This window comes from Monodelphis domestica, chromosome 3, assembly GCF_027887165.1.
Source record: "Monodelphis domestica isolate mMonDom1 chromosome 3, mMonDom1.pri, whole genome shotgun sequence".
NCBI classification, from domain to species: domain Eukaryota; kingdom Metazoa; phylum Chordata; class Mammalia; order Didelphimorphia; family Didelphidae; genus Monodelphis; species Monodelphis domestica.
In genome coordinates this window covers 478,350,023-478,603,539 of record NC_077229.1, presented here as the reverse complement: position 1 = coordinate 478,603,539, position 253,517 = coordinate 478,350,023, and the positions used below count along the sequence as shown (strand labels likewise).

General features: G+C 36.4%; 1 protein-coding gene across 17 annotated transcripts; it reads right to left on the bottom strand.

Annotated features, from left to right (window-relative positions):
- Positions 1 to 38,573: 38,573 nt before the first annotated feature.
- CAST (calpastatin) lies at positions 38,574 to 199,855 on the bottom strand. Of its 17 annotated transcripts, none has more exons than XM_007487240.2 (34): positions 199,813 to 199,855; positions 181,779 to 181,897; positions 168,516 to 168,584; positions 151,261 to 151,329; positions 112,344 to 112,403; positions 106,865 to 106,936; positions 106,616 to 106,627; positions 106,153 to 106,194; positions 104,746 to 104,802; positions 104,507 to 104,623; positions 100,270 to 100,338; positions 98,013 to 98,111; positions 91,099 to 91,179; positions 90,840 to 90,878; positions 89,793 to 89,882; positions 89,421 to 89,516; positions 85,183 to 85,293; positions 79,702 to 79,803; positions 76,655 to 76,738; positions 75,579 to 75,626; positions 73,445 to 73,540; positions 72,613 to 72,699; positions 68,555 to 68,650; positions 61,478 to 61,579; positions 60,559 to 60,642; positions 58,827 to 58,874; positions 58,582 to 58,674; positions 52,244 to 52,348; positions 50,036 to 50,128; positions 48,465 to 48,500; positions 48,078 to 48,176; positions 46,000 to 46,059; positions 41,243 to 41,309; positions 38,574 to 39,879 (listed from the first exon to the last, which is right to left on the bottom strand). In XM_007487240.2, the coding sequence occupies exons 1-33, from the start codon at positions 199,838 to 199,840 to the stop codon at positions 41,259 to 41,261; spliced, it is 2,514 nt and encodes an 837-aa protein (XP_007487302.1). In that variant the 5' UTR covers positions 199,841 to 199,855; the 3' UTR covers positions 38,574 to 39,879; positions 41,243 to 41,258. The 17 variants fall into 17 exon arrangements, with proteins under 17 accessions (XP_007487302.1, XP_056680658.1, XP_007487307.1 ...); XM_056824680.1 differs by lacking the exon at positions 199,813 to 199,855 and adding an exon at positions 193,852 to 193,918; XM_007487245.2 differs by lacking the exon at positions 60,559 to 60,642.
- Between the last annotated feature and the right edge of the window lie 53,662 nt (positions 199,856 to 253,517).

Genomic DNA, 253,517 nt, shown 5'->3' with positions numbered 1-253,517 from the left:
GAGGATCTATTTTCAAATCCTGCCTAAGAAGCTTATTATATATGTGACCTAGGAGAAACACTGTCTATTTTATTTTTTCATTATTGGCATTTATTTTACAGATAATGGTTCCCTTGGACAACTCTGTGAGGATCGAATTAGATAATATATGAAAATAGTTGACAAATCTTAAAGTTGTACAAATATTATCTGCTACTATGAATAAGTCACTATGATGCCCTGCAATGCAAAAATAGAAATAGAAATATTTCAGTTCCTTGATTTCAGAGAAAAACTAAATATAGACAGTATAGAGAAAGTGAGAGTGCTAAGAGAAAACAGCATGTACATAAATAATTTTGTTGATGTATTATCAGATAAAATAGTTTTGAATAATTTTTAATTTCCTTTATCATCTCTTTACTTTTTTTTAACATTATTTTATTTGGTCATTTTCATACATTGTTCATTGGAAAAAGATCATTTTCTTTTCCTCCCCCCAACCCCCCACTCCCCTTCCCTAGCCTACATGCGATTCGTCTGGGTATCACATGTGTCCTTGCTCTGAACTCATTTCCTTGTTGTTGGTATTTGCATTAGGGCGCTTATTTAGCGTCTCTTCTCGATCATGTCCCCTCAACCTCTGTAGTCACACAGTTGCTTTTCCTCTGTGTTTTTACTCCCTCAGTTTGTCCTCTGCTTGAGGATAAGTTGTTTTTTTTCTCTCATAGATCGCTGCAGGTTGTTCAGGGACATTGTAAAGCCATTACTGGAGAAGTCCATTACATTCTCTTGTACCACAATGTGTCAGTCTCTGTGTACAATGTTCTCCTGGTTCTGCTCCTCTCACTCTGCATCACTTCCTGGAGGTTGTTCCAGTCTCCAAGGAATTCCTCCACTTTATTATTCCTTTTAGCACAATAGTATTCCATCACCAACATATACCACAATTTGTTCAGCCATTCTCCAATTGAAGGGCATCCCCTCATTTTCCAATTTTTGACCACCAATCTCTTTTTAAATCTTTTTAAAAATTTTATTTTGACAATTTGGTTCGTCTCCTTTTTAAAATCAGATTAGCTAATGATTTACTTCTTGGTGCTTAAAGTAAAGCTCCTAGTTTTATCAATGCAATATGGTATTTTTTGTTTGTTTATTTTATTCCTTCTTAAATTTTCAGAATTTCTATGTTTATGTTTGGTTGGGATGAGCATGGATCTGTTATTTATCTAATTTTTTAGTTACATGGTTATTAGTCTAATCTTGGTTGATTAGCTATTAGTTTGTTCTTTCTGTCTTTAGAACAATAAATTTTCCCATAAAGATTGCTTTGACTTGATTCCAAAAGTTTTTGGTATTTTTTCTTGCTGTTTTCTTTAGTGATGCTATTTATTTCTATAATGTGTTCTTTGACCCAGCAATTCGTTATGATTGAATTAGTTTCCACTTCAGTTTGAATGTACTCTTCAAAATGTCTTTTACTGATTATCCTACCATGTTGTGATAATTAAAAGATGTTCAGGGAGCAGCTGGGTAGTTCAGTGGATTAAGAGCCTGGCCTAGAGATGGGAGGTCCTAGGTTCAAATGTGGTCTCAGACACTTCCCAGCTTTGTGACCCTGGGTAAGTCACTTGACCCCCATTGCCTAGCCCTTACCACTCTTCTGCCTTGGAACTAATTCACAGTATTGATACCAAGATGGAAGGTAAGGGTTAAAAAAAAAAGATGTTTAATATTTCTGTTTTTCTACATTTGATGAAGTTTTTATGCTCTACCTTGCCCTGTTTTTGTAAAGGTTTCATGTAGAGCTGAGAAATATGTATTTGACAGAGTTTCTCTATCTAACTTTTAGAAAAATTAAATTGATATATTCATTTCTTTCTTGATTATCTTTTTGTTACATTTGCCTAAAACTGAAAAGGTAACATTGAGGTCCCCAATTATTATAGTTATGCTATTTTTCTATAATCCAATTAACTTTTCTTCTAAGAAATTCTAGCTTATTCCATTGGGGGTGTATTAATATGTATGTATGAATATATATGTTTGTTAAGTATTGATATTATTTTATTATCTGAGGTGCTTTTAAGGATAATATAATTTTCTTGCTTTTCTAATGTGAGGAGATATGGACTCTTCTCATAAGCCCATATAAAGGAGTAAAAAAATTGAATTAAATTTCATGTTGTCAGCTTATGTCCCATTCCCCACATCCACATCATCAGGACATGACAAGGAACACATGATAGGATAGTCCTTTAAGAGGTTAAAAGGTGAAGTTGCTTTTTCTTTGCTTGGTTAACATTCATATGAATGATTGGGGTAATGAGACATTGTAAATTTCACATTCAGATCAGTTGGCTCTCATTACTAGAGTATAACTAATAATTGGCCAATGGTGAATGAGGAGAGAGACTGCTTCAAGTTAGGAACTAGAATGAAAAGGAGCTTGCATGCTCCCATTCCTTCTGTTTGCTTGCTGACTATAACACTGACTTGTGAGTACCCATTCTAGTGAGGATAAAATAAGAGTCTTTTCCACATTAATGCTGAGTTCAAGATTCTTTTGAGTAGTCATTTCTCTCATCTAAATTTCAGCCATGTCTATTTTGACTGTTGCTTTCTATGATTAATTTATATACATATATATAAATAATATACAATTACATATTTATTATGTGTATAAAATATATAAATTAATAAAACCATTTGAACTTTGTGTCAATCATTATATTCCAGATGTGATTCTTGTAACCAACATATTGGATTCTGCCTCCCTACTCACACTCTTCTCTTTTATAGGTGAATATATCCCATTCACAGTCACTCTTATGTTTGGCAGTTGGGTTTTGCCTTCCATCACAACTTTTTAGTACTTCTTACTCCTGTCTCCTCAAAAATAAGCTCTACTGGACTTATTTAGTTCAAGACTGTTGTGAGAGTTCATCAATTTTCTGCCAGCTGCTGAAAAGAGACCTAGAAAATATAAAATTCAAACAAAGCAAGCTAGTGCATTATGTAGATGATTTACTTCTGCCATCCCCTGATGCAAAAACTTGCCTAGAAGACTCAAAGAGGCTGTTAATTGAATTGTAGAAAAGAAGACATAATGTTTCAAAAAGAAAGTTGCAATGGATTCTCCCAAAAGTCGAATACCTAGGCTTTATCCTGGAAAAGGGCAACAAGAAAATATCCAGTAAGAGAATAGCGGATATACAATTCAAAGAAACAATTTAGGGCATTCCTGGATACTAATGGGTTCTCACGTCATTATATCAGATTATTCACATATTTCCAAGTGTCTCACAGATCTGAGAAAAATGAGGTTGAGGAGCCATTGAAGCTCACAAAAGAACATCTACATGCTCTGTCCACTTTAAAACAAGCTATCCTAACAGCTCCAGCCCTTGGCATTTCAAATTATAACAAATATTTTCATCTATATGTCCATGAGGGTAAGGGTATACCTTCTGGAGTTCTGGTCCAATATCTAGGATTGAGTTTAAGACCTATTGCATATAACAGTGCAATATTGGACCTGGTAGCAAAAGGCTTGGTGCATTGTCTGTGCAGTGTTGCTGCTGCTACCTTCATGTTTAAAAAAGCTAATGAATTAGTGCTGGGATGCAAGCTCCATGTTTACTCTGCCCACCAGCTAGAAAAATTACTAAAATAACAGAGTAGGCATGCGTTTACATCTGCAAGACTATTCCAGTATGAAATCATTTTGCTGGCAAATGACAATCTGATTTTACATAGATGTGCACTGTTGAATCCAGCCACATTAATCCCTGACCTACCATTGGAAGAAAAGCCCCTATATGATTGCACACACATGAAGGACATACCAGTCAATGACCTCAGCCTTCAGATATATTCAGATGGTTGTTTGTATGTTTTCAAAGGCAAAAGAATCATGGGGGCTGCAGTTGTGACAGGGGATGGGACCCTCTGGCATGCATTGTTACCAAGTCATGTCAGTGCTCAAGTATCTCAGCTCAGAGCCCTCATAGAAGTACTGGTGCAGTCCAAAGGCAAAAACTAAAATATATATATACAGATTCAGCCTATGCCTTTGAAATTTTATTTGCCATGGGACAAACTTGAAAGAATAGATTTGTCACAACATCTGGAAAAAGGATAGCATATGAAAACCTCATAAACCAACTCTTAGTAGCAGTGAACTTGTCAAAAGAAGTGGAGATGATCCATTGCAAGGCTCACTCCCCTGCCAAGGATGAGATATCCCTAGAAAATCATGGGCAGATGTAACAGCAAGATTTGGTCCTATCTGTGTTCTGAATTTCTCTCTGGTGAATTAGCATGTTCTCAAACAAGCATACTGCCAAGGGGAGATTCAGTCATGGCGAGAACATCTAGGGGCCAGATTAGTTAAAGGAATCTAGTTAGCACAAGGAGGAAAGCCAATCTTGCCCAAAAGGCTGTACCAATATCTATACAATGTGATTCACTCCAGAGGTCATTACGGAGTGCAATCCATGCTGGATGAGGTCCGCTGGTTTTGGGAAGCTCCAGGGGTATCAAGAAATGCTATAAGAGTGTGTCAGGCATGTGACATCTGTAGAAAGTCTAACCAAGGTAATTTCAAATGCAAGGCATTGGGAGGGTGACCCCTAGCTTATACACCTTTTCAGTGTCTGCAGATTGATTTCATTAACATGCCTGGAGACTAAGGGTATAAATATGTTCTAGCCATAGTAGACAGACTCATTAGATGGACAGAAGCATATCCATCAAAGAAAAACAATACTGGCATGGTAGTGAGAACATTGCTTAAAGAAATATTCCTAGATACAGTATTTCAGAGGCCACAGACTCAGACAGCATTTTACAACAAGTATATAAGTCTCTGAGAATAAAGGGTAATTTCCATAATGCATGCAGACCAAAAAGTTCAGGACAGGAGGAAAGAATGAATAAGGAGTTAAAAACCATGATAGCTAATCTCTGTGCTCAAACTCATTTTAAATGGACAGAGGTTCTTCCACTTGCACTGTTCTAGCTGAGGATGAAACCCAGAGGAGACTTACATATTTCCCCATATGAGATATTGTATGTACAGCCAGGCTGGATAGGAAGGACCTCTAAATCATATTAAGTTTCCATGCTGGGAGGGGAATGTCAGTTACATACCTATCTGACACAGATACAGGATAGGCTAGAAGAACTGAGAAGACTAGGACTACTAGTGCAAAGGGTCCCACTAGATTTCTCACTACATAACATCAGGTCAGGGGACCAAGGGTATGTGAAAAATTTTACCAAAGATAAACCTACAGAGCCCAGGTGGAGTGGTCCATAAGATGTAGCTCTCATCTCTCCTACATGGATCAAAGTAATAGGAAAAGATTCTTGGTTTCATGCATCTCATGTTAAACATCTCTACACCTATGATAGCTTGCCAGAAGACAACTTAATTGAAGCCCAAGAATCCATGCAAACACAGATGCCCCAAGCACAGTCCTTGATAAACAAACAGAGAGCCCATGGATCCAACAAAAATGCACAGGAAGAAATAAAGATATTGAACAGAGACAGTGAAACAGAATAATCCCAACAGAGATAGTAAACATATATACAAATTTCCATCTCAAGCCTAGACTAAAATATCATTAACTTCTACAGTCAACCACATAGGAATATAATAATTGCCTTACATTCAAAAGTATTTACCAACCATTTCCTTTGTTCCAGACACTGTACTGAGCACCAAAGACAGAGAGACAAACACCAAAGAGCCCCTTCTTTCTAGGAGCTGCCATTCAACAGGGAAGACAATATCAAGGGGAGTGGTAGCCAAGGAGAGTCACTTTGATTTGCAGAAATCCTGGGATGGTGAATGAGGTCATAAGGAATTAGACTGGTACATCCTATAAGAGTTGGGAAGTGGGGAACAATCATACCTGCACAGTAGGGACTTGAAATAGTGGGGTCTGGGAAAGGTGGTCACCAATCAGGAAAGCAGGTACCCAGTGCCAAAGTGTCTCCAGAGTGGTAAGACAGTTAATAAGGAGATCCTATATTTCTACAATTTATGAGGAAAACAAATAATTATTTAACCTACTGAGCAGTATGGTATATATTTTGTCCATGAGGGAATGCTATCCTCAGGATGCTAGCATGTCAACTACAGAGCATGTTGTACAATATCTTCAAAGCTTACCAGAGGTTGCTTGCCTAGGAGAGTTTAAGTTTTGCTCCTTGACTTAAGGGGCCATACAGCTGGCCCCATTCTTCACTAAATCTAGGAGTATTACTTCAAACATATGTTTAAAAATTACTAAAAACAGGAAAACCTATCATCTCTTCCCCAAGTCCCCATTACATATTAGGGAAACTTCAGGATCTTAATTAACCAACCTTATTCCTAAGACTTATACACTTTATTTTTATTGGTTGCATTATTTATTAAAGCCCAGTGTAGCAAGCAGTACTTAAAGACAATTCTGAACAGCAAAATTATAAAGAAACCACTTTGTTCTGTCGACTTCCTTTATGGATTATTTTCACTCCTTGGAGTATTGGGGGGTGGGGAGTTCATTGAGTGAAGAAGTTGCAGGTCTGGTAATTCATTGAGATTAATTTAGCAAACACTCAGAAAAAAAAAAAAAACAAACAAACCCTGGGGACCAGTAGGGAGAAAGTAGAATTTGGAGCTTTATCTAACTGATCTCATCATGGCTGAGGCATTTCACAGTAGCTTCCAGTCCCATCCTATCTCACTCATATCCATGTTAACTTGGAAAAAACACAGAACTACTAAAGTAGTCAGCAAAAACCAAGTCTTTAATCAGGTGACAGGTCCAATAATCACTACACAGAGCCAAGTGCCGAAATACTACAGAGTTGGAATCCTGGGGCTCTGGGGACAGTATCTTTGGGAGAATGCACCTCCCAAGATCATTCTCTGAAGAATGACAGAACTTGGGGGTCTTTTATACCCTCTGGAGAACTTGGTGCAGCAAGCATGCATAGACAAGCTGCAAGGAAGCTGCAAAGAAGTATCAGGGAGTTTTGGGGGGTTTTGGAGTTTGTTTTCAATTAAGATTAGAGAAATTTAGATGAAAGGAAAGCAAAAAACACTTTGTCTGGCATCACAAAAACAAAATGATGTTCATTTCCAGAGAGTGTTGGGGAGGTCAACTACAATGAATACAAAAGAAAAATTTCAAGCCAAGAGTTAGGCTTACTAAGAGAGGACTTTAATACAATGGAAGATGCTACTAAAACAAATAAGGGTTCTCAACATTTGACTATTTCTACTAATCCCACTGGAACTGGGGTCCCCAAACACTTTAAGGTCTATAGTTCAGTCAAAAATAGGTGTGCCTGGTATTTGAGTTCTCAAAGGGCAGGGGCAAACTTAAACTTGCAGAAAACCCAGTTGATATCCAGGATATGTTAAGATTAAAATCAGTTTCTCAATTAAAAGTATTATATTTTATGTGGTTTATTAAATATTAAGAAATAAAGAAAATACAAAATAAGAAAGAAAGCACATGTCTAGGCACAGAGCCTATTCACAACCACTTACTCTACATTTTGGCTGCTAGGTAGAGAGCCGCATGTACTTAGAAGTGGAAACAGGAAGAGGGCCAAAGTAGGCGGAGAGTCAGTTTAAATACAAATTGTGTTCTCACACTCAGGTGAGGACTCAGGGTGATATTATAGGGAATTCTGGGAACTACTAGGACTTCTGTGAATTGAAGTCTGGGGTTCAAATCTCCATTTTACAGATACACTATAACTTCTTGGTTTGACCTGCAAATTCCCCAGGTCCCTACATTTCTACCAAAGTTTTTGAGGTTCTATCATATCTCCTCTTTTGCTGTACTTAATTCAGGCAGTGAGGTACATATGGGTGATAGAATGGAGAAAGGACAGTTTGTGGGTTTCCTTGAAGCTTTGAGAACACCTAATCTCAGGAAGTCTCTCTACTCACAGCCAAATCTCATTTCCCCATTCATAGTCCATCTGGAAGGAATGGAGTAGAATTGGCACTTGGTGGTATTTTTTTTCCAACAAAAGCCACAAAATAAAATTTAGAGATAAGGCCAAGCTGTGAATCTGGATGCAAAATTTGAACTATGCCCCATTTCAAATTCATGCCCAGGTAATCCTAAAAACCCATCACATAGGTCCCCTTCCTTTTGTGCATAGCTTTACCCTTTGCTAATACCACTTCTATCTTAAGTATAGCAGTGGTGAGTGAGGAGAGATAGATGGTAAGCAGGCTTGTTCAGGGCTTCCTATTTATCTTCAATCTCCCCAAATATAGACAGTGATTTTTTTCTCTAATATAAACATTCCCTCTGTTCCAGGTTGTCATGACAAAAGGATCTGTAATTCTCTAATTTTACCTCCAAGACCATGGAGTTTGGATCAACATCTGCACACCCTACACCAAGATAAACTCAGAATGGGTGAATGACTTGAACATAAAGAAGGAAACTATAAGTAAGTTAGGTGAACACAGTATCATAGTATACATGTCAGACCTTTGGGAAGGGAAAGATTTTAAAACCAAACAAGACTTAGAAAGAGTCACAAAATGTAAAATAATTAATTTTGATTACATCAAATTAAAAAGTTTTTGTACAAACAAAACCAATGCAACCAAAATTAGAAGGGAAGCAACAAATTGGGAAACAATCTTCATAACAAAAACCTCTGACAAAGGTCTAATTACTCAAGTTTGTAAAGAGCTAAATCAATTGTACAAAAAATAAAGCCATTCCCCAATTAATAAATGGGCAAGGGAAATGAATAGGCAATTTTCAGTTAAAGAAATAAAAACTATTAATAAGCACAGGAAAGTGTTCTAAATCTCTTATAATCAGAGAGATGCAAATCAAAACAACTCTGAGGTACCATCTCACACCTAGAAGATTGGCTAACATGACAGCAAAGGAAAGTAATGAATGTTGGGGGGGATATGGCAAAGTTGGGACATTAATGCATTGCTGGAAGAGTTGTGAATTGATCCGACCATTCTGGAGGGCAATTTGAAACTATGTCCAAAGGGTGCTAAAAGACTGTCTGCCCTTTGATCCAGCCATAGCACTGCTGGGTTTGTACCCCAAAGAGATAATAAGGAAAAAGACATGTACAAGAATATTTATAGCTGTGCTCTTTGTGGTGGCAAAAAATTGGAAAATGAGGGGATGCCCTTCAATTGGGGAATGGCTGAACAAATTATGGTATGTGTTGGTGATGGAATAGTATTGTGCTAAAAGGAATAATAAAGTGGAGGAATTCCATGGAGACTGGAACAACCTCCAGGAAGTGTTGCAGAGCGAAAGGAGCAGAACCAGGAAAATATTGTACACAGAGACCTAAACACTCTGGTACAATCGAACATGATGGACTTCTCCATTAGTGGCAATGCAGTGATCCTGAATAACCCAGAGGGATCTATGAGAAAAAATACTATCCGCATTCAGAAGAAAAATGGTGGGAGTAGAAACACAGAAGAAAAACAATTGTTGACTACATTGGTTGAGGGGGATATGATTGGGGATATAGACTCTAAATGAACATCCCAGTGCAAACATCAAGAATATGGAAATAGGTTTTGATCAAGGATACATGTCCCAGTGGAATTACACGTGGGCTAAGGGAAGGGTGAGGGTAGGGGAGGGAGGGATAGAATATGATTCTTGTAACCAATGAATAATGTTCTAAATTGACTAAATAAAAATGTAAAAAAATGACGCAAAAAGAACTAGGAGAACATTGTACACAGAGACTAATACACTGTGGTATAATCGAACGTAATGGACTTCTCCATTAGTGGCGGTGTAATGTCCCTGAACAACTTGCAGGGATCCAGGAGAAAAAAACACCATTCATAAGCAAAGGATAAACTATGGGAGTGGAAACACCGAGAAAAAGCAATTGCCTGAATACAGAGGTTGAGGGGACATGACAGAGGATAGACTCTAAATGAACACTCTAATGCAAATACTATCAACAAAGCAATGGGTTCAAATCAAGAAAACATCTAATGCCCAGTGGACTTACGCGTTGGCTATGGGGGGTGGGGGGGGGAGGAAAAGAAAATGATCTATGTCTTTAACGAATAATGCTTGGAAATGATCAAATAAAATATATTTTTAAAAAAATGACGCAAAAAAATCCCTCCAAATTGTTCTGGATCATTGCATTGCCACTAATGGAGAAGTCCATTACCTTCAATTCTACCACAGTGTATCAATCTCTGTGTACAATGTTCTCCTAGTTCTGCTAGCATATAAGCAATTATAGAGTTTCCAGATAAAATCAGTGTTCAGGTAAGATTGAATGAGATATATATCAGGAGGCAAGTAGAAATACTAAATATAATTTAGGCAAAGCCAAAAGACAAGCTATTGGGGAACTGAAGACCTTGATCTACCCAAAACAGGCATACCAATTTCTCTGGAGGGTCACTGCAGTCAGCATGACCTATGATTTCAGATTAAAAAACTTTCTAACCTCATAATGCTAGGTTTGAACAGCATTAATAATTAATAAAATATTTTTTCCACTCTGGTACCCTAATGAATAGAAGAGACTGATTATAAAATCACACTCAAGGACAGGAATTTCCTTATCTCTGTGGTCTGTGTGATAATGAATCTGTCCATAAAACCATCAGGGATGAATCTTTTTAAAAAATGTTTTATTTATTTATTTTTAGCAAATACTTAGATTTTTTTTTTACTTCCAAATTCTGACTCTTCCTTTTGCCCTTCCCCCAACCCACAAAGAAGGCAAGCAAAAATATGATATAAATTATGCATGTGAAGTCATGTAAAACATATTTTCATATTAGCCATATTATGGAGGGGAGGAAAAAATAAAGGGAAAAAAAACGTAGCTCAGCATTCATCAGTTCTCAGAAGGTAGATAGTATTTTTCATTGTGGGTCCTTTAGACTTGTCTTGAATCATCATAACAGTCAGATTTTTCATAGTTACAATATTGTAATTATTACAAACAAACTTTCATTGTTACAATATAGCTCTTTCTATATACAATGTTATTTTGGTCCTCACTTCATCTTGTATCAGTTTATATATGTCTTCCCAGGTTTTTCTGAAATCATCCTTTCTAATAGCACAATAGAATTCCAACACAATCATATACCAGAAGTTGTTTGGTCATTCCCTATTTGATGTCCTTCCATCAATTTCCAATTCTTTGCTATCACAAAAAGATCCTAAGTATTTTTGTACATATAGGTCATTTTCCCTTTTCTTTTATCTCTTTGAGATACAGACTTAGTAGTGATATTACTGGGTCAAAGGATATGTACTGTTTTATAGCTCTTGGGTTTAGTTCCAAATTGTTCTGCCTAATAGTTGAACCAGTTCACAACTCCACCAACAGCACATTAACAAATTTCCACATCCCTCCAGCATTTATCATTTTCCTTTTTTATGTTAGCCAATCTGATAGGAGTGTTATGTCTAAAAAGCTTAAACCTTTTCTGAGAAATGAAAAAGAAAGTGAAAGCAAAAAGTAATATAGCTTCAGTCAAATTAGCACTAACCTTCCTGGGAAAGGTAAAAATGACCCAAAATGATTTTTTTTGTTTTCTGATCTGGAAGTTATATTCTTCAGTCATCCTAAATTGAAGATGGAAAATTGCTCTTCTTAGAAGGAGTGAAATGCTTCCCTTGCAAACTAGGTCATGAGAAGTGAGTGAGGAAATATGTCAAATAGGCACCCTTTGGACAGAATTACTGTAATGCAATCATTAGCAATTGTGCAACTGGGTGTAGCAACTATCAGGCCAAATAAGATAGTTTCTACTAACTAGCTAGGTGACCTTGAGCAAACCATTTCATCTCTGAGTCTCATTTCCACCTCTGTAAGATGAAGAGGTTGAATTAGATTAGCTCTAAGGTCCCTTCCTGCCCCACTGGGCCATAATTTGAACTAAACAAAAGGAAATATCTATCCACTACTAAAAGACAACCTTGTCTGGGAATGAATAAGGTTCTTTCTTCACAAAGAGGGCAAAAATGCTCTATAATCTAGAGATGGAAGTGCAGAAAGATAAACCCTATCCAAACCACTGGGAAATTCAGGTCAATAGGAGATAAACTAATTATACTTTTTCATATAATCTGGGCTCTTAAAACACCGTATTTAGCAATCATACTGTATCACCTGTCTAAAGGCACAAAATTTTTGAATTGTTATTTTTCTCTTCTTTTCTTTGAATTGCATTATCACTGTCAGCCCCCACACAATGAATTGAAGAATGGGGGTAATTAGTCAGATAGTTCATACAGAATAGCCTATTAATGAGAAAAAATAAGACTGAATTACTGTTATTAATAGGAAGAAATTTGAATTTTTTTTTTAATTTTTTTTAAAAACCCTTACCTTCCGTCTTGGAGTCAATACTGTGTATTGGCTCCAAGGCAGAAGAGTGGTAAGGGCTAGGCAATGGGGGTCAAGTGACTTGCCCAGGGTCACACAGCTGGGAAGTGGCTGAGGCCAGATTTGAACCTAGGACCTCCCGTCTCTAGGCCTAGCTCTCAATCCACTGAGCTACCCAGCTGCCCCCAGAAATTTGAATTTTTAAGGCATTATTCCATAGGGTCTATGTTCATTTGTATATTTGCTCTAGTGTCAATGTTATTTGCTGGGAGTCAAGATTTCCATGCATTTTAAGGAATCAGAATAATTGAGCTTGATCTTTGTCCCCCAATCTCTCTCCCCCCAACATGTCACAGAAAATCATAGGAAAGGTGATTGTGTAATAAAGAAAGTCCTGGTCTTGGAGTTGTAAGGTTAAATTTAGGGTTGAGACTGAATGTAAAAATTATTGGTCACCAATCAACCTAATCAATTAACCTAATCAAGATAAGGTTAATTAAGTCTTTTAGTATAGAGAGGAGAAGAGTGGAGACCTCTCTTCTTTGAGCAGGGTTCAGGGGAGACAGCTGATGTTTAGGGTTGGCTCAGAGAGAGGAGAGGGGGTTTGAAGATTTTCCCCTTTCTGCCTTCCCTCCTTAGCTATGGTTGCTCTCCCCGATTTGCTCTTGTCCCTCTTGTCCCCCCTCCACTACTTGAGACCAAAAAGGTTCTTCCTAGGAAGATGTCTCTCCCCTTGATCTATTCACTCACACTTGATTCACAGCTTGGGGAAAAAAAAAAACTACTTTAATGTCAATTAAATCAGGGTAATACAAAGGAATAACTGGCAGGGAAAGAATGGGAAAGGAAAGTGGGAAAAAGGGGGTCCCTATCTCTATCTAAAACCCTTTTCCCTCCCTCCTTGAGTCTGGGGTGGGGAGTGGGAACTCAGGCCTTGGCAGCTTGAGCCCCCTGAGAGAAAGTCAAGTTGGCTGACCCTGATTTTGGCCAGGGATCAGACCCAGGGCAACAGAAGCTGAGGTAAAGTCTGACAGATGCAAAATGCCTTTCTCAGGTTTTTCTTCTCAGTCTCTTCAGTTGGGAAGTGTTGGGGGAAGTAATTCTAGTCACAAGCAGGAAAAAGTGAGTAACCCTCAGGAGAAAGTCTTTTTCAACCCTCTCTCTTTGGCTTTTCGAGACTGAGAGACAAACTGCTCTTCCAGCCAGAATCTTCTGCTCCTCAAGAGCAGAAGCTCTTCCTAGGGCCCCTCCCCCAGCGAGGTGATCAGATCCACACATTTCTTATGTGCCTGCCTCTGTCACAGGAAGTACTTGGTGTTACAGTCAAATTATGTTATTGTTGCTGAGTTGTTTCAGTTGTTACTGACTCTTTGTGATCCCATTTGGGGTTTTCTTGACAAAGATAGAGGAGTGGTCTTCTATTTCATTCTCCAGCTCATTTGACACATGAGGAAATTGATGTAAACAGGGTTAAGTGTCTTTTCTGAAATTACAGTCAGGAAGTGTCTGAGGCCAGAGTTGAACTCAGGACAATATCTTTCTTTCTCCAAACCCAGAGCTCTATCCAATGATCCATGGAGCCATCCAATCAGATTGTACAGAGGTTTAAAAATTTTTCGTTTAAACCTGTGGATTTCTTATACCATCATGTAAGCAATTGCCTTGAAAGCAAGAATGTGGAGATATTCTTTATTAGAAAAGGTATTGGAAAAAGTTTTGAGTCATTATTTTCCCTTCCTCTATTTGTATTGCCTTATAGCTGGGGAAAAATATTACTTGTTACTGTTACCACAATAATTATGATGCAAGATACAGAGAATATAGGTATTATTTATCTTAAAGCTTTCATTTAATTATTCATTTATTTAAAATGCAATAACTTATCCCTTAGCATTTACTATTGGGGAAAACTATTATTACTATTATGCAACTAAATATTTAAACATCTCTAATGAGACAAAAATGTATATTTTTCTACCCACATCAGGCAATGAGGTGGAACAGTATATAGAATTTTGGGTCTGTAGTCAAGAAGATCTGAGTTCAAATTTGGACTTAGACACTAGCTATATGAGTCTGGACAAGTCACTTAACCTCTGCATCACTTTCCTCAACTATAAAATAAGAATAATAGGTTGTTGTGAGGAAAAAATGAAAAATTTGTAAAGCACTTAGCATGGTCAATGGCATATAGTGGGCACTTAATAAATGCTTGTTCTCTTTCCCTTCCCACTCTGTTCACTTCCCAGGGATGCTAATGTGATTTATTAGGTTTTGTTTTAGGTTGTATTTTGCTGCTTTTAAGAAAATTGTAGATAGGTTTCTACAAATTTTGTTTGAATGAATTAAAAACATTTATTAAGTATTTATTTTGTGTAAAGCACTGTTCTCAGTGCTGAGAGTAGAAACAAAAAAAACAAGGCAGTTCTATTCTCTAGAAACTCACATTCAACACATATGGAAGGTTTGAGGTCCAAGTCAGATATAAAGGCCCAGTGGTCCTTAGGGTTGCATGGAAAGGCAAATAGTAATGTGTCTTGCTTATCAATTTCCATTGATCAAACCCTATTCATTGAACCATTTGACTGTGCTAAAGACTCTGGTGATTGAGAACTTTCTTTTCATTTTTTTCAGCAGCCGTGGTATCTGAAAAGGAAGCTAAAATAGCTTAAATAATTGCCTTAGGCTTCTATTTCATTTTGGTTAAGGAATTTTACCTCATTTTGGTAGAAGGCAAAATTTTTCCTATAATAATAAATTCCAGTCTTTTTAAAAGACTAATTTTGGCTACAAGATAGCTGTTGTTTTATTTATATAATTACAGTCATCCTTTCTTCCTACTAGATTAAAACACATTTAATGGAAACATTCAATCTTGCATGACACCATCAAGGGAAGCCTTGGTATAATCTTATGAACATATCTTTTTATGTGGGGCTTTAATGCATACATACAAAATATTCATTAATCATTTTGCTACAATTATGTAGTTGCTTTAGGGACCAAAGTTTATCTATTAATCAAGTTAAAAAGGACACTGGTACTTTTCTGGTGCCAACCAACATTGAGTAATTTCCCTGGATTTCGGTATGACTTCTTGGTATGGCTGCTACTCTTTGTTGTATCCTCAGCATCTGGCCAAGTCTCAATTCCCTGCATTTTAATTCATTGGAGAAAACTGAGGGTATATAATAAGAGAGGACAAATTTATGAACTGTAGAACCTTGCAATCATGAGTTCAACCCTTCAGGCAGTATGATGGGAAATATAGGAAACAAGAAAAGAAAGTTTGATATTTTGAGATACTCTGCTCATCAGCAAATTGCCTTCCAGGGTTCAAAGGTACTTAATGCTTTCATGAGGTATCACAAGACTAATGATTTTCAAGCAAAGTTGGCAGATGACTTTGATTGATTTTATAAGAGCATATACAGAATGATTGGTGTAACAATGGTTCAAAGTTACATGAAAAATGCTTTTTTTAAAATTCCTCTTTATATGCTGGGTAGAAAGTCTAATCTTTGATTAACAACCCACTCCTAGCCCTGAAAGCCCATAATATAATCATAAGGAGTGAAAGCAGTATGGAACTCTTCCAAAGGTTTAGCTACACTTGATAATTCCCTTATGAAGTTTGAAAGGGAGCAATTTCACTGCCTTAATAAACAAATTAGGATACATAACTAAGCTTGGGGAAACTGAAAACATTTTAAATTGGTATAGAAGAGTAAGAGAGGAGGAAATTTATATTACTCATGTCTCTTTGAAGTGAAGCTACTCTACAATTAGGAAATACCTCATCCAGGAGGGAGAAGAAACACACACACTCTAGACATAATGACTTATAAAGAGACAAAAAATTGAGTTGGAAGTATCTTTGAGGACTAGAACCTATGGCAACAAATATGGCTGCTATATAATACTTCTACAACAGAAAGAACTTCCCAGGTTCTTTAGCAGTTTGCTATGTGTATATTCTGTATGTATGCCTCCCACACATTATATTCTGTCTATACCTAGTCTTTCCATGGACACTGTGTATATTTGTGGCAGAATATGCCCAAGGTATCTTGGAAAGGGATATTGTGCAACTACTATTTTTATTATATCATTTTAATAAATGCTTTTGTTAAGAGCTAGTTATGTTTATTGGCTGACTGTTAATTGGAAGTGCACTTTTTGGGGTTCATGAACTATATAAAACTAGCTAGGAGTAGGTAACCAAAGCATGCTCACTCTAGAATATAAAGGATCCAATTCATGAGTATATATGCAAGTTGAGGGAAGACACCCAGAAGGGGTGTTATATTTTGACATTAGAATTTGCTTTGCTAACAAAATTACAAAATTCACAATTTTTAAAAATTAAAAAAGAAACAAAGCAATACCACCTACTGCTGTGTTTTTGTTTTATTCAATTCATCAAAAAACCATTTTGCAAACAACTATCACATTCAAAGCACTATTAGAGATTATAGAAGATATAGAGATCATTAAAATCTACCCATGTCGTTTTTTTTTTTAAACCCTTACCTTCTGTCTTGAAGTCAATATTGTGTATTGGTTCCAAGGCAGAAGAGTGGTAAGGGTTAAGCAATGGGGGTCAAGTGACTTGCCCAGGGTCAAATTTGAAGTTAGGACCTCCCATCTCTAGGCCTGGCTCTCAATTCACTGAGCTACCCAGCTGCCCCCCTCCCCCACCCCATGTGGTTCTTTAAAAACGCAAATTGTGGCAACAGCTAGTCCTAGTCAAATTATCCAAATAGAGAGATGGGGCCTTCCCTTTACTGTTTTTCTTCAATCCTCCTCCCCTTCTTCATTAATCCTTATTTTATATTTTCATCAAATCTCCATAGTGGACTTACTTTCTCCAAAAAGCCTCTTGCCTCTAACCTCATTTTGTGTTGCTCATTTAAAAAATTTACTTACCTTCAGTGAGCCTCAAGTCTAGTTGGGAAGAAAAGAGAAGTAGGCATGACATGACCAGATAATTATTACTAAGATTCTCATCAGTGCACGGTAGTGTGATATAGACCATAACAAACAGAACAAAATGGGGTTAGAGAGTCGTCTTCTTGGAGGAAGTATGCCCTAAATTCAAGTTTAAATAGGAAGAGGAGGTAGGTGGCTCAGTGGATTAAAAGCCAGGTCTAAAGATTGGAGGTCCTGGGTTCAAATTTGGCCTCAGACACTCCCTGACTATATGACCCTGGACTAATCACTTAATCCTGATTGCCTATCCCATAAAGCTGATAGATTCCAGAGCCAGCTCTGAAGGCAGCTGCACAAAGAACCTAAAGCTTAAAAAAGAGCTCCCTTCACTACAGTTACAGAGCACAACTTTAACAAATGTTTAAATTAAAAGTAAAGAAAAAGGACTGAAAATGAGCAAACAAAAACAACAAAAAAGAAATTCACCAAATAAAGTTATTTTGGTGACAAGGAAAAACACAACACAGACTTAAAAGAAGGCAACAAAATATTCCATAGCCTTCAAGGAAAATATGAATGACTCTCAAACACAAAAAGAATTCATGGAGGAGCTCAAAAAGGATGTTAAAAATCAAATAAGAAAGGTAGAAGAAGAAATGGGAAAAGAAATGAGGACAATACAGGAAAATCATGAAAAAAGTGTCAATGGCCTGGGAAAGGGGGAACAAAAAATTCTGAAGAAATTAACAATTTAAAAAACAGTATAAGTCAATTGGTAAAAGAGGCATGAAAATCCCATGCAAAAAAGAACTTTCTAAAAAGCAAAATTGGTGAAATTGAAAAAAGATATTTAAAAAATACACTGAAGAGAAGAACTTCTTAAAAGGCAGAACTGACTATAACCAGAAAATCAATAATTAATAGCTTAATCAATGCTTGGAATGTGATTTTTAGAATTAAAAAAATGTAACTGTGATTTATACTAAGAATTTAGTCCCAGGCAAAAATTTGTGTATTTAACTAGATTAAGAATGTAATCCCAGGATAATACTTGAGGTTTAACTTAAAGTGTATGAACTGCTAGAGTAATTTTAAGTGTGTCATATTAATCATAAGTAAATTACTATGTTAATCATAAGGGTGTCAATCCATTCAACAATGTGCTCTAGGCTATCTCAAACAGGAAGCATGGGGTCATCCAGAGGCCATGGAGGCTCAAGAAAGGATTCTTTGGAGCTCTGGAATGTTGGGGACAGACAGGAAACTATAAAAGTATATGTGTTAATCAAAATGAGGTCTCAGGTTTTGAACTGGGAAGAAATATGTAGTCCTCTGACCCTGTAATTTCTCCATCACAATAAAACAAGGGTCTCTCAGCATCTTGTTTTTACATGACTATAAGGGAAAAAATGGTACAAAAATGCACTGAGGAAAAGGACTCTTGCAAAAAAGTAGAATTGACCAAATGAAAAAGGAGGTACTAACCCTCACTCAAGAAAATTATGTTTTAAAAATTAGGATTGGGCAAATAGAATCCAATTACTCCACGAGACATCAGGCAACAATCAAACAAAGTCAGAATAATGAAAAAATAGAAGAAAATGAGAAATATCTCTTTGGAAAAGCAACTGACCTGGAAAATAAATCCAAGAGAGATAATCCAAGCTATGTGAAAGCTATGATTAAAAAATAACTTAGATATCTTCTTTCAAGAAATTATCAAAGAAAACTACCCTGATAGTCTAGAAAAAGAGAGTAAAAGAGAAATTAAAAAAAAATCACCAATCACTTACTGATAACTCGTAGGAATATTATATCCAAATTCTAGAACTCCCAGGTCAAGGAGAAAATATTGCAAGCAGCCAAACTTCATGATGCCACAGTCAGGACAACACAAGATTTAAAAGCTTCTACATAAAAGAAACAGAGGGCCTGAAATATGCTATTCCAGAGGACAAAGGAGCTAGGACTTCAACCAAGATTCACCCAGAAAAAGTGAACATAATCTTTCAATGGGAAAAATTAATATTCAATGAAATAGAGAACTCTTAAAACATTCCTGATGAACCTATCAGACCTGAATGTAAAATCTGACTCTCAAATGTAAGACTTAAGAAAAGCATAAAAAGGTAAACAGGAAAGAGAAATTTAAAAAATATTCATAAGGTTAAATTGATGGCATACCTACATGAGTAGATGATTATTATAATTTCTAAGAACTTTATCATTATTAGGGCAGTTAGAAGGAATGTACATAGACAGAGGGCAAGAGTGTAAGTTGAATATGATGGGATGATATCTAAAACACAAAATTGAATTAAGGTATTAGAAATAACAATGTTTTGGGAGGAGGGGAAAGGAAAAATAAATTGGGGTAAATTATCACTTATAAAAGAGTCACGAAAGCTTTTACAATGGAGGGGAAAATAGGTCAGGTGGGGAAAGGAGCAATATGCAGTAATAATGGTGAAAAAATTTTTTTTACAATTTTCTCTAATAAAGGCCTCATTTCTCATACAAGTCATTCCTCAATTTACAAATGTTCACAGATATGAACAGTCAGTTAGACAAAGGCATTAAAACTTTCTCTAGTAATGCAAAAAAAATGCTTGAATGAACTATTAATTAGACAAATGCAAATTTAGTAAAATTAAAACAACTCTGAGGTACCATCCCACTCCTATCAGATTATGACAGAAAAAGAAAATGACAAAACTTAGGGGGGATATGGGAAAACTAAGACATTAATGCACTGTTGGTGGAGTTGTAAATGGATTCAACCAATCAGGAGAGTAATTCAGACATAGGTTCAAAAGGTCATTAAAAAAGTACATATACTTTGACCTAGAAATACTATTACAATGTTTTTATCCCAAAGAGATAAAAATCAAAAAGGGGAAAGAAGGACCTATATGTATAAAAATATTGATAGCAGTTCTTTTTGTGGGGGGCAAAGAATTGAAAAATGAGGAATACCCATTGGGGAATGACTGACTAAATTACAACATATGATTATAATGGAATACAATTGTGCTATAAGAAATGATGAGCAGGAGAATCTCAGAAAAACATGGAAAGACTTATGAATTGAAGCAGAGTGAAATAAGCAGAACCCGGAGGAAACTGTATGCAGTGACAGGAATACTGTACAATGAACAACTGTTAATAATTTAGCTATTCTCAGCAATACAATGAGCCAAAACAAACCCAAAAGACTCATGATGAAAAAAAAATGCCATCCACTTCCAGAGAAAGAACCGACAGGATTTAAATACACACCAAAGGAAACTTCTTTTACTCTTAATTTTTTTGTTCAAATTTCCTTCCCCCCCAAAAAAAAGGATTAATATGGGAAAATGTTTTACATGGTTGCATATGTGAAATCTATAAGAGATTGCTTATCATCTCAGTAAGGAGGGTGGGGACAGAGGAAGAGAGAAAATTGGAGACTCAAAATTCTTTTTAAAATGTTGTAAACTATTTTTACATGTAATTTGGGGTAAAAAGAAAACAAAATTTAAAAAGAAAAAGAGAAATGAAAAAAAGAAGGGAGGAGAATTTAAGAAAAGTCATGGTAGGGATGAACCCACTCCCTATTTAAATAATTTTACTGGGGCTAGCTCTTGCCAAATTTGCTTTTTTGAAGAACTACAGCTATGTTTTCATTCTCTTTTTCTATCATCATCTCCAATAGTGCTTTGCATATGGTAGTTATTCTTGACAATTTTATCTTAATTTTTTTTTTTGTTTTGTCTTAAGCTGCATCCTACTGCCCTTTTGACATCCCTCTCTTTTTGGCATTGCTGTTGTAGAGAACATCAGTAACCAAAAAGAGATGAATGGGCTTTCAAAATGACTATGCTTTTATCCCACTCTCAATCATATTGCTATGTAGCAAAAATACAAACAACTGTTTTATCACTACAAAACCAAAAATAAAATATGACTATGCTTTATTATTATAGCTTTTCTCTGGAAAAGCACCATCAACAAAGATATATCAAAAGGTACAATATACAAAAGAACTCAAAGAAAAAAATATGACCATCAACAAATGACAAAACAGAATGGAATACTCACAGATGCATATCTACATTCATATGAAATATGCATGTATGTGCATGTAGTGCATGTACATATGTATTTGTAGAGAAATTTGGTATATACATATATAATAACCAAATTTGCATGCATACATATAGTCTTATATATGTATCTATATGTGATAATTCATAATTAGATAATAGTCTAATGATTAAAATGACTATATGTCCATCAGAGTGTGATAATAAAAACTAAAGGAATCTTTAATAATTTAATTTTAGGTTTTATCAAAGTGTGTAGGGGAAATATTTTAGTAGGATTTTCTCTGTGTAAGAGAGGTCACGGAACATGGAGGGAGAGAATTTGGAACTGAAAATAAAATTGAATTTTTGTTTTAAAAAAGTAGTTAACAAGCCCTCCATTACTCTCTTTTCTTCCTATGTATAGATCATGTCAAAACTATTTGAGGCTATCCCTAGAAGTGGGACAGAGAGAAAACTAGTGCATTAACCTCTACTTGGTGAAAAAAAAAATATATATGTGTGTGTGTGTGTGTGTGTGTGTACTTTGGCAAATCTGAATATGGAATCTGAGCAGTTGGCTGGTGCTTTTTTCCTTCAGATCTCAGGTAAATTCCCATCTTTTACAGGAAGTCTTTCCCTATCTCCCCCTCCATTGACCCTCCCCTCCCCCCCAAGGAACTTAATTCTGCTACCTTCAATCTGTTGATTAGTTCCAATTTGTCTTGCATATACTTTATTTGTAGTCATGTGCATATTCTCCCCCCATTAAATTATGAGAAGGAGCTATCTTTTGTCTTTCTTTGTATTCCCAGAACTTAACACAGGGTCTAACACATATATATAGACTCCTAATCAATGTTTATTGAATGAATGATTTGGTTGTATTTCTTTCCTAAGTATAGTTGGCTAAACAGCTATCCTGAGATGGGCTTTCCAGCACTGAGGCAACCTGGTGAGTGAGTTTGAGAGGTCTGGTGATCCTTGGTTCTGGCTGTCAGTAGAGAAATTTCTGTCCAACAGGAAGATGAGCCATTTCTTGCTAGAAGACATCTACCTAAAGATGGACAGCTCCACCCCTCTCTTTGTTATGGGTAAGGTCTTCAACTCTATCAGTGAGAAGAGTTCCACATCAATGGGGTTTGGGATAGGGGTTGCATTGAACAGTTGAGTACCTCTGGGGAGACTAGAAATAAACTAAACCAAACTTTCAAGGGATTTTCACTGACCTTCCCTTGGGTTGTAATTTCCTCAAAAAATGAACCCAATCTGTAAAAGAACAGTAAGGCCCCTTAGCAGAGAGGGTACAATGACCCAGTCCTTTGGACTTAGCAGTATATTTTAATTATTAGATTTGAATTCCTTAATTACATAAAGTCAGCAGATTTCTCTCCAAGCAATACTATTAAAGTCCAGCCCAATTAATAGTTCTCTCTCATATAGTAGATCTTACACTCAAAAAAAATTATTTTTTACAGATCACATGGTATTTTTTTAAAAAAACCCTTACCTTCCATCTTGGAGTCAATACTGTGTATTGGCTCCAAGGCAGAAGAGTGGGGGTCAAGTGACTTGCCCAGGGTCACACAGCTGGGAAGTGGCTGAGGCCAGATTTGAACCTAGGATCTCCTGTCTCTATGCCTGGCTCTCAATCTACTGAGACACCCAGCTGCCCCCTATCACATGGTATTAAGATAACTTACTGCCTACTAAATTTTTTGGTCCTCCATTCACTTGTGAGTCCAGTTTTGGTCACTTCTCTGTCAAGTTAGCTATGGTGTTACAACTATACTTTTGTAGTTGTTTACAATTAAAACCCCTGTAGAGAGCAGACTCACAAACTTTCCTCAAAGGTTGGATCTCAGGATAGCTCTTCAGTCACCTTTACTCAGGAAAGGAATAAAACTGAAGCAAAAGCCAACGGTTGTCCATATTCTGGTTATCCTAAAACTATTCATGTACGTTAGCTATTCTGTACTCACAATTTGCTATTTCTCCCTGGTTGGAGGGAAGGGCATTAATCCTTGTCAGTGATTAGAATCAGCCTAGGCAAAGATGAAGTAGACTAAAATCTTGAACTTTTTGTGCCCTCAGAAGTCTCTTTTTTGTTCCTTTTCATTGGCTTCATTATTGCTTCCTAGATGAACCCTGTACTCCATTATTCTCGCGCCTATTAAAATACTATCTGAGAAACTTAGTTAGCCTTACGTCACCCCTGGCTTATTATTTTAACAGGATATAAAAACTTGAGCCAAATAAATGAATAATTAATTGTGAAATATCCATATTTGGGAGAGAACTTGTGATGCGTATTATACCAGGCTCCACCAAGTTAATCAAACAGTATATTTTCAGTGGCCTACTGCATCCCCTTCAAGCTAGAAATAACATTGCAAATGTATTTAACATGTCTTTGGTTCCTCTATTATTTATTGAGAGTCATGAGGGTGCTCTTTCCACAGATGATCAGGTCTAGTCAAGGCTGATGTTGGCTCTCAATATACACTGCTTGGTTTCTTAGGTGTCAGATCTCTAGGGCCAATGTAGATGTATCTCAACATATAACAACTTGGTATATTAATTGGGCTAGCACAAATCTGTCCACCTTTATTATTTTATAATCCCTTTTGAGAACTCTTCCTCAATTTTGCTTATCTGTTGCTTTGATTTGAGAAATCAAAGCTATCAATAATCATACAAAAATGTTCTAAATCCCTCTTGATTAGAGAAATGTAAATTAAAACAACTCAGAGGTACCACCTTACACCTAGCAGATTTGCCAATATGACAGCAAAGGAAGATATTAAATGTTGGAGGGACACTAATGTTGGTGGAATTGTGAATTGATCCAACCATTCTGGAAGGCAGTTTGGAATTATGACCAAAGGGCTATAAAAGAATGCATTTACTTTGATCTAGCAATACCACTACTAGGTCTGCATCCCAAAGAGATACAAAAATATTTATAGCTATGCTTTTAAAAAAAAAAACATTATTTTATTTGGTCATTTCCAAACATTATGCATTGGAAACAAAAATCATTTTCTCCCCCCCCCCCCCAACCTCTCCTATAGCTGGCGCATGATTCCACTGGGCATCACATGTGTTCTTGACTCGAATCCATTTCTGTGTTGTTGGTATTTGCTCTAGAGTGTTCATTTAGTCACTCCTCAGTCATAACCCCTCCACCCCTGTAGTCAAGCAGTTGCTTTTCTTCGGTGTTTTTACTCTCACAGTTTATCCTCTGCTTGTGGATAGTGTTTTTTAGATCCCTGCAGATTGTTCAGGGACATTGCATTGTCCCTAATGGAGAAGTCCATTACCTTTGATTGTACCACAGTGTATCAGTCTCTGTGTATAAAGATTTCCTGGTTCTGCTCCTTTTACTCTGCAACACTTCCTGGAGGTTGTTCCAGACTCCATGGAATTCCTCCACTTTATTATTCCTTTTAGCACAATAGTATTCCATCACCAACACATACCACAATTTGTTCAGCCATTCCCCAATTGAAGGGCCTCCCCTCGTTTTCCAATTTTTGGCCACCACAAAGAGTGCAGCTATGAATATTCTTGTACAAGTCTTTTTCCTTATTATCTCTTTGGGGTACAAACCCAGCAGTGCTATAGCTGGATCAAAGGGCAGACAGTCTTTTATCACCCTTTGGGCATAGTTCCAAATTGCCCTCCTGAATGGCTAGATCAATTCACAACTCCACCAGCAAAAAATTAATGTCCCCACTTTGCCACATCCCCTCCAGCATTCATTACTTTCCATAGCTGTCATGTTAGCCAATCTGCTAGGTGTGAGGTGATAACTCAGAGTTGTTTTGATTTGCATCTCTCTGATTCTCAGAGATTTAGAGCAATTTTTCATGTGCTTATTAATAGTTTTGATTTCTTTGGCTGAAAACTGCCTATCCATGTCCCTTGCCCATTTATCAATTGGAGAATGGCTTGATTTTTTGTACAGTTGATTTAGCTCTTTATAAATTTGAGTAATTAAACCTTTGTCAGAGGTTTCTATGAAGATTTTCCCCCAATTTGTTGTTTTCCTTCTGATTTTAGTTACGTTGATTTTGTTTGTACTAAAGCTTTTTAATTTGATGTAGTCAAAATTATTTATTTTACATTTTGTGATTCTTTCTAAGTCTTGCTTGGTTTTAAAATCTTTGCCCTCCCAAAGGTCTGACATATATACTATTCTGTGTTTACCCAATTTACTTATGGTTTCCTTCTTTATGTTTAAATCATTCACCCATTTTGAATTTATCTTGGTGTAGGGTGTGAGGTGTTGATCAATTCCTAATCTCTCCCATACTGTCCTCCAATTTTCCCAGCAGTTTTTATCGAATAGTGGATTTTTGTCCCAAAAGCTGGGATCTTTGGGTTTATCATATGCTGTCTTGTTGAGGTTGCTTTCCCCCAGTCTATTCCACTGATCTTCCTTTCTGTCTCTTAGCCAGTACCAAATTGTTTTGATGACTGCTGTTTTGTAATATAGTTTAAGGTCTGGGACTGCAAGGCCCCCATCATATGTGTTTTTTTAAATTATTTCCCTGGATATCCTTGATCTTTTGTTATTCCAAATGAATTTTGTTATTTTTTTTTCTAAATCAGTAAAGAAATATTTTGGGAGTTCAATGGGTATGGCACTAAATAGATAAATAAGTTTGGGTAGGATGGTCATTTTTATTATATTGGCTCGTCCTACCCATGAGCAGTTAATGTTTTTCCAATTGTTCAAGTCTAGTTTTAGTTGTGTGGAGAGTGTTTTGTAGTTGTGTTCATATAGTTCCTGTGTTTGTCTCGGGAGGTAGATTCCTAGGTATTTTATTTTGTCTAAGGTGATTTTGAATGGGAGTTCTCTTTCTAGTTTTTGCTGCTGAACTATGTTGGAGATGTATAGAAATGCTGATGACTTATGCAGGTTTATTTTGTATCCTGCAACTTTGCTAAAGTTGTTGATTATTTCAATTAGCTTTTTGGTTGAATCTCTAGGATTCTTTAAGTAGACCATCATGTCATCTGCAAAGAGTGATAACTTGGTCTCCTCCTTGCCTATTTTGATGCCTTCAATTTCTTTTTCTTTTCTAATTGCTACTGCTAGTGTTTCTAGTACAATGTCAAATAGTAGAGGTGATAATGGGCATCCTTATTTCACTCCTGATTTTATTGGGAATGCATCTAGTTTATCCCCATTGCAGATGATATTAGCTGATGGTTTTAGATATATACTGTTAATTATTTTTAGGAATGACCCTTCTATTCCTATGCTTCCTAATGTTTTTAATAGGAATGGGTGTTGTATTTTATCAAAGGCTTTTTCTGCGTCAATTGGGATAATCATGTGATTTTTGTTGGTTTGCTTGTTGATGTGGTCAATTATGTGGATGGTTTTCCTAATATTGAACCAGCCCTGCATCCCTGGTATAAATCCTACTTGATCATGGTGGATGATCCTTCTGATCACTTGCTGGAGTCTTTTTGCTAGTATCCTATTTAAGATTTTTGCATCTATATTCATTAGGGAGATTGGTCTATAGTTTTCTTTCTCTGTTTTTGACCTGCCTGGTTTTGGAATCAGTACCATGTTTGTGTCATAAAAGGAGTTTGGTAGAACTCCCTCTTTGCTTATTATGTCAAATAGTTTGTATAGTATTGGGATTAACTGTTCTCTGAATGTTTGATAGAATTCACTGGTGAATCCATCAGGCCCTGGGGATGTTTTCTTAGGAAGTTCTTTGATGCTTGTTGGATTTCATTTTCTGATATGGGATTATTTAAGAATTCTATTTCTTCTTCTGTTAGTCTAGGCAGTTTGTATTTTTGTATATATTCATCCATATCCCCTAAATTGGTGTATTTATTGCCATATCATTGGGCAAAGTAATTTTTAATGATTGCCTTAATTTCCTCTTCATCGGAGGTGATGTCCCCCTTTTCATCTTTGATGCTGTTAATTTGCTTTTCTTCCTTCCTTTTTTTAATTAGATTGACCAGTACTTTGTCTATTTTGTTTGTTTTTTTCAAAGTACCAGCTTCTTGTCTTATTTATTAAATCAATAGTTCTATCACTTTCAATTTTATTAATTTCTCCCTTAATTTTTAGGATTTCTAGTTTGGTTTTCTGCTGGGGGTTTTTAATTTGATTGTTTTCGAGTTTTTTTATTTGCATTTCCAATTGATTGATCTCTGCTCTCCCTTGTTTGTTAATATAAGCATTCAGGGATATGAATTTACCTCTGATTACCGCTTTGGCTGCATCCCAAAAGGTTTGAAAGGATGTCTCGCCATTGTCATTTTCCTCGATGAAATTGTTAATTGTTTCTATGATTTCTTTTCTAACTAAATGATTTTGGAGTATCATATTGTTTAATTTCCAATTAGTTTTTGATTTGGTCTTCCATGTACCATTACTGAACATTATTTTTATTGTCTTGTGATCTTAAATGACTGCATTTATTATTTCTGCTTTTCTGCATTTGTGTGCCATATTTCTGTGACCTAATGTATGGTCAATCTTTGTGAATGTGCCATGTGGTGCTGAGAAGAAGGTGTATTCCTTTTTGTCCCTATTTATTTTTCTCCATATGTCTATTAATTCTAATTTTTCTAAGATTTCATTCACTTCTTTTACCTCTTTCTTATTTATTTTTTGATTTGATTTATCTAAATTTGATAATGTTGGTTCAAGTCTCCCACTAATATGGTTTTACTGTCTATTTCTTCCTTCAATTCTCCTAGTTTCTCCATTAGAAATTTGGGTGCTATATTATTTGGTGCATACATGTTGATTAGTGATATTTCCTCATTATCTAAAGTCCCTTTTAACAAAATATAATAACCTTCCCTATCCCTTTTGATCAGGCCTATTTTTGCTTTGGCTTTGTCAGATATCATGATTACCACTCCTGCCTTCTTTCTGTCAGTTGAGGCCCAGAAGGTCTTACTCCATCCTTTAATTCTGACCTTGTGGGTATCAACCCGCCTCATGTGTGTTTCTTGAAGACAAGATATGTTAGGGTTTTGGATTCTAATCCATTCTGCTATTCGTCTATGTTTTATGGGTGAGTTCATCCCATTCGTGTTCAAAGTTATGACTGTCATTTGTGGATTCCCTGGCATTATGATATCCTTCCCTAATTCTAAACTTTTCTTCCTTGGCTCTACCTTTTAGTCCAGTGATTTACTTTGAATCAGTCCCCCTTGTCCCCTCCCTTGATGTTTCCCTTTTTAGTCCCTCCCTTTTTTCCCTCCCCCTCCCTCCTCTCTTTCCCTCCCCTTTTGTTTTCCCTCACCCCCTTGCTTTTCCCTTCTCCTTACCCTTGTTGGGTAAGATAGAATTCAAGATCCCAATGGATCTGGGTATTTTTCCCTCTCAGAGTTGATTTCCCTGAGATTAATGTTAAGGAAAAATTCTCTTCCTCTCCATCTTATAGGAGTTTCCTTCCCCTCCCCTTCCCATGTGAATCTTTGTGTGAGAAAGATTATTCTATTTGGTCTTTCTTTTCCCCCTATTTATACATTACATTTTCCCCACATGTTAGTATACATAGATTGATATAAATGTAGTCCTTATAGAAGAGAGTTTGAGTAAAAGAAGAAGATAACATTTTTCTCCTTTTCCCCCTTTTCTCTTTTTCAGGTATTCCATGCTCTTTGTTTTTCGGTGTCGAACTTTCCACAGAGCTCTGGTCTTTTCTTTGCAAAAAGTTGGAAATCTTCTATTTTGTTGAATGCCCATACTTTCCCTTGGAAGTATATAGTCAGTTTTGCTGGATAGCTGATTCTTGGTTGAAGACCCAGCTCTCTTGCCTTTCTGAAGATCATGTTCCATGCCTTAAGATCATTCAGAGTAGAAATTGCAAGGTCTTGTGTGACCTTGATTGGCATTCCTTTATATCTAAATTGTCTTTTTTCTGGATTCTTGTAGGATTTTTTCCTTTGTTTGAGATCTTTGGAATTTGGCAATTACATTCCTGGGAGTTGTCTTTTGGGGGTTTAGTGTAGAGGGTGTTCTGTGAGCTCTGTCAGTGGCTGTATTGCCCCCTTGTTCTAGAATCTCTGGGCAATTTTCTTTGATTATCTCTTGTATTACGATGTCAAGTTTGCTGTTTATTTCTGGCTTTTCTGGAAGTCCAATTATTCTTAAATTATCTCTTCTCCCTCTATTTTCCAAATCTGTCACCTTGTCAGTGAGATATTTTATGTTCTCTTCTAATTTCTTGGTCTTTAGGCTTTGCTTTATTAGTTCTTGCTTTAAAGCCTGGTTTTCCTTTTCAGTTTGGTCACACAGGTTTTGTAGATGCGTGAATTTCTTTTGCATTATTTCCTACTTTTCCTCCCAGAAGGCTTCCATCTTTTTGGTCATTTCTGATTCAAATTCTTCATGGGTTTGTGGAGCGTTTCCATTTCCTTTGGAAGGTTTCAGAGTATTTGCTTGTGTTTCCTCTTCTATCTCCTCTGTGTTTTGTATTTTTGCTCCATAAAATGTGTTAAAAGCCGCCCCCTTCTTCTTGTTTTTTTTTTTGGAATTTTGGATTTTTTGTGCTTCTGTGGAGTTTGCCATCTCTATCTGAGTGGGGAGGATTAGCTTTTCTTATCTCTGTCTGGCGTTCAGAGGTTTTAGCCCTAGGAAGATTGTTCACTTCATCATAGTGAATGACTATCCTCATCACTTGCTGGAGTCTTTTTGCTAGTATCCTATTTAGGATTTTTGCATCTATATTCAATAGGGTGGTTGGTCTATAGGTTTCTTTTTCTGTTTTTGACCTGCCTGGCTTCGGAATCAGTACCATGTTTGTTTCATAAAAGGAATTTGGTAGAACTCCCTCTTTGCTTATTACTTCAAATAGTTTGTATAGTATTGGGATTAGCTGTTCTTTGAATGTTTGATAGAATTCACTTGTGAATCCATCAGGCCCTGGGGGTTTTTTCTTATGGAGTTCTTTAATGGCCTGTTGGATTTCGTTTTCTGATATGGGGTCATTTAAGAATTCTCTTTCTTCTTCTGTTAGTTTAGGTAATTTATATTTTTGTAAATATTCATCCATATCACCTAGATTGGTATATTTATTGTGGTATAATTGGGCAAAAGAGTTTTTAATGATTGCCTTAATTTCCTCTTCATTGGAGGTCAGTTCCCACATTTCATCTTTGATGCTGTTAATTTGCTTTTCTGCTTTCCTTTTTTAATTAGATTGACCAGTACTTTGTCTATTTTGTTTGTTTTTTTCAAAGTACCAGTCTTATTTATTACTTCAATAGTTCTATCAATTTCGATTTTATTAATTACTCCCTTCATTTTTAGGATCTCTAGTTTGGTTTTCTGCTGGGGGTTTTTAATTTGATTGCTTTCGAGTTTTTTCATTTGCATTTCCAATTGATTGATCACTGCTCTCCCTAGTTTGTTACTATATTCACTCAGAGATATGAATTTTCCTCTGAGTACTGCTTTGGCTGCATCCCATAAGGTATGAAAGGATGTCTCATCATTGTCATTTTCCTCGATGAAATTATTGTTTCTATGATTTGTTCTCTAACTAACTGATTTTGGAGTATCATATTATTTAATTTCCAATTAATTTTTGATTTGGCTCTCCATGTACCCTTACTGATCATTACTTTTATTGCCTTATGATCTGAATAGGCTGCATTTATTATTTCTGCTTTTCTGCATTTGTATGCCATGTTTCTGTGACCTAGTGTATGGTCAATCTTTGTGAATGTGCCATGTGGTGCTGAGAAGAAGGTGTATTCCTTTTTGTCCCTATTTATTTTTCTCCATATGTCTATTAACTCTAATTTTTCTAAGATTTCATTCACTTCTTTTACCTCTTTCTTATTTATTTTTTGATTTGATTTATCTAAATTTGATAGTGGTTGGTCAGATCTCCCACTAATATGGTTTTACTGTCTATTTCCTCCTTCATTTCTCCTAGTTTCTCCATTAGAAATTTGGGTGCTATACTATTTGGTGCATACATGTTGATTAGTGATATTTCCTCATTATCTAAAGTCCCTTTTAACAAAATATATTTACCTTCCCTATCCCTTTTAATCAGGTCTATTCTTGCTTTGGCTTTGTCAGATATCATGATTGCAACTCCTGACTTCTTTCTATCAGTTGAGGCTCAGAAGGTCTTACTCCATTGTTTAATTCTGACCTTGTGAGTGTCTACCCACCTCATGTGTGTTTCTTGAAGAGAACATATGGTAGGGTTTTGGATTCTAATCCATTCTGCTATTCGTCTATGCTTTATGGGTGAGTTCATCCCATTCGTGTTCAAAGTTATGATTGTCACTTGTGGACTCCCTGGCATTTTGATATCCTCCCCCAATTCTGACCTTTCTTCTTCAGCTATAACCTTTTAAGCCAGTAATTTACTTTAAATCAGTCCCCCTTGTCCCCTCCCTTCATATGTTTTCCTTTCTATCCCCTCTCTTTGTTCCCTTTGCCTCCCCCCTCTCCCTTACCTCCCTTTTTGTGTTCCCTCCTCCTCTACCCCCTCTTGGTTTTCCCTTCTCCCTTATCCTGTTGGATAAGGTAAAATTCAAGATCCCAATGCATCTGGATGCTCTTCCCTCTCAGAGTTGAATTCACTGAGATTAAAGTTTAAGTAAAAACTCTCTTTCTCTCCTTCTTATAGGAGAATTCTTCCCCTCCCCTTCCCATGTGTATCTTTGTGTGAGAAAGATTATTCTATTTAGTTTTTTTTCTATTTCTTGGAGTATATCTTAGTACCATCAATGATTCCCCCCTCCCTTTTTCTTTCTATCCCCCCTTACTCCATAGCATCTTGATGCCCTAATCTTTCCCTATGCGTGATTCTTCTTACTACTATAATGATGCATACAATTTTTGAGAGTTACACATTACATTTCCCCCACATATTAATATATATATATATATATATATATATATAATTTGATATAAATGTAGTCCTTATAGGAGAGAGTTTGAATAAAAGAAAAAGATAACATTTTTCTCCTTTTCCCTTTCCTTCATATTTACCTTTTCATGCTCCTCTTGGTCTTTGTGTTTGGATGTCAAACTTTCCACAGAGCTCTGGTATTTTCTTTACAAACACTTGGAAATCTTGTACTTTGTTGAATGCCCAAACTTTCCCCTGGAAGTATATAGTCAGTTTTGATGGATAGCTGATTCTTTGTTGAATACCCATCTCTCTTGCTTTTCTGTATATCATGTTCCATGCCTCACGGTCATTCAGAGTGGAAATTGCTAGGTCCTGTGTGACCCTGATTGATGTTCCTTTATATCTAAATCATCTTATTCTGGCTTCTTATAAGATTTTTTCTTTTCCTTAGAAGCTTTGGAATTTGGTAATTACATTCCTGGGAGTTATTTTTTGGGGGGATTTAGTGTAGAGGGTGTTCTGTGGACTCTTTCAATGCATATTTTGTCCCCTTGTTCTAGAATCTCTGGGCAGTTTTCTTTGATAATATCATGCATTATGATATAAAGATTACTGGCTTTTCTGGTAGACCAATGATTCTCAGATTGTCTCTCCTTCCCCTCTTTTCCAGGTCTGTCACCTTGTCAGTGAGATATTTTATGTTATCTTTTAATTCTTTAGTCTTTTGACTTTGATTTATTCTTACTCTTTTGCAAAGATCATTGCCTTCCAGTTGTCTGATTCTGACCTTTAAAGCCTGGTTTTCATTTTGAGTTTGGTCTGTCCTGCTTTTTGAGGCTTCAAGCTGTTTCTGCATTTGCATATTTTGGTCCCTCAGATTGCTGAGTTCCTTTTGCTTCATTTCCCATTTTTCCTGCCAGAAGGCTTCCATCTTTTTGATAATTTCTGATTTAAATTCTTCAAGAGTTTGTGGAGAATTTCCCATTTCCTTTGGAAGGTTTGGAGCATTTGTTTGTGTTTCTATCTCCTCTGTATTTTGTATTTTTGCTCCATAAAATGTGTCCAAAGTCACCCCCTTCTTCTTGCTTTTCTTGGTGTTTGGAGGCTTTTGCACTTTTGCACGGTTTGCCATCTCTATGGTTTTTCTACCCCTTTCCAGTCAGAAATCTGTGTGAGGAGGACTGGCTCTTAATGTATCTGTCTGATGGCCCGAGGCTTTAGCCCCAGGCAAATTGTCCATTCTCTGCAGCTGTGCTGTCTTCTCAGGGAAGCCCAGGGTGTGCCCTCCCCTGCCTGCTGGCGTTTCGGGTGTTACTGCTCTCAGTTCCCTCCAATTGCTTCTCCGCTGCCTTACTTCCATGCTCTGAGCCTGGAACAGCCCTGTCCGCAAGGTACCTCAGTGCCTTTGCTGCCCTAAGGTTCCTATCCTTTCAGAGGGCCCGGCCCTCTAAGGGGGCAGGGGTCCTGGCTTCCTTGAACTCTGGGGGCTCCTGATGGGATTAGGTTCAGCTGGGTTGTTCTGGATGTGCCCCGAGGCAAAAACCTCCAGTGAGACTCTGATGGAAGGAGCCAGCCAGGGGGCTACAGGCTCCCCCTATCTCTCTCAGGCTGCTTCCCTGTCATCTGTGTTGGATTCCCGAGACTGGCCCAGGTTGTTTTCAAGGTACACCTTTCAAAACAACACCTTTGCTGGCCCTGATGTTCCTGCTGCTGCTGCAGGCTCAGTGCTCTGGGTTGGGGGGAGAGGCGTCCTGGGACCTTCCTTCTGCCTTCCCCTTAGACGCGAGTGTTCTAGGATTCTGGCTTTTGGGGAGTGTACCTTTTGATTTGAGTCCAGAAGGAGGGTTCCCCAGTTCTTTCTTGTTGTTAAGTTTGAATTTCAGTCCCCTAGGAGCATTCAGTTTGTGACTGGTAAGGAAGGGTTTTCAGAGGTCTGAACGTTTGCTGCTTCTAAGTGGCCATCTTGACCAGAAGTCTGTAAATTTCTTAACTTTATTTTTAGTTTCTTAAAATAACATCAATCTTAGTGAACTGTGAGTTGGAGAAGAGTAGAGAACTAAAATAATCATTGAAAAATCTCTTGAAAATATAAAATCCTGGGGCATCTAGGTGGCTCAGTGGATCTCTCTCTATGCATGGAGACAAAGATCCAGGTTTCATATCTGGTCTAAGATACTTCCTAGCTGTGTGACTTCAGGCAAATTACTGAATTCCCATTGCCTAACCCTTATTTCTCTTCTGCTTTGGAAGCAATATTTAGTATCTAGTCTAAGACAGAAGGTAGGGTTTTTTATATCTTTTTTTTTAAATTTAGAGTACTTTTCCATGGTTACATGATTTATGACCTCCCCCCTCCCCCCCCTTTCCTCCCCTCTCTCAAAGCCGGGAACCACTTCCACTGGGTTATACATGTATCGTTATTCATATCTGTAGTAGAGAGATCCTTAAAATCATAACCCCAATTATATAGGTAGGGTTTTTTTTTAAAGAAAAAAAAAATAAAATCCTAAAGAGATGCTCACTGATGTATTTTTTCCATTTAAAAAAAAATGATTTAGAAAAATTTTCAAGGATTACACAAATCATGTTCTTTCCTTCCCCTCCCCCAACCCCCTTTCATATCCAATGTACTATATTAAACTGGGTATTACATGTGTCTTTGGTCAAGTTTATTGATATTTGCACTAGGATGATCATTGAGGGTTGATAACCCCAATCATATCCCCATTGACCCAATGTATTCAAGCAGTTTTTCTTCTGTGTTTCTACTCCCACAGTTCTTTGAATGTGGATAGAGTTCTTTCTCATAAGTTCATTGATGTATTATGTTGATATTGCCATCTGACTCTACCCTCTCCATCTCAAGCCCTGTAATTCCCTTCTCCCTCCCGCTGCCTCTATTAATTCATTCATCATTCAATCCAGCACAATTCTAATGTCATAATTCCTCTCCTGACTCCCTAAACCCACCCACACTGATCTCTCATTTCCCTGAGTTCTCGTATCCTGGCTTCCTCACTCAGTCACCTCATAATCAGGTCTTAAGCTTCCAAAAGCCCTTTAAGTTCCCAAAGGCAGAAATCACATTTTCTGTTTCTTCTTACCACCCCCACCCCCAGTCAAACATCATGTTCTGCTTGGACTAGCCACCCAGCAAGGGTTTGGTAAATGAAAACTTCAAAGTGTATCTTATTAATTGCCATTTCTAGGTTTGAACTTGGCTCAGCTTCTATAGCTTTCATGCTGGAACGACTGGAACGACAAATCAGTACTCTACCAGAGAGCGACTGGAGGAGGTAAGAGTTTCCTTATTAAACTTTGTGTCATGAATTCTGAGATTGGCAGATATTACAGTTGCTTTGACCTTGCCTTGCCAAAGTGAACTTAGAGGCAACCAAGCAACTTGAATGGCTCTAATCACACTCATGACTGGAGATGTGCATTCAGACATTAGAAGCTGTCTGCTTGCAGGGAACTTCCAGCAGATCTAGTCCCTTCATCTTATAGTTCAGGAAATGGAGGCTCAGAAAAAGGGAGGTTTGATCATATAATGAGATATTGGCCAAGATCTATGTTTCTTCTCTTTTAGGCCAATGCTTTTCCCACTGTGTCCTGTTATGCACCTGATTCCCTGGGGTTTTAAATTATTATTTTAATTCATAATGTTATTATGATATATATTAATTATAATAATAAACACACTAAATAATATGCATTTCTGTGCCAACTAGTCTGTGCTTGTAATGAATGAAATCTACTTGACAAAAACCCAGCTTATTTAAAATTTTTTATATTATTTTTTATTATTTTGTATTTTATCTTAAAATTCAAGTTCAAATGTTTGTAATTTCCTATGCAGACATGGATCTCATATGAAACTTTTGCTAAGTTTCTTTGCTAAGTCATAGCTTATATAATTTTTTCTTTGGTGATCAGCTGGGTCTCTCAGTAGGCTCATCTGCTAAGAAAAAAAATAGCCCTGAACTAGATGCTCTGTAAGGTTTCTTTCAGCTCTAAAAATATGAATTTAAGTTTAAATTCAAACAAAAGAAAAAAAGGAAAATGTCTCTAATTTTTCTTCAAAAGGTGAAAGAATTCTTCAGCTCTCTGAATGAAAATGGTTCCCAGCTTAGCTGTGTCCAGCAAACACTTGAGACGATTGAAGAAAACATACGCTTGGATGGATCAAAATTGTGAAAAAATCAAAGTATGGTTACAAAAAAGCCCCAGCTCATTGTAACTTTTTATGTCTTGCCGGGTTCCTGCAATCTACTGTAATCACCACATTTTGTGATGAAAGTGAACTTAAAAGAAATAAAAAGCCTTTTTTTTTTTTGCTACAAGATGGATATATTTTCTAATATTTAAAAAGATGGTTTCTTGCTCCATTATGTTCATTTTTCTACTCCCATGCCTTTTCATTTCTCTCAGCAGGGTTATTAATATAGATAGTTACAGGTGCCAAATCAGTATGTCACAAGTATGTAAAGAATGCTTCAATATTTTGCATCTGAATTCAAGACTTATTGCTACCTCCTATGCATTTGGGACAGTTTCCTCACCTATAAAATAAAGATAACAACTCATAACTACCTACCTCACAGGATTCTAAGAAAGATCTTTATAAACTTTAAATTATTAAATAAGCCTGAGTTAATATGTAAGAAGCAGGTCTATTATAATTTTTTTTTCTCTTTTAGAAAGGAAAAAATGAGATGAACACCCTGGTGACTATCTTGAAACTGGCAGGAAATAGAATAAATAAACTCCAAAATTGGAATATGATGTCTTCTGTTAAAAAAATTAGGGTTCCTATTAGGGCTTAGAACAGGGTGAACTTAGATGAGAAAAATTATACTTGATTATTTCAATATAATTGGTTTCCTCTGAATTTTCATATATACTATTTATGGATTTAAAAACATCATTTTGAAAAGAGGTCCATGACACAAAAGGGGCCAAGAACCAAAAATGTTTAACTGAGATTGAGCTCTATGTTTGGCCTATTATTGTTTGCTGATAAGGGAGAAACATGAATTGATTAATTTAGTCTGATCATGAGTGCTAAAGTAGTTATAAAATTTGAATGCCAATGACAAACAATTAAGTCAAAAAATATTAATTGTATGATCATTAGTGTTCAAATAGCAAAGTACTTCAAGATGACTAAAACTACTTCATAGGAGACTTTACATATGATTCTAAATGAGAACTGACCATCTTTATAGTTTACATGAATTAAAAAAAGATATGTAGGATTGTGTTAAACATATTAAACTGCTAAAGAGATTGGAGAAATGATATTTCATTGTATTGAGTACTTGAGACATAAAAACTTAAAACAAGGATGTTAGTAATACTTTTCTGGATAATGTTTTATAAACTTGCATTTTCTGTTATTTGAGACATACAAATTTGTGAATTAATAAATTCTATTAGAAATAAACATAACCATATGATTGGGGATGTAGACTCTAAATGAACATCCTAGTGCAAATACCAACAACACGGAAATGGGTTCCAATCAAGGACACATGTGATACCCAGTGGAATTGCACATCGGCTATGGGAGGGGTGGTGGGAGGGGAGGGAGGAAAAGAAAATGATTTTTGTATCCAATGAATAATGTTTGAAATTGACCAAATAAAAATAATGTTAAAAAAAAATAAACACAACCAAAACTGATGAAAGTGATCTTAAAGGAAAGTCGTTGCTTTAACTCCATTTGTATATTTCAATGAAAATGGTGGATTTTTAAAAGTTGGGCACTGATCTTTATGTACTCTGAAAAGTCTTGCTTAATGATGAATCATTCCCACATTAAGTTCAGTTACCTTTTTTCATAAATGAATGGCCATCTCTAGGCTTCTTTGCTCCAGTACACATAACAATAACCTCCTCTCACAATCACACTAGCACAAATCAGGGTTTGTTCAGAACCTGTCATATTAAGGTTTCCTACCAGGATGTACTCGAGTCCAGATGTGGAACATATCCCATGGGGCTGATCTCCCACCAGCAACAGGGTTTTGCTGGTTTTTGTTACCCTATCACTTCATTCCCCTCTAATTTATTTTTTGTTTATAAAAAGCTCCTTTATTTCTTCAAGGAAGTCAGTGTCACAGAAGTGTGTCTTTAAAGATGAAATTTCTAATTGTGATGTTTGGAGACAGTCTCTAAAAACATAATTTTTCAAATTTTGTCTATGTGATATGAGCCAAGTAGTTCTTCCTATCACTCAGTACCAGGTATTAAGAAATTTAAAGACCAAATGAAACAACTATTTATACTCAGCTGTATAGTGAATGCCATGCCCATAAACTCATTTCTCTTCAAAATATTTTATTAGCCATTCATATCTCCAGAACAGTGGTTCTTAGACTTCTTGCAATGGTACAATCCTAAACAAAGCTTTGGAAGAGCCCTGGTAGTAACTTCTTTTAAAATAATTTTTTAATGCTCAATATTAACAAAAGGTTCAGCAAACCAAAACCAAACCAACCCTCCACCTCAGGGTGCTTCATGGTTCCTTGGAGTCTCTTACTTAAGAAAAACTGTTCTGAAACACCAGAGCTTGATTAAAATTGTTTTAGGGAGATGAAACACCAAGTTTCTGTGTTTTTTTTTTAATCAGCAAAATTATTTTTTTCTTATTTGGCAAACTTGCTTTCCACAAAATCTGTACAGTGTAAAGACTAAGGCTTTAATATTGCTTTTAAAAACTATATTCAAGTTTTACATAAAGAACAGAGATACCTGCATTAATTTTCAATGACAAGCAGAACTGAAGATGAAAACAAAAATGAATTGTTGAAGGCACAAGTGCATTCCAAAAACTTATTTCTATTCATGCTTGGTATGAGCTGTGAGGCTATTCTTGCCACAGAGGGACAGGAACTTCCCATCTTTTGTTCTGGTAATGATTTTTCCATCCAGGCTTCAGTATATTTGATGTTGGCATGCAAGCTAAGCCTGATTCTTCTGAGAAAAGGAGAGAAGAGTCCAGGAAAAATAAGTCACATGATACACTTTGCTCATTGATCTGTAGAAAAGGTACTATCCAGGGTTTTTATTGTTCTTTTATTATCAGCAGCCGTGGTGGTCCTTATACAATATTTTATATTTGACTTGTAAATTCTTATTAGTCATTCACCCAAGGAAATGTCCGATACTTCCCAAGAGTCAAGGGGCAAAGGATAACTAGCAATCATAACATTCCAGAACACTGTAACATGTTCTAAAAATTATTGGAAACTGGAAGAAACCTCCTAAGATTGACAGGCACTGTGTGGAGAACATGTGCAAAAGGTTGCAGACTTTTTTTAGTTGCCATAAGTAACTTTTTATGAAATATATTTCTTACAAATATAAAGCATCCTTTCCCTCCCAAATGAAGAAAATTAAAAAAAAGTTTATCAATGCTTATGAAAATAATACAGGCAACAAAGACAAATCCTAGTCATTTCCTGGAAAAGAACATGAAACTAATTTTTCAGTATGCCAAAAGATTCCTCAAAAACCACTGTACAAAAGCCACCCTGAAACTGCTTTTTGCTGCTGCAAGAGCCTTTGGTTTGCTTAAAGTCACCATACACCAGTCGAATGAAGATTTTCTAGCATGTGCAGACAGCCTAAAAAAGAAAAAGTCAAAGAAAAAAATATTGAAACATTTGCTATTGAACTCCCCTCCCCTCCCAAAGGCACCATAAATGTACTATCTATCAAGCGTAATGGATTGCACTGAATAAGGAAAAACCATCAAATACAGATATTCAGATATTGGGATAGATAACGAAAGGCAAGCAATAAAAAAACAAGCCACATTTCAAAAAATCATGAAGAAACTTTAAGAATTTCAATCAAAGTAATTTGCCCCATACATAAAAATTGTATTTGATTCACAAGCTTTTCAACAGCTCTGATTACTATTACTCTTCAACTATCATCTCCTGTTACTCTTTATAGCACCACTAAATTGAGTCCACATCGCTCTCATTCCATAATCTCATTTTCCTGTAATTTATTAAATAAATAAAAAATGGGATCCAGAGAATCTAATAAATTGTAAGTTGGCTACATAATTTTCATTAGGCTCATCTTTACAGATATAGGCACATTGATGGGGGCTGTATCTGCATTTTAATGTCTAAGATGCAGATTTGTCTATCCAAGATAGTTTAGTTATCCTAAAACTTTTACAAGATCTGGGATTCCTTCATATCTTCTGATTTGAACCCAAAGGGACTGAAAACAGAGCTACCATGGGAACCCACTTTTTTATTTCTCAAATCTTAAAAAATCTAAAAGTCAAATCTTTCTGCTTCCAAAGTGCTCCATTTCCTATTAAGCCCCTATCATTACTCTGTTGTATTTTAGCTTTTTTTTTTTTTAAGTTCAGACCTGTGATCAGTCTATTCTCTCCACTGAAATAGTCTTTTAATTCACCTGTAGCTTACGGTCTTAGAGATTGGTCTGAGGAGTCAAATAATTGTTCAGAGTATTCTATCTAGTATACGTAAGGCTCTAGGCTTGAATTACCCAAGATCCTTTTAAACCTGGGACTGGTCTACTATCCACTATATTACAAGGCAATTCTGCTCAATATTCACATCTTGGGATTATTCCATCTTAAGTTGTAACATGCTTTCTTGTCACTGCTGATTGGAATAAATCTTTCATTTATTCATCAACATTTAGATTTTGAAATTTCAGACATATCAGGTTTCTATCTGCAGATGTAATAGGCTGGCATGAGATTTTAATGTGTCCTATTTATAAGACATTAAATACAGATATTTAAATATTCTTGTAACAGTATTCTCCAATTAAGAAATACTTTGTGAAGAGAGATTGATTACCAAACATCTCTTACATGCAAAGGGTAGCCACAGATGAATCAAATATGCCACATGTAGTTTTCAGGTCCAGTGAAAAAAAGTGCATTATAGTTGGTTACAACTGAATTTACCTAAAAGGAATACTCCCAAACCTTACCCATGAGCCTGAACTTTTAACTTGTCTTTTCTCCATCAGTTTTTGATCTGGAAGATTTCTCTTTAGACTGAAAGGAAAGGCAAAATGATCAATAGTAATTCTCTTTCTTATGTGTTAAAAATAATACAAGGAATCAAAGAAATGTAGAATAGGTCTTTGGGTATTTCAAAGTTGGGGGGAATGTAGCATCACACTTTTAATCATACTTTTATTATTTTGCAAAATATAATTTGAAATTGAATAAGAAAACAAATGTTTCTTCAAATAATAATAAATAAAAATACAATTCACATTTAACTATCCTCCATCTCTCTCCTCTTCTGAGATACTTCATTGGATATAAACCTAGTATAAGTACAGGCAGGTGTCCAAGTAATTTTAAAACATTTTATCACTTCTAGAATAGTTTTTTGAAGAAACCCTATGCTACTATTTCTGAATCTGAGAACTTGTATCTGATTATGCATGGTGATTTGATAAAACACATTCTGAACTAAAGAAATGTCAGAGAACTAGAATTCACCTAATCTATCTTTCTTCTTTCTTCCTTTTTTTTTAACATTATTTTATTTGGTCATTTCCAAACATTATTCATTGGAAACAAAGAATTTTCTTTTCTTCCCTCCCCTCCTCCCACCACCTCTCCCATAGCCGACTCATGATTTCACTGGGTATCACATGTGTTTTTGATTCGAACCCATTTCCATGTTGTTGGTATCTGCATTAGAGTGTTCATTTAGAATCTCTCCTCAGTCATATCCCCTCCACCCCTGCAGTCAAGCAGTTGCTTTTCATCAGTGTTTTTACTCCCACAGTTTATCCTCTGCTTGTGGATAGTGTTTTTTAGATCCCTGCAGATTGTTCAGGGACATTGCATTGACACCAATGGAGAAGTCCATTACCTTCGATTGTACCACAGTGTATATACAATGTGTACAATGTTTTCCTGGTTCTGCTCCTTTCGCTCTGCATCACTTCCTGGAGGTTGTTCCAGTCTCCATGGAATTCCTCTACTTAATTATTCCTTTTAGCACAATAGTATTCCATCACCAACATATACCACAATTTGTTCAGTCATTCCCCAAATGAAGGGCATCCTCTCATTTTCCAATTTTTGGTCACCACAAAGAGCACAGCTATGAATATTCTTGTACAAGTCTTTTTCCTTATTATCTCTTTGGGGTACAAACCCAGCAGTGCTATGTCTGGATCAAAGGGCAGGCAGTCTTTTATAGCCCTTTGGGCATAGGTCCAAATTGTCCTCCAGAATGGTTGGATCAATTCACAACTCTACCAGAAATGAATTAGTGTCCCTACTTTGCCACATCGCCTCCAGCATTCATTACTTTCCTTTGCTATCATGTTAGCCAATCTGCTAGGTGTGAGGTGATACCTCAGAGTTGCTTTGATTTGCATCTCTCTGATTATAAGAGATGTAGAACATTTTTTCATGTGCTTATTAATAGTTGTGATTTCTTTGGCTGAGAACTGCCTGTTCATGTCCCTTGCCCATTTATCAATTGGAGAATGGCTTGATTTTTTTTGTACAATTGATTTAACTCTTTGTAAATTAGAGTTTGTAGTTAGAGTAAATTAGAACCTTTGTCAGAAGTTTTTATGAAGATTGTTTCCCAGTTTGTTGCTTCCCTTCTGATTTTAGTTACATTGGTTTTGTTTGTACAAAAACTTTTAAATTTGATGTAGTCAAAATTATTTATTTTACATTTTGTGACTCTTTCTAAGTCTTGCTTGGTTTTAAAATCTTTCCCTTCCCAAAGGTCTGACATGTATACTATTCTGTGTTCACCTAATTTACTTATAGTTTCCTTCTTTATGTTCAAGTCATTCACCCATTCTGAATTTATCTTGGTGTAGGGTGTGAGGTGTTGATCCAAACCTAATCTCTCCCACACTGTCTTCCAATTTTCCCAGCAGTTTTTATCAAATAATGGATTTTTGTCCCAAAAGCTAGGGTCTTTGGGTTTGTCATAAACTGTCTTGCTGAGATCATTTACGCCAAGTCTATTCTTTCTTCTTTCTTGAATGTATTTGGAATGGGAGTTCATTATTCCTTCCATCTGTGGATAGCTCCAATTATCTTATTTTGAGCCCAGGTATTTGTCCCATACTAATTCTGTCCACTAGTCATTCTGGCCTCACAAGCAACAGAAACTAAGTCTAATTACTTTTGCTCCCAGGAGAAAGCCCTTCAGGTTATTTGAAGATGTCCACAAGAATATCATGACATACCTTGTCAAAGTTCTTATGAAATTAAAAACAAACTGTATTGGTCTCTTAATCTTTCTTTCTAGTAACCTCTGTCAAAACCAGGGCTCCAAAAAGTTATTTTCGATGATTGCATCATGAGAGTGCAACCTAAATGGGATCTTGTGGGTACTTTAATTACCATCCCGCTTGCTGTATCAGAGGATTTCTAGCTGTATAAAGTAATTTTCTGGTAGTTTGATAGGGCACAGAATAAATAAATTGATTTACTTAGTATAATCATTTTTATTATATTGGTTAATCCTTATTATGAGCACTTAATAGTTCTCCAAATTACTTAGATATCTTTATTTACATTTAGATAGTCTTTATTTGTGTGAGAGTGCTTCATAATTATGCTCATATCATTCTTGCATGTGTCTTGGCAGGCAGATGCCTAAATACTTTATATTGTCTGTAGTTATTTAAAGAGGAATTTCTTATTAAATTTAATATTAATAATATAATAATTAATAAATATTATAATATTATAAGTAATTAAAATAAAATAAATTTACTTTAAGAGGAATCACTTCCTCGGGTTTTGTTGGTAATACATAGAGATGCTGATGATTTATGTGGGTTTATTTTACATACCGCGTCTTTGCTAACGATGTTAATTGTTTTAACTAGTATTTCAGTTGACTGGGCTATCCAAAGCATACCAACATATCATCTGCAAAAAGGGATAATTTTGTTTCCTAATTGCCTATGCTTATTCCTTCAATTTCTTTTTTCTTCTTAGTGCTATGGTTACCATTTCTTGCAAAAAAAGTGAAAAAAACAGTGGTGATAATGGACATATCTTTGAACTTGAGAGAGAAACTTCTAGTTCATCCCCATCACAGATAATGCTTGATAGATAGATGTTGCTTATCATTTTAAGAGGGGCTCTATTTATTTCTATGCTTTCTAGTGTTTTTAATGGAATGGGTATTTACTTTGTCAAGAGATTTTTCTCCATCTATATAATCATATGATTTTTTTTGGTTGATTTTGTTATTGATATGGCCAGTTATGCTTATAGATTTCCTACTACTGAATCAACTCTGCAGTCCTGGTATAAATCCAGCCCGGTAAGAGTATATGGGATATTCTGCTGTAATCTCCTTGCTTATACTTAATTTAAATTTTTTGCATCAATATTCATTAGGGAAATTGGTCTATAGTGTTCTTTCTTTGTTTTTACTCTTGGTTTAGGTTTCAAAATCACATTTGTTTCAGAAGGAATTTGGTAGGACTCCTCCTTTACCTATTTTCCCAAACAGTTTACATAATATTAGAATTAATTATTCTTTAAATATTTGGTAGAGTTTTCTTGTAATCTTGTCCTGAGGTGTTTTTTCTTCTTCTGTATTTATTTCTGGCTTGTTTAATGTCTTTTTCTAAGATAGTATTTTAAAAAATATTTTGTATTCTGTTCATCTAGGAAATATTTATTCTTGTGAATATTTATCCATTTCACTTAAATTATTAGTTTCACTGGCATATGATTGGGCAAAGTAGTTCCTAATATTTTTTTTTAATTTCATCTTGATTGGTGTCCATGGTGGATTCCACATTTACCTCTTTCATTTTTGATACTGGTAATTTTGTTTTCTCTCTCTTTTCCCCTAATGGCATATTAATTAATGGTTACCTATTTGGTTTTTCATAAAATTGGCTCTGGATTTTATTTATTTCAATAGTTTTAAAAATCAGTTGAATTAATCTTACCTTTGACTTTCAGAATGCCTACTTTAGTGTTTAACTGGAGATTAACAATGTGGTTTTTTTCACCTACTTTTTTTTTTTTAGTTGCATGCTCAGTTCAATCATTAGCTCTCTAAAATCCTTTCTAACTCTATGTTTAGATGATTCCACCCTTTCAGGAATGCTCCTGCCATGCTTCTTTTGACTCACTACTCCTCCAGCTGACTTGCCACCTGGCATGGGTCCTTCCTCCCTGCTATCCAATTCTGGAACTTTTCTAAAATGAACTCTGCTGCTCTTGTCTGGCTTTCCCCCTAAGGCTCTACTCACCATCCCTGCAACTTTCTCTAAAGTACTCCTCTTATTGGTCACCATGACATTACATGTGTTATCTGCCCCTATTAGAATACAGACTTCTTGAAGACAGTGACTTGTTTTTTCTTTTGTGTTTGCATTGCTAGCACTTTGCACAACATGTGGCACATAGTAAGTATATAATACATGGTTTTTCACTCCACTCATTCATTCACATGTCCTGTGTTTCATGATTTATATTCCTTATCCTTAAACCCTAAAACAGTGAAAAAGAAATTATTTTCAAAATTTTAAGGGGGAAGGAGGGGACCAATTCCATTCTCAAGTGCCAAGTCACTTGTCTTTAGAAATTAACTTCAAAAATAAATTTCTTGACAAGAGGAAAATTGATCTAGCATTAAGAAACAGATCACTTAAGTTGCAAAAAGGATTAGCAGCTATGTCAGGGCTTAATTGCTAGACCGGTTCTTCTGCTTATTTATTACCTTTGATTTTCCACCATTCTTAGCAGGTTTAGTGCTGGAAGCTTCCTTTTCATCTTTTTTCTAGAGGAAAAAGAAACAACTATTATATAGTCATTATTATTGCCAGTCTAAGAAGTAATCACTGTTCTCAATCAAATTAATTCAGGTTCCTCTTTTCTGCATATTATCTCATTTTCATTATATATAGGGGACTAATTTAGTATGTTTAACTGAAATCTGGATTGTTCATTTTGAACACAAGAAAGAAAGGATTTTCCCACACTTTCCCTCTCTAGAAGAGCTGCCAAGTGGTAGTGCAGTAGAATAAGGAAAGTATTGGACTGATAAGGAGGAGATATTTATGTTTTAGTTAAAGCTCTTCCATGACTTTTCTTTGTATTGCCAACACTTAGTACAATACATGGAGTTCAGTAGATGGTCAATAATGTTTACTGAAGCAGAAGCAGGACACTGTACACAGTAATAGCAACACTGATGATCAACTGTGAAAGACTTAGTTTCTTTCAGCAATACCATGATCCAGAATAATTCTGAGAGACTTAGGACAAAGAATGCTATTGCTATCTAACTCCTGAGAAAGGACTCTTGGGATCACAATGCAGATCAAAACATGCAAACTTTCACTATAGTTTATTTGCATTTTTATTTTGGGGTTTTGATTTTATTATGAGTATTCTCTTACAAAAATGAACAATATGGAAATGTTTTGCTTGATAATACCTGTAGAACCCAGATTTAATTGCTTACCAGCTCCAGGAAATGGGAAGGAAGGAAGGGAGGGAGAAAATTTAGAAAACTTATGTGCAAATTTGTCATTACAGGTAATTGGCAAAAAAAATTTTTTTTATAATAAAAAAAGAAAGGAAAAATGTCTGACTAACTATTAAAGTGGCTCAATAGATAGGGTGCCGGGCATGAAGTAAAGAAGGCTTATCTTCCTGAGTTCAAATCTGAACATGAATACTTACTAGTTGGTGACCCTGGGCAAGTGGCAGCCCTATCTACCTCAGTATCCTTATCTTTAAAATAAGCTGGAGAAGGAAATGGCAAATGACTCCAGTATCTTTGTCAAGAAAACCCAAAATGGGGTCCTGAGGTCAGATGTGACTGAACAAAACAAAAATGGCTACTGACTAGCTCTCTATAGCCTCGGGTGAAACACTTTAAAAACTTCATGGATAAAAGAGATCAGAGATAGGGGTAAAGGACCTACTTGTACAAAAATATGTATAGCAGCTCTTTTTGTAGTGTCAGACAACTGCAAACTGAGGAACTATCTATCACTTGGGGAATGGTTGTGGTAGATTGGTGGTAGTGGAATAATATTGGGCCATAAGAGATGACTAGCAGAGTGAGTTCAGAAAAAACTAGAAAGACCAAATTGAAGTGAGCAGAACCAGAACAGTGTATACAGTAATGGAAATATTGGATGATGATCGATTGTGAAGGACTAAAAGAATTATCAGCAAAACAAGATTACACGATAACTGCAAGTGACTTATGAGAAAAATACTATCCCCCAGCCAAAGAAAGAACTATTAGAATCTGATTGAAGATTAAAGCTGCTATCTTTCCTTTTCCTTCCTTCACTTCCATGATTATTGTTTTCCTTATTTCCTTTTATTGCATATGTGATGTGTGTCTTCTGTCATAGAACGGGGGACATGGAAATATGTATTGCATGAAAGCACTGATACAACTTTTGGCAGACTTTACTCATTAGGGGGAAGGGCAGATGACAAGAAATTATCTGAATCACAAAATATAAGAAAAAATCTGTCAAAATGATTTCTATGCATAATTGAAAAAAATTAACTTAAGAAAAAGAATGAATCAATCAACAAAGATCCTAAGGATCTAAGCTTCCAGTGGAAAGTTATTTTCTGTTTAAGATTGAGTATACCCTAAAGCAAGTATCTTTATTCACCAAGAATGAAACATTGTTTTTCTTGGGGGAAAAAAATCCCTACAAAATTTCACAGATACCAAAGTAACCCTTAAGCTATCTATTTTTTTATTCCTCACTTTCACCACATAATCACATGGATGATTTAAAAATTGGGGGGAAAATAACTCACCTTTGCCGATTTCTTTGTACCTTCTGAAGATGGAATCTGGGAACAGTTGTCAAACCCTTCTGAGAGTTCATCAATGGGGTCTCCACTATCTTTAGAATTCTGAAATGAAAAAGGTATATCAAGTATAAATGTTCTTCTCTAACACAGCAAAGAAATAATTAAATTCCCATAGCAAATCTATTGTTATTCACCATGTTTTCTAGATGTTTTTCCTAGTGAAGATGCTGAAATAGATATTAACACATAGCTGTCTCTATTTTTTTTCTTTTCTCTTACATTTTATTTATTTGATATAAAAGTATCACAATTAGATGTAAGGCAAAGTGCACTATCCCATAATCCCAGCCAGACGAATTCAATAGAGAAACAAAGCACTGTAATTTTTACCTTGGGATCCTTGGGGGGTGGCTTTACTGGTTTACCCTTAAAAACAAGACAAATTGCTCATCAAATACATTTTCACAAATGTTCAAATTAGAAAACAGTCAATAACTGAAGTATATGAAAAAAAAGAGAAAATACTTAACAGTTGGAGAGTATAACCCCCCAAATCCTTAAGTAATAAATGTACCATGAAAACATGGATCCAGACTGAAAATAATTCATTCTTCTACTTCCTACTCTTTCTGCCATCCATGTTGAATATGAAAACATTAAGGTAATTACCAACTTAAAAAAATTATTTTTATGTTTAATTAAGGTAAATCACTGATATACCTAAAGGGAGTAAGAAAAATGTTCCTAGGATTAAAAAATGAAATTTCTTATTTTGTCTCCTTTGGCAAATCTGAATGTGAGTTTTTATAATTCCATAAATGAGCCAAATAACGAAAAAATAACAAAAATCACAACCAGAGACTTGAAAAATATGGGTTTACAAGGCCTGGGAGCCAGTGTGATAAATAATAGGTATGTTAAATACTGTATAAACAAGGCCATGGTGGCATGGCAAGTACATTGTCACTTTTTTTTTTGCCAGAATACCAGCAATGGCCGCACGGGGGCGAAAAAGAGCACATTTTCCAGCTAAAAATGTTTCCAGAGAAAGACTGAACACTTGCTTGAGTATTACAAAGCCTAACAGGATATTCTGGCTCTGACACCAGTTCTATTTGTTTCACTGGGTCTCAAATGCGTAGCATATGGGTGTCGTTTTGTATTTGCCCATCTTGGTAATCTGTCTCAAAGAGTGATTTTCTAATGAAGTCTCAAGAATAGGCCATTCAGAGGCTGGGAGGCAAGTCAGTCTGGCCCAAAGTCAGGAAAGACTAGGTCAGAAACTCTGTTGTCTTCATCTGAACCAAAAGTCTAGCATTTTTGCTTTTTCAATGAATATGCATCTAGATAGGAACTGGACAGGTCCTCTGATTTTTTAATCCTATTTTATCTTCCATTCTTTTTCTTGCAGCTTTAACTTTGGATAATGAATCAGAGTGTCTGTTCCCATATCTTCTTTTAGGTCTTTGAAATCAGAATTTCTTTCTCTCTTCATTCGTTCCCTCTCCCCACTTTTTTTGGACTAGAATTGTGACTTATTTGATTTAAGGAGTTCTTAATGAGGAAACTTCTCCTGCCAGTTCAGACCTGCAACTTTCACATAATAGTGCAATAGTCTCACCCAGTTGACAATTGAAGGGACTTACCCTTGACAGTCAATATATATCTGAGGCAAGACTTGAACCCAGACTTTTCCTGATCAAGAGGCCAGTTCCCTCCCTACTCTTCACAATATCTCCATTTTCACATTACAACTTGATTAAGTCTGACTGATAGGCTAATTAGTATGGCAGACATTTTTTTTCAAGAACAGAAACAGAAATAACACCTTAAATAGGTACATACATTTTTTAAAAGCACTTTCCACATTTCTCTTGAACTTTAGTTGAAAAATACAAAAATTATATCCTAAAGTAAAAATGTATTATCTTATATTCTGGGGGCCAAGAGGGACCACTTACATCCTTGTCATTATCAAGAAGATGCCTGTATTCAGGAGGGATGGTGTCATCTCTTTCTCCTAGCTTATCTCGATGTTCAGCTTTAGCTTTTTCCTAGAAATATTGAGCAAACAATCATAATCAATAGTTTTTTTTTTCATGGAGTACAGCCTAAGTTTCCAAGCATTTATTGCATTTTGGTAAGTTGGGGACAAGTGGTTTGTTTCTAATTCTTTTAAGCTACTAAAGACAATATATTCAATCTAACATGAAAAATGGTTATCTTTAGCTATGGATTTTCCATTTGCATTTGAAAATAATTTTAACATATATACAATATCCCCTATAACATACTCAACCAGTGATCATTCAGTCTCTGTTTTAAGACTTCCAAGAAGGGGAATGCACCACCTCTAAAGGCAAGCTATTCCATTTCTGGATACTTTTAGTTTTTTTTTATTTTTTGAGAAATTTTTATTTAATTAGTTAATTTAGAATATTTTTCCATGTTTACAAGATTCATGTTCTTTCCCTCCCCTTCTTCCAACCCCCTCCTGTAGCTCACACACAATAGTATTGGCTTTTACTGGTGTATTTTGTCTTGTATCAAGAACTATTTCCATATTGTTGATATTTGCATTAGGGTGATCATTTAGAGTCTACATCCAATCATATCCACATCAATCCTTGTGATCAGGCAGTTGCTTTTCTTCCATGCTTCTACTCTCTGGGTATTTTAAATAGTTTTTTTTGACATTAAGTCTTAATTTGCCTCTCCATTGCTTCTCTTTCTGCACTCTGGAGCCAAGGGTAATGAATCTTATCACTTCTTCCCATGGCAGCCCTCTAAATAAATGAACACAGCCATCAGCTCTCTATCCACCTTTAGAGCCATCTTTTCTTCAGGCTAACTATGTCCAACTCCTTTAAATAATTCTCCTAGCCCCTCCGTAGATTCTCTCCAGCTTATCAACTTCTTTTTTTTAGAACCTACCAGCCAGAACCAAATATATTACTTCAAATGAGGCTTGACAAGGCCAGATTCTAGGGAAATCATCACCTTGCTGTTCCTTGGACCTAAGTTCCTCTTAAGGTAGTACAAAATTGCATTAGGCTTGTTTGGCTGCCCTATCCAATTCATATAGTGTTTCCAGTCTACTGACACCCTCAGATCCTTTTCAAAACAATTTTTTTTTTCTATCCAGACCTCAGCCTTCTTATATTTGTATAGCTGATTTCTGTACTCCATTGCAAGCCTTTTCATTTATCCCTGATGAGATTCAGGGATATGTTGTAGACTGGCAATACATTTTTTGTATTGTCATTAAATGTGTTAGGAGATAATGAAATAGGCATTTAGAAAGTACCTAGTACGTGCCAGGTACTGTGCTAAACACTTTACCAATGTCATCTCATTTAATGGTAGCTGTCTTTCCCAGATTTGGGTCATCTGAAAATCTGATGTACCTACTCATCATGACCTTATGCAATTATCTAAACTATTGAGCACAGGGTCAACCAAATTCAGATCCTTGGGGCACTCCACTGGAGAGTGCCTTTCAAAGGCACCAAACAAGTTCTCTTTTGAGTTTAGTCTTAAGACTGTTCTGGATATATAAAATTTCATTATTATTTAATCTATTTCTCTCAATCCCTTTCACAAAAATAGTAAGGGACACTTTATCATAAGCCTTGCTAAAATCTAGGTAACCTATATACTCAGCATTCTCATCATGAGTGAAATAATCTTGTTAGAAAAGGTAATTTTTTTTCCCTGGTATAATCTGTTTTTGATGACGCCATGGTAACTCTCTGTAATGATCACTGCTTGTTTTTGTAGATTTTCATCATCTGTCTCTTTAATAATATGTTTGGGAATTTTGCCATGAAGTTCACCGTACTTAGTTTGCTTTAACAAAATATTTCCAGTATAATATATCTGGCACCATTGACAGACAAAATGAATAAAAACAAGTGTCAACAGAGTATTTATTTAATAATGACATATTAACATATACCCCTATAATAAGGAGACACTTTTAAGTGTTTGGAATCTGACAGCATTTGGGAATTAATAGAATTTTACTATTTTATTTCTTGTATGGAAAAAAGATCTCTAGACAAAATAAATAACTATACCTTGTACATTTCAGTAAATCTTTGTCCTTTTTTTGTAGAAAGGATAAATGTTACATCAAATTATGTGTCTTGTTATTCTTTTTTTCTTACCTTTACTTTATCCTCCATTGGTTTGTTGTCATCAGGGTCTGGTTTTCTTTCCCCAAGGGTTTTAGAGAGCTCATCAAATGCATCATCAAGCCCCTCATCTTTTTGCTAAAGAGTGAAAACAGAAATTAGAAAAAAACCCTCCATATTAACTATAAATACACTATGGACAGGTAGCCTCACCCAGAAGTGCTGAATGTTTTTCCATAAACAAGTCTATTTATCTTCAAAGTAAACAACTAAGTGGTTCTGTGGATAGAGCCCTAGACTTATTTTTCTGAGTTAAAACCCAGTTTCAGACACTTATTAGCTGTGTAACCCTGGGCAAGTCACTGAATCTCCTTTTGTCTCAGTTTCCTCTATTATAAAATGGGAATGATAACAGCACCTATGTTGTAGGGCTAAGGATCAAATGAGATATTATTTGTGAAGCACAGCACAGTGTCTGGTAACTATTATCTTCCTCCTCCCTCTTCCCTCATCCTAACCAGACACTTGGCTATGGTGGGACCCAGTAACAGAGGAGCAACAAGAGATGTAAAAACATGTGTTGCTGCTGACAATGGACAACAGTACCCCGATGGTCTCCCTTGGGGAGGTAGGCACTTTGTAGGCGCCTATCATTAATATCTTTCTTTCCAAAATGTTCCCAAATCATATTGGAAGAGTGTGACATCACAATCCATTAAATAAAGCTTATACACTTCCCAACTGTGTGACCCTGGGCAAGTCACTTCACCCCCATTGCCTAGCCCTTACCACTCTTCTGCCTTGGAACCAATACACAGTATTGATTCTAAGATAGAAGGTAAGAGTTTAAAAAAATGAAGCTTATAGGACATCCAGTTGTGAAAACTGTGCTCATTTTATTGCAGAATGTAAAAGGTGATTATAAAGATAGATATGAAACACCTTCAGTAATTTCACCTCTTCCAAAATTCAAATTGACAAACATTTATTACAAGTCTACAAGGCACTGTTCTATGTGCTAGGGAGATGGACAAAATGAACCTTTGCCACCCTCGGGGAACTGGAGATCTAATATGTAAATAGTAAATACGCGATTGTTTTCAAAGGCAGAGGGCACTAACAACTAGGGAGGAATTAGGATGGATTCTAAGTAGGAAACAGGAGGAAGCAGGGAAGCATCTAAGGGGCAGAGGATGAGAGTGAGAACACTGTAGGCATGCCATTGAGTCTGAAGATGAATGCCATTTGGTGGAATTTATTTAGCTAGGTTGGCTGAATACAGAGTGCATGGAGGGGAGTAACATTCAGTAGAGTTTAGAGAGGTAGGTGGGACCTCATGGTCTGTATCCCAAAGAGATCAACAATAGGGAAAAAAAAAAACTTTACAAAAATCTTTATAGCAGCTCTTTTTGTATTGTCAAAGCACTACAGGGAGGGATGCCTGTCTGTTGGGGAATGGCTGAACAAGTTGTGGTATATGATTTTAGTGGAATACTATTGAGCTACAAGAAATGATGAACAAGATGATCACAAAAAACTTGGAAAGACTTATATGAAGTGATGCAAATTGAAGTGAGAAGAAGCAGGAGACTGTTGTACAGAGTTAATAGCAATAAATATGATGATCGAATGTGAATAAATTCACTATTATCAATAGCAATGCAAAGATCTGAGATAACTCCAAGGGATTTATGACAAAAAAAGCTCTCCACTGCTTGGAATGGATGGAGTCTGAATGTAGATTGAAGCATGCCACTTTTTACTTTATGTTTTCCATCAGTTCTTCTCTAGTGTAAAGGCTATGTGTCTTCACTCACAATATGATGAACTTATTGTAAAATAACACATGTACAGCCTATATTACCTGCTTTCTTGGAGAAGAGGGAGGGTTGGTAGGAAGGGAGAGAATATGGATCACAAAATATCAGAAAACGATTATTGAAAGTTGTATTGACATGTAATCTAGAAAAAAATTTAAGGAAAAAAGATAGAGGTGTGGGAGCTAAATCACATAGGGCCATAAATTGCAAGCTGAGTTGTTATATTTTATCATAAAGGCAACAGGGAACCACTAATTTGGAGCAGTTGAGTGACTACATTTATATCAACAATTGAGATCAGGTTTTCTTAAATTTTGGTGGTGATATGGACCCCTCTGATTGTCAGTTTGGTGAAATTTTTGTACTCTGTTTTAGAATATTATAAATACCCAAAAATTATCTGAGAGAACTGATTATTATTTAGATAAAAATAACATTTTTCTCATTTTAATTTTTTTCCAGATTACATGCCACCACAATTTTAAATATTTGTCTTCTGCTGTTTTGCAAATCCAAGTTTTTACTTCTTTCTTCCCACTCCTCACACCTCTCTAGGTAATATAAGTTGTACATAAATGATCATATAATACATATTTCCCTCTTTGTAATGTTGTGAAACAAGACACATATTGTTTATACTAGAGAAAAATTCATGGAGTAAATAAAGTGAAGAACAGTAATGTTTCGTTCTGCATTCAGAACCTGCCTGTTTATTCTATGGGTGGGTGATATGCTTTTTCATAATGAGTCTCTTGGGTTTGTCCTGGATCCTTGAATTGCTGATAATAGTTAAGTAATTCACAGTTGATCATCATATGTCATTGCTGTTACTCTGTACAATATTCTCCTGGTTCTATTCCCTTCACTTTGTATCACTTCATATAAGTCTTTCCATTTTTTTTGTAATCATCTTATATGTCTTTTCTTATAGCACAATATTATTCCATTATATTCATATATCACAATTTGGTCAGCCATTCCCCAAATGATGGACATTCCTTCAGTTTCCAGTTCTTTGCCACCATAAAAAGGGCTACTATAAATATTTTATAACATCTTAGGCAAAAAACCTAATAGTAGTATTGCTAGGTCAAAAAGTATACATTTTATAACTTTTGACTGTAATTTCAGATAGCTCTCCAAAATGGTTGGATCAGCTCAGTTCCACCAACAACGTATTAATGTCCCCATTTTTCCATATTCCCTGAGACATCTGTCATTTTGCCCTTTAGCCTATCTGACAGGTGTGAGATGGTATCTCAGTTGTTTTGATATGCATTTTTCTAATAATGATTTAGAGCATTTTCCAGATAGTTATAAATAGCTTTGATTTCTTCACTTTAAAATTATCCAGGAGGCAGCTGGGTAGCTCAGTCAATTGAGAGCCAGGCCTAGAGATGGGAGGTCCTAGGTTCAAATCTGGCCTCAGACATTTCCCAGCTGTGTGATCCTGGACAAGTCACTTGACCCCCATTGCCTAGCCCTTACAACTCTTCTGCCTTGGAGCCAATACACAGTATTGACTCCAAGACGGAAGATAAGGGTTTAAAAAAATAAAAAATAAATAAAAACTATCTATTCATATCTTTTGACCATTTATCAATTATTAAATATTTTAGATGAGACCTCTATCTGAGAAACTGTCTATAAAATTCTCTCATCCAATTTGTTGCTTTCCTTCTAATATTGGCTATAATATTTTTATCTGTATAAAAACTTTTCAATCTAATGTATTCAAAATTCTCCATTTTAGATTTCACAGGAGTGAAACAAGGATGCCCATTATCACCAAAGATAAGAGAAGAAAGAGAAATTGAAGGAATGAGAATGAGCAATGAGTTAATAAGATTCTTTTCACAAACAATATGATGATATGTATGGAAAATCTTAGCGATTTGAATAAAATTTAATTGAAACTATCAATAATTTTAGCATGGTAGCAGGAATTAAAATAAACCCACATAAATCATCACCATTTCTATATATCATTAACAATGTTCTTCAAGAAGAGCTAGTAAGAGAATCAATTTAAATTAACATAGATAGAATTAAATGCTAGGACTATAACTTCAAAAACAAATCCAGAAATTATATGAACATAATTATGAAACACTTTTAATACAAATAATGTCAGATTTAAATACTTGGAGAAACATTGTACATGGATGGGCAGAACCAATATAATGAAAAAGGCAGTCCTATCTAAATTAATCTACTTATTCAGTACCAACCCAATTACCAAAAATTTGTTTTATTGACATAGAAAAAATAAAAATAAAATTCATTTGGAAATACAAAAGGTCAAGAATATTAAAATTTTGACCTTATTAAATCCTTTATAATTGGTCTTTTATGTTATCTTTTCATTCTTGTAAATAAAATTTTCCATTCAGTACCTTTGCTTTTTTTTTTTTTTAAACCCTTACCTTCTGTCTTGGAGCCGAGTGGTAAGGGCTAGGCAATGGGGGTCAAGTGACTTGCCCAGGGTCACACAGCTGGGAAGTGTCTGAAGCCATATTTGAACCTAGGACCTCCCATCTCTAGGCCTGGCTCTCAATCCACTGAGCTACCCAGCTGCCCCCCCCCCCTTTGCTTTTTAAAATGTGAATCCTGTGCCCTTTGTTGTCTTAATGTAGAAGCTGCTAAATCTTGTATTATCTTTATTGTATCCCTTATTGTATTGCTTCTCTTTAGTCACTTTTAGTATTTTCTCCTTAACCTGGGAGTTATAAAACTTAGCTTTAATGTTCCTATGAGTTTTCCTGTTGAGATCTTTTATAGGGGTGATCAATATCTTTTTTCAAGTTCTACTTTTTCTTCTAGTTCCAAAACTTCAGGGCAATTTTCTTTAACTATTTCTTTAAGGATCATGTTTAAATTCTTTTTTTTATCATAACTTTCAGCTAGTTCAAGGGTTCTTATATTGTTCATTCTCAGTCTGTTTTCCAGGTCAGGTGCTTTTGCAATAAGATGTTTCCTATCTTCTTCAATTGAATTTTATTATTTCTTGTTGTCTTTTTTCTTTTCTTTTTTTCATTTCTGTCCCTTTTTCTTTTTCTTTTCTTATTGTCTTAAGAAGTTATCAGCTTTCTCTTCTCTGATTCTAATATTTAATGAATTATTTTTTTCACTGAGTTTTTGAATTCGTTTTTCCTGATTGCCCTTTCTTTCATCATTTTCTATATTTTCTTGCATTGTTTTTATTTTTTCTAATTTTCCTCAATCTTTCTCATTTTTTAAACTTTTACCTTCTGTTTTAAAATTAATACCAATATTGTTTCCAAGGAAGAAGTGAAGTAAGCACTAGGCAGTTGGGGTTAAGCAGCTTGCCCAAGGTACAATAGCTAGTGTCTGAGTTCAGATCTGAACCCAGGACTTCCTGTCTCTATGCCTGGCTCTCAATCCACTGTGACATCTAGCTGCCTCTATGCTATTACTTTCAACCCTCTTACCCACTGTGGTTTCTACAAACACTATAAGCATCTTCTAACCCCTCTGTCCTGGAGCAGTCATCAGGAACTCTGTTCTCTGTTCACTTACTTGTATGTTTTCGCTTCTCTTCTCTTATAGCCACAGTCTAATATAGTATATAGTCAGCACTTGTGGTCCTCTATGTTTCTCTCAGTCAGCAGCCTACACAGTGAGCTGTTGAAGTTTATGAAGCTGAGGCTGGGATTACACAACTGCCTGCTGGCCTTGTCATCTGTTTATTTCATTGTTAGCCATCTAGAGACCTCCAAGCTTCTCACATTGTCTCATATTGAACAATTATCTCTCCCTTAACTTAGCCACTTTTGCCTTTTTAAAGTTTACTTAGAGGCTCTATTTTTTTGGTCTGCATTATATTATATATGTGTATATATATATTTAAATCTTTTTAAAAATTTAATTTAGAATATTTTCCCTTGGTTACATGATTCATGATTCCCTCCCCCCCATAGCTGACAAGCAATTCCACTGGATTGTACATGTATCATTGTTCAAAAACTATTTCCATGTTATTCATGTTTGTAATAGAGTGATCTTTTAAAGTCAAAATCCCCAATCACATCTCTATCAAACCACATGATCAAACATATGTTTTTTCTTCTGCATTTCTGTTTCCACAGTTCTTTCTCTAGATGTGAATAGCATTCTTTCTCATAAATTCCTCTGGATTGTCCTGGATTATTTCATTGTTGCCAGTAGAAAAGTCTAACACATTTGATTGTAGATGAAGTATTTTTAAACATTTGTTGGGGAATTTGGAAAGTGAGGTAATCTTCTCTATCCTACCATCTTCCCAGAATGCACATAATATTTTTAAAAACCAGGTTAAGAACTCCTGATTTAGAATAACAGATGATCACTGAGACAGGGCAAGTGTTTTATAGTACACAATTTTTAAAAAATGGAAGATTGATTTTTTCTTTTCTTAAAGGCAAATTTTTGAGTCCAAGATTATTCCCCCTGAACCAATGGTTCAAGAAGAATAGTTTAAAGGCCAAATTCAAGTTCTAAGACCTCTCTTCTAAAATAAAGGAAATTTTAAAAAGAAGTTGAAAAACTCACTTGTGCTGCAGATATCTCTGCACAGGTTACAGGTGCCTTGGAACATGAAAACCCCTCAGACAAAGCATCTAGGATATCATCATCACTCATAAGCTGCAGGAGTCAGAAAACAAAGATAGCTCATTGTGATTAGCTTCAAAAGTAGTCTAATGTTTAGATGTAATTCAAAGCACAAAATAAAAGCTGTGCCAACTCCTGTTATCACCACACATCCCATAATGACTCAGACAAATTAGTTTACTTACTGAAGTTTTTTCACTTTGTTTTTTCTCAAGAAGTTTTCCATCTTTACCCTATAGTAAGATAGGGAAGGGAGTCATTTGTGCATTTCATCATGAGATTGAAATTTCATAAACATTCCAATAATTTCAATTGATATTAGTGCTCTTTAGAAAGTCAGTCAAGCATAATTATGTGTCAGGCTCTGTGCTGATAGCTGGGATACAAAAATAGGCAAAAGACGGTCCTTATGCTCAAGGAGGTTATGGTTTAATGAGGAGACAACAAGCAAACAAATATGCTGAAATATATATATATATATATATATATATATATGATAAATAGGAAATAATTGAATGGGAGGGCAGGAGGATTAAGAAGTATTGGGAAAGGCTTATTATAAAAGAATGAATTTTAGTTTAGATTTATAGAAAGCCAGCGAAGTCATTAGAAAGAGAAGAGTAAGGAGAGAAATTCAAGTATGGGGGGAAAGTCAGAAAAGAGCTGAGAGGTGAGTGTCTTGTTGGAATATCAAGAAGGCCAGTGTCACTGGATCAAATTGTATCTGCTGAGAAATGAGTTTGAAAGGTAGAAGAGGCTAAATTATGAAGGACTTTAATGGTCAAACAGCATTTTGTATTTTGGTTTTGGAGGCAATATGGAGTAACTGGAGTTTATTGAGTTGGGGTGTGTGTGTGTGTGTGTGTGTGTGTGTGTGTGTGTGTGTGTGTGTGTGTGTGTGTGTATACACATAACTGAACCTTTAGGAAATTCATTAGAAATGGGAACCACTGGTTTTGGTTTTGGAAATAGGATCCTTTAAAAGGAAAGCAGTGATTATAGGACACCTGGAGAATAGTACAGTGGGAAAGGAGTCAGTTTACAAAAATTCTCTCTCTTTTAGTACTCTCAATTCTTAATCTCCCTTTACATTTTGCTTAAAAGGCATTGGTCCTATCTTTGGGATTCAAGTAGCTCAAAGGATGAAAGGCTCAACTGCTGAGATCATTTCCTGACTGCCTGAGCATAAAAAGGCAGAAGAAGGTTGAGCCTGTCTTTAATGCTTCACTGGAGACCTCCAGGCTTCTCAGAGTCATGAGAGTTAGGCTCAGTTGAATCAACTCAATGTCTTCAATGTGTGTCTGCAGAGACACACACATATATTCAAACATACTAATATATATATATATATATATATATATATATATACCTTGCCATATCTATTTGCCTATTTATCTTCTTGACCCCTACTAAGTACATCTTTTGTTAATTGATGAATGACCTATTGAGTGTTTGATTTTATTCCCATGTTGGAGCCTGAGCAAGGTTAGAAAAGCTAGAAAGGCTAGGCAACAGGAGTTAAGTCCCTAGGAAGGGTCTGAGGCCAGATTTAAACCAGGTCCTCCCAACTCCAAGCCTGGCTGTCCATCCACTGAGCTATGTACCTGCCTTCCACTTATAAATTGTTTTGTGTTACAATTATTTGTCTACCATAGTTATTATATCCCAATGTAATAAAATGGCCAGGTCCATGAAGGCAGAGACAAGCTATTTAATAATTGTTTGAACAAGTACAAGGCCATTTAATTTAGTAATTTTTTTTGTTTTGTTTTAGCTTTAATTTGTGACAGTGTCTTCTGCAGACTATAGATAACCTACACCAATATCTTCTTAGTCTTGGATCCATGCCTGTGTGTCTGATTGCCTTCCATATATGAATTACATATGATATAGATGTAGACTTAAAAATCCATTTACCTTTGCTGCTTTTAATCTGTATTCAGGAGGGACTGTTTCCTCTTTTTCACCTACTTTTTCTCGCTTTTCTTCTTTGGATTTCTCCTGAAGGAAAGCTTTCTGTCATTATCACTGCATATATCATTTGTGCATTTTGGGGGTATGTATGTATATTCATTTCCCATGAACTAAGTGCCTGGGATTGAGCTTGGGGAGAATACCTTCAGGTTGTCATCTATATCTGATCAGGATTATGAAATCATAGGATCATGGGATCATGGGATCACAGATTTAGCACTAGGAAAGGCCTTAGAAGCCAATGGAATTCAACCCAACTCAATTTAAAGGAGAAGAGCTGAAGATCACTGGGGTCTAATACTGGCCCAGCCTGGGATGATACAACTCTAAAGCTGAGATAGAGTTTGAACCTCAGAGCTTCTAAGTCCAGCACTCAATGCACTACACCATGTTGTGCCTTTCACAGCTATCATTTATATCCTTTGGAGATATATCCTGGGTAAGCACCAGGGTCAGAGCATTGCCACTAAGTGGCTACTAGGTCATGTCCTGAGGCAGCTACTGTTTCTTTTCTTTATAGCTCCTGTAAGAGCAAAAATATTCCAAAGGTTCCCAAGAATAATCAGGTAAGAGAATGTCATCCATTTAAAATCTGAACCTTTCATAAAATCAAAATGGTGGGCTTTTTAGAAAGGACTCCTTTCAAAGAGGGTATACAATTGGATGAGAGTGGCACGGGCTGATGTGCTGCAGTCTGCACTGTGGACAGGAGTGCTCACATGAATGACCCACTGATGTAAGTTCCAAACCAAGGATTTATCAAATAGTGCAGGTGTTTTAAATAGAAACATACTCAGGCACACTTTATAAGTGATGAAAAAAGGCACTTTTGGGTGGGGAAGGGAGAGAGATGGATCATTACCTTTATTTTATCCACTGAAGGTTTTGTTTCTTCTGGATCAATTTCCTTCTTTTCTAGACTTCCCACTAAGGCTTCCACAGCATCATCTGACACTTGTTCCTTCTGAAAAGACACAGGAAGGAACAGTGGTTTATCAGTCTTTTAAAGATGTATTTGTCCAAGAACATTCAAAAACACAAAGTTCACCTTGGACACAATTCATCATGTACTCTAGAAGTCTGAAAGAAAAAAAATCCATGTTTTAAAACCAAAGGTTGAAATCATCAGAGGCTCTGTAATATGACACCATATTCATATTTTACTAGTTGGGCAACTGATGGCATGCATTTAAAGGTATTTGGGTATTGGCAGGAAGACCAACTGAAACCAACTGAAACCAACTAGAGGAAAAGTAAATTGAAATTTGAAACCTCTGGCAGAGGAATATATTAGGAGAAAAAAAAAGGCAAAGAGAGCACAGGATTCTGATAACTCCTAAGCCTGCCCTAACAAAGACTAACTCTACAAATCATCCAAAACCTAAAAGATTATTCCCCTAAACCATCAAAATATAGATATCACCCTTATTCCAGGGAAAAAAAATCTTCATCTTTTTTTCCAAAAATGAAAAATAGCATGGTAGAGTGGATAGAGTACTGGCTTTGGAGTCAGGAGCCCCAAGACTAAACAAGTCACTTAGCTTCTCTGGGCCTCAGTTTCCTCACATGTCAATTGAGGGATCTGGACTTGATAACCTCTAGAGTCCCTTCCAAGGTTATAGCTCTGATCCCATGATCTAGCTACTATTATCAACCTCTTCATGCTCTGCTCCTCCCCAAAAGAATATATATATATATATGAGTATATATATACATATATATATATAATAATGACATGGTATATATTAAATTTTTAATGATCTCAGACACAAGAAATGACACAAACCTCTATTATCATTTGGTGGTCTGACACTGCAGTGGACATTAAGAGGTTGCCCAAATCACTGTCCCCAGTAAATAGTTTCTGATATCTCCTAGAATCATAGGAGTGTAGGCTAAGGACTGGAACCTTGGATATCATCTAGTCCAATTCTCTAGTTTTACAGATGATGATCCCAAAGCCCAGCATGTTTAATTAACTGTCTTGACTGACATCACATGAGTAGCAAGGTGTGGAGATGGTCTTGACCCTAAGTCTTCTCACTACAAATCCAACATCCTTTTGTTACGTCAGACAATATTATACATATACATGATCTATAAACTGTAAATATGAATCAATTTACACATAATTTCAATTGCTGTTTGTTTGTTTCTTTATTCATACTTTTCTCCCACCTATCCCAAAGTTCAATGGCTGAAACTTTGGTCTTGTCCACAGTGGTTCGAAAGCTACTGTCAACTAGAGACTTCCTGGTCTTTTACTAACAGGAAGCTGGAGTTTGATCCTAGAATAGGATGTTTCCTAACAGCCTAAGGATCTCCACAAGCTTGGCTAATGATAGATCTTTTTATATAATGTTTCCTATAGTCACTTTTGGGGCTAGAACTTAGGTCTTCTTACTTCTAAAATACCTTATTCTCTTTCTTATGCAAAGGAACCAGATAAAGTTTTCATAAAGTCTGATCCAAGCTGGATATTTTTTTCTTGTCTCTATTTTCCCCATTTTCTACCCTTGACTTCTAATCTTCTTCTGCCTCTAGCATCCAATACAATCAATGTAAACAACACTAGAACTGGGAATCAGAAGAATGAGGTTCAAATTTCAGCTCTGTCACTATATGACCTTGGATAAGTCACTTGAAATCTTTGTGTCTTAATTTCCTCAGCTGTAAAGTGAGAAGCCTGGACTGGATGAGATTAAGTAGTTGGGTTTTTTTCCTAGCTATTATTTACTCCCTAATTATCAATCAATTCACCATCAATCAGCATATATTTACTATGTACCAGGAGCTGGAGTTCCAAGCATAAAAAATGAAGTAAGACCCACTCACAAGAAACTTCTTCCTAGGGGGCAGCTGGGTGGCTCAGTGGATTGAGAGCTAGGCCTAGAGACAGGAGGTCCTAGGTTCAAATCTGACCTCAGACACTTTCCAGCTGTGTGACCCTGGGCAAGTCACTTAATCCCCATTGCCTAGTCCTTACCACTCTTCTGCCTTAGAGCTGGAAGGTAAGGGTTTTATTAAAAAAAAAAAAAAAAGAAACTTCTTCCTAGAACACTGTACACTGAGACTGATACACTGTGGTATAATCAAATGTAATGGACTTCTCTACTAGTAGCAATACAATGATCCAGGACAATTCTGAGGGACTTGTGAGAAAGACGCTATCCACAGTCAGAGGAAAAACTGTGGGAGTAGAAACACAGAAGAAAAACAACTTCTTGATCACATGGGTCGATGGGGATATGATTGGAGATGTAGACTCTAAATGATCACCCTGGTGCAAATATCAATAATATGGAAATAGGTCTTGATCAATGACACAAGTAAAACCGAGTGGATTTGCGTGTCAGCTATGGGAAGAGGGGGTTGGAGGAAAGGGAGGGAAAGAACATGAATCTTGGAACCATGGAAAAATATTCTAAATTGACGAATTAAATAAAATTTAAAAAAAAGAAAGAAATTTCTTCCTGGCTCCCAGGGACCCAAGTCCAAGAATTATTGACCTTTATAGCAGCATAACTAATAATAATGATAATGATATCCTTTGCAGTTACTGAATACTTTTTGGCTATCCTTACAACAATGCAGTGTTGTCAAAGGATTTGCAAAGGCTGCAGGGAATTAATGTTAGTATTAGAAGAGGTGGGGAAAAATAGAAGCCATATTTTCTGCTTGCTAAAGATTCCACCAAGCTTAAAATTTCACTATTCGCATTATCTTTCTTCTTGGCTACTGCTCAGCTAAAGAGGGAACCAGATTCCTCCATAGCCTTAGCATGAAGCAGATTCTGTTATGAACTGGAACAATGAATTTGGGAGTCAAGAGGTGAGTTTTGATGCCTTGGGGAGGGATTTATTGTCTTGCCTTCTCACCCTCCAACTGCCTAATTCCTGCTTCTCTCCCTGGCCTTGATGCACTTAGAGTGTGGGTATCCTTAGCTACTGCACTCAGAGCTATTGCTGTCATACTGGCCTGTGTCTTAAGATGCAGATTCACTGTCTCCCTGACTATGCATTATATAGAGTCTTTGGAGTCAGCTTCAGCAACATAACTTGAGTGTGGAGGAAATAAACATAATAAAGACTCTGCCAAGGGGCAGTCAATCCGTTTAAATAATATATAGGACACAGAGGGTGGAACCAAGATGGTAGAGAAAGTACACAGATCCACCTGATTTCTACCAAATTACCATCCAAAAAGCTATAATGCTTCAAAATGAATCTTGAAGCAGCATTACCCCCAAAATGTGGAGTAAAATAATTTTCCAGCCCAAAATAACTTAGAGGGTTGACACAAAAGATCTAGTACACCAAGGTGGAAGTGGGGTGCAGCATGCCAAAGCAGACCCTGATGTGACGCTTTGGGCACAGCTTCCTGAGCTCTCAGCTACAGACAGTAAATAAGGGCTGGATAACTCAGAAGGAGATCACAAGGGTCCCTTTGCTGGCTCCAGGAGCAAGACTCTTATTGCATTGCCAATTTGCAGATGCAGGTGGTACTCCTGGGGCAAGCTCTCAGGATCAGAAGGAGCATTGATACACAGAAGTGTACCGAGCAAGGAACCGTAGCCAAAGTTCCAAGAAAAGAATGCTTTTAGTTATTCAGAGACCAGAGCACAGGCCTGGACAGTATTAAATATACCTCTCCTTACATCTGAAAGTAGAACTGAAAGTAGATAGAGCCCTGGAGTCCGCTCTGAAGGCAACTGCACAAAGAACCTGAAGCTTCCAGGCAAAAGTAAGCATAAGTTTTTTTTAGTTTTTTTGTTTTTTGGGAGGGGGGTGGGTATTCAATGAAATAGGGGACTTTCAAACATTCCAAATGAAAGGGCCAGAACTGAATGAGAACTCTGACTCTCAAATAAGATTCAACAGAAGCATATAAAGGTAAACAGAAAAGGGAAATTAAACCAACGACATACCTACATGGGATAATTCTTATAATTCCTAAATCTATCATTATTAGGGCAGTGAGAAGGAGTATAAACAGACAGAGGACAAGGGTGTGGATTGAATATGATGGGGGTGATATTAAGAAATAAAATTAAGGCATGAGAAAGGGGAATACATTTGGAGGTTAGGGAAGGGAAAAATAGGATGGAGTAAATTATTGCACATAAAAGAGCTATTACAGTGGAGGGGAGGATGGGAGAGGTAGGGAGAGAAGCACGTGAACCTTACTCTGAGCAGAATTGGCTCAATGAGCGAGGAACATACACAATCAATTGGTAGAGTAATCAATATTATCCTACAGGAAAGTAGGAGTGGAAGGGGATAAGTAATTGGGGGTGGAGGCCAGAAACTAAACAGGGAGGGAAAGTATAGAAACTATAATCATAATAGTATAAAATTTTTTATAAGTCTCTCTAATAAAGACCTCAGTTCTCACATACATAGAGAAATGACTTGAATATATTTAGAATGCAAATTGAGGGAGTTGTTAACTGATTCACCTATTCTGGAGAGCAATTTGGACCTATGCTGAAAGGACTATAAAACAGTACACACCCTTTGACCCAGCAATGCCATCACTAGTTTTGTATCCCAAAAATAAAAAAACAAACAGGGAAAGGGTTTATATGTTCAAAAACACGTAAAAAAGCTCTTTTTTGTGGTGGAAAGAATATCAGTTGGGGAGTGGTTGAATAAGCAATAGTGTATGATTGTAATGAAAAGTTACTGTGCTGTATGATGAAATGATGCACAGGAGGAGCTCAGAAAAAATTGGGAAACCTTACACTAACTGAAACTGAGTGAAATAAGCAGAACTGGAAGAACACTGCACATAGTGACAGGAATACTATACAACTGTGAATAATAACTGCTGTTCTCAGCAATACAATGATCCAAAACTATCCTAAAAGGTTCATGATAAAAATATCATGTGTTTTCAGAGAAAGAACTGATGGAGTCTGAATTCAGACCTTAGCAAACTTTTTTTCACTTAAAAATTTTTTTTTGTTTGAGTTGCCTGCAAATAAAACGGATTAATATGTTCAAGTTTTACATGATTGCACATATAAAATCTATGTGAGATTGCTTACCACATCTATAGGGGGTGGTAGGGAGGGAAGGAGAGAATTCAAGACTCAATAATATATATTTTTTAATATAGGAAATGGTTGACATGTAATCAGGGGAAAATTAAATTTATATTTAAAAAATTAGTGAAAAAATAATATATAGGACATTGAAGCAACTAAGTGGCTCAGTGGATAGGGATTCAGGACTGGAGATTGGAGGTCCTGAGTTCAAATTTGATCTCAGGTACTTCTTAGATGATGGACAAATCACTTAACCCCAATTGCCTTGTTCTTCCTTCTCTTCTACCTTGGAACTGATACTTAGTATTGATTCTAAGACAGAAAGCAAGGGTTAATGAAAAAAAATAGATAAATATACACAGACACACATAGAGGATATTTATTCCATACTTAGCTGAATTAAGATGCAACTTTTTTTCAAGTGCTAACAGATGCTGGCATGACAACTAAATCAGGTTCATGATCACATGTTCACAGATTACATTTCCCAAAGATCAGACATGTATACTATTCTACGTTCACCTAGTTAACTTATGATTTCCCTCTTTCTATTTAAATCATTTACTTATTTTGAATTTATCTTGGAATAGGGTGTGAGATGTTGATCTAAACCTAATCTCTCCCATACTGTTTTCTAATTTTCCCAGCAATTTTTGTCAAAGAGTGGTTTCTTGTCCCCAAAGCTGGGATCTTTGGGTTTATTCTATCTTGCTGAGGTCATTTACTCCAAGTCTATTCCATTGATTCTCCCTTCTGTCTCTTACCCAGTACCATACTGTTTTGATGATCATGGCTTTATAGTACAGTTTAAGATCTGGGTTCAAATCTGACCTCAGACACTTCCTAGCTGTGTGCCCCTGGGCAACCCCCCCATTGCCTAGCTCTTACCACTCTTCTGCCTTAGAACCAATACACAGTATTGACTCCAAGATGGAAAGTAAGGGTTTAAAAGGGTTTAAAAAAAAAAAAAAGGAGACCTGACTTGACTTGGTCTTCACTCTTCCACTTAAGGGCTATATGACTTTAGGGAAATGATTTTCTTTGAACCTAAACTTCCTTTTCTATAAAATGAGGATTCCCATTCAATTTAATTCAGCAAACATTTATTAAGTAATTATGATGATGCAGTGGATAAAGAGCCAGCCAGTAAGGAAGACCTGAGATCAAATATAGCCTTAGATATTCAATCACTGTGTGACCCTCGACAAGTCAGTTAACCTCCTTTTGCCTCAGTTTCTTCATTTGTAAAATGGAGATAATAAAAGCACGTTCCTCCCAGGGTTGTCATGAGTATCAGATGTGGTAATAATTACAGAGCACTTGGCACAGTTCCTGCCATAGAACAAGCACTATATGTTTTATCTATCTTTATTATACTGATTGTTGTTTACACTATTGACTTTTGAAGGCTGTGGTAAGAATAAAACAAGAATGAATCTAAATGGAAAGTGCTTTGTATTTCTGACCTACCCATAAATAATAATATAGTGAAGGTGACAAAACTGTCAACATCTCTCTCCAGAGTTAAAATGCCAAACTCCCCCCATTTTCTCCTTTCCATTACCTTGGTCCTTACATCAATAGGTTAAGAAGTGATGCAGAACATATCAAAGATCCTTTTAGGGGTATTACTTGGGGTTCACTTCTCTGAACCAAAACCCTGCCTGTGTCCAAGTTTAAAATGTACATTTATAAATATGCTTCTCAGTCACTGATTAAAGGGCAACACATTTCTGATTTTCCTTTCATTGGACTCTTCCAATTAGGAATTGAAGCATTACTAGCTCACTTTTAAACCTCAGCATAAAGGAAATTTAGATTCCCTTAGTTTAGACCAGATTTCAAACAAGCAAAACAATGCAAGATTGTGAAACAGTGACAGGCACTTACCTCAATAACTTCTATATGGGAATGAGTAGTTGGCAAAGGTTCCAGTCCTGGGTGAGCAAATATTTGACCTAGAGCTTCTATACCTCTCCTGAGGGACTGAGGATAATGAGATAATGAGAATAAGAGGAAAAGAAAATATTTACAAATCAGGTAGCCTGGTAGAAAAACAATGTTCAATCAGAAGAACCTCTCTATGTTCTGCCATATGTAAGTCTTGTCACTCCTCCTAACCCTAGTTTCTTCATCTGTGTGTAAAACAAAGGGGCTAGATGAGATGATCTCTGCAGTCCTTTCCAGTTCTTAATCAACGATCCTATTTTCTGTGAATTGTCTTTAAAGAATTGTTTTGGGGATAAGAGGAATGAAGAAGGGTATTTCAACAGACACTTTGCCAAACAATGGATGGGAACAAAGCTTTGTGGACTGCCTATAATTGCTCAATACAAGTCAGTAGTATGATATATGGTAACAATTATAAACAAATCAAAAGAATGAATTGGGCTGCATTAAGTGGAATATAGTTTCAAGGAACAAGATGGAGATCATCCCTACATAATAATCTACCTTGGTGAGAGCACTGTTGGGTTCATTTTTGGGGAAGGACATTAATCAATCCAGAAGCAACTAAGATGGTGAAGGGTCTGGAGTTCATACCTTAGAAGACCGGGTTAAGGAAATTGGGGCCGGAAAAGGGACAATTTCACTGTTCCAAATGGGGTCATGAAGAGTTGCACACAATTGAAATGATGGAACAACTACAATAACTATTTTTGACTATATTAAAGCTGTCATGCTCCTAAACGAAGAACAAGAAAGCAATGGAGAGAAATTAAAAAGAGGTAACTTGAGGCTGGATGTCAAGAAAAACTCCCTGAGAATAAGAGTTGTCCCAAAATAGAATGGGGTGACTCAGGAGGACTTCTTTCTTCAAGTCTTCAAGCATAGGCAAGATAACTATTTCTGGAATAGATCAGAGTACAAAGATTCCTTCTGGAATCAGTTGGACTAAATGTAAGGTTCTTCCCTTCCAGTTCTAAAATTCTGTGATTTTGTAATGTGGAAAAACTGAAAAAGAAATTAGAGATGGTGATTTGCATTGGCTTATGATAAGAATTGATGATAATACTTTCTTTTCCTTTAGGAAGCCAGAAAACATTTTTCATTACTTATAATTTTCTATGCATTTGTTTTTTCAACCTACAAATGCCAAGTTATCATTGCTTACCACCTATCATGCCCCTCTTTACAGGAGCCAAGTACCATTTCTCTGGGCCACAGTTTTAATGTTTTCTGAAAAATCCCTCAAAACCTGTCCAAATAGCTTCTCAAGGGGCACAGAGTGATTTAGAAAGACCAACTCATTTTCTCTTGGCAGCTGGAACACTGCCTAGCAGGGGTCAGCTAGCCATCACTGACCCATTCACCATTCCAATTAAAAGACAAACTTTCTTTTTCAGGGGAAATGATGGAAACTTGTATGAGAACCCTGACAAAGGACTCCCCAGCATCATGCTGCCTGCCACCACATGTGACTAGTGTGTCATGCTCCCTAAGCACAAAGCAGGTTGTGAGAAGGAAGTCAATGTTTTTTGTTGTTGCTGTTTTTTTTTTTTAAATATTACCTTCCATCTCAGAATCAATACTGTAGATGGTCCCAAGGCAGAAGAGCAGTAAGTGCCTTGCCCAGGGTGTCACACAGCTAGAAGTATCTGAGATCATATTTGAACCCAGTAACTCCCAGCTCCAAGCCTGGCTCTCAAGCCACTGAGCTGCTCCTGTTTTTGTTTTTAAGAGAAGAAGAAGGGCTACACAGGGCTGCAATGGCCACCTGAGTCAAACTGATTTAAGATTAGAAAAAGAAGAGGGATGCTGCTTCACAGACTGCTCAACTATAATGCTCCTCCCAACTCTTACATGGGAGGATTTTCATATCTGCTGCTTCATAGCAGTGAGAATTTCCTAGGGGAAAATTTGAGCTCTCTCTCAGAACAGTGAGCAGGCAGTTATTAAATGTCTATCATGTGTCTGTTCTGGTGGGCACTGGGCAAAACTTTGAAATAGTTTCTTCCCCAAAGGAGCTTATTGGGGAGATAATATGTCCATATATAGGAATATTCAAAATATATCCAAAGTATATTTAGAGGAAAGCAATTATTAATATAATTAATATAAAATGTAGGGTTGGAAGAAATAGTTCAATGGTCTTATTTTTACCTGGAAGGTGACCAAAAAGATACAATGAGTTGCTATAAGCCCTATTTATTCATGTAAAAAGCCTACCACTGTTCATTGGATTTGGAAGAAAATTTAGAGATTATCTAAATCCAATTTAATTTTGTACACAAGAAAAGTGAGATACAGGGGAGTTAAGTTATTTTCCTTTTTGAGGATAATTTCTGTAGTACTGAAGTGGATGATTATTAATCTTTTTTATAGATTTATGAATTTATCTAGTCTATTAATTTTTATATTCTGAAATTAGATTAAGCATTTGATTTTATATTCTTCTAATTTGAGTATTCTGTGGTTTTTTAGGTAATTTTTCATCTCCTTTCAGTTCTCAGTCCTGTAAATTTCTTTATTTTTTCTTTATTGAAATTTTATCTGGTTCTCTTTTTAAAATTTGGCAATTTGATTTTCATCCCTCTTTTTAAAAACTAAATTAGGTAAAGATCTACTAATTTTATAGTGAGTAATATTTCTAAGGTTATATATAGTGTTTATTCTGTCCAGGAAAGCCTGGATTCAAACCCACATCCTTGGACTCCAGACCACAGATAGACATGGCCCTCACCAGTTTCAATCACCCAAACAAACAAGTGGGAAGAAACTATAATCTATAAAGCACTGCCCAAATTAGAGTAATTGAGGGAGGTTTGTTTAGTCATTTTCTAGTCATGTACAACTCTTCAGGACTCCATTCAGGTTTTCTTGGGAAATATACTGGCATGTTTTGCCATTTTCTTCTCCAGCTAATTTTAAAGAAGAAAAGAAAACAAATGGGGTTTACTGACTTGTCCAGGGTCATATAGTAAGTGTCTGAAACCAGTTTTGAACTCAGGATGATGTATCTTCCAGACTCTAGTCCTGGAACTTAACTGTTCTGATAGTGTAATAATTAGATAAAATCATCCTGATCTAGAGGAGTAAATCTTTTTTGATGAAACTCACCAAATAGAATTATCATAAGCTCACAGGATTTAGAGTTGGAAATAGATCTTGGAGATCATCCATTCTATCCCCTTCATTTTATAGGTAAGGAAACTGAACATCAGAGTGGTTAATTAAATTGGCCAAGATCAAAAGGATCATAAATGGCAGAACTGCCATTTGTACTCTGATTTTCTTAGCTCCAAATCAGGTGCTCTTTGTACTCTGCCATTTAGCAAGTTTGTAGGTATCTGAGATTTTCATTAACTTGTATTAAAGCAACAAGCATTTATTAAGTGCCTAATGTGTGTCAGGTAGCATGGTAGGTGCTAAGAGTGAAAAATATAATAAACAAAAATACTCTAGAGGATCTCACAGTCTAATGGAGAAGACAAAATGAAAATAACTACAAATCAACAAAATCTATTCAGGATAAGTTGGAGCTAATTGAAAAAGGAAGGCAGTAAGATAAAAGATTAGGAAAGGCTTTCAGAAAGATGGATTTTAGCTGAAAATTGAAGAAGAGGAAGAGTTAAAGATGGGGAGAATTTCAGTCTTGGGGGACATCCATAGGAAATTCCCAGAGTGGGCAGACGGATCATATTAGGAGAGGAAGAGGAAGAAGGTCAATGTCACTGGATCTTAGAGTACCATGCAAGGAGAAAGGTTATAAAAAAGGGACAGGTTATAAAAGTCTTTAAAAGAGAAATGGGATTTTATATTTCATTCAGCAATCAAAAGGATGCCAATGGAGTTGACTGAAAAGGGAGGGTGAGTGTCATCATCAGTCTCAGCATTAGAATGAGTCACAATTGTGAATACATAATGGGGAGCACAGCTCTATGGGTAAGTGAACAGATGTCCAGATTTCCTCTCAGGAAATAGGCAGTATTCCAGGGCTTACTCACTGGCTCTGGAGGGGCATTCTGCACACTACACATGGAAGTTTTTGAAACAACTTCTTTAACAGGAGCATGGGCTGGAGTCTCAGAATCCTAATGGAAGAAATAGATAGAATAAATGTGATGAAAAGATCTGATTAGCATGATTGAACATATGCACACTAAAAAATACCTGCTGCAAGCATTATAACTAGAGGAAGAAAATTAAGTGCCTGAGATTGCCCAGTAAAAAATGGGGCACATTTTAAACTTCTTCAGTTTACCATTCATAGCATACTTTTATGTATGGAACAAAAGTTTGGAAAGAATTATTTGGGCTGTAGAAATGTCACTAGTAATTAAAGGAAAAGAAGAAACAATTGCAGAAGACTGAAAAAATAAGGCAAAGGATGGAATAAGTGGGATTTTTGTCAAACATCTCAAGCTTAAATAGTCTGTGCCTCATAGTTGTTCATCCGTAGTTTTTGAAGATTATTATGGGGTGATGTCTTGGACTGTCATGTGAACTGGGTTTAAGTGAGGCAGAGTTTCACAAAGACACCAGACTCATTCTGTCTTCCAGAGTCACTAAAGTCCAGTGGCAAGAACAAAATTGGGCCACTTGGTGATGGTTTAGCCTGCCTTGGAAGGCTGCTTGACCAGGGTGTAGCTGACACATAAGCTACAGCTCCCTGGAGCCACAGGTGAGAGTTGGATGAAAGGTGGACACCAAAGGTAGATAAATAATCCTTAAAAGGGTTCAAGCAAACCCTCACACCAGAGGTGCTAATCCTTCCTGCCTGAATATTCCATACTATAGAAAGGAACACAGAACCATTTAAAACATTTTTGGACTTACTTTTGTTTTTTTAGCTGATTCCAGTTTTTTTTGTTGTGGTTCAGAACTTTCAAAATCTTTGGATAATTCATCAATAAGTTTGGATTCACTTATAGGCTGCAATGGAAGAAGAAAATTTTATAATAGAAAGTGATGTATAACTGAGTGAATATGAATATGAATGAGAAATATTTTTCTTTTTCTGAAAATGTATTATAATTTATTTGTAGTCTACCAAACTGAACCCCCCCAAATTAAGACATCAAATACCAATTCTAGAATCTGATGTTCTTAGGAAAGCTGTCCTATTACAGCTACTACATTTTATTGGAACGTCACTATGTAAGATAGATATTAAAGAATGTTAGATGTGAATACATTATTATACAAAATTCGATGATTGATTTAATCAAACAGGTAAAAAAGTATATTCTCAAATTAGCAATAATAAGTGGCTAACATATATTCCTAGGGGAAAGTACTCCAAGTCTAGTCTCCTTGTCAATTATACCTACATCTATGTGAAGATATATTTCTCCTTGCTCCTACTTTGGTACAATTCTAATTTCAAGGAAGGTTTTTTTTCCCCAATGAGGACTCCACATATTTCATCTCTTAGATAAGGACTTAACATATTTATAAATTTTGTATTATACTTTTTAGTATATGTATCATATCCTTATTCTACATTATCAGCTCCATGGGCAGAGATTGTGACTCATCTGAGCTTTAAAAAAAAATCAACTTTTTTTTAAAAGATCAATCTTTTGGATGACTTAAAGGAAAATGAGATTCATATCTGCTTAGGCTATGAGAATATAGGAAGCACCAATTCCCTTTGAAACCAGACACAGACCAGTGACAACAAAATGGAGAGGAAACCATTACAGAGAGATCTGGGCTGCTGGTCTTTCAGTGTGACTTAAAATCTCAGGTTTAAGAGTTTACAGCAGTTAGCTATCAATGCTATTGATTTTCTGCCTGGATTTTTTTCTGAGAAGAGCCATTAGTCTCAGACCATTAGCTAGCTTTTTTACTTCAAGCAAGGTCTCTTAAGTTTTCTGAATCTCTGTTTCCTTATTTGTAGAATCAAGAGATTGGGCCAGATGACTGATTAGATTTCATTCAGCTCTGAGTCTATGATCCAATGTGGTAGCATAACAGTAGCATTTAAAGAAAAAAACAATCATATCATTTGATCTGGTGATTTTGCTTCTAGGATGTTATTAAAATATTTTTAAAAGTCTATCTGTGCAAAAATATCCATAGCTAAATTTTGAGTAATTTAAAAAACAAACACGAAAACAACTTTCATGTGTGAATAATGTCTACAGAAATTGTGATAATAATTGAAGTTTGACTGTGACATCTTTCCCTCCTTCTAACCTCCAATTCAACTAATGCTAGTGACTTCTAGAAACAAATTTTGTTGTTCAGTCATTCCAGTCATGTTTAACTCGTTGTGACTCCTGAGGTTTTTTCTTGGCAGAGATACTGTAGTGATTTGCTATTTCCTTCACCAGCTATTTTTACAGATGAAGAAACTGAAGGCAAACATGGTTAAGTGAATTTTCCAAGGGTGGATTTGGACTCAGGTCTTTCTGACTCCAGGCTCTACATTACATTCTATCTGCTGTTACCACATAGCTGCCAGGCACATATGGTTAGGGCTTAATAATTGACTAATTGCATACTATGTCTATTAAATGATAAATCTGTATACTTAGAAGACAGACAGTCCTCTGAAAGTCCTATAAAGTGGGGGCAGCTAAGTGGGTCAATGGACAGAGAGCCAGACCTGGGATAGAAGGTCCTGGGTTCAAATATGGCCTTAGACACTTCCTAGCTATATGAACCTGGACAAGTCACTTAACCCCAATTGCCTGGCTCTTTCCATTCATCTGCCTTGGAAATGATACTTAAGACAGGAGGTAAGGGTTTAAAAAATTATTCTCTAAGGATAATTAAGTCACCACAGCAATGATGAGAAAACTATAGATACCCAATCTAATGCTGCCTTCACAACACCTTAATGTGATATGTGGATGTCAAACTATACAGATAGTACCTGGAGTGCCAGGAATTCTCAACTTGCAGTCAACATTTCTATTAGGAGAAAAAAAACTACCAGATTGAGAGTACTCATTTTCCTAACCTTGGATTTGTCTTCAGGCTTTGGTAATAGAGGTTTCCCATCTTTATCCTGCAAATAAAGTGGAAAATAGTTTTTGTTTTGTTTTATTATCATACTGACATTCCTTAAACATCTCATAGCTACAAGCAAGATTATAATGTGAGTGGGAGCAGGTTTTACTTTAATTACTGCAGCTAATTTGTATTCCAATTCAATGAGTGTAAAGGGAAATTATAAAAAAGAGTAAGTTTATGACACATTGCAACAAAACATAGTTTGGGTATAGGTTAGTGATATCCTAAAGATACCATCATTCTCTTTGTAGAGAATTTTCAACATTCCTTTTTAATAAAAAATTAAGCAGGGCCTCTATTTAAAAGGCCAATATGGAGGACAAGATAATATGAAGAGGAGGAAAAAATAGGTTAGTGAAGGCCTTGAATTTATGCTGCCTCTAGATCAGTTGAAGGAAATGGGGATGTTTAGCCTGGAAAAAAAAAAAAACTTGAGAAGAATGAGAAGGCATGATAGTTGTCTTCTGGCATTTGACAAACTACACCAATATTGGGAAAAGATATGTTTTCTCAGATATGAGGAAAAAAGATGGAGGCTATTCTTCAAATGTTGGTTTTGCTTATTCTCCCATAAAATGAGTGTGCCTACTTCTCCCAAAGCATGAACAAATTCTTTAGCAAGCATAAGTGTTTATTTTCCACATTATATCTATTTGTATTATTTCAAAGGGAAATGTTTGTTTCTTTATTTCAAAGGAAAGATCTTAATCAACTACATGAATTTGCTTTTCCCCAGAGGCCAAGAATAATGATTCTATCTTCTACCAGTGGGCTGTACAGTGACAAAATGAACCTGATATACCAAGGAATGAAAAGGAACAATTTGCAAATTTAGTACACTACTTAATATTCAAAATATTATCAGGCTGGCAAGACTGGTAATATATTATCATGAAGAGCATTTGCTAATACTCCCCTGAAAGCAAACATGTAAAGCATCTCTGAGGCAAGGGCAAGAAGTTCAATAGCCCATACATACGTGGGGGTATGAATCTAATTGTAGATGGTATTTCAGGATATTACCGTTGCTGGCTTTAATTGGTAGTCTGCTGGGAGTGTATCCTCATCTTCACCACATTTCTTTAGTCTTTCCTCCCTGGCTTTTGCCTAATGAAAGAGTAGAAAACAATTGTATGAGTAACAGTACTCATTTGCCTAGTTAATAAATAAAATCATAAAGAAAGTAGTCACTCAATATAGATCTGATGATTGAAGCCATATATACTCCTTGACTATTTTTGTATTAATACATAAAAGGAGAAAGATAAATTCATCAAGAAGTGGGAGACATTAAACAATCCAAAGAAGTATAGAATTTTTCAAAGATTTCCCATTTTTTGGTCTTAAAAAGAAATTAGCATTACTTTCATTATCATTAATTGTATTTTCAGAAGATTTTAAACAACTTTTGCATCTATTTTGTTCTTTTCACTAATGCAGTTCCTTATCCCGTCTCAGTCAGACTCAATAGCTGTAATTGGTCTCCCCACCTCAAGTGGCTTCTCCCATAAGCATCTTACACAACTCCCAAAATGATTTTCCCAAAGGTTATGGCTGAGCATGTCATTACTTTGCTCATTTGCATTACAATCTGATTCCAATGTACTTTCCCAGGCTTCTAATAATACTCCTCTTTCACATTCCATAATCCAATAATGCTGTTTTTCACATCAGAAATGCTACATAGAAAGAAACTGAAAAGGGGAGATCAGAGAGTAGATAGCATATGGGCATAATGAAGACTAGTGGAGGGCAGCTAATTGGGAAATAAATGTATACCTTTTAAATAGAGGATCTAGTAGGAACTCTCTACTTCCAACCCAAGAGGAAGGAAGGTCTACAGGACACAGGGTACTGATGAGGTGTGAGGGACATGGGATGGGCTTGAAAATTGTCTTAGACACCCCAAGGTAATGTAGTCCCTAAGTAGCAGAGCAAAGACCAAGCCAGGTCTTCTGACCCTAAATCAAATGTCCTTTTCACTGAACCATGTTTCCCCTTGTGGCTATTTGGTATTTATCAAATGGAACTTCTCCATATCTACAAGTATATGTTCACAACAATGACTTTGGATATCTTAGTAGAGCTGACATTCAGAAAAGGCTAATCAGGTTTCCTACATGAGGAATTATCATCCAGGTCTTCCTGCCTTAAAGTCCATTCTTTGCAAATTTGTAATCTATATAGTATGTGTATATGGATGTATGCATGTGTGATCAGGTGCTTATGTGTTATAACTCCTCCTTTAGAAAAGCTGATCAATCAAAATGTGCAAAGAGAATGGTAGAACTGGAATAGACTTTCGAGAGACAGCATTACATAGTGAAAATAGAAAATGGTCCTGATTAGGGAAATGCAAATCAAAACAACTCTGAGGTACCACCTCACACCTAGCAGACTGGCCAATATGGCAGCAAAGGAAAGTGATAAATGTTGGAGGGGATGTGGCAAAATTTGGACACTAATACACTGCTGGGGAAGTTGTGAATTGGTCCAACCATGCTGGAAGGCAACTGAACTATGCACAAAGGTCTTTAAAAGACTGTCTGCCCTTTGATCCAGTCATACCATTGCTGGGTTTGTACCCCAAAGAGATAAGGAAAAAGACTTGTACAAAAATATTTATAGCCGCACTCTTTGTGGTAGCAAAAAAAAATTGGAAAATGAGGGGGTGTCCCTCAATTGAGGAATGGCTGAATAAATTGTGGTATTTGATGGTAATGGAATACTATTGTGCTGAAAGAAATAATGAACTGGCGGAATTCCATGTGAACTGAAAAGACCTCCAGGAACTGATGCAGAGTGAAAGGAGCAGAACCAGGAGAACAATGTACACAGAGACTGATACACTGTAGTACAATCAAATGTAATGGACTTTTCTACTAGCAGCAATGCAATGATCCAGGGGAATTCTGAGGGACTTATGAGAAAGATGCTATCCACATCCAGAGAAAGAACTGTGGGAGCAGAAAAGCAGAAGAAAAACATGATCAATCATGTGGTTCAATGGGGAGATGATTAGGGTTGAAAATATGAATAACATGGAAATAGGTTTTCAACAATGATACATGTATAACGCAGTGGAATTGCTTGTTAGAGCTCCAGGAGGGAGGGAGGAAAGAAGGGGTGGGAAAAATCATGAATTGTGTAACCATGGAAAAATATTCTAAATAAATGAAGAAGGTTGAAAAAAATAGCAAATGGGAAGCAGCTAAGGGATTTGGCTTCTTGTCCTGAATCTTGAATCTTGAATCTTGAATAAGTTATTTAATCTTTATGGGTCTTGGTTTTCTCCTCTGCCAGATGAGACCTGTATTCTAATATGTCCTAAGACACTCTGAACAAGTCATTTAACCTGTCTGTCTCAGTTTCCTCATTTTAAAAAAAAAGATATTAATAGTTCTTTTTCTCCCAGGGTTATCATGAGGGACAGATGTGATAGTGATTATAAAGTGCTTACACAGTTCCTGTCATACAGTAAAAACCATATAAATGCTAGCTATCTTTAATATGATTATTATTTATATTATTTACTTTTCAAGGCTATTTTAAGAACTAAGCAAGAATAAACCTAAATGGAAAGGGATTTGAAGTTATGACCCATCCATGAATTAATAATATTGCCAAGGTGGCAAAACTGTTAACATCTCTCTCCATAGTGAAAATGCCAGACTACACCCCTACAATCTTCTCCCCTCCATCATCCTCTATTACTCCTCATATCAATAGGTTAAAAAGTGATAAATAATCAGAGTCTGCCACAAATACAAATTTCATGAAGATGAATCAAATGTGGAATAGCAAAGAAGGTAAAACACACTGAAAAAAATCCTTTGTGAAATACTGACTTGGGGTCTACTTAAAATTTTCAAGTTTAGGGTATAGATTTATAAATATCCTTCTCATTCACTTATTACATGGCAAACACATTTCTAATTTTCTTTTCATTGAACACTCACAATTGGGAAGGGTAATATTACCAGCTCACTTGTAATCCCAGCCTAAATGAAAGCAAAAACAAGACTTCAAACAAACAAAGCAATGCAAAGTTGTCAGTGACATACACATACCTCATCAACTTCTTCAGAGGGAGGTATAGTCTGCAAAGGTTCCTCTTCTGGGTGGCCAAGGGTTTCACTAAGAGAGTCTATAGGATCACTGGAAGATGGTGTCTATATTGAGAATAAGAGGAAAAGTCATTCATAGCAGTCTTTCACGTATAAGAAAGTGTTTACAAATCATTGTAGCATGATGGGGAAAAAAAAGCAGAGGAACCTCTCCAGGTTCTGCCATTATTACATCTGTGACTTCAGAAAGTCTTATCATTCCTCCTAACCTGTTTCTTCATCTGTATGTAAAGTGAGGTGGTTGGGTTGGGTGAGATGATCTCCGAGTACCTTCCCAGTTCTCAATTTATGATCTTATTTTCTGTGAAATGTCCCTTACAGTGCTGTTTTGTAGAACAGGGGGATGGTGATCATCCTAACATAGTCAACCTTGACCAGACCATTCCTAGGTTCATTTTGGGGGGCCATGGTTTAAAAAGGATTTTAATCAACCAGAGAATATCCAGAGGAAACAACTAAGATGATGAAGGGCCTACAGTTCATCCTATAGGAGATTGAGTTAAAGAAATGTGATCTGGTAAAGAGAAGACTTAGTTGCCCAAACAGGGTCATGAAGAATTGCACACAATTGAAAAGATGGAACAACAAGTACAATAGCTGTTCTCACTTATCTTGAGGGTTGTCATTTTCTTCAGGGCAGAACAAGAAAGTCATGCAGAGAAATTACACAAAGGTGACTTAAGACAGGAAGACAAGAAAAACTTCCTGAAAAAAAAAAAAGAATTGTCCCAAAGTAGAATGGGGTGACCCAGGAGGTATGGATTCCTTCTCTTTTCAAGTCTCCAAACAGAGGTAAGATAACTATTTCTGTAGTAGGAGTATAAAGATTACTTTTAGAATAAGAATTGGACTAAATGGGAAGTGAGGTCCCTCCCAACTCTAAAATTCTGTGATGCTATAATGTGTGGAAAAACATAATAGAACATTAGAGATAATGATCATCATTAGCCTGTTGTAATAGTTGATAATGATATTTCTTTTCCCTTAGGAGGGGGAAAATATTTTTACTTACTATGATAATATAGAAAATGATAATTTTCTATAACATTTTTTCAGTCTGAAAATTCCAAGTTAACCACTGTTTACTAGCTATCCTGCCCCTCTTTACAAGAGCCAAGTACCATTTCTCTGGGTCACAGTTTTAATGTCTTCTGAAAAAAATCTCTCATGTGTCCGCATAGCTTCCTGAGGTACACAGAGAGATTTAGAAAGACCAGCTCATTTTCTCTTGGCAGCCTCATCCCAACTGCTGCTGGAACTCTGCCTAGCAGTGGTGAGCTATCCATCATTGTTGACCCACTCACCTTTCAGATTAAAAAGAAAACAAACATTTTTTTCAGGGGAAATGATGGAAAGTTGTATGAGAACTCTGACAAAGTACTTCCTAGCATCTTGCCGCCTAGCATGTGACTCACATGTCATGCTCTCTAGGCAGAAAGCATGTTTTGAGAGAAGAAAGTAAAAGAGAGAAAGAAGGGCCCAGGCCACTTGAGTCAAACTGATTTAGGGTTATGCAAAGGAGAGGGATGCTGCCTCACTGACTGCTCACCTATAATGATCCTCCCAACTTTTACATGGTAGGATTTTATATCTGCTGCTTCACAGCAGAGAGGATTCTCTAGGAGAACATTTGAGCTCTCTCCCAGAAGACTTTAAATGTAACTCAATGAGCAGGCAGTTATTAAGTGTCTATTATATACCTTCTCTTGTGGGCACTGGAGATAGAAAGACAAAAGCTTAAAACAGTTTTTCCCCAAAGGAGCTTACTGCACAAAATAATGCTTACATACATAACAATATACAAACTCCAGTTATCCTTCTGCACATAGTGACCTTTGGCATCATGATTCCAATACATCATGGGTCATAATAAGAAATTAAATGGGAATTTTGGGGGGAATTTTGAAGAAACTGCCCCAAACAGGCAAAGTTCAGAAGACAACACAGAAAAAGTTTAGAAACTCAGAAATGTATAGTTAACCCAAATTTTACAATAATGTACTGTAAACATCCCAAAAAAGAAAAAGAAAAATTCAGATTTCTTCTCTGTTACAAAGAGGGGATCAAAAATTTATGTGTATTTTCCAGATCCAAGGGATGCCTTGCACCTGCAATGTGGTAGGGATAACTGTATAGACTAGGTGTAAGATGATTTGGGGGAAGGTAAATATGAATATAATTATTAGAAAATGCATTGTAAAACCCAGTGGAATTGCGCATCGGCTGTGGAAGGGGGTGGGGGGAGGGGAGTGGAGGAAAATAACATGAATTGTAACTGGGGAAAAATATTCTAAATTCACTAATTAAATAAATTTTTCAGAAAGAAAGGAAGGAAGGAAGGAAGGAAGGAAGGAAGGAAGGAAGAAATAGAAAATGCATGACAGGAAGAAATAGTTCAACAGACTTATTTTTACCTAGAAGGTGACCAAAAAGTCACAATGAACTGACATTAAGTCCTACCTAGTATGCCTCTTGGTCATGCTGTTTCTCACATTGGAAATGCAAATAAAAAGAAAAAAAGGGGGAGAGCAGAGGGTAGCTGTCATTTGGACATGATAAAAACCATTGGGATACAGCAGGATAGGAAAGGAGTGTCCATCTTCCTTAGATGGAGGATCTACCTCCAACCCAAGAGGAACAAGGGGCTCCAAGGTCAAAGGGTAATGAAATGGTGTGAGGACCCTGGGCTTCAGAGCAGTAGGCAAGTAACTTAGACTCTTACTGAATCCTCTTCTGAAAAATGAATTTAGTAATACAAGCCAGGACTTTTGTGAGAAAAGAGTTGTTAAAACCTTAAAGGGCTTCCAAAATTCAATTTTTAAAATGCTTCCTATGTATGATTTGAGGGGACATTTCTTTGCAATCTAAATTCTACTTTTTCCTCTCATGAGAACCAGTTGTAACAGTTCAGTAGAGCAAATGGAGAGGCTTTTGATTACTTTTCAATGATTCATAAAGCTTCCTGAAAAGGCATTTGGGCCATGAAGACTTCTCTGGTAAAAGTAACTTCCTGTCCCTAATTCATTCTGCTTCCTTTCTTATCCCTTAGACTTCAAGAACACTTACTTCATGTCAACCTTTTCAAACATATTTTTCTGTCTGTTGTCTCATGTCATCCACATACTCACTTGTGAAACAGACAGGAGTGGGAGTAATATTCTCATCCTTATTTTACATATTAAAATTTTGGTTAATGGTGAGACTAGAATCAAGTTTTATTTTCCAAGCCTATTCTTGTAGTCAGTCTATGTAGTAGAGTATATCTAGTGTAGTAGTAGAGTCAATCCAGTGATTGACTTTTTTCCCCCTTATAATCTATTCTTTCAAATTGCTTCTATTATTCACTTGGATTTTCTTGTTTAAGTTGTACCAGTGTTTTTATGCTATTTTCTGTTTTTCATTATCTCCCAAAGGGTCAAAGGATGTCCTTTAGAAAAAGGAACGTTAGGTTTGTTGAGTGACACTGGTACCCATGCCATTAAAAGACTGGGTAAAGATCAGACTGAAAGAGAGGAAATAATCCAGAAATAGCATTTCCTTCTCCCTACTATCTGGCTTAGTCAGGTTGACAGTACAGAAATCTTGGGATCTGGGGCCTCTGGGAAGACAATGAGATTTTTGGTGATAAGGGTCCAACATCATTTCTTTAACTACTTCTCAATATGGCACCCAGGATGACTACTGGTTTTCAGAATGCATTTTCTTTTAATTGAATTAAACTTTAGAGTAAACATTTTTTTATCCATAATAGCAAGAAGGAAACAGTATAGTGAACATAACACTATCTTGGGAATCAGATGTGGTTTCAAGTTCACACTTTGCCAAATAATTAAGCTATATGTTAAGTTACTTCAGGATAAGTTGCTTTCCAGCTTGGATCACATTTTCCCCATTTGTCAAGTAAGGAGATACACATAACTGTAAACTGTTAGAATTGGTAGGTGACCTTTCAAGATCAATTAGTCCAGTGACTTCATCCAGCAGAGGAAGAAGCTGAGAGAAGTATGGAGATAAAAAATTTATTCAAGCTCTACCATCCTGTTATGGCCAAAGCTGGGACAAGAACTCGTCTCTTACCTGCTAACCATTTCCCATTTTTACTATATAATGCTGATATATATCTATGTGGTCCATTCTGGTTCTAACATTCTTTTTAAATATTTTGGCTAGTCGAGTATTCTAAACAAGGAGTTACAGCACATGGGTACCTCAACACACACACATTATCAATTTGCAAAGAAGTACCACTTTGGAGGACTTCTGGAGTTTGAAGCAAGAAGACTTGGGTGATCTTATCTAGTTCCTAATTGTGTGACCTCAGGCTAAACACTCAACCTTTTCTGAACTTTTAGATCTACTAAGGTGTCTAAAGGTCACTGTTATGAACGTTATTATTGTACTGTAGAGACACAGAATCCCAGTGACTGAAATGCCAAATAGTTATGAGGCAACATGGTAGAGTGGAAAAGACATTGGATTAGGATCAGAAGACCTGACTTGGTCTTGGCTCTTCCACTTTGGCTACATGACTTTAGAGAAATGACCTTCTTTGAACCTAAATTTCTTTTTCTATAAAATGAGGATTCCCATTCAATTTCATTCAGCAAACATTTATTAAGTAATTATGATGACGCAGTGGATAAAGAGCCAGGCTTGGAGTAAGGAAGACCTGAGATCAAATATGGCCTTAGATATTTAATCACTGTGTGACCCTCAACAAGTCAGTTAGCCTTTTTTGCCTCAGTTTCTTCATTTGTAAAATGGAGATAATAAAAGCATGTTCCTCCCAGGGTTGTCAATGAATATCAGATGTGGCAATAATTACAGAGCACTTGGCACAGTTCCTGCCACATAGCAAGCACTATATATTTTATCTATCTTTATTATTCTGATTGTTATTTACATTATTGACTTTTGAAGGCTGTGGTAAGAATCAAACAAGAATGAAACTAAATGGAAAGTGCTTTATAGTTCTGACCCACCCATAAATAATAATATAGTGAAGGTGACAAAACTGTCAACATCTCTCTCCAAAGTTAAAATGCCAAACTCCCCCCATTTTCTCCCTTCCATTGTCTTCTATTGGTCCTTACATTAATAGGTTAAGAAGTGATGCAGAATAGTAAGGAAAACAAAACATATCAAAGATCCTTTTAGGGGTATTACTTGGGGTTCACTTCTCTGAACCAAAACCCTGCCTGTGTCCAAGTTTAAAATGTACATTTATAAATATGCTTCTCAGTCACTGATTACAGGGCAACACATTTCTGATTTTCTTTTCATTGGACTCTTCCAATTAGGAATTGAAACATTACTAGCTCACTTTTAAACCTCAGCATAAAGGAAATTTAGATTCCCTTAGTTTAGACCAGATTTCAAACAAGCAAAACAATGCAAGATTGTGAAACAGTGACAGGCACTTACCTTAATAACTTCTATATGGGAAGGAGTAGTTGGCAAAGACTCTGGTACTGGGTCAGCAAGTAGTTTACCTAGATCTTCTAAACCTCTGTTGGAGGATTGAGGATAATGATGCTACAAAGAAAACAAGAGAAAAGGTTTTCATTTGTAAGCAAATGTTTACAAATTATGGTAGCTCGGTGGAAAAAAACATTGGGCTAGTAAGCAGAGGAAACTCTCTAGGTTCATCTATTCCTTCATCTGTGACCTCAGGTAAATCTTGTTCCTTTTAGCTGCACTTTCTTCATCTGTATGTAAAGGAGGGAGCTGGGTGAGATGATGTCTTATGACCTTCCCAGTTCTCAGTCTATGAACTTATTTTTGTGAAGTGTCTGTTGCAGTACTGAAGAGGGCATTAAGAAGGGTATATTTCAATGGACACAGAACCAAACAATGGATGTGAAAAATGCTCAAAATGAGTCTGCAGTGTGATATGGCAGTAACAACAAACAAGTCAACGAAAACGATAATTTGTTATTGGGCTGTATTAAGAAGAATATAGCTTCCAGGAACAAGACAGAGATCATCTCTACATAATTCCTGGATTCATCTCTGGGGGCCACAGTTAAAGAAGGATATTAATTGAACCAGAAAATATCCAGAGGAAGCAACTAAGATGGTGAAAGATTAGAAAATGGGGCCTGAAAAAGGGAAGAATTCACTGTTCCAAATGGGGTCATGAAGAGTTGGACACAACTGAAAAGAAGGAACAACAACTACAAAAGCTATTTTTAACTCTTTTAAGGGCTGTCATGCTCCTAAAGGCAGAACAAGAAAGCAATGGAGAGAAATGATAAAAAAAAAAAGTTATTTGAGGCTGGATGCCAAGAAAAACGCCCTGAAAATAAGAGTTGTCCCAAAGTAGTATGGGGTGACTCAGGAGGACTTCTTTCAAGTCTTCAAGCAATGGCAAAATGACTATAAAGATTACTTTTGGAATAAGAGTTGGACTAAATGGGCGGCAAGGTCCCTCCTCCCTCCCAACTCTAAAAATTCTGTGATTCTGTAACATGTGGAAAAACATGAGAAGGACATTAGAGATAATGGTTTTCATTTTGATAACAATTGATAATATTCCCTGTCCCTTAGGAAGCCGGAAAACATTTTTCATTACTTATTATTTTCTATACATTTATTTTTTCAACCTACAAATGCCAAGTTATCATTGCTTACTACCTATCATGCCCCTCTTTACAGGAGCCAAGTACCATTTCTCTGGGCCACAGTTTTAATGTTTTCTGAAAAATCCATCAAAACCTGCCCAAATAGCTTCTCAAGGGGCACAGAGTGATTTAGAAAGACCAACTCATTTTCTCTTGGCAGCCTCATCCCAAGTGTGCGTTTTCATCTACGGTGTACCCTCATATGGCTTTGAAGTCCAAAGACTGAGGCGCAGTGGCAAGACGTTGATGTCATTCATCTTCAAAGGTGGTGGCAGCATGGTTAATGTGGGTTCGCCAGCTGCTTCTGACAAAGGCAGCAGGTTCTAGTTGCTTTGGTGTAATGCCAGCCCACTTCAAGTTTGACTTGAGCTGATCCTTGTATCTTTTCTTTGGTCGACCTTGTTTTCTGAGTCCAGCTGACAGTTCACCATAGAATACCTGTCTTGGTATTTGCTGTGGGTCCATGCGGATGATGTGTCCAGACCATCGTAGCTGGGTTTTGAAGACCATGACTTCAATGCTGGTGGAGTTGGCTCTGTCGAGGACTTCTTGATTGGTGATTCGGTCCTGCCATCGGATCCTCATGATTGACCGGAGGGAGCGTTGGTGGAATTGCTCCAACTGCTTCATGTGCTTCCGTTATAGTGTCCATGTCTCACAACCATACAGGAGCGAGCTGAGGACCACTGCGTTATACACTTTGAGCTTCGTTGCAGTGCTTACACTGCTGTGTTGGAGGACTTTGCAACGCAGCCGCCCGAGTGCCTGGCTGGCCTTTTGGATCCTGGCATTAATCTCGTGGTCTAGGGACCCGTCATTGGCGATAGTGCTGCCCAGGTACTTGAAAGTGTTGATGTTAGAAAGCTGCGTGCCGTCGATTGTAATGCATGGCTGGTTCGTTGGCCTCCCTGGTACAGGTTGGAACAGCACCTCTGTTTTGCTGAGGCTGATAGTCAGGCCAAACAGTTTTGTTGCGGTAGAGAACCTGTCCACAATGGTTTGAACTTTCTTTTTCAGGTAAAATGATGGAAAGTTGTATGAGAACCCTGACAAAGGACTCCCCAGCATCATGCTGCCTGCCACCACATGTGACTAGTGTGTCATGCTCCCTAAGCACAAAGCAGGTTGTGAAAGAGAAGGAAGTCAATGTTTTTTGTTGTTGCTGGGTTTTTTTTTTTTAATATTACCTTCCATCTCAGAATCAATACTGTAGATTGGTCCCAAGGCAGAAGAGCAGTAAGTGCCTTGCCCAGGGTGTCACACAGCTAGAAGTATCTGAGATCATATTTGAACCCAGTAACTCCCAGCTCCAAGCCTGGCTCTCAAGCCACTGAGCTGCTCCTGTTCTTGTTTTTTGAGAGAAGAAGAAGGGCTACACAGGGCTGCAATGGCCACCTGAGTCAAACTGATTTAGGATTAGGAAAGAAGAGGGATACTGCTTCACAGACTGCTCCCCTATAATGATCCTCCCAACTCTTACATGGGAGGATTTTCATATCTGCTGCTTCATAGCAGTGAGAATTTCCTAGGGGAAAATTTGAGCTCTCTCGGAACACCCTAAATGTGACTCAGTGAGCAGGCAGTTATTAAATGTCTATCATGTGTCTGTTCTGGTGGGCACTGGGAAAAACTTTGAAATAGTTTCTTCCCCAAAAGAGTTTATTGGGGAGATAATATGTCCATATATAGGAATATTAAAAATATATCCAAAGTATATTTTGGGGAAAGAATTATTAATATAATTCATCGAAAATGCAAGGTAGGATGAAATAGTTCAACAGTCTTATTTTTACCTGAAAGGTGATCAAAAAGACACAAGAAATTAACATAAACTGTACTTATTCATGTGCAAAGCTTATCTGTTTGCATATGATTTATATTTGGAAGAAATTTTAGAAATTATCTAAATTCAATTTCAATTTACATATAAAGGAAACTAAGCTATGGAGGATCTAAGAGACTTTTCTTTACCAATTTTTGAGAATAATTTGTATAATACTGATATTAATAATAATTTACCTATTTGATAGAATTATGAATCCATCTATACTGGGTTAATTTTCATCTTCTTAAATGGAATTATTAAATTTTTAAAATTCAAATTCTGCTAATTTGTGTACTTTAAGTTTTTCTATGTAATTCTTCATCTCTTTTCAGTTCTCAGTCCTGATAAATCTGTTTATTCTTTTTCTATTTATTACAGTTACACTGGTTCATTTTAAATTTTGATGATTTGATTTTCCTTCATCTTTTTTTAATCAGACTAGTTAATGATCTACTAATTTTGTAGTGACATTTCCCAGAATACAGAAAGAGCCATTTTATATAGGAAAGTCTAGATTTAGACCTGCATTCTATAACTCCAGACCCTGTTTCTTTTCTATTTATCATCTTGATTTTTTGATGAATCGAGACATATAAAAACCCACCAGTTTTCTTACCTTCCATCTTAGAATCAATCCTGTGTATTGGTTCTAAGGCAGAAGAGTGGTAGAAGGGTTAGGCAATGGGGTTGAGTGACTTGTCCAGGGTCACACACTGCTAGGAAGTGTTTGAGATCATATTTGAACCCAGGACTGTAGATAGGACTATAGAGCTAGGTCTGTAAGCCTGGCTTTCAATCCACTGAGCTACCCAGCTGCCCCCACTCACCAGTTCTAATCACCCAAATACACATACTGGATGAAACATGTTATAATTTATTAAAAATTGTTCATATCAGACTCATATGGGGAGGCTCATTCAGTTGTTTTTCAGTCATGTCTGACTTTTCATGATCCCATTTTGAGTTTTCTTGGCAAAGATATTAGAATAGTTTGCCATTTCCTTCTCTGGCTTATTTTACAGGTTAGGAAACAGGCAAACAGTGTTAAGTGACTTGCCTAGGGATGCATAGCTTGTAAGTAGCTGAATTCAAATTTAAACTCAGGAAAGATGCTTTCCTGACTCCAGGTCCATTACTCTATCCATGGGGCCACCTAGCTAATGATCATTTCTCAGACAAAATTGAATAGTTTCCTAAGAAAGAAATTCTCATACCATTACTTCTACTCTTCGTTTCTTCTCGTCTGGAGGAGCAGCACTTTTGACTGGTTTTGTTGATGACGCTTTTAAAACCTCTCCTCCTGAAGCTTTCTGAAAAATAAAGACCCCCAAATCTAAAATTCCACCTTAGGAACACTAAGAGCATCAATATTTTTATATAAAGATATTTTATTGTACTACTTACATTTAATAAACATTTTTCACATAAGTTTTCTGAAGTTATATGATGCAAACTGTCTTCCTCCTTCCCCTTCCCTCCCTCCTCCCAGGTCTGGCAAACAATTTGATCTGGGTTATACATATATTATCAGAACATTTTTTAAAGTCAAAAACAGTGTTTCTAGCCAAATGCCATGAAAACAATACCTCTTTATCTGTTGTCTTTCCTGTAGCTGCAGGACTACAAGTGAAGCCTGATGACAAAGAATCGATAGCTTCATCAGCTCCCATTTGCTTCTAAATGAAAAGACACTATGAATGGCATGTAGCATGGATGATGCATTCACGTTCAATGACAGTTTATTTTACACACAGCAGAAGGCTGATGTTATAATGGGTTCATGATGGAATCAATTTGATCCACTAGTGCCATATGCAATCAAACCATGACTTTCAAGCCTTTCCACAAATCCTCCATACACATGCTCCATCACTGGAATGTTGGAGCCTTCTCCTAGTTTTTCAGATATTTTGTGGATGCCATTGTACGTGAGCCAGGCTAGGCTATGCCTCTGGATGGGAGGCTCTTTAGTAGCATATATGTCTTAAGGATTACAAACTGACAATGCCTGGATCCAGAACTGAATAAGAAGAGGAGAAAATGTCAGGTCTTATTTGGAAAATGACATTGTGCTGTTAATGAACCTCAGCTGCTTGCTGTCAAAATAGCTCATCTTTTCAACCTGAATATTCTCCTGATGATCTTACAAGGTTTTCTGAATAATAAAAATGTTATGTAGCAGGATGGATAATGCAATGTCTCTGCATGAGGGGTGGTAAGCAGGTGACTGCAAATAATGGATTCAAGAAATAAGGGAGGTATTAAGAAAACCTATGATGAGCAAAGGTGATAAGTTGGTCAAAAAAGTATGTAGAACATAATTACAATCTATATTAAGAAAACATCGACTTCTCCCTTTAGATTTCTCATCTTTCTAAAACTTTTCCTACTAGATATCTGGCTCACCTCAATATGTTTTAGGCTATTTTCCTTCCCACAGGAAATTTACAGAAAATCAATGAACCATCTTCTTAGTGAATAGGAATCAAATTCCTCAAAAAATTTCCTCCCTCCCTCTCTCTCCCTCCTTTCCTCCCCTTCTCTCTCTCTCTGCCTGTCTCTGTCTCTCTCTCTCTCCCTCCATCCTTCCCTCCCCCCCATCTTAATCTTACAAGATAATCATCTAAACTTACCTCAGAATCTGGTGGACCTATTGCTGCCCCTTCATGTCTCTGAAAGAAACATTAATTTGGGGATGGTGAAAAGGCTATACCATGCTAAAATGGGATTATTACTGCTTTACAACATATAGTATTTAATGTGTTTATTTTGTTCAATGAGGATTTGTTTTACATATTTTTCACCACTAAATTATAAAATAACAACAGTTTAACAACGATGCACATTAACTCCAGGAAATATGAAATAAAATTCTATATTCATCCTACTTACATCCAGTAGGTGTCTGTATTCTGGTGGAATTGTGCTTTCTCTTTTGCCCAACTCTTCTATATAAGTGGAAGAAAATGGATCCTGAAATATTTACAAAAAATACAGATGTAATTTAATTAGTCAAAAACATTAGAGGAACCTGCTGAAACTAAATGTTACTGATGCATGAAGTTATTGGAAGATTATCCAACAATCTAGAGAGAAAACTGAGACATTAAATTATAATTACATTAATCTTGGACAAACCACAGTACACATGTAACTAGCTAAAAGTATATCAGGATCAAATGAGACAATAGTAGTAAAGCCCTTTCTTTATGGAGCCTTTGCCCTCCCCATCCTCTGGAATATTATTGAACAAGGACAGGAAATTCAGTCAGCAAACATTTATTAAGCACTTATGGGGCAATTAGGTGGCTCAGTGAATAAAGAGCCAGGCAGGGAGATGGGAGATCCTGGGTTCAGATATGACCTCAAACACTTTCTAGCTGCATGACCCTAGGCAAGTAATTTAATTCCCATTGCCTATCCTTTACCATTCTTCTGATCTGGAACTAATACCTAGAATCAATTCTAAAAAGGTAAGGTTAAAAAAAAAAGCAATTACTACATGTCAGGAACTGGACCAAGTACTGCAGTTACATTCTAATTCTTTAATAGAATGTTCAAATAGTTAGATAATTTATAATTTTTTAGTTTTAAATACAAAGACCACAAATTCTCTAATGTTGTGGTAATGGAGAATAAAAATGGTGAAATACAGGACTGTATGATTTTGGTCCCTATATCCTAGCACAGTATCTTATCTATAGAAGGTATTTAAATAAATGGTTGCTGACTTGAATTCCAAAGTCTTAGACATATACAGTCAAGTCAACAAGAATTTATTCAGCACCTCCTATGTGCCAGGCACCAGTTAATCATAGACTAATGTATTACTTTGAGAAAGTTCATATGTAATGTTACCTTCAAAATGTACTCTTACTAAAAGAAATTTCTTAACAAAATAATACATATTATAGTTTTAGATTCTTTATGATCCAGAAAAATGAGAACCCTCTTGAGATCCTGGGTACTTTAGGCTTTGGAAGATTCCCAGAATTTTCTACTAGCTATAGAAAGGTTATTGTTAAACAAAAGCCTCCTTATAAATTGATGTGTGAACATTTAGGTACCGAGTTACTCTCTTCAAGATTACAACCATCTCTTAACTGCTAAATTGAATGACTTTTCCTAGTCCACATCCTATTTAATTCATAAAATTTATTAAATTTATTGCAATTTTTATTGCAATATTTTTTATTGCAAAATTTACTGCAATTTTTAGAGATGTTCATAACTTTCTCTTTTTTTCCTTTTTCTTCCCTGGGCTTTCACAACACTACATTCTCCCAATTCTCCTTTATCTATTTTTCACTCTACACTATTATGATCTATGTCCTGACCTCTTTTTGATGGTATATATACTAGCACTCTGTTGTGGTTCCTCCTTTCAAGTAAAACTTACTTCCACACATGAAGAACAACTAATAAATACTGACAAGCACTCATGAAGAATTCATACTTTACTTCCATGCATAATGACAAATTTCAATCTTACATACATGCACATGTAAAAACCTTATATGCATGCATGTTTCTGATTGTTCCAGTGTGTTCCTGAATATTAAAGAACAGAGGACTACAATCAAGAGCGACAACAGACAAAATGTGGCATGCAGCACAGATGAATAGAGACAAGACACATAGTTTTCTACAATCAACATCAAAAAGACATGGAAGGACTTTGAAATTTTGGACTTGTGATCATGAGGTTATGTAAGGATGTGACATACATGTTAACATCACATATATACATACATATGCTACATAGAAATACAATGTAGGAAGAAATCTCATGGAATGGGTAAGTATATAACATATACATAGTTGCAAAACACAAAATTCACCCTGATAGATACATTTCTGTGGACAATTCAAACAGACAAAGAAATTTCTTATCTGTATAAGTTTGCACAGAAATCAACAACAATGTATTATATTTGTACATATGTAAATCTTTTTAGATACAACCTATGTACATATGTGAACACTAATGTACTAACAAACTAACTACATTAGAATAATTTATTAATGCTCTAATGACTAACTATAGGGATAGTTTAGAGAAATTTGTTCGAAGTCTTAGGGAAGCAGGGACAGACAAATACTTAAATATAGAAGTTAGTTTACATTATGATTTTAGGTTAACAATTGTTAGCAATAAAAATTTTACTTAGGGTATTTATAGACATTATATATATATTTAATAGGAGTTAAGACTTATATACTCAAAATACTGTTGGAATTGTTAAAAATTGTTACATAATTTGTTATTATGTTAAAAACTATATTTATGTAAAATCCTTATTACCTAAACCATTTTCCTATACCCAAACTTAGCATTGAATTAGGTACACAGAATAGCTAAGATAGATTAGGATTTGTTGTTTTGGGAAGGCAAAGGAATATTTAACATAGTATAGTGTTAAAAATTAGATAGATAGAAATATAATGAAATATATATATATATATCAATATCAGGTAACTACCATTAATATAAGATGCTGGTTGCATTTTTTCCAAAGACAAAAAGGGAGGATATTGTGGAAGTGAGAAGTTGAGAACGATTTTGTAGCAGGAGTTTGGAGCAGCTGAGAATGATGACCTGTCATTCAAACGAGAGTATTCTGATTTGGAATGTGACTGGGAGAAGCAGTTGGAGGCTTTTGAAGACAGAAGAAAGAAGGACAAAGTCCATCCATATCTTTCTCTCTCTCTCTCTCTCTCTCTCTCTCTCTCTCTCTCTCTCTCTCTCTCTCTCTCTCTCTCTCTCTCTCTCTCTCTCTCTCATAGTGACTGAACTCCAGACCTATCAGTCATTTCTCTAAATTGAAACATTCCATCATCCTCCAATCTAAGGCTCATTGTAGTATTAGGAAATGCCATACCCTCTTTCCTTTCATTTGATTCTTCCCTGTCTTCCTCAATGAACCCCTTGCTTAAGATAAAGAAGAGAAAGAGTATATATCATTTAAGACATTTAAGACAAACTCACCTTGAGTTGATTTAGAGAAACCAGAAGGAGAACCAACAAGAAGGGGAAGGGAAAAAAAGGGGAAGGGAGGAAAGAGATAACAGCCTGATCTGTTAGTTATCAATTATTAATCAAAATAGTCCCTTATTACACTATATATTTTTTTCTGTTGATATGATCAGCTTCAATGGGTTCAATTTTCCTCTTGACAAAAGACTCCCATATCTACATATTAATCCTTCATCTCTATTCCTATCATCAAGTATTTACTGGATATCATCACTATTATCATCACAATAGCTAGCATTTATAGAGTGTTTTAAGGTTGATGAGTGCTTTACACAACTTCCCATTTTATCATCATAAGAACCCTGAGAGGTACCATGATTAAAAAACTTGAGATATACAAGTTAATTTCCTTATCTGTGATCACACAGCTAGGAAGTGCCTGATGTAGGATTTTAATTCAAGACTTTCTATCTCTTAGTCCAGTGTTCTCTCCACTGAATCACCGCACACCTGGATGTCCTCAAACTCAACAAATTCAAACACAAATTTAAAAACTTATCTTTCCACTGAAACTCAAACCTTTACCTGACTTCCCTATTTCCATCAAGGTTATCACCATCCTTCTAGTTACTCAGATTCATAACCTCAGTTCCATCCTTTACTCTTCATTCTCCCTCATTTGCCAAATCTTGCCAATTTTACTTCCTCATCTCCCACCACCATCTTCTTCTTTTCATCCTCATATTTACCAGTACACCTAGCACCCCAGGGTAGGTTCTTATCACTTCTTGCCTGGCTTATTAGAATGACCTTTTAATTAGTCTTCCTCCCTTTAGTCTCTCCTTTCCAATCCATATTCCACACAAAATTCATATTCTGAAAATGTCAGTCTGAACAGGGGATTGGCTTGATCAAGAACACTAATGGTTCCCGATGTTAAAATACAAATTTGTCTTTTATTGAAAGCCCTTCATCACTGGGCTCATCACTTTCCCTGACACAAGCCTTATTTCAGAAGAACTGTCCTACTTGCTGTTGTCTAAATCTGACATTCTATCTCCCATTTCTGTCTTCGAATAAGTTGCCCACATTCCTGGAATGCTACCTCCTCCCCTCCACCTCTAGGAAGCTCTAGATTCTTTGACAAAGTCCAGCTTAGATACCATCTTCCACTGGAGGCCTTTCCTGATTCCCTCAAGCTAATAGTATTCCTCCTGCTTTCCTCTGTGCCCCTAAATTACTTTGAAATTTCCTCAGTAAGTATCTTGGATCGACTTCTCTGTGTACATGTTGTTCCTTCCCAGGAAAACATAAGCACCTTCAAGGTAGAGATTGCTTTGTTTATATCTTTCTAACCCAAGGACCTTGAATTTAGTCGGTGTTCAGTGGATGCTTGCTGACTTTAACGGAATGTAACATATTTTAGGATGTGCTTTTTATTCAATTAATGCACATAATAGTGCATAAATAAGAAACTAATAGCAATGGATTCAAGTTGCAAAAATACAAATTTAAACATGATGAAAGTAAGAACTTCCTAACAAGAAGAGTGATCTAAAAAAGGAATGGACAGCTTAAAGAAGTCAGATAACCCCTTATCAAGAATGCTGTCATTTGTTGCCTAGCTCATATTAGCTGCATGCTCACTGACTCACTGATTGACATGGTTTGGACTAGACAAACTCTGACCTTTCCAACTATGAAATTCTCTGACTCAAGATATTTATTACTATAATTATGATGAATGTGATAAGTAATATGCTAATGTGTCTATTTAGTTTTTAATGAAGTTAGTGAGTAGCATCTTTCCATTCAGACAGCCGTAGCTTTTACTTCTTCTTAATATTACAAGGCAGTTGGTACTGTGCAGGAAATGGGTTCAAATTCCACTTTTGAAATTTGCTACTCATTGTTTTTGGATGTCATTTACCTTCTCTTGACCTCAGTTTCTTGGAATGTAAAATGAGGGGGTCAGACTAGAAGATCTCTGACGTTCTTTACAGCTCTAGATGTGCAAACCTATTAGGTTCTTTTCTCCCCCAAAGGTAATTTTTCTCTAGAATTAGGTTAAGATCTTATTGGGATTTCATTTACTCAAATCACAATGACTACTAAATTCAGAATGCCTAGGTGACCATGATTCACTTCCTTAAATATCTCAGCAATCATGAAGAATGCTCAAAAATGTGTAAAAATCAAGACTATAACAATAATAAATGAAATATTTTTATGTAGTTTTTTTCAGTGAAATTTATCTCTTAATGAGTAACTTCATGGTTTGAAAGAGTTCCAGAATTCCAAACTGAAGCTCAGTTAGTCTGTTTAGATACTAGACAGACTCAAACTTCTTCATTACACTATATTTCTGTAAATGCCACTATTTTTTTCTTCCTTAGTGTGGTGAACTGATTCAATACAGTAAACATCTCCACTTGGATGGGATATGATCTTCCATGAAGGCTATTTTTAATATTAAATATAGAAATGTATGATGCTTTTATGGTCTGAATACTATACCATGCAGCAAATCAGATATAAAATCAATATATTCTTCTCCAGCTTCAAAAACATCAGTTCTTATTTAGACTTTAATGCTATTTTAGCATCATTACCATAAAGGTATCAGAGTGAACCATAAACATCTTTTCATTCTTAGGAAACAATTAGGAAAAAACAAACCAAAATCAGAGCAAGTATACTTTTAAAATAATAATTTACTTTTTAATCAACAGAACCCTAATTCATGAATTTGTTAATGGCCTCTGCTTGTTCTAGTCAGTTCAGGTAGACTTAAAATACTACCCCAAAAGATCCAAGAGAAGAAGCCCAGGGTCATGTGAAAGAATGAGATTATGGCATATGGCATAGGTTTACAAAAGACCATCACAGCCACAGGGACAGTGGTCTCTGAAGCACTGTGCGAACAGGAAAGGTCTCATAATTCTGTTTTAGTAAAGGATCACTCCAAACAGTCCCTCTGTGAATACTAAAAACAGACAATAAATATTTACTTAACAGAAATCCTTGCACATAGTAGGATCTTAACAAATGCTTCTTGAATTAAATTATACTTATTTGTGAGCATAACCCAGCCTGAAACTAGACAGTATAGTGGATAAAACCCTGAGGCTGGAGGCAAGAGTGTTCAGAACTATATAAATGTTTATTCCCTTCCCCTTCCCAGGAGTGTAGCATCAGGCTCAGCTAGGGTAATCAACAAGGATTTGTTGAGTGATTTCAGTAGTGAAAGTAGAGTATTCTCCCCCCTCCCCCCAATACTATTACTACTACTACTAATTTTTAAAACCTTTCCTTCTGTCTTAGAATCAATACTGTGTCTTGGTTCCAAGGCAGAAGATCAGTAAGGGGCTAAGTGACTTGCCCAGGGTCACAAAGCTAAGGATGTGTCTAGGGCCATATTTGAACCCAGGACCTCCCATCTTTAAGCCCTGGTTCTCAATCCACTGAGCCACCTCTCTACTCCTTCCCCTATAAGTTGTTTTGAGAAAAGTATATCTAAACCTTAGTTTACATTTATGTAATGCTTTATCATATGGACCAGTTCTATAATTTCATCAGCATAGGGAACCTGTGGTATGTCATCTCTATTTGCCACTGTGGACAAGAAACTCATTAAGTGCCCTATCCACAGTCACATTGCTAGTCTGTCCTACAGGGTATATCCTAAATCCATGTCTCTTGAACTCCTCAGCCAGTCTTCTTTTCACTATGTTGTATGTACTCTTAATTGATTGATTATATTATAATAATGGATTTGTTCTCATCTGGTGAACATTGTGATACCTTTAACAAATAACAGATACTGTACCGAAACTTGAGGTCCTGAATATTTTGGACTCTCTGGTTTATTTTCTTCAGGTCCTCCCAATGTGTCTACTAAATCATCTAAAGCATCGCTGAAGGAACTCTGAAATAGAAGAAAACAATCTAATAAATATTACTTGAGAATAGATGGATGGATGTGGATTTTGGGTCCACCACAAAGAGGAACAACTAAGCACTGAATTTTCCTTAACAATGAAACAATTCAAAATGGAATCTTACACATAAAGCCCCACTAAATCCATAAATTGTAGTGCCTAGAACTCCACACAGTACTACAGCTGAGGTCTAAGGAGGTCAACCCTCTTCCAGAAGTTATATCCTTCTTCATGAAGTTCAAGATAGCTTCAAAAAAGAGAGTACTCTGCATTTTAAAATGGCTCTGAACCCTGGGAGACTATATCTCCCAGGGCTGTCTATCCCAACCTCCACTTCCTTTGTGGGATGTCTGAGAAGATATAAAAAGAAGAGAGAAACCCGAGTTTTGGCGCCTTTTCTGCAGAAGAGCCTTTTTTGCCCCGAACCTTTTACTCCCGGGCTAGAGATCAAATTTTCTCTAGCCTTTCCCGACCTTTATTTTCTGGCAAAAAATCCTATCTAAAGATCCCTGAAGTCTGGCTTGATTTCATTTAATTCCCCAGCACAATTATAGCTAAAGAAAAGAAAAGCCTGGTTAATTTCCCTACCGGAGAAGGGGGGACCCCCAGCTGGCTACCTTCCTTTCCCTACCTTTTCCCTCCATTTCCCATCAACATAGTACCCAAAGAAAAACACACTGCAAGGTGAAGGACACATGAGGAATCATTGAAAGGATTAGGCATATTTAGGCCAGTGGAGACAAGTTTTCAAGTCGCTGAAGGGATATCAGGTGGAAGAAGGATTTGACAGTAAAAAGAGTTTAAGTTTAACATCAGGAAAAATTTCAAAACAGTGAGATCCATCCAAAAGTGGAATGAGCTACCTCAAGAGGTGATGAGTTCCCCTTTCTTGAAAGGATTCAAGCAGAGGCTGGGGAGTGACTGATTGGGTGTGTCATGGATTTTAAAGCCTTGAAGGTTCCAATGAAATCGTAAATGTGGTGATTTTGACATGCTGTTATTACTCCTACAATGACGACTGCTACTAGCTGATGCTTCTTGAGCACCGTCTGTTTGCATCGCTTTTTACATGTGTTGTCCCAACATTTTCCTTACACTGTCTCTGAGATAGGTAATATAGCTATCATCATCTCTGTTATATAGACAAGGAAGCTTGGCTCAGATAAGCTAAGTGGGATTTAATCAGGGTCATTCAGCCAGTAAATGGAGGGGTGCATTCAAATTCTCTGGACTCCAAGTCTCATTCATCTCACAATGTCCGGAGGCTTGATTCTGAGTGTGGAAAAGAAACATAAATGTAATATGTGGAAACTCTTACAAAGGCTGTCTGGGGCACAGAGAGGTTTAGTGACTTACCCAGAGTAGCAGATGGAAGTAAATCTTTAAAACTGTATGTTTTGGAGCAGGTGTTAATCTGTGTTAGTGGAGGGGATTTCCACAGAAGGACTTCTTTAGTCAAATTATTAAGCATTTATTAAGTGCCTACTATGTGCCACGCACTGTGCTAAGTGCTGGGGACACAACATAAAGCAAAAATCAAACCCTGCTTTCAAGGGGTTCACAGTCTGATGGCAAGGGAGGGGAGAGACAGCATGTTTAGCTTGTTTAGCTTTATGAAATGAAATTTTAATTTCAACTTTAAACTATTTGCATGGAATAATAATATGTATGTAGGTAGGTAGACACACACGTATACAGGCATAACTCCAATTTATTATGTACATGTATATGTATATAATTGTTAAATTAAGTATAATTGATTTATTAGACATTATATATTATATATATATATTATATTTATTGTATGTACTAAATTGGAACCATACTTACACTTAATGATCTAACAATTCTCTATACCAAAGAAACTACAGACCTAACACAAAATTGAAAAGTAACTTTGAGATATATTTAATATTAAGAGAGGACACAAATACTTTAAATTTAGTAATATGTTGGCCTGAAAGCAATAATTAACTACAAAGATTTTTCCTTTAGTAAAATTCTCAGATGCTCTTAATTACCCCAAAGAATACAGTTTTGACTAGGACATATAATACTCAATAATCACATTGGATTAAGGAAAAACAATAAAACAACATACAAATATGAATAAGTTCTTTATGTGAGAATCTACCATTGTCCTACCTCTTTAGAAGGTTTAGTGGATTCAGCTTTTACTGGGCCAGATAAAGGCTGGGATTTTTTTTCTTTGTTCTAGAAAAACAAGAAAAGTCATGGAAGCATGATACCATTAATGTTTTTTTATTTGTTCTGAAAATTTGAAAGTGAGACAGCATTATATATTTACTAAGTGGCTCACAATTCTTCTTATCAGCCAAGTATCTGTTATTAGCCTTTAAAAAATAATAATGTAAGAAATTGAGGCATAAAGAAGTTGATTTGCCCTTAAATTCTTGCATAAACCAAGATGGATAAGAATTTACACCTTTTCCTTGTCTTTGTAATTAAAGTTTAATTTTCAGTAAAAAACCCTGGTTTTCTTTAGGTTTACATCTGCTTAAATTTTGCAATTAATCCTAAGTGGGGTGCCCATCTCTTATGGACATATATGAATGTGTGGCATTTTTCTTCACCTGTATTTGGGGCCAAACTTTAAAGTGGAGAATCTTCCTGAGTCACTCTTCTCTTCTTCCTTGCAAAAATTCCACCACCGCAGGCTTCTATGTTAATTGCCTACTGGAAGCTCCAAGAAGTCCTTTCTTCAGAATTTTGGAGATGTGTCAATTATCTGCAAACTCCACAACTGCTCTGTATTGTTTTATTGCCATAAATGAAAAATCCTTATTTTTATCTCTCATTATATTAAAGGCTTAACTAGCAATGTAGTTTCACAAAGAATCTAATGAGGAAGTTGCCAAGCCATGACTAAATATAGAGTTAATCCAAGATTTGGATTTTTGTGTTTTCTTAACATTCTGTGTAGACTCCTTTAGATACTATAATTCATATAATCAAGAACCCATCTTGCACTTACCTAAGAATCCCTTTTAGAATAGTCCTAACAAATAGTTTAAGTATCTATTTGAGGATTTCTACCAAAGAGGAAGTTCCAAAAGTGGACAACTTCTAGATGGCTTTGATTGTAAGGAAATCTTTCCTTACATAAAGCAAAACAAAACAAAAATCAAAACCACAACCCGTGGCAACTTCCACTAATTATTCTTAATTCTTCCCTTTTAGGGTCAAGTACAGTAAGTTTTCCCTTTTCCAAGTGAGGACCTTACAAATATTTGAAGACAGATGTGAGCCCCTTTAAAAAAGTTCTTATTTAGGCTATCTTCAGTTGCTTCAACTTATTCTATAATATTTTCTCCAGTCTTACAATTCTGTTAATCCTCTTCTGGACATGGTCCAGCTCATCTATGTCTTTTTGAATATGTGATACCTAGAACTGATCATAAGACTCTAGATGTGGCTTGACCAGGATAGAATTGAGCAAAACATTTCCCGCCTTCATCTAGAACATTGTGTTCCTCAAAAGAGCTTAGAACAAAACTCACTTTTTGGACTGCCTTCACTGATTTATAATGAGATTTCAGTCCATTAAAACTTCATTCTTTTTCACAAAAATTGTGAAGAGAAAAGGCTACTCATTGCCTGTCCTGAATTTATAAAAGTTTTAAATGCATTTCTCAGTTTTGCTTTCCAATAAAAAAGTGCATTTAGGTACATTGCAATTAGGTAAACATTTGGCACAGAAGACAGAATGCTGAACCTAGAGGCAAGAAGGCTATGGGTTCGATCCAGCCTCAGACACATACTAAGAATGCACTGTCCTCAATTTCCTCATCCATAAAATGAGCTGGAGAAGGAACTAGAAGCCAGTCTAGGACCTTTGCCAAGCAAGCCCCAAATGGGTCACAGAGCATTAGAGACAATTAAAAAATTACTGATTAAAAAAATTTAACACTCATTTGGCTTTATGGAATGAAATTTTATTTTCAACTGAAAGTTATTTGAAAAGGATAATAATAGCAGGAGGGGGGAGGAAAAGAAAATGATCTTTGTTTCCAATGAATAATGTTTGAAAATGACCAAATGAAATAATGTTGAAATGTAAAAAAAATGAATAATAATATTTGATGAATCCCTCTAAAGTTTCATTGGAGAGATAGTTAAGAATAAAGTTCAAAAGAGGGAGATTGAGGAAAGGATCTTTATTGAACATCAACATCTGAAAAACAGATATGAGACATATAGGTTCAGAGTGACTTCTGTTAGTTGATGGCTATTTACTTCATACTCTAGTTTGCCAGACGTTGCAACTACACTCATCCTGGCAACAGAACTCACTCTAGTGATCAATCAATAGAGACTTACTAAGTGACTTAGTCTGAAGGTTGAGATAAAATCTTAAAAAAGATTAAACATCTGTGAATGATGCATTCTGAGACCAGCAGCTCTTTTGACTAAGGAGGATTTCAAAGCACACTCAACTTTGAAGTCCTTTTTTGAGCCATGAAATTTCTTAGATCAGTAGCCTGCTTTTTGCTGCCATTGTTATCCCTTCAGTTTAGGCTCCAACCAATGCTTTTTTTCTGGATTGCTATAAATGTTCTAACTCTTTTTGATGTACTTATAGCTGCCAATGTTATCATCACGCCTCTCACAAACACAAAAACTCCCAGTTTAGTGGTTTTTCAGTGGATACCAAAGAGAAATTACCTACAATGAAGGTTCTTTGCTTCCTTCCTCTAACCTATCTTTCTTGCCTATATCTCAGTATCTCTCTGCAGGAACTATATTTTAGCCAAACTAGACACTTGCTATTGCCTTATTTTGTCCTGCCTTCCTCCATTTCCACAAATTTATATATGCTGTTTTCTCTGGGCTTGGAATAATTAGAATAATTGAACCCACCATTACTTCTGTCTACTCAGTTTTCTCTTCTTCAAGCCTAATTTAGATGATACCTCCTCTACAAATGCACAAAAAAGTGGGCTTTCTTCTCAGATTTATCATAGCACTTATCTTGAAATGTCTACAAATAGTCATTGAAGGGCAGCTAGGTGGCACAGTGGATAAAGTGCTGGACTCAGATCTGGGTTAAAATCTGGTCTCAGATATTTCCTCTATCTGTGACCTTGATCAAGTCACTTTAACCCTATTTGCCTCGATTTTCTCAGCTGTAAAATGAGCTGGAAAAAGAAAATGGCCAGTCATTCCAATGCCTTTGTCAAGGAAACCTCAAATGGGGTCATGAAGAGTTAGACACAATTGAACAACAACAAAAAATTTCCATTTACATCATGTTTTAAGGTTTACAAAATGCTTTCTGACAACCTTGTTTCCCAGGGATTGTTTGTTTTAAGTTTTAACTTTACTAGAAGTGTATGCTTCTTAAAGACATTGTCCAATTTCACCTTTACATTCCTCGTGTCTGGCACAGAAGCCTGATAACAAATGCTTAATGAATGTATGTTGAATTGAACCTCACCAATAGCCCCTAACTCACAGTCACTGATATTATCAAATAGCGTTTAAAGTTTACATCTGTACATCGTGTTAGCACCAGGCATATAGGGTGCCTTCCAAACCTTGCTTTAGTTTTAAGCTACTAAAGTTAAAAACCAAACTAAGATTTTGAGGATACCCTTTATCAAGCAGATGAATAAACAAGATCCCTATTTTCCAGAAGCTCCTAATCAAAAAGTTATCTAATTGCTATTTGTAGAGTTGGGACATTTATTTTTGTTTTCATATAACCCATCAGTTCATTTTCCTATTTTCTTTATAAGAAGACTTAAGACTCAGTATGGTATATAGTAGACACAAATTTGAAGTGAAGAATTGTGTTTAGTTGTTCAGTTGTGCCCAACTCTTCATGACTCCATGGACCATACCGTCCATTGGTTTTCTTGGCAAAGATACCGGTTTGCCATTTCCTTCTCCAGTGGATTAAGGTGAACCGAGGTTAAGTGACTTGCCCAAGGTTATGTGGCTAGTAAGTGTGTGAGGCTGGATTTGGGGACCTCTGACTCCAAGCCCAGTGCTCTATCTTAAGCCACCTCGCTGCCTCAAAGTATGAGTTTATTAGATTGTTATTAGTAACTAGTTTCAGTCCTCACTTATATATTTGTCCTCTCCATCTGGCCATTTCTCAGGATTAGGAAGTTTGGAAAAAGTACCCTTTGGCCAGTTTGTTGCCTCTGAACTCTTGAGCAGGACCTCTTGGAGATCCCAAGTTCCCCAAATAACTCACCCCAGAAAAAGGCAAATCTTTGTACCAGTAGCTGTGAAGGCTCAACACATTCAACACAGCAGATAGATGGACTATAATATTCTGCTCATCATTATAGATAGAGGATTATTCTTCTCTTTCCCAGACACACTTTCGAAATTTCTTATCCAATTGTTTTACCTGGGAGCCTTCTGTGGGTTTCCCTGGTGTTGGTTGCTCAACAGGCTTGAGGGTCTCTTTTCCAGCAAGAGAATCCTTACTTTCTGTGGCCATCACCTGCTTAGCGGGACCTTTTTGCTACAAGCATAGAAATAAATGTCACTATGAGGATGATCTATTTTAAATTACAAGATTGGTGGATTTTTCCAAGTGGGAGAAAAGAGATATATGAGAACAAAATCAAATTCATGGGAACTTACCTTCTTGTCTTCTTCTGAATTTTTCCCATGAGCATCTTTCCCAGGAGGATCAGTAGCCTGCCAATTTCAAGAAGTACAGAAAACATTTAACCAAAGCCCATGGGCAATGAAACAGTGGTCTTAGGCTATTGAGGTGACCAGAGAACAGAGGGTTGGATCCAAGCTGTCAACTCCTCAATGGGAAAACATCATTTAAGGCCCCACCAGGTGGCTTTAAAAAGGAAGTTGCATGTTCTTGGGTCAATAATAATTCAAACAATATATCTATAATATAGCCAGTTTCCGGAATGCCAGAGATACAGATAAAACATTTTTTTAAAAATTCACTTCTAAACCTTCACATTAGTCAGAATGTAGATAAAACATCTAAGTGATGGCTCATTTTTTACTTGCCATTAGGATGTTCTGGAACTACAGACACATCTAGGGGTTGGGAGGGAGTTGATGACCTGATCCACTTGTAAGTTCATAGAAGAGAATTTCTGAAACTTCTGGGCACGAAGCCAGAAACTCCTTCTTTCCTTTCTAGGTCTCAAAATACATTTTGATAGATCTGACTAGGTTTCCTAATCAATAATCAGTGCTACAACAAAACTTTTATCCCTAGAGACTCTACTAACCAATCCAGATCAATTAAATTTAGGTCCTAAAATATTCTCTCCTGCTTAAAGTAACACAGGTACTTAACCCAAAGAGTCAATTCATTCTTCACTTCTGTTCCCTGATATTTGCCACTGCTTTCTTCTCCTGCCCCTTCCCATGCTCTTTATCCCTCTCACTTTTTTTCTCCTCTTAAAACTATACACCAAAAGCCTAAAAGATGGCTTTGAATAAAATAGATTGCTGTTCATATATTTAACTTTCCTCCTTGAACTATCTCATTTTCATTTTAGCAAAAGTTACACGTTAAAGGATAGGTCCGGCGCCTGTGATTCACTGGCATGCAGAAAAAGTTCTCTCCACCATTGCAGGTTGGCACATTTCTCTGAAACTGGTAATCTTTTAGCATCTTACAATTTCATAGAGTTGTCTAGATGACTGAAAGGTTAAATGATTTTATAAATGGTCACACAAAAGGTATGTTTCAGGGTCAAAACTTTAAGTGCGTCTCCACACAATTAATATTACAAAATAGTAATATAATGCTATTAATCACAGAATATTAGAATTGAAAGACTTTAGAAATCCCCTAATCCAATTTCCTTATTCTACAGAAGAGGAAAACCAGGAGTAGAGAGGTGAATTTAATTGCCCAGGAATACATGGCTAGAAGTAGCAGGGATGAGTTGAAAACCATATTCTGATGTCTGGTTCTGTTGCTTCCCACTACTGGCTGTTTTGCTGAACATGATTCTTAGTAATACCAAGAAGCATGGAACGCCCCCCAACACACACACAATCTCATACCTTGGTTGCCTGTGGTTTTTCTTCAGTTCCTGATTTTTTAGCCTAAGGTCAGAAATGAACACAAACAGTGATTTTAAAAGTTTGCAAAGACCACCATGGATTTTTTTCCCTCAGAGAATATTATTTAAAAGAGAAAGAATATGGAAATACTGCTCTCTCTCTCTCTAACTTCTAAAAATAACATTGACTGAAGTCATTAAAATTCTTTAATAAATCCTGATATTTTGCTTTTACTTTTTAAGTGATATTTTATAATCTCCTTCCCCCCCAATGAAATTTCAAGGATTCTTCTTGAGTCCTTCAAATTTCATCTGTCATATTATCATTGAGCTTATCAGTATCAAATACCTCTGGTGAGTAATAATTAAATAACCAACCATAGCTCCCAACCTCCCAGACCAAGGGTCTGCTGCCAATGTGTAGAAAAACTGGTTTCTTGATCCACAAACAACACAGTACTCACCTTGAATTTTAGCTGATGGTTTAAAATTAAGAAATCCATGATAGAAGAGAAAATAGAGAAATTAACTTTAGAGGCAGAGATGCCAAAGAGAACCTACCAGAGAAAATCAGCATGGTTTCTAGTTCTTTACTAAAAATGGTGATCTGAAAATATTAGTATGTGCAGAGCAGGTAAGGTGACCATTAGTAAAGTGTGCTTGTGGTGTCACAGACTCACAGAGACAGACAAATAAGATGAACCACATGTCACCTGGGGAGTTTTCTTTTTCTTGTTATGATAATGCAGTCCTTTGGTCTCTTTATTGATTGGAGTAGCCTGATACTACAATATATATTTATTGAGGCTTTAAAAAAATGGTTAAGTCTGATGAAACAGTCAAACACTTTAAGTATAGAAAACGGCAAAAAAAATTAACTTTTATGGTTCGGGTTAATATATAGGTTTGTATACATCTATATATGTATTTAACATATATTTATAGGTACATGTATATAAACAGACATATTCCAAAAGGAGAACTTTAATTTAAAATATTTAAAATTAATTCAATTTTGAAATTAAAAATTAATTTCACATTTTAAATTTAAAATATTTAAAGTAAATAACAGCAAAAATTTCAGAAAGACTCCTTTATGCTTTGCTAACTGCAAAATTAGCAGATTTATTTGATGGAGAAAATCTTTACTTTTGGGTAGCTACTTTTTGGACATTGTTTTCACCTATGATTACAAGAGTTACTTATATGGTCATCAACAAATCTATAGGGGCTCCCTTTAGTAGTGTTCCAAGTTTCTGTTAACCAATCTTAATGTTTTTTGTTTTTAAAGTTTTGTAAGTTCCCTCTATTAAAACATACTGCAATGCATTAAAAGTTAAAGAGTCTTAAGGAATTAAAAAGGTTTGGAGAGGTTTAGTGATTTGTCCATTTGTTGTTCAGTTAAATCTGACTCTTCATGAGTCATTTGGAGTTTTCTTGGCAAAGATACTGGAATGATTTTCCATTTACTTTTCTAGCTTATTTTACCAATTAGGAAATAGATGCAGATAGAGGTTAAATGACTTCCACTGAGTCAAACTGCTAGAATGGTTCTGAGGCAGGATTTGAACTCAGATCTTCCTGACTCCAGGCTTGCTATCTGTTTGCTACACCAACTATCTGCCATGATCATCAGCTAATAAGTGTTAGAGGCTGTTATCTTCAGGTTTTCCTAACTCTAGCCCAGTATTCTCTCTACTAAGTCAAGTTAAAAAAATTAAAAAAATTTCTAAATAAAAAACAAAACAAAACTAGGCCCAAGCAAATTCACCAATATTAATGAAGTGCCTACAGATTCAGAGTGGTGTAGCACTTCATTTTCCACCTGGCTGTCTTTCTTTGACTTCTCCATCATGGCCTCAGGAAACTTATTATTGGGAAACCTCATTAGATTGCAAGATCAAAGCAGCCTTGGTGTCACAACTTACACTGCCCTTTTCCCTCTTGTTGGAGGTAGGAACAATGAGCTCTAGAACCTTCATTTAGAGAGAGGCCCAGGTCAGTGATCTTGTAAGTTGCCCCATGGCTATACTTCTTTAACTTCTCCATTATGCCCCAGTGCCAGGCACCTTCCTCTCCTCAACTCTTCTCAGCTTCCTTTTGTGGGTTGTCTTCCCCCACTAGATTGCAAGCTCCTTGAGGGCAAGAATTGTCTTTCCCTTTGATCTGTATAGAGTGCCTGGTACATAATAGATATTTAAAGGTAATAATTTTTAATATTAATATTTAATCATAATAAATAATGATAATATTTAATAATAATAAGGTGGCAAAGTGGACAAAGTCAAGAAGTCTCATTTTCTGGAGTTCAAATCAAGCCTTGGACATTTACTAGCTGGGTGATCCAGTTCAAGTTTCTTAAATGTGTTTGCCTCAGTTTTCTCACTTATACAAGGAACTGGAGAAGGAAATGGCAAACCATTGCAGTATCTTTGCCATGAAAACCCCAAATGGAGTCATGAAGAGTCAAACATGACTGAAATCAGTCAACAACAACAACAACAACAAAATAAATGTTTAATGGCTGACTGCTAGGCACTATAAGGAGATTCAGAGTTTAGTCAAGACATGCTCTCCACCCTCATAAAACTTATGTTGTAGAAGATGAAATATTTTGGAGTTTGTAACTGCCTTTCTGTTTGATTCTACTGCTGATTATAATTATATGCTTACTGTTTTGAGAAGCCAGACGCTGAAATGTTCTACCCCAAAGCACCCCCTTTTAAGTTCTAGATATTCTATCTAGAATATTCAATATTCTAGATCTTCTATCTAGACTACAGCTCAATAGAACATTTTGTTTAACACCCAAAATATCCAGAGACTGAATCACTTGCACAATGATGGATCATACCCAAAGCCTTTGTACAAAAGGGCTGCTGCTCCGGGCAGGCAACCAAAACATTCATGTTCCAAGGCCCATTTATACTCCAACAGTATACTCTGTAATGATTCCCTTTGTTCATGCCACTGACTTTATTTTGGTTCCTGTAAATGTCATTTTGAGTGGTTTCTTGGTTTAGGAATGAAATAAACCAAGCATAACTTGGTATTTTAGTTCTTTGAGAAGTGTACATTTCCACATGTACTGAGTACCCGCCATGTGCCAATCACAGAGGGCCTCTGTATTTTTCAATGCTTGTCAAAATACTATAGTTTAGAAACTCGGCTAAAAAAAACCAGACTACTATATAGCTTGTCAAAATTGCCATAATACTATAAATAGGTATCTAATTAATAGCCAAATTTCTTTGTCTATAACAATCTGCCAACAAAAATTGACTATGCAACCAGTGCAGCCTTACATTTGTGAAATGCACAGATTAATCTGTAATCATTATCAGACATTTGTTAGCTATGCAAACTTTGGCCATTCACCTTTCTGGACCCTGGTTTCCTGCTTTTGTAAAATAAGGGAATTGGATTAGATGACCTTTAGGTGGTGCAGTAGATAGAGCACCAGGCTTGGAGTCAGGAAGATTGAGTTCAAATATAGCCTCAGATATGAGCTATGTGGCCCTGCACAAATCATTTAACCCTGTTTGCTTCAGTTGTAAAATAAGGATAATATAGAAGAAAATGGCAGATCACACAAGTACCTTTGCCAAGAAAAACCTTGTCCATGAGATCACAAAGAGTGAAACATGACTGAGAAACAACAAGATCTCTTCTAGGCAGACGTGTGGTAGAAAGTGTTTAGCCATTGGTTTTACAGGGGGAAAAAAAGCACTTTTAAATTTAATCTAATTAGTAACATTTTCTATATTACTTTTTTAAGATCAATCAACAAAACAATAAATCAAGCTTGCTGTATCTTGCTGATTTCTGAAGTATACAAATGGTCACTGAAAACTGTTAAATGGGTTTTCTGGGCTAGTATGTCTGAATTGGCTCCTGCACACCTTTGCTTCTAGGTCTAAATCTATGACAACAATAATCCTATGATAACTATTTAATATGAAAAAATTATGTTTTAAAATAACAATAATAATATGTATTTTATAATATGATTTTACATGGGCTTATTGATATCATAAAAGTGAGCCCAAATATAAAGATAGGCTCTGGCATAATTTGACTACAGAAGGGGTAGCTTTTTTTGGGAAAAAAGATAGTTTGGAGATCACATGCTTATCAGTTCTCATAAAACTGCTCTGAAAAAGCCGAGAGGAACTCAATGTACATGAAGAAGAAAATTAGTAATTAGCATTTATATAATTTGAAACCTCTAGTAATGGTGGGAAATCAATGGCATGGTGCCAATGATTAGGAATGAGTCAGCTATTAATGGCATTCTGCCACACATACTTATTTTTTCCTCTTTTCTCCTAATGTTTTTTTTTTCACTTTTCTGAAGCTCTTTTTCATCTAAAGCATGCCAATAACACCCCTAGTCTTTGCTTAGCCTGTTTGAAGGCTAATGTGACTGCTGATCCTGGTATTCGAAGTCTGGTAACAGGGGGACTTAGAGGAGGAAGGAAGAAAAATAGTAAAAGCCATATGGCCAGGGCTTAAAAGACAATATATATAGCTAAAAAGATCAGGTAACTAGCTAAAAGAAAATCAATATATTGTATAGCAAAATAGGTCTTCTGGACTCCTAATCCAATTCTCAATCATTATGCTTCTCCCTTGGTAAAGGCCTTATATTTATTGATCTATTTATATAGTTGTGGTACATTCTTCCAACAGAATTTAAATTCCTTGGAAGCAGGGACTGTTAAGATTTTGTATCTTAAGTCATCAGTTAGCATAGTAGCTTTCACACATAATAAGAACTTTGAAGGCTTTTTGAGTCAAACTAAGACCTCCAGAGTGAGAGAAAATCTACTATATAAAAATGCAACCCATTGTTCTTGTAGATAGTTCTAATTTGGGGTAAGTTCTTCCTTCCTTGAGGTCACATTTGACTCTTTGCAAGTGTCATCCATTACTCTTAGTTCATTCTGTGGATTCCAAATCTAATTCTAAAGCATCTTCCTAGCAACAACTCTTAAGAATACTAACTGTTTTCTTCTCCAGGCTAAAAAAAAAATTTAGTTCTTTCAATGAATCTGTAGCCTAAGAAATCCCAAGTTTTGATTCTTAGAATAAAAAAGTGTATATATATACATATATATGTATATATGTATGTATATATGAGACTAGGAAGAGAGGGAAAAGAAGAGGAGAGGTAGAAAAGAAAGAGAGAATACTTTTCCAGAGGAAACTTCAGCAAATAAAGAAAAGCAATTACATTTGAACTCATTTTGGATACACATAGGTAACTTTAATGGACAGAAAAAATGAACTATTTTTTAAGAAATTTCTGTATTCATGTTCCTTCCAATATATTAGCAACTCATGAGACTACTGGAGAAACCACAAAATAGACTTTCATTTGTTTATCTGAAATCCTGAAACTAACTTAAATCTAGGAGTAAGAAGAAAATTTAAAATCCAAAAAGCCATCATGACTTAAAAAACTCTTATCTCAGTAGAAATTTACAGATGTCTAGAGAATTTAGGAGCCTGCTTGGTAGATCAGTGGATAGAGTAATGGGCTTGGATTCAGGAAGACTTGAGTTCAAAACTGGTTTCAGATACTTACTCACTGTGTGATCTTGGGCAAGTCACTGAACCTTTGTTTGCCTTAATCCACTAGAGAAGAAAATGGCAAATCACTCCATTATCTTTGCTAAGATAAGACCCCATGAGCCATATGGTCCATGGGGTCATGAAGAGTTGGACAAGATTGAATGACTGAGCAACAAGAGGATCAGATAAGTGGTGTCAAACTCAAAAAGAAACAGGGGGCCACTAATCCATATCTAAGGACCTCCAGAGGCTGCATATTGACTTGGTTTTCAAATATAATGTTATCTATGGTTTACTGTATTTGGTTAAATATTTCTCAATTATATTTTAATCTGGTTTAGCCTCCATTTAGGAGTGTTGTGGAGGGTCAGTCATGTGGTGTTTGACACATTTGGATTAGGAAACCGATATTTGACTATTTGTTCTGTTATTAGGAAAAACTGAATTTCCAAAGGTACCTGTGAATCAGGAAATGGCTTCTATAACAAGTAACCTAATTTCACAAAGGAATATAAAATAATTTAAAGCAATTATTACTCCATACTTTTCCAAACACATTTGTAAGAGTTTAAGAAAAGTTAAAAAGCATATTAATTCCCCAAAGCTGTCACAAACCTTGGTTTCTGTGGGATTCATACTGAGAGTACTGACTGAAGCAGGAGAGGAAGTCGATGTCTGTTAAGAAAGGAAATAATAATATGACTGAGACATTTTTTTTTTACTTAAAACCCACATTTTCCTTTATCTCTTTAATAATCATATCCTATCTTTTCTAGTCAGTCTCATTGGATTTGGAGTATCAATGCCCATAGTAGGTCAGCAATATTAAAAAAAAAAAGTTCAAATATGTATTTCTTCCAATTACAGATAAAACCAATTTTTAACATTTGTTTTTTCAACTTGAGTTTCAAATTCTCTCCTCCCTCCCTTCTTCTCCTTCCCCTCAATGGGCAGGAAAGCATTTTGATATAGGTTATTCATGTGAGCCTTGTAGAACATGTTTCTATATTAATCACGTTGAGAAAGAAAACAGATAAAAAAACCTAAAAATCCAAGAAAAATGAAGAAAGTAAGAAAAAGTGTACTTTGATCTACATTCAACCTCCATCAGTTCTTTTTCTGGAGGTGGATAGCATTTTCATATAGCATGATTTCATAAATCAAATTCCCTAATGAATACTAATACAAAATGTTAAATAAAGTACAAGGCAAAGAGATTACAGCAATATATCACACAGATCACATATTATGACCACGTAGGATTTATACTAGGAGTTCAGGGAAGGTTCAATATTAGGAAAACAATTAGCAAAATTAATCATATCAGTAACAAAACCAACAAAAATCATATTATGATCTCAATAGATCCAGAAAAAGCTATTATCAAAATAAAATTCTCATTACTGTTAAAAAAAAACACCAGAAAGCATAAGAATGAATGTAGATTTACTTAAAATGACAGCTAGTATTTATTTAAAACTATGAGCAAGCATTATCTGTAATGGAGATAAGTTATAAGCCTTCCTAGTAAGATCAGGGGTGAAACAAGGATGCCCATTGTCATCATTATTATTCAGTGTTGTATCAGAAATACTAGTTTAAATTTTTGTTGGTTTATTGTTGCTCTTCCTAGTTTAGATAACAACATATTTGTTCTGGAAAAGGAATTTGGTAGGATTTCTTGGCCTATTTTTTCAAATAGTTGATATGGTATTGGAATTAATTGTTCTTTAAATGATAGAATTCATTTATGAATCAATCTGATTCTGGTGATTTTTTTAGAGAGTTCATTGATAGCTTGTTTAATTGCCTTTTCTAAGATAGAGTTATCTAAGTATTATATTTTCTCTTCTTTTAATATGGGTGACTTGTGGGGGCAGCTGGGTAGCTCAGTGGATTGAGAGCCAGGTCTAGAGATGGGAGGTCCTAGGTTCAAATCTGGCCTCAGACACTTCCAGTTGTGTGACCCTGGGCAAGTCACTTAACTCCCATTGCCTAGCCCTTGCCACTCTTCTGCCTTGGAACCAATACATAGTTTCCAAGACGGAAGGTAAGGGATTAAAAAAATATGGGTGACATATTTTTGTGAATATTCATCCATTTCACTTAGATTGGCATATAATTGGGCAAAATAGCTCCCAATAATTGCTTAAATTTAATTTTCTTTGGCGATGAGTCCATTCTTTCCATTTTTAATACTAGTAATTTGGTTTTCCTCTTTTTATTTAATCAAATTAACTGATGACTTATCTATTTTATTGTTTTTCCCCTTAAAACCAGTTTCTTATTTTATTTATTAGTTCAATAGTTTTCTTCCTTTCAATTTTATTCATTTCTCCTTTGATTTTCAGTATTTCTAATTTGGTGTTTAATTTGAAAACTTTAATTTGTTCTTTTTCTAATTTTTTAGTTGCATGCCTTATTCAATGATCTTCTCTTTCTTAGTTTTATTGTTGCAAACATTTAGAGATATATAAAAATTTCCCAAAGTACTGTTTTGGCTGTATCTCATAATTTTGGTATGTTGTCTCATTGCTGTCATTCTCATTGATGAAATGTTCTTTGACTCATTCTTTAGGATTATATTATTTAGTTACCAATTAATTTTTAATCTATGTTTCCGTGGTCCTTTACTGGATATTTTATTTTTAGTGCAGTTTGATCTGAAAAAAGATGCATTTGATATTTCTGCTTTTCTGCATTTGGCTGTGAGGTTTTTGCACCCTATTACATGTCCAATTTTTGTGTGGATGCCATGTACCATTAACTGAAAGGTATATTAATTTCTCTTCCCATTCATTTTTTTCCAAAGATCTATCATATCTAACTTTTCTAAAAGTCTATTCAGTTCCCTAACTTATTTTTATTCATTTTTTGGTTATGAATATCTAGTTCTAAGAGGGAAAAGATGAGGTCCCCACTAGTACTGTTTTATTGCCTATTTTATCCTATAACTCATTTGACATTTCTTAGAAAATTTGGGTGCTACACCATTTGGTGCATATATGTTTAGTATTGATATTATTCCATTGTCTATGGTACATGTGACAAAATGTGGATTCTCTGCTCAACTCTTTTAATTAGATCTATTTTTACTTTTGTGTTATAAGAGAGCATGATTGCTACCTGTGTTTTTTTACTTCATGATATACATGATAGACATGAAATATGTCGCCTGTTCCTTACCTTTATTTTGTACCTGCTTCTCAGACTCAAGTGTGTTTTTTTGTAAACAAAAATATTGTTAAGATACTGATTTTTAACCCACTCTGCTATGTCATTCAGTTTCATGGATGGGTTCATTCACATTTATAGTTAAAATTACTGTATATTTCTCTCAATTTATCCTTCTTTCTCTTATCTTTTTCATTCTGTTCCTCCTCAAAAATGTTTCTAATTCACCTTTAGATCTATCCCTCCCCTCCCCAACACATGTTTTCCTTTCCTCCTTTTCCTACTACTTTACTATATGGTAAGATAGAGTTCTATACTCAAATGAGAGTGTGTTATTCTCTATTTAAGCCAATTCTGATAAGAGTAAGGTTCAAGTGTTGCCTTCCAGCCCTCCCTCCCATTTCCCCATTACAGCATAAAAGTGCTTCTTTGCCTCTTTCATGTGACTTTATTTTACACAAATCTATCTTTCTCTTTCTACTTCTCCCAATGTATCCCTCTTTTTCACCCCTTAAATTAATTTTTTTGGATATAATTCCATCATACTCAACTCAAACTTTTGCCCTCTAAGTATATTCATTTTATCTGCCTTAATATTATAAAGTTCTTAAGAATTATATGTACCATCTTCCCATGTAGAAGAATAGCTTAACCTTTTTGAACTCTTTATGATTTTTCCTTCCTATTTCCCTTTTTATATTTCTTTTGAGTCTTAAATTTGAAAGTCAGAATTTCTATTTACCTCGTTTTTTCATCAGAAAAGTTTGAAAATTCTCTATTTCATTAAATATCTATTTTTTCTTGAAAGATTATACTCAGTTTTGCTGAGTAGGAGATTCTTGGTTGTAATCCTAACTCCTTTAGCCTCTGGAATATCATATTACAAGGCCTCTGATGAAAAAGCTTATGATAGAGTATAAAAATATTGAAAACAAGTGCAAAAGAGCAGAAATAATAAATGCAACCTTCTCAGATCACAATGCAATGAAAATAATAATTAGTAAGGGGACATAGAGAGGCAAATCAAAAATTAATTGGACATTAAACAATACGATTCTCCAAAATTGGTTAAAGAACAAATCATAGAAACAATTGATAACTTCATTGAAGAAAATTACAATGATGAGACATCCTTTCCAAATCTATGGGATGTACCCAAAGCAGTCCTCAGGAGTAAATTCATATCCTTGAGTTAATATATTAACAAATTAGAAAGGGCAGAGGTCAATGAATTGGGCATGCAAATTAAAAAACACTTAAGTGAACAAATTAAAAATCCTCAGATGAAGACTAAATTAGAGATCCTAAAAATCAAACAAGAAATTAATAAAATTGAAAATCAAAGAACCATTGATTTTAATAAATAAGACTAAAAGCTGGTACTTTGAAAAAACAAATAAAATAGACAAAGTTCTGGTCAATCTAATTAAAAAAGGAAAGGAGAAAACCAAATTGACAGTATCTAAGATAAAAAGAAAGACCTCACCTCTAATGAAAAGGAAATTAAGGCAATCATTAAAAACTATTATGCCCAACTATATGGCAACAAATGTGGCAATCTAGGTGACATGGATGAATATTTACAAAAATATAAATTGCTTAAACTAACAGAGGAAGAAGTAGATTACCTAAACAACCCTGTATCAGAAAAAGAAATTCAACAAGCCATCAAAGAATTCCCTAAGAAAAAATCCCCAGGTCCAGATGGATTCACAAATGAATTCTATCAAACATTCAAAGAACAACTAATCCCAATATTATACAAACTATTTGACAGAATAAGCAAAAAAAGGAGTTCTACCAAATTCACTTTATGACAAAAATATGGTACTGATTCCAAAGCCAGGCAGGTCAAAAATAAAGAAAACTAGATCAATCACCCTAATGAATATACATGCAAAAATCTTAAATAGGATACTAGCAAAAAGACTCCAGAAAGTCATCACGATGGTTATTCACTATGACCAGGTAGGATTCATACTAGGAATGCAAGGATGGTTCAATATTAGGAAAACCATCCACATAATTTAATTGACCATATTAAGAAGCAAACTGACAAAAATCACATGATTATCTCAATAGATGCAGAAAAAGCCTTTGATAAAATACAACACCCATTCCTATTGAAAACAGTAGGAATAGAAGGGCCTTTCCTAAAAATAATAAACAGTATATATCTATAACCATCAGCCAACATCATCTGCAATGGGGATAAACTAGAAGCCTTCCCAATAAGATAAGGAGTGAAACAAGGATGCCCATTATCACCTCTATTAATTTAACATTGCACTAGAAACACTAGTTGTAGCAATTAGAGAAGAAAAAGAAATTGAAGGTATTAAAATAGGCAATGAGGAGACCAAGCTATAACTCTTCGCAGATGATATGATGGTTTATTTAAAGAATCCTAGAGAATCAACCAAAAAGCTAGTCAAAATAATCAACAACTTTAGCAAAGTTGTAGGATACAAAATAAACCTGCATAAGTCATCAGCATTTCTATATATCTCCAATCCATTTCAGCAGCAAGAATTAGAAAGAGAAATTCAATTTAAAATCACCCTAGACAATATAAAATACTTAGGAATCTATCTGCTGAGACAAATACAGGAACTATATGAACACAAATACAAAACACTCTCCACACAATTAAAATTAGATCCAAACAATTGGAAAAACATTGATTGCTCATGGGTAGTAGGAGCTAACATAATAAAAATGACAATCCTACCCAAAATAATTTACTTATTTAGTGCCATACCTATTGAACTCCCAAAAAACTTTTTTTACTGAATTAGAAAAAACCATAGCAAAGTTCATTTGGAAGAACAAAAGATCAAGGATATCCAGGGAAATCATGAAAAAAATGCAAAGGAAGGAGGCCTTGCAGTCCCAGATCTCAAATTATACTATAAAGCAGTGATCATCAAAACAATATGGTACTGGCTAAGAGATAGAAAGGAAGATCCATGGAATAGACTTGGGGTAAGGGAACTCAACAAGACAGTCTATGATAAGCCCAAAGATCCCAGCTTTTGCGACCAAAACCCAATATTTGATAAAAAAAAAAAACTGCTGGGAAAACTGGAAGACAGTATAGGAGATATTAGATTTGGATCAACATCTCACACCCTACACCAAGATAAAGTTAGAAAGGGTGAATAACTTAAATATAAAGAAGGAAACTATAAGCAAATTAGGTGAACACAGAATAATATACATGTCAGATATTTGGGAAAGGAACGACTTTAAAACCAAGCAAGAGCTAGAAAAAATCACAAAATGTAAAATCAATAATTTTGATTATATCAAATTAAAAAGTTTTTGTACAAACAAAACCAATGCAACCAAAATTAGAAGGGAAGCAAGAAATTGGGAAATAATCTTCAGAACAACATCTTCTGACAATGGTCTAATTACTCAAATTTATAAAGAGCTAAACCAATTGTTCAAAAATCCAAGCCATTCTCTATTTCATAAATGGGCAAGGAACATGAATAGGCAATTTTCAGTTAAAGAAATCAAAACTATTAATAAGCACATGAAAAAAGTGTTCTAAATCTCTTATAATCAGAGAGATGCAAATCAAAATAACTCGGAGGTATCACCTCACACCTAGCAGATTGGCTAACATGACAGAAACAGAAAGTAATGAATGCTGGAGGGGATGTGGCAAAGTTGGAACATTAATGCATTGCTGGTGGAGTTGTGATTTGATCCAACCATTATTGAGGGCAGTTTGGAACTATGCCCAAAGGTGATAAAAGACTGTCTGCCCTTTGATCCAGCCATAGCACTGCTGGGTTTGTACCCTAAAGAGATAATAAGGAAAAAAGACATGTACAAGAATACTCATAGCTGCGCTCTTTGTGGTGGCAAAAAAAATTGGAAAATGAGGGGATGCCCTTCAATTAGGGAATGGCTGAACAAATTGTGGTATATATTGATGATGGAATACTACTGTGCTCAAAGGAATAATAAAGTGGAGGCATGCCATGGGAACTGGATCAACCTCTAGGAATTGATGCAGAGCAAAAGGAGCAGAACCAGGAGAACATTGTACACAGAGACAGACCTCTTTTCCTATTGGCCAGTTCTTTTTAAAAAGTTCTTCTCTTTAGCGGATTGTTATGCCTCTTTTACCATTTAGCTTATTTTGTCCTTCAAGATGTTATTCTTCTCTACCAAGCTGATGACACTTTTCCCCCATGATTTTCCTATAACATTTTCATTTTTTCCCTATTTTTTTCCTCTACCTCTCTTGATTTTTAAAATTCTTTTTGAGTTGTTGTAGCTGTTCTTTTTTGGGACTGAGAACAATTCACACTTTTCTTTGAGGCTTTATATGTAAATACTTTGATTTTTGTGTTCTGAGTTTGTTTTGACTGCCCTGTCACCATAGTAATTTTCTATCATTAATTTCTTTTTGTTGTTTGCTCATTTTTCTAGCCCACAGAGAGTCCAAATGGCACAGGTTGGAGATGGGGCAAGTCAAAGCTAATAATAAGATGATTATGATAGCTAACACTTATATCATGATTACTATTTTCCAGGACTGTGCTAAGTGCAGTATAATTATTATCTCATTAGATCCTCCCAATAATCTTGGGGGGTAGGTGCTATTATGACCACCATTTTACAGATGAAGAGACTGAGGCAGAGAGCAGTTAAGTGACTTGTCCAGAGTCATACATAACCATTAAATATTTGGGGTTGGATTTGAACTCAGCTCTTCCTAAGTTCAAACACAGAGTTCTCTCCCAATTAGTGCACTACCTTAGTGCAACTACCTGGTTGTTTTAAGTCAATCAGTAATGGGAGGCAGTCTGTATACTTCAAGCCTAGACAAGAAGGGGAATCTCAATTAAAAACAAAATAGACTTATAAAGCACTTTCCTTATAACCCTGATGAGGTAAGTACAAAGTACTGTCATCCCCATTTTACATATGAATAAACCAAGCCTCAAAGAAATTAAGTGACTTATTCACAGCTGTATATAGTCTTCTGACTCTCAGTTCAATGTTTCTCATTCAGGAAGCAAGAGCAGTCCTAAAGGTGACTATCAGCTTCATACATACATTTTATACTTACATGTCTACATTTGGTTTTCCCTACAGAATATAAGCTTCTTGAAGGCAGTAACTGATTTTTGCCTTTATATCCCCAATGACTAGCTCTTAATAAATCTTTGTTAATTGACTAATTATTTACATTTCTGATATTTCAGATTTCAACCATAAAAGTGAAATTTACATTCCTAAGGATTTAAAGGAACAGGCACTATAAATGTATCCACTTAAATAATGTGAAAATGCAGGCAGTCCCAGTTTCACCAATGATATTTATTCTAACATTAATAATAAAAACAAGCATCAATAATATACAAAAACTGCTGATTATCTCTACTGATTTAGGTGGCAGGCTCACTGAAATTTCTTTTCAATAACCTCATATTGCTGAAGCACTATGGAAATTGCTCTCGGATATTGGTTGTCCTCAAATTACAAGCTGCCAGGAAATGGGAGCTGTCATTGTTGGTAGAGAAGGCCTATAAGGTGTACTTTGACAGATTTTTGCATGGTCACTGACCATTTTCAAAGCTCTGTCATTGGCCAAAGTGAATTAATTCCCCACCTCAACTTCTTTTAGAGTATCATAGCTGGAGGGCTGCCTTTTACATATTGCAGCTTAAGCAGAATTATTAAACAGGCAGAGAATTTCAGAACTGAAAGGAATCTTGAAAATTATGTTCTCCATCAGTCATAATAGAGAAAAGAAAACAGAGTCCTCAATTATTAAATAACCTCTCCAAAGAGCCACAGCAAGTTTAATGGCAAAGATAATGGAACCAAAGTTCCCATCCAGGCTTCTTTCTCCTCCATGTAGGGTAGAGCTAGAGAGAGCATCAGATCTTGATGTCAGGGTTAAGGTAAGAGCCAGGCAGGCTTGGGTTCAAATTTGGCCTCAGACACTTACTAGCTATATAATCCTGAGCAAGTAACTTAATCTCTGACTCAGTTTCTTCATCTGTAAAATGCAGATATTAATAGCATCTTTTCCACCTTTCTCCTCCCAGGGTTTTGAGGGTGAGATGATATTTGTAAAAGTTCTTTGTAAACTTTAAAAGTGATTATGCTATTAGCTATGATTAGTATTTATTATTATTAATGAAGTAGAGTACTTTCTAATTCCCACAATAACTTACTTCCCTCTTTGTGTTTAGACACCTTAATTGGGTAATACAGTAAATAAATATCATAAGTACAAATGAGTACCCAAAGGTCAAAGGGAAGACATACAATAGGTAAACACTGTATATAGTTGGAAATGCTTGAACCCCTAACTACATTACTCAAAATTCCTTTCTGTATTATCTAGAATCCTTTCCCTTTTCTGCATCCTTGGGTTTACATGATTTTAAGTTTGCTGTGACTCCTCCCTCTCTTCTTCCTCGAGTTTGAGTTACGCAGGTTTTACTCTTGTTTTTTTATTTTAATAAATCTTGTAAATATATAATACTTGAGTTATTGTATATTAATTTCAAAACCCACAACTGATAACAAAATATGACAATAGTCTATAATTTATCATTTTAAAGAGGAGCCCAATAAACTAAAAAGTTAAGTAGGAAGAGTAGGAAAGGGAATATAAGCATTTTATATACCACCTATTCTGTGCCAGGCACTGTGCCAAGCATAGCTTACAAACATGATCTCCTTTACTCCTCACCACAGACTTTTGAGATAGGTGCTATTATTATGCCTATTTTACAGCTGAGGAGACAAAGGCAAATAGAGGTTAAGTGATTTGCCCAGGGTCAGACAGCCAGAAGTGTGGGAGGTCAGATTGGAAGTCAGGTTTTCCTAATTCCAGGTCCTTGGCTCTCAATCCACCAAACCACCAGAAGCCTTAACCAATGTGCATCAGAGGCAGCTCTGATCAGTCCTTTTATCTACTAACTAGACTGTGTCTCATGATGGATAAAATATTAACTAAAATAGCACAGGACAAGAGAGGAAGGGGCAGGATAGAAGAAAGAGGAAAGACTTGGATTGGGGAAGAGAATACCTACCTGAAAGGATAGTTCAAAGGTCACTTCTATTTAGGTGTCCCTTCACTTATGCCCAGCATGTTCTCCCACAGCTTTGCTCATGCTGTCTCTGATGCTTGGCATGCTTTGAAATTCTACTCATCCTTCCAATTTAAATAGGACCCCCTCTTTCAGAAAGTCTTCCTGGATTCCCTACTCCCACAAGTTAAAAATGGTTTTGCTGGTCTCATCTCACCCTTTGGTAGTTGTCCTATTTTATAGCTTCTGCCTAGAATTGCAGATTTATGAGTCACATTTCAACCTATCAGATTGCAAAGGGCTAAGCAGGCAGGGACCAGGTCTTATTTTTCTCTTGGGATCTTATTTCTCTCCCAGGATCTACTACAATGCTTTTCACACTGAAAGCACTTGATAAATGATTATTAAATCATTTGTTTAAAGCATTCAGATGAACCTTCCTAGCTTGATGTAATGATTTTTCAAAATTCAGGGTAGGTCATGCATATGCATTTTTGAGTCTATATTCTTGAATGCCTATATAGAGGCATAGGATCATAGGTCTAGAAAGCTAGAAGGATCCTCAGAGACCATCCACTCCAACCCTCACATTCTAGAGATGAGGGAGCTGAGGCTGATGAAGTTTACCTGACTTGTCCAAGTTTACACAAGTGGTATATAATCGTGGGGGCATAATTTTATTTTATTTATTTATTTTAAAACCCTTAACTCCTGTCTTAGTCACTTCTAAGACAGAAGAACAATAAGGACTAGGCAACTGGGGTTAAGTGACTTGCCCAGGAATACACAGCTAGGAAGTGTCTGAGACCATATTTGAACCCACGTCTTCCCAACTCCAAAACCTTTTATCCACTGTGTTACCTAGCTGCCCCTGGGCACATTATTTTAATCTCCCTGGACCTCAGTTTCCTAATCTGTAAAATGAGAGCATTGGACTGAATGATTTTTTAATGAACTTTCTAGCTCCAAGTTTGGGATCTGAATTGTATAATTAGAAAAATATGAACTCCATCTTCCAGAATTCTTTTCTTGTCCCAAGAATCCTTTTCCTTTTGTTCGCTTTTGCATTTTTTACATTTGTGTATAGTTTTGGTGACTCCTCCCTCTTTCTCTCCTTTCCCCCACTTGCAAGGCTAGGTGAGCTCTCTGTTTCTCTAGCCTTCTTACATCAAATTATATTTTAATAAGTTTTATGAATATAATACTTGGAGTATTGGCTATTAATTTTAAAATCTACAGAACCATCTACAACATGTACAAACAACCACAGCTCCTCCCTAATGCAGTCATTTAATCTCCTGACCTTAGAGTTGGAAGAAAGATCTTATGAAAAGGGTCAAAAAGCCTTAGCCTACCATGTTAAATACACATTTAAAATAAATCATTCTTCAGGCTTTGACACTTTCATGATTTAATTTGTGGACTTAAACTGAAGAAAGATGCTAAATTTTAATGGTTCTACAAATGGGAAATCACATTATTAGCAACACACATTTTTAGAAGTCGAATAGATTTTTTTCTTTTCTTTTTCTTTTTTAATTTTTATTTGGTCATTTCCAAACATTATTCATTGGAAACAAAGATCATTTTCTTTTCTTCCCTCCCTCCCACCCCCCTCCCATAGCCCACGCGCAATTCCACTGGGTATCACATGTGTTCTTGATTCAAACCCATTTCCATGTTGTTGGTATTTGCATTAGAGTGTTCATTTAGAGTCTCTCCTCAGTCATATCCCCTCCACCCCTGTAGTCAAGCAGTTGCTTTTCATCAGTGTTTTTATTCCCACAGTTTATCTTCTGCTTGTGGATAGTGTTTTTTAGATCCCTGCAGATTGTTCAGGATCACTGCATTGCCACTAATGGAGAAGTCCATTACCTTTGATTGTACCACAGTGTGTCAGTCTCTGTGTACAATGTTTTCAGAAGTCTAATAGATTTTAAAAATATGTTTTCCTTAAAAATCTCTGAGAAATGTAGCGCAAGTATTATTGACTACCATTTTATCAATCATAAAACTGTATCTCTAATAAGTTGTGAGTTGCTTATGGTTACAAAGGACAACTAAGTGGTAGTGGTTAGAGTGGAGGCTCAGGAAGATTCCTCTTCCTAAGTTCAGATCTGGCCTCAGACACTTATTAGATGTGCTACCTTGGACAAGTCATTTAACTCTGTTGACCTCAGTTTCTCATTTGTCAAATGACCTGGAGAAGAAAAGGGCAAATCACTTAATCTCTGCCAAGAAAATACTAAATGGATTCATAAAGAGTCAGACATCACTGAAGAATGATTCAACAACAATTATGGTTACAAAGGTAATGAATGTAGGAATTCAGTCCAATGCTTGGTCTCCTAACTCCAAATCTAATGCTCTTTAAACTAAATCAAACTATTTTTATTCAAACATGGAAAGCTCAATTTTGCTATAAAAGCAAATCTCTCTTTCCTTCACCTTCTTTTCCAGTTCCTCCTCTCTCTCCTAAACTCTCCTCTCAAGTCAGCCATCTTAATGAACTCATAAACTTGAGTCTCCCCAACTCTTCCAGCACTTTATTGGCATAATTGTAAACAATTTTCAGAGGTTAGAAACAATCAGAAGGCTCTCCTGAATAGTGTAGAATTGAGATCAAGTCCAATAATACACGAGCATGGGGCATTCTGTACTGGCTATTTATTTAGCCTAAGGTTACCCCACCTTAAGACCTATCCTAGGTCTCAGCAAAGCTTCCTCTAGGAATGTTCAACTGCATTCCTATGAAACTAACATCTCCTTAATGAAATTCTTCAGAGATCATCAGGGAATCAACAAATCTCTCTGGGCTTCTTTTCCTTTTACCTCTATAAGAAGAACAAGCTTTTCCAAATATTTCTCGATTACTCATTTAATGTCCTTCATGGTACATTAAAGTCACAGAATGTTGGATCTGGATGTGACGATTGTGATCGCATCTTCCAATCCCTTTATTTCAGAGATGAGAAAAACATTGATCCTGAAATGTTTGGTAACTTGCCCAATGGTCACTCCACTAATCAGCTGACATAGCCAGATTCAAAACCCTATTTTCCTGATTTCCAGTCTAGCTTTTCTCCCACCATGACCTATTGATTGTCTTTTAAGATTTCAGAATGAGAAAACAGTTTTTCTTCTCAGAAAAAAAGTGCAAAGACCATGGGAATAGGGTAATTTAAAAAACTTCACAATCACTATGCCCCTCCCCCAAACACTGCTGTCATTATCAGTCTGAACGATGTCAAACTTAAAGGATGACGGATGACTTACTCTGCTTTTTCTATTGATGTTAAATGTAGAAAATGCTTATTTATGAATGTTAAATGGGCTATGGATTAGAATTTCTTGCCTTGACATGATTATTCTCTTTTAAAAATTAGAAAAAAATAAATTTTACAGTCCCTCCTTACAATATATAATTTTCTTCAATTATGAATTGCCCTTAGTGTCTAGCACAGTGTTGGCACATGGCACTAGATAAATGTTTGCTGAATAAATATTAGCCAAGAAAAATCTATTTGAAATGGTCTTTAACCCTACTTGAAAATATGTATGAAATTGATTTTTATGGTGAATTAAAGTGTTCTCAGGTGGGTGGGGCAGTAGCTTTCAATACCTTCAAATAGTGGACATTTTAATATTTCTGATATTATTTATCCCCTCTATTTATAACAAATGAGGTTTCTTTGTCTCTTATAATCTCAATCTCAAAACATGAACCACAACAAAAAACCCAGATATATGGGAGAAATTCATATTTTAAAGCCTTTGTAATTTATTTTTCTTAGTATGCAGCACAGCTTTTTGACTACTTCTAATGCTACCAGTTTGGTCTGGGTCCTGGTGTCAATTCCCTACTAGATTACTCCAGCAGACTTTTAGCTGTTCTTCCTAATACATCTCTCTTTCTTCTAAAATATTTTAAACAGAGCATATATGTCAAACCTAGCTTTAATCCTGTGGTTTCTCCTTTGCCATCTTTATGTATTTTATAGAGGTGTGGAAGGTTTGAGTCCAAATTCTGCCTCGGATACTACCTAGCTGTGTGACATTGGGCAAATCACTTAACCTCTCTGGTCATCAATTTCTTCATCTGTAAAATAAGGAGGTTAGACTCCAACTCTAAATGGATAATTTCATGAAACACATGTCACCATTTTGTCTTTTAAAGAACTCCAAATCTGACCACAGCCTTACCATCCAAATATTCCCTAATGCAGATTCCTCTTCCAGTCCTTTTGTTTTTCTTATACCACTCTCAACCATCACCTGGAATACTTCCCACTTATCCTATTGCTCATTTCATCTCAATCCAATTCAAACATTTAGATACCTACCATGTGTATAATACCTGCATATATACTACTCCAACCTACACAATCTTTCTTAATGCATATCTGTACTTGCAAGAATAACATTCATCATTGCAATTAATTTTCTCTAAAATTTTTTCCCAAGTGTATTATTTTACTTTTCAACTAATTTGGTCCTGCTAAAAAGCAAACTAGAAAAAAGGGGTAAAGTAGGATTAGGGTTCAGTGCCTTACCTACAGGAACTTCACTGTATCTGGGGTAAGCGTATTGGTGCAGACAGGATTATCTGTTGACAATGTTCACTGAAGAAATGAAAACTAGACCTTTCTTCTCCCACGGCCCTAAATTTCCTGGTAAAAGTGACCTTTTTCAAAGGAGTAATTGGGGCTAGACAGAACACTGAAAAAGTTTGGGCAGAAAACAGATGAGAACAAGCAGGATTCTGGGTGACCTACAAGAGTTAGGGAAAACTAAAGTCTCTTCAAGCACCAAAACTTTTATTTATTACACTCCCAAGAAATTCATTTTTCCTCTGAGCTCTTTAAGCTTCCTTGTTTTCCTCTTCTAATTTCCCTAAGAGTTCCTTTGCCTTGTGACTCAGATAAATTGATGCTCCACCCCCTGCATTCTCAGCCTTTTTACTTCAGGACAACTCATGCTTTTTACTCCTGCCCAGCCCAGTTTCTTCCAATATCCTACCACTTCCACTATGTATTTAAAGACATAGCTCTTGCTTAGTTTATAAAGAATTTAAAAAAATTATCATGATTAAAAGTATTCCAAAGGAAGGCATACTCTTAATTTGTCTACTTTGTGAGCCTTTTTGAATGTAATTCTAAATCCAATGTGACTCCCTCATATAGAAGATTATAGATCTATATCTGGAAGGGACTTCAGGAACCAGCACCTGCATTTTAGTGGTGAGAAAATGGAAACCTGGAAAAGTTAAGTGACTTACCCCAAGGGAGTAAGCTTCTAAGAAAGATCTGAACCTGGGTCCTCTGACTCCAGAGACAGAGCTTTGGCCACACTATCTCCCTATTTTTCATGGCTTCTCTGCAGCATTTGCCAAAGATTCATCTTGGAACTCTCCCTTCCCTCAATGTCAATGGCCACATCCTTCATCATTTTCCTCTGACCATTTCTTCTCCTTCCATTCTGCTTTTCCAACTTTCTACACCATTTTCTCCCATAGAAAGCTAATCCAACTTTATGACTTTCACCTGTTTGTTTTTCACGGGACTAAAGCCTACATTATTATTTCTACCTCTGGTCTTTCACCTAAATTAATAAACTTCTATTTAAAAATTGATTCCTAGCCTATCCTTCCTAAAGTAAGCACTAGAAGTTCTTACCTGGATTATCAGGATTACCCCCTAACGATGTCCTCTACACACTCTCACGCCTGCTTTCATAAAATAATTGACAATTCATCTCACCTCACTTAATCTGAAATCCTCCATTCTGTTATTATTCAGGTGTTTTCATCACATCTGACTCTTTATGACCCCATTTGGTATTTTCTCAGCAAAGATGTTAGAGTTGTTTTTGCCATCTCATTTTTTAGCTCATTTTACAGATTAAGAGACTGAGGCTAACAGGGTTAAGTGACTTGGACAGGGACACATTGCTAAGAGTCTGAGGTGGGATTTAACTCAAGTCTTACTGACTCCAAGTCCAGGATTCTATCCATTGGGCTACCTGGATCGCTGTCTTACCCTTTAAACTAGCCAGGTGGATTTCCCCACGTCTCCTGAATATATCATTTACATTCTAACCTTTGGGTTTTTGCTTTTGTTGTTCCCTTTCATCATCTCATCTATCTAAATCCTACAAATTTCTATTTAATATACAGGTATTCCACGAGTAGGTAATTAACTGTTTCATAAACATCTGTCTTACCTTCCAAATAAAACTAAATAATCCTTAAAGGCAAAAGGGACTATGTTATTATTCTACTTCTATATATCTCATAGTGTCTAGAAATAAAAAGGATCTTTTTAAACAATGGTGAATTTGATCTTTTTCAGCCTTTTAAAATCTTTTTAATTAGTTTTATTTTTAAGAGACAGGAACATTTAAAAATCTCAGTATCCACATATTTATAAGACCAAAAGAAAAGACTAAATTAAGGCCAAGCTAAAATTTTAACCACCAAAAAAAAAAAAAACACTTGATAAAAATATTTTCTTTTGATATTCAGATCTAGGGCGAAATACTATTTTAATGTTGCTTGTTTCATGGCATGCTTCTTAAATATCCCCAAATTACTCAAAGAAAAGTCACATACAAAAATTTAAAACATGAAAGGATTATCATCACATGATTTACAAGATAAAAAAGAAAATATTGTGAATCAAAAGTAATAAGGGGAATCATGTAACCATGGAAAAATATTCTTTAAAAAAAGTAATAAGGGGCAGTTAGGGGTTTCAGTAGATAGAGAGCCAGGCCTGGAGATGGGAGATTGGGTTCAAATACAGCCTCAGATATTTCCTATCTGTATGACTCTGGGCAAGTCATTTAATTACAATTGTCTATCCCCTCACTACTCTTCTGATTTAAAACCAATACTTTGTATCCATTCAGAGACAGAAGGTAAGAAGTTTTTTTTAAGTATAATATACCATATTAGAATATAGTTTAAAGAGTAAGAGAGGAATTCGGGTAGTTAGGGGTTTCAATGGATAAGAGTACTGGATGTAGAGTCAAGAAGACTAATTCTTCTGAGTTCAAATCTGGCTTCAGACACTTACTAACTAGGCAAATCACTTACTATTTGCTGCAGTTTCCCCATCTGTAAAATGAGCTGGAGAGAGAAATGGCCAACCCCTCTGGTATCTTTGCAAGAAAATCCCATGAATCAAGTTATTTAACAGCAGCAGCAGCAGCAGCAGGAGCACCACCACCACCACTCCTTGTAGAGACCCTGCATACAGATTTAAAATGTCTTCTCCATAGAGAGGTATGGAAGGAGACATTTAGTTCAGCTCTATTTCATCAGTCTGTTATCTGTAATTTACATTCCTAGAATACTTTGAATTCTTAAGAATTATAGGTATTTCCTAACAGAAGTGTTCCACACAGTCTTGTAATAAACTTTTGTAGACAAAGGGCAAGGGAATAGAATCAGGATAAATCCTAAGAAATATTCTGACATTACAAATCATGTGGGAGCAAAACTATTTTCTCTTCAAAATGAGAGTTCAAATCCATTCCCTCCACAAACATAAATAACAGAAAATGGATCCTTTGAAGCAAAAATTACAAGGTATCCTATTGTTAGTGGAAATAAAAACAGAATACCAGATATGATATAAGAAGCTGCTTCATAGATATATTTTAAGTGTTTTTTTTTCATTTTAAACTGAAAAGGCCTATTTCATTAGTAAAAACCACATAGTTATTGACCCTCTTTTAAATTTTGATACTTCTAATGAAAAGGAACAAAAACACAGGAAGAGTCCATGGGCTAATTAAAATTTCGGAAGGGTCTAGTTTCAGGATTTATTTCTTTATTATTGACAGGTGTTATTTGACATAGAACCTTTGTGGAAATATAAGTGCAGAACCTTTTGCATAATAGAAAAATAGATTTGGAATTTGAAGACCCAGGTTTAGACTCCACGTCCACCTCAGTACACCCTCTGTGATAGCAAACAAGCTACAAAAATGTCCCTCAGTCACAGTTTCCTCAATCTGGAAAAATAAGATCAAACGAGCTGAGATGATTCTAAAATCTTTTCAGCTCTAAATTTATGATCCTAAGATTTGTTTTAAAGCAGACCCAGAAAAAAAGCAACTTCTTTATACAGGAAGGTTAAAATGAACTTTTGGGAGTGAGAAGTGGGGAAATACATTGGCATAAGGAGCTCCTGGTGTGGAAGTTTCTTCTGGCAATTCAGATAGGCTCCAGTTTGTAATCTTAAGAGACTAGCCTGGAACACCAAGAAGTTAAACAACCTGTCCCAGAGCAGGCAGCCAGTGGATCAGCTAGCATTTAATAAGCTCCTTATTGCTGGGGATCAGAGAAAGGCAAAATACAGTCCATTCCCTCAAGGAGCTCACTGAGTAATGCTGGAGACATCAGGAAGACAACCACGTACAGACTAGATAGACACAGGGTAAATTGTGGATAGTTTCAGAGGGAAGGCACTAAGATTAAGAAGATTAGGAAAGTCTGCAAGAAGTTGGGACTTTCCCTGAGACAGAAAGGAAGCCTGAAGTGGGATTTGGATATTCTTGACTCCAGCCTGTTTTCTAGCTACTGTATCCTGGTCCTTCTCAAAATGAGATTTAATTAAGTAGAAAATCCCATAAGACAAATGTAATCTGATCTGTGTGTGTGTGTGTGTGTGTGTGTGTGTGTGTGTGTGTGTGTGTGTGTGTGTGTGAAAACCTGGCATGCTCCTGTTAATTCTACTAAAAAATTAAAAAAAGAAAAAGAAAGGATAAAGAGATGGTATTGGAATGTATGAAATTGTCCACAAATGGGCTGGCCACATGGAAAGGAGCACGTTATTATACCCAAACAGCACAAGATATTTTCAAGTGTTTCTAGAAAAGTTTTTGCTTTATTTTTAAAAATTAAATTAAAACATTTGAATCCTTCCCTTTTTTCTTATAATTGATACTAAAGTATTGATTCCAAGGCAGAGGAGCAGTAAGGGTTAGGCAATTGGGTTAATGCAAGTGACTTGCCCAGGGTCACACCATTAGGGAGTATCTTAAGTCAAATTTGAACCCATAACCTCTCATCTCCAGGAGTGGCTCTCTGTCCACTCTGCTATCTTGGCTCTCTATCCATCTGGGTGCTCCTTTGCTTAAATTTTTAATGAAGCTAAAATGATCATTTAAATTTGTGTTCCTTATAAAGATGATTTCTAAAAGTTCATTATTTACAAACAATGGCTTTGATTTCTATCAGATGCACAAAAAATAGTTGTGTATTAAATTCAGATGAAATATGTTACTATTGTTGTTTAATCATTTTCAGTTGTGTCTGACTCTGAATCCCATTTTGGGGTTTTCTTGGCAAAGATCCTGGAGTGGTTTGCCATTTTCTTCTCTAACCCATTTAAAGGGGTCTAAGTGACTTGCCTCGGCTCATACAGCTAATAAAAGCTTAAGGCCAGACTGAAACTCAGGAAGATGAGTCTTTCTATCTCTAGAACTTGTGCTTCATCCCCTGTGCCACCTAGCTGTCCTTATGAAATGTACTACACAAGCATTACTTCTAACATCATAGTCTTGTAGCAAACAAATATTAATTTGGCCATTTGTAGTTATTTATGTGATTAAGTTTTCTCAAAACTGTAAAGGCACTTTACAGTTTACTTGGACATTTTTTTTTGAACACCCCCAAACCCTCTGCAAATGTGTTCTAATAGTTTTACTTTCACTCATGGTATTTCATTATTTCCAGCGCTTAACTTGGCACAAAGGAGATACTTAGTAAATACTTGGCACATAGTAGGTTCTCAAAAAGTGACAGTTGATTGATTAGAATTACATCTTCTTAGTTTTATAAAATTATTTACAGTATACCACAAGTACTTAGTGTAAGTTCAATTTAGTCTAAAATAACATGCAGTTCCCATCTTGTCTTCAGTGGCAGAAGAGGGCTTACAAAGCTTTTGCACTACAGTGGTAGACTTAGAAATAAATATTAAATCTTGCATGGTTAACTGATATAGCCAGAGCTGATCTAAATCCAAGTCAGAGAGAAGTTAAAAGGTTCTGACACACCTTGTGTGTGTTAGATTCATAAACTCTGATCCTGGATTAGACCAAGTACTGGCAGAAAGCAGGATAGCAGATCAAACAATTGAATATTTAGAGCTTTCAGGATTTAAATTTTATTGCCAGTTTTTTTTTTTCATTTCTTGGCAAAACTCTTTCATTTACTATTTCAAAGGGAAAGGGAAACAGCATCATGGTCTAGAAGTCTCATTCATGCACTGGTCCTCTTCCAGAAAGTGTAAATATCCTCTGGAATTCCTTTTCTTGCTTCATTAAATACTTTTGAATAACTGATCTCTGCCTCCCAGAACAGAACAGAACAATTAGAATGCAGAGAATGCTGAGGTGAAAATAAGGGCATCCCTTCCCTCTGGACCTTTGCCAAACATGTCAAGAGGAAAAGAGGTGTGGAGAAGAATTAGAAACTTGATCTTCTTAAGAGTCCTTGGCACTGAAAGAAAATCACAACCAAATCCAGTGAATGAGTAGAGAGAATGGGGTGGAAACAGAACACAGAGATGGAAGTCAGGAGACTTATGTAACTTTAAATATTTTTAATCCTTAATTAATTAGTTTTTATTTTTAATTAATTAAATTAATAAAAATATTTTAAATTAATTAAACTTTAATTAGAATAAACTTTATTCATCCCCTTTGGCCCTCATTCTCCTCATCTCAATCTGTAAAATGGTTGTATCTCTCAACTTGAAAATGCTCTTAAAGAATCTTCTAAAGATTATAGTTGTGCTTTATTTAGCAAAGTTGCAGGATACAAAATAAACTCGCATAAGTCATCAGCATTTCTATATATCTCTAACCCATTTCAGCAGCAAGAATTAGAAAGCGAAATACCATTCAAAATCACCCTAGACAATATAAAATACTTAGGAATCTATCTGCTGAGACAAACACAGGAACTATATGAACACAACTACAAAACACTTTCCACACAGCTAAAACTAGATCTAAACAATTGGAAAAACATTGATTGCTCATGGGTGGGACGAGCTAACATAATAAAGATTATAGTTGTGTATTCATATGCAGATATATACTGTCAGGTCTGGAACTGAGACTACCTGGGTTCAAATAATACCCTGGGAACTTCCTAGATACCTCATTAAGTACTTAATAAATATTTATTCTATCCTTCTATCCTTATTAATCTTTTCTTCACAGATAGCAATTCAACAGATATGTTCATTAATCTAGAAATTAATTAATTTATTTCTGAACTTTTTTGATAAGAGACAAAAATCTTTTTCTGAGTTAAACTATTTACTATTCCATCTAAGGGGCAAAAACCAAAACAGTCTTATCCCATTTGAAGCAACTAGATCAGAGAGTGCCCCTGTTCCCCAGTGGGTTGTAAGACATGTGGGGAAGTGGTAAATAGAAGAAACCCTACTGAAAGGAAGCTCGAAGACCAGGTCTATCTGTATCATCTCCTGTCTGGGGGGAGGGGGGTTTCCAGGATGGCCTAGCCAGGGTACCTCCAGGACACAGGACACATCCACACTATCCACTCATGATTCAGTGAACTGAGGCATACCTGGAAGGAACCCAGTCTGGGGCAGCCCACCAGGGGGCTCAAGGGCTCATGGGCTGGGGAAGCTGAGAGTCTTTTGTTGCTGTGGCATTCAGTCTCTTCACGACCCCATCTGGAGTTTTCTTGGCAAACACTGGACTGGTTTGCTATTTCCTTCTCCAGCTCATTTTACAGATGGGGAAACTGAGGCAAACAAGTGCATTGCCTGGGGTCACAAGGCTTGTAAGTGTCTGAGGCCAGGTTTGAACTCAGGAAGAAGAGACTTTTTGACTCCTGCCCTGGCACTAAAGTGACTGGGAAAATCTACTAGGGAACTGGCTAAAGAGACATGGGGCATCACAGCAGGGGTTTAGGAATAACCAAATGTCCTAGGCTAGGACTTTTCTGTTGATATTAAAGCAGTCAGTCCATAACTGGGAGGCAACCTGTGATAAAGTGGTCAGGCATACAGTGAAGTGGGAAAAAAAAAATTAAAAACCAGTCTGGGGCCAAGGCACATCTAAGAGGGCAGGGGGGGCTGTCCAAGCAGTAGGAAAGCTTGTCACCTGGGTCCTTTCAAGCCCTGGGCTAGCCATTGTCAGGTATTCTCTTTGATCAGGCATTCCCCTCTTGGGAGTGCTGCTTCACAGAGCAGGTTAAGGCAGAACGACTGGTAATTGTAGTGCTAGCCCAATTCGAAAAGCAAAATTGACCCACTGATTCTCACCTCCAGGAGTTATCACCTGAAAAGACTGGGAGAATCTGTCAACATGCTTTGCACTCCCGGAATAAGTTGGAAAGATTTCGTTTTGGAAAAGGCATTAGGGATTCAAGGGCAAATAGGCAGCAAGTAGGACAACATAAATTCAAAGTTAAATCTTCTGATTCCCAAACTGGTGTCCTTTTCACTACTCCATGCTTTGCTGTTCCCCTTAAAATGAGCATAATGGAGGAGCGCACATGTTGGAAACCATTCCATTCCTAACAAAAACTTTCAAAAGTCCAGGGAGTTATTGGCTTGTGAATCTTGATTTCTGTCTGAGAAATGTGATGAAAATAAAGACTAAGAAGAAACAGGAGGGGCAGGTAGCTAAGAGCCTCAGTGGGTAGAGAGGTCCTGGGTTCAAAAATGACCTCACTGTGTGCCCATGGGCAAACTACTTATCCCCAATTATCTAAGCCTAATTGCTCTTCTGCCTTGGAACCAATACTTAGAATTGATTCTAAGACAGAAGACAAGAATTAAAAAAAGAAGAAGAAGAAGAAGAAGAAGAGGGAATAGAAGTGAGAGAGTAGAAAGATTTCAGGATTATGGTCTTGCCAGTATGTCACTTAGCCTTTGGCCTCAGTTTCCTCATTTGTAAAATGAAGAGACTGGACTAGATTTCATAGGTCCTCCCTAACTCTATATACTGCTTACTTTTGAAAATATATTTCATATGCTTTGCATGATTGCACATGTATAACCTATATTAAATTGCTTACCATTTCAGAGAGAGGACAAGGGAGGGAAGGAGGGAATTTGGAACTCAAAATTAAAAAAAAAAGTTAAAAATTATTTTTACATGTAATTGGGAAAATATTTGTAAGAGAAAATATATTTAAATGTATTATGTGATTATCATAATTACATATTATTATATAAAATATTATAAATAAATATAAATATGTATTCCAACATTAAAATGTTTTATTTAAATATATTCAAAGATGCTTACTTATAAATGTTGTTCTGTCATTTCTATAAAAAGAATCTGTTGATTCCATATAATGCTGAATGACTTTCACTATGTAGGAAACACACAATTCTTATTCTTATTAAATAATTCCCGTAGCATTAATATACAACATTACAACCTAAAGAGCACTATTAGTTTCCGCCATTCATTTAATCTTAATTAAACCATCCTTTTCCATTTATATTTCACAGTCAACTTTATGTATACCAATCAAATTTTAAATCCCAAATCAGTTAGGTCTCCCTTACAAATTTTGGGATTTTTTCATTCTGCTGTCAAAATGAAAGTGTATGTTCAGGGATCACAGAATAAAACGATAAAGGCAAATTAAGTTCCACCAGATATATAGTACATATATGCACTTTTATGTCAGTCATTATTCATGGTCCTACCACTGGTCTCCTCAATCAACAGGTACTCAGATAATTAAGGATAAAATCCACCAAAAAGCATGAACATCTATAGTGTAACAGCTTTATGTTAAGGTCTGGGCAGGCTGAGAAGAATAAAACACAATTCCTCCCTCAAGAAGCTAATAATTTAGCAAGGGAGATAAGATATTTGCTCCAATAAATGTAGCATGATGTTGAGGAAACTAAGGGTTTATGAGTTATACAAGCAAAATGGACTATAAGAAAAAGGTATTTTGTCTCTGACTAGGTTGGGACAAAGGGAAACTTCATGGAAAAGGATGGAAAAAAGATGAAGGAAAACAATTATGAATGAGAGTCAGCATGGCATAAATACTGTCAGAAGCCACAATCTGCCTTGTTCTGCATGCTGTACTGGATCAATCCAAGGCCAAAGTTTCACATACTTTTCACCTCCAGGGCTCAGCTCAGCACCTGAATCTCAGATATCATCAAGCACTCCTCTTCGGGACCCAGCCCTCCCTCTGTTATCAAAGTCTACAATCAGAGTCCCACACACCCAATCTCCACCTCCTCTAGGATCAGCCTCTAACTGAGTTCCTCAAAGCCCTGGTCCAGGATCTAAGACTCAGATACCAGAACTACTATAGCCAGGTTTTTGTCAACAAAAAGAGCCCTTAAGGCTAAGTCTGATATCTCTTCCTTCTGGACAACTGATAAAAAACTGATGTCCCCTTTGCCATTCACAAGACCTTAGTGGTGTGGATCTGAGTAAAAGATACTATTTCACTAGCCTCTGGTGAGCAGAAATCACTCCCTTTTCAGACACCACTTTATTTTCATTCCAATCCACTGACCCCTCCACATCCCAGTCTAACTCTGCCTGCCCCCTTTTCCATGGTAATTCCTTTGAATCACTGCTCTGGGTCTATCTTTAACAAATCTCCCTTCTTTTTAGATCTGTCTCTAATGATTCTTTCATCTTTCAGCCTTCCAATGAATCTAGATCTCTAGATCTGGCTCCCTAGAGATGACTGCATTCCTGGCCATCCTTCAGTCCTGAAGGTGCTTTCTCCCAGGTCCCCTGACACACTGGTCCTGGAGAAGGAGTTAGAATTCTCCTAGTCTTCTATGAGAACTTTCAGACACTCCTTGTGTCACCATCACTAAACAGCCTATAACGATTCTGGTATCAGTTACCTACCAGACCTCATATATCACTCTTCCTCTTTTCTCAATGATATTAAAACCTGGAGTTTATTCTTCCCCTCTCAAACCTACACACAGCAAGGATGTGTCTGAGGTCACATTTGAACCCAGGTCATCCCAAATCCTAGCCACACTCTCTCCACTGTGCCACCTAGATGCCCTGGCAATAACCTTCTAATGGGTCTTCCTATATCAAGTAGGTTTTCTTCTTCTTCTGGATTTGCAGTTTTATTTATAGAAAATCAATGATTTCATGGGGGCATAAATAATTTCAATCCTTATCTCAGGGCTGGTAAGAAAAGCATTTTCCAAACCTTAAGTCACTATTTGATTAAAGATCTCAAACTGGAAAGGACCTCAGAAACCATTTACTCCAGGGGTTCTTGACCTTTTTTATGCCATAGACTCGTTTAGCAGCATTGTAAAGTTTTAGATTTCTTCTCAGAATGTTTTTAAATACACAAAATAAAAAATGTAGGTAACAAAGGAAATGAATTACATCAAAATGCAGTGATCAATTTAGAAAATGTTCTCAGGCTAAAGACTCTTGATTTTTAAGACAGCTAGGTGGCTCAAAGTGGTGACTCATTGAACTTGAAGTCATTATGGAGAGAAACAGTGCCTACTCCCATCCTATACTAGATTCCAGTTTTCTAAGGTAAACAAGAGACTTCAAGGTTCTCCATCTGGCAGAATGGGACATGCCATATCGAATTCTTATATATAAATATAAAGCACTCCATATAGCTGCTTACTTTAAATTGAATCTAAATTCTTGGGGGGAAAGATACTTGTTCAGTTTAGAGCACCAAAAACTCCCCAAAGTATTTTCTGAATTTCTCAGCCCCTGTAACAGGGCTATATGCATAAATTACAGATCAGTAAAATACTTAATTTATTTCTAAATGACAGTTCCTGACATTTTTGATAACAAATGCATCCATTAGCATTTTGAACAATAGAATGTCAGCAAATTTTTCCAAAAGAATTGCAGAAACAAATAATTTTTAAAAATCTACTGAATAATATAACAAAAGATAAAAACTATACAGTCCCCAGACTCAATAGGAAAAAATAGTGGCAACAACCTTGCAACCTAGATATACATGAATAATCACAGTAAGAAGAGTTAGTATAAATGGTTCCAAGGAATTGAGTGAAACAAGATAACAGAGTATTGCTTGATATCTAACTCAGGGACAGTATCTCCTCAGTGGGAGGGGCCAAATATGAAAAGAGTGAAAGAAATATGTTGTTTGAGATAAAGAATGTTGACCTCAAGGCCAAACATTTGCTCAGAGACCTGGGAGGTAACCTAGATTTCCCACCCTCCTTTTGTACTTTAAGAGGAAGGAGGAAAAAGTGAAGTAGAAACAATAACAGCCTTTCAGTTTGATAATGGAATTTTTGCCCAGACTGATTAACACAGCAAACTTGTCAAAACTATTGGTCAGAAGAGGATTTTCTAGTCTTATTGAAATCTGAATACTTGATCTGATTGGACGTTGATGTCGATCAATCAGCAAAGCATTTATTAAATGCCTACTATGTGCCAGGGACTGTACTAGGACTAAGGATAAAAAGTCAAAAGAGAGATAAGACAGTTTTAGAGGGAAGGTTAGAAGTGTTCTGTGGGAACACGCCTCAAAAACAGTCCATTAAAAAAAAGTGATAGACTAAGTAAAGAAATGGCATCTTAAAGAGGAAAATATAGCTAACAAACATTACTTAACCTCTCTGTGACTCAATTTCTTTATTTCTAAAATGAGGATATTGGATTCAGTGACCACTAAGGACCCTGCTTGCTCTAAATCTATGATCAGCTACCATGTAAGGGAAAAACAAAGGCAAAATTAATCAGCTCAACAGACTAGAGAGGGCAGATTGTTGAATTTCAATGTGAGAAATGGGCAAAGGCTACAGATCAAAGCTTGATTTATTGTTCTGTTAATTTTTAGACTTAAGAAAGTGATGGAGAAAATATAAATAATGTAGATTATGCTTTTGTGGAGAGCCATTTACCACTAGCCCCCTGGAGGGGGGCATCAAAAAACAAAGTTGAAAGATTAATAATAGAAGGCACAAAATAAATGCAGACTAACTCAAAGTAAAGGTAAATTATGGGATGGATCAATATATAAATTACTTTAAAAAGAAGTACTATGGGGGTGTGCATAAATTATAAAATAGAAACAAGTTTTCGAGGAGTTAAGTTTTGGCTCACTCACTTTGAAGAAATGAGTTAGTTTTTCTTTTAACCTGCTGCTAATATGAGATCCTAAAGTACCATGTACAATTTCTGGGCAACAATAACTGAAAGAATTTCATTTTTGTAATTAGCTGATACAATTATTTCCAGTTTTGAATTCAGAATCTGAACTAGGATCACAGATGTGGAGCTTAAAGAGACATTGGTTGATTAGTTATATCCTACACTTAAAAAACAAACTAACAAACAACACAACCTTATCTTCTGTCTTCAAGTCAATACTAAGTATTGGTTCCAAGGCACAAGCGCAATAATGGCTAGGCAATGGCGGTTAAATGAATTGCCCAGGGTCACATAGCTAGGAAGTGTCTGAGTCCAGATTTGAACCCAGGTCCTCCTGGCTCTAGCTGCCCCATGTCTGACACTCCCTTAACCCCATTTTGGACTTTCTTGGCAAAGATATTGGAGTTATTTGCTACTTCCTTCTCCAACTCATTTTATATATGAGGAAACCAAGGCAAACAGGGTTAAGTGACTTGCCAAGGGTCATATAACTAATCAATGTGCAAGGCTAGATTTGAGCTCAGGTCCTCTTGATTTCAGGGTCAGAATTCTATCCATTGTACCACCTACCTGCCTAGAGAGATCTTAGAGGTCATCTATTCCAACCTTATTTTACAGGTGAGGAAAATTGAATGATTTGTCCAAAGTCACACATGTAAGTAGAACAGTGATTCAAATCCAAGTTGTCTGATTTCAAATATAGTCCTTTTTAAATATTTTAGTGACTTCAAGTTCACACAGAATTTGAATACATTCTGGTTTAAAATTTATTTGAGTGATGGAGAGTGATATTTTAGGACTCAAAGTAAGGAAACCAAAGGCCAGCCAGTTTTCAACTAAAGAAGAACAATTATCCAATTAATAAATGACCCTTTGTTTTAAGTAAGAATTTTAATTTTTATTCAGTTATATGATCACCATAATATGAAAATGCTCTAGGAACCCACACAGTGTGAGGTAATAACTGAGGTAATAACATTTGCTTTCTGGAAGTCTCTTTGAGGTTTGCTACTAAGTTGTAGCTTTGAATAAATTAAAGAAGAAAGGGTGAGTGAAGGAGAAATGGGATAAGTCTTCACTTTTTCAGTCAATCAATAGGTATTTATTAAGCACCTGTTATGTGACAGGCAGTTTGTAAGCTCTGGGGATACAAAAAGAGGTAAAAGACAGTTTCTGTCCTTAAGGGCATACTTACAATCTAATGAGGGAGAAAACAAACAAAGGTGTATAAACAAGCTACATATAGGAAAAATAGGAAATAATTAACAGAAGGAAGGTACTAGAATTTAGAGGGATGGGAAATGCTTCCTATAGAAAATAGGATTTTAGTTTGGGAACAAGAAAGCCAGGAATTAGAATTTCAGTGAAAGGAGTACCATCTTCATCCATGAACAAATTAAGCATCTTCTCTTTTCCCCTCTACAAACATCTCTGCCCCATGCTAAATTTCCATCTCTGTTGATGTCACCACCATGTTCCTCATCACCCATGCTCCAAGCTTCATAGTTATCTTATACTCTTGTCTCTCTCCATTCACTAAGCAGTCAGTTATCAATTTCTGTCAAATCTAAGTCTGTCTCTTCCTTTTTTAGTTCCACCAATCCAGATTCTTGCTGCCATTTGCTTATTGTACTACTTCCTGTCTCCATTCAATTTTTTCCTTCTCCAAATTCTTCACAATGCTGCCAAAGAAAAGTTTCAAACACAGTTCTAACCATATCATTCCTCTGTGCAACAACCATTGGCAGTTGCCAATTACCTCCCAAGTAAAATACAAATTTCTTAGTGTGGGATTCAAAGTCTCCCAGAGTCTGGCTCTAACCTCCTCTTTCATCCTCATGTCACATCACTGCCATTTGTGTACTCTATGCTCCAGTCTAATTATTTCTTGATCCTTCTTCCCTTTGTGCAAGTGGAAGTGACAACCTATCTATCCAGAATGCTTATTTATCTCTGCTTATTTATTTCCTTCTCTTCTTTCAAGACTTGGACTAAGTTATATTTTTCATCTTTGTATACCCAACACTTAGTACACATGCATCTAGCAGAGATTTAATAAATGTTTCTTGAACAAATTTAAATTGAAGCACCATTTCAGAAAAGAAGGTAAAATAAATGATTCTGGATATTTCTGTTTATTATAGGAAAAGATTATGCAAAGGTGAAATTGACACTTTGGTGACATATTGGATGGAAGGACTGAGAGATACTGAGAAGGTGAGGATGGTATGCAGATTGGGAGCCTGGGAGAACAGATGGTTGGAGGTGCTCTCAACAGTAATAGGGTAAGTTGGGGAAACATGTTGAATTGAAGATATCCATGTGACATCCATTTCAAAATGTCTAACAAACAATTGAAGATGTGAGACTAGAAGTAAACAGAGAGGTTAGGACTAGAGAAGGAGATTTAAGAATCATCTGCATAGAAGATGATAATTGAATCCATGGACACTGGTGAGATCACCAAGTGAAATTGTAGAGAAAGAAGAGAAGAAGGTCCAGGAGAGAGCCCTGTGGGACATGCAGGGTTAGTAGATGTGATTTGGATAAACATTCAGCAAAGGAGCCTGAGAAGGAAGGGTCATATAGAGAGTCTCATAAACCTAGAGAGAAGAAAGTATAATGGAAAAGAAGGTAACTGTCAGTGTCAAAGATAGTCAAGAAGGGTGAGTATTTTGAAAAAGCCATTGGCTTTGGCAGTTAAGCGATCACTGATAATTGGAAAAAGCAATTTTGGTTGAATGATGAGTTTGTAAATATAACCATAGAGAGCAAAAATAGGATGACACAACTAGTATATTTATATCATATCAAGTTTAAACTATCATGCTGGATTTTTATGTTATGTGTATCTTTTATTGTACATGGGATAGCAAGGTGGTGCTGTGGATAGAGTGCTGAACATAAAATTGGAAAGACTTGAGATCAAATCAAACTTCAGACCCTTAATAGCTATGTGACCCTGGGCAAGTCACTTAACTTTTGACTCAGTTTCTTCAATTATGAGTATAATAATAGCACAACTTCCTAGGGTTGGTATGAAGATAAAATAAGACAATAATTGTGCACAGGATCTGGCACATAGTAGGTATTTAATAAATACACGTTTCCTTCCTTTTTGTACTAGGTTCCCTTAGATTAACCCGGCTATACAATATGCTTATGTTGCCTTTGAAAATTCTTTTCAATCATTATAAATGTTTCAACATACAATTGGTGAAATCAATTCAACTACAACCAAATATTTAGTTAGCATTCTGTCGATAAAAGGTTTTTTGGTAGCTCCTAGAAGGGAAGAAAAGACATATTCTCAAATAACTGAACTTATACAAAAAATTATAATACAAGATAGTATATGATAAATGTGCCATGTAAAAGGGATAAAGGGGAAGGAAAAAGCCTACCTACTTAGGGTGTAGGGAAGGAGGTATTCAGGGAAGACTTTATGGAGAGATGGTATTAGATCTAGGACTTGAAAAAAATGTAGAATTTCAAAGAAAGGAATGAAAGATTAGGAAGACTTTCTGGAACAGAGGCAGTTAAATGGCTCAGTGGAGAGAGTACTAGGCTTGGAATCAGAGAGACCAGATTTCAAATCCTGCCTCAGACTTTACTAGCTACTAAGTGACTCTGGGCAAGTCATTTAACCTCTATTTGCCTCATTTTTTCTCATTTGTAAAATGGGGATAATAATAACACCTACTTCCCAGGATTGATGTGAGAATGAAATGAGATAATATTTACAGAGTGCTTACTTCGCATAATGACATAAATGGCAGGAGTATGAGGCAATAGGAATATTAGTAATTGTTATTATTTTATTTTTTTGGTCATGAACCTCTTTGGCAATCTGATGAAGTCTTCTCAGAATCATATTTTTAAATACATAAAATAAAATTCATATAATTACAAAGTAAGCTAATGTTAATGAAAATAAAAACATAATTTTCTCCTTACCCAAGGTCATGGACTCTACTAGATCTATTTGTAGACCCTTTGGTGGTGGTGGTAGGTCATCCCAGAACTGTGCACCTTGTTTTATGAACTGCTATTCTAAATAGAAGGAACATCATGCACAAATGCCCAGATGAGCACAACAGAGCATTTGGGGAGGAGTGAGGAATGACTGGAATAGAGAGAGTACTACAGAGTATATACAACAGAGTGGCGGGAGATAAGGTCAGAGAGATAGGCTGGGTCTCTACTCTGCAGAGTTTTCTATGCCAGTCTAAGGAGTTTAGCCTTGATAGGTTACAAAGGACTTTTGAGTTGGGATAAGATATGTTTCCTTTAATTTCAGTTCTGAAACTGACCTAAGAGAGCACTCAAGATCAGACCTAATCCAAAATAAATATATTTAAAATTTTATCAATTCCTTGAAAACTGTGGTGCTCAGAAAAAATGTTTTGGATCAATCTATTACACTGTTTACATTGGAGACATGAAATATTATTTGACCCTCAATAAGAACAGGTATATAGACCTGTGAGATGCTTTGCAATTGACTTTAATATTTTTTAAGCCCTTACCTTATATCTTATAATCAATACTGTAGTATTGGTTCCAAGGCAGAAGAGTGGTAAGACGAAGCAATGTGTGTTAAATGACTTGTCAGGTAAAATTTGAATCCAGAACCTCCCATCTCTAGGCCTGGCTCTCAATCCATTGAGCAACCTACCTGCCCCCAGTGGGCTTAAACTCTGTGAATTTATTCACTGTTAACTTGAACTTGTTTTTTTCCTTTCTATTTTATTTTGTTAAATAAGGAGATGATTCAAAATTTACTACTCAGGATGAGCCTGGGAGCATGTTATAGTTTCCATGTTTCAAAATACATTCATTTTTCAAACTTCAAATATTTCAAATAATTCCTAAATAGGCATTTATTAAACTTACTACATGCCAAGAACTGGGAAGGGAGTTGGGAAAAAACATACACAGAAATGAAATATTATTAAATATTCCATGCCCTTCAGAGACATATTCTATTTGAGGACATATTTGTGTGTATGCATATTCAATTCATTCCACCGCCTTAAATAAATACATACAAATACACAGGCAATAAATTCAAGATGATTTGTGGTAGGAGGGGATCAGGAAAGGCCTCATGTAGAGAATGGAGCTTAAGCTTGCTCCTTAGATGAGACAACATTCTCTAGGAGGGAGCAGTGAAGAGGGGGAATGACATATACAAAGGCACGAAGAAAGGGAAGGGGGTGGTTTGTATAAGGAACAATAAGAAGGAAGGTTTGACTGGCCTGCAGAGAGAGTGTAGAGGTATCAGGTGTAATAAGCCTGGATAAATAGGTCACAGTCAAGTTGTAAATAGCTCTAAATATCAATGGAGTTTATTTTTTCTTTTAGAGGTAATCAGTAACCACTGGAATTTACAGAGTGGGGATGTGACATGGTAGGGAAGACCACTATGAAAGCCTTGGAGAGGAAGGATTGTTATAGGGAAAGACTCAAAACAGGGGAAACCAAGAAGGAAGTTATTTTAATAGTCCATTAAGAGATGATAAAAGCCTAAACAGGACTGGTGACTATGTGGGTGGAAATAAGTCTTTGAACAGATGCCAGAGATGGGGAGAATGTAGTAAGGACAAAATCTGGAAACTGATTGGATATGGAGGTGAGTAAAAGCAATGAGTGGAGTATGACTTAGAAACTGGGAACCTTGGATGACTGGAAACACAGCAGGGTACTAGACAGAAATAGGGGTAAGTTCAATTAAGTAACCATTCTTCTCTGAACAAGACAACTTGTAGAGGTTCTAAAGACTAATTTAAAAGACACTAACCTTTGCCACAATCAACTTTCTGGGAAACAGTGTAGCAAAATGTTTTGTATGCTAAGATTTATTAAATGGAGAAAAACTAATACAGAGTTGCTCTCATAGATCCATTGCATGTGAAACAATTTTCTGGTACACAGATGATCAATGAAATATTACAAAATAATGTTTCATTATGAACTCTCTTTCTCCCACTCCTCTAGTCCTATCTTTGCACTGCCTGATGCCCTCTTTCTATAGAAGGTTCTATCACCGTGTAGTTGCCCAGGCTTGAAGTTGTGAAATCATATAACTCTTCCTTCTCCCCCCAATCTGAACATCCATTTGAAAGCTTCCCTATACACCTTAGACTTCATGAAATTCTACCACCAAAGAAGTATAAACCAGCAATGCCATTCACCTGGTGATTAGCCTCTCTCCCAACCTAGCAAGGTTGTTTGGTTACAGACACAGGGTCCATTGCTGAGCAGTACCTGAAGTCTTTCTAGTTTGGGAGAAACTATCAGAGCTTTTGCTCTGTTCATATAACTCTTGTGAACCCAGAGTCACCTCCAGGTAATGTTGAATCATCAGGAGAACTTTAATGGAGAATTTCAAAAGTTAGACAATACACCAAGTTTTACTTATGAATTCTTGGGAATCAGGACACCATGACTGTCAGACCTTTGACACTTTATAATTCATTAGAGACATAAAGGATTAATATAGAGGATATATTATATATAGAGGACAATATAAACGGCATGACACCAAATCCAACCTTCATTTTCCCGATGAAGAAACTTCAGTTCAAGAAAAATGAAATTATTTTTGCCTAAAAGAACCCAGGCAATAGGGAAGCTAGGTGATGCAGTGGCGAGCACATTGGGTCCAGAGTCAGGATGGCCTGAGTTCAGATCTGACCTCAGAAGCTCAGCAAGTCAGTAAAACACAGTTTGCCTTAATCTACTGAAAAAGGAAAATGGTAAGAAAACCCTATGAACAGTACAGTCCACAGGTCAAAAAGAGTCAGAGATGACTGAACAAGAAATAGTTATTCTTCATCAGTGGAGTCAGTTTCTGTACTTAGAGTTCTCTACAAGATAAAATCAGAGGGAGAGCCTCCCCCAACCCTATTATCTATTTATATGATAGAAATGTGTTCTTCAACTATGAGAGAGAAATGTATGCCCATTAAATGCTACAATCTACATAACTCAATGAAGGATTTACTAAAAAGTTGGAAAGTGTTGCTAAATTTACACTGATTTCCTGTTCCTGTCTTGTCAGAGAATATCAGTCTGGTGACAAAAGAACCTAGAATTTTCTTTAGGGATGCATGATTTAGGATGAACTGAAAATAGTTTTACATCCAACATATGAGTATGCCAAATAGAACAAAAAAATACCCCCCTCCACTTACCATCATGGTCCTAGCCTTATGGCTAGAAGATTCACTATGACAAATTTAAATGCTGGGTCTCCAAGCAAAATTTTAGAAATGACCTTATTTTTGTTTGCTATAAAATAAATAGCTCTCTCTTGGCAAGAGGGACCTCACTGCAATGCAGGGGTTGAATCATCTGTATCTGAGTCTAACTAAAGCATCTATCTATTCAAATTGGAGATATTTCATAAACCTATAGTTACATATTTCTGTACTTGGTTCCATATGTATTGATAGGAAATCAGCATAAAGAGGTAGTATGTTATAAGAGAGCACTTGATTGAGCAAATGACTGGTACAACGATTATTATACTGGTACAGATTATATTAATATAATATAGATTATTAAAACAATGAAGTATTTGGGTTCCAGTCCTTGGCTAAGTCCCTTTTAACCTCTCCGGGCCTTAGTTTTCTCATCTGAAAATGAGGGAGTTGTGCTAGATGGTCTCTAAATCCTATGATCCTAAATCTCTAAATCTGGTGACTAAAGAAATAACTTGTTGGCCAGGTATTTGGTTTATAGACCTATTTTATTCCCTGAAAACCTGGGTGATGGTAGGCAAAGTCAGACTTATAGCTATAAAAAGGGGGAGTAATGCAACATTTCTGGTCTATAATTTAACTGAAAACACAGAGCCTTTAGAAGACTAGGGCTTATCAAAACCTAAGGTGGTACTCTTTATAATAGAGTATCAAGGAATATATGGGAACTGAGTACTGATGTCACAACAAAAGATTTCCTTTGAGCATACCACACCTTGTCTATGCAATACTAGGTACATCATGATTAAAGAATGTTGGAGCTCTAAAATGGCCTCAGAGTTTATTTCGTTTTACAGATAAGGAAACTGGGGCAGAAAGGTCAAACAATGGCCAAAGACGTCCAGATGATCAAAGGCAGGACACAACCTCCGTGCCTTTGAGGGCAAACCCTGCGGGCTTTCCTTTTCACCTTGCTCCCCTTAAAAATATAAAACTTTATGTTCACTTGTCCAAATTATGACAAAGGAGCGACAGCATATTTATCAACTACAAAAATAAAATTTAAGGTAAAATCCACAGAGTCGCCACCTATTTCTTTAAGAATTCTGCTTAGGTCATCCAGATGTCCTGTCGGGTAATCTCACCCTTTCGGTTCCTATCACCATCTGCATTCCCAACTGAAACTGCTTCTGCTAGCAGTACGAGCGGAAGAGGGGAAGCAAGACCCTTTTTCAACTTCGAAATCATCCAGAGAGCAAGCAACATTTTTCTTCAGCTCAATAAAAAGTCCCACCTTTCAAAGTCAGCGGCCAGGGGAAGCAGAGGCAGAGAGGAAAGAAATCTGTCAGGGCAAAATGCCTCCGTAATTTAGAGACTCCTTAGCAGAAAAAGAGGGCAATGCCAAAGCAGTACTCACTTTGCGCAGCAAGCCCGAGCCACTCGGAATTTCAGCTCCCTGGACTTCAGAGATCTTTATTCTCGGGAAACGTTGTCATTTTTTTTTTTGCTTGCTTTCAAAGGAGCCTAGCCCTGGTTTCAGTTTTGACAAAGTCACTGCCCGGCCCGTCTCCCTATGATAGGGCACAGCTGGTCCCGAGGGTACCTTACGTACGTGGGTTCCGCCCTCCTGCCCAAGTGGCCCCACCTCCTTTTCGCCGAGTCCCAGACACAAGTATCTTTCTGGGAAGAGTAGCGCATGGATAAACTTGACTGATTTGTCATAAGAGTTGCTATAAATACCTAATTACAAATATTTGTATCGTCATGCCGTGGAAACACATCACACAATGCACAGAATCTGACTACTTAGATCAAAATTAGGCCACTTCGAGATGCCCTGCGGGTTTGAGAGTGGGCCAGGGAGTGACTCTTAAAGGAGCTCAGCGCTACAATAAATAACCACAAGTGAATCCAACAAGGTCTGGAGGGCCAGACAAATCAATCTCTCAGACTGCAGGTTGTCCTCCTGTTGTTACACTTTTTTTTTTTTAATGGGGGAGGGGGGGTGGAAAGAGGGCAGAGAATTTCCTCAGACCCTATTAGGGATTACCCTACCTTTATTCCACATCTACCCTATTATCTTCTTCTGCGGCTTCTATCTATGGTATTTACAAACTCATTCATGAAGACTAATGAACAAGAGAAATTCAGGAAATCACAGAACAGAATTTAAGGGTTGGAAGGGATCGACTCATTCACAAATGGAATCCCCCTCCTTAACCTCCAGAGGAACCAACCCTTTTCTCTAGAGGATGCTCACTCTACTTTTGGACAGCTCTAATAATCAAGGGAGGCTGGGTAAAGGAGTGGATAGGGCACAGGGCTTGAATTCAGAAAGACTCATCTTCAGTTCAAATATGATCTGATACTATGTGACCCTGAGCAACCCTGTTTGCCTCAGTTTCCTCATCTATGGAATGAGCTAGAAAAGGAAATGGTAAACTACTCCACTATACTTGCCAAATAGGGTTACAAAGAGTCAGATATGACTAAACAACAATAATAACAATAATTGGGAATATTTATCTATTTTTCCTGACATCATGTCTAAAATTGCCTCTTCACAACTTCCCCCCAATGCTCCTGCTTCTGGCCTCTGGGGCCAAATAGAACAAATCTAATCCCTTGTACACAGGTCAGACAGCCAGTCAGAGAACATTGTTGTTTTTTTTTTCCCCTTCTTCAGGTAAAACACACCCACTTCTTTCAACAAATCCTCATACATCATAGACTCAAGGACCTCTACTTTCTTGGTTGTCCTTCTCTGGACATTCTTTTTTATTTTTAATTAAAAAAAACAACCCTTGCCTTTCGTCTTAGAATCAATACTTTGTATTGGTTCTAAGAAAGAAGAGTGGTAAGGGCTAGGCAATGGGGGTCAAGTGACTTGCCCAGGGTCACACAGCTGAGAAGTGTCTGAGGCCAGATTTGAACACAGGACCTCCTATCTCTGGACTTGGTTCTCAATCCACTGAACCACCCAGCTGCCCCCATGGTTGAATCTGTTTTTTAAATGGTGATAAACATGAAAAGATCATGAGAGTAAAAGCAAGTCATTTTAAAATATTTTTTTCCTACTGAAAGATTATATCAGTTTTCCCAAAGTAGGGTTAGTATTCAGTTGGTCTTATATACACTGAGAAACCTTAAAGATGAAAGAAGTATGTTTTATAATGTGATGTGACTTTCATTTATTTAACTAAATTTTTGAAAACCCTTTACCTTCTGTCTTAGAATCAATACAAGTGTCAATTCCAAGGCAGAAGAGCAGTAAGGACTAGATATTGGGAGTTAAGTGATTTATTTGCACCAGAGTCACACGGTCAGGGAATCTGAGGCCAAATTTGAACTCAGTTTCTTCTATGATATAATGAAATATATATATATTTTGTACTGACCTCTGATTTTACTGGTATAAGGAATTTACAGTGAGTAATCTCCTTCTACAACTGCAGATAGGCAACTGCACTGTAATGTATAGCCTTGAAGAACAGCCTGGAACACTAAGAGTTTAACTGACTTATCAAGTAAGAGGCATGACCTGAACTCAGGTCTCCTAGACTCCAAAGCCTTCACTGTGTCTCCCTTCTCTATTCCTTTCCACTGACCTTCCCACTTACCTGGAATGTACCCATTTTTTACCTCTGCCTTACAGAATCTATCTCTTCCTTTAACATCCATCTTGGGCATGAAACCTTTCCAAATACCCCAACTATCAATGCCTTATCTCCAAAAACTCTCTTGTATTTTACTGTTTATTCCTTCTGTTCATGCTGCATCTCTTTGTATAACTTGTCATTGTGAAGTATGGCTTGTTTCATTCTTTATACTAGTATCCCATACCCAGCAAGCACAGTGTCAGGTACAGAGAATGTGCTTAAAAATTGTTCTGACTGATCATATGACTGATATGTTAAGTTTATTCAATGAGTTTCCTGCTTTGACAATTAATACTTCAATGAAAAAAATCATGTTTCAAAAATTTTCTTATTTTGCAAATCTTCACATGGTGCCTGAATAACATTTATTTGTTGGATTCCAAGTGGCATTGGGTCCTAAAGGACTCCTATAACGTTTGGAAAAAAGGTAATTTTATATTTTCTTTCATTTTAAAACAAAAGACAAACCTCTTATATCCTTTCATACTAGAAAAGGATTCCAGCTGAACTATTCCTTTAATTTTTCTTATCCTTATTTTATGCCAACAAGGAAAAAAGGGTAGGGCTTCCAAGTCAAACCTTTATATCTGGGAATGGAAGCATGTGACTCTGCTGAAAAGGGACAAGGCAAGACCAATTTTTTTTTGAAAGAAAAACTCAAAAATTTTATTAAGAGGGGAGATGAAGGAAGGGAAACAAACATTTACTAAATGTCTGGTGTATGCCAGACATTATGCTAATAAGTGCTTTAAAAGTATTCTCTCATTAAATCCTCATAAAAACTCTGGGAAATAGTTGTTTTTATTATCCCTATTTTACTTATTATAAGGAAACTGAGGCAAACAGAAGCTAAGCAATTTGCCCAGGGTTACAGAGTTAAGTAAGTGCCTGCCATAACATTTGAACACAGGTCTTCCTGACTCCAAGCTCCATAATCTATTCATGGAACCATTTAGTTGCCTATTTAAAGCCATCTATTGGCTTCAATGTTGCAAACCACTGAATAATCTAGCCATACTAGAAGATGTAAGCAGTTTATGAGAAAATGAGCTAATAAGATATCTGTTCTGCTTGTAGGTGCAATGACCCATTGCTAACACTGCATAATAACTGAGTTCATTAAATCGACATCAAGAATGATTTTTAATTTTTTTAACCTTTTCTTTGATGACAGACATACAATATCATACTCGTGATTCTCCATGACATAATGACACACACCAGAAAAGATGGCACTTACCTTACTAGAATTCATTCCACTTGTAGATATCCTAGAGGGGTATTTGCTACTGTGACTTGCTGCTTTTTCCTTAAAACACACACACACACACACACACACACACAAAATTGTAATATTAGTGTGTGAAAATGTAGCAACAAAGAAGCCAAGACAAACTTTTCATTTCTTTTTTTTAGACAATTCTTATCTTCTGTCTTAAAAATCAATACTGTGTAAGGGCTAGGCAATAGAGGTTAAGTAACTTGCTCACAGTCACACAGCCAAACTTTTAATTCCAATGCACATTTTATTCTCAAAGAAACAAAAAGGTTGTTGTTTGTAACTAGCATACCAGATTAACAAATATTATACTTCGTCTGAAAATCAAATTTTATGCTTTGCCTGAAGGTCTTCTACATATTAGACAGGACTGGGAATAGGAACTGACCTACTAGGTTTGCAAAATCAAACTTTTCATATTTTTTAAACTTAAGTATTAAAACAGAAAACACATTAAATGAGTTTAAAATATGTCCTGCACTCTTCAGTGATCTTTTAGAGTCGCAAAAATGTACCTCAAGGCCCTCTTTACTTTTGGCCCCACTAGAGAATCACATCCTAAAAGGAAGTGTATTTTCCTTTAGTAAAAATACTATGATTAGGTGTGTTCCTGTCTAAATATGTTGTCTTCAACTAGACCGCAGATAGGACTGACAATAGACAAAAGCTATTATACGATTGTGATACTCTATGATAACACAAGATAATAAAATTACCTACCTATAAAATAAGCATGAATGAACTTGACATACCGATCTTTTATAATTATGATAATGCTTTAGGGGCCCTAACATACCATGGCTTGCTCATAAAAATATGGCTCTTGTGTATCACAGAGATGATTTAAATCTAATGCGCTTGATATAATCAACATTCATTAAATAGTTAACTAACTGATTTTGTTAAAATTTAAAAGGGCTTTTTTTTTTTAAAGGGGAATTTTCTAAAAATAAATTTGAACCAATGCCTTCTTTTTTCAAAGAATCATGGAATCTTACAAAGACCCATAGGTGTAATTCTGCCTGATAGAGGAATTTTCTCTACCACTCAGTCATGGTCAAGAGGCTCAAGCTAAGTAAAAGAAAAGGGCAGGTAGGTGGTACAGTGAATAGAACACTAGGTCTGGAATCAGGAAGACCTGAACTCACATCTGGCCTCAGACCCTAGTTGGGTGACCCTGGGCACATCACTTAATCCTGTTTGCCTCAGGTTCCTCATCTGTAAAATAGAGAAGGAAAAGGTGAACCATTCCAATATTTTTGTCCAGGAAATCTGAAATGCAGAGACAATTAAACTACAAATATAAGATGAGATCATAGATTTAGCTCTTAAAGGACTTTAAAGGTCATCTAGTCCAACTTTCATTTTAATGAAAGGTGATTTGTCCAGGACTGTAAAATTAGTAAATGGCAGAGCCAAAACTTGAATTCTGGTCCTCTGATTCCAAATCCAGCATTTTTTCTCACTATACCACCCTACATTCAGGTGGTTGTGATCAAAATTCTTTCAGGAAATTTCCCATTAAAGAATGAAGTCAAACCAAATTCGTTCTGCTGACAGAATGATCTTTAAATATGTCAGGTACTCTACCTGCCAGTGTGTTTACACTACCAGCGTATGCCACACTCCATTAGAAAGTCAGAAACACAATTTCTTTTTAGAGAGAGGCATTTCAGAACATTTCTAATTGCTAAACTTGAGCTCTTTTTTTCTCCTAATTTCTCTCTGTCAAGGACAGCATTACTCTTCTAAGCTACTCAGGTTCAAAAGTTCAGTCATCATTCCTCTCTCCATACATATATATATATATGTATATTTGTTAAGTTGCCAAGAAGACATCTTGCTTCTTTCTCTACAACATTTCCTTCTCTCCACTCCAGAAATAGTCAGAACACTTTGGTTCAAATCCTGATTCCGGTGCTTTGTGACTATGAGCTTATCACTCTGGTTTTGGGGGTCTTGGTTTCCCTATTCATGAAATGGAGTTGAAAAGGATGATTGCCAAGGTCTCTCTCAGTTCTAAATCTTTGATTCTATGATCTTTGCTGTTCCGGAAGTTTGAATATTGCCAAACCAATCATTTAAATCCTGGTAAAACAATTACAATACTACTTTAAGGTTCGCAAAGCACTTTACATATGGTAAATCGTTTGATCCTCACAACATCCCTGCGAGGTAGGTGCTATTATTATCTCCATTTTACAGATGAGAAAATTGAATCAGAGAGATTAAGTGACTTGTCCAGTGTTACAGCTATGGGAGAGTGAGGCAGAGGTCTTCCTGACACTAAGTCTTAACGTTCTATCTATTGTACCATCTAGTTGATAGGACTGTGACTTAGCAAAATCGGAAAGACTATGGTTCAAATATTACCTCTGATGCATATTGGCTGTGTGACACTGGGTGAGTCAGTTCTCAGTGCTCCCCAAACAACACTGAAACATCATACAACAGGAAAGCTATTGACCTGCATGACTAGAGGGAATTTCCTCAGTGGAAGTTCCCTATAGCAGTGAATTCACAAATCTGATAACAATAGCAACAGCAATTGTTGTTAAGTAAGCAATTATGAATGATGCAAATGGCACAGTCATTCATTTATCTATGTAATCAATACATATTTATTAAGATTACTTTGTGCAATTTACTATGGAAGATTAAGAGACTTATACAAATTACTTTAATATTCAGGTGACTCTATTCTCTTAGAGATGTGGGGACTTCTTCCCTTGGTGCAGATTGAATCCTATCCATGACATCCTATTTGCCTCTTGTCCATATCCTTCCATAAGTGAGTAATAGGGAGCCTACCCCAATGTTCTTGAGACCTTCCTTAATTCTATTGTCACAAGAATATCTATGTTGTCCAAGAGTTATCCTTTTTATCTCCCCAGGTGACCTGCTATCTTTTTGGATCATACAGGTTTACTCAGCCTATACCAACCATGGTCTCTGCAATTCCCTTTGGGTAGTCCTCAACTTCTATCTTTTATTGATTATGAAAAAATGATCTTTTGATTCAAACATAAGCTTGGGAATCAAAGTAACTTCATGATTTTTCAAAAGCAATCTAGCTACTCTCCCCATACTATTCAATTCTGAACCCAATTCTTAGGGGGGTAACTAAGGAACTCTTTGATTTACTATATTAAGGATCCTAACATGGAACCAGACAGAAACTCCTTATTGGTTCCTATAACTGATGAGTTGCAGGAAAGGTAATTGGAAACTGTCAGGAAGAGCTTTGTAGTCTCTAGGTTATATGAGGAACTCAGGGGAATCTATTCCAATCTTTCTTTAGGAATACATGAAATATTTTCTCTCCCTTAGACTTAAAGTAGGAGATGAGGGAGGATTTGACATTTTAGCTCATGGGAGTGAGAACATGGATTTGATTAGGTAAGCCTAAGTCTCCTAGTCACCTTATTCTGCTTTCTGTTTTCTTCCTTGAGAACAGGCTAGCAATGACCAATCCTAAGAAGTTAACAAGTCTCATGAGTTTGAAAACTATAGGATACCAAAGTTGGATGCCAGCTGATCAGCAGGTGGTGATTTCTGAAGCCGCTTACTTTTCAGAGGAGAAGAAAACCACTAAAACAATCACTTAGAACCTGGAAGGACTAGTGAGAGTCATGCTGGCTAGGATAAGAGGAGCTTGTGAGATGGCTGGTCCAAGGCAAATGTAAAAGTGAAATATTTGCTCTATGATCTCATCAAGTGCCTTTACCTTCCTGAGAGAATAGAATTGTGGTGTGCTATGTATGCTTTCTTTGTGTTGTAAACATGCATCTGTTGTGATTCTTTTAAATTTGATATGATTTTGGCTAAGTAGGAAATAAAGAGCTATGCTTTGCTTATATGTCTGACTGTAACTTTCCCTTCTCCCCTTCAACCAAAGGTGCTGAAAGTTTCCAACTGTGCAACAGCTGGTGCCTATCCCTGGTCCAAAAATATCCCAGAAATCTAGATTATAGATTTAGACCTAGAGGGAAAAAGTAGGTATGGGGAGGTCATCCAGTTCAAAATCCTCATTTTATAAATGAGGAAACTGAGATCTGTAGAGATGCCAAGACAAAAATTAAAACAATCTTTGCCCCTGTGGAATTTCCATTTTATTGGAGGGAAATGACATTATCTGTCCAAGATTATGCAGGCAGTAAATGCTAGAGGACTCAGGTCCTATTAATCCCAAACACCTGCTAGATACCGAAGTCTGGAAATTATAATTTCTGCTGAGCTCCATGACTCTCATAAACTCCAAAAACTTAATAATTGTTAAGAACAACCAAAAAATCAAAAGGTTATTAAATTTTTTTATTTCAAATTCTAGCCTTTAATAAGAAAAAAAATTGAAAACAGGTATTTTTGTATTTCATTCTAGGCCTACTAGTTAGCTTAATCACTTTTGGTGCTATAATTCCTAGACATAACAAAACTGCTTTTTCAATTGGTTATGAGCAGATGGTGGGGATGACATAAAGGGAGAGATATTGAAGGATAGGGTCCAAAAAGATCTCAATTCTCTAACCTCAGTCTAATAGAATAAATTTTGAAGGGGCCAGTTTTGTACAGGGAATTTCCAGTGAGGCAGATCAGCAACTACTCTGAACATTATGGTCTGAAAGAATTGTCTGAGAATATTGAAAAGGTAAGCAACCTAACCTGGGTCACACAATAATCATGTTTCAGAGATGGTGATAAAATTAGATTTAATAAATATACGTGTAAAAGTCCTCAAAAAGTCCTATTCTGATGCCTTAAGAAGGCACTGAGGTGACAACTTGCCATTCTAGATAATAAGAGCAAAAAAAATCTGATAGACTATCATTTTGAAAAAGTTTTGAGCATAATCCTACTAAATACAATATGTCAGTTTTCCTGGAATGAACTTAACTCTCTTCTATAGAGAGAAGTTTGTTTTTAGTAGTCTATGACTAAGAAATGAAATTTTTTGGCCATGTATCCCATGAAATAAAGAGAAATATAAAATGATCACATTTGTTCTTGTTCAGCCCTTTTTCAGTCATGTCCAACTCTTTGTGACCCCATTTGGGGTTTCCTTGGCAACAATACTGGAGTGGTTTGCCATTTCCTTCTCCAGCTCATTTTACAGATGAGAAAACTAAGGCCAACAGGGTTAAATAAGTTGCTCAGGGTCACACTGGTAGTAGGTATCTGAGGCTGGGTTTGAACTCAGGAAGATGGGTCTTCCCTGACTCCAGGCCTGGCATTCTACCCTCTGTTCCACCTAAATGACTTTCTCTCTTGTTTATCCACTTCTGGTCTGGAAGTGATGTTGACAGAAGTATATGGGAACCACACAGTTTTTAGATCATCTACAAACATCAAAACTTTCTTGTTGGTGCTGTAGTATGAGATATTTGTCAAATGATCATAAGCAAACATACACGCTAATAGAACTGAACTGTATTAATCTTGATATTCTTCCTTGGAATGAAATGAGAAGATTAAAGAAAATTGCAGTGAACTGGAAAGATGGAGGACAGGTCTTCAAAGCAAAGATAAAGGAGTCGGCAGATTTGATTTTATACTGCCAAAAAATTCAGACAAGAAAATAGCAGGAAAGGTTTCAGGTAGAATAAAGTATTTGAGCTTATACTTCAAGGAAGTTTGTTGTTCATTTGCTTTTCAGTCGTGTCCAACTCTTTGTGACCTCATTTGGGATTTTCCAGGCAAAGATACTGGAGTGGTTTGCCATTTCCTTCTCTGGTTCATTTTAAAGATGAGGAACCTGAGGCAAACAGGGTTAAGTGACTTGCCCAAGGTCACCCAGCTAGTAAGTATCTGAGGCTGAATTTGAACAAGATGAGTCTACCTGAATCCAGACCTGGCACTCTATCCACTGTGCCACCTAGCTGAAAGAAGCTAGATCTCCTAAAATGGCAGAATTCAGGAATGAAATGCATTAGAGGTCTGAAGGACAGCCAATGCAGAGTCATGGAGATGGAGTGTCATTTATGAGGGGTAGTCAGCAACAGTTTGGCTGAAATTGTGTGCAGGGATGTAATGTGTAATAATCCTGCAAGAATAGGGTGAGGGTAGGTTGCAAAGGGCTTTATATTGGCTCCAGGAAATAGGAAATCATTGAAGTGTATTGAATATGGGAGTAATACAGTCATATCTGTCCTTTGGGAAAAATCACTCAACAGCTATGTGGTATGGGCAAAGATGAGGCAGAGAGACCAATTGGGAGGATATTACAACAGGCAGATGAGAGGTATTAAAGGTCTGAATTAGAGTGCTGACTGGTAAGGTCAGAAAAGGTGGTTTTGAGAGACATGGAAGTAGAAGCAAAATGATCTGGCAACTAATTGACTATGAGGAGTGACTGCCAATGAGGAGTTGAGAATAACACTGAAGTTATGAATCTATGGGACCATTAGGATAGTGGAATCTGACAGAAATTGGGAAGCCTGTGAGAGAGCTGATTTTGTGGGGAAGGATAATGAGTTATTCTATAGAGTTTGAGATCCATAAGAAAAATGCAGTTAAAAATATAAGAAATATACATATAAAATTTATGCACTAACAGCTGACTCAGAAAATGAAGACATAGAGATGGACTTGGCAAGCCCTATAAATTAAATCAAGTTACTCTCTGAGACCCAGTGATCTCAACAAAAAAGGTGGATAAAGAAAGGATGGCAAAAAAATAAATATTACAGAATACACTTTTGTAAGCAGTTAAGAATTTAAGTGTATAAATATATGATAGAACATATGATACATAAAATATATAAAAATAAAATCTAACAAATGTGTGTAAGAATAATAAAAATGTAATGAAGTATATATAAGAACATTTACATAATATATTGTAATAGAAAGATAATCTAGGAGATATTTCTGGTAGTAATAAATAAGATACTCTGGCTGGAGAGATACTAGGGGAAACCTTAGGATGCCTAGTTGTAATGGAGACAGAGATACTTCTGAGAGATAGAGAGGTGCTACTAGAGGGGATACTCTGGGGTTGCCTATTGATCACTACTGATGGCTAATAGATCAAGATATTTCCTACCCTCCACCCTTCACCTCCTAGTTTTCCACCCACACCCTCCCGCCACCCTTCCCCTCCCCTGTGTTAGTCAGCCACCTTTCTATGTAACTCAAATGTGAACTGTGAGGTTTAGAGAAGATACTTTTCCCCTCTTTCTCAGGTAAGAAGGTTTATTGGGAAAAACAGGACAAGGATGAAAATTGAGGTGAGAGGGATAGGGTTATCCCTAATCTATAAGGAGGGTTAGGAGGATTTTGGGAAACGTCAGTCCTGTCACAACTGTGACACAAGTCTGTCAAGGAGATGGGAGGATAATGGTTTAATCTTCTTTCTTCTTCCTTCAAACTCAAATCTCAGAGACACAAATATCTTCTTCACCACACTAAGCCACCAACAAAAGTTAATTTCTTCTCAGCCTAGCTCCAGACCCCCCCCCCCAAGGGTCCTTCAGTCTAGGACAGAAGCTAACAGGGGCCCAGTTCTGAGCTTCTTCCCCCTTCAGCCTGGCTTGCCTCCAACTGTCCTTCCTGGGAACATTCTATCTGGAATGTTCTTTTTTGATTGACAGCTGAGGTCCTTTACTTTGCTTTGCATGCTTATCTTGTCTTGTAAATCCTCTCTTACACGATATGTAATAAAGTACAAGAATAAAACATAGGCAGATAAGAATGTGATATGTATATAAGAATATAATACATAAGAACATATATAAGAATATTATGTAATGTATAATAAAGTATATAAAAATAAATATAAGTGTATAAGACTAGAATAGAACAGAATAGATAAGAAAGTATACAGAATAAAATGTGCATAAGAATATATGTATAAAAGAATAAAATATAATAGATAATTAAGTATATAAGAATATATGTATAAGAATATAACATAAGGAAAGAATAAGAGAGAGTCTGAAGATTAAGTATTCTTCCACATATGCAATTATAAAAACTTTCTTTAAGACCAGGGACTGCTTTTTACCTTTCTTTGAATCCTCAGAGCTTAGTACAGAATTTGATACACTGCAGGTACTTAATAAACATTTATTGACTGAATGTATGAATTAGCTCTTTGTGTACGTCAGAGCTAACCCATTTGGACTAGATTTTGGACTATATTTCTAGGATTGTTAATAGAAATATAAACAGTACTAAAGAAAGCAAATCATGGGAAGAATTCTGAAAAGGCAGCAACATCTGAGGTATCATTGCAGTCTTTTCTATTCATATCAAAAGAAGCAAAGGCCAACAATAATAGACATAGAATGCTAGGGAAAATAATAAAAATGAGAAAAAAGACAGGGTGACACTCTCAGGTCACCTACTTAAAAGTTACTAATGCTGAAAAATGGGAAATGTATTGAAGAACTTTCAGAACTATCACGATGTTTTCAATCACTGTGTGCCAATTGCCACAGAAAGGAGACCAAAAAGGCCTAAGAATTGCCTTATCCAGAAAATCATCAATTTGCCAAACTGAAGTAGCACTGCATTATTGCACAGAAACATGTAATCAAGAAGAGGTAGTTTCAAGTTCTGCCTTGGATATAACTGGATGTTTGGCTCTTTGTTAGTATAGTGTTGAGCATTCCTACCTCTCACCCAGGAATCTGGGGTTCGATTGCCAGATGAGGATATATATTCTTTTCTTAGGGGCAGCTAGCTGGAGTCTGGACGATCTGAGTTCAAATATAACCTCAGACACTTAAGAGCTGGGTGACCCTGGGCAAGTCATTTAACCTCTATTTTTCTGTTTCACATCTGTAAAATGAGCACACACTAGAGGTGGAAAGGGCATACCACACTAGTATCTCTGCCAAGAACATCCTAAGGACAATAGTCCATGAAGTCATGAAGAGTTGGACAAGACTGAACAAAAAACAACAACAAAAAAACCCAAAACACTTAACCAATGAGTGCCCCAGGCATATCTCAAAACCCATTAATTGGAAAGAAATGGTTGATTTGCATCAGAACAGAAAATTACTCATAGGAAACTTCTTACCAAGAAAAAATTGCAGATTAGCTCCACAAGAATAGAAAAAAGTACTTGTAAAAGAGAAAGATATGGCAGTCAAAAGCCATATCATGAAAACTTGCTTGTGACACCTTAATATAAGATTGGCAGAGGATTATGAACTTATAAAATAATGACAGACAATGGAGGAAAAAATGGCTTAAAGAAAGCTTGGCAAGAGATCCAACTAAGAAGAGTCATCCTAAGGGCATTTAAAGATGAAAATTAATTAAGTCAAGTAGCAATTGAAAGAAGAGAAATTGCTGCAGAGACAGCAAGTATTTATTTAGTGTCTAATATGTTCTAGACACTGCAAGGTATTGGGAATACAAAGAAAAGGCAAAAACAGCTCTAGGAGCTCACAATCTAATGGGGGAAGATAACATGCATACAAACAAATACAAATAAATTTGAAATATCTCAGAGAAATGGCACCAAAATTAAAGGGGGTCTCAAAAGACTTCTTGAAGAAGATAAGATTTTAGCTGAGACTCTAAGAAAGCTAAGAGATAGAGAGCAGAAGGAGAACATTTCAGGCAGGAAGGATAGTTAGTGAAAATATTCAGATATGAGAGGAGTGTCCTGTGCAAGAAATAGCAAGGAGAACAGTGTCATTGGCTTGCAGAATATGTGGGGTTGAGTAAGAGAAGACTGGAAAGATGGAAGAGGGGTGATGAAGGAGTTCAAAAGATACCATATTTGATCTTGGAAGCAATAGGGAGTCATAAATTTTACTGAATAGGGGAATGATTGGTCAAATTAGTTAGATTGGATTGAAGGGTCAGAACTATGCTTTAGAGAAATCATTTTGATAGCTAAATGAAGGGTGGACTGGAGTTGAGTCAGACATGGGGCAAAGAGGATAACTAGAGGGCTATCTCAAGAGTCTAGGGATAAAGTGATGAAGACTATCACCAGAGGGATGGAAGTATGAGAAGAGAAGTATGCTTATTTGAGCCATACTGAAAACAATAAATAATTACATTAAAGAAAATGATAAAAATAAAACAACACACTGAACTTTATGGAAAGGAAACTGCTAAACAGTATTGAGAGGAAAATTTCTCCTGCTAAAATTTATCTTAACAAAATATAAAAATAAAGGATCAATAAATCAAATTTGTAATTAAAAACACAAGAAATAAAATGGCGTGTCAACCCTAAAACACATATAAAAGAAGCTTTAAAAGCAGAGCAGAAAGAGAAGCTTTAATGTTATTTTAGAATAAAAAAATGAAATTGATATATATAGTTTTTTGAAAAGATTAATATAATCAACAAACCATTAGTTCACCTAATCAATTAAGAAAAAGATAAAAAATAAAATTAAAATGAACAAGGTGAATTCAGAGTTAGAGAAATAAAACCTATTATCTAAAATGACCTTAGACAATTTTATGCTACCAAATTGAGAATTTCAAAGCTGATCATTATAAATATAAATATACGTGCATATAATCAACAGCTAAAAAATATAATTACCAAAACTAGAAATGGGGATCTTAAACAAGCTAGTTTAAAAAATAGACATTCAGTAAGCCATAAACAAACCACCAAACTTATACCCAACCCATACTCAACATCTCTACAACATATTTGGCTTATTTTCCATTACACCATATTTGTAATATTTGCTGAAAGTCTTCAGTGAAGGAGAATATACTACCTTTTGATGTAATCAAATCTACTATTCCAGTGCTTGAATCATTAGGAAATTTTTATTGATACTGAACCTAAAGCTTCTTCTTTACACCTGTCATTTACAACTCCTGTTTCTGCCTACAGAGATCAAACATGAGGAATCAAATCTCTCTTCCTCTTAATACTCCTTCAAATAATTGAAGATATATTGGCATGGTCCTGCTAAGTCTTTTCAGGCTAACAATCTTTAGCTTCTATAATTGATTCTCATGTGACACAATTTCAAAGTTTTTATCATCCTGCTTGCCTTTATCTGGATACTGGCTTATAAGCATCCTGTCTAAAAGGTAGTATTCACTTCCAAATGTGGTCTGTAGAAGGCAGAATACATGGTAGGATTTTCACCTTCCTAGTACTAAATGGACACTGACTTTTAATGAAGTCTTTATCTTTAGATAATTTGGCTGTTGACTAACATTGAGCTTGCAGTTTGCTGATACCCTCAGATCTCATCCAGATGAACTGCTATCTAATCCTGTCTCCCTCTTCCTTGTACTTGTGTAGTTGGCTTTTGAGCCTAAGCATAAGATTTATTATAAAAATAAAATCATATTCATTAGTATTTATATAAAATGTTAAGGCAGTGCTTTATACATGTTAACTCTCTTGAACATCATGACAATCCTGTAAGGTTGGTGTTATTATTATTTCCATTTTATAGTTAAGAAAACTATCACAGGGGGGTTAAATAACATCCATAGTATAGGGCTAGTAAATGTCTGAGGAGAGATACTAACATAGATCTCCTTATTCCAATTGTATTCAGTCATTTTTCAGTTGCGTTCAACTCATTGTGACCCCTCTTGGAGTTTTCCCGGTAAATATACTGGAGTAGTTTGCCATTTCATTTCTCAATTCATTTTACAAATGAGGAAACTGAGGCCAACAGGATTTAGTGATTTGCCCAGGGTCATACAAACATTAAATGTCTGAGACTGGGATTTGAACTCAAGAAGCTGTCTTCCTGACTTCAGCTTTGGCACTCTATCCACTATACCATCTAGTTGCCTTCAGGTAATTATGCCACCAAGAAACAGGAAGCAAGTTTGGTATGTAATATAATAAAAATCAATTTTGAAGAATCCATGACAGGTAGAGAAAGACCTAGAATGATACAGTATTTACTTTGAAATTTAATTTTTTTATTCCTAATAGTGGGCAGAATTTCATTGTGAATTCCATCTCCAATATACTGTCAATGTCCTGTTTGGTTTTTTAACACTGTGCCTTGATTGTTTAAGTTTAGTTTAGTTTAGGCTTTATGTTTAGTTTCACAAACTCCCTCATTAAAACCTATCTGTTGGGCATCATATAAAATAAGAAATCCTGCCCATCAATTGGGGAATGGCTGAACAAACTGTGGTATATGTTGGTGATGGAATACTATTGTGCTAAAAGGAATAATAAAGTGGAGGAGTTCCATGGAGACTGGAACAACCTCCAGGAAGTGATGCAGAGAAAGAGGAGCAGAACCAGGAGAACATTGTACACAGAGACAAACACACTGTGGTATAATCGAACGTAATGGACTTCTCCATTAGTGGCGGTGTAATGTCCCTGAGCAACTTGCAGGGATCCAGGAGAAAAAAACACCATTCATAAGCAAAGGATAAACTATGGGAGTGGAAACACCGAGAAAAAGCAACTGCCTGAACACAGCGGTTGAGGGGACATGGCAGAGGATAGACTCTAAATGAACACTCTAATGCAAATACTATCAACAAAGCAATGGGTTCAAATCAAGAAAACATCTAATGCCCAGTGGACTTACGCGTCGGCTATGGGGGTGGGGGGGGAGGAAAAGAAAATGATCTATGTCTTTAACGAATAATGCTTGGAAATGATCAAATAAAATATATTTTTAAAAAAAAATAAGAAATCCCATAACACCTGTATAAACTAGGCTTATTTACAGGAGAACAAGTGGTGACTATAAAATCTTTTCTGATTAGACACACTGGGAGAAGACAACAGTATTGGGAAACATAGATATATATGCCCATCGAAGCAAATAAAGCTTCTTGATTAAAAATCATCTTTAAATTCATAAGTTCCAGTTTCTTCCAAGGGAAATTATCCAATACCAATAATCCTCAAAGATCCTAAAATGAAAAATCATTATAGGGTCTTACTACTAAAAGGGAAAGACTCAAATCCTTAAGTCCCCACTAGTTATCATTGGGAAGAGAAAAGAAGAAGCAACTAAGTTACTTGAAGTTTATTTTGTACATTTTGGGAACAGAAAAAAAAGTATAAAGGGATTGAATTCTTCCAGGACTTGTACAGGAAAAGGAGAGGTACTAAACATCCTTTCTTTTGAGGCGTAATTTCCAGTCTTTCCTATTCACAGTCCTCCACAAAATTATATCCCATCATTAAATTTAAAAAATTTAGATTTGAGCATGCATGAGATCATGTACATTTATGCTATGAATTCCACCCTCCAAAGAACTTGGGAGCTATGTTTATAAAATGAGCATATTCCCACATGTGGCTAGATATCTGCCAGATTCTTTAATTAGATATAATTGTAGTTTGGAAAGGAATTTTTCAGCAAAAAATATTTAGAGATGTTGATGATATTGTTAAATGTTTTCATCTTTCTTATTTCCAAAGTCATATCATTTTTAGAATTCATTAACTAGTCTGTGCAATAACTTTGAATCCATACCTAAATGTAAGTTCTTATATAGAGAAATTCTACCCTAAGATACTGATCTATGTGCTTGTTGTTCAGGAACATTGACTCTTCATGACCTCATGGACCATAGCAATTATTGGGCTTTCTGGGCAAGAATATATATGGGAATATATATATATATAAGAATAAAATATGCCAATAATATTTTATCATTTCCTTCTTATGTCAGATAACCAGAGATTAAGTGACTTGCCCAGGGGCACACAGCTAAGAAGTATGCCATTAGGTTGGCTTTGAACTCAGCTATTCCTGACTCCAGACTCAGTGATCTTAACCACTGAGTCACAGATTCCTCTATGAACTGTTTGACCAATCTAATAGGAGACAGAGGACCAGAATTTGAAATCGGGGCTTTGTCACATTATTTTATTAGGATGGCAGTGTTGATATAATGTAAGGAATATTGACTTTCAAGTTAGGGAATATGAGTTCAAAACCTGCTACTGGTGCTCACTACTCTACAATCCTGACTTTGGGAAAATCACTTCCTTTTTCTGACTTGTCTTTAAAAGAAGGTTAGAGGGGGCAGCTGGGTGGCTCAGTGGATTGAGAGTCAGTCTTAGTGATGGGAGGTCCCTGGGTTCAAATCTGGCCTCAGATACTTCCCAGCTGTGTGACCCTGGGCAAGTCACTTGATCTCCATTGCCTAGCCCTTACTGCTCTTCTGCCTTGGAGTCAATATCATGTATTGATTCTAAGACAGAAGATAAGGGTTAAAAAAAAAAAGGTTAGACTAGACAAGTTTTAAGGTTCCTTCCAGCTCTGAAACAATGTTTTTTTATGACAATCCTTGATTCATTGTAATTATTTCCTTAGTACTGATCTTGGTGGAAGAGGGAAAACGTTCTTAGCTATATGACTTGGCTATATTGTCTTAGGACATGTTTATTTAGGGCAGGAGTGATGATAGAGAGCTAGTGGAATCCTATAACCTGAATTTAAAAACTCATAACCTCATAAAATCCTGCTCTAACTCCTCTTACCCCTTCAACTGCCATACATTTTTTAGCCAGGATAGGATAGGTGGGAGAAGCATTGTGATCTTCCTTAAGTGTAGGATGCTAGTTGACCCGATTATCTATATTCAAGAGGGCATTATGTTTGTTTATAAAAGCTGTATGTATGTTTGTACATGTGTGTTTTCAAGGCAAATTAGTTTACCTTTGAATGCAAAGGCTATTTTGGCATTTGAATGAAGCTTAAATTTTTAAAATTCACGATTCTCTCTTTTAAGAGCTATCTGAAATTAGAGGTAAGTGTGAGAAAGAGTAGGCTTTGGAAGCCTGCTTCCCAATAAGGTCAGGAAGAAAAAAAGCTTTTCCAAAGCCAAAATCAACAAAGGTGGTGGTGGTGGTGGGGGAAGGACATGTCTAGATTATATTTGTTTGTTTAGAATTATTTCATCTAATTTAGAATAGTACTCTCATTTTGTTTCATATTGTTCAGATTCTAAAAGTACTAGAAGGTTTCTGCCCAAGCTACCACGTGCAGGAAAGACTTTTAGGAAATATAGTATGAACCCCACACAAGCAAGTAGACAGGTAGATAGAATTTTGCCAGAGGTAATGAAAATCTTTGAGTCTAAAATTATATGAACTCCTCCGATCCAAACCCTAAATGCAGATCTAAGGGTACCTTCTTTAGGAAGCCTTTACTCTGCATGTAGGTTACTTTGTATATATTTATTTACATATTGTCTTCCTCCATCAGATTTTAAGTTATTTGAGGGTGGGGGCTCTTTTTAGCCTTCTTTTGTATGCACAGTACCTGGATAATAGTAGGTAAATAATAAATATTGATTGATTGATTGATGTTCTGCTCTCCAACAGGTTCCATAAATCTGGAATGCTATGTTTGGATTTGGATGTTACTAGAAGAAGAGTAATGGCAAGATTTGCATTCCTCTGGAAATTATAAAATAAGGTCATGGACTGGAGTCTTGAATTAAAAAGCACTGCTTCTTCCCATACTGGGAATTCAAGCAGTCAATTTGTGAAATGAAGCACACCCTGTTTTATATTTACACATAAAGTTTCAATTCCTCTTGGGCCTGTTAACAGTAGGGCTTCTTATCAAAGTTTTTAAAATGGTGCCAAACCTTTTACAAATACAAGTACTTCATATCAACAGAAACCTTGAGATCAAAGATTATGCTACATTTACAATAAATGTCTGTATACTCAAAAAGAACTCAAACCAAATTTGTTATAAGTTTGTGGATTTTCTTGGCAAGGATACTGGAGTGATTTGTCCTTATGTTCTCCAGCTCATTTGACAGATGAGGAAACTAAGGCCCTTACACACTTAGTGAGTGAAGCCACATTTGAACTCAGAAAGATGAATCTTCCAGACTTCAGGACCAGCATTCTATCCACTGTACACAAGTTGCCCAAGATCAATGAATCATCAACGCCAGACAGTTTTATCAGATCTGGGTCTAGTGATCATGTCATCACCTTTCAAAAGGTCATACCTATGCTTTTTGTGGACAGTTCTTTTTTAGCATATACATTTTAATCTTCTTCCATGTTCAAAAAAATAAACAAACAGCATAATTTATTATCCCAGAGAAAAAGTCAAAGCCAGAATTTTTATTTCAAGCCATGTTTTTGGTCTCAATTTCCAATGATCATATTTTATTCAGGGTCAATTTTACATATCCTTCAGGACTAGACTTTCTGACTTTTGGAACATGATAATAATAATTTATTTTTTTAATTCAATAAATATATATAAGTTGAGATTTGCGGTAAAATGAAGGCAAACTGAACTTTTTTGGGGAAGACAGCATATAGAAACATTGTAGGCCAAGAGTTCTTAGTCTGGGGTGCCTGAATAGATTTCAGGGAGTTTATAAAACTTAGAAAAAAACTTAAATTTTTATTTTCATCAACCTCTAACTAAAATTCACAATCCATTTAAATTATTTAAAGATATAATTCTGAGAAAGGATCCATGGATTTACTTGGCTTGCTTCAGGAGTCCATGATTAAAAAAAAAAAAAAAGCTTAAGAACCCGTGGTATAGACCAAGTATTGGTTCATCATTTAGGTGAATGAAGAATCTTTATGTTCAAATATATTCCATTTGGACACAAAAATTTTAAACTAAAATTATATCCTTTTTTCTGTTGTTAATTTTAATCATCAATTGACTTAAGCTAAGGCATTCTCCTCTGGGACTCTGAATGGGATTTGGAGAAAATCCAATAAGCACATTGGTTTATTTTTCCCCCCTCCCTAAGCACTTGGTTTTCCTTTAAGTATATCATCCTCATTGCAAAGTAATTCAATTTGTCCTTCACTGACAGGGATAGGGGATGGGTTCTGGGGCATGGGAGGGAGAGTGGCTCCTGGTTTTTTCATGGGTTTTTCTTAGGACTCTTTCTTTCAATTTCTTTTTTTAAATGACCATAACTTACCTACTTTATTTTACCCACTGAAAATACTCACTTTAAGCTAAGTTACCTGAAAAGAGTGTACCTGAGGGCAGCTATGTGGCTCTAGGGATGGAGAGCCATAGCTAGAGACAGGCAATCTTGGGATCACATCTGACACTTCCTTTCTGTGTGACCCTGTAAAAGACACTTAACCCCCATTGCCTCGCCCTTACCACTCTCTGCCTTGTAACCATACACAGTATTAATTCTAAGACAGGAGGTAAAGGTTTAAAAAAATAAGTATACCAGCTTTCCTGCCTCGTTTTTTTTTCATGTCTCAATACCCATCTCTCATGCGATTAAAAAGGATACACAAAACCCCATTACTTTGCACTAACCTCAGATGTTTCAGCTTTTTTCTTTTCCTCTGCCTTGGAAGGTATTCGACTGCTTTTTTCATAAACATGCTGTAAAGAGAAAAATGAAAAATTGCATTTCCTTAACTACTACGTAACTAGATAGTACTTCTTTCTCATTTACGTATAGTATGTATATCTGAAGATACTAAGACAAAACCAAAAACAATCTATTTTTTCACCCAAGAAAGTTTTATGGATGCTTAGGCACATGGATCCCTCATAGCCATCCTATATAACTAGCAGGTTATAACAACAACAACAATATGGAAAGTACAGCCATAAATTTGAGATCTAAAGATTCATGCTATAATTAATCAAATATAGATTGGACTGGATGGCCATCTTGGCATCCTGTCTCCAGTCAGGTGTGTCATGGAATTATAAAGCCTTTTAAATTGTCACTACCTGAGACATATGATGAACCCAAGAGATGGAATCTCCAAGGGCTAAATTTACCCTAAAGCTACACTGAGGTAACAATCAGTGCTGACTCAGAGGGGAGAATTTGCTGCTACCTGATTCATCATTCCCACTTCCTGTAGATTGAACACTCCTGGAGCTCTTTTATCTAAAGACTGGATCCTAGAGGGCAGGTTACACCCTAGGATGGCAAGGCTGTACTTGTTTTGTTATGCTGTTAAATTCCATTATATTAAAAGACTGAATTAGTCAAACCCATGGAGCTTTCTAAATTAGGACAATGGGAACATATGTAAGTTTTTACATAGTAAACAAATAGTTATTCAGTGCATTTGGTCATTGATAGGGATGCTCTGGTCCTAAATACTATTTTTTATAAGCTGAAACAGCAGGACATAAGTGTCATGCTCATAAAACTTATTGCATAAAGGGAAATTTTAAAGAGTTCTTGCAGAGGAAAACCACTTTTTGCCTTATGTTCATGTTTAGAATCTCCCAATTCCTGATTGGAAATAAGCATACTAGATGTGAGAAAAATCCAATTGAATTCATGCAAACATTTCTGTTAAGCATCAAGGTTAAGCATCTTTGATGTGTCAGCACTGAGTCTATAAAAATTAACAAAGAAAATTACACATTTTCCTCAAAGAGTTTTAAGTTTTCCTGACTAAGACCAAACATGGTACTGAATTCTTATTTCCTTCTATTTGAGAAAGAAACAAAGAAGCCATCATTTTATGATCTTTTATTTCTGCTAAAGCCCAATTGTTACACTTTGTCACGGTTTGGAAGAGACAAATACTATTACATTAGACTATATGCTCTGCTAAAGTCCAAGTAACCTGGAAAACCTTTGGGTCTGGATCTAGTGATGGATCTCTGCATCTGTTTTGTCTCATTAAGTTCAGATAGAGTCATTACTAGCTAGGTAAGTCTCAGGGTGGTGAAAAATTCAGCCATAATAACTCTGGAAGACCAGAAGGGTCATAATCTGTACCGGTGAAGAGAATATCCACACTGATGATTACTAAGTCTCTGAACTCTGAAGTGTCTCTCTCTACCAGTTTGGGTAAGATTTTCTCTGAAGATAATTTTACTCATGAACTGGAATAGATGGACACAGAATGGAAGAATTTTCTTTCAAATCAAGAGAAACACTACTCAAAATATGGCAGATCCCTGACTCTGCTCCAGAACACATTGTCAATGATGTTCTGTAAACAACTACTTTCATGAAAGAAAATTCTTCCCACAAAAATAGTCATGGTTAGAACCCACAGAAACTTGGCTCTGCTGCCTGAAGGCAACAAAGACTTGCTAATCAAATTAACTATTGTGCTTATTTTTGAGATATTTTAGTAACACACTAAAAATATTTGTGTAGATGAGTGTGTATGTGTGTATCTGTATCTAAGGGCAATCAATATGGGTTAATTTATAGTTTTAAAATATTGCTTTTCTAAATTAACAGGCAGAAATGGTTATAAATGGATTACTAGAATCCAAGGAATTACTTATATATAAATCAGATGGCCCTTCAACCCCTCTGCTTATGCCTTATCCCATCTTCTCCTGTCTTCTCTAGTGCTTTGTTCCTTTAATCACCCTCTCTCACTCTCCTCTCCCACCCCTTTGTCTGTCTGTCTGCCTCTCTCTTTCATTTCATCTTCTTACCCACTAACTCCTTCCTTACTACCCACACATTCCTAACTATCCCATCCCAAGATATTATCCTATGTCTTCCCTCTCTTTCACAACCAAACTTCTATTTGTTCTTTCCCTCCTTATGACTCACTCAATTCTCTACTCCTCTTACAATATAGCTCATATCTCTGTCACAACAAATTGCTCTCTCCAGATTGTGAAGAATTTATTTGCACCTAAATCCTATGGCTTTTATTCAGTTCTCATCTTTCTTGATGTCTCTAAAGCATCTGCCACCATTAATAACCCACCTCCTCCTTCTGGATTGTTTCTTCTCTCTGAATTTCCCTGCTGTGGTTCTTATCTGCCCCATCTGATTTTTGTGTCTTCATCTCCTTTGAAGGATGACTTTTAGGGCCTGTTTCCTATTTATGAGTGTGCCCCAAGGCTTTGTCTTAGATCCTCCTTAACTCCTCTCTCTCTTGTTGATATTATCAGTTCCCATGGAATCAGCTACCATCTTTGGGCAGATAGTTCTCAAATCTACATATCCAGCCCTTTACCTTCAACTGCTTGCTGTACAACTCTGCTTGGATATTTGATAGGCAGTTCAAACTCAGTATGTTCAATATAGAACTTATTCTCTTTTCAACTAATCCTATCTCTTCTCTTAACTTTCCTATTTCTATTCAGGATAGCTCAATATTCACCAAGGTTCACAAACTTGGAGTCATCCTTGACTGTACTTTGTCACTCCCCACCTTCATTCATTTCCTTTTTTGTTGATTCTATCTCCTCAATATCTTCCATGTCTTACCCCTTCTCTTTACTCACACAGCTACCCTAGGCCAGAGTTTCAACATGACCCATCTGGACTACTACAACAGTCTTTCATTTGAATGATATGCATCTAGTCTCTCTCCATTCCAGGCCTCCAGAACTGCCAAAATGATATTCCTAACACAAGTCTGACTAATCATTTACTTGCTTAAGAAGTTTCACTAGTTCCCTGTTATCTCTAAGATAAAATATAAACTTCTGTTTAGTATTTAAATCCATTTGCAACCTGATTTTCAGCTCATTGATTTAGGCTGATTATATATAAACTCCTAATACATTCTATACTCCAGCTATGTTGCTCTACATGCTGTTTCCCATACATAACATTCCATTTTCTTTCTTCCATGACTTTGCGCAGGTTGTACTCAATACCTGGAATGACTTTCTTTTCTGAAACCTTGGTTACTTTCAAGGCTTGGCTCAAGTGTCATCTCCTTCAAAAGGTACTTCCTAATTCTCCAGTTAGTCCTCCCCGCCTCTATCACTGTGCATTTATTTTGTACATATCTTACATTTATCCACACATTTCTGAATATTATTTTGTTTCCTACTCCTCTAATGTAAGCTCTTATCTCACTTCTGAATTCATCTTTCTAGAGTCCAGCACGTCATTTGGCACATGTAATCATTTAATAAGTGCTTGTTGATATACTTGGACATCTGAAGGTATTTTTTTGAGGGAACAGACTGACAGAATTAGACAAATAGAAATTAAATTAAGTTTTTTCCCCAGTGTAGACAGATTTGCAATCATGTCTACTATCCCACATTTTTCTAATTTGAAGTATTGACAGTGGCCTAGTTTAATGAATTAATAGTAATCATTAAAACCATACATTGAGTATCAATATTTTTAAATCTAGAAGTAGAGTCTCTTAATTCGTATAGTTGTAGTCTAGCCAGTGTTTCAACATAGATTCTATATGAGTCTTCCCATCTTAAAAGAATAAGGATAAATCTATTACCTATAGATTAGTTGATAATATCGACTTATCCCAACACTTTGGGGGAGAAATATCTGATGAGTATCAAAGATGGAGGCAATTCCAAATGTATACAGTACATCTTTTCATTTTTTTGTCTTAAAAACATTTTTTTTAAACCCTTACCTTCCGTCTTGGAGTCAATACTATGTATTGGTTCCAAGGCAGAAGAGTGGTAAGGGCTAGGCAATGGGAGTCAAGTGACTTGCCCAAGGTCACACAGCTGGGAAGTGTCTGAGGCCAGATTTGAACCTAGGACCTCCCGTCTCTAGGCCTAGCTCTCAATCCACTGAGCCACCCAGCTGCCCCCTTAAAAAACATTTTTAATAGGAAATTTCCTCCTAAGTTTTCCAAAGATATGTGATCCAAATTGTTTCCCTCTCTTCTTCCCTCCTCCGTCCCAGAACTGGCAAGCTATTCAGCCTGGGTAATACATTTATTATCAAATAAAATATATTTCCATATTATTCAGTTTTAAGTGAATATTCATGTAAAACCCAAACCCCATCATATACCCAAATAAACAAGGGATAAATCATGTTTTCATCTGGATTTCTACTCCATCAGTTCTTTCTCTGGAGGTAGATAGCATTCTTTTTCATAAGTCCTTCAGAATTGCAGGACATATTTTTAAAAGGGATGGGTACCAACTGCTCTTTTCATATCTATACTGCATTAAATATATATATATACATATTTATGTGTATAACAAACAAGAATATTGAAAGTTATCATAGTTCTTAGTGTAAACCTCACTCTTTAAACCTCCCTCCCTGCCAAGCTTTAAGTTTCAAGCTTCAAAGGTCCTTGCACAAAGACTAGGAATAGTATATCTTTGTCAGAAAAGAGAATCTTGAGATCTAAGAGAGAGAATTTCTTCCCTGAATAAACTCTTAGCTTTGAAAAAAAACAAAACTAAAGAGATATTTCCTAATAAAACGAAATTTAACTCATGCTAAGGAACAGGTATCCTCAGAAGGATCTTAAGAAACTTTGTCATTCTGGGGGAGATGAATGGTAGAACTGTGCTTCTATTGTTGAGGAGAATACAATAGTTAATGATTAGAGGTGACTCTGGCTCTGATTATCTTATGGTAACACACTGTTGAAATATTTAAGTATGTCTTTATATTGTTACGTTATTACTCAGTGGTGTGTCCAGTAAAATTGGTGGAATTAGGCAGTTTGAGAAATAGCTTATGGGAAAAGAAGTCTCTTCATTTAATTTCACAATTAAAATGGGAGTAGTGAGCTAACTGATTAAAGTGATTAATTCATATAAGTATGAATTTATGAGAAAATACTAAAGCACATCTATCAACTTTCTGAGAATCCAAGATCTGGTTGAGCTTGGTAATGAGTTCATTAGCAGTCTGAAGGGAGAAGGTTAGTGAAGTCACTACAGTGCATGGTACATCACATCCAATGCAAGCTACACATGTGGGTTTTGTCTCTAAATCTGCTATTCTAGAATAGCAAAAGATATGAATAACCTAACTAGCCTGATTCTGTTCTAGTTGTAGAGAGTCCAATGTACCAGAAATACCATTGAAAAATATATTTATGAAGTGCTTAGCACAGTTCATGGCACATACTCGGCACTATATACATGCTTACTTGTTTTCCTTTTCCAGAACAACTTAGCTAGATGGCACAGTGGAATAGAGTTCCAGCTCTGAAGACAGGAACACTCATCTTTCTGAGTTCAAATCTGACCTCAGACACTTACTAGCTGTGTGACTCTGGGCAAGTCATTTAACTCTGTTTACTTCTAAGTGTCCTCATCTGTAAAATGAGATGAAGAAGGAAACGGAAAATTATCCCAGTATCTTTGCCAAGAAAACGTCAAGTACAGCCAATGAAGAGTTGGATATGGCTTAAATGACCAAACAACAAAACAACTTGGTGAGAAGCGTTGTGTACTGGTTCCCCATCACTGGACCACAACTAATCTATTTTTTATAAGCAAAGCAAGAGGATGGAGTTAAGCAAAATTACTTTCTGACTTAATTTTTAGCTTTATAAAGGTAGCATTTCAATACTCCTTGTTATGCAATGAGGGAGAGATTTTGGCTCCTCAAATCATACCAGCTCTCCTGATAATCCTTTCAAAAATAGCTCACATTTATATAACACTTTGAACTTGGGAACAGCCACCCTGTAAGACGGATAGTAGAATGTGTGCTATTTCCATTCTATAAAAAAAGAAAATGAGGCTCAGAAAGGTTGTGAGCACCATGATTCAAACCTAGGTCTCCCCTGACTCCAAATCCAATGGGCTCCTTCGCAGGTTCATCTGCCATATATTGTTGTTCATTGTTTTCAGTTGTCCCATTCTTTATGACCTTACTTGGAGTTTTCTTGGCAAAGATGCTGGAATGATTTGCCATTTCCTGCTGCAGCTCATTTTACAGATGAGGAAACTGAGGCAAACAGGGCTAAGTTATTTGCCAAGGGTCACACAGCTAGTAAGTGTCTAAGGCTGGCTCAGAAAGATGAATCTTACTGATTTCAGTGCCAGAACTCTATCCATCCACACTATCTATACCACCTAACTGCCCATCATCAGTTTTGCACTATTCCTAAATGTGGGATGCCCCTGGGGCCCATCTTCTTCTCTCCTTATAATCTTTCCTGGGGATCTCATCAACTTTCAACCATTTAATTTTGTAGACAATTGTCAGATCAACATATTTGGTCCTCATCTCTCCTGAACTATATATATAGTTTAGTATCTATAACTGCTTACTGTGAATCTCCACCTAAATGTCCCAAAGCCATCTTGTCAAAACAGATTTCAATATCTTTCTCACTAAAGATACCCCTCCTCCTGATTTTCCTAATTCTGTTGAGAATACCACCATTTCCCCAGTCACCTGGGTTTCCAAAATAGGTGTCATCCTTAAGTCTTCACTCTCATTCAACTTCTGAATTAAATAATTTGTGAAGTGTTGTTGATGCCATCACCTCAACATAACCTTCATCCATCCCCTTCTCTCTTCTCATACACAACCACTTTAACTGATTCAGTCAATAGTTAGATAGCATTTATTTAAGTACCTACTATGTGCCAGAAACTGTGCTAAACCCTAGACTCAAATGATTCAGATCTTTATCTCCTATTACCCTAGATTAACTGTATAATCTTCATTGGTCTCCACACTTCCAGTTTCTTCACTCTCCAATTAATTCTCCACCCAGTTGCTGGTCTGACATTCCTAAAGTGTTGTTGGGCTGATTCACTCCTCACTGCAAGATACTCCAATGGTTTTCTTTTTCTTCCCTCTAGGTTAAAATACAAACTTTTCTCTTTGGTCTTTTCACAGTTTGGTTATAGTCTATCTTTCACAGATATTTTATGACCCACTTGTGATCCCTATATACGATATTTTACCTTCCACTTCTGTCTTTTTGACCAGCCTGTTCTCCCTGTCTGGAATACATTCTCTCCTCACCTCCCTATTCTGCATTCTCTAATTCCCTTCCAGTCTCAGCTCAAATGCTAAATCCTACAATCAGCCCTTCCCCTCCCTACCTTGTTAGTGCTTACCTCTTTCAAATCACTGTTTATTTTGCATATATCTTGCATTTATTATCTGTGAACTTGTATTCTTCTAATAGAATGTAAGCCCTTCAAGGACAAGAGCAGTGGCCCTTTTGTAGTTTTATCCCTGCTGCCCATTATAGCACTTAGAACATAGTAGACTGATAATAAGTTGTTTTTTAATTAGTTAATTCCCTATTATCTATAAACCAACATTTTGGCCTTTTGGAAAGCATACTAGACTTGAAGCCCAAAGATACTGGTTTGAGTTCTGCCTCTGTTACTTCCTTATGACCTTGCACTTTTTCTTTTTCCTTGGTAAGGGACAACACCATGAAAAAAGAGTTGGCTTCAGAGTCAAGAAGACCTGGGCCCTAGGGAAAGTCACATAGACAACTCTCTAAAGCTATAACTTTCAGAATAAATGCCAATCTACATCAGAGGAAGGAGTTTCTACACTAATTAAATTGCAGGTAATTTTAAATAACAAATTAGGTTTCTTATTTGTAAAATGAAGATGTTAATAATTGCACTAATTCCTTTACAAGGTTATTGATATATCTGTGTAAAGAACTTTGTTGTAGAAACAGTCTGGTGTAATGAGTAGATTTCTGAGTTTGATGTCAGAAACACTTGGGTTCAAATCCTGCATCTGCCACTTACCAGATGTGTCATCCCTGGCAAGTCAATTAACCTGAGTACTCTGGCCACCTATGACATCACAGATCCAACTCACATATGTATAATAAACTTTGTTATATCACAATATAGATGCAAGCTATTATTAGTCTGTCTTAGTCTTTGCTTTTTGTCTTTACCACAAAGTAGCACTTATCCTATCTTGCTATTAATTGTTTCACTTGTGTCTTGGCTCTCCACCTAGACTATAAAGTTATGATTGGGTCTATGCCTTAGGCACATATTGTTCTCCTGTGGTCTCTAGAATAGTGCTAGAGACTCAAAAATAAAGCCTTAATTCAATGAATGATTAATGTTTCCATAAACTAAACACATTTGTAAAGTAGGTTGTGTGTGGCCCTATCCTCTTAGGCCAATACATCAGGGTGAGAGTTTGAATATCTGCCCTGAGAAAATAAGACCTGATTTAACTGGGTTGGAGAATAATAGTATTGCTGAACCACCACACCGCCAAATCCCTTGAAAATCTATTATCATCTTTATTCTACTTAACAGAAACTCGATGCTCACACAATCCCAAATCACAGCACATCAGTAGAAAGGAAAGGGGTGAAATTGAGACATCCCCTATTCTCACTATGAAACAACATCCCTTCTTCCCTGATCACTTATCTGATTCATCATTTCAGGACTTTAGAGAGCAAATGTGACAGTTAACTAAAAGCTCACTCCAACAAGCCAGGTATCTTATATATTATGATTTCATATTTTATAATTATTAGTCCACGTTAAGTAGAGTGACCTTACCATTATTCCATTTTATAGATGAAAGAATCATGTGAAAGGCAATTTCACAAAGAATATTATTAGTATATCAGAGAATGCTAAACTTTAATGCCTCTCATGAGGCCGAGTCTCTAGGCATCTGGGTAAATTTTTGTACAGGTGATGGTGGAGAAACCCCAAGGAGAAAGGCTGTAAGGTCAGACATATTAAAAAAACAAAGACAAAACAGGAATCCTATGACTATGAAGAATCACTATTTCATCACAGTATACATATTTAGGTATCTCCATCTAAAAAATAGGGATAAAACACATGAACCAAATCTCATGAATAACAAGAATGTCTTAAAATGCTTGAGTGATATAAGTCAGATAGTAACTATTCAATCAATATATAGATTGATACCTCTATGTATTATCCATATGGTTCTTTGAAAAATCATAGATTTTTCTAAAATTGAGTTTTAGGCCTCACAAAGCCACTAACTTATTGTTTAACACAGGGCTATTCTACTTCTGTTGGCCTCAGTTTCCTCATCTGCAAAAGGAAAGAGGAGCATATGTGCTCACTGTTCAATTCTAATATTCCATTTTTCTAATGGTGTCTACTATGCTGTAGTATGAAACAATTTTTAGATGGAAAAGAACATCATAATGTAAGATGACCACCTACCTCTATTAAGATTATGAGATAAGCCAATCATATCCATTAGTCAAAATATGGAGTACTAAAAAAGCATATTGGATTTGTGATAAAAGGACTTGAAATTCAAGGCCCATTTCTGGCACTTAATAGTCAAATGATCTATTTAACCTCTCTGACTATAGGACTCCCCGTTTTAAAGATATTAAACTTAGGTTCACTGAACACAAAGGGAACTTCTTGCTAAAATGAAAAGGAATGCTGTTTTGGGGTTCAGTGTGATCCAGAATGGAGCTTATATCCCATTCTTTCCATTTTTTTCCTAAAAGAAAGCACCAAATAATATAGTAGAAACTATACTTACAGTTACATCCAATTTTGGTTTTAATTTCTCCTAAATCATGTGTAATCTAACAAAAGCTTAAATCAGGGTTTTTTTTGGGGGGTGGGGGGTAATTAATATAGGCAGAAGGGAAAAGCAGTGAGATTTTCTACCATTATGGAATTGGGCCTTTTTTGTGTGTGTCTCTTAGGACAGTGTTAAGCACACAGCAAATGTTTAATAAAATTCTCTTAATAATAATGGCAAAGATTCACTTTAATAGTCCTTTACTTTCTCTTAAGTATTTTGACTTACTAATTAGCTGAATGAAGCTCTAATTGTAAAAAAACAAATGTTTCCATAGAACTTCAGAAAACTTTTCCCACTCTTTCATGATCAATGCTAATGATTTAGAGCAAGCTATAAACAATGTTGATTGGATTTTTAAATTAGAATGCTCTTTGTTTCATTATTTTAATTGTTATAAAACCTTCAGGGTAAGTATCACGTTCATAAAATCCCACATTTGTGGAATTTTAATAGACTACTTTGAAAAAAAAATGCCAACATAGAGCAGGTGTAAAAGTCTCTAGTGAGGTTTGGTACAAGAATTGTCTTCCTTTGAACAAAGCTATTGAGAATCAGCAGGTAAAGGTGAAGAACTACATGGTCCTTTAAAAGGAAACTGCATATGATAATTGATGTTGAAGGATATGTGCAAAGAAATTAAATTAACAATACAATAAGGATGCAACTTCTAATCGATTTTAAAAATTCATTTGTGAACAGGGATGTCCCTATATTATTCCTTAGCAGCTAAAATGGGAAAACTGTGTTCTGATGCTTCATCCTCTTGGCATCCATCCCAATGTCTACATGCTCCATTTGTTTAGCCTAAATATCTAGAGAGCCTGTAATTTTAAATTTCTTTATCTTCAGGTTTACTGAAGCCAGACTGTGCTGCCATAGAGTGCTTGCAACACTCCTACCAGACTGGCTGTCCAGTTCCAAATGACTGTGTGCTGATAATGCTGTCACTGGAACCGAAGTATCTAATTAGGTCCATTAAACACCTTTAATTAACTTACTATAATCAATGCAACTCATGAGTTTGGAGGATGATTATAGGTATAAACTAAATTTAAACCATTCTATGCATTATCACTACAAAGTAAATGTAATTTAATGTTTGCATTCTCAATAGTTTTCCATCCCCAAATTAGAGTTTTCATAATGTATGGCTGACCTAACTTCTAATTTTGTTGATATTATAGTTAGTAGAAATTGGAGATCCAGTTTAATCTTGAGCAGTTTCACTTTATAGCTCGTACTCCCTATATACAAACACACCTTAGATATGCATTCTATGATTTTATCTTATTTATTCTGATTTGTAAAGTTGTACTACTCAAATTCTTTTCCAGAATTTTATAAAACATTTTCTCTTATGAAAGAACTCGATCTCTAACAGGTGTCAAGAGGGAAAAAAAATGAAAAGTTTGCTGTTTCCGCAGAGTACTCTAGCTACTGTAACTAATTTAAAGAGATTCTAAGTAGCATGAGTTATACAGAACAGTCCCCAAATCGAATCCAATGGTAGGTTTTGCAAAAGGACTAGTCAGAGTTCTAAACTTAACAAGGATTTTTAGGAGAAATTTAAACTAGTTTCATCATATTACTCCTGCATAATATACCTGGAAAATCAAAAAACATGGTGGAGGTGGGGGGAAGAAGCAAAGTATATTAACTCTGGCTCTGCCATAGCTATACAATGGTATACTTATGTAAAGACCATTTATTCAAACATAGCCTTAGATAAGTTTTATCCAAATTTCTACCAACTATATTTAAGAGGCTATTATACTGACAAACAAATATGGAATAGAAAGTATTCACCATGAGAAATCACAAGTCATACATATCACCAGTTTCTTGAACTGCCTATCACAAGCCAAGGTGATATAGTTCTTTTAAGACTGTCAACAAAATTTGAATCAAGCTGACCATTTTGTGCCAACACTTAAAAACTACATAACAAAGCATTAAATCACAGTTCCTGGTTCCACAACTTTGCAAGCATCAACTTGATTATTTTCTTTATTAGCTGGACAGATATTCCTGTGTATTAAAGAAATGGATAACTTTTATCTCTTCCTGCACACAAATTATTTCACATGGAAGTCATCTGGATTTACTATTTTTTTTTTTTAAGATGTAGTCCTGGATTCCTGGATGCTTCGCTTTGCTTAAATCAAAGTACACAAGAGTTTTTCGTTTTGTTTTCATTGTCATATATCTAAGATCTGGTGAATTCCCACCTTCTCGCAAACTAGGAATTTCCAGGCTTGTAAGGGGAATTCTTCCAACTCTAGCCGGGTCCATTCAAATAGTCAGGAGTGCAGGCAGCAGCAGTCACACATGCACACACAGAAATACATACATACACACATATATACACAGAGAGAGACATACAGGCATACCACAAGTGGGTGAGTCTTTTAGGAAGCTTAATCTTAAGTCTTTAGAAGCAGGCACACCCTTTCCCCACCCCTTCCTGGTCACTAAATGGACAAAGTCCTCTCTACAGGTTTGGGAGAACAAAGTAAATACACTTGTCTTTCCTGTCTCTACAAGACAAAAATCCCTTGTCATATTTACCGTCTTGTACCACCAGCTTGCAAACGCCATGATGAGCCCCAGTTAAGTCCCCTGAACCAGGTGAAGGACAGGCTAAGTGAGGAGTGGCCTGTGCGTGAAGGCGCGCCGAAATAAACTCTCCACCTGCGCCAGGTTTTAGCTGGCACCAAATTTCTGGCTGTTCCAGCAGCAGCCCAGTGGGAGGGCACAGGGCTGGGCTGGGCCCAACATGGCCCCACCCCCTTGACCTACCAAGCCCCGCCCCACCAGCCAGATTTGTCCTCACTTAAGAGAGTGGGGAGGATGTGTTGTTTTCAGGACAGCCACGCCCTAAAGCTTTGGACTTTTTAGGGGTTGACTGGAATAGAATAGGGTTGAATTGTTCCGTTACAGTATTCTTGGCACCTTAAGAGAAGTCTTTTTTCTTTTTTCTCGGGTACCCACATTACCCTTTTCTCTGCAGCTAATTATTCCATTTGCTGCTACTGCTTCCTCTGCCAGTCACCCCTACTCGCAACCCCCAGCTACCCTGCCTGGCATGCGCCACGCCCAGAGGCTCCCCGCAGTCCAGCCGAGTCCCAAGAATCTCCTTCCAACTCCAGCCACGCCCGGCCCCCATCCTCTTGCACTCCCACCCTTTGCCCAAGAGGGTGCTCTGGCCACAACCCAGTGGGACACCATCAGAGGAAGGAATCCAGAGGTTCCAGGGCTGTGGCTGTCCCCCCTCCCCACTCTCTATCACCTCGCCTACTTCTTCTGGGTGGGATGTCTAGGCAGCCACTTACCGCTTCGGCTGCGCCAGCGGCAGCAGCCCGCTTGGGACGGGGGGAGGCTGCGGGCCTCTTGCCTTTGCCGGGCTGAGACATGGTGACAGCTGTGGATCTCCAAGTGGGTGCAGCAGTGACTGGAGGGGAAGAAGAGAGGGAGAGAAAGGAGGAAAGGGGCTGTACATGCAACGGTGAAGCAGCTTTTCCGATTAAGCCCCGGAGCCAAAGCTGGGGCCTCACCCCCAAGCAAGTCCCTCCCCTTCCTGCACCCGCTTGTTTCTGCGGCTACCCCCGCCACTGTCCTTCCTGAGGGGTCCGATGCTGCTGATCTGTTCCCTTCTTCTGCCTTTATCCAACTGTTTCCCTCCCCCAAAACTCTTTCTACTTAGTGCTCTGTATACTTTTAGAGAGGAGGGGCAGGAGGGCTGGAGGCCACTTAGGGTTTCCTTCTTTAGCTTGCCAAGACCTATCTCATAACTGTGCGGAGAGCGGGACCCGGGCGTGGCCCTCCTTTTCTCACTGTCTTCTGTAGGTATCCCCCAAATTTCTATCTTTTCTAGAATTCTACTTCAGCTTGGACTTAGAGAAAGAGTTGTCATTTGGAGCATGGACAGGGTTGGGACTGAGGAATCATAAAACGGATCATAAAAGCAAATTGGACTGTGTGGATTCTTCCCTTCCCAGGGTTTGAGAGGGTTAGGGGAGTTGAAGGATCTGCAACTAAACAAAGTGAGATGATTTTTGGTGGGGTAAAGTTGGACTGATTAAGAAGAATCCTTAAACATCAGCTTCAAACCTAATGTTGGTTAGTTCTGGGTTTTTTTCTTTGTTTCTGAGGGTGTGTGTGTGTGTGTGTGTGTGTGTGTGTGTGTGTGTGTGTGTGTGTGTGTGTGTGTGTGTGTGTGTGTGTTTAATAGTTGCATAGTTATTTGGGTGGTTTTTAAACAACACTTACTTCCTTGTTTGGGGGTTGGAAGTGAAAATAACAGGAACAGCGAGAAAAGTCTCTTTTGGAGATATTACCATCCTGAGGTGGCCACTGTTTCGTGTGCCGACTTGTTAGGCAAACCTGATGATTTTTGTGACATGTTCATTTTCAGAATCAGGATCTCTCCTTTATCTTCTGCATTATAGTCTGTGGGAGGGAAGAAAGATTTCCCCCCAACTCTAACCTCCCCCCACACACCAAGGGTACATATTAGAATTACAGATCGCTTTTATGTTGAAGTTGGGATCAGATTTTCTTTCTTTTCTTTTCTTTCTTTCTTTCTTTCTTTCTTTCTTTCTTTCTTTCTTTCTTTCTTTCTTTCTTTCTTTCTTTCTTTCTTTCTTTCTTTCTTTCTTTCTTTCTTTCTTTCTTCCTTCCTTCCTTCCTTCCTTCCTTCCTTCCTTCCTTCCTTCCTTCCTTCCTTCCTTCCTTCCTTCCTTCCTTCCTTCCTTCCTTTCTTTCTTTCTTTCTTTCTTTCTTTCTTTCTTTCTTTCTTTCTTTCTTTCTTTCTTTCTTTCTTTCTTTCTTCCTTTCTTCCTTTCTTCCTTTCTTCCTTTCTTCCTTTCTTCCTTTCTTCCTTTCTTCCTTTCTTCCTTCCTTCCTTTCTTTCTTTCTTTCTTCCTTCCTTTTTTAGTTATTGGGTCCCTTATTCCACTGCACAGATTTGGATTCGTTTTTTATGTGAGAAATTAAAACAGAACATTTTGTCATAAATCATCTCACTACCTTAAAGCTGACATCCTTTAAATGCCATAGCAACAGTGCCTGCATCTCCTCTTTGAAATAGAAGAATGAAATTTCTGGGATTATGGTTGAAAAGTCAGGAGAGGGGCAGCTATGTGACTCAGTGGCCTGGGAACAGGAAGTTCTGGATTCAAATCAGATCTCAGACACTTCCTAGCTGCGTGACTCTGGACAAGTCACTTAACTCAAATTGCCTAGGCTTTGCCACTTTTTCTGCTTTGGAACCACTAGATTCTAAGACAGAAGATAGGCATTTTAAGAAAAATAAAAAGTCATGAGAAGCTGCAGAGAGAAAACTGATTTAGGAAGTCAACAGCTCACTAAGAAGATAATGCCTGAGAAGTGAGGTTTGTCAAATGGTTGGAGAGGTTTTGGAGAATTGAGATTGAGATAAGACACCAGATATGGCAATTATAAATCAATGATAACTTTGGAAAGAGCAGTTTCAATTGAATGAGGTTGGAAGCCAGATTGCAAAGGACTTAAAAGAGAGTCTGAAAGGAGGAAGTGGAGGCACCAGTTAGTTTATAGATAGTCCTTTCAAGTATCTTGGAGATGAATTTGAGAAGACATATTGGATAATAAATAGCTAGATAGGATGCTTAGATCTTGTGGAGGTTTTTTTTAAGGATAAGAGGTAGGTAGACTCATATATTCAGTTAGGGAAAAGACTGAAGATTAGAGAGAATGGAAATAATAGTGGGGGCGATTTGGTGGAGAAGTTGGGAGGGGAGTGGATTAAGGACATGTGTGGAAGGATTTGTAAATTGAAGGGGCCAGCTCTTGATCTGAAATCAGAGTGAAGAAAAAAAATTGAGGGAGATGCTTGAGTAATAAGATGAGGAAGATGGAAGAAAGAATAGTTCTCCTGAAATGATCTAAATTTGAGGTGATGTTAAAGTTTAATGGGTGACCCTTGGTCAAAAGTGGGGTTTGAGGAGGGGTTGTGATTGTAGACTTGGGGAAAGACAGGGTTTGGAACAGCAAATCAATTAGGAAGGAATTCATTTGGCATTTGGTACCGCAGGGTGGACTCCATTGAGATCAAGTAACAAATTTGGAATGGGCTCAATCAGCATGTAGAGCTCAACTCTGTTTCATGCAGAACTCTTCAATTTTTGTTTTGCTCTTGTTTAAAGAGAAATCATCCTTGGACTGTACAGGGCTAGTGTTAATATCTAATATGAGAAGCTGATAAGAGAATTACTAGTTGTGTGACCCCAACCAAGTCATTTAACCCCGTTTCCCAGTTTCCTCATCTATAAAATGAGATGGAGAAGGAAATAGCAAACCACTCCAGTGTCTTTGTCAAGAAAACTCTACAAGGGAGTCAGATGCAAATCAAAGCATATTATCTTTAACATTAGTTTATTTGTGGTTTTATTTTGGGGTTTGGGTTTTGTATGAGTATTCTCTTATAACAATGACCAATGAAGAAGTGTGTTTTGCATGATAATACATGTATAACCCACATCGAATCATTTATAATCTCCAATAAGGGAGTAGCAGAGAGGAAGACAATTTAGATCTTATAATTTTGGAAAATGTATGTTGAAAATTATTATTACATATAATTATACATATATTGCTAAATGGGAAGAAGGATTTGTTGAGGGTAGAAGACATGATTACCAGAATTTTAGAGGACATAGATTTGGAAAAGAAAACAAATACATTAGGTAATCAGAATCCCAAAAGAGCTTGATAAGAATTTGGTCAGAATTGAAGAAGATGAAATTCAATTGGTCTAAAAGGCCTGAATTCAACTTCAGAATTTCAAGATATAGACATAGTTGGTCTGAAAAAGATGAGGAAAACTTTGGTGAATTACAAAACCCCGAGGTCCCTTCCAATTCTGAACTTCTGTAATTTTGTGAGATTGGGTTTCAAAAAATCGAGTACAGAAGCAAATCAGTTTATCCTATGGTTCCCAGCTTCCTTATCTATATAAGGAGAGAATTGGGCAAAGTGGCATTTAAAGTATATTCTGGAGGGCAGCTATGTGGCTCAGTGGATGGAGAGTCAGGTCTGGAGATGGAAGGTCCTGAGTTCAAAATAGACCTCAGTTACTTCCTAGTTGTGTGATCCTGGGCAAGTCACTTAACCTCCGTTGCTTAGCCCTTACTGCTATTCTGCCTTAGAACTAATACATGGTATTGATTGTAAGGTAGAAGATAAAGGTTTTTTAAAAAATAAAGTACATTCTGTCCTTGACAACCTATAAGGAATCTGGCCTAGATGGAGTACAAGGTTAAATTTAAGTTTTACCTTTAAAATTTGGAGAAGTAAGGTAAAATGAAATTATGGAAAGCTGAACCACTTCAGAATCCCAATCACTAAGGAACTTTCTCTAAGGCATTTTAGTAAGTCAAGCTGACAAGCATGTTTTATGTGCTTTCTATGTACCGGGATCTGTGCTCAGTGCTGGAGATATAAAGACAAAAACAGGTGGCGCTTAGGTGGCTCAGTAGCTTGAGAGCCAGGCTTAGAGATGGGAAGTCCTAGGTTCAAATCTATTCTCATACACCTTCTAACTGTGTGGTCCTGGGAGAGTCACTTAACCCCCATTGGCTAGCCCTCACCACACTTCTGCCTTGGGACCAATATGTTCTATTAATCCTAAAATGGAAGATAAGGGTTAAAAAAAGAGACAAAAACAGTTTTTGCCCTTGAAGACTCAAAATTTCATATAATATGTATATACATATACACATATAAACTATGTATAAACAAGATCCATACAGGATAATTTGTAGGTAATCATGAAGGAAAAAAATACTAACATTAAGGAATACCAAGAAAGAGTTCTTAACAGAAGGTAGAATAATTATCTGAAACTTGAAGCTAAACCAGATCACCTAAAAGGCTATTCAAGAGTGAAGGCATGATGTGACGAGGATCTGAAAACAAGTGGTGCTACCCTCTACTTGTCTTATTCTCCTTTCCCCCTTTACCATTTGCTTGATTTCATGATACTTTTTTCTTTCCTTTTTTCCTTCTTTTTTCCCATACTACTCATATTTATATTTTTTAATAAAAGTTAACTGTAGAAGATACTCTTTCAGGTATAGAAAATAAAATGATGAGAATAATTGTAGGTAGCATAACATAGTAGAAAGAGGGCTAGATTAAGCATTAAGGAAGACTTGGGTTCAAATCCCAGCTTCAATTTCATTAGCTCTGTGACCTGAGATGTCACTCAGTTTCCTCAAACTAAGATGGTACTTATGATACTTACCCCAAAGAGGCAGTTGTAGCTCAGGGGTAAAGTGCAATGGGCTTGGAGTCAAGGAGAACTGAATTTAAATCCAGCCTGAGACAGATCCTAGCTATATGACTTTGGACAAATCATTAAACCTTTCTCTGTATTTTAGGAGGCAGTTAGGTCACTCAGTGTATACAGTGTTGGACCTGGACTTAGGAAGACCCAAGTTCAAATTTGACCTCAGACACATACTAGATATGTATGTGTCATAGTCACTCAACCTCTGATTAAAGGACAAAAGGATCCACTGAATTCACCAGAGAAGGAAATGGCAAAACACTCAAGCATCCTTGCCAAGAGAATCCTATGGATAGCTAGCTATGGTCCATGGGGACATGAAGAATAGGACATAACAACAACCTACCTTATGGGGCTGCTATGAAAGAAGAACTTTGTAAATCTTTAAGCTCTTCATAAATATGTGCTAATGGACTTGGGAATGATAAGGAGTTCCCCTTCACTGGAACTCTGCAAGCAGAGGCTTCAGAACGATTTATCAGATACATTTTAGTGGGATTTTTATTTTTGTATGAGTTTACCTGGATATCTGCTGAGAGGCCTTCCAACTAAAATTCTGTGGGGTTTTACTTCTTATTTATTTATTACTATCTACTTATCTTCTATAATTTTACTTTGTGATTGATAGGAATAATGCCAGTTGTCAGATGAGACTAAATTCCAAAAGACTTTGAAAACCAGAGGAAGGAGTTTAGGACACCCCCCCCTCCTTCATTTAGGATAAAATGAAGTGAACTATGTTATACAAAAGCTTGAAATGAAATGAGGAAGAAGTCTCTGAGAGAAGAAAATTTAAAATAAAAAAGCAGAAATTGTTAAACAAAAGGATGTGTCATATAGGAAGGCAGTGTAATCTCCTTGGAAACCTCTTAAAACAAGAGAGGGGTGGCAGAAGGAGAGAGAGAGAGAGAGAGAGAGAGAGAGAGAGAGAGAGAGAGAGAGAGAGAGAGAGAGAGAGAGAGAGAGAGAGAGAGAGAGAGAGAGAGAGAGAGAGAGAGAGAGAGAGAGAGAGAGAGAGAACATTTTTGCTTAAGGAAAGGAAGATGATCTCTCAAAGTCTTTTTTGGTCTGGGGATCTTATAATTATTTCTATGGCTCTTCTATTCTGAGGACTTGCAATAACTGTAAACAATCTTACTTAATCATCCTTAATTGGTGTCTAATATTGAAGAACCACAGTCAGTCCCATGGGGTAGGGGGTCAGAGGGAGTAGTTGGAATACTATACCCAATCTTTGTGCGGTATTAAGGCTTGTGATTTGGATGAGGTTTACTCCTCTATTGAGGGAGATTAGGCATCCTTTTCTTACACTATTCATCTTGTTAAACTTTGATTGGAACCCAAAGAACAAGTTGGTTTATACTTACATCAGTGGTGTCACACTCATATAAAACTGGGGGCCACTAAAACATCTATCAGGATCCCTATGGGCTATGTATTGAACTGGAAAATCATACGTTTACACATTCTTTTTTATTAATACATCTATAAATTAAAATTAGATAATAACTACATTCTAATATGATTCAGGCTATTTGTGGAAATGGACTATTGTGGACTACATGTGATCCCCTGAGCTGTACCTAGTTTACCATTATTATAATCCTGGAGTGAAAGTCTTAGAGTTAAATAGTACCACTGGAATGAAGTCAAAGTACAAGAACACCAGGTGAGAGCTGTCTCTTCTTGCAATGGCCATAGCATTATGCCCTCCTGTTGCTATCACCCATTGGGCGAGAAAGAAGAAATGCCATGTCATACTAAAAGACCAGGAGTACCAGGTTTCCACATGGCTGAAAATAGACCTCAAAGTGCTCATGTGGTTACCTGGAATCAGGAAGGTTAAGTTTGAGCATGTTCCACGGGATGCCCTTTTTGGTGGTGTCTGACACCCTGCACCTTTGATATGCAATCCTAGTTCCACCTTCACTTTGACATGCTTTCTTCAATATGCCTTCTCTATCTACTCTAGCCCAACAATTACTTCAGTCTATCCGTTTCTATTCTTCTTTATAGAAGCAGATGAAAATAAAGTTGGGTCACAGGGAAAAATTTCTTTAAGAAGAAAGAAACCCAGAAACCCAAGAAACAGGGTCTCAGGAAGTTGAAATTCCCTTCTTTAAAGAGGCAAATTTCAATTTTTCCATATATGACAATAACCCATCTTTACAAAGCATTGGAAACTGCAAAGCACTTTATGAATATGATTTCATTTGAAATTCACAAAAAATCTTATGAAGTGGTATCATTGTTCATATCTTAGAGAGCAGAAAATTGAAGTTTGAGGATATTAAAATCACTTTCTCAGGGCCATATGGCTGGTATGTGAGGAAAAATACAGACCTAGGTCTACTTGACTCCAAGTTCACTTCTCTGTCCTCCACAAGATACCTCTTACCTGGTAAATTAACCACAAAAAATGACTGAAGTAGTGCTGGTCCTACAAAATAGCAATATAATTCTACAGGCTTTAAAAAGCTGAAAGAAATCTTAGGGATTATGTAGTCCAGGCCCCTTGTTTAATAGATAGGAAAAATGTAAAGTTTATGTAAATTTCAAATAGCAGGGACAGGCTTCAAAACCAGGTTTTTAAATTCCAATTTCATAGTTTTGTTTTTTTTTCTGGATACACAATGTTGCCTCACATATGAAGGATCTATTTGTTGTTAGTCATATTTGATTCTTTGTGATCCCGTTTGAGGTTTTCTTGGCAAAGATACTAGAGTGAGTTGTCATTTCCTTCCACAGATAAGGAAACTGAGGTAAACATGGTCAAGTGACTTGCCCAAGGCCACACAACTACTTGATGTCCAAGGCCACATTTGAACTCAGTTCTTCTTGACTTGCTAACTTCAGGCTTGGCAATCTATGCACTGTGCCACCTAGCTGCCTGTTAAAGATCTTTAGGAATTGGTAATTGTCAAAGAGAACTAGAAGGAAAAGGTTTTAAAGTGCAAAAGGAAGTCAGTCTGACTATATTTCTCAAACACAATTTTGCCACATAGACTTGATTTTTCTGGAGTTAAATCTGAACAAAGTATGTAAGGTGCAATGTGGGTTGGGTGTGGTTGTAAAAGTCTAGAATGAGTCATATTAATGACCAGTCATGACATTTGTCTATAGTTAAGAAGTTTACTGTGTTTAAATGACTTATTCATATGTCACAGCAATTTAAACAATTTTTCTGTGCAGCCTGCAAAAAACAGAGTTAGTATTGGTCCACATTAATAACCCAAGTTGGGAAAGTAAGTGAAAATCAAGAGGAGACCTGCCCACTGAGGTAGAGAATTTCTATGTGAATTTCTATATATCCTATATGTTTTGGGAGGTAGAGAGTAAAGTAGAATGAATCTTTTCATCTATCTTACATATTATCTATTTGCCTCCTTCCTATCTATCTGTCTTTCTATCTACATATATATGTGTCTTTGTATACATTATTGTAAAAGTTAAAATTAAATCTCAATATATATTTTAAGAGATTTATTATTGATCATTAGAAATCAAGGAATAAAGAAGATACAAAATAAAGACCATGTGCCCATGGCTGGTTAGCCATTTTTTAGTCAACCCCACTCACCACCATCAATGCTGATTCTACATCAGAGAGCTGGAGCCTCCAACCCTTTATTTTCTGTCTACAGGAAGTACGTAATGACAGGAAGTCAGTGGGCTCTTGGGATATGTAGTTCTTTTTTTTAGAGTAACAGATGTTCAATCATACATTATATATGGGTAGCTATGTGGTATGGTAGATAGAATGCCAGGTCAGGAGGAATCTTCTTTCTGAGTTCAAATTCAGCCTCAGATACTTCTTAGCAGGGGGATCCAGGGCAAGTCACCGAACCCTTTTAATCTCAGTTTCCTCATCTGTAAAATGAACTGGAGAAGGAAATGGAAATCCATTCCAGTATTTCTGTTAAGAAAACCCCAAATGGGACATTAATGGTGGAGTTGTGAATTGATCCAACCATTTTGGAGGGCAATTTGGAACTATGCCCAAAGGAGGCTAAAAGACTGTCTGCCCGTTGATCCAGCCATTTCACTGCTGGGTTTGTACCCTAAAGAGATAATAGGGAAAAAGATTTGCACAAGAATATTTATAGCTACGCTCTTTGTGGTGGCAAAAAATTGGAAAACGAGAAGATGCCTATCAATTGGGGAATGGCTGAACAAATTGTGGTATATTTTGGTGATGGAATACTATTGTGTTCAAAGGAATAATGAACTGGAGGAATTCCATGTGAACTGGAACGACCTCCAAGAATTGATGCAGAGCAAAAGGAGCAGAACCAGGAGAACATTATACACATAGACCAATACACTGTGGCATAATTGAATGTAATGGACTTCTCCATTAGTAGCAATGCAGTGATCCTGAACAACTCAGAGGGATTTACAAGAAAGAACAGTATCCACATTCAGAGGGAAAACTATAGGAGAAGAAGCACAGAAGAAAAACAACTGCTTGAATACATGGGTGGAGGGGATATGGCTGGGGATGTAGACTCTGAATGAACATCCTAGTGTAAACAACAACATGGAAATAGGTTCTGATCTAGGACACATGTAAAACCCAGTGGAATTGTGAGTCGACTATGGGAAGGGGTGGAGACTGGAGGGAAAGAATATAATTCTTGTAACCAAGGAAAAAAATGTTCTAAATTGACTAATTAAATAAAATTAAAAAAAAAGAAAATCCCAAATGGAGTCATGAAGAGTCAGACATGGCTGAAAATGATTGAACTGATTCATCATACTATAGGGTATAATATAGAATGACATATGTAAATATATGTTTGTATATATGTAGGTGTATATGTGTCTACACACATACTATATACAGCACTTCCAGCCTAGTTGAAATAGGGAGATTTTAGTTATTAAAAAAAAAAGATGTTAAGTCATGTATTGCACCATTTATGTTATCATATGAATATATGTGTGTATGCATATATGTATTCACAATAGTAAGAATTATATCCTATTAATCATCTGATCTGGGTCTGAGCCAGAAAGAAATGGCACATTTGGAGTTTGAAGCTCTCTCTAGCCTTCAGTGAACCACTCTCTTCAGAGAAAACGGAACTTCTAAATCTGTTATAGCACAAATCTAGTCAAGAGAACCCTGGGAACAGAAGAAGGCAAGTTGGAGGGAAGGAATCTATAATCACTTACTGCCGAGATTTCAGGAACAGGAATTAATTCTCAGAGTTTCATATTTAATTGCATGGTTCTATTTCCTGTGTATGCATATGGTGATAGCCCTGAACATAGGATTATCCTGAGTATTGAACTTCTAGGACTTTTTTGTGATAAGAACCCTGATAAAGTATTTCCATATTTCCACATTGCTTTGGAGTCCAGATACATTCATCCTTTGGGCAATGGACCTCAACTTTCCCCTCCTGATCCCTGAATCTACAAGAACTTCTTTGATGGAGAAAGAATGTGTGTGTTTTGGGACCCCATTTCCCAAGATAAAGGGAAGGAATTGAGTGAAGTTAAGAAGAGAGTGTTGGGGGGAGGTGAGGGAGAAAGAAAGAAGAGAAAAGCGAATAAGCACTTAAATAGTGCCTACTATAGGTCAGGGAATTGTGAATCTTAAAACTGCTCAGACTCTATCTTAGAACATTTGGTTAAGGCTATTTCCTTATTGTAACAAATGAAGGTACTTGATCAGGAATGTATTGGGAATTTTAACATTACTCCACCCATACTTAGTGCCTCAGGGGAAGATAAAGTTGTAAACTCCTGATGGAACAATGAAAGTCCCTAACTCATACTTATAGTAAAGTTAGAACCTTAAGCTAGGTCTATTTTTAGACCTAATACAAAAGGGTGCTAAGTACCTATAAAGGTTAAATTAATCACTAAAAGGTCAAGCAACTTACAAAAGGCAAGTTTAGCAAAGAGGTGTGAAGTTTTAGTCTAACCAGAGAAGGTGATAAAAAAAGATGTGAACTAAGAATGGTCAGTCCTGGGGAAAATGTCTACTGTGATTGGTAGATGTGAAAATTTAGGGGAGGTGACACAAGAGAAAATTTTCTTTAAAAGAAAGAAGCTCGAGGTGGAGTTTTTGTAGTTGTAGTTTAGTTTGTAGTTCAGTTTGGGAGTTCGCAGTGGTGGGACAAATCTTGTGGTGAGTGATTAAAGACTGATTAGTCTCTCTTAAGGCTCAGGCCTAGGCATGGCCTAGGCCCTTCATACTATTTACTTGCTACTTACTCTCTCTCTCCCTTTCCTTAATTCCTTCATTTGTATTAATTAAAATCTCCATAAAACCCATTTGACTTGGGTATTTTCATATTTGGGAATTTTTCCCATGGCGACCACTTATTTTTGATTTAAATCAAGACACTAAAAATTATCTTTACAGTTTTCGCAATTTACAGTCTGGTCTCCTTACAATAACCTTTAAAGATTATAATTGAGGAAACTGAGGCACACAGAAGTTGCTTAAACACAGGCAAAACTGCAAGTCAAAAATCCTGCTAATAAGCCTGGGAACCAGCTATGAGTAGGCCAAGTACTCCTAGCCTGATTGAGATAGGAAGATTCTAGTCATTTAAAAAAAAAAAAGGCATAAGTCATATGTCACCATCAATGTCATCACACTGAAATGCCTTGTTGTAAAAAAAGTAGAGAAAGTATCAGATAGGCCTGGGAGAAGACAGGCACTTAATATTTTTCTGAGCATGAAATATGAATGATTTTCATTTGTAAAATTTAGGTACAATTCTATATCAATGTTAGGATCTATCTAGTATGATTTAAATATATATTTCCATTTCTAAGGTTAAACTTGAGAAACAATGAATAACCAGGGTTTTAGGAAGTAATAAGAAAAGGATAAGTAAAAAACAAATAATCTTATTTGTTGTCAAAAAACAAACCTTTAATATTTTTGCAATAATTAAAAAGCAGATAATTCTCTAATTACATATTAGAACAAACAAATTAAACCTGATACCTATTTAATATATTTCAACTATTCAAATACTGAAGGTATGAGGGGAAAAAAAGATAAATGTGATTTTATAACAATCAGGTTTAAGTACCTGAAGGAATCTTACCTGGAGATGGTGAGCCAATGCATCTATTCTTTATTTTCCACTTAGGGCAGAACAAGACCAAATGGGTTTAGGCTGCAACGAGAGAGACTTATATAAAATGCCAAAAGGAATTTCCTACTTTAAATATATTTACTATAACATTTTCACTTCCTATTTTAAAATATGCATTTATATGTATTTCTAAATATGTATTTAAATATATACTCAATTTAATTTAAATATATTTAAATTTATTTCAAAACATGTGTATATATTTAAATATATTTCAAAAAAATAACTGTTTGCCTTAGCTCCTCATCTGTGAAATGAACTAGATAAGGAAATGGCAAACTATTCTAGTATCTTTGCCAAGAAAACTCCAAATGGGATGATAATAGAGAGTTGGATATGGCTGAAAATGATTGAATGACAAAAACCAAATTTCCAAGAGCAAAGGGCACCACATTCCCAACACTGCTGGGACCACATTTAGGTCTCTTAGGTCTGGCTGTTGTTTCAGTTGTGTACAATTCTTTGTGACCCCTTTTAGGGTTGTCAGGAGTGGAATGAGTTACTAAGGAAAACTGTGGATTTTAATTTAATTTGTTTTAATTTTTTTTAATTCTACTTTTAAGTTTGAAATTTTCTTTTTATGAACTTAACAAACTTGAAAATTTTCTTATAAGAAGAATGAGGAAAGAAGATTATATATGATAATATGGAAATCTACTGCATATAGCTTTTAAAATTGATATTTTTGAAATATATATTGAGAAATTTATTGGAATGTTTAGGATGATATTGAAATATAATTGAAATATATTTATGTATTTGGCAACATATTTAAATAACATTAAATATTTAAAATATATCTAAAATCTATATTTAGAAACATAAAATACATTTATTTACATTGTTAAATATATATTTAGAAATAGATTTAAATATATTATATGTATTCTTTTTTAAACATTGTATTTCCATCAGTACTACCCTACTTGTCTTTGTTCTCTCTGAACTTTATTTTCCTTTCTTCTATACATTTAATAGTGTTTCATTGGTCTTATTTTCCTTCTTTTCCTGTTTGGGAGCATCATTAGCAGCCCCCCCAATCCCCCCAACTCTCTCCAATAAATCTTGCCATCCTCCAAAGGCTTTCTAATGTAACAATTAAGTATGGTGAAGCAAAACCAATCTAAACATTGACTGCATTCTAAAATGTTTGTCTTACTCTGTACCTCTAAGCCAGCGGTTTGCAACCTCTCAATTTGTAGCAATGAGAATACATAATGCATATCAGGTATTTACATTCTGAATCATAACTGTAGCAAAATTACAGTTTTGAAGTAGCCACCAAAATAATTTTTTGGTTTGGGGTCACTGCAACATGAGGAATAATATTGCGGGGTCACGGCATTAGAAAGGTTGAGAACCACTGTAGCTATTATCTCTCTACCAAGCAGTAGAAAGCATAATTTAATATTAGTCTAATGGAGTAGTGATTTGACTCACAGTTCTTTTCTTTACAATGTTACAGCTAACAAAAAAAATGTTCTCTTGGTTCTGCTCACTTCACTCTATATCAGTTCACAAAAGCTTTTCTAGGTTTTTCAGAATGTATTTTTTTTTATCATTCCTTATAATATTTTCTAACATACACATATTGTAATTTGGTGTTGGGTATCCTTTAGTTTCCAGCTGTTTGCTACAATGAAAAATATTGCTATAAATAAATAAATGATTTTTTTTTTATATATGGCTTTTTTCTTTTTTCTTTTATCTCTTTGACATCCATACCTAATAGTGGTATTGCTGAACCAAAGGGTATGCATAGCTTAGTGATTTTTTAAGGATAGCTACAAATTGCTTTTTCATAATGGTTACATTAATTCATAGCTCTGTGCCTGTACTACAACTCCTTGGACAATTGTCATTTTTCTTTCTTTTTTTTCTATTCCTTTCTTTTTTATCATTTGCCAATCTGATAGATGTGAGATGGAATCTTACATTTGTTTTTAATGTCCATTTCTCTAATTTGTTAGTAATGTGAAGCATTCTTTTTATATGGTAGTTCTTTTTTCTTTCATAAGGCTTTCATCTTTTTTTGTACTTTATTTATATATTTATAGACTTTGACTCTTTGATTTATTTGGGAATTGAACTTGTTCTTATGTAGTTGAATCTATTCCCTACATATCTTTCATATCTTTCATATCCACTATCTGAGGTTTGCTGTGAAGATTTCAAAAAATAGAAGAGGAAAGTTTTTGAATTATAGGCTGGTTGACTGAAATTCCAGGGATAATTCTATAAGATGTCCTTAAATTTATGCTTATTTGATCTTCTAGAGTGGGAAGTGGTTAATCCAAAGAGCCAAGTGACTTCATTAGAAACAGGTCCTGCCAGGCTAACTTCATTTCATTTTCATTCATTCAACTAGCAAATGAAAAAGAATGGTGAGAATTATTTTGCTTCAATTTAAACAAAATTATTGATAAAATATCTCTCTCTACAGTACCTTACCTAGCTATGAAAGGGAGGAGAGAGATACAGTGGTAATTTGGATGGAATGATAATGACAAGGAGGTGTGTGAAAGAACTGAAGAGATGAGAATTTTTATGGGCAAACTGGAAGGTATCAGTGAAAAGAAAGAGGCGGAGGATCCATTTAGGAGAGAGACTGGCTACTGGAGTAGGTTCCTAAAATATGTTAGAGGGGATGGAAAGAAAAATTTATAGTGATATCAGCCTTTAAAAAGTGTAAATACTTACTATTATGTAATGATATAGAGAACATGATATAATAATTTTGACACCTAGGACTGGAGAACTGAGGCAATTCATATGGAATGACCTCAGCCTATTTACTGACTAGGAGGCCTGAATGCTTTGCAGTTAGGAACTGAGGGGATTAGTTTGGGACTGAGTGAGAAAAAATATTTTCAACTATCACTGCAGTAAGTCAGATAGAGAGTCAATGAGAACAGAGTAAAAATATAGGTTGTTGTGAGGATCAAATGAGATGATAATTATAAAGCATTTAGCTCCATGACTGGTATATAGGAAGCACTAAATAAGGGCTTATATAGTAAACTATTTGAAATATTCTCAAAAGAAATGGTAGAAAAACTTTGAAAGACTTACATGAAATGGTGCAAAGTGAAGCAGAACCAGAACAGTGTATATAGTAACAGTAATACTGTATCATAATCAACTGTGAATCTTAGATAATTCTCAGCAATAAAATGATTTAAGACAATTACAAAGGATTCAAGATGAAAAATGTCATCCACCTCCAGAAAAAAGAACTGATGGAGTCAGTATGCAGATTGAAGCAAACTTTGCTAAACTTTATTTTTCTTGTTTGTTTGTTTTGGCCTGTGTTTTCTTTCACAACATGACTACTATGGAAATGTTTTACATGACTGCACATATATAACCTATATCAAATTGCTTGCCTTTTCAATAAGGAGAGGGGAAGGAGTGAGAGAATTTAGAAATCAAAAAAAAATTTTAAATCTTAAAATGTGATATGTAATTAGAAAAAAATACCTTAAAATTTTAAACAAGAGGTGTCTACTTAACAGCATAATATAGTATGGAGAGACAGTATTGTGTGGTAGATGGTGTGCTGCCTTTAAAACTAGGAAGTCCTAGGTTCAAGTTCTGTCTCAGGCATATACTAGTTGTATGATCCTTGGTGATACTGACTTTATAGGTGGATAGGGCAGCTAGTTAGAACAATGGAGAGAATACAGGGCATGGAGTCAGGAAGACACCTTCCTAAATCCAAATCTGGCCTCTGACACTTACTGGTTGTGTGATCATGGACAAATTACTTAACCCCATTTACCTTAATTTCTTCATTTGTCAAATGACTTGAGGAAGGAAATGGCAACCCACTCTAGTATCTTTGCCAAGAAAACTCCAAATAGGGGTCATGACAAACAACTCAACAACAACAGCAAATTTAGGTGGAAAAATCCAGCAGGCAATTAGTAATGTGACACTGGAATTAAAGAGAAAGATTAGAGTGGATATACATGACATCTTCATAGTGATTGTGGTATGCATCATTTTAATGATGAAAGAGGATGATTTTGCCAAGAGAGAGAGTTTATAGAGAAGTGAGTGCTCTGAATAGAGTCTTGGAGGTATTTGTGTTCAATTGAAAGAAAATAGATGATGATCCAACAATGGAGAAGACTTGAAGGTGAAAGAAGGAGATGTGCACAGATGGTCAAATTACTATAACTCCCATTCTTCATTCAGATGAAGAAACTGAGGCCCAGAATATTAAGAAAAAAACTCAACTAACCCATTGTCACACAGCTAGCAAGTGTTGGAGTCAGAAATAAAATTCATGACTCCAAGTCTAGGGCTTTCTTCTTTAACCAGGCTACCTTATGCAATTACTGACTATCTACCATGTTCAGCATACTTCAATAGATGTCAGGGATACAAAGATGTCAAATAACAGAATACCTGTCCTCAAAAAGCTTAAAAGTTATTAAGGGATTTAGAAGGAGGACATAGAGGTTGTATACACACACACACACACACACACATGCAAAACAAGTTAGAATCATAAATACTTTTAGGAGATGTAAAAAAAATAGAAGACAAAGACTGGGGAGAAAAGAAACTGCTTTAGTTTGGGGGATCTGGAAAGAACTTAGAAGAAATGGTACCTGAGCTGGGATTTTGAAGGATGCTAAGGACTTCTGAAAGGAGAAATGTGCTTTGAAAGAGCTGTTTCAGCTAATTCTTGTAACAAAAAAGACAAGACCAGATTGTGGAATAGCTCGTGTTTTAATTTGGCTTTGACTTAGAGGATATGAATAGGAATATGATAAAATTTGGAGGTAAAGGCAGGTCAAAGCTGGATTTTTGATAGTTGTAAATACAAAGTTTCACTTTGATGTGGTAATGAGGAAACACTGAAGGTTTTTATTAGAGGGTACTATAGTTTGACCAGTTCCTTAGGAAAGTTATTTTTTTAAGCCAGCCATGTGAAAGATGGATTGGAAAGGGGAAAGAGAAATTAGGGCAGAGAAATAGTTTATAGACATTATTATGTTAATTTGGGAAAAATACAGAAAAAGTAGTCAGAAAAACCGAAGTCTTTAATCAGGAAAAGGGATAGGGTCCAACACTGGCCACCACTCAGAGTCTAGCACCACATACCACACAGGGTCTGCACCCTGGGGACTCTGGAAACCGTATTCCTGGGAGAAGGCACTACACTAAATTCCAGCTCCGATGCCAACTCTGCTCTGGGAGAAAACACCAAGCTAATTTCCAACTCTGAAGAAAGATGGAACTTGGGGGTCCCTTTATATCTTCTAGAGAAATTGAGATGGTAAGCCTGCAGAGACACAAACAGGGTGCAAACCTCTTGTAGACAGACTCAGGGGTATCACCTAGGGGGCAGCTATATCACATCAAAGGCAAGGGTCAAACTCAGGAACTGGGCTCCTGAGAGGAGACTTAGAACAATAAGGGAAGCCTCTAAAACAAATAAAAGGCACTTAACATTAGCTATGTCCACAGATCCCACCTAAGGGTTCCCAAACAGCTCTAAAGTCCATAGTTCAACCCCAAAACCGGGGTGCTTGGTACTGAGGTTTCTCACAGGGCAGAGGTAAACTGAGTCATCCAAAATTTCTTGTCTACAAGTACAACATCTAAGAAGTAAATAGGAGGTGAAAATGAGGGAATCTTTAAATAAGATATTATGAAGTTTTAAAAAAGCAACTTGAAATGTTATTAGTTGTATTTCTAAGATGGCAAGTTAAACATTTTCCTTAGTCCTCACTTACTCCAGTCCTATCCCGACAAAGCAAAGCAAAGCAAAAACAAAGAGGAATCACAAGGCAAATGCAGAGAATTTGAAACTCAGCCTACAGGACAAGAAACTGAGGTACAAGATGAAAGCACTGTGAAGTCACAACCAAAAATGCTAATCCTTAAAATGCTTACTCAGTAGCTGTTTCTCCCCTGTCTTCATGCTTCACTCCAGGCAAGGACATACAAACCAATTCATAGAATTTTGCCTGGGATCTACACTGGGATTTCTTTTCTGCTGCAGAGTCTGCCTGTATAAATCCCTCCCCTTTCTGTTTCCAAATCCACAAGACAATTACTGATTCTGTTCAGTTGTGTAGCATTGGGAAAGCATGTTGCCTTTTACCTAGCATCGAGACTGAAGCAGCCAAAGCTTCATAGATTCAGTCTGGAATACCCTTCTTGCCCTCCCCCAACTTTGCAAAAAGTGGCAGATGTTTATTTAGCTTAGGCAAGAGAACCAAGAGAGATACTGGGGAAAGAGGTCAGTATAAATGGCTGCACCTGGCCTTATGGAAATGTGCTGGAACCCACATGGAGCCAGTAACTGTTCCCCTCCCCCATCAGAAGCTATTTAGAGCAGAGACTAAGCCTAGTGAAATGTAAATCCTCCATGTGGGATAAAGCTGGAACAGATTTAAAATCTAGTTCCTGGGTTTTACCAATGATCAAAGAAGAAGGATCCAAAAAATGAGTGATAGAAGAGTATAAGTACAAAACCTGAAAAATCAAAGATTCAAAGAAGAAAAAAATTCAAAACCTAGAGGAAAAGCATAGAATTTAAATTTAGCAGAGAATATCCTGAAACCTGAAGAAAGGATGAGTACTGAACCCTCAAAGATAGTACATAGTTTTCTTAACAAATAATACAAGAAAAAGTAAAGTGTGTCTAATGAATCCTATTGAATCCTGAAAGTGTGAAACAGAAGTAAAAGATTCCAGAATGGTTCAACAGAGAAATTAAATCTATAAGAGAAGACATTAGGAATAAATAAAAATGTCAAAAAGCAGAAATATTAATTCAAGTGGCATATTAGGTAAGAGAATGAGTCCAAGGTGGTAAGTTTCTCAAAGGAAATAGTAGAAAATAAATGGATTTATGATGCCAATATACAGTAATAAAAATCATTTTAAAAAGAAACATAGGGCAACAATGATAAAAGAACATATGATTTCTACACAAGAAAAAGCCATTGACCTCCAAGATAGATGCACAGAGACAATGTATCTAGATCTCCCAGATGAACATGACAAATCAGAACAACCCGAACACTAGAACTCAAGAAATAATTAAATAAAATGTTCAGAACTTCTGAACATAAAAACCAAGTACTAATGGAAAGAACATAGAGATAATTTCCAGGAAAACAGAGAAACAAACCAGCCATACTTCCGACTCCAAGACACATAGTAATTAAACTGAACAATATCAATAAAAACAATAAATTCTCCAAATAGGAAGGAAGGAAAACCTATGTAAGGGAAGGGAAATTATAATTTATTACTATTGTTCATTCATGTCCTACTTTTCATTACACCATGGTCTTACCCTCTATTATCTCCCAAAGTCATTCCAAACTCATATTCTTTGCTTCCATAACACTATCTATCCATTTTATTCTCCTTTGTCCCCCTTTTCCTTTCATCTTTACTAACATCAGAGTCTTTTCCAATGAATCCCTTGTCTTCTCATTATATGGCCAAAGTATTTAAGCTTCATCTTCAGTATTTGATCTTCCGGTGAGTAGTCCAAATTAATTTCTTTAAAGTTTTGACTGATTTAATCCCATTGCTGCCCAAGAGACTCTCAAAAGTTTCCTCTAGCACAATTCAAAAGCATTGATTCTTCAGTACTCAACTTTCCTTATAGTACATCTCTAAAGGCCATATATTGCTACCTGAAAAACCATAGTTTTTGCCCATATAGACCTTTGTCAACAAGATGTTTTTGCTTTTTAGTATTGCTGTCCAGATTTGCCATAGTTTTTTCCCTCCCTAGAAACAAATATTTTCAAATTTCATGTCTACAATCACTGTACAGTCTTTTAGTCTGTAATATGATACTCCTTTCATTTCTTCTCCCCTTGTTTGCCAGAAAATGATGGGAGCAATTGCCGAGATCTTAGTTTTTTTTTTTTTATGTTAAGCTTTAAGCCAGCTTTAATACTCTTCTCTTTCACCTGATATTGTCTACATATCTCAGATTGTTGCTATTTCTGCTGATGGTCTTAATTCTGGCTTTTGATTCACCCAGTCTGATTCACGTGTTGAACTCTGCGTGTACATTTAAAGAAATAAAGCGACAATATAGAGCTTTGTCATATTCCTTTCCCAATATTAAACAAATCATTGATTTCATGTTCAGTTCTAACTGTTGCTTCTTGGACTACATGCAGGTTCCTCAAGGAACAAGTAAGATGAGCTGGTATTCCCATTTCTTTGAGGACTTGCCACATTTTGCCATGATCCACACAAAGTCTTTAAAGTCAATGAAGCAGAACTAGATGTCTTCTCTGGAACTCCCTTGCTTTCTCCAGAATTCAGGAAATACTGGCAATTTGGTCTCTAACTCCTCTGTCTATTTGAAAACTAACATTCTTTTCTGGTAAATCTCAGTTAACATATTGCTGAAATCTAGTTAGAAGAATCTTAAGAATAACCTTACTGGCATGTGAAATGAGCAAATTATTTGATAATTTAAACATTCTTTGGCATTGGGATATAAATGAATAATTTCTAATTCAGTGACCAGAAAGAAAGAAAGGAAGGAAGGAAGGAAAGAAGGAAGGAAGAAAGAAGAAATGAAATGATTTATAAGGGAAGTCAATCAAAAAAACATTTTTAACCCTTTACTTTTAATCTTAGAATCAATATTGTATATTAGTTCCAGGGAAGAAGAGTGGTAAGAGCTAGGCAATGGGGGTTAAGTGACTTGCTCAGGATCACAGAGCTAAGAAGTGTCTGAGGACAGATTTGAACCTAGGATCTACCATCTCTAGGCCTGGCTCTCAATCCACTGAGCCACCCAGTGGTCCCTCTATTGAACTTTTAAAGAATAATTAATATCTAAGCTATATAAATTGCTTTTAAAAGTTGAGAAAGGACTTCACAAAACTCTTTTTTATGAGATAAATATCACTCTGATGCCTAAACCAGGGAAGGCTAAAGCAAAGAAAGACAAAACAAATATGATTCATGTATATTGATTAAAGATTGTAAATAAAATACTGGCATAAAAGTTACTTCCATTCATTTTTCTAAATCCTTCATTGTTATCAAGTAGAATTTATATCAGGGATGTAAGAATAGTTAACAAAAAGAAAGTAATTCACATAATTAATATTAAAATGAAAATGTTACAAACCACACAATTATCACAATAGATGAAGAAATAGCCTTTGACAAAGTATGTTTATTTATGCTATAATCTTATAAAGTATAATTATAGAGATATATTTTTTAAAATATGATAAAATATATCTAAAACCAAAAGCTAGCATTATAATCAACAGGGAAGCACTAGGAATTTTCACAATAAATACAAGAATAAAACAAGAATGTTCCTTTCCCCTTCAACTTATTGATATAGTTCTAGAAATACTAGCAAAAATAAAATAAGAGAAAGACATTTCAAGTGTGAAATAAGTGAAAGGGAAACACAGAGCACAGAATAAATCCACAAAGTGAATAGCATTTCTATATAATCATAACAAAGAGACAATAATAGAAAGGAAGTCCCATTTAAAATTCCACTTTGCATAAAAGAGATATTTCTCAGCCTTCCAAAGTATACTAAGTAACTGTATGGATATAGTTGCAAAATTCTCCTTAAGTAATTAAAGAACTATTTAAATAGCTGAGAGAATGTATATTGCTTATAGTTGGGCCTTAGCAACATAGCATACATTATAATACTATAAAAATTAACACATAAATTTAATACTATACCAATCAAATTACCAAAGGGAAACTATCATAAGCTAGACAAAATAATAACAATTCATTTGGAAAAGCAAAATACTTAGTCTATCAAGGGGAATAGTAAAAAAAAAAGATTAAAATGAAAAAGAAATTGCATTTCCACAATTCAAACTATATTGTTATATTGTCATAACATATCACCTCTAATATCTCATTTTCTGCCATATTATATTGTGGTATTTTATATAACATTATAGTATTATAAAGAAGCAATATCAAAATGATTTGGTACTGATGAAAAATATTGGAACAGATTAGAGAAGGAAGAATCAGAAATAATTAAATCAATGACCTACTGATATCTTCAAGACATCAATTAATTGAAAAAGAACTCCATCTTTGACAAGAATTACTTAAAAAATTGGAAAACCATCTGGGAAGAATTAGATTTATATATACCATAAGATTAAATATACCATATTCCACAAAAAATTGAAAATGAATGCATGTACTGAATATTAAAGATCATGTTTTAAACAAATAGAAGTAACTTTTCATGATTATGGGTTGGGGTTTAATTCTTCACTGAAGGATAGAAACAATCAAAAAGGATAAAATGGGTCATTTTGACTGAATGAAATTGAAAGGCTATTTCAGGGATAAAATTAATGCAGCTAGGACAAGAAGGGAAATTATTGATTGGGAAAAGATCTTAGTATCTAATATATGACAAGGATATGATATCTAAAATACATAGACAACCAGCAAAAACATAAGATGAAAAAGCATTTCTTTTTTTTTTGAAGGTTGCTGTCTTTTTTTTCTTCTTTTTTAAAAATATATTTTATTTGATCATTTTCCAAGCATTATTCGTTAAAGACATAGATCATTTTCTTTTCCTACCCCCCACACCCCCATAGCCGACGCGTAAGTCCACTGGGCATTAGATGTTTTCTTGATTTGAACCCATTGCTTTGTTGATAGTATTTGCATTAGAGTGTTCATTTAGAATCTCTCCTCTGTCATGTCCCCTCAACCTCTGTATTCAGGCAGTTGCTTTTCCTCGGTGTTTCCACTCCCATAGTTTATCCTTTGCTTATGAATGGTGTTTTTTTCTCCTGGATCCCTGCAAATTGTTCAGGGATATTACACCACCATTTATGGAGAAGTCCATTACGTTCGATTATACCACAGTGTATTAGTCTCTGTGTACAATGTTCTCCTGGTTCTGCTCCTCTCACTCTGCATCACTTCCTGGAGGTTGTTCCAGTCTCCATGGAACTCCTCCACTTTATTATTCCTTTTAGCACAATAGTATTCCATCACCAACATATACCACAGTTTGTTCAGCCATTCCCCAATTGATGGGCATCCCCTCGTTTTCCAGTTTTTGGCCACCACAAAGAGCGCAGCTATGAATATTTTTGTACAAGTCTTTTGTCCATTATCTCTTTGGGGTACAGACCCAGCAGTGCTATGGCTGGGTCAAAGGGTAGATATTCTTTTGTGGCCCTTTGGGCATAGTTCCAAATTGCCCTCCAGAATGGTTGGATCAGTTCACAACTCCACCAGCAGTGAATTAATGTCCCTACTTTGCCACATCCCCTCCAGCATTCATTACTTTCCTTTGCTGTTATGTTAGCCAATCTGCTAGGTGTGAGGTGATACCTCAGAGTTGTTTTGATTTGCATCTCTCTGATTATAAGAGATTTAGAACACTTCTTCATGTGCTTGTTAATAGTTTTGATTTCTTTATCTGAGAACTGCCTATCCATGTCCCTTGCCCATTTATCAATTGGAGAATGGCTTGATTTTTTGTACAATTGATTTAGCTCTTTATAAATATGAGTAATTAAACCTTTGTCAGAGGTTTCTATGAAGATTTTTTCCCAATTTGTTGTTTCCCTTCTGATTTTAGTTACATTGGTTTTGTTTGTACAAAAGCTTTTTAGTTTGATGTAGTCAAAATTATTTATTTTACATTTTGTGATTCTTTCTATATCTTGCTTGGTTTTAAAGCCTTTCCCCTCCCAAAGGTCTGACATGTATACTATTCTGTGTTTACCCAATTTACTTATGGTTTCCTTCTTTATGTTTAAGTCACTCACCCATTTTGAATTTATCTTGGTGTAGGGTGTGAGGTATTGCTCTATTCCTAATCTCTCCCACACTGTCTTCCAATTTTCCCAGCAGTTTTTATCGAATAGTGGATTTTTGTCCCAAAAGCTGGGATCTTTGGGTATATCGTATACTGTCTTGCTGAGGTCGCTTTCCCCCAGTCTATTCCACTGATCTTCCTTTCTTAGCCAGTACCAAATTGTTTTGATGACTGCTGCTTTGTAATATAGTTTAAGGTCTGGGACTGCAAGGCCCCCATCATATGTGTTTTTTTTCATTATTTCCCTGGATATCCTTGATCTTTTGTTCTTCCAAATGAACTTTGTTATGGTTTTTTCTAAATCAGTGAAGAAGTATTTTGGTAGTTCAATGGGTATGGCACTAAATAGATAAATGAGTTTGGGTAGGATGGTCATTTTTATTATATTGGCTCGTCCTATCCATGAGCAGTTAATGTTTTTCCATTTGCTCAAGTCTAGTTTTAGTTGTGTGGCAAGTGTTTTGTAGTTGTGTTCATATAGTTCCTGTGTTTGTCTTGGGAGGTAGATTCCTAGGTATTTTATTTTGTCTAAGGTGATTTTGAATGGGATTTCTCTTTCTAGTTCTTGCTGCTGAGCTGTTTTGGAGATATATAGAAAAGCTGATGATTTATGTGGGTTTATTTTGTATCCTGCAACTTTGCTAAAGTTGTTGATTATTTCAATTAGCTTTTTGGTTGAATCTCTAGGATTCTTTAAGTAGACCATCATGTCATCCGCAAAGAGTGATAACTTGGTCTCCTCCTTGCCAATTGTGATGCCTTCAATTCCTTTATCTTCTCTAATTGCTACTGCTAGTGTTTCTAGTACAATGTCAAATAGTAGAGGTGATAATGGGCATCCTTGTTTCACTCCTGATCTTATTGGGAATGCATCTAGTTTATCCCCATTGCAAATGATATTAGCTGATGGTTTTAGATATATACTGTTTGTTATTTTTAGGAATGCCCCTTCTATTCCTATGCTTTCTAGTGTTTTTAATAGGAATGGGTGTTGTATTTTATCGAAGGCTTTTTCTGCATCTATTGAGATAATCATGTGGTTCTTGCTAGTTTGCTTGTTGATGTGGTCAATTATGTGGATGGTTTTCCTAATGTTGAACCAGCCCTGCATCCCTGGTATGAATCCTACTTGATCATGGTGAATGATCCTTCTGATCACTTGCTGGAGTCTTTTTGCTAGTATCCTATTTAAGATTTTTGCATCTATATTCATTAGGGAGATTGGCCTATAGTTTTCTTTCTCTGTTTTTGACCTGCCTGGTTTTGGAATCAGTACCATGTTTGTGTCGTAAAAGGAGTTTGGTAGAACTCCCTCTTTGCTTATTATGTCAAATAGTTTGTATAGTATTGGGATTAACTGTTATCTGAATGTTTGATAGAATTCACTGGTGAATCCATCAGGCCCTGGGGATTTTTTCTTAGGAAGTTCTTTGATGGCTTGTTGGATTTCAATTTCTGATATGGGATTATTTAAGAATTCTATTTCCTCTTCTGTTAGTCTAGGCAGTTTGTATTTTTGTATATATTCATCCATTTCTCCTAAATTGGTGTATTTATTGCCATATAATTGGGCAAAGTAATTTCTAATGATTTCCTTAATTTCATCTTCATCGGAGGTGCTGTCCCCCTTTTCATCTTTAATGCTGTTAATTTGCTTTTCTTCCTTCCTTTTTTTAATTAGATTGACCAGTACTTTGTCTATTTTGTTTGTTTTTTCAAAGTACCAGCTTCTTGTCTTATTTATTAAATCAATAGTTCTATCACTTTCGATTTTATTAATTTCTCCCTTAATTTTTAGGATTTCTAGTTTGGTTTTCTGCTGGGGGGGTTTAATTTGATCGCTTTCGAGGTTTTTCATTTGCATTTCCAATTGATTGATCTCTTCTCTCCCTTGTTTGTTAATATAAGCATTCAGGGATATGAATTTACCTCTGATTACTGCTTTGGCTGCATCCCAAAAGGTTTGAAAGGATGTTTCGCCATTGTCATTTTCCTCGATGAAATTATTAATTGTTTCTATGATTTCTTCTTTAAAAGGTTTTGGAGTATCATATTGTTTAATTTCCAATTGGTTTTAGATTTGGTTTTCCATGTACCATTACTAATCATTATTTTTATTGCCTTGTGATCTGAGAAGGCTGCATTCATTATTTCTGCTTTTCTGCATTTCTGTGCTATGTTTCTGTGACCTAATGTATGGTCAATTTTTGTGAATGTGCCATGTGGTGCTGAGAAGAAGGTGTATTCCTTTTTATCCCTATTTATTTTTATCCATATGTCTATTAATTCTAATTTTTCTAAGATTTCATTCACTTCTTTTACCTCTTTTTTATTTATTTTTTGATTTGATTTATCTAAATTTGATAATGGTTGGTTTAAGTCTCCCACTAATATGGTTTTACTGTCTATTTCTTCCTTCAATTCTCCTAGTTTCTCCATTAGAAATTTGGGTGCTATATTATTTGGTACATACATGTTGATTAATGATATTTCCTCATTGTCTAGAGTCCCTTTTAACAAAATATAATTACCTTCCCTATCCCTTTTGATCAGGTCTATTTTTGCTTTGGCTTTATCAGATATCATGATTACCATTCCTGCCTTCTTTCTATCAGTTGAGGCCCAGAAGGTCTTACTCCATCCTTTAATCCTGACCTTGTGGGTGTCAACCCGCCTCATGTGTGTTTCTTGAAGACAACATATGGTAGGGTTTTGGATTCTAATCCATTCTGCTATTCGTCTGCGTTTTATGGATGAGTTCATCCCATTCACGTTCAAAGTTATGATTGTCATTTGTGGACTCCCTGGCATTTTGATTGCCTTCCCTAATTCTAACCTTTTCTTCTTCGGCTCTACCTTTTAGTCCAGTGATTTACTTTGAATCAGTGCCCCTTGTCCCCTCCCTTGATGTTTCCCTTTTTAGTCCCTCCCTTTTTCTTCCCTCCCCCTCCCCCCTCTCTTTCCCTCCCTTTTTGTTCTCCCTCTCCCCCTCCCCCCTTGGTTTTCCCTTCTCCCTACCCTTGTTGGGTAAGATAGAATTCAAGATCCCAATGGATCTGGATGTTTTTCCCTCTCAGAGTTGATTTCCCTGAGATTGAGGTTTAAGTAACCCCCCCCCCCTTCCTCTCCTTCTTATAGGAGTTTTCTTCCCCTCCCCTTCCCATGTGAATCTTTGTGTGAGAACGATTATTCTATTTGGTCTTTCTTTACCCCCTATTTATACATTACATTTTCCCCACATATTAGTATACATAGATTGATATAAATGTAGTCCTTTTAGAAGAGAGTTTGAGTAAAAGAAGGAGATAACATTTTCCACTTTCCTTAATATTTACCTTTTCAGGTATTCCTTGCTCTTTGATTTTCGGTATCAAACTTTCCACAGAGCTCTGGTCTTTTCTTTGCAAAAAGTTGGAAGTCTTCTATTTTGTTGAATGCCCATACTTTCCCTTGGAAGTATATAGTCAGTTTTGCTGGGTAGTTGATTCTTGGTTGGAGACCCAGCTCTCTTGCCTTTCTGAAGATCATGTTCCATGCCTTACGATCATTCAGAGTAGAACTTGCAAGGTCTTGTGTGACCCTGATTGGCATTCCTTTATATCTAAATTGTCTTTTTCTGGATTCTTGTAGGATTTTTTCTTTTGTTTGATAGCTTTGGAATTTGGCAATTACATTCCTGGGAGTTGTCTTTTGGGGGTTTAGTGTAGAAGGTGTTCTGTGAGCTCTGTCAGTGGCTGTATTGCCCCCTTGTTCTAGAATCTCTGGGCAATTTTCTTTGATTATATCTTGTATCACCATGTCCAGTTTGGTGTTTATTTCTGGCTTTTCTGGGAGTCCAATTATTCTTAAATTATCTCTTCTCCCTCTATTTTCCAGATCTGTCATCTTGTCGGTGAGATATTTTATGTTCTCTTCTAATTTCTTGGTGTTTTGGCTTTGCTTTATTAATTCTTGCTCTTTTACATGATCGTTGTCTTCCAGCTGCCTGATTCTGGCCTTTAAAGCCTGGTTTTCCTTTTCAGTTTGGTCTCACCGGTTTTGTAGATGCTGAATTTCTTTTGCATTATTTCCAACTTTTCCTCCCAGAAGGCTTCCATCTTTTTGGTCATTTCTGATTCAAATTCTTCATGGGTTCGTGGAGAGTTTCCATTTCCTTTGGAAGGTTTCGGAGCATTTTCTTGTATATCATCTTCTATCTGCTCTGTATTTTGTATTTTGGCTCCATAGAATGTGTCCAAAGTCACCCCTTTCTTCTTATTTTTCTTGGTATTTTGGGGCTTCTGTGCTTCTGTGGAGTTTGCCATCTCTGAATGTGGAGGATTAGTTTTTCTTATCTCTGTCTGGTGTTCAGAGGCTTTAGTCCTGGGCAGATTGTCGGTTCTATGAGCTTTCCCTGGGTTAAACTGAATATGCCTCACTGGAACTGGAATGGAAGGGTCGGACCAGGAGTCCACACTCTCCCCCGGCTCTCTGGGTCGGGTTGCTTTCCGGAAGTTGCCTTCAGAATAGCTGGCCGTGAGGCTGTTTAGTTGGCCTGCGGGGGGATGGGCTGCGGCTTCCCGGAGCTCCGGGGGCAGGGACTTTCACTGAGACTTGGATAGCAGGATCCAGCCCGTGAGGCTGTCTTGCCCGCCCTGAGGGTTGCTGTTGTTTCGACCCTGCTCTCTGCCGGGGGAGCTCCGAGGGCAGTGACTTTCCTTGGGACTCAGATAGAAGGCCCTGAGGGTTGTTGTTCCGACGACCCTGCTCTCTGAGCGGGTTGGGGCTGCGGCTTCCGGGAGCCTTGGACTCTGCGCTCCTACCCCTTAGGTCGGAGTGATCTCGGGTTCTGGCTTTTGAGTAGGGCTGTACCTTTTGATCCGGCTCCAGGTCCAGGAGGAGGGTTCGGCACCTTAGGAGCTTATAGTTTGAGATCGGTCGGGAAGGGTTTTCCGGAGATCTGAACTTTAGCTTTCTCTAAGCCGCCAACTTGACCGGAAGTCGAAAAAGCATTTCTTATAGGAAATGAATGGTCAAATGATATCAGTAAATAATACCATGTAGTATTTTATTTTAATACCCATCAGTCATTCTGATACCTTTTCAAGGCACAATGGGATGAAGGAAGGATGAAAACAACTATGTGCCAGGCACTTTGCTAAATGCCTTACAAATATCTCATTTGATCCCTATAACAACCTTGGGAGATAGGTACTATTATTATCCTATTTTACAGTTGAAGAAACAGAGGCAGAAAGAGGGTAACTGACTTGTCCACATCACACAGATAGTAAATATCTGAGGATAGATTTGAATTCAGATCCTCCTGATTACTGGTCCCACAGTCTAATCACTGAACCCCCTGATTTTTTAACAATCATTCACCCCACAAATGTTGGTGGAAAAGAGATCTGAGGTTGTAATCAGGGTTCAAGTCCCTTTCTTCCTCCTCACTACCTGTATGTCCTTTATGCATGTCACTTAAAATTGCTTACCTTAGATTTCTCACCTGTAAAAAGAACTTAGACTAGATGACTTGTAAGGTACTATATAAATCTATAACTAGAAACTTATGATTGAATATAATATGCCTTGAGATTGGCATCTCTGAAAATGCTATATTATGCCCTGGACAATTTCAGGTGTTCTTTGAAAATGTAAATAAGGCAAATGGGGAATCCTGTTAGCCAGCAATGCTGTGCAAAGTATCTGACCAAATTTTTAAGGCTTTCCCTCAAGTCTGGAGAATGTTATTGAAGGCCCTATCACCCTCTAGTGGTATCAGAGGTGCACTGATGACAGTCTCAGCCCTCTATTTTTTTTTCTTTTTCTTACCATAACCTGTATTGCTATGGAATCTGGAGACACCCTATCTGGCTGGGGTGCACAAAACTAAGAGACAGGGTCACTAGTTTAAATCTGATGATCAAGAAAAGCACAAAATAGATTAGCCACAGAGAGGAGCTCTGCTTTTTATCCCTGGCTTATGTCACAGAGAAGTCTAGTTCTTTTAAAGAGATAAACTTCATGGGAGTGAAGTAAAAGACATTGAGGGACAAAAGAATTATGAAGAAAGGATCCACCTTCGTCCATAACCATCAGCAAAATAGCTGCTGACCAGAGACCACTTAATAGGCCACTAAATGAAGAAGCTCTGGTGGTAGCAGCACCTTTCAGATCATTGGTCCTGCTTCTGGTCTAGCCTTCACAGCCACTGCTCTGGGAGGCAGTATCTGTGGACAAGGGAAAAGCCATTCCCACCAACTGCCAACCTGATACCACCCCCCACAGGGTGAGTAGGTCAGCCTAGTGGAAGAAGCTTGGCATCCTGAGGGAGAAAATGGAGGCAGCAAATGCCAGGTGACAAATAACTATCACCCCTTGTGACCCTCTCACATAGTAAGTAGAATCATTCCTTGCTGTTTGCAGGTTTCACAGTAATGGTTTTTGTAATTTGTGGGTTGACCAATAACTAAATGGGAATTTTTGAATAATTATAGTATTCTATGGGAAATTGCAGCTCACATGTAAAGAAAACCAAAAATAATAATTCATAAATACATTAAATATTAATTTATTTTATAATTTATTATCAAAGTATTGTAAACCTCAAAATTTCTTAGACTTATAAATGTTGGAAATTTCACCATTGGGAAATTTCATACTTGAAAAATTTCCTATTGATAGTGGGTCTTGACTATTGGAATGTGAACCCCATTGGCATGGGAGGTTCCTTCTTCTCCCTTCTTAAGATTACTTTAGGACAGAAACCTTTTGCTGAACAATGGAAAGGACTTTGACCTATGCTTAAGCATAGAACATGAATTTCTTTGAGTCATGATTGATTTTAGAATTGATACAATGGAGATACTTGGAATCAATCTCCACCCTATTCAGTCCTAACAGGATTGAGTAAGGGCTGCAGCCTAGATCAAAATTTAATTATTCCAATCTCTACCCTACTCAGGTTAACAGGATTTAGAAAGGGCTGTAGCAAAGGAGCAAAGATTTAATCATTTGAAAATATGACCTTCAACAGAAATGTGCAAAGCCAGATACCTCTGGGCGGTCCTGGGTTAAGCTAGAGCCTCCATTGGTACAGGGAAATTGATGGACAGGGGATTGGTAGATGTGAGGACTGAGGGGAGGGAACTTGGATGGTTTCCTTAAGGATAGGGGGGTCTGAAGACTCGGAGGGGGTGGAGGAGTTTGTTGGAGTGGTTGCGGTGTGCTCTGAGAAGCTTGCGCTGAAGGAAGCTGAAGGTGGGGGCCCCGGAGACTGTTTCTCCATTTTTGGTCACGTGAGTAATAGGGACTGATCTCCTTTCATTGCCCCAGCTATCTAAGGGCTTGGGCCTTTTGGCCCAGCCTAAACAGAAGGGGTATTTAAGCCCTATTCCCTTCTCTCCCCTTTCTCGCTCCCTCTATCTCTCTATCTCTAATTCCTTTCTTCCTCCTGTTTGTAATTAAAACTCCATAAAAGGTTGACGGCTGACTTGAGTTTTCATTAAGGAATTACATAGCTGAATTCCTTGGCGACCTTAAATTAATATATATCAGTCTTTTAAAAGTGATTTCCTTGTCACAGTATACATTTATAAATTTATTAGAAAGTTAAATTTTGTTAAAAGTTTCAAGGCACTAAAGCACTATGGGCTATGCACTCTCTCTGGGAATGTCTCTTTACCACCCAGTCTCAATCTTGTACTTTCTCCCCCAGTGATTTTTGTAATCTTTTCAAAGAATGAAATCTAGGAAGCAGTTGTTGCAACTACATAAGGGATGGGGTGGGGTAGAAAGAGATAGGTGGTCTCAACTTGTGATTTAATCAGTCTTGGGAACTCTCTTTGAAGATGCTCAATAAGTTCAGACCAGCAGCTCCTCTATAAGTGACTTCTCTGCACAGCTAGTAGGGAAGACTTGGAGCCTTCTATCCCCTATGCCATGCAGCAACTCAAGTTTATGTAAAAATAAAAACAATCTTTAAGAATCTAAATAGAAAAACATTTAAAATCATAATATAACATTTTAATTTACATCTATATAACTTCTAAAATCTAAATCTAAAAAGAATTTTGTTCTCCAAAACAGGGAGAGATTCTCCTGAAAACAGAAGAAATGTCATTATATCCAATAGTCCTTATTTGGGACAACAAATATTATTCAAAGTAAAATTATTTCTGTACTCTGCCATCCTCTTGAAATCCATACCAGTGTTCTTAAGGCCATATGTATCTCTCATATGTACTTTAAGCCAATATGTATCTCTCAAAAGCCCAAGTAATCTGGACACTTCCAAACCTTCTGTTGAATCATAGAAAAACCCTAGGTTGGGCTTGATCTCAGCTTTTTACTCTGAACCCTTGGTTGCCAAGTCCCCTCCCCTCTCTACCTTCTCACCAGCTGGACGAATGCTCCCCCCAGGTCTCAGTATCTGCTGACATACTGGTACCAAATCCCACCACGTTTGACCAATCCAGTTGCTGCAGATGACATCAAGTGTCAGGATAGGCTCCCCTCCTCCTTCCTTAGTATTCTCCTTCATAAAATGAAAGGACTGGCCTGTGTAGCTAGTAAGTTCTCTTCTATTTCAAAGTCTAACTTATCAGAACACTTAGGTTTGATTCTTCTTTAGGATCACAGGAGTGCTGACCTATGTTCTCCCTCATGAATTTTACTAAATGATTAGAATCAGAAAACAAAAAAAAACATATCTGCCCTCAAAGAGCTCAAATTCTTATAGGGATGATCACAAGCAAATAATAAACCAATAAAGCCTTTTCTAGTAAAAAAAAAAATCTATTCATTCTTGCAGCTGTGACCATGACAATCATGGAAACCTCTATGTCTTATCTTGTCTTATGTTAGAAAAACTGTTGTGCATTAATGGCTTTTGTGAAGTGCTAGAACATTGTACTCTCTGATGTGTGCATTTTACCATGCTTTCATCTACTCTAATTAAATAGTTATTTAACCAGTTTAACTGGGTTGTGGATGGAGGAAGTATATGTATGGAAGGAATGGGAATGACTGGTAGTTAGGGACAGAGCCAAGTCTCATTAATTAAAAAAAAGTACTAGAACTGTGATTTCATTTATATAAAGAAATCATTCCCTCCTCTAAAAGCAATATATAGCCTTCATGAATAACTTACATAGGGCTAGTACATGCCGGTATTGGAACTTGGATCCAGGATTTCATGACTCTGGGACCATCTTTCTAACCATTTTGCCATGATGTCCCTCAACTAATAATTTTAAAAACATTCATAGATAGAACATACCAGAAATAATAATAATTATAAGGCATGAGGGCTTGGTTGTGGTTGACAAACATTGGGTTCATCACCCTGAAGGCTAGAGTCAAGACATTTACATGTATCATTTTTCTTTCCAAAACATTTGGGATCTTACCACCCTAGAATTTAGAGTTTGAAGGGAGCTTAGAGGTCACCTCACTCAATTCATTCATTTTATAGTTGAGCGAACTGACACTAAGTACAGGAAAGCGATTTGCCTTCGGTCACACACATAGTAATTTATAGAATCAATTTATAGAATCACTGGTATATATCCTACCTTATATTTCCTTCTTTAAATTTCTCTTCAGATTAGTTGGTCATTGTCCTTCATATTTGAGGAGGACCAAAATGACATCATGATGTTAAAGTTAATACAAAGTATGTCCCACTGTGGCTGATACAAGGCTCCAAAGGCTCCATCACAGGTTGGGCACATATTGTCTGTATAAATATTTCTATGCTTGTGGCAAGGCAGTAACCCTAAACTATCAGAGACTATGCATCTTTTGAAATATTTTAAAACCAACAGTATTTGAATAGTGGTCTATTAAGAGATAATATTTTTCACCTAAGTAACCCTAAACTATCAGAGACTATGCATCTTTTGAAATATTTTAAAACCAACAGTATTTGAATAGTGGTCTATTAAGAGATAATATTTTTCACCTAATGACTAGTTCAGCTAAATTTGGAAAAGTTTATCACCAAATAGCTCTCCATTGGACAATATGACATATTATTATTATCATCATTGTTATTGGTCACAATTCAAGAAGTTATTATTCAGGGGACAGCTGGGGTCTCAATGGATTGAGAGCCAGGCCCAGAGATGGGAGGTTCTGGGTTAAAATATGGCCTCAGACACTTCCCAGCTGTTTGACCCTGGGCAAGTCACTTAACCCCCATTGCCTAACTCTTAACACTCTTCTGCCTTCGAACAGTACTGCTCAATACACAGTACTGACTTCAAGATGGAAGATAAGGATTTTTTTTTAAAGAAGTCATTATTCAGTCATTTTAGACTCTTTGTGACTCCTGAATGGGGTTTTCTTGGCAAAGATATTAAATTGGTTTGCCATTTCCTTCTCTAGTTCATTTTTAGATGAGGAAACTGAGTCAAGCAGTGTTGTCACAATCAAATGACTTGTTCAGGGTCACATGGCTCATAAGGATCTGAGACCAGATTTGAATCCAGAAAAATGAGTCTTTCTGGTGCCAGGCCTGACTCTCTGAGCCTCCTAGCTGTTCCAAGAATTTAATCCAATTCAAAGAAGACTTTCTTTTAAAGTGCAGACAGAGTTTTGATTTGGATTGGTAGAGGATCTCATTGTCAAAGAAATCATGAATCTTTGATGTGTAACCATGAAAATGTGGTTTGCCAAGACTGAATTGCTAAAACTGTAAAGGTTTCGGCCAAACTGTAAAGATAATTTTTTAGTGTCTTGACTTAAAAATCTAAAATTAAGTGGTCGCCATGGGAAAATTCCCAAATATGAAAAATACTCAAGTCATCTGGGTTTTATGGAGATTTTAATTAATACAAATGAAGGAATTAAGGGAAGGAGAGAGAGAAAGAAAATATTAGAAAGGGCCTTGGGCCAAAATGGCCTAGGCCTGAGCCTAAGGGAGAGTGAGTCAGTCTTTATCACTCACCACAAGATCGTCTCAAGCAAGCACCAGTCCTCCACTGAACTCCTGAACTGAGTTTAGAGAGACCCAACTGAATTCAATTGACCTCCTTTTAAAGAGAATTTTCTCTTATGTCACCTCCCCTAAATTTTCACATCTACCAATCATAGTAGACACCTTTTCCCAGGACTGCCCATTCTTAGTTCTCATCTTCTTTGGTTCTCACCTTCTCCAGTTAGATTAAAACTTCACACTTCTTTTGTTAAGCTTGTCTTTTGTAAGTTGCTTGACCTTTTAGTGATTAATTTAACCTTTATAAGTACTAAGCACCTTTTTGTATTAGATCTAAAAATAGACCAAGCTTAAGGTTTTAGCTTCACTATAAGTATGAGTTAGGGATTTTAATTGTTCCATCAGGAGTTTACAACTTTATCTTCCCCTAAGGCACTGTCTGAGTAGGGTGGATTAATTTTAAAAGTTTTGAATACATTCCTGACCAAGTACCTCCATTGTTACAATAGGGGAATTTGCTTAACCAAATCTTCTAAGGTACAGTCTGAGTGGTTTTAAGATTCATAGATGCTTTGAAGGACTTTATTATCTTTGTTTAACCTTTGTTTCAAAAATAGTTTTCTATATCTTATTTCAAGCAATATTACTTATTTACTGAGATGAAATTTGAGGAATAGAGATACTAAGGCAATCTCCCAAAGTAATTAGTGACAGAGTCTGAAGCACAGGCAATTTCTTTCAAGTTCAAGACATGATCAGGATGATATACAATGAGGAGGTCTTGACTAACATTCAATTTAATTCATCCATTATTTATTGAGGACCTACTAACTTACTTTGCACTGGTAGATACAAAATGTGCATAAACATAAATGCAAACTATGTAAAAGATAATTAAATGTCTCCTAGCTTACCTTCTTTTGGACATAAGCAACGCTTGCAGATAAGTAAATAAAATTGTATGCAAAAATGTAAGTGGGAGAGGATACTAGCAAGTAGAAGGCAGTTATGTGGAGCAGTGGATAGATTTCAAATTTGGCTTTGGATACATCCTAGCTATGTGACCCTGCACAAGTCACTTAACTTTGTTTGCCTCAGTCTCTCATCTTTCAAATGAGTTGGAGAAGGAAATGGCAAACAGCTACTAGTATCTTTGTCAAGAAAACCCTAAAGGCAGTCAAGATGTGTCAGACATGACTGAAAAATCATTGAACTAACTAACTAACACTCAACTAACAAGTAGGGATCAGGAAAAGTCTCCTAAAGGAGGTAATGTTTGAGTTGTGCCTTTCTTCAAAGTAGGGAATCCAGGTGGTATCCATGGGAAGGGTGAACTTTCTAGTCTTGGGATCAGTCATTACAAAGTCTATCAGTCAGTCAGCAAACATTTATTAAGCTTATGTGCCATTCATTGTGATAAGTACTGTGAATATGAATGCAAACAAAAAGAAATATAGCCTTTGTCCTCAAGAAGCTTATGATATTTTTTATTATTATAAAGATATGTTATTTTACCAATTACATATAATAATAAATTTCCACATAAGTTTTCCAAAGTTATATAATCCAAATTATCTCCCTTCCTCCTTTTCTTCTCCTCTCTTGGAGCTGTAAAGCATTTTGATCTGGGTTATATATGTATTATCATGTATAACATATTTCCATATTGTTCATTTTTGTAAGAGAACAATCATATAAAACCAAGGCCCCAACATAAAAACCCAAATAAGTTAGAGTGAAAAATTGTATGCTTTGATCTGCATTCTGACTCCAACAGATCTTTCTCTGCAGGTGTAATATTTTTTGTCTTAAGTCCCTCAGAATTGGGTTGGATCACTGTTTTGCTGAGTGTAGATAACTATAGTAGTTGATTGTACTATAATATTGCTATTATTATGTACAGTGTTCTCTTTATTCAGCTAATTTCACTCTGTATCAGTTCATGTAGGTCTTTCCAACTTTTTTTTCTGAAATCATTCTCTTTATAATTTTTTTTTCAGCACACAATAGTACTCTATCACCATCATATAACACAATTTGTTCAGCCATTCCCCAATTGATGGATATCACTTTAATTTCCAATTCTTTGTTACCATAAAAAAGAGTAGTTATAAATATTTTTGTACAAGTAGGTCCTTTCCCCTTTTTTGGTGGTCTTTTTGGGATACAGACCTAGTAGGGGTATTACTGGGTCAAAGGTTATGCATTGTTTTCAAGCCCTTTGGGCATAGTTCCAAATCTAAAGAGGAAGATAACATATAAAATGAGACTGAAAAGTAGGAAGGAGAAGGAAGAAGGCACCCAGTGCAGGGGAATGGTGGAGAAATCCTGTCTGTAGTATAATCATGGTGAAAAATGATGTGATGACTAACCTGAATGCCCTCCTGAAAGGGAGGTTCTGGGAAGAACTGTGCAATCAGAGAGAACCACAGGAATTGAGGGTACTTCTGTGGAGTGAATTCCAGGGATGAGGTGATCTTCCAGGATAAAGTAGTTTCAGGGCATGGTAGAAAAATATGAAGGAGTGCAGCTGAATGGGAAAGGAAGAGGCATAGTCCAGTCAGGCTAGAATATAGAATAGGTGAAGGGAAGTAATGTGTAATCAGGATATCCTCCAGAGTTAAAATTTGGCCTCAAACATTTACTTGAGGTATGATCCTAGACAAATTACTTAACTTTCCTCATCTGTAGAGTGAGTTGGAGAATGAAATGGCAAACCATTTCAATATCTTTGCAAAGAAAAAAAGGGACCAGGAAGAGTTATATATGACTGAAAACAACAGTATGTGTAATCAGCTTGAAAAAGCAGGTTGGCACTAAATATTGTGCCAACCTGAATTTTATGTTTTATTCACGAGGAAATAAGGACCCTCTGAAGTAGATGGGTGATTTGGCCTGATACATGCCATCACTTTAGCAATTGTTTAGAGGGTGATTTGGAGAAGGAAAAGACTCTTGCAAAAGTCTAGACCAGAAATGAGGAAGGCTTGAATTGGAGAGATTGATATGTGAGAGGAGGGAACAAGACAAATCAAGATTCACTGAGACAGAATTGACCAGTCTTGACAGTTCCTACTTTTATCTATACACTTGCCATCTATAAAAACTGCTAATTTCAAATTAGCCTTTCTGGTAAGAGACTTGGGTCTACAACCAAGGATCACCTACCCACCAAAAATGATTATATACTTCCAAGGCTAAAGAAAAGACTAGAACTAAATGGAGATTTTGATGTCCAAATACAAAATTCAAGAGAAACATGAAAAGGTAAACAAGAAAGGGGAAAAAATTTTAAGAGCTTTAATAAGGTCAAATTGTTTATATTCATGTATGCAAATTAGCCTTTCCTTCCTGTTCCCCTCTGCCATCCCACCAGTTCCTAGACAGTTAAAAAAGAAAAATTATGAAACTCTTATTCATTTCATGGTAAATGCAGCCTTTGGGCCACGTTTTACAAAAGTGATATGTGGTTTTCAGACTTAAGACTTTTGGCCTCAAATGTTTTACAATCAGATGTGATTGCCTTGGGAATTGACTCAAATACTCGGAAGGCAGATATAATTATCCAGAATTCACAATGGGACTAATATGGACAAAGTTTGCATATAGCAAGCCACTAAGATTAGATTACATCAGTACCTCCCTTAACACATGGATTTCCATGGAAATGACCTAATCAAAAGCTGTATCAAAATTTTCTTTCTGATTTAAAAACTAAAAAAAAAAGTTTCTTAAAATTAATTAGAAAAAAAGAGACCTACTCAATTCATGTCATCAAGAATTTATTTATTTATTTAAAAACCTTACCTTATGTCATGGAACTGATACTAAGTATTGGTTTCAAAGCAAAGGAGCATGAAGGGATAAGTAACTAGGATTAATTGACTTGCCCATTATCACACATCTAAGAAGTGTCTGAGGGCAGATTTGAACCCAGAACCTCCTGTTTCTAGACCTGGCTCTCCATCCTCTGCGACATCTAGTTGCCCCAATAAGCATTTATTAAGGGCCTAATTTTGTATAAGATAATATGGTAGATTCTTGGGATCCTTGAGAAATTTACCTATTACGTATTACATATTACATACAGGAGCTCCTAACCTTTTTGTTTCATGGTCCCTTTGGCACGAAGCCCATGTATCCTTTTCCAGAATAATGTTTGTAAATGCATTAAAAAAACTGCATCAAATTACAAAATAAACTTAAGTTTACTTAAAATAAAGATGCATTTTTCCAATCCAAGTTCCTGGATTCCAGATTAAGAACCAAGAGAAGAAAATTCATTACAAGATTATGTGAGCAGGGAGAGAGCATCAACAGATGGCTGGGAAAGAATTCAAATTGAACCTTGAAAGAAACTAAGAATTTTAAAGGTTAGAGGTAAAGAGGAAGTTCCAAGCATTCCAAGCAAGGGGAAACAGCCCATATAGAGGCATAAAGGCAGCGAGTGATGAGCATTTTGAATTTAGAATGTTGTTGGAGCAATAGTTGCCAGTCCATTGTGTTTGGATTATAGAAAGCATGAAGGAAGGAAAGCTAGAACTAGCTTGTGATATTTAAGTGCCGGGCTAAGGAGTTTATATTTTATCCTGGAGATAAAAGAGAACTCCTGGAGCTGCTTGAGCAGGGAAATGACATACTTAGAAATGCTTCAGGAATATTATTTTGCCAATTGATCAATCAATCAATCAAAAAGCATTTAAGTACTTCTTAGGTATGAGACCCTATGCTAGACATTAGAGAGAAAAAGAAAGAACAACAAAAAATAAGTCCCTGACTTCAAGGACCTTATATCCTAATGGAGGGGATACTGGTTTTCAGTTGTTTCAGTTGTGTCTGACTTAATAATTCCATTTGGGGTTTTCTTGGCAGAGATACTAGAGTGATTCTCCAGTTCATTTTACAGAGGAGGAAACTGAAACAACAGGGTTACACAGTCAACTTTGAATTCAGATCGTTGATCCACTCTATTCATGGTGCCACCTAGCTTAATTAGGTTCATACAAGGTATGTTTAACCATCCACTTATCTAAATCTTATCTATCCCGAATCCCATAATATATATATATGTATGTATAATACATACATCTATATGTATAAGTATATAATGTTTATATGGAGAAGAAGGCACTATCACCTAAAGAGACTTCTTGAAAAAGGTAGCATTTAGGTTGAATCTTAAAGGAATTCAGAGATTCTCATGAAGAGGCTTAGAGGAAAAGTACTTCAAGTGTAGAAATGTTCTATCCAGTGCAAAGGCACAAAGATGGAAGCTGTAAAGCTGTGTGTGAAAAACAGCAAGCTGGATAGTATGGTTGGACCTTAGAGTGAATGGGGGAGAATAATATGTAAGAATTTTGGAAAGATAGGAAGGGGCCATGGTGGAGGATGATCTTTGTGGAGGTCATACAAGTTCTGAGTATACTTATATTAATTTTCCATTCTCACAAATGGGTCTGAGAGAAAGGCTACATTTCCTCTTTATGGCACTACTTGAGAAGTTGGAAATGATTCTCTAAAGCCTTTAGTTTGAGCCCCAACTCGTGTACTTCCACATCAAGATTTTTAATTGAGAATAATTTATCAGTCAACTTTAAAAAATGTTTTAAAAGGCATATTGACTAAGGTGGTACAAACCACTCCTTGCTTCCCTCCAGTGCTTGTGATACACCATCCACAAAATACACATAGTGCCTAGAATGAAGTGGGTTAAAACTCAGAGAGCACTTGTGGCAAAGGGTAGCTCAAAATTCCTGGATGTTAGAAGTTATTTTCTCCCATTTGTGAAGTCCTCGAGAAGTTCCCATCAGAAAAAGTTTAGTTTCTTTGCTGACCTCCTTGTTTAGCCATTAAATTATACACAATCTGAACTTACTTCCCAAAGTAGCCACTGCCATCAATTTATCTTGGAATTCTATTAGATATTGATGGGAATATAAATCCAGCATTCTTTGTATCCTTTGAAGCTTACAAGATCCTTCTCTGGCTAGAGGTGAGGGAAAGGGGTATAGATGAGTGTCAAAGACTGATTCTCCTCAAGGAATTTCCTTCCTAGTAGTTTTACCAGAATGTCACACTTATTCCAACATCTCAAATAACTCTGGTTCTAACTCATTTATAGACCATCCCCAGGTCATGAACATGTTTCAAAGTCTACTCAAACACAATTTTTGCACAACTTCAGTTCCAAAGAGTTTTTGCACTTACTGTAAAGCCAATGTGTGTGATTAACTGATTTTTCATATCACCACTTTAAGTGGCGGTGGGGTCATTTGCTTGAAAAGGAGAAGAAACATGGTCAGCATGATCTTTAGGACAATCGCTTTGGCATCTGAGGGGAGGGTGGATTGGAGAGGGGAGAAAGTCATGTCAGAAAGTCCAATTAGGAGATTCTTGCAATAATACAAGTGAGAACTGAGGAGGGCCTTAACTATAGTGGTAGCTATGTTGTAGAGACATATTTGGAGGTAAAAATGACAAGTTTTGGCTAGTCACTGGATATGTGGAGTGATGAAGAATGAAAAAATTGAGTTTGACACAAAAATCTCCCTGGTGACTATAAGACAGATGATGTTCTTAATGTTAGGATAGAAATTAATGAAAAACAGTAAGTGTAGGGGTAGAGAAAGATAGTGACTTCTCCTTTGGATATGTTGAGTTTAAAAAAGTTTATCAAACATTTAGTTCAAAGGAGCCATTAGGGTTAAAAAGTTTTCGCACAAATAAAGCTAACATAACCATGCTTAGAAGGGAAGCAGAAAATTGGGGGGAGAGAATTTTATAGACAATTTTCAGATAGAGGTCTCATATCTAAAACATATAGAGACCTTTGCCAAATTTATAAGAACAAGAACAACTCCCAACTGATAAATGGTCAAAAGTTATGAACAGACAGTTTTTGGTTAAGGAAATACAACTTCTATATTGACTTACGAAAAATGTTTTCAATCCCTACTGATTGGAGAAATACAAGTCCAAACAATTCTGAGATATAATCTCATATCAGGATGATCTTTGTGTCATGTAAGGAAGGGTTGCAAAAGGAAAGATGGAATTTTTGCAAGAACAGTTAAGTGACAGCAAAGACCGTTGGTAGCAGAGGATGCTGGAAGAGAAAGAGGCTTTTGAGTGGAGACCTTGAACAAGCAGGAAGCATTTCCTTGCTGGGGACGACCCCAAGAGCCATAAAAGGATTTATCTGTATATTGCTCAGAAACTATTTCTGCCAAGTCATTTCATCACTCTGATATCTCAAGGACCATCTCAATAAAGTGTCAGACTTTTTAGACTCCAGAGGGTCGTGGACTCTATGCCCGAGATCCCGGCTCTCTCCCTTTGCCCTTTTGCACCTGCTCTGACTATTCCTTAGCCCAGTAAGATAAATAGTAGAGAGAATTAGTGGGAAAGGAAGGAGAAACTCAAGTTGGCTGGATGGCTACTTGAGTGATGGACCTTATTTAGGGGGACAAATCAGGGACCCCGACTCCCTCTTTCCAACCTCCCTACTTGCCTTATAACTATTGTCCATTAAACCTTTTACTTAGCAGTCAGATATTTATTCACATGGTATAGTCTTGGAGCTTAGGGAAGGTAACTCTGCGGAGGTAATAGATCAGCTTTAACAGAGAGCAACCAGGACCCCTTCCCCACTGAGTCAAGGACTTGGGGGAGGCTTGTCTCCTTGACCTGCTCCTGCCAGGAAATTTGGGTGTACCCTCTGGTTCACCTGATAGGGGAAACCTTCCTTCAACTCCCCATCACCATCTCACAACAGGGGATCCCCAATTTCTCAAGTAGCACCCCTCGATAGCATTACCCAGGAGGAGTGAGTGAGACAGAGTAGGTACAATCCTATCTAGGCACCTACCTTTCAACACCTCTTTCTTTTCACTACAATCTCCCTTTAGGTCATTTTACCATCATTATAATAACACCAAAGTCTATTTTGTTAACTATCATTACAGTAACTAGCAGCTTAATGGATTTCTTGGAAAAGGTAGCATTTAGGTTGAGGCCTAAAGGAAGCCAGAGATTCTCATAGGCAGAGGTTTAGAGATTTCAAGTATAGAATTGCTCCATCCAGTGCAAAGGCACACAGATTGACTAAAATAATAAAAGGGGGTGGGGCATCTGGGTGGCCCAATGGATTGAGAGCCAGACCTAAAGGCAGGAGAGGAGGGCCTGGGTTCAAATCTGATCTCAGACACTGCCTAGCTGTATGACCCTGGGCAAGTCACTTAGCCGCTATTGCCTATCCCTTACCACTCTTCTGCTTTAGAACCAATACACACTATTGATTCTAAGATGGAAGGTAAGGGTTTAAAAAGAATAATAACAAAAGGGCATGACAAATATTGGGGAGGAGAGATGTGGAAAAATGAGAACTCCAACACAGTAATAGATAAGATTTCAAATGGATCCAACCATTTTTAGAGTAATTTGGAATTATGCCCAGAGAGTTATAAAACTGTGTACACCCTAGGACTGAGCAATGCCATTATTGCGTTTGTTTCCCAAGGTGACCAAGGAAAAAGTATAAGAACTTACATGTTTCAAAATATTTACAGAAGGTCTCTTTGTGGTGGAAAGAACTGGACTTCAAGGAGAACTCCATCAGTTAGGGAATGACTAAACAAATTGTGGCATATGATTGTGGTAGATTACTACTGTGCCATAAGAAATGATGAGCAGGTTGATTTTTTTAAAAACTCTAATATAAGACCTATATGAAATAATAAAAAGTGAATTGAGTAGAATCAAGAGAACATTATATATAGAATTAAATATTTGAAGAATAACTTGTCAATGTCCACTTCCAAAGAAAGAACCGACAAATAGAAACATTAAAGACATAATTAATATATAAATATTTTTTTTCATTTTTGGAGTGATGCCTTCTGTGATGCAGGGAATGCAGGGAGGAGTGAGATGGGCAACCAATAAACAAGTAAATTAATAAAAACAAACCAAAAAAGAAGCCCTTACAGAGGAGTAGAAAGATTGCCTTGCTACAATGAAGACACAGTTGTGATTAGTATGGATTACAGAGTGGTGAGGTCAGAAATAGAGATATGAATTAAGGATCTTATTTATTACTTAGTAGTGATATGGGCTTCAATTAAGGTGGTGGTAGAGTAGCCAGAAAGAAGTAGGAATGTTGATGTGAAATACATTCAAGAGTTGACTATATATTAAAGATAAGAAAGAGTGAAAAGACAGAGATGATTTTGAAGTTGGAAACCTGTGTGACTGGAAGAGTAGTTATGTCCACAACTGAAACATAAATATGGTTGTTGGGTGTGGATGCCCAAAGGGAGAGATACAGAGTTTATTTTTGGATGCACTGAGACCTAGATGTGACTGAGACATTCAGACAAAGGTGTTTAATAAATAGTGGATGGTGCAAGACAAGACCTGAGGATTGTAATAGAGGAAGAGTTTATAAATGGATTTGGAAGTCATCTGCATAGAAATGATAAATGAACCCATGGAAGGTGCTGAGAAGAGATCTCATGGTTCATCAAAGAAATTTGAGGAGGAGTGGTCAGACAAGCAGGAGGAGAACCAAGATAGGCAGTGTCATGAAAGCCCTGGTAGGAGAGTGTTCAGGGGAAAAGTGCATTTGACAATATCAGCAGAGATAAAAAAAAAAATAAAAGCCAAGAAAAGGCCAGCAGTTTCTCGTATTAAATTTTGAATTCAATAATTAGATTAATTGGGTAGAGATTTCCTGCTATGATACTATCTGTGTGAGACAAGCCCACTAGGTTTACCTATGGAATGCAGTGAATGCCTGCCACTTTGTGCCTGTTCTTTTTTCCACCCACACTGCTAAGTTCTCTATACTTCTAAAAAAAGTCAAATGCCTCCAGGCTGCCTTAGTGCATGACCTCAAATTCTCTGTTGTCTGAATAAATACTAGTTATCTCCTTCCCAAGGTAAGGTGTGTCTGTGGGTTCAAGCCTTTTCTCTTTTCTGATTACTCATTTCTTCAATGTACTCTCAAACCTCTCTCCCCCCCAAAACAAACAAACCACCAATCCTCTTCCTTTCTGCCTTTGAATCCATACAGTATCATGACCAAGGCAGAAGAGTGTTATGGGCTAGGCAGTTTGGGATTAAGTGTCTTGTCCAAAGTCACACAGCTAAGAAGTACCTGAGGACAGAACTGAACACAGAACCTCCTCAATGAACTTCAATGAACAAACAAACTAATTAGCTAACTTATCTTCCATCCTAGAATCAATACTGTGTATTGGTTTTAAGGCAGAAGAGTGGTAAGGGCTAGGCAGTGGGGGTTAAGTGACTTGCTCAGAGTCACACAGCTAAGAAGTGTCTGGGGTCACATTAGAATTCAAGACTTTCTTCAATATACTGTTAAAGGTTTGTGAAGAGACAATGTTAGTTAAAATTAAAAGTTAATATTTAAAGTGGAAATAATTTACTGAGAATTGGTCTAGGGGTGAATTCAAAAGAATCTGGCTTAGGTATTATTGAAGGATAGATTAGAATCATAGATATCATATTATATGATCATAGATGTGGAAATAGAAGGTTCATTAGGGACCATCTAGTTCAGTCTCATCAAACAGAGACACATGGAGGTTAAATAACTCTTCTAGGGTCGCACATGAAGTATGAGATTTGGGATTTGAACAATTTTCCCATGAAGCCTTTCCTGACTCCCTTACATGCCAATGAAATACTTTTACCAAGCTTATATACTTTTATTTATGTGCATTCTATTTCCTTTTATAGAATGTAAGCTCTTTGAGGGGAAGAGATGTTTTGCCCTTGAATCTATAGCATCTAGCACAGTGTCTTATAGCAGGCACTTTAGATGTTTGGTGATTGAATCTAGGCGTTTAACTAGAGAGACAGTGAACTTTCCATTGTATTAATAAAGTAATTGAAGCAGATTTATAAGGAGAAGCAAGAGAAAATCCTAGTAATATAATCATATTTATATTTATATTTTTATACAAATTTGTATCACTTTTTTTTGGAATGCTGTCTTATTTGGAAAAATTATGCTTTGACAATCAGGTTACAAAATTTTGTTCACTCAGATACATTTCAAAGATGTTTCCAGAAAAATCTTTGTATATATTTCTCAGAATTACGTTTTATAGTTTAGGTGTTAGTGAAGCGTTACATTGAAATTTAAATATCACCATTACCTGTAATATCAACTAGCTAGAAAATGTTTCCAACTTTAATTTCAACCTCCATTTCAGTCATTTTGGAAAGTCAAGACAAATTCCCCTGAGGGCTATTTGCTTTCTACATCTTTTTAGAAAAGGAGGGGATTACATGTGCACAGTTATGTTAATTTGGGGTAGAATATCATCCATTAAAACACTCTGCATAAATTAAGACACTAAACATTTATTGCTACTGCTTGCTCTATCTGCAACATATTTAAATTTTATTAACAAATGCAATTTTCCTAAGTCCTTTCTTATGTTCATGGAGAGGCAATATAGTGCAGTAAATAGAGAATTGGCCTCAAAGTCAGGAATTCAAGTCTTACCTCTCATATAGTCCTTATATTATGTATGAGGACAAAAGGAGATGAGGTATATATACTGGTTTGATAGACTTTATGTTAGCACTCATACTCAGTTGCTGGCAGTTTGAAACGTATGAGCCTTTTATTTCTGGAATTTTCCTAAATTTTCCACAGGTGACTGAATCAGAAGATACTGAATCAGTGGATACAGGGGCACAACAGTACTGAATAATATAAATCATTTCCTTGGAGACCTTGACATTTAGTGATTATTCTAGTCAATTTTAAATATTTAAAAGCCTATATCTATTCAGCAATAAAACTTTCTTTGATTTTTAAAGCTTCATCCTGATTGAGCTTTGAGATTCTTAAACCATGACATAAATGGTTTATTATTGCTGCTATTATTTATAAGAAGTCAGCAATTCCTCCAAACCTTCATTTTCTTCCCTATTATTTCAAGTTTTAAAGATTTTCGCCAATTTTGTCAAATTCAAATTCACTCCTTGTTTTTAGCAATTAGCAGAATTAAATGAGAATGACTAATTTTTTTTCAAAATTTAAAAACCTTAATCTTCCACATTTAGCATATTTAGGGATTTTAGTTTGATTCTCAAAGTGAAAAAAATTAATTCAGTCATAATTCTCTTATATATTGCCCATTTACTACTTTGACAACTCAATCTTCAGTACTAAAATTTGCTGAAAGTTATCTTAGTTTCTTTTGCATGATTCATGCTTTCTCTTTATGGTTCAGTTATTGTCTTTGATTTACTCTTCAAACCATTTCATCTTCTGTTCTAAATTACTCTTTACTTCTTTCTCTACTTTGCTGGGCAGCTGGTATACTGTTTCTTCCCTGTAAGATTCCTTGACCTAATAATAAAGAAATGGGAAAATTTCACACCAAATGTCATCTTGTGGATATTTTACACTGTCTCTCCTATTTTCAAGTGTTTTAGATTATAGGTACTTACCTGTCTAAAAAACAAAAGTGAAATGAAATGAACTTCTTAGAAGTCAGCTGTGGCAATCCACAATTGTTTCATTTCATTTATTTTACTTTGAAACTCACCAACTACTTTATTTTCACCTCAAATGTAATAGTTATACTCTTCATCAAAACTATAATATAACTGTCCTTGTGCCAAATCATCCACATAATGTCTTGTTCCTAAGGCAAGTTCCTTACATAGTTTGATCATTTCAGTCCCTGGTATACCAGTGAGCTAAATGTTTAGCGGCTTTACCAGACCCCAGATATCCATGCAGGAGAACAAAGTTGAGGAGTTGAGGAAGATGTGAAAAGGAATGAGAGGGACAGAGGACCACCCAGTCATATTTTCCAAGATAATTTGAGGCACAAGTTCAACTTACCAGGTTATGATAGAATTTGGGGATATTCTTAAATATTCTTTTAAAAATTCACAAGAATTCCTTGCTCAAATCCTAATCAAGAAATATTTGAGGGGGTACATAGGATGCTCAGTGGTTTGAGAGTCAGATCTAGAGATGGGAGGTCCTGGGTTCTAAAGTTACCTCAGATACTTCCTAGTTGTGTGACCGTGGACAAGTTACTTAATCCCCATGGACTTGGAATCAATATTGATTTTACTACAGAAGATAAGGGTTCAGAAAAAAAATGATTCATTTTGTCAGATGCCATTTAGCTTACAGACAGGAATTTTTAACTTTTTGTATGTATTGTGGACCCCTTTGACATCTAGTGAAGACTTTCCTTCCGTTTTCAGGATGTTTCTAAAAGCATAAAATAAAATACATAGGATTACAAGGAAAAACAATTATATTTCAAAAAAGTTATCAAAATATATATTTTTAAAAACCTAAATGCATGCATCCCAGGTTAAGAAGGCTTTCTTTCAGTGCAAACAGAAAGTGAAATTTTCTAGAAGCACCTATTAAGACAATCTCATCGAACTATATTATTTTGCTGATGATGATTTTGAAGCCTGAATAGGTGTTTTTTTTTTTTACTTGCCTTTTAGTAGAACTGGTATGAGAGTTACTTATTTCTATTTAAGATCACCAAGGCCATACAAACAGATAAGGATGGGGAAAGAGAATAGAGCTATGACAAAAAGAAAAGTATGTGAAATGGGAGGTAATTTAGGAAAAGCTTGAGTTGTTCCACACAGGATCCATTCTAAAAGCAGTGAGTCAGAACAGTATTGCTGTGCATTGACAATCAGGCCTGGTACTGACTTCCCTTCATTAAACCTAATACAGTTTGGAGGCTGTTGTTGCCACCACAACATCTCCTAGCAGGCCCAACAAAGAATGAATCATCACATGATGATGTTTTTCACATACCAACTCCCTTTCTTCCCTTGTTCAGTTAAAGACCTGCCAGATCTTGTTTCTCGGTTAGAAGTGCTTCTGCTTCAACAATCCCTGTGTCTTCAGAGGTCCCTAAATACATACATAGCTTTCTCTAGCCTCTTTTCCCAGCTGCCAGTGGATGTTTCCAAGGAAGAAATTTTGATAATGGATCATATCTCCTTATGTCCACACATAGATCATTTCTATGTTTAGCTGGAGTTCTGTTCTTTGTTAGTGCCACCCCCCCCCCCCAAGTCTGGGAGAGACTTTTTTTTTTACAGGAGAAACCTACAAGAGACGGAGATGTGTGTGTCCACAGCTGAGAAATTATGAGGGATACTGATATATGGTATCCAATTCAATAATAAAACAGATGAAAACTGTTGTGATATTTTAAGTAATTTTAACTGCAAATTTTTCGTATAAGATTTTCTCTTTTATCTCTGGTTTTTGCCTCTGAGCAACTAGGAAGATACAGGATTTACAGTTTTACCAGATAAGCTAGAAATTGCCCTTTAAGCATAGTTTTCAGTCTGTAAGCTGCCAGCACAGTTTCTGAGACCCGTTAGTCATTCCATAATCCAGAGGTGAGTCATCCTCAATAAATGTTGGAAGAAAAATGCACTCTGTTCTTTAGAGCTCCCAGTCAGCTTTTAAAAACTGAATTCTTTAGGAAGTGGGGGATAACCACAAAGCTACAAATAAATGATCAACTGATAATAACAAACCTTACATCTCTAGAGATAAGAAAAGAAAATATTAGCCCAAACTTGGGAACATTTGAAGGTTTTTTTAAAAGAGAAATAGCACATTGTACTGGATAATTACTATGATCTCTATTAGCATTACAAGTATCTGATTCTCTGACTAGAAGAAGTTCAAAGGAGATATCTTGTAGGCAACTCTGATTTCATCTTAATCATCTCATATAGGTGAGAATTTTCCTTTTCCCCCAATATTTTCAGACATCTCATAACTTTCCTCAAAAATATGGTTTCACTAATCATTCTTTAACCTAGACTTAGACTCCTCGTACGTCAGTTTAAATCTGTTCATTTTTTCTTGCCTTCTCATAAAGGGATGGGCTAATTTGGACAAATCAGAATGGGACAAAAAGAGCTGTGATAATTCATTGCTAAGGGAAAGGAGGGGAGGGCATAAAGGTACACAGAGTTGGGGCATGATACAGAAGTCTGGCATGTAGCCCAGTCTGAAACTGAGAAGTTGAGAGGAGCTAATCAGAAGGGGGGGGTGGCACAAAGCTATTTTGTTTTTGCTCTGTTTCAGGCAGATCTGACTCTTTTTGACTTCATTTGGGGTTTTCTTGGCAGAGATACTGGAGTGGTTTGCCATATCCTTCTCCAATTTATTTTACACATGAGAAAATGGAGGCAAATCGGGTTAGGTGATTTGCTCAGGGTCACACAGCTCATAAGTGTTTAATACTGGATTTGAACACAGGTCTTCCCGAAACCAGGATTAGCACTCTATCCACTGCTCCCAGGATCTACTCCCTGAGCAAAATCCATTCCCAGTATTATAGAGGAGCTAAAGAAATTCATTTTGTTGCCTGTTCAGTATCTATTTAAAGCTAATCTGTTAGTCCCTGCTGGCTGAAAATGAAGGGACTGATACCTTCCAGGGAAGGTGTGGAAACCATTTTAGTGCCCTTGTCAAAGACAACTGAACACTTTTCTCCAGACCAGATCTCAGTATGGAAGCACTGAGACCCAGGAGACTGAAGGTTCCTAATTAAATTGGAATATTTTTCTAGTCCCCCATTTTCCCATAGAAAACCCAAATTTGCAAAAGAATCAGGAAAATGAGTTTACCTGGGGCTAGAACAGTCTGGGATTAGGTGGGGATTCCTCTAATTGGAGTCTGGCAATGGACCTGATTCACCAATGATTCGCCTGCCTCTTCCTTTTCTCTGTAGCTATTGAATCATTTCCTCTTGAAAAATTTTTTTTCTCATCTCTTGCCAAACGTTTCAAATCCTGTCTGTCTTTTGGGAGTGTCTAAACTGAACTCAGTAAGATGACAAAGCAACCATAAAAAAACAGCGTTTTTCTGGTTCACAAGCTTCCTCTTAAAAACATTTGGAGGTACCAGGGTGGGCATATGAGATCATCAGAGGAAGAACCTGCAGATAGAATGAACCCCTGTTGTAGGTGGGATGAGAGAGAGGCAATATGAGTAATGGAAACATTGAATAATTTCCTCTAAAACAATCCAAACAGCCAGGCAGCTGCCAAGGACAACAGCAAGTCTTCAGAGGAAAGTGAAAATGAATCTGAGGCAAAGTAATTGGCTTTTACTGCCACCTGGTGGATTCCACCGCAATCATTTTAACCAAAGGTTGGTTTTCTAGAAAATGATGCAGAACCCTAATCTAAACTGGTCTCAATTATCTGCACAAATAGAAAGGGGGAAGAGAGGGCAGAAATTGGAAAAAATCCACCAGTACGTACATTTGAAATTCTTTGTGTGATTCTTTTTCCCTCTTGGTTTATTTTCCATTTGTGTTTTTCTCAGGCCAAACTTTAAGGTCATTTCTAACTCTTAAAAAAACGCACTCTGATTCTAGTTTGAAATTAGTTTGTAATTGCTGAGTAGCTACCACATGGTTTAGAAAACAAAATTCTCTGATAAGAAGATAACCAGTTTAGATATAAAATGGTTCTTGGACAGACACAAAAAATTGGTTTATGTTATAGAGGTAGCTAGATGGCATAGTGGCTAGAGGGCCGGTCCTGAAATCAGGAAGATTTGAATTAAAATGAAGCCTCAGACACCTACTAGCTGTGTGACCCTGGACAAGTCACTTAGCCTCCTCCTGTCTCAATTTTATCAGTTGTAAAATGGGGATAAAAACAACACTTACTTCCCAGGATTGTTAGTAGAATCAAATGAGAACAAATTTATGAAGAGCTCAGTATGGTCGCTGGTTTGTAGTAGGCTCTTAATAAATGCTTATTCCTTTCCCCTAAAAAAAACCTCACATTATGTAGCAGAGATAACAAGGCATGGTCATACAGTGCCATATCTGCAGTCAAGGAAATATGAATTAGAATTCTATCTCTAATGCTTACTGGGCAAATCATTTAAACAATATAATCAGAGAAAATTTTCTATTACCTATCCACTAAGAAAAAAGATAGGTTACTGTCTTGGTGGAAAGCTCCTTTTTTGTCCCCATTCTATATATTAACTTGTGTTCATGTCATCCCCCATTTTCTCCTATATCAGTCCATATTTGCATCAATATGTGACCCTTCTTGCAAAAACTAAATCTCATCATCTCCAAGAATTTCTCTGATCTTCTCTACTTTCTCTCTAATCTCCAATCTGTCTTCGTCCAGTGACTCCTTTCCTGTGGCCTATATACATGCCTATGGAGGCAGCTGGGTGGCTCAGTGGATTGAGAGCCAGGTCTAGAAATGGGAGGTCCTGGCTTCAAATTTGACCTCAGACACTTCCCAGCTGTGTGACCCTGAGCAAGTCACTTAAACCCCATTGCCCAGCCTTTACCACTCTTCTGCCTTGGAACCAATACCTGATATTGATTCTAAGATGGAAGGTAAGGGTTAAAACAAAACAAAACAAAACATACTTTTACTGTAACCATCTTGAAGAAAGCTTCCCTGGAACCTGCCTTTCTTTCAAGTTATAGTACAAATTTTTCACATACATTTATGTATGTGTCTATATAAATATGTACAGCTATATTTCTTCCTTTTCAAACTCTTTGGAAAAGTCATCTTTAATCCCTAACAACTTCCTCATCTTCCATTCACTTTCACACCACATCTTTATGATTGAGCTTCTGATCCCACCTTCAACTAAAACCCTTTTCTCCACGGTTACTAATAATCTCTTATTTGCTAAATTAAATAGGTGTTTCTCCATCCATATCATTCTAGTCCTTTCTGAAATATTTCACACAGTTCACTACCCTCTACTCTATGCCTTGTCTCCATTCTCTGGAATTCATGACTATGTTCTTTTCTGCTTCTTCTCCTGCCCATTTTACCACTCCTCAGTATCATTATTTGGATTACAACTGTTTTGTGTGGGATGTACCCTAAAGATTATATATTCTCTCAGTGATCTCATTGATCATTTCTATGCAGGCAATATATAGGTCTCACATCTATAAAGGCAGTCCACATTATGGTTAGCACACTTACCAACTTAAAGGTTCATAAGTTTTTCAAAATTGTTTGTCTTTACAATGTTGTTATTGAATTAATTATCTTCCTTATTCTGTTCACCTCTAAAACTCTGAAGCCATCCCCTTCATTTCTTACAGCACAATAATATTCCATCACCTTTATATACTATAAGTTGTTCAACCATTCCTCAATTTATGAATATTCCATAAGATTCCCATAATTTGCTATCTCAAAAGAGCTAAAAATATTTACATACATCTTTTAGATTTTTTTTGCTTAGAATTAATCTCTCCCTTAATCAACCCTCTATTTAATTTTCCCTTTTTGTTTTGTTCTCTCTCTCTTTCTCTCTCTGACTGTCTCTCTCTGTCTCTTTCTGTCTCTCTGTTTCTCTCTCACTCTGTCTCTCTGTCTCTGCCTCTCTTTTTCTGTCACCCTCTCTCTTTCTCTGTCTCTCTATCTCTGCCTCTGTCTCTCTCTGCCTCTCTTTCTCTCTGTTCATCTCTTTTCTAACTAGTTCAAAGTCAGGTTAAAATGTCAGCTGTTATTCTCATCCCCTACTCTTCATTTGTGTATTCTATTTGCTTGAGTATTCTGACTACATGAGATAATCTTCCCTAACCTTCTTTTCTCTTCCCCTTTCCATTTTTTCTCATAAAGTCATTAAGAAGTAATAGAAATGGGACTTCCGGTTAAGATGGCGGCTTAGAGAAAGCTGAAGTTCAGATCTCCGGAAAACCCTTCCCGACCGATCTCAAACTAGAAGCTCCTAAGGCGCCGAAATTCAAAACGATCAACAACACAGACCCTGGGAACCCTCCTCCTGGACCTGGACCCGGTTCAAAAGGTACGGCTCCCCTTAAAAGCCAGAACCCGAGATCCCTCGGACCTCAGGGGTAGGAGCGCAGAGTCCAAGGCTCCCGGAAGCGGCAGCCGCGCCGGGCTCAGAGAGCAGGGTCTGAGGAACAACAACCCTCAGGGTCTTCTACCCAAGTCCCAGTCCGGGTGAAAGTTACTGCCTGGGGCTTCCGCTGCAAAGAGCCCGTCGGTCAAAGAGCCGGTTGGTCCGGGTGAAAGTTACTGCCTGGGGCCTCCGCTGCAAAGAGCCTGTCGGTCAAAGAGCCAGTTGGTCCGGGTGAAAGTTACTGCCTGGGGCCTCCGCTGCAGAGAGCTGGTCAAAACAACAGCAACCCTCAGGGCGGGCAAGACAGCCTCACCGGCTAGATCCTGCTATCCAAGTCTCAGTGAAAGTCTGTGCTCTCGGAGCTTGGGGAAGCGGCAGCCCATCCCCCCGCAGGCCGACGAAACAGCCTCACGGCCAGGGATTCTGAAGGCAACTTCCGGAAATCGAGCCAGGGGGAGAGTGTGGCCTCGTGGTCCGACCCTTCCATTCCAGTTCCAGTGAGGCATATTCAGTTTAACCCAGGGAAAGCTCATAGAACCATCTGCCCAGGACTGCCCCTGAACACCAGACAGAGGCAAGAAAAACTAATCCTCCACATTCAGAAATGGCAAACTCCACAGAACCACAGAAGCCCCAAAATACCAAGAAAAATAAGAAGAAAGGGGCGACTCTGGACACATTCTATGGAGCCAAAATACAAAATACAGAGCAGATAGAAGAAGATATACAAGAAAATTCTCCAAAATCTTCCAAAGGAAATAGAAACTCTCCACAAACCCATGAAGAATTTGAATCAGAAAGGACCAAAAAGATGGAAGCCCTCTGGGAGGAAAAGTGGGAAATGATGCAAAAGAAATTCACGCATCTACAAAACCAGTTTGACCAAACTGTAAAAGAAAACCAGGCTTTAAAGCAAGAACTAATAAAGCAAAGCCAAAACACCAAGAAATTAGAAGAGAACATAAAATATCTCACCGACAAGGTGATAGATCTGGAAAACAGGGGGAGAAGAGAAAATTTAAGAATAATTGGACTCCCAGAAAAGCCAGAAATAAACACCAAACTGGACATGGTGATACAAGATATAATCAAAGAAAATTGCCCAGAGATTCTAGAACAAGGGGGCAATACAGCCACTGACAGAGCTCACAGAACACCTTCTACACTAAACCCCCAAAAGACAACTCCCAGGAATGTAATTGCCAAATTCCAAAGCTATCAAACAAAAGAAAAAATCCTACAGGAAGCCAGAAAAAGACAATTTAGATATAAAGGAATGCCAATCAGGATCACACAAGACCTTGCAAGTTCTACGCTGAATGATCGTAAGGCATGGAACATGATCTTCAGAAAGGCAAGAGAGCTGGGTCTCCAACCAAGAATCAGCTACCCAGCAAAACTGACTATATACTTCCAAGGGAAAGTATGGGCATTCAACAAAATAGAAGACTTCCAACTTTTTGCAAAGAAAAGACCAGAGCTCTGTGGAAAGTTTGATACCGAAAATCAAAGAGCAAGGAATACCTGAAAAGGTAAATATTAAGGAAAGGGGAAAAATGTTATCTTCTTTTACTCAAACTCTCTTCTATAAGGACTACATTTATATCAATCTATGTATACTAATATGTGGGGAAAATGTAATGTATAAATAGGGGGTAAAGAAAGACCAAATAGAATAATGGTTCTCACACAAAGATTCACAGGGGAAGGGGAGGGGAAGAAAACTCCTATAAGAAGGAGAGGAAGAGAGGGGGGGTGGGGGGTTTACTTAAACCTCAATCTCAGGGAAATCAACTCTGAGAGGGAAAAACATCCAGATCCATTGGGATCTTGAATTCTATCTTACCCAACAAGGGTAAGGAGAAGGGAAAACCAAGGGGGGGAGGGGGAGAGGGAGAACAAAAAGGGAGGGAAAGAGAGGGGGGAGGGGGAGGGAACAAAAAGGGAGGGACTAAAAAGGGAAACATCAAGGGAGGGGACAAGGGGGACTGATTCAAAGTAAATCACTGGACTAAAAGGTAGAGCCGAAGAAGAAAAGGTTAGAATTAGGGAAGGCAATCAAAATGCCAGGGAGTCCACAAATGACAATCATAACTTTGAACGTGAATGGGATGAACTCACCCATAAAACGTAGACGAATAGCTGAATGGATTAGAATCCAAAACCCTACCATATGTTGTCTTCAAGAAACACACATGAGGCGGGTTGACACCCACAAGGTCAGAATTAAAGGATGGAGTAAGACCTTCTGGGCCTCAACTGATAGAAAGAAGGCAGGAGTGGTAATCATGATATCTGATGAAGTCAATGCAAAAATAGACCTGATCAAAAGGGATAGGGAAGGTAATTATATTTTGTTAAAAGGGACTCTAGACAATGAGGAAATATCATTAATCAACATGTATGCACCAAATAATATAGCACCCAAATTTCTAATGGAGAAACTAGGAGAATTGAAGGAAGAAATAGACAATAAAACCATACTAGTGGGAGACTTAAACCAACCATTATCAAATTTAGATAAATCAAATCAAAAAATAAATAAGAAAGAGGTAAAAGAAGTGAATGAAATCTTAGAAAAATTAGAATTAATAGACATATGGAGAAAAATAAATAGGGATAAAAAGGAATACACCTTCTTCTCAGCACCACATGGCACATTCACAAAAATTGACCATACATTAGGTCACAGAAACATAGCACACAAATGCAAAAAAGCAGAAATAATGAATGCAGCCTTCTCAGATCACAAGGCAATAAAAATAATGATTAGTAATGGTACATGGAAAACCAAATCTAAAACCAATTGGAAATTAAACAATATGATACTCCAAAACCGTTTAGCTAAAGAAGAAATCATAGAAACAATTAATAATTTCATCAAGGAAAATGACAATGGCGAAACATCCTTTCAAACCTTTTGGGATGCAGCCAAAGCGGTAATCAGAGGCAAATTCATATCCCTGAAAGCTCATATTAACAAACAAGGGAGAGCAGAGATCAATCAATTGGAAATGCAATTGAAAAAACTCGAAAGCGATCAAATTAAAAACCCCCAGCAGAAAACCAAATTAGAAATCCTAAAAATTAAGGGAGAAATTAATAAAATCGAAAGTGATAGAACTATTGATTTAATAAATAAGACAAGAAGCTGGTACTTTGAAAAAACAAACAAAATAGACAAAGTACTGGTCAATCTAATTAAAAAAAGGAAGGAAGAAAAGCAAATTCACAGCATTAAAGATGAAAAGGGGGACAGCACCTCCAATGAGGAGGAAATTAAGGCAATCATTAGAAATTACTTTGCCCAATTATATGGCAATAAATACACCAATTTAGGAGAAATGGATGAATATATACAAAAATACAAACTGCCTAGACTAACAGAAGAGGAAATAGAATTCTTAAATAATCCCATATCAGAAATTGAAATCCATCAAGCCATCAAAGAACTTCCTAAGAAAAAATCCCCAGGGCCTGATGGATTCACCTGTGAATTCTATCAAACATTCAGAGAACAGTTAACCCCAATACTATACAAACTATTTGACATAATAAGCAAAGAGGGAGTTCTACCAAACTCCTTTTACGACACAAACATGGTACTGATTCCAAAACCAGGCAGGTCAAAAACAGAGAAAGAAAACTATAGACCAATCTCCCTAATGAATATAGATGCAAAAATTTTAAATAGGATACTAGCAAAAAGACTCCAGCAAGTGATCAGAAGGATCATTCACCATGATCAAGTAGGATTCATACCAGGGATGCAGGGCTGGTTCAACATTAGGAAAACCATCCACATAATCGACCACATCAACAAGCAAACTAGCAAGAACCACATGATTATCTCAATAGATGCAGAAAAAGCCTTTGATAAAATACAACACCCATTCCTATTAAAAACACTAGAAAGCATAGGAATAGAAGGGTCATTCCTAAAAATAATAAACAGTATATATCTAAAACCAACAGCTAATATCATCTGCAATGGGGATAAACTAGATGCATTCCCAATAAGATCAGGAGTGAAACAAGGATGCCCATTATCACCTCTACTATTTGACATTGTACTAGAAACACTAGCAGTAGCAATTAGAGAAGATAAAGAAATTGAAGGCATCAGAATAGGCAAGGAGGAGACCAAGTTATCACTCTTTGCGGATGACATGATGGTCTACTTAAAGAATCCTAGAGATTCAACCAAAAAGCTAATTGAAATAATCAACAACTTTAGCAAAGTTGCAGGATACAAAATAAACCCACATAAATCATCAGCTTTTCTATATATCTCCAACACAGCTCAGCAGCAAGAACTAGAAAGAGAAATCCCATTCAAAATCACCTTAGACAAAATAAAATACCTAGGAATCTATCTCCCAAGACAAACACAGGAACTATATGAACACAACTACAAAACACTCGCCACACAACTAAAACTAGACTTGAACAATTGGAAAAACATTAACTGCTCATGGATAGGACGAGCCAATATAATAAAAATGACCATCCTACCCAAACTTATTTATCTATTTAGTGCCATACCCATTGAACTACCAAAATACTTCTTCACTGATTTAGAAAAAAACATAACAAAGTTCATTTGGAAGAACAAAAGATCAAGGATATCCAGGGAAATAATGAAAAAAAACACATATGATGGGGGCCTTGCAGTCCCAGACCTCAAACTATATTACAAAGCAGCAGTCATCAAAACAATTTGGTACTGGCTAAGAAACAGAAAGGAAGATCAGTGGAATAGACTGGGGGAAAACGACCTCAGCAAGACAGTATACGATAAACCCAAAGATCCCAGCTTTTGGGACAAAAATCCACTATTCGATAAAAACTGCTGGGAAAATTGGAAGACAGTGTGGGAGAGACTAGGAATAGATCAATACCTCACACCCTACACCAAGATAAATTCAAAATGGGTGAGTGACTTAAACATAAAGAAGGAAACCATAAGTAAATTGGGTAAACACAGAATAGTATACATGTCAGACCTTTGGGAGGGGAAAGGCTTTAAAACCAAGCAAGATATAGAAAGAATCACAAAATGTAAAATAAATAATTTTGACTACATCAAACTAAAAAGCTTTTGTACAAACAAAACCAATATAACTAAAATCAGAAGAGAAACAACAAATTGGGAAAAAATCTTCATAGAAACCTCTGACAAAGGTTTAATTACTCATATTTATAATGAGCTAAATCAATTGTACAAAAAATCAAGCCATTCTCCAATTGATAAATGGGCAAGGGAAATGGATAGGCAGTTCTCAGATAAAGAAATCAAAACTATTAACAAGCACATGAAGAAGTGTTCTACATCTCTTATAATCAGAGAGATGCAAATCAAAACAACTCTGAGGTATCACCTCACACCTAGCAGATTGGCTAACATAACAGCAAAGGAAAGTAATGAATGCTGGAGGGGATGTGGCAAAGTAGGGACATTAATTCATTGCTGGTGGAGTTGTGAACTGATCCAACCATTCTGGAGGGCAATTTGGAACTATGCCCAAAGGGCGACAAAAGAATATCTACCCTTTGACCCAGCCATAGCACTGCTGGGTCTGTACCCCAAAGAGATAATGGACACAAAGACTTGTACAAAAATATTCATAGCTGCACTCTTTGTGGTGGCCCAAAACTGGAAAACGAGGGGATGCCCATCAATTGGGGAATGGCTGAACAAACTGTGGTATATGTTGGTGATGGAATACTATTGTGCTCAAAGGAATAATAAAGTGGAGAAGTTCCATGGAGACTGGAACAACCTCCAGGAAGTGATGCAGAGCGAGAGGAGCAGAACCAGGAGAACATTGTACACAGAGACTAATACACTGTGGTTTAATCGAACGTAATGGACTTCTCCATTAGGGGCGGTGTAATGTCCCTGAACAACTTTCAGGGATCCAGGAGAAAAAAAAACACCATTCATAAGCAAAGGATAAACTATGGGAGTGGAAACACCGAGAAAAAGCAACTGCCTGAATACAGAGGTTGAGGGGACATGACAGAGGATAGACTTTAAATGAACACTCTAATGCAAATACTATCAACAAAGCAATGGGTTCAAATCAAGAAAACATCTAATGCCCAGTGGACTTACGCGTCGGCTATGGGGGGTGGGGGGGAGGAAAAGAAAATGATCTATGTCTTTAACGAATAATGCTTGGAAATGATCAAATAAAATATATTAAAAAAAATTTAAAAAAAAAAAAAAGAAGTAATAGAAATACTTCCAGACCTTGTCTCATTACAATTCCCCGATGACTCCTAATGATGATGATAGATGTTCATAGGGGAATTAAGTGTCATCTCACTATAATAGAATGCAAGCAGTTCAACCTTATTTGGTTTGTTATCATTGTTCATTTCATATTTGGGGACAACAGACTTTTCATTCCTTCCCTGATTAACTGCCAGGGAAAGCTTGGACATATTTGGTGGCTATCAGGTTGAAATGGTTTTCTCAAATCCTTCCTACCCCATTTCAGATTACAAAAGGCACTGACATGTATGTAGCTATTTTATTGTCAGCTTTCTATTTAGAAAACATGGCAGCAAAATAACATGGGACTCAAAAGGAATAAAAAATGAACAAAAACACTAACATTGTACCAAAGCACCACATAGCAAAACACAGGACTATATATGTCTATGTACACACACATATATATAGTTATACATGTGTGTGTCATTCTCTTATCAGCATCCAGAAAAACATTGAACAAAGGGAGTCTCATGCCTCTAGTCCTTGACTAAATGAATAACTGCAGTTATAATTAGGGAATAGGTGGTGTCGGTCTCTGTGCTCTGGAATATATTAAAAGCTTTCATATCGAGAAAATATAATACCAAAGCCTAGAACTGGGGTTATCAAATCATGCTAACTGGAAACTACTAGAAGTTTTAAATTGAATTGGGAATGAATCCAAATAATTCACCTGACTGTGGGTTGAATTGGAGCCATCTGGTTATACTGAATGTTTTAGCTTTAGTTCTCCTGTTTTGTGTAGTTTTAGTGTAATCTGCATTCTCATTATGTTCCTCAGAACATATATATATATATATGTATGTATATATATACATATATATATATATGACCTACCTCCCAGAAGAAACTGAGCCAGAAGTAATATATATATATATATATCACCTACCTCCCAGGATTGTTGTAAGTATAAAAATGAGATAATATTTGTAAAACACTTTGTAAACTATAAATCATTATGTAAATATGGATTTTAAAATAATAATGAATAAACCCTTTCTTATTGAAGGTCCCAGATGTCAAAAAATTAATCATGTTGCATTCAAATGGAAACTTTATTAGAGCATCTGTATTTTCTTAGAGAAAAAATTATTCAATTCAAATATTTTTAAAACAGTAAAAGAAAAAAATCTTTGTTTGACAAATACTATTCTTCCTTCCTCGCTCCCTCGCTCCCTCCCTCCCTTTCTCCCTCCCTCCCTTCCTCCCTCCCTCCCTCCCTCCCTTCCTCCCTTCCTCCCTCCCTCCCTCCCTTCCTCCCTTCCTTCCTCCCTTCCTCCCTTCCTTCCTTCCTCCCTTCCTTCCTTCCTTCCTTCCTTCCTTCCTTCCTTCCTTCCTTCCGTCCTTCTTCTCTCCTTCCCTGCTTCTCTCTGTCTGTCTGTCTGTCTGTCTGTCTGTCTGTCTGTCTGTCTCTTTCTCTCTTCTTCTTCTTAATGTGAATTCTATGTCAGAAGAGTAACAAGGGCTAGGCAAATGGGATTAAGTGACTAACTCAGAGTCACTTTGAGGCCAGAGTCTCATACAGGTATCCCTTCCACATCAGGAATTTTCCCAGCATGGTTTTGATATATAGTGGGTAGGCATAAGAAACTTAATGGAAAATTTGGGGGTGTTTTGTGGAAGCCACAGATGACATGCAAAGCCATCAGATGACATAGAAAATGTTTAGAAACTTAGAAATGCATAGAATACACGTATAGTATTGCATAATATCAATATATTTTATCTTTTAATACAATAAATATACATAATTCTTTTTAAAATTTAAAATAAGTGAAAAGTTAAAGTTTGCAAAGAGAATGCAAATGGCAGCAGATGACACCCAAAGACTGGAAATATAGAAATCTCTTTAAAAGATTAGTAACTCATAAGGTACTATAAATACCCCTTAAAAGAAAAAGAAAAAAATCAGACTTTTATGGTATGAAGGGAGACCAAAAAATTTTAAATGAATTTTCCAGATCATCCAACCCTTCATGATATAGAAGGGACACCTGTACTTGAAAAATGCTTTGGTTTCATACCCTGACCCATTCAGAGGGAGAGAAAAAGAGAGGAAAAGCTCTATGGTCTACACTACCTAGAGAGGTCTAGGGAGAAAAAGAAGATATACTGAAGAGAATGGAATAGAGGAGAGAAAAAAGATGAGAAAGAAAAAAAGTAGTAGAAAGGGAAAATTAAAAGAAAAATATTAGTAGTTTTTGAAATGAGTCAAGGGTCATATTCTTTTCAAATTAGTTTTAGGCTTTATAAATGAAATTTACTTCCCTGATTAGATGATTAGCTCTTATCCTCTTCTCTTTAACTGCTCTATCTAAAATACTTTCTAACAGATGCAAATATTCTAATTTTTAAACTGTTGCAATTTCCAAGAAGAATGGATTATTAAAAAAATACTTTTGAGTGAAGAAGTTATGTCTGGGCTTCCATAGCTATGAACAATCACATCTTCTCAAGTATGGAAGAAATTAACTTGAAATTGAATTTTGGCTCCTAGGTGGGCAGGTCCCCACTAAGGCTCAAATCATACATATATTAAGCATATATAGATTCCATCTAAATTTATTAATTATATATGAATTAAATGACTATATGGGAAGAGATCCCTCTCATTTTCACTAGGCTAAGTTGGTAGGAAAAAAAAGACATTTTGGAATGGTTTTTATTCTTCATATTAATTTCCTTAAAAAAAAACCCTTACCTTCTCTCTTAAAATAATTACTAAGAAAAGACCTTAAGAATCTTTATCAGAGGAGCAGAGGAGCTGTAAAGCGGGACGCAGCAGTGAAGGTGCATGGGATCGGGGCTTTACCAGACTATAAGAGGGGAAAAGGGCTTCCACCCAAATGTGAGTGGATCCACCCTCCCCCGCCCCTACCTACAGGGCCAGAGCCAGGGCCAGCGCAAGCTGAGAAGAATGATCAAGGGGCACCTCTGAAGCGAGGAGAAGGAACATATGCACCCTTGGGAGCTGACAAGGACAGCAGCAGAACCCCCCTCCCCCAAAGGCAGCTAGGCAGAAAACCCTAACATGTGAGAGAGCGCAGACCTCAGGTGTCCAGAGCTAGTTCGCCCGCCAGAGCCAGGGAGTGAGCCAGGAGTGACTCTGCAACAAACAGGGAGCATTTTTGGGTCCTTGGGAATTGACTAGGACTGCAGGGGACTCACCCCCGAAAGCAGCTAAACCAGAAAACCAAGCAGGCAAGAGAGCGTAGACACTGAGCGCCCCCTGGAGGGAGGCACCCAGAAAAGTCACAAAGGACTATGGAGAATCCAGAGCCTGCCTCTGCTCATTAACTCCATACACAAAGAACTTGCCCAGCTGACTCAGATTTCTGATTAAAGAGGGGACTAAGAGCATCCAGAAAAAAATGACTAACTGTGCACAGGAGCCTCAAAATCCCTCTAAGAAATCAAAAAAGAAATCTGTCACCCTCAAAAATTTTTAAGGAGGAAAAACTCAGGTTACAGAGGAAATACTGGACAAAACTCAAACAAAGACAAAATCGAAAAAAAAAAATGAAAATTGTCCACAAGCCCTGGAACAGTCTCAAATGGAGCTCATCATCAGAAAGATAGAAGCCCTCTGGAAATAGAAGTGGGAAATGGTTCAAAAAGAAAATCAACAAATTATTTTAGGGAACCAAAAAATTACAGCTGAATGCCAAAAGATTAAAGCAGAAAACCAGGCCTTAAGGACCAGAATTGAGCAACTGGAAACCAATGATCTTGCAAAACAGCAAGAATTAATAAATCAAAGTCAAAAGACTGATACAATAGAAGAAAGCATAAAATATCTCACTGACAAGGTGACAGATCAGGAAAACAGAGGAAGGAGAGACAATTTAAGAATCATTGGTCTACCTGAAAAGTCAGAAATAAACAGGAACCTTGACACCATACTACAAGAGATCATCCAAGAAAACAGCCCTGAAATTCTTGAACAAGTGGGAAAAATCAACATTGAAAGAGTCCATAGAACACCCTCTAAACTAAACCCCCCAAAAACAGCTCCTAGAAATGTAATTGCCAAATTCCATAGCTTTCAAGCTAAGGAGAGAATCCTGCAAGAAGCCAAAAAGAAATAATTTAGATACAAAGGAGCACCAATCAGGATCACACAAGACCTGGCTGCTTCCACACTGAAGGACCACAAGACCTGGAACATAATATTCAGAAAGGGAAGAGAGCTAGGTCTTCAACCAAGGATCATCTATACATCAAAACTGACCATATATTTCCAGGGGAAAGTATGAGCATTCAACAAAATAGAAGATTTCCAAGTATTTGTAAGGAAAAGACCAGAACTAAGTGGAAAGTTTGACATCCAAATACAAATATCAAGAGAAACATGAAAAGGTAATTATTAAAGGAAGGGAAAAGGAGACAAATACTTCTCTTTTTAAAAATATTTTTTTATTCAAACTCTCTTCCTTAAGGGCTACAATTAGACACACATATATATATTTCTATATATATATAAATATATGGAGAAAATGTTATGTGTAACTCTCAAAAATGTTTTCATTATTATAGTAAATAGAAGAATCATTCATAAGAAAAGGTTGGGGCAATAAAGGCTATGAAATGATAAGGCGGGGAAGGGTGAGGGGGGATCGATGGTATTAAGAGATACTTTAAGAAATAAAATAAATAGAATAATTTTTATCACACAAAGACACACATGGGAAGGGGAGGGGGAAGAATACTCTTATAAGAGGGAGAGGAAGAGAGTGCTAATAGGTAATACCTGAATATTACTCTCAGTGAAATCAATTCTGAGAGGGAAAATAGGTCTAGATAGACCCATTGGGAGCTTAAAGTCTATCTTATCCTACAGGGTAAGGAAGAAGGGGAAACTAAGGGGGGGAGCTCAAAAAATAAAAAAGGGGAGGTGTAAAACTAGACTTGAATCCAGGACTTCAATCCCCAGAAGTCCTTGCTCCACTTCCCCAGAATGCTTTGTAATCTCACTGAATTCTCATCTGGGCTGAGAGCAAAATCATTGTTTAAAGGGTCTCCACCCATGGCAGGGGTTCTTCTCTTCCTGGCTCCGCTGGTAAACAGACGTGTCTCATGATGTGAGTGAAATTTGGGTGGGCCTCATGGCCCACCTAGCACGTGCTTTTCTTGCTTGTATTTTATTTAACCCTTGACCTTTAATAAACCTCATAAAAATAATACTCCTTGCAGAGAGAAACTAATTTCTTCCTCTATCAGTATCCCCCTAAATTTTAATCTTTACAGAGTGAAGGAGAGGGAGGAGGGTACTTAACAGATCCTAAACAACAAGAAGGGAACAAAAAGGGAGGGGCCAGAAAGGGAAGCATATCAAGGGAAGGGAATAAGGGGACTGACCAAAAGTAAACCACTGGACTAAAAGGACATAGCACAAGAAAAGAGGTCAGAACTAGGAGAGGATATAAAAATGCTAGGGAATTCAAAAGTGACAATCATAACTCTGAATGTGAATGGGATGAACTCACCCATAAAATGTAGATGAATATGAGAGTGGATTAGAATCCAGAATCCGACCTTATGTTGTCTACAAGAGACACACATGAGGTGAGTAGATACAAGGTCAGAATTAAAGGATGGAGCAAGACCTATTGGGCCTCAACTGACAGAAAAAAGGCAGGAGTTGCAATCATGATATCTGACAAAGCCAAAGTAAAAATAGATCTGATTAAAAGGGATAGGGAAGGTAAATACATCCTGATAAAAAGAAGTATAGACCATGAGGAAATATCACTAATCAACATGTATGCACCAAATGGTATAGCACCCAAATTTCTAATGGAGAAACTAGGAGAATTGAAGGAAGATATAGATAGTAAAACCATACTAGTGGGAGACCTGAACCTACCACTCTCAAATTTAGATAAATCAAATAAAAAAAGAAATAAGAAAGAGGAAAAAGAGGTGAATGAAATCTTAGAAAAATTAGAATTAGTAGATATATGGAGAAAAATAAATAGGGACAAAAAGGAATACACCTTCTTTTCAGTACCACATGGCACATTCACAAAGACTGACCATGTACTAGGTCATAAAAACATGGCATATAACTGAAGAAAAGCAGAAATAATAAATGCAACTTTTTCAGATCATAAGGCAATAAAAATAACAATCATTAATGGTATGAGAGCTAAATCCAAAACTAATTGGAAATTAAATATGATTCTCCAAAATCGACTAGTCAGAGAACAAATCATAGAAACAATTAAATAATTTCATTGAAGAAAATGACAATGATGAGAATCCTTTCAAACTCTGTGGGATGCAGCCAAAGCAGCAATCAGGGGAAAATTTATATCCTTGAGTTCATATATTAACAAATTAGGAAGGGCAGAGATCAATGAATTGGACATGCAAATCAAAAAGCTTGAAAGTGAAAAAATTAAAAATCCCCAGAAGAAAACCAAATTAGAGATCCTAAAAATCAAGGGAGAAATTAATAAATTCAAAAGTGATAGAACTATTGAACTAATAAATAAGACTAGAAGCTGGTATTTTGAAAAAAACAAACAAAATAGACAAAATACTGGTCAATCTAATAAAAAAGAGTAAAGAAGAAAATAAAATTAACAATATTAGATATGGAAAGGGAGAACTCATCTCCAATGAAGAGGAAATTAAGGCAATCATTAAAAACTATTTTGCCCAATTATATGGCAATAAATATGCTAATCTAGGTGATATGGAGGAATATTTACAAAAATATAAACTGCCTGGATTAACAGAAGAAGAAATAGAATTCTTAAACAATCCCATATCAGAAAAAGAAATTGAACAAACCATCAGAGAACTTCCAAAGAAAAAATCCCCAGGGCCTGGTGGATTCTCAGGTGAATTCTATCAAACATTCAAAGAACAGCGAATCCCAATACTATACAAAATATTTGACATAATAAGCAAAGAGGGAGTTCTACCAAATTCATTCTACGACACAAATATGGTACTGATCCCAAAGCCAGGCAGGCCAAAAACAGAGGAAGAAAACTACAGACCAATCTCCCTAAGGAACATAGATGCAAAAATCTTAAAAAGATACTAGTAAAAAGACTTCAGTAAGTCATCACCAGGGTTATTCACTTTGATCAGGTAGGATTTATACCAGGAATGCAAGGATGGTTCAATATCAGGAAAACTATCCACATAATGACCATATCAACAAGCAAACCAACAAAAATCACATGATTTTCTCAATAGACACACAAAAAAGCCTTTGACAAAATACAACACCCATTCCTATTGAAAACACTAGAAAGTATAGGAATAGAAGGATTCTTCCTAAAAATAATAAACAGTACCTATCTAAAACCATCAGCCAACATCATCTGCAATGGAGATAAACTAGATGCATTCCCAATAAAATCAGGAGTGAAACAAGGATACCCCTATCACATTTATTATTCAACATTGTACTAGAAACACTAGCAGTAGCAATTAGAGAAAAAGAAATTGAGGGTATTAAAATTGGCAATGAGGATCACTCTTTGAAGATGACATGATGGTCTTTTTAACAAATCCTAGAGAATCAACCAAAAAGCTAGTCGAAATAATCAACAACTTTAGCAAAGTTGCAGGATACAGAATAAACCCACACAAGTCATCAGCATTTCTATATATCTCTAACACATCTCAGGAGCAGGAATTAGAGAAATTCCATTCGAAATCACCTTAGACAATATAAAATACTTAGGAATCTATTTGCCTAGACAAACACAGGAACTATATGAACACAACTACAAAACCCTTTCCACACAACTAAAATGAGATTTGAGTAATTGGAAAAACATTAACTGCTCATAGGTAGGATGAGCCAATATAATAAAAATGACCATCCTACACAAACTTATCTACCTATTTAGTGCCATACCCATTGAACTTCCAAAAAAATTTCTTACTGAATTAGAGAAAAAAATTATGAAGTTCATTTAGAAAAACAAAAGATCAAGGATATCCAGGGAAATCATGAAAAAAATGCAAAGGAAGGTGGCCTTGCAGTAACAGATCTCAAAGTATATTACAAAGCACTGGTCATCAAAACAAAAAAGGAGGATTAGTAGAATAGACTTGGGGTAAGTGACCTCAGCAAGACAGTCTATGACAAACCCAATGACCCCAGTTTTTGGGACAAAAATCCACCATTTAATAAAAACTGCTGGGAAAACTGGAAGACAGTGTGTAGTCGAGATTAGGTTTGGATCAACATCTCACACCCTACACGAAGATAAACTCAGAATGGTTGAATGACTTAAACATAAACAAGGAAACTATAAGTAAATTATGTGAACACAGAATAGTATACATGTCAGACCTTTGGGAAGGGAAAGATTTTAAAACCAAGCAAGACTTAGAAAGAGTCACAAAATGTAAAATAAATAATTTTGACTACATCAAATTAAAAAGTTTTTGTACAAACAAAAGCAATATAACTAAAATTAGAAGGGAAGCAACAAATTGGGAAACAATCTTCATAACAAAAACCTCCGACAAGGGGCTAATTACTCAAATTTATAAAGAGCTAAACCAGTTGTACAAAAAAATCAAGCTATTCTCCAACTGAAAAATGGGCAAGGGACATGAATAGGCAGTTTTCTGTTAAAGAAATAAAAACTATTAATAAGCACATGAAAAAGTGTTCTAAATCTCTTATAATCAGTGATGCAAATCAAAACAACTCTGAGGTATCACCTCACACCTAGCAGATTGGTTAACATGACAGCAAAGGAAAGTAATGAATGCTGGAGGGGCTATGGCAAAGTCAGGACATTAATTCATTGCTGGTGGAGTTGTGAATTGATCCAACCATTCTGGAGGGCAATTTGGAACTATGCCCAAAGGGCGCTAAACGACTGTCTGCCCTTTGATCCAGCCATAGCAGTGCTGGGTTTGTACCTCAAAGAGATAATAAGGAAAAAGACATGTACAAGAATATTCATAGCTGTGTTCTTTGTGGTGGCAAAAAACTGGAAAATGAGGGGATACCCTTCAATTGGGGAATGTCTGAACAAATTATGGTATATGTTGGTGGTGGAATACTATTGTGTTCAAAGGAATAATAAAGTGGAGGAATGGAGACTGGAACAACCTCCAGGAAGTGATGCAGAGTGAAAGGAGCAGAACAAGGAGAATACTGTACACAGAGACTGATATGCTGTGGTACAATCGAACATAATGGACTTCTCCACTAGTGTCAATGCAATGTCCCTGAACAATATGCAGGGATCTATGAGAAAGAAAAAAAAACCCACTATCCACAAACAGAGGACAAACTGTGGGAGTAAAAACACCGAGGAAAGCCAACTGCTTGATTACAGGGGTGAGGGAATATGATTGAGGAGAGACTCTAAATGAAAACCTTAATGTAACATGGAAACATGTTACATTACATTCCACAACATGGAAATGGGTTTGAATCAAGGACACATGTGATGCTCAGTGGAATTGTGCATCAGCTATGGGAGGGGTGGTGGGAAGGGGGAAGGAAAACTCTTTACATCCTTCTTCCTTTTCTTGCAAAGATGGGAAACTATAGATGTAAAATGATGCTTAAGTCATATTTGAATAAGTCTTTGCTGACTTTCTTTTATTTTTTCCTAGATATTTTATTCTTTGTCACCCCATTTGGTATTTTTCTTGGCAAAGATCCTGGAATTGTCTTGCTATTTCCTTCTCCAGCTCATTTTACAGATGAGGAAATGGAAACAAGCAGGGTGAAGTGACTTGCCTAGGGTTACAGAGCTGATAGGTGTCAAAGGCTGGACCTGAATTCAGGTCTTCCTCTCTCCAGGTCTAGTGCTCTATCCATTGCAACACTATCTGCCCTGCAAGTGCCCAAGTAACAGTTTATAACTTCTTTGAGGGAGAGATGGCAGGGGCAGAGGAGAGAGTCAGAGATTACACAGCAAGGGAAGTGGGAGGAGAAGTATTGGGAATAATAGATAAAACATGGCTATGGTTATGTTGGAGAGAAGTCCCATGATTGGCTAATGCAAAGAGAGTGTTCATACACCTATTGGAATCATATCACACCCACACCATAGACTTTTGCTCTAGGTTAATCTACCTTTAGGTATCTCAGCTTCCCATAGTTTTGAGCTATCCTTGGTGCTGTTCTTCCTATCTTGAACTAATTCCAGTTTAGATAATTATATCCTGATATAGCTTAAGTTATCCAACTGCATAATATGTTTTTAAAATTTTAAAAAATATAGTGCCATTTTCAATGTTTTTTCTGAATTTGGTATTTTAAGTTAATGTACACTGGTGAAAGTCCTCATATTCTAGTTGGAATTTCTGCCTTATCTCACTAATAGATGAATGCACTCTTGTGCAACTCATGTGGCAGGAAGTTCTTTTAGAATCCATCAAAATAGAACCCAGATGCACTTAAAACAAGGGTGAATGGCATTACTCTTGTGTAATTATCAAAAGTAATACTTCAGATTTGTGGCAATAGATTGTATCATCATCACACACATCTGCAAAACATCACTTTGTAAAACACCTTGAAATATACAAAACAAGACAAGTAAGTTGAATTGCTAAATTTAGAGAAATGAAATCAGTAAGTAAGTATATGTGACCTCTAGAAATTCTGTAATAGTTTAGTACCAAATGAGAGAAAATGTATCCTGGGCTACTTATGCTGCAATGTACTTCCTCTGACACACAATCACAATGATTATAATGAGTGCTATCATCTTTGTAGTAGGAAAGGGCAATCTCACAGATTTAAAACAATTTAGAGCTGGAAAGAGCCTTTGACACAAAGTGGAGAAGACTAGATCTTATTTCCTTATTTCCCATCATTCCCTTACACAAGCTCATCATTCTAGTTAGCCTAGTTTTCTCATTACATCCCCCCCACCTCAAATGTCCTTCCTTCCCCATCATACAAAGAGACATGTATATTCAAGCTACACTTGTTGTTTAGTTATTTCAGTTGTGTCTGACTCTTTGTGACCCCATCTGGAATGTTCTTGGCAAAGATACTGGAGTAATTTGCCTTTTCCTTCTCCAGCTCATTTTACAGATGAGAAACCAAAGCAAACAATATCAAGTGAATTGCCCAGGGTCATACAGATATTAAGTACCTGAGGCCAGATTGAACCCAGGAACATGAATTTTCCTGATTTCTAACCCAGCATTCTATCCCCTCCACCATCTAGCTACCCTAAGCCACATACTAATTTCCCCCGGCTTATTTGGTCATATTGTTCCTTTTGGCTGTACTGTCAAAATATAATTTTCATCCCCTATTTCTCTCTTCCCTCCTTTTATGTGCTGTTTCCCTTCATTAGATTATAAGTTCCATGAGGGTAGGGACTATCTTTCTTCTTATTTATTGTATCTCTGTGGTTCTGCATAGTGCCTAGCCCACAGCAGATACTTAATAAATGTTTATTGGACTAGATTGGATCACTGACTATTCAAAGCTCAGATAAAATCTAACCTGTCTCTAGGAAGCCTTCACAGACTACTCATTTTCAGATTGATCTGATCTGAATTCTTCCTACACATTATTATTTGTACTTTTAGTAGTTTAATAGTGGGTACCATTTGATGTGACATTTATTAAATGCTGTTGTATATTCTCTGCTCTTATTTCACTTAA

Excerpts from the sequence above, each read along its gene's own strand:
- CAST (XM_007487240.2), bottom strand. The coding sequence starts at position 199,840 with ATGAAGACAGGGGAGAAACAGCTACTGA. Across the intron at positions 104,624-104,745 it reads ATTCAGAAGAAGACAAGAAG|CAAAAAGGTCCCGCTAAGCA; the intron begins GTAAGTTCCCAT and ends CTATGCTTGTAG. Across the intron at positions 89,883-90,839 it reads TAGGTCCACCAGATTCTGAG|AAGCAAATGGGAGCTGATGA; the intron begins GTAAGTTTAGAT and ends CTTTTCATTTAG.